This window comes from Ochlerotatus camptorhynchus, unplaced genomic scaffold (genome assembly GCF_037179485.1).
Source record: "Ochlerotatus camptorhynchus isolate MF236.1 unplaced genomic scaffold, CSIRO-AGI_Acam_v1.1 ptg000061l, whole genome shotgun sequence".
Lineage (NCBI taxonomy): Eukaryota > Metazoa > Arthropoda > Insecta > Diptera > Culicidae > Ochlerotatus > Ochlerotatus camptorhynchus.
In genome coordinates, this window is record NW_027040551.1 from 24683 (window position 1) to 313040 (window position 288358).

At 38.7% G+C, this 288358-nt stretch overlaps 1 protein-coding gene and 1 long non-coding RNA gene across 6 annotated transcripts; both read right to left on the reverse strand.

The window, feature by feature from the left end:
- Positions 1 to 1871: 1871 nt before the first annotated feature.
- Tk (Tachykinin) lies at positions 1872 to 241449 on the reverse strand. Of its 4 annotated transcripts, XM_065239658.1 has the most exons (10): positions 241182 to 241449; positions 118476 to 118526; positions 118273 to 118360; positions 118010 to 118206; positions 117838 to 117937; positions 91932 to 92067; positions 91350 to 91646; positions 61597 to 61697; positions 32487 to 32625; positions 1872 to 2702 (listed from the first exon to the last, which is right to left on the reverse strand). In XM_065239658.1, the coding sequence occupies exons 3-10, from the start codon at positions 118339 to 118341 to the stop codon at positions 2683 to 2685; spliced, it is 1059 nt and encodes a 352-aa protein (XP_065095730.1). In that variant the 5' UTR covers positions 118342 to 118360; positions 118476 to 118526; positions 241182 to 241449; the 3' UTR covers positions 1872 to 2682. The 4 variants fall into 4 exon arrangements, with proteins under 4 accessions (XP_065095730.1, XP_065095729.1, XP_065095732.1 ...); XM_065239657.1 differs by lacking the exon at positions 118476 to 118526; XM_065239659.1 differs by lacking the exons at positions 1872 to 2702; positions 118476 to 118526 and adding an exon at positions 61447 to 61535 and having other exon boundaries at positions 32498 to 32625.
- On the reverse strand, positions 73493 to 80090 carry LOC135717526 (uncharacterized). Of its 2 annotated transcripts, XR_010520325.1 has the most exons (5): positions 79907 to 80090; positions 79327 to 79520; positions 79064 to 79263; positions 75345 to 75554; positions 73493 to 74231 (listed from the first exon to the last, which is right to left on the reverse strand). It is a non-coding gene; the product is annotated as an uncharacterized LOC135717526 (long non-coding RNA). The 2 variants fall into 2 exon arrangements; XR_010520324.1 differs by having other exon boundaries at positions 79064 to 79520.
- Positions 241450 to 288358: the final 46909 nt, after the last annotated feature.

Here is a 288358-nt window from a genome sequence, read left to right on the forward strand (position 1 = left end):
GGAACCAGAGCCCGAGGTTCTGGATCAACAATCTCTATGTAAAGATCCCTTCAGACCGATCGCGTTTGTCATAGTTGTCTTTGGTTTTTTGTTCATGATTCCGTTATAAAAAATATGGGACTTTGAACAGTTATCTGAAGTCTATGACTTGGAAAATTGGTAACTACACTGCAATGCTCATTTCTGTTTGCAAACTTTGTAAACATATCAAACAGAAATGAATAAATAGTGTATTACTGAATTATAAGTGGGGATGGGTGGCATTCACTAGCCCGAGAATACCCTCCACATGCAAGCCTCTTCACCAACCATACATCAGTACACATTTATCGAGTCAGTAATGTCCCATTATGCAAAATTATATGGGGAAATCACGAAAATTTCATTGTTAAGATGCTTAACAACCCCCCTTTTTTATTGTAAATTTTCCATTTACCATGAAATTTACTGTTTTGTACAACATAAATCAAGGTAAATTTATTGTAGACGTAACAATATAAATCATTGTTAAGACAATAATTTTCGTCTTATTGTTACATTGTTTTTTATTGTATTTTTGTTGTTATTTTTTTTCGGGTTGTCTTCCGGATTTTCGATCAAAATAACAGCATTTCGATATTTTGCTGAAGAAACTGCTCGTCTTTATGTTAGCCTTTATAAATGGTATCCAATGTCAGCCTCTGTCCATAAGGTTTTAATCCACGGATCGCAAGCAATCCATATTGCATTGCTTCCAATTGGTATGTTAAGCGAGGAGGCTCAGGAAGCCAGAAATAAAGACTTCAGAAAATTTCGGGAACGATACAGTCGCAAAACATGTCGAAAGGACACTATGGAGGACGTTGGAGGATGGACATTTTAAACCAGCAGTTTTAAGTCTCCTAGTAATCTATTAATGCATCTATTGCATTCATCAATAACATCTTATCTTGTTTTACACACAAAGCAAAAGTTCAACAAATTTTAAAGAATTTACCATATGCAACATTCAAATGATGTTATATGAAAATGCCTGCAGTTGCCTGTTGAACAGTGGTCGTTACTTTACCCAACAAGGTCTACACTAATCACTGTAAAAAAAATTGGCTGCTACTTTTTGCTATATTTAGAGTAATTGACATTTTTATACATCACTTTTTTGAGACATTTATGTTAATAACTTTATAATAAGGCATGATATATAAAGTAATGGGTATTTATTGGATGAGTCAAACCTTTTTGTTAATTATCAGGGTATAAAACTTATACATTTGACGTATATAGGTGAAAAAAAGGAAAAATGCAATTTTAGAGGTTAGTTTTCCTAATTGCCCAATATCTCGCTTAATGTGAGTAATAGAGTTTCGATGTTTTCGACAACATTTCTCAACACATCAAATTACACAACTTTGCTGTAAAAACCATTCGGCTAGGATGCTCCGTTCAAAAGATAGACTCGAGCGCCACCTATGTGGCGTAAAAATGAACTAATATGAAACATTCAAAAGATGGCGCTTTTAGTATTGAGCAACTTTGTAGAACATTGTATTGCTGTAGAAAGTAAATCAACGGCGCTAGAGGTTTTGGCCACACGAATGGCTTCGCTGCCCCACAGTGCACCGGTCCAACAGGCTCGACGTAGCTGCCCTTCCTGAGCACACGATGAATGCGACCGACGGAGAACTGTAGTCGAGCGAGGTTGGAACGAGACTTCTCCTTTCCCTCTTTTGTTGAGCTCAGGCAATTCCTTCGCCGCGTGATTCTATGCCAAAGGCAGCCAGCAGCTAGTCTAGGGCATCAATACCAACAGGATCGACTGACGGTAGATGAGGCTTTCTTTTTATTTCAATAAAGTTATCAATTAAGAATTCGCATCATTATGTTCAACTTTACATTGCTTCTTAAGTTTATTTTTATTTTATAGTGTATAGTGCATTACACATAGTTTGTGTTACTATTAGTGTTCTACAATCTCAGATGATATGTTCCCAATCAATAAAATTCAATATTATTTTTCTGTTGTCTAAATGTCATAATAATCATTTTCTAAATGTTACAATCACATATACAGATGGTGATAATTTAGCTAATACCTACTATACTCGATCGATTGAGTTTAAATGAGACATTGAAAGATTTGAATTTCACAATTTTCCCTGAAAAAACGTTTAATTAGCTAGTATAGTGCTGACACGACACCAATTTGTTCGAATAAATTGAGAAATTAATCATTAAGTCTGTATTCTGCCATTCCGTTGCTATAACACTGAAAGTTTCTAAAACGAACGCACTGGAACGAAGGTGACGTTCAAAAGGATACGTTTTTCCAGCCATCAAGTAGTTTCGTGATTTTTGTCATACTAAAAATGGTGAAACAACATAGTAGTTGTTAGTACAGACTTAATAGTTAACTATTTTATCCATGACATAAACATAAGCATTAATAAGCAAACAGTGTTTATCATTTAATAAAAGTTATGTAACCAATCTATCTTCTGAATATGCAAGTTTATAATTCTATTTAGAATTTTCATAGCAGCTGAATAGACATATAAATCATAATATTGGAGGCCAATAAAAAATCATAACAAAATACATAATTTCAATTGAAATGCTATAGTACACTAAGTTTGGCATTCATTGAGATGATTTGTAGTTTACTGGAGATACTTGCTTTGCCTTGTGAAGGATGTTTAAAATGTTTCATTCATCATATATTGTATCTGAAACGGTAGAAGTAAAATTGGTTAATTTTAATGTTTTTTTTTAAGAATCGAAGAAAAATTTAGGTATCACGAAATTTTTTGCGAAAATAATCCATAGGATAATCTCGTTTTATTTTTGGATGGTAATGCTAAACGCTCACTGGTGTGGCGGAATTTTGGCATCATCTAACATGTCAAAACATCATGTCAAAGTCGTGTATCGCGCAGCTGACGTCGAAATGATGTTTCGGCATACTATACACAAAGTTTTTTTTCGCCGAATCACAGCAAAACAATTGTCGAGATGGGCACCGCTGAGTGCTCGGTAACCATCTCGGAAACCAAACAGTAAATTTGCCGAGGATCTCGGTAATCATAAAATTTACGATAGTCAATTTTTGCCTTAAACCTCAGTAAAAATATTAACTGATTGCTCGGCAAAAGCATCCCTACGGTAAAAAAAATTCTGAATCTTGGCATTTTTTTAAAAGTTCTGTCTACTTGCGTTAATGAAAAACAAAAAATAGTTGCAAAATAAGAAACACTGCAATGGGAGCATCATTCTGAATATTTATTAAAATCCATAAAAATAAGCTCTGAGTTTAAAAATGTCAACATGGTTCATTCATTTTTATGATCATTTTGGATCTACAGAGCTTCCTTCCGGATATGGGTTTTAGTTGGATCCGACGGAATGATAAACTTCAACTCGATGATCTGAAATTATGAAAAAAAAAAAAATAAAACAGAGAATGAGTAAATAAAAAATAAAATACAATACTGGCGATACAATTGTTGTTATTGTGTACTTACGAAAAAGATCGTAGATCCTTACGTTCTTCTTTTGCACTTGAACCAGAAATTGATTCATTCTTGGTGGTTGTTACGTTAGAGGTCTTCTTCTTTTTCTTCTTCTTTCCTTTATTTAACGTCGGTCTCTGTTCCGCAATCTAGTGCCAATCACCGACGGACATCGATTGCCATCCATTGATGGCAATCGAATGTGCAGGAAGGCAGCTTCCACACCTGCGTAGGATATCGCACCCATTAAAAACACACATATGGGCCGGGACCAACGGCTTTACTTCCCTTCCTAAGGAAGACGTGACCAGAGATTTTTATGCCTCAGAAAAATCCCACCGACCTCGGCTGGGATTGAACCCAGACGCATTGGGGTGAGAAAGCAGTCACGCTTACCACTACACCACCGGCGCCGGCTATCACACTGAACATAAGCAAAGAGAGAAATGTTCAACACCTTGAAATGTATTAACTTTGGTTTCTTATACGCAATAATAAACACGTTTCGTAAAATCAATCGAGTTTCCGTATTTTTCTACGCGGTTGAAGGTTCCCTGCGATCGTTTCTCTGCTTTGGCCATACTTTAACCGACAGGTTATTGGCCCAGTATCGGAATTTGCGGAATCGGTTCGGTATCGGTAGTGAAAAGACGGATTTTGTTTGTTGTCTTCGGCTGGTGCAAAAACGGTGAGGTGTGGAGTTGTTACCCGCCGGAAAGTTGCTGGATGTGACCGGAATGGCAGATGAATTCTCAATCATCAAGCTCGGGAACAGGAACTATGGAACATGGAAGTTCCAAATGGACATTTTTTTGACCAGGGAGGAATTTTGGCACACGGTGGACGAAGTTAAACCGGAACCGGGGACGGAAGCTTGGCGGAAGGTGGATAAAAAGGCAAGAGCCACAATTGGTCTATGCATCGAGCAGAGCCAGTATCCGCTCATCAAAAATTGCACATCAGCGAGAGCGGTATGGGATGCATTAAAGGCGTACCATGAAAAATCGACAATAACGTCCCAGTTGTCGTTGCTGATCCGACTTTGTGATTCGAAGCTCGGGGAATCCGGAGACGTCAAAAAGCACCTTCTGAAAATAGATACGCTTCGATAAGTTGGAAAATGCTGGCCTGGACTTGCAGGAAAAGCTGAAAATCGCCATGGTTTTAAGAAGCCGTACCATTTTTTGGCATCGGCTTTAGAGGCTCGACCAGACGATGATATCACCATAGAGCTGGTTCGTTCGAAGCTCATAGATGAATACCATAAGCGAATGGAGTGGAGTGGAAAGTCATCGTCGAAGGAACAGGTGCTCAAGACGCAGAAGGCGAACACGGAAAAAGTCTGCTATTTCTGCAGGAAACCCGGACACTTCGATGAATGTGGATGGAGGCAAGTCTTCTGGAAGCAAACTGGCAGCCTAGAAGCAGCAAACGAAGGCAAAGCAAGCGACGGATAAGGATAAAGTTGCTACAGTGTTTCTGGTGCAAGAAAAAAGTGAATCCACTAGTTTGGCAAAAAGAAAAAGTGCGTGGACAGTCGACAGCGGTGTGTCGTGCCATATCACCTGCGACAAGCGGATTTTTGATGAGTTGGTTGCGTCGTCGAACGTGCAGGTGTCGATGACCAACGGAAACAGTGCACGGTCAGGCGGTTTTGGCAGCGGGTGCGTTAGAGGCGTCACGGGAGCAGGAAGTCCGATCAAGACAGAGCTCCGAAAGGTTCTCTATGTACCTGGCTTGGACATTGGGCTGTTGTCCGTCAGCGAAATAGTGGTCTAAGGCCATAGCACAGACAAACAGACAAAACACTCACAAGTTGTTCATCGAACAAGCATTTAACGGACAATTTAAATGTATCGTAGTTGGTAGTACCGCCACCTGTGGGCGCGCATAGTCAATTCCCTTGCGTTTGACGTTTACACACTACCGCCATCTGTTCAGTGTAGTGCCCACCACAGTGTACTCAACAGATGGCGGTAATGTTTTAGCGACGATGTTTTACAGTGAGAAATATTCAATGTGTTATGTCTGTTTGTCTGTGGCTATAGTGTTTTGTTCAAGCGTGACAGTGTCGAAGTTATTGACCAGTCGAACAAGATCATTGCTCTAGGTGGACGAAGCGGTGATTTATACGAGTTAAGGCAGTCCGAGTGTGCAGCCGTGGCAAAACAAAAGAACCACACTACTAGCTGCCAGCATACGTGGCATCGACACCTCGGACATCGGCATCCCTCGGTGTTTGACAGGATCAAGAACGAGTAGCTTGTACTAGAATGAAGATGGTCGACTGCGGGGTAAGAGTCGTGTGTGAGCCTTGCCTGGAAGGAAAAATGACGCGCTTACCATTCCCGCAGCAGTCGGTATGGAAAAGCACACAGCCACTGGATTTGATTTATACGGACTTGTATGGTCCTATGAGCAACACGACAGTCGGAGGGTGGAAGTACTTTATGACCTTTATCGACGATTACAGTCGATATCTCGTCTTGTATTTGCTTAAAAATAAGTTCGGACGAAAGCCGCGGATCATTCGTTCCGATCGCGGTAGTGAATTCGTGAAAAATGAGCTGAAGCAGTTCTACAGCGACGAAGGTATAGAAATGCAGCTGACAGCAGGCTACCCCCCGGAACAAAATGGTATTGCCGAGCGGTGTAACCGTTGTTTGCAAGAGATGGCAATGTGCCTGCTTGTCGATGCTGGCATACAGAAGCAGTACTGGGGAGAGGCAATCGTTACTGCTGCATACATCCAGAATCGTGTACCAAGCCGTACCATGGATAAAACTCCTTTCGAGTAATGCAGTGGCCACAAATCAAACATCAGCCATCTGAAAGTGTTTGGTTGTCAGGCCTTTGTTCATGTCCCGCCGTAAAGCATAGCAAGATTTTTTTTTTTCCTTTGGTTTGTTTTTTCCGTCGATCTTGTTTTCCGTGCTGAGCACCAATGCTACCGACGTGCAGGAAGGCAGCTCCCACACCTGGACCCTACCTATCGACCCATCAACTCATGAACCGGGGACCAACGGCTTTACTTCCCATCCGAAGGAAGGCGTGATCAGAGATGTTATGCCTCAGAACATCCCGGCGGCGCCGACTGGGATTGTACCCAGGCCTGCTGGGGTGAGAGGTAATCACGCATACCACTACACCACCGACGCCGTTAAGCATAGCAAGCTTGAGAGTAAGACGAAGAAGCTTACCTTCGTTGGCGGATCCAAGGCCTACCGATTTCTAGACAAGTAGACGAACAAGATTACCGTCAGTCGGGACGCAAAGGGGTGAGGAGCGAGTTCCGGAACAAGCGGAGCAGTTGCTGTTTGATTTGAAGACAGAGCCACCGGATGTAAAGCTGGATGACAACAGCAAGTGGAGGTCGAGCCAAGGCTAACCGGAAGCGGCGCTGATTGGAGTCTCCAGGAAGAACCATCATTTCACGGTTTGAGCGACACTGATACAACCAATCAGGAGTACTTTGATCTGCATGAAGACACAAGCGTTGAAGAACCACGACGCGGTCGACTTCTGGTGCGCTGCCGAAGCGTATGGAGGATTACGTTGTTGGCGTGGCGTGACTTAGTGAGAGTGAACCAAAAGACTAAAGGGTGTCCACGATGAAATTGCCACACACAAAATTGATTCGCAAAATTCGAGTTTTCATCCGATTGCCATCAAATTTTCAGGGATTGAGAAATAACTATTAAACTTCATTTTACCATTTTACTCGTATTTTATTTACAGTCCATACGCAAATGCCCGCACCTTGGCCTTAACCCCGGCCATAAGATTCTGCACAACCTGTGAATCAACCGTTTTTTGCATGTAAACCCATATTTTCTTCAGTTCCTCGACTGTCTTCACTACCTTAGGTCGTTTAAGAAGGTGCTGCTTCATAATCGCCCAGTACTTCTCGATGGGGCGGAGCTCCGGAGTGTTGGGAGGGTTGAACATTTTCGGCACGAAATTGACCTTATTGTCCGCATACCACTTCAGCACGTCCTTGGAGTAGTGGCATGAGGCCAAATCCGGCCAGAAGATTGTTGGGACGTTGTGGGCCTTCAGGAGAGGAAGCAGCCGCTTCTGGAGGCACTCTTTTATGTACACCTGTCCGTTCATCGTGTCCTGGGTCACGAAAGGTGCACTCCGCTTCCCGCGCGTGCAGATGGCTTGCCAAACCAGGAATTTCTTCGCAAATTTGGACATCTTCTGAGTGCGGACATGCTCCGGAACGCTGAACTTATCCTTGGCCGTGAAAAACAGGTTGCCGGGGATCTGTTTGAAGTCGGCCTTCACATATGTTTCGTCGTCCATGATGCAGCATTCAACTTTCGTCAGCATGTTGAGGTACAACTTCCTGGCACGGGTTTTGGCTGACTTGTTCTGCTTCTCGTCGCGATTAGGGGCCTTTTGTACCTTGAACGTTCGAAGCCCAGCCTTAGTTTTGGCCTTCTGGACAAAACTTCGGCTTAGGTGCAGCTTCTTAGCCACATCCCTAACGGAGGCGTTCGGATTTCGGTTGAAGGCCCCAACTACGCGGTTGTGATTTTTGGTGTTGTACGGAATACTTTTTCCTTCACTTCTGGGCTTCCGATCGGTGGTCAACCGTTCCTCGAACCGCTTAATCACTCGCGACACCGTGGAATTCGCGATTCCCAACGTTTTAGCGATGGAACGATGCGAGAGATCCTTGTTCTCGTGATGAATGCGCAAGATTTTATCACGCACGAGCTGTTCTTTCGACTCCATTTCCGCGAGTTTTGATCATAGGACTTTAAAACTTGCAGGATGTAAATAATGCACTATGAACTAAATCCACCCAAATTTTCATTAAATTCTACCCAACGGTTAAAAAGTTAGAGCAATTTTATAGTGTGGCAATTTCATCGTGGACACCCTTTACAAGGAAGTGATCAGCAGTGTCAACAGAACGGAGTGGGTCGGAGCCATGGACGAGGAATACCAGTCACTTTTATCCAAAGGTACATGGTCCCTCGTGCCGTTGCCTACGGGGAGACAAGCGATAGGCTCAAGGAGAAGAAGGACTCGCGTGGGTAGACGGTGCGATTCAAAGTATTGGTATTGGTAATGGCGAATTTTATAGTTTATTTCGCCGTGCTGTGATAAATATTCGATTAATTAAGGGTGAAATTGTGCTTGTGCCGCAGTAGAATTGATCCTACGAGTGCCCCTTAGTGATAATTTATTGGATAAGTAGGAGAACGGTTGCTGCTGCAGCTGTTTCTCGTTCAGTTGTGTTTTTTTTCCTTCGCCCGTTAAGCTAATTTAGTAAGCTGCGGCTTTGTAAATTTCTGCTTTCGTTCGTTTTTACTTGTGTCTCTGTAGTGTTCATGTAAAGTTTATGTGTATAGGTGATATATATGGCTGAGTGTTCAATATGTAATTTGGGGATTTTGGTAAGTGATTTGCCGGTTATCTGTGTCGGTAAGTGTGCTCGTGTATTTCATTGCAAGTGTACTACACTTACGCGGACTCAGGCAAAGCTTATCACAGATAATGCAAATGTTCTATTCAAGTGTAGTAATTGACTGTCAGATCAGAGTTGTGACGAGCAGAATGTATCGGTTTCGGATACAAAAATGATGGGGGAAGCAATTAAGCAATTGTCTTCTGTTGCTGACTCTATCACTGGTATACGAAACAACGTTGCTGCTCAAATAGACAACGCGTTGAGAATTGGCATGGAAAAAATGCAACTAAATTTGAAAGTTTCTTTAAGTTGCTTTGAAAAATTAATTAGTGAGAAATGGAACACGATGACTAGTTCATGTTTAGAAATTAGTACGGAAAAGAAATTAGCTGCAACGAATGTTGCATTTAGGACGGTTCATTCTGAATCGGACCGAAATCCCAGACGCAAAAAACGTAAATTTCAAAATAGTAACAACGACTGATGATGTTTTTCAAGAAAATGCGAGTTTTGCGGATGTTGTAAAAAGATCTAGTCGTGCTAGTACAAGTACAAATAAAAATATTAGTAATAGTAACAAACCGAATAATCGTAAGACTCGTACGGTCATTGCGATTAAACCGAAAGAATCCAAACAAGCTTGCGAAGATACTCGTAAGTTTTTGAAAACACGATTAGATCCAAAAACACAAAATCAGTAATTTTAGGAATGGTAAAGATGGCTCTATTATTGTTGAATGTGCAACAGGAGCTAATCTAAATGATGTAAAAACTGGTATTGAAAGCAATCTGGGTGAAAAATATAGTGCTGTTGTCCTACTTTGGTGCCAAGATTGAAAATAGTGGGCATGAGCGATCAGTATTCCTCCGATGTCTTCATTGACTACTTAAAAAGTCATAATGAAGACATCGCTATTAATGATGTAAAAGTAGTGAACGTGTTTGAAAATCCACGCTTCACTTATAACAAGTTTAGTGTTGTAATTGAAGCCGATGTCGATACGTATAAATGTTTGTTATATGCGAAAAAAGTAAATGTAGGATATGATCGGTGCTCGATAGTTCCCGCGATTAATGTGTTGAGATGCTTCAAATGTGGAGATTTTGGGCACAAGAGCATGGATTGCAAAAATTGTGAGAGATGCTCTAGGTGCAGCCAACCACACAAAATGTCGAAGTGTACGCCAACTGTATTTTTTTTTCCCTTTGTTTGTTTTTCCGTCGATCTTGTTTTCCATGCTGAGCACCAATGCTACCGACGTGCCAGGAAGGCAGCTCCCACACCTGGACCCTACCTATCGACCCATCAACTCATGAACCGGGGACCAACGGCTTTACTTCCCATCCGAAGGAAGGCGTGATCAGAGATGTTATGCCTTAGAACATCCCGGTGGCACCGACTGGGATTGAACCCAGGCCTGCTGGGGTGAGAGGTAATCACGCTTACCACTACACCACCGGCGCCGTTACGTCAACGGTGTTGAAATGTATTAATTGTTTGAAAATGAATAAAAAACGTAAAATGAACTAGGACGTCAACCATGCCGCATTTTGCTCAGATTGTTTGCTCTATAAAAGACTTTTTGATCAGAAGAAAAGCAGCTTGCGTTTCAATAAATAGCAGCCAAGTTTCAGGAATCTGAATCAATTCGATTTTTTGTATTTTAATATTGCGGGGTTGTCAACAAACTACGTAGCATTACGTCAGATTGTTGAGGAAAAACGTCCTCTTCTAGTTTTATTATCTGAAACTGACATTGTAGAAACTGAAGCTTTTGATCAGTATAATATTACGGGATATAGGGGAAATGCAGGTAATGTCGGCCTAAGTGTCCCTAATTTGGGCCCATACATAAATTCACCAATCGACTACATTTTCAATAGCAACCACAAATATCCATTAGTAACGTCCCAATAATGCGTTCATCTAGGTAAAATTGATAAATAGCAGATTTTTAGCAATAGGCCCAATCTTAGATCCATAGGCCAACATTAGAGACATTTCCCCTATTGTTGCTGCTTGTTTATCACATTCTAGACACACTGGCGGTGTTGCTATTTATGTCAAAGAATCTGTTCAATTCAACCTTCGTACCAACGAAGTTATTGATGGCAACTGGTTCTTGGGCATTCCAGTTGTACGGGGCATGAAGATGGGTAATTATGGTGTTTTGTATCATTCTCCCAGTTCTAGTGACCAGCGTTTTGTTGAAGTTTTAGAGAACTGGCTCGAGATATTCCTTGATTCTAGTAAATTAAATATTTTAGCTGGTGATTCTAATATTAGTTGGCGTGATAACCATAATTCGAATCATTTGAAGCGTTTAGCCTAGTATACAGATCGAAGCGAAACGAAATTTGAAGCACGCGAAAAATAATGAAATTTCGCTAGCGAAAAAGGTTGGGAAAAAATGTGTGTGGAACATTTTCCAGTTTCCTTTTTTCGCAGTTTACAGTTCATGTGAAACGAAATCGATCAGTTTACACCTCCGGTGAAGTGAAATTCTGACAGATACGCTCTCCCGAAACGTCAACTTTTCGCGAGCGCTGCATGCGCGAAAAAAAAATATAAACGTAAGCGAAAAAGATGCGATCCACAACATTAGATTTCGCTGGATTGTATCTGTTTACAGTTCAAAGCAAAGTGAAAAATTTTCCAATTGCGTTTTTCACGCAGGTGAAAAATTTAGTATTTTGTATGAGATTTTCGCTTCGCTTCGATCTCTATACAGGCCTTTAGGACGGAATTGAAACTCGTAGGACGAATTTAGAATCAAGAAGCAGTATTAGATTTGGATCAATATCTCAACAATTTGTTACTCTTTATCAAATCAAAAGATATGAATGGAAAGGTGAATAAATTTAGAAGTCATCTTTGAAAGAAATATTCCATTTTTTGTTCAAAACCCGGTCAAAAAAGAGAGGTAAAGTGCGGGTTGTGCTTAGTAGGACGGAAATTAGATCAAAAGCCCTAGCTGTCAAATTTTATTTTGGGAATAATCCTCCAAAATTACTTTTCCGTTTTCTTTTCAACTGCGTACCAGGCTTTAAACGGAAACGAGACAAATGGTACAACAAGTTTTGTAGATCAGATAATGACAATCATTGGACTAGATACACAATCGCGCGTAATAAGTATTCACAATCGATAAAGAAAACTCGTTGTGAATATGTACAAAGGAAGATTGATCAGCATCAAAACAACAGCAAAGAGTTATTGAAAATTTTGAAATCTTTATTAAAACCTAGTAATTGCAAACCGCGATTCATATCTTTTAATGGCACATTAGAATAGTCAGAACAAGTAATTGCAGCTAAGTTTAATGATTATTTTGTAGACAGTGTTTCATTGATTAATCAATCCATTGAATTGGTCGATGAACCTGACAAAATAAAACAGCCAGTTAATAATAGTTGTAGATTTGAAGTTTTTCACCAATTACATTAGATGAACTTAGAGTTATTTGTTTTTTTTTTTTTTTGATCATGATGCATGATGTTTTTTTTTGAAAATAATGCGTTTGATTTTGAGATGCAATAGATTCACTTCCTCAACTTTTATGTTAAACACCTTTCAATGGTTGTCGATGAAACAAAGAATTGTATATTTATGGTGTTCATTTTTGAAGCAGTTAACGGTTTACTTACTACTTAAGGGACCTGTGTACCACCAGCGGTGCATAGGGCCAACGTGAAAGACTTCCCTCCTGGGCGGCTGCTCGCTTTTGCCTTGACCTGGGCCCAGTGCAAAAGCCTCAAATTCCAATATCAATCTGAGTAAGAAATTAACCAGTAATAGACCCCCATACGGTAGGAGAAAATACACAACTTAACAGCAGCAGTGACAATGTCGCACATTTCCGGGGTCAGTTGTTTATAAACAGTTGCTACTGCGTCGTCAGCGATGCACGCTGGCTTAACTCGGTGCTTCGCGATAGGTCAAAGTAAACATTAAACAGTAAACATCTTACATAGCCGTTCCTACCGCGGGGAGCATCAATTCTTGTAAAAAAGCAGACACCGATTTTCCAAGAGAAAAACTATCTGTTTCGATTTATATGTACATACTGGAGAAAAAATATTGTGTAGAGTTTAAGTAACAAATTCATGTATAAAAGGTTTCGAAGAATAAAGAATCGGGGCAGTTGTTCTGATGAGTTATTATTCGAGGACGAGCACAGTTCCAACCTCAGGATACAGTAGAAATGGAATTGCACTGTCATTCATTTAACGAAAAAAGAAAGACCACGCGAGTGGTTGCTCTACGTTGGGCGCTTCAAAGCGGGAGTGAAACATGGATGCGCAACGGAGTTGGGCGCTTCATCTGGTGACAGCGGTCAGATTCCTATCGACTTGCTTAATTTCCTTACTGAGGCTCCGCCGCCATGAGCCCCTGGGTCTGCCTCTGCTGCAATGTCCTGCCGGATTCCAATCCAGCGCTTGCTTGCAGATTTCGTTTCCGCCCCGTCGAAGTGTGTGGCCGACCCACCTCCACTTTTGCTCTCGAATTTCTGTTGCTATCGGCTTCTGATGACATCGACGATGGAGCTCGGCATTCGAGATCCAGTTGTGAGGCCACCAGGGACGAATTATATACCGCAGGCATCGGTTGATGAAGACCTGCAGCTTTTGAGTGTTCTCCGCTGATACACACCACGTCTCGCTGGCGTATAACAACACAGATTTCACGTTCGAGTTGAAAATTCGGATTTTGGTGCGTTGACTTATCTGGTTGGATCTCCATACGTTTCGTAAACTCTCAATGGCAGCCCTAGCCTTCTTGATTCGTGCACCTATGTCGCTCTTGGTCCCGCCATCCGACGCTATTTGGCTGCCAAGATATTGGAAACTTTCGACCTTCTCCACTGCTTGTCCCGTTACCGTAAAGTTGGAAGGGTTGCCCGTGTTGATATCCAACGATTTGGTCTTGTTGACGTTGATGGTGAGACCCGCCGCAGAGGAGCGTTCGGCTAGGTCATTGAGCTTACTCTGCATATCAGAGCGCCGTTGTGCTAGTAGAGCAACATCATCAGCCAAATCGAAGTCATTGAGATGTTCCATGGTGATAGGCTGCCAAAGGAACCCACGGTTCGGTACACGGTCAATTGCACCTACCATGATCTCGTCGATTACGATGAGAAACAGTAGTGGTGATAGTATACATCCTTGTCTCACACCAGTGACTACCCGGATAGGGTCGGACAAGGCTCCGTTATGCAGAGCTCTGCACGTGAAAGCCTCATACTGCGCTTCGATGAGGTTGACGATTTTATCCGGGGCTCCCTTGCGTCTCAGGGTGCCCCACAGATTCTCGTGATTGAGACGGTCGAAAGCTTTTTCGTAGTCAATGAATACCAAATAAAGGGACTCTTGGAATTCATTGACCTGCTCCAGGATGATGCAGAGCGTGACAATATGGTCCACACAAGATCTTCCGGCACGGAATCCTGCCTGCTGCCGTCGGAGAGTCGCGTCGATCTTCTCCTGTATCCGATTCAGGATAACTTTGCACAGAACTTTGAGAACAATACACAGTAACATGATGCCTCGCCAATTGTCGCACACAGTCAGATCCCCCTTCTTTGGGGCCTTCACTAAGATGCCCTGCATCCAGTCGACCGGAAAAGTCGCGGTGTCCCAGATATTACAGAATAGTTGATGCAACATTTGTGCGGATAGCATGGGGTCAGCTTTGAGCATCTCTGCTGATATGCGATCGACCCCTGGAGCCTTGTTGGATTTCATGCTTCGGATAGCTGCTTCAATCTCCTGCAGTGATGGGGCCTCGGAATTGACGCGAGTGATGCGCCGCACCCTAGGCGGATCATGCCGAGATGTTGATGGCTGGTTGGCCGTCGAAACTTGAAGAAGTTGTTTGAAGTGCTCAAACCAGCGTTTCACGATCACCATGTCGTTATTTCCACAAAATTCTGCAAAAAGCTCTGTCGTTATTTCCACAAAATTCTGCAAACAGCTCACCGTTCTCGCTCATTTCGCCGAGACCATGGTGTCCCATGACACGCTCATAGTCCGTGTTGTCGGAGCCGATCTTCGCATTGAAGTCGCCAGTGTAGATCTTGATGTCACCCTTTGGAACCTTATCCACGACGGCATTCATTGACTAAATTCTCCTTGTCCTGTAGCTCGGCAGCATCGGTTGACGCACATTGGATTATGGTAAGGTTACGAACCCGTGTTCTAAATCTGGCAACGATTATCCTCTCATTAACAGGCTCCCGCTTGATGAGCGCAGCACTTGCCTGAACGCTAAGTAGAAGACCAACTCCACGATGGCGGGGAGCGTTTTCACCTCGAATACCAGAGTATAGTAGTACCTGTCCCGACGGCAGTTTGTGTTCTCCAAAGTTTGGCCAACGAACTTCACTCGGTCCCAGGATTTCTAGCTTCATGCGTCGCGCCTCGTTGGCGAGTTGTGCCAGTTTACCCTGCTGGGCTAACGTCAATACATTCCATGATCCAATTCGTGTCCGTTGTTTTGCACTAAAAGTCGTTGCCGTTAAATCAGTTCGATGTCCTTCTCTGTTGGTTTCTGTAACAATTGTAAAGGTTTCAGAGACAGTAGGTGGTTGGCCTAAGGTCTCCTATCCGCCGTGATGGGGCTGCCATCTTAGGTGTAGCTTCCGGGGAAGAGCATTTCTTATTCAGCCGCTGGATGCCAGTCAGACGCTGTTTGAGCCGCATCTCCATGGTGAACAGACGCTCGGGTTGGCGGTTAACGGTTTGCTGCCTCGATATTTGTGTGATTGAATTGAAAGACTTTCATAGATATAATACTAGAAACGCGGTTGAAATAAACACAACACATTTCTTGACTTGGCCTCACAAAATTCATTATATTATAAAGGAATAAATGTTTTCAATTCGATGCTAAGACATATCAAACGTTCAGCAACACTTACAGAATTTTAAAGACTCTGCATTTCACACGTTAAAACTGTCTTTTGAACAGTTATCCAGTGATTTTTTTTTATGAATTGACAAATTATGTGTCTCGACAAAGTTATCTCTAACGGATTATTTTATATAGATAGCTGTCATAACGATTTTTTTTTTAATAATTATTGTAGCACTGCAAAAACTATTTCTGTTCGCCACGATGGTGATGATGGATTTTTAATATTTGATTTAATAGTAGATTAATTAAAAAAAAAGTAGTCTACAAAGGTTAGAGCCTCGCGCGCGTATTACGGATATAGAGTACTGAATTTAATTTATATCTGTAATTGAAACCAATTCGATTTTGTTTGCTAACCTGGTTAAAATGTCATATTTAATTATCTTGAAGATAAATCGTCCACCACAAACCTAAAAAAAAAGGTGGGACAATCTCATCAAAGCAAGGCTAGTTACCAAAGGTTTCGCCGAGCGTTCCGGCGTTGACTTGGAGAGGTGTTCGCGCCGGTGGCTATGCAAGCGACACTGAGGGTTCTTCTGACTGTCGTAGGTCACCGGTATCATGTGCGACACGTAGATGTGAAGAATGCCTACTTGAACGGAAGCCTCGACGAGGAAATATACATGAGTCAGCTGTACCAGGTAAGGAGAAGCTCGTTTGTAAACTGCAGCGCAGTCTCTATGGGCTGAAACAGGCCGCGAGGGTCTGGAACAACACAGTGAAGGAGATTTTGCAGGACCTCGGCTTTCATCAATCGGAGTCGGATGCTTGCTTGTACTCGATGCAACTACAGAGCGGAGAGTGGATATACGTGCTCATGCGCGTTGACGATATGGCCAAGGAAGAACGGGATATAGCACGGCTGGAGAATTCTTTGCGGAAAACAAATCGATATCATATCTCTTGGTGAGGTCGGTTATTTCCTCGGTATCCGGGCGAGGAAAGATGAATGTGGAGTGTTCTGCCTCAGCCAACGAGCGTTCATTCGCGAGATTGCTGTTCGTTTTGGGCTGGATAAAGCGAAGCAGTCGAAGTACCGTTTAGATGTTGGCTAGTGGAAGCAGGACAGCGAGGCATTACCTGACAATGACTAATACCATAGTTTGGTAGGTGCCCTCTTGTATGTGTCAATAAATACAAGACCTGACATCTCGGTGGCGGTGTTTATTTTAAGCCGGAAGAGTAGCGGTCCCACTCAGATGGATTGGGTTGTACTGAAGAGGGTGGTAGGTACTTAATCGGAACGGAGGACTACGAACTGAGACTGAATGGTGGACAAGCTAAAGAATTGACACTCAGCGGATTCAGCGACGTGGATTGGGCGGGAGATTCACGAGATAGGAAGTCTACCAGCGGGTTCCTGTTTCAAGTCGGTCATGCAACGGTTAGTTGGGCGAGCCGCAAACAGAATTGCGTGGCGACATCTACGATGCAAGCCGAGTACATCGCACTCTCGGAAGCGGCATCGGAAGCGATTTGGTTACGCAGGTTGCAGATTACATTACTAAATAGTACTCCTGAAAAATTCAGCGTTGGGTATCGAGTTATGATTTAATGATTTTAACCTACACATGTTTGAACTTGCAAATTATTTAAATTATTAAGCTTAATCTGGAGATGTATTTAATGAGTTTGTTCTTCAGTGCACCTACATTGATATGTTCCTTCATTGCAATATTAATCATTTTGTACGACCATTTTCCACAGAGATGGCGCTGTTCCGCTGGTAGGAAGTGATAAAAATCCCCATATAGAAATTGAGAGAAGTGGGAATAATTCAATTACGGTGCATATTCTGGTCAAAAAAAGTGAACGATAACCTAAAGAAATTAGTCAGGGGCTTTGTTGTTCAGTTTTTTCCCGGAAATTAATGCTAAACAAGCTACAATTAAATAAAAATGATTTTTCCCATACAATTTTACCTGCTTTACTACCAGTACCCAGAGAGCCAAAAAAATTCAAATTTGAGAGAGAAATTCTCTCTCACGAGCTCAATCTCTCAACATGCCATGTATTTTGTTGACACTCGATTTGTGATTTCCCTTTCACAGATTACAAAATAGAGTACCTGACACTACAAAACATGTCTGGTACCTCTATATATGCATTTGCTTTAACATTTGAAGTCCATCCTTTTTTACATATTCTGCGCAAAAGATACTTTATGCCCCGCCCCAAACATAAAATTCTGCGGGAAATTCTGTGAGGGGTAAGCTATTTTGTGTGCAGAATGTGTAAAAAAGGAGGGACTTCGAATAATAATCTAAATGCTACTATTTTCCATTTCGTCAAGCCAGTGTAGACTACATACAATGATTATTACAATGTTTACTTACATACTATGCATTAATTCTATTCTGTTTTAGCTTAGTTTGTATTTGTTGCTTGAACATAGTGATGTCAATAGTTCCGCAATGCAAATTATATAGGCGCATCATTCGATTGATTGGGCTATTTTTTGCATAGTTTGTTCTGTACGATGTTTCTGAAAATAAATTCCGTGTTCTAAGATATCGACAAGGTGTGTAAAAATTTAATTGTGCGAGAATTTCTGCCGAATCTATGCGCATTGAAATAATGTCGTTGATGAAGAAAAGCATTGCAAATTGGCGGCGCTCCTTAAGTGTTTGTATATTGATGAGCATGCAGCGCGCTTCATAAGATGGTAATGGAAATGCAGTCCAATTCAATTTACGTAAAGCATATAAAAGGAATTGTTTTTGGACAGATTCTATGCGTTCTTCGTGTATGGAAATGTATGGATTCCATACTAGGTGGCAGTATTCCAGAATTGGCCTTACATATGTGGTATATAAAAGCTTAATAGTGTATGGGTCTTCGAAATTATGACTGAACCTTTTGATGAAGCCTAGCATTCTGTTTGCTTTACTAATGATAGTATTATAATGTTCTATAAAAGTTAGTTTGGAGTCTAGGATTACACCTAGATCTCTTACAATTTTGCTTTTTTCTACTATTTGGTTGCCTAATGATATTTCAATATGCAGTGTTTCAATTTTTCTGCTAAATGCTATTGCAGTACATTTTTTTACGTTCAGTTTAAGTAGACTTTTACTACACCAGGTGTGGAATATATTGATTTCATTCTGGAATTCTTCTGCATCGCTAGAATTACTTATTTCCATAAAGAGCTTCATGTCGTCTGCATATACAAGCAATTTTATTTTTTTAAGTATGTAGGAAATGTCGTTTATGTACAAAATAAAAAGAAGTGGGCCTAAATGAGAACCCTGGGGTACCCCAGAGGTGACTGAAATTGGTTCTGAAAGTTTATTTTGAAAGCGAACTATTTGTTTACGATGTGTTAGGTATGATTGAAGCCAATTCAAAAGTCCAGGCTCCATTCCTATTTTCTGCAATTTGAGGATTAATAATGGTATGTCGATGCGGTCAAATGCTTTACTGAAGTCGGTGTATAGCGCTTCAACGTGCTTGCCACTGTCCAACGCTTTAATAATGAAAGATACATATTCTAGAAGATTAGAGGTAGTTGAACGACCTTTAAAAAAGCCGTGCTGTTTACTTGTAATTAGATTTTTCACCTGCTGAAAAATATTGCCATTTACGATTGATTCAAAAAGTTTTGGAATGCAAGAAATAATAGCAATTCCACGATAATTGCGAATGTCTGATTTTGCACCTGATTTGAAAATAGGTACCAAATAAGATGATTTCCAAATTTCAGGGAATTTTCCATTTTTCAGAGACATGTTGAAAAGACGCTCTAGAGGAAATGCGAGTTCTTCAGAAAGGTTTTTCAAAAATATGGGTGCGATGCCGTCAGGTCCAGACCCTTTCGACGCGTTTAAGTTTTTTAGTGCATTGAGGACTTCATGTTGAGAAAGTTGGTTGACAGAGATGTTTTTAGAAATTTCAGGAATGAATGCAAAGAAATCGCGGTCACGATCTTCTTCGGAAAATGTGGTGTAGAAAGAAATTTGCAAAGAGACTGCAAATTTCAGAAGAATTCTCACCTACATTTGCATCCAAATTCATTCGCGAAGGGAAATTGCTGCTTTTTAATTTCGTGTTTACATAATTAAAAAAGTTCTTAGGACATGATTTGACTTCATTTTCGACTTTGCGGTTATAGTCCTCATAAGCAGAGTTGATGGCTGTATTTAATTGGTTGCATAAGTTGTGATAGTTTCGCAAATTGGTTTCAGTTTTTTCTTTTTTGTATAGTTTATGAGCGTTCTGTTTTTTATTCTTCAAATTTTTCAGTTGTGGATTGAACCATGCGGGTAGTTTATTGTTTTGTGTTCGTCTTCTTTTTTTTGATGGTACAGTTTCTAAGATTAGGTTTTGTAGAATTAAGTGAAATTTTTCTACTTCAGTATCGACATTTCCTTCAATACTTATTAAATTTTGCCAATTTATTGTACATAGTCTACGTTTGGCTTCTTCGTAATTTGCTTTACGGTATTCCGGCACTTCCTCGTATTCCCAGTCGCTGGAGGAAGAAAAATTTTGTACGAAGATTGAGTATTCAATTGCTGTGTGAAACACTTCATTTTTCCATAAAGGTGCTAATGATGTATCCACACAGAAGTCTTCAGTACAATTTGTAAATAAAAGGTCTAAATATGAGTTTTGTTGATTTTTTACATGGTTTATTTGATTAAGACCAAAATAAGATATTTTGTCGCATAATAATTGTAATGCTTCGTCTTCACCTACGACCGGGAGTAAAAATGATTCATTTTCAATGTCTGTAATAAAGTCTGCGTTTCGTTGATTGAAGTCGCCATAAATATGCAGTTTTACTTCTGGTTCCATATTTGCAATTATAGTTTCAATAATTTGAAAAAATAGTTCAAAAGACTGCTTGTGGGCATGTTTAGGTGGAAAATACACCGAAGAAAAAATGTGTATTTCACCGGCAATAAGTGCTTTGACCCAGACATGTTCGAATTCCTTGTGCTTATTCGTTATGATTTCTTCAGAAGTAAAGTCAGCATTGATGGCAATGAGCACTCCACCACCAGACTTTTTATTACAGAGTTGAAAATTCCTGTCGTGCCGGAATACATTAAAATTGTTTCCAAAAATTTCTTCGCTTCTGACGCTTTCGTCCCAGCTTGTTTCAGTTCCAAGAATTATTTGAAAAGAAGAAGATAGAATGTTCTGGTGGATTTCTTTCATTTTAGCTGGGCTTTTCATGCGATTGAAATTTTGGCAATACACCAAAATTTCAGTCGCATTCTGTTGAGGAAGTGAAGAGATTTTTGGAGGGTCAGTATTACTTACATTAGTAGGGTCTACCTCATGTAGAGTGTCGTCATTCGATAATAATAATTCCCTTGCATGGGAATAGTCGTCGTTACTTCCTTTAGTAGAGTGCGTCAGTGCCGTTGAAAATTTGGAGGACTGTAAAATTTGCGAGCGGCCTCCCTAGTTTGCTGCAGTCGTTGTGTGCGTTCACTAAGTAGGAACGCGCGGTGTGAATTCAGGTCTGCCAAAGCGTCGGTGCGTGGAATTCCGAGTTCTTCGTGAACGTCCAGGAAAATTTCGCGTAAAAGGGCTGTTTCCGTTGGTAGTCCTTCTGCTGCCAGCATTAAAGTTGCACTAGTTTTAGTGATTCCGCGAAAACATACTGAAGGTGGCTGGTCGTGCAAGTATGAAAGATAAGTCCGCACAATGTCCATAATTTTGGGGTCCCGCAGCCGTGCCTTCAAAAAGCGTCGGTCGCCAATTGCAGACTGTTCCGTGAGTCTGACTATAGGCGGACGCATTGGGTCCAGGATTGGAGGGTGTTCATGTCCGGTGGGCCTTTCGGCGCGATAAGGGTGAATAGTTTCCCCTTTTTCGAAGTTAATGAATTTTAGTCCATTGTCTGTTCTTGGTGGACGAGAAAATTGTATACGTGCAGCAGCCAAAAGCTCTTTGTCCAGAGGTAATGCCGTATGTGCATGTGTGGAGTTAATAAGTGTCGACGTTCTTATTCCATTGCTATGATTGTTGTTCTTGTTGTTGTTGTTGTTGTTGTTGTTGTTGTTGTTGTTGTTGTTGTTGTTGTTGTTGTTGTTGTTGTTGTTGTTGTTGTTGTTGTTGTTGTTGTTGTTGTTGTTGTTGTTGTTGTTGTTGTTGTTGTTGTTGTTGTTGTTGTTGTTGTTGTTGTTGTTGTTGTTGTTGTTGTTGTTGTTGTTGTTGTTGTTGTTGTTGTTGTTGTTGTTGTTGTTGTTGTTGTTGTTGTTGTTGTTGTTGTTGTTGTTGTTGTTGTTGTTGTTGTTGTTGTTGTTGTTGTTGTTGTTGTTGTTGTTGTTGTTGTTGTTGTTGTTGTTGTTGTTGTTGTTGTTGTTGTTGTTGTTGTTGTTGTTGTTGTTGTTGTTGTTGTTGTTGTTGTTGTTGTTGTTGTTGTTGTTGTTGTTGTTGTTGTTGTTGTTGTTGTTGTTGTTGTTGTTGTTGTTGTTGTTGTTGTTGTTGTTGTTGTTGTTGTTGTTGTTGTTGTTGTTGTTGTTGTTGTTGTTGTTGTTGTTGTTGTTGTTGTTGTTGTTGTTGTTGTTGTTGTTGTTGTTGTTGTTGTTGTTGTTGTTGTTGTTGTTGTTGTTGTTGTTGTTGTTGTTGTTGTTGTTGTTGTTGTTGTTGTTGTTGTTGTTGTTGTTGTTGTTGTTGTTGTTGTTGTTGTTGTTGTTGTTGTTGTTGTTGTTGTTGTTGTTGTTGTTGTTGTTGTTGTTGTTGTTGTTGTTGTTGTTGTTGTTGTTGTTGTTGTTGTTGTTGTTGTTGTTGTTGTTGTTGTTGTTGTTGTTGTTGTTGTTGTTGTTGTTGTTGTTGTTGTTGTTGTTGTTGTTGTTGTTGTTGTTGTTGTTGTTGTTGTTGTTGTTGTTGTTGTTGTTGTTGTTGTTGTTGTTGTTGTTGTTGTTGTTGTTGTTGTTGTTGTTGTTGTTGTTGTTGTTGTTGTTGTTGTTGTTGTTGTTGTTGTTGTTGTTGTTGTTGTTGTTGTTGTTGTTGTTGTTGTTGTTGTTGTTGTTGTTGTTGTTGTTGTTGTTGTTGTTGTTGTTGTTGTTGTTGTTGTTGTTGTTGTTGTTGTTGTTGTTGTTGTTGTTGTTGTTGTTGTTGTTGTTGTTGTTGTTGTTGTTGTTGTTGTTGTTGTTGTTGTTGTTGTTGTTGTTGTTGTTGTTGTTGTTGTTGTTGTTGTTGTTGTTGTTGTTGTTGTTGTTGTTGTTGTTGTTGTTGTTGTTGTTGTTGTTGTTGTTGTTGTTGTTGTTGTTGTTGTTGTTGTTGTTGTTGTTGTTGTTGTTGTTGTTGTTGTTGTTGTTGTTGTTGTTGTTGTTGTTGTTGTTGTTGTTGTTGTTGTTGTTGTTGTTGTTGTTGTTGTTGTTGTTGTTGTTGTTGTTGTTGTTGTTGTTGTTGTTGTTGTTGTTGTTGTTGTTGTTGTTGTTGTTGTTGTTGTTGTTGTTGTTGTTGTTGTTGTTGTTGTTGTTGTTGTTGTTGTTGTTGTTGTTGTTGTTGTTGTTGTTGTTGTTGTTGTTGTTGTTGTTGTTGTTGTTGTTGTTGTTGTTGTTGTTGTTGTTGTTGTTGTTGTTGTTGTTGTTGTTGTTGTTGTTGTTGTTGTTGTTGTTGTTGTTGTTGTTGTTGTTGTTGTTGTTGTTGTTGTTGTTGTTGTTGTTGTTGTTGTTGTTGTTGTTGTTGTTGTTGTTGTTGTTGTTGTTGTTGTTGTTGTTGTTGTTGTTGTTGTTATTGTTGTAGTTGTTGTTGTTATTGTTGTAGTTGTCTGTTTTGTTCTTGTTGTTGTACTGATATGAATTTTCCTGGTGATGTTCCTTTCGTTGCTTTCGCCTACGTCTGGCTTTTTCCTTTTCTTTTTCCTGAAGGCGACGGGAACGCTGTTTGGTGTCAAATGCAGTCCAGTCGCGTTTCCATATTTTTTTTATTTCCTAGCATTCGCCAGATGGGGGCTGGTTCGGCACCGACGTTCTGCAGTTCAATTTCTATGTTGTTACATGCAATTGGATTGCCAGTATGTGCTGCTTCAGAAAAAGTTTTTGCCATTTCTTCCATATGTGCTTTTACATCGGAAGCTAGAATAGCATTTGAGTCCGCTAAGTCGTTCTTAATTTCCATAATTAATTGTGGAATTAGGTCAATTGAGTGCACTGTTGCTGTTGTTGTTGATGTGATGGCTTCTACTGCTGCTGTTGCTGCCGAGTTGACCGCCTTTTCTACAGCGATACAGGCGTCTGCTGGAGGTGTGTCCAAAAGTGCTGACAGTTTACTTTTTATTTCAGTGGAATTAGTCTTGCTGCTGCTGGCGAGGTTTGAAATGGCTTGTTTTACGTCGACAAGCATTTTCTCAATGTGGTCGAGCGTTTCGTCATGAGTCGCGCTTAGGCTTTCGAAATTCATGAGGAGTTTGTGGTTTGCTGCCAATGTATGTCCGATGTTTTCCGTGATATTTTGGAAAGACTTGGACAGTTCCTTCATGTTAAGTTCAGCGGTGAACTTTTCCTGACAGTCTTGGCAAAGAGGCAGCATGAAGGTCCGCAAAATTTCTTCATGATTCCGCTGTGCGCCTACGCAAGCTGCGTGGAAAGTCCGATTGCAGGCACCATGGCAGCGCCATAGGAAACGATTGTCATTTTGCACGCAATTCACGATACCGCACTTCATTGCACTCGCGTCGGGTGATAAAAAAAAGTAAAAATTTGCTAACGCGGGGCTCGCGCACGGGTCAGTGATTAAAAGGTATGAAAAATAAAATAAAGTTTGAATGGTAAAATATATACAAGAACGCTGTGAACGCGCGTCCGAACTCAAAGGTGGTTCGTGGTGAAGTGATATATAGAGGTACCAGACATGTTTTGCACTGCAGTGTCCTCTGTGAACAATTATAGGAAAACAGATTGTGTCTAGTTTCCGATAGATGTCACCAAAAACAACAGCTGTGACATCTGATGGAACATGAATGCAGAAGCTTGACAAAATGATCAATTGATACTCATATGTTGATAGTTGCAAATAATATAATGCAAGCTAAAAATTTTGGTATATTCCTTGCACTATATACAATATGGACTAAAATATTCGTAATACCTTTCAAGAAACTAGAATAAATGATAAACGGTTCTAAAGGGGACCTACCCACCCATAGGCGTAGTCAGAGGGGGCAGAGGGGTCAACTGCCCCCCTCTAAACTCAGCAACACAAAGGCTTTCGGTGAAATGGCGTTCGGTGAAATGGCATTCGGCCAAATTTTCCATAGTAAATTTTATTTCACCCCTCCCTAGTTACCTGGCTACGCCCTTGTACCACCCTCTTTTCAGAACATGGAACGTGATTTCACAACAGATGTTTGAAATTTCCGCGTGCACATCGCTGAGCGCTGCTGCAGATGACCTTAAAAAGTATTTTGCGCTTGACGTTTTGGTGATAGCAAAGAGCGATAGGCTTTATTTAATTATCTAAGTGGGATTTTTTTTTCACGAACAACTTGTGTTGAAGTTGTGATTCATAGTACGTTCAGACTACAGAGTTATAACATGTTATAGCGCTATCTTGATGGTGGTTTCTGTGCTGCAATTATTTGACAACCGTTATAACATGTTATAACTCTCCAGTCTGTACAGCGTTAAAATGAAGTCATTCAATCCTTTGAATTGTTCAAAGTGTGAGCGGAGAAGATTCACGGAAATCGTCATGTCAAATATTATCAAAGATAGTCAGGTAAGGAGTAATTAAAACATTTTATTTTTCAATATCGGCATACTCTAAATATCAAAGTTCAGAATAAACAATTGATGAACAAATCCTTTTGATTACATTTCAAGATAATGCATTTTTACATAGTTGTAAATTTTATCATGAGTAAGTAGCTCACTCGTAGCACACATTGCTTTATAACTTGTACTAAATATTTCCAAACGAGATTTGACTAGGTACCCCTCGATACCCAACGCTCAAATTTTCAGAAGTACTATTTTATAAGGTGATCTTCCAAATACAATCAGTTTTCGACTACATCAGGGCCATCATTTTTCGACTACATCATCACCCTATTTTCGAGCCATTGAATATGACGTCACAAAGACGCATGATGGGCTACATATTACATTGACTATTTCGACTCGAGATTTGACTAGATACCCCTAGAAACCCAGCACTGAACTTTTCAGGAGTACTATTTTATAATCATGTTATCTTCGAAATTCAATCGGTTTTAATCCCTGCCAGGGGCCGCCTACCATCTTTTTGGGCCGTTCAATATGGCGTCACAAAACTGTCCGATGGGCTGTATAAAATATTGACATTTTCGATTCGATATTTGGCTAGGTACCCCTCGCTACCCAACGCTGAAATTTTCAGAAGTACTATTTTATAAGGTAGTCTTTAAAATACAACCAGTTTTAGAACCCGCCAGGGCCCGCCCACCCTCTTTTCGAGCCGTTGAATATGACGTCACAAAAACGCTTGATGGACTGTATATCACATCAATGAAAAGCATTGGTGTATTCAGCAGAGTTGTGTATTTTAATGATGTCAACAATTTATTAGAATATGATAAATTGATCAAATTTGAAAAACGCACTAAATTACTCAAAAAACCAAAATTAAGGTAGTCTTAAAAGAAAATCTATTATAGCTCGACAGAGTTATGATGTAGAAATTTGGTGTCTTTAGCAAATGTTCATAAAATCAACTGTTCTACAACTTTGTGTAACCATTATCTCGTAACTGGAATCAGTTAGAACTTGGATGTGTAATAGCTTAAAGATTATTCAGGTGTGTATTTCAAAAGATGCGAGATATAATTTTGAGCAACTTCTCCTAAGACACCCAGTCTCTAAAACGTCGAAAAAGGGTAAACAACATTTTTGACCGTCTTTATTCATATTCGTGCCACTGTGCGTCGATAGCATTGGTGCTCAGCATGGAAAACAAGATCATACATCAATAGATAATGCCTTTAAAATATTACATATTCGAATACAGTTTTGTTTTCTTACATTTATTTATTTATTTATTTCGTCAACTTTGGAAAAGAGATTAAAAGTATAGTTTTGTCTTTTATAAAAATTAAGCAGTGTCAGCTTTCCTTTTTTATGAGTTATAATGCCTTATGGAGGCACACCGTAACCGTAAGCAGTACGATGTCCGGGAGTCCACAGAAAGTAATAGTTGCTGAGACAACAACTGCAGTCAATATGATTACTAATCATGTCAAATATGAACATCCTCTGGAGAAAGACTCGGCGATTTGTTAGTGTTTGCAGTCAAATAAGCGCACATCTATGCTCGTACGGAGGTAAGCTATCTGGATTTGTCCATGGCAGACGTCGTAATGCAAACTTTATAAACTGTTTCTGGATTCTCTCGATGCGCAGTACATGAACAGCATGATATGGAGCCCAAATTTGTACTCCATATTCAAGAACACTGCGGAACATAGAGCAGTACAACGCTTTCAGGGCGTACATGTCGTAGAATTGTGCAGTATTGCGGCGCAAAAATCCTAGCATGGAGTTGGTCTTTGCAACTTTCATGAATATGTGCTCATTTAACCGTAGTTTGCTGTCCAAGATGAGCCCGAGATCTTTAATGGCATTAACCCTTTCCATCGGCGATTGATTCATAGAGTAATCAAAAATGATCGGAGAGTGAGAGGGGGTAACCCTAAAAACAAATACCATAAACGAACTGTATCCCGGATGGGTAAACTATCCCACAAATGGTTTGGATTATACCCTGAACACGTCGTTAAGCTCTCTTTTATGGTTATTTTTATTAGGGAAGGGTAATCACTTTGCATTTGACAGCATTGTCTTGCATTCCATTCATCTAACACCAAGATGACAATCGCTCTATATCAGCTTTTAGTGCGCAACAATCCACGATTGATTTGATCACACGGTACAGCTTAAGATCATCCACATATAGCAACTTACAGGAACTTAGCATATCAAACACGTCGTTAATAAACAGAACGAAAATTAGAGGTCCTAGGTGACTCCCTTGTGGAACCCCGATAGTATATGGAATACCTCGGATCTGGAATCACGTACCTTAACGAAAACCTTCCTGGATGATAAGTATGATTTCATCCAACAAACGATCCACGTTGGAAGACCCAGGCGGTTTAGCTTCATAATGGCTAAGTCGTGAGGGACTTTGTCAAAAGCCTTAGAGAAGTCAATGTAAACGGAGTCCACTTGCTGACGCTTCTCGAAGCTACCTATAAGAATGTTCGTGTAAGTCATCAAGTTAGAGACTGTCCAGCGCTTTTTCATGAATCCATGCTGAAACTCTGAGATTATGGGTTGAACAGCTGGATACAACTTCTCATGTAGAAGACTTTCGAGAAATTTGGCCAAGCAGTTCAGGATCGAGATAGGTCGGTAATTTCCCCCTTGTGCATGTTACCGGACTTGAAGATTGGTGTAATTGAGGCGAGCTTCCAGGCATCCGGATAAACTCCATCCTTAAGCGATCGATTGAAAATAGACATAACGGGAGTGGCCAACGATGCTGCACAGTTTTGACGAAAGACGGTGGAATACGGTCCGGCCCTGGACCTTTCGATGGACCGACTGAGCAAAGGGCTTTGAAAATAGCGTCTTGACTGAAGGTGAGCTGCTACAGGTGAATGTCGTATCTTGGTAGCTGATCAATGTATTGCTGCGGTGGAGGAGTTTGATCGAAAAAAGTCAGCGAAAAGGTCAGCAGAAGCGGTGTCAGTGGTGGAGCTTCTACTACCGTAGGTGACGTCCACGGGAATACCAGCTGATCTTTTCCGAGAGTTGATAAAATACCAGAACGACAAACCTTGAAACCCCTCTGGAGGTTGTCGACGTACTCACGAAAGCGAGCTTCCTGCAAACTATTATACTCTGCTTCTACTAGCTGCACCGTATACTTGTTTGCTGCGGTCCGGGAACGAAAGTAACGCTTTACGCAGACGGTTACGCAGATTACGCAATTGCGGATTCCACCAACGTTGTTGGAATTGCAAACAAGATTTTCGTGTCTTCACCGGAACAGTATCTTGGATTACTTTATAGATGTTGTCGTAGAATACGGAGACGGCGGCATCAATGGTGGGTTGGTCAAGTATTTGTACCCCATCCAAGGCGGCAATCCTCGTGTTAACAACATCGAAATCACATTGTGCAAAATTATACTAACTGCGGGCTGCTGGGTACGGGAGCGGATGATCTCTCGAACGGGAGTCAACTTTTAGAACCAAAGACTTGTGGTGACAATCAACTTTCATAATTGCAGAGGGTGGTTCAAACAGCTCGATGCAATCGGAGTCACTGGCGAGAACCAGGTCAAGAAGCTTACCATTCGTGTTCACCAGATCGTTGATTTGCTTCAATCCAGCAGACAGTATGGACTCCACTACAGCGAGTTCCTGTTCTGATGAAGCATTGATAGGCAGAAATCATCTGACGTCCTCATCGAAGTCCCAAGCTAGATTTGGCAGATTGTAATCGCCCACAACTATGGCGCTTAAGCCACTTGTTATCGAGACAGGAAGCGCATTCAGTGGTCAAAATCTCACAGGTAGCTGGCGTGCGTTACATTTGGCGCCCAACGTGGGGCAAATGCAACGCACGCCAACTACTTGTGAGATTTTGACCACTTAATGCGCTTTCTGCCTCGATAACGAGTGACTTAAGCACCACATCCGAAGAGGACCACTCGCCTAGGTTTAGTTTGCCCGGCAAGAAACCCAACCTCAGGGTGGGTTTATGTATAAAAGAGACCGAAATTTAGGTTATGGCAATCCAGTAGACTGAAATCCCAGGAGGGATTGAGATCCTCACAGATAGAGGCCGCTTCAAACGGTCTTAAGCGAAAGTTATCGCTTACCGTCGTTCTACCGAAACACAACAACCCCACTCACATTTATCATCACTGGAGGAACTTCCCTTTCAACCGATCCTGATCCGTGAGTGCGGAGACTATTTTCCCAGGCAGTCCAACCTGGAGTAAATTCAGCTACAAAATAAAAATTACAATAAAAAACGCAAAAATAGAACGACGGCAAATGTGAACAATCTAGAAAACCAAAATTAACATTACGGGGAAAGCTTTAATTTCACGGAACAACATTTATTTCAGTGCCAAAAAACGGTAATCATTCTCTAATTCATTAGTGTTTCTAACCTAGGTTTATTCATAGTACTTGTTCCTTTCCCATTTATTGCTTTGCTTGATAGCTCTCCCTAATTGTGTGTGCGGTTGCCTAAACTAGTTCTAGCGATTGCTAGCCTATCCTGGTCTTGTTTTCGAGCTCATGTGTTTGTGTGTGAGGAGATTTGCATGCATTTGTTTATTCACGGTGTCGTCGCTGCTTTACCTGCGTTGGCAAAGCAGCATCCCTTTGTCGAAGTGAGGTCGGCAAAGTAGCACCCTATTCAGCATTGGTGGTGTTGCGCATTGCACCCCGGACTGGTGTGGTGCAGAAATTACCATTCGATCTTCGAGTTGGTACTGAAGTAACGCCGATTGCCGGTGGCGCAAATATCGACGAGGGGGTCGTTGTCGATGAATACAGCACGTGGGTGCACGTGGTGGATATTGGCAGATTTGGCTAACGCTCTGTCGGAGAACAGGGTCACGGTGTCTCCCTTCCGGATTCTTCCCCAAACCGGGAACCTTGACACTGAAGCGTGGGGTCTAGAGAGTGCAATCAAATCTCATGGGTGCGGTGTGCCGAGCAAAGCCATGTATGTGGTGCAAACTTCAACACAAAAATCGATCCTGCACAAAAAACCGTCGAACGGCTGTTCGACAGATTACAATAAATCTCCACGCAAAAGACATTTTTTCACCTCACTTTTCTACACACTTTGCACACACAAAAAGTTGACCGCACGTAACTTTGACCTATCGTTTGTACTCTACAGTCTAACGGAAAGGAACGAGAAATGTAACATTAAATTCAGTCTTTAAGACTGCTCACATTTTTTTACTACACATACCACGAAAACCACACCGCGATACTAAGTACACTTAAGTACTAATTACTCGCACTCCTGCTTCTTCCACGGTTCAAGTCCAGTAGCAGTTCCAGATACCCTCAGATAGGCGTGATTTCAACGGTCATCGTGGCCGGAAGTACGTCAAATTACCGAAGTAATTCGACGACCTTTCAAACGACAATTTTCATCATCTTTCTCTCAAGAACATTCAATGCTACATCAATTTCAGTATACTATCTTGCTTCAATCTATTTTCGGTTATTCTTTTATAAGAGAGAACGGTTCGGATTAGAACCACGGACTTTAACGACAGATAGCGCATTCGGGTCACATGAAATGAATTAGCTGAGCGTATTGGGAACTCATTGGTATTTGTATGACAAGTGTAGTTTTACATGAGTGGACATTTCTTGGTGTGGAACAAATATATGAATTTAATTGTAAAATCACAATTTCATGTAATTTGATTAAATAAGTAAATTGTATAAATGTGAATTCTATACAAATAAATAACTAACTAAAAAAATAACTAAATAAATGAAAAGCGTACTTGTTACAACTGTTGCATTAATGGTCCTTCGCTCATTTTCAACTTCTATTCAATTTTTATACTGCCGTACTCTAACGGAGTACAGCTTCATGTTAGCATTTCCAACCAACTCTGTAAAAATATTGTTTAAGTTTATGCAGAGACATTGTAAAGTCAATGGTTTCGCAGTAATGATTGTAAGAGGTCATCATACGGTTTAATAGCCCATATTTTGCATAATTTGTGCAATGATGTCTTATGGCAAATAAATTTCGATTTCGGAGTTGCCGAGTAGGTGCATGAAAATTTAATTTTGATAAAAGTTCTGTGGAGTCAATGCGCTGCGAAACGATATCGTTTACAAATGAAACCATTGCATATTCACGACGCTCTTGTAATGTTTGTATGTTTATAAGCATTCACCGTGCTTCATATGATGGAAGAGGAAATGATGTCCAACCTAATTTACGAAGAGCGTATAATAGAAATTGTTTTTGTACGGATTCTAATCTTTCTTCGCGCGTGATTGAAAAAAGGAGACCATACAATATCTAGGAAAATATCAAGAATTTTTTTCACTTTTAAGGTTAAGATATTCCCGTTGACTCATTGTTCCTGCTGTCTCATTGTTGACTACTGCCCCCTATATACATTTTTCATGAATTAAATTGTCTGTGTTATACACATATTGAAACGCCAATGCAGATGTGATACAGAATACAGGAAATATACGGATTTTCAAAATTTAATACAGATTAAATATAGATTTTCGAAATATTGTACAGATCAAATCGTTTTTATACAATGCTTTTTTAAAGACAAGTTTCACTACTTTATTTACTTTACAAAATTTAAAATACACAGACTTTACTACTTTCGAAATTAGCTACGAAAACATCCCTCAAATGGCAATTCAGAAAATACCGACTTTTATTTATGAGTTATACAGATTTTTAAAAATATTACCTGGCAGCTCTGATGTAAAAACTTAAATTACCTTTTACTATTTATGTTTGTATTACTTCTGCGTGAAGTTAACGGTTTACATAGTTGAAGATGCTAATTTAAAATAACAGACTTAAGTTGTTATTTTTATACGATAGATGAGGAGATGAAAGAATAGAGTTGATAGTTCCGTTAGAGTACGGCATTGTGAAATTAGCATCTTCAACCATATTAAAATTACCTGTCATTTTTTTTCCACGCACTCCCAGAAATCCGTTGGGCACACGCTTTGGTGGCGTCCGATTGATTTCCATTCGCAATTCATTGAGGGGCCAGTTCAGTGTGTCTTGTTGACTGTAGAGCGGATATCTTTCAGGTACCTATAGAAAATTTTGTATTTTTGAATTTGTTCTATTATGCAAAGGATGTATCTCTAAGATTATCCAAGCCAATTTTTCAATCCAAGCTAAACATCCCATAAATCATTAGAATCAGCTTTTATAATAAAGGTTTTACCTGTAGAGACTGTAGAAGACTTATAATTTATGTTTCGATGTAGATGAGTATTTTTACGAGTTACAAGAACAAATATTTTGTCTCAAAAATACGGATTTTAGACGGCTCAAAAGTCATTTCACAGAGTAGCAACTTTCAAACTGAAGGTTCAAATTAGCTATTGAATGCTAGAATCACATGCTAGATCTACAAGGTATAAGTTTTTTAACGTTGAATTGAATAAATAGTTTCTGATGCATTGCATTCAGCTGAAATAATGGCCAGAAACCTCTCTACTTGGGAATTGGATATTCATTATTATTGTTATTGTACATCATTTTTGCTCAACACAATAAAAACAACCATAAACAAACAACAATATCCATCACTTAAAAACGCACTGCACTCAATTTTTCAAGTTTCCTTTCGCATATATAAACAATTAACAACTTCGTTGACGTCAACATTGATTCCGGCATCACTGCCAGCCAGATTTATGCGATCCCCCTACACGCTAAAGTGAAAGTACTCATTAATGAGTAAAAAAAGACCCATTTTGAAGAAAAGTGGCTTAACTCATTAATGATTAAACAATTTTACCCATTAATGAGTATCTGTTACCCATTAATGATTAACAATTACTCATTAATGGGTAACAGATACTCATTAATGGGTAAAAATTTTACTCATTTAATGAGTTAAGCCACTTTTCTTCAAAATGGGTCTTTTTCAACCATTAATGGGTACTTTCAAGTTAGCGTGTATCCTTTTTATTCCACGATTGCTACTGTCAAATCGACCAATCAGAAACTGGATCTGATTTGACAGCAAATTTGCTCGTCCTAGAAATACATAGACACTAAATGCCGGTAGCGCCGAGTGGCAATTTTCTACAGAAAATTTATCAACACTAGCGCCAAAATTGGAGAATTTATAGAGAAAATCAGGAGACGCTAGCACCACATAACGGCGATGTTCCCATTTATATTTACACAAGACGGAAGTTTGACGTCTGTTCCCTTTGATACTACCTACACCGAGAGATAATCTGAGCTCACGTTTGTGCTTCTATGTTAAATTTGATTATTTTCATTGAGATCGATCTTGTCGGCTATATTCAGGAGCCCCCCTAGGGTGATTTAGTGTTGATCTAGAGCGCTAAAAATGTTTATGAATATCAAAATAAAGCTAGGCATCGGCCCAGAAAAAGATACCATCATTGTTTTCAACTTACCGATAAACCTCAATATTTTTCCAACCATATGTTTAGAACACAATTAATTACCTCTCAAACATTTAATAGCAAAATCTTTTCTAAAATATGTAGGGGGATTGAGCTATCAAGGACGTTGTTTACCCCCTGACGATAATAGGTTAAGGTATTGCCGAAGCCAACATTTCCCTTATTTAGTTTTCAAATAGCATGTTCGTTTTTTTTTCGAATTAAAATTAGAGTAAAAATGCAAATATTCAATTCCGGGATAAAGTTGATCATGCAGCTTTTTTTTGCAATATTCGGAAGTTATCATTTTTACTTGATTTGTGTTCGTTGGAGAACCGGTGATAAAATTTCAATAAGTTGCGGCTTCGATGTCATAGATTTGAGCCAAACTTGCCCAAAACGCTTATTTTGGCATTCTGAACAAACGTCTTTTTTTATTTTGCTCTAAAGTGCCTAGATCTTTCTGGGCTATGTACAACCCTGTATTTTCGAGATTCAAAAAAATTTCAACTTTCAGAAGAGATTACTTCACAACCAAATAAGCTATTCGTGATCTTAGAACGTCAATTTGAAGGTTTTTAATGTAGATTTTTATAAATGTACAAACATTTTGTTTTTGTTATAGTGACTACAGTAAACAGGAAAATTACTGGCAGGTATTAAAATTGTCAAAAAAGGGCTTTTTTATTTCTTTATATTTTGGGCTCAAATTTCCACCACACTTTGGAAAACTCTTGTACTTGATGTATTTCCAAGGGCAAATGATTTGGACAAATAGTTTTTGAGATATGACAAGATGAGTGAGAGGTAGTGTTTTCTATGCCAAAATCAATGTATGAGTTAACTGTTTACGTTACTGTCATGTGTCGTCAGCAAACCCATAGTTCAAAATAAGTTTGTAAACCATTGTGTACCATGTTCTTACTGACATCTTTATCCACCTACCGTTATTTCTGTCTTTTGGCAAATCTATCTATTTTCTTTACTAGTGCTATTGTGCTCTAAATTAGTCATCTACAATTAATCTGTTCGATTGGTTAGAGGACAACCGAGAAATAGCGATGGGAATATGGTACGACCCCCCACGCTATTCGGACGATGGTACTCATTTTACATAGGGTAGACACTACTTCGTCGTATTTGCCCATTTCCGTTCTATCGATCAAAAAAGATCAATAAAATCAATGATTTCACCGTGCACAAATCGATAATAGGTTTGTTTCGATGCGTTAGTTCATTAGCTACAACATAAATCCTATTAAAGCGCATTGTATGAATATTTACGCACATTGTTCTCAAAAGAAAAGAGGCGCTCCTAGCGAATCCCCTTTTTCTACGTTTATCCGTAGGACGAAGAAAATCTAATGGCGTTTCAATGCGTTAGTGCGAATTAGATTTTGAACAATATCTCAACAATTAGGGACTCTTTTTCATATCCAACGTATTGAAAGGTGAATAAATTTAGAAGTCATCTTTAACAGAGATATTCCATTTTCTGTTCAAACCCGTCAAAAAAAGAGAGGTAAAGCGCAGGTTGTACTTATTAGGACGGAAATTAGATTAAAACCCCTACTTGCAATTCGGTTTTACATAAATATGTGTTTGCCAGTCAGGTCAGATGAAATAATTTTTGAAGTGCTTCCAACGCACTATGGGCAAAAATGGGTCCAAAATTACCCAAAATTCAATATAATTCAGGTCATGAAAAACAACTTTTCCGAAGGAAAATCGTCCGGGGAATCAATTGCACGTGGTCCCATAGACCGGAGAGCCTTGTATGTATGTGTTTGGACCATTTTACCCCATTTCCCCCTACTTTTGGGAGGAAATGTTTTTTCACAGCTCTATTTTTCGTAAAACATAAGCACTTTATGCATGGTTTTAGAATACTATGTCTTTAAACAACAGTTCATGAGATATTAGGGGAATACGGGGTACACCTTATAGGGGAGTAAGGGGATAAAGTGAACCCTCGCTAAATTTATTTTAATTCATATGCGATTGATTGAATGACCCCAAAGGTTGCCTGCAATAATAAGATTTTTTTTGCGAAATTTTAACGTTAATTAACGGGGTTAAATAAGTTTTAATTTACTGCTATCTGTTTTAAAGGAGTTTTCACTTTTTTTCTCTGTATACAGCAAAACGATAAAGTGGTTCTCAGAATTTTGTAAAAATTGGTAGTTTTGTTCCTTATCGCAATATATTAGACCCGTATTTTTTATTTAACACCTTCATGTGACTAAGAGTTACCAATTTAATTCTTTCAAACAAATATGAAGGCTGCTCAACTGGAGTTGCTCTTCTAGACATAGAAAAAGCATTCGACAGTGTTTGGCATGAAGGTTTGATTGCTAAATTGAAAAAGTTTAATTTTCTTCTCTGTATTATGAAATTAGTTCAAAATTATTTAACTGACAGAACTCTTTTTTTTTTATTGGGTATCAAGCTCGAGCTGCATGACAGCTTAGTTTTCAAGACTTGACCCATTTGAATAAATTTTGCTTCTATCTTTGACAATACAGCAGAAGGACTAGCCTATGTTGGCCGCTTGAATACTGGATTCCGTGTGTATTGTTTCAAGATATCAACAAACTACGTAGCATTACGTCAGATTGTTGAGGAAAAACGTCCTCTTTTAGTTTTCTTATCTGAAACTCATATTGTAGAAACTGAAGCTTTTGATCAGTATAGTATTCCGGGATATATTGTTGCTGCTTGTTTATCACATTCTAGACACACTGGCGGTGTTGCTATTTATGTCAAAGAATCAGTTCAATTCAACCTTCGTACCAACGAAGTTATTGATGGCAACTGGTTCTTGGGCATTACAGTTGTACGTGGCATGAAGATGGGTAATTATGGTGTTTTGTATCATTCTCCCAGTTCTAGTGACCAGCGTTTTGTTGAAGTTTTAGAGAACTGGTTTGAGACATTCCTTGATTCTAGTAAATTAAATATATTGGCTGGTGATTTTAATATTAATTGGCGTGATAACCATAATTCGAATCATTTGAAGCGTTTAGCTGAGTTTTTTAATTTAAAGCAAACGGTAAATGAGTATACGCGTATTTCCAGGCACAGTAGAACTTTAATTGACCACGTTTATTCCAATTTTGATTCCATTTGTTCAGTTACGGATACTGATTTGAAAATAACCGATCATGAGACTTTAGTGATTAATGTCTTAGACCATGTTAACGATAACGATAATTTTGTAAAATTGAAGTGCTGGAGGAAATATTCGAAGCAAGCTGTTTCGAATCTTGTTGAGAGAAGCCTGGATTTTACATTCGCGGCCGGTAACTTAGATGAATCTACAGCTGTTCTTAATAACGCTTTGAAAACGTGTACCAATCAACTAGTTGAGCAAAAGTTTGTTTCTTTGAAAAACTCGAACAGCTGGTACAATTTGGATCTTTTGCGTCTTAAACGGAAAAGGGACAAATTGTACAAAAAGTTTTGTAGATCTAATAATGACAATCATTGGACTAGGTACACAATCGCGCGTAATAAGTATTCACAATCGATAAAGAAAACTCGTTGTGAATATGTTCAAAGGAAGATTGATCAGCATCAAAACAACAGCAAAGAGTTATGGAAAATTTTGAAATCTTTATTAAAACCTAGTAATTGCAAACCGTGGTCCATAACTTTTAATGGCACATTAGAACAGTCAGAACAAGTAATTGCAGCTAAGTTTAATGATTATTTCGTAGATAGCGTTTCATTGATTAATCAATCTATTGAATTGGTCGATGAACCTGACGAAATAAAACAGCCAGTTAATAGTAGTTGTAGATTTGAAGTTTTTCACCCAATCACATTAGATGAACTTAGAGTTATTTGTTTATCATTAGGAAAATCGGCTGGAGTAGATAATGTTAATGCTAGAGTTATTCAAGATTGCTTTCATGTCATTGACCACATCTTGCTGGACCTTATTAATGAATCATTACAAACTGGACATGTGCCACAAATTTGGAAGGAATCCTTAGTGGTCCCTATTCAAAAAGTTGCTGGAACGATTAAAGCCGAAGAGTTTCGTCCCATTTCGACACATTAGAGAAAATTTTAGAACTTGTTGTTAAAGGTCAGCTGTTGGAGTATTTAAATAGTAATAGTTTGTTGATACCAGAACAATCGGGATATCGGGAAGGTCATTCTTGTGAAACCGCGTTGAATTTGGTATTAGCGAAGTGGAAAAATAACTTGGAGTGTAAAGATACGATTGTTGCTGGTTTTTTGGATCTTAAACGCGCTTTTGAAACAATTTCTAGGCCCTTATTGTTAAGATCAATCAAGCGCTTTGGAATTACGAGTACTGCATATAAATGGTTTGAAAGCTATTTGTCTGACAGAACTCAACGGACTGTTTTTAATGATTCTGTTTCCAGTCCCGTGGGGAATAACCTTGGAGTGCCCCAGGGAAGTGTATTAGGGCCCCTGTTATTTATTATGTACATTAATGACTTGCGACGTGTTTTACGATTTTGCGACATTAATCTTTTTGCAGATGATACTGTGTTATTCATTGCAGCTAAGGATTTAGATGATGCCGTTTTACACTTGAATGAAGATTTGCGTTCTCTAAGTAGATGGTTGAAGTATAAGCATACTTTACTTACCAATCAGGCTAAGGCCTTGTTGTCCTCTGCTGTCCGAAGAAGTCGTCTCCACTCTACTCGATCCATGGCCACAGTTCGCCAGCCTCGTAGTCTGCGAAGGGTCCGCAGGTCACCTTCTACTTGGTCGATCCACCTTGCCCGCTGCGCGCCTCTTCTTCTTGTTCCTGTTGGGTCGCTTTCTAGAACCATTTTCACTGGGTCGTCGTGCGGCATTCTTACGACGTGCCCAGCCCACCGTAGTCGCCCAATTTTTGCAATGTGGACGATGGATGGTTCTCCCAGCAGCTGGTGCAATTCGTGGTTCATTCGCCTCCTCCACGTTCCGTCATCCATCTGCACTCCACCGTAGATGGTACGCAACACCTTCCGTTCGAAAACACCAAGGGCGCGTTGGTCCTCCACGAGCATAGTCCAGGTCTCGTGGCCGTAAAGGACCACCGGTCTAATCAGCGTCTTGTAGACAGTCAACTTCGTGCGGCGGCGAATTTTATTCGACCGGAGCGTCCTCCGGAGTCCAAAGTAGGCACGATTCCCTGCCATAATGCGTCTTTGAATTTCTCTGCTGGTATCATTTTCGGCGGTCACCAGTGAGCCCAAATACACGAACTCATCGACCACCTCGATTTCGTCACCGTCAATCTGAACTCGGGGTGGGAGGCTAACATTGTCTTCCCTAGAACCTCTTGCTTTCATATATTTTGTCTTTGATGCGTTGATGGCAAGTCCAATCCGTCTAGCTTCAGCCTTCAGTCTGATGTACGTTTCCGCCATCATCTCAAAGTTCCGTGCCATAATGTCAATGTCATCGGCGAAACCAAGGAGCTGGATGGACTTCCTGAATATCGTGCCACTCGTGTCTATCCCAGCTCTTCTGATCACACCTTCTAACGCGATGTTGAACAGCAGACACGAAAGTCCATCACCCTGCCGTAACCCCCTTCGAGATTCAAAGGGACTCGAGAGTGTCCCCGATACTCGAACAACGCACGTCACTCGATCCATCGTCGCCTTGACCAATCGCGTCAGTTTATCCGGAAATCCGTACTCGTGCATAATCTGCCATAGCTGATCTCGATCGATTGTATCGTATGCGGATTTGAAATCGATGAACAAATGATGTGTGGGCACGTTGTATTCGCGGCATTTCTGCAGAACCTGCCGAATCGCGAAAATTTGGTCCGTGGTAGCGCGGGCACCCATGAATCCCGCCTGGTATTGCCCCAAGAACTCTCTTGCATATGGTGACAGACGGCGGCATAGAATTTGGGAGAGTACCTTGTAGGCGGCGCTCAGCAGTGTGATCGCGCGGTAGTTGCAGCAATCCAACTTGTCGCCCTTTTTGTAGATTGGACATACGACACCTTCCATCCACTCCTCCGGTAATATCTCCTCCTCCCAAATCTTGGCAATTACCCAGTGCAGCGCTCTAGCCAGTGCTTCACCACCGTATTTCAATAGCTCACTTGGTAGTTGATCTACACCAGTTGCTTTGTTGTTCTTCAGCCGACCGATCTCCTCCTCAACTTCTTGAAGATCAGGGACCGGTAGCCTGTCGTCTTCTGCGCGTGCTCCAAGGTCTGTTGCCGTGCCATCTTCGTTTTCTGCTGCTTCACCGTTGAGGTGCTCGTCATAGTACTGCTTCCACCTCTCAATCACCTCACACTCGTTCGTGAGAAGGTTACCGTCCAAGTCCTTGCACATATCGGCTTGCGGCACGTAGCCTTTGCGCGAACTATTTAGCTTCTCGTAGAACTTCCGTGTGTCGTTTACGCGGTACAGATTTTCCATCGCCTCGCGATTTCGATCTTCCTGCTGACGCTTCTTCCTTCGGAAAACCGAGTTTTGTCTGTTCCGCGCTTGTCTGTATCGCTCCACATTCAATCTCGTGCGGTTTTGCAGCATTCTCGCCCGTGCTGCATTCTTCTCCTCTACTAACAGTTTGCATTCGCCGTCAAACCAGTCATTTCTTCGGTCCGGGATTGCAGTACCTAGTGCCGCTACAGCAGTACTACCTATGGCTGAACGGATGTCCCTCCAGCCATCTTCAAGAGAAGCTGCGCCAAGCTGCTCTTCCGTGGGTAGTGCAACTTCCAGCTGCTGCGCGTAGTCCTGGGCAACTCCGGTGTCCCGTAGTTGCTCAATGTTGGGTCGTGGCGTTCGACTTCGACGTGTGTTATGCACCGTCGAGAGTTTTGAGCGCATGCATACTGCAACTAGGTAGTGGTCCGAATCTATGTTCGCACTGCGGTACGTGCGGACGTTGATAATGTCGGAGAAGAATTTCCCGTCGATTAGAACGTGATCGATTTGGTTTTCTGTGTGTTGGTCAGGTGATCTCCAGGTGGCTTTGTGGATATCCTTGCGGGGGAAAAAAGTACTTCGAACTACCATACCCCGGGAGGCTGCAAAGTTCACGCATCGTTGGCCATTGTCGTTCGATACGGCATGCAGGCTGTTTGGCCCGATTGCCGGTCTATACATTGCCTCCCGTCCTACCTGAGCGTTCATATCGCCGATGACGATTTTGACGTCCCGTTGCGAACAGCCGTCGTACACCTGCTCCAGCTGCGCATAGAACGCTTCTTTCTCGTCGTCGGGTCTCCCTTCGTGTGGGCAGTGCACGTTGATGATGCTGTAGTTGAAGAAACGGCCCTTAATCCTCAACTTGCACATCCTCGCGTTGATCGGCTGCCAACCAATCACGCGTTGGCGCATCTTACCCAGCACTACAAAGCCGGTTCCCAGCTCGTTGGTGGTGCCACAGCTCTGGTAGAAAGTAGCCGCTCAATGCCCGCTTTTCCATACCTTTTGTCCCGTCCAGCAAAGTTCCTGCAGTGCTACGACTTCGAAGTTGCGTGGTTGAAGTTCGTCATAGATTAACCTATCGCAACCCGGGAAGCCGAGCGATTTGCAGTTCCATGTTCCGAGTTTCCAATCGTAGTCCTTATTTCGTCGCGTAGGTCTGTGCCGATTGTTCCGATCCGTATTTCTTTCTTCGGTATTTGCAACTTTGTTTTTTTTTCCAGGGCGGCTTGTTGGGCCTGCCCCAACCCCCTGTCTCGCCGGGGGACCATCGTGCACAGCTCTGTTTAGAGTCCCACGCTGGCACTAGGACGGTGATCAGCCGCTCCTAACATGGAGAACAGACGCCGTTTTGAGCCGCACCTCCATGGTGAGCAGACGCTCAGGTTTGGTGAAGCATTTCCTCTATCACCGTACTATGGTTACCGCGCCAGTGTTCGCGTCGCACCTCTTCACTTTGCTATTGCCGGACTGGCAACATTGCCCAGGCTACGCCAACCAGCTGTGTCCATGTTTCAGCTGGTAGTCTTTTGTTATCATAGCAGTTAACATTGAATACAAGTAAAACTAAATTTATGGTAATTTCGCGGAATCGAGTAAATGAGAACGTCTCTGTTGTAATTGATGATGAGACTATTGATCGCGTTCGGGAGATTAAATATCTTGGCGTGATTATTGATGACACACTTAAGTTCAACTCTCACATTGACAATGTCATCAAGAAAATTGCCAAGAAGTATGGAATTCTATGTCGACTGAAAAACGATTTAACTATTGCCAGTAAAATACAGCTATACAAATCAATCATCTCTCCTCATCTTGACTTTTGCCCTTCCATTTTATTTCTGGCCAATGCAACACAAATATCGAGATTACAGCGCTTGCAGAATAAAATAATGCGTTTGATTTTGAGATGTAATAGATTCACTTCCTCAACTTTGATGTTAGACGCCTTACAATGGTTGTCGGTGAAACAAAGAATTGTATATTTGACTATGGTGTTCATTTTTAAAGTAGTTAACGGTTTGCTGCCTCGATATTTGTGTGATCGAATTGAAAGAGGAAGTGACTTTCATAGATATAATACTAGAAACGCGGTTGAAATAAGAACACCACATTTCTTGACTTGTGCTTCACAAAATTCATTATTATAAAGGAATAAATGTTTTCAATTCGATGCCTAGACATATCAAACGTTTAGCAACACTTACAGAATTTAAAAGACACTGCATTTCACACGTTAAAACTGTCTTTTGAACAGTTATCCAGTGATTTTTTTATGAATTGACAAATTATGTATCTTGACGAAGTTATCTCTAACGGATTATTTTATATGGATAGCTGTCATAACGACTTTTTAATAATTATTGTAGCACTGCAAAAACTATTTCTGTTCGCCACGAGGGTGATGATGGATTTTTAATATTTGATTTTATAGTAGATTAATTAAAAAAAAAAGTAGTCTACAAAGGTTTGAGCCTCGCGCGCGTATTACGGATATAGAGGACTGAATTTAACATTTGATAAAAAAAAATGCAATTTTGAAGCTTATTTGAAAGATACCTTGAGTTAGTAGTAAGTTTTCTGGCAAATGTTAGGGGTTCGTGAGCATTCCTGACATTGCTGAAAATTATGATAGCATCAGATTGCGGGGTTACTAGTGTAATAGGATGCTTTGTTGATTGTTCATTAACTCTTGATTGCTTGTAATACTTATGAATATTTTAGGTGGACAAAAAGGCGAACTAAGAGGTGGACGCCTGAGCTTTTCCACATTTATATCGCTGTGAAGCAACTGTAAACTTTAGAGGGAATCTATATCTGTAACTGAAACCAGTTCGATTTTGTTTGCCAACCTGGTTAAAATGTCATATTCAATTATCTTAAAGATAAATCGTCCAGCTCAAACCTTTGTAGGGGTAAGAGGTGGGACCATCATCATCATCATCCCTAGATATTCTACTTATTTACTACTGAGCTGTGTATCAATCAAATTAGTTTATTTAAAGAACGTATCAATCATTTCAAGATTTTGCAACCGCACCGAACAACTTCTATACTTCATAAGCTCAAAAGCGTTTGACAAGCTCTACCGAATTGCGTATCACTTCTGCGTAAGCTCCGTAAGCGCGTTGAATCCGACAGTCGGCAAAGGTTTAATCTGTACCAACACCGCTTAAGGAACGACTTCGAGTCAGTAAAATCGTTTAGAGCAAAACATCTAAATTACGTAAGATACGAAAATCGCGCAAATTGTGAACGCCACGCGAGACAACCGTAGAGAAAAAAAACAGTTTATTATCACTTAAAGAGTGCCACCAAAATAAAGGTGATAGCCAATGTTGGCAAGTTGATTAATTTTGGTTTCCTCCCTAAATATTCTTATGCGTGGAGGGGCTGACAAAATCGGGTCATTACTGTAAGGTCTGGGCCAACAATCAGCTTGCTGGTTTTAGAAACAAACATTGCTCAAATACGAAAGTCACTGTCATCTGCTGTTTCACGTTAAAAGATAAACATTGCAATGAAATACGAACACCACTATACATTTGCACATTTCACTTTATTAATTAATTAACCAAATTAATTTGTGTTATGGCTTTGACCAACAAGCCGGTTTTTGTTACCAGCAATTTGATAGTAATTGAAAATAGCATGTTTATGCATGTTGTGTGAGTTTTCCATCCACTGATGCAAAAACAACAGTAATAACATTGAATAACGCCAAAATATATCATCTATGAACACTACCAGGAAAAAAGCACTTCAAAGGATTCAGAACAAAGTTCTGAAGATGATTTTGAAGTTGCCTCCCTGGTACAGTACTACCGAAGTACATAGAATTTCGAATGTTGAGACTTTAGCACAAATGTCCAACAAAATAATTAATAATTTCCGGCAAAAATCGTTGCAATCCTCAATTGCAACGATTAATTCCCTTTATACTTAGATAAGATTTAGTTTTAGTTTTTAGTTTTAAGATATCAATTGTTACACTGACATGCAGGTTTAAAAAACCTGTTTAAAATACTGAATTGCCAAGACAGGAACAATGTAAAAACACTTAGATATATATCATAACAATTAAGGCTGGTAAGTTACTGTATTTAAATAAAGAGTTAAAAAAAAATATCATCTATGAACTAGTGCTGGGACTCGGATTATCCGGATATTTTTATTTATAAATTTTATTAAATTTTGGCAATTTACATATCTGCTATTCCACATCAGGTCACATGGGCACCTCAAAATCAACTTTTTGAAAAATATTTAGAACAGTAAAAATAAAACTGTTATAGGGAGAATAAATTTGAAATTTCACTATCCGGATATCCGAATAGTAAGTATCCGCCTGATAACCATCTCAACGTTTATTCAATTTATTTAATTTAAATATTGGACACAAGAAAGCCTGATATTCTGTATACTGAATATCAATTCAACGCTTTTTCATTTGCCTGAAAGAAATTTTTATTGAAACAAAAAACTGAAGTATCCGGATAGTGGAAGTCTGAAGATGGAAGTAGAAGAGAGCTCTACTATAAACTTGAAAAATTATCGGTGATTGAACTGTTGAATTTTGCAAGGCAAATCTCATAGGCGAATCACTCATGCATGAGATTTGAATTTAAGAGTTTTTCCGAACACCGAATGGATCAATGCACACTTTCCAGGTTGGGAATTTAGCAAGAAAGTAGTCGTGAACTTTTATTTTAAAATTTAGGCGTTTGGTTTGTTCGGTGAAGTATTTGTGTTTTACAAGTCCTTTTTTAAGGTGGTAAGCTCCAACCGGTATTATCCTCGGAATAAATCCCGATTAATAATGTTCAGCTGCTTTGATGTCGACATCAGATTTAATCAATACGGCTCAGAGCAAACATTTATCAGATCATCCAAACAGGGATGGGATTAAAAGTTAATCCGACTTGGAGCTTACGGCTATTAGTGATTGTTAACATAAGGGTGATCCTCAAATTAATTTATATCCAAAATCTTTTCATTTTAGAGTGTTTTTTTCAGAATTGAAATTTGGTGTTGCTGAAAAAAATTGTTTTATAACTCTACATCTTTTGTTACAAAATTCTTATAGGATTTCGTCGAAATCGTTCTCAAGTAACTTTAAGAATTTGTTATTGAATATTTTTGTTAAAAAATGGTAAATGATGTCCCGATATTACCAGTTTTATTTATAAAATACTTCCTTTTCAAATATTAATTATTGCATGAATTGTATAAAATTTGTATTGTTATTTTGCTTAAGGGGTTACGCCTACCTGCAAACTTTCAAAAAATCGACTTTTTTATTGTCCTAATCGAAAGTATATAAAGTCAAGAATATTTCCTCAAAAGATCAAGTTGATCCGATGAAAATTGTGAAAGTTATGCGACGTACAAAAACAATCACTTATAGTGGACTAAACCCAACTTGAAACTTTAAACGCGATTATCTCGGAATCATATTTTCAAAACCGGTGCCAAAAATTTCTCGAATAAAATAAAAATTGTTTTGATTTCTGTTCAGTACTATTTTGTGCAGTCCACGATCGTTCGTATTTCGTCTATCATTTAATTTCGATTTTTTAAAGCCGATCAAAGACAAATTTTAAGGATCAAAAATCGGCACTTCAACTTTGCAAGGCCGCCATTTTGTCAAAAAAATTAAAAAAAAAAACCGAACGATCAAGGACTAGTTTAACATATGCTTAACAATTTGGCATGGTTTTTTTTTATTTCAGATGATTACATCACAAACCGCAGTTGGCACCGCAAAAAGCGTTTTTTAGAACATCGTCCACGGGGAGCAGCCGTGCGGGGTACCAGGACCTAGTTTTTACAGCATCGACTGATAAATGTACCATTTAATGTGTGTTCAATAAACGGCAGAAAACCGATTTTCAATATGTTGCGTCGTTTTCGAGAAAAAAAATCCAAACTTTTGCTTTTTTTCGGTCTTGCAGGTAGGCTTAACCCCTTAACGACGTGTTCAGGGTATTATCCAAACCATTTGAGGAATAATTCAATCATTTGGGTTATCGGTCGGGTATGTTTTTTTATTAGGGCTCATACACACACATTTTCAAATTAGCATTTGAAAGGGGCACAAGTAGAGGCATGATTTTTTATAAACTCACATAAACTTAATTTGCCCAGGTTTATTTTTTTTGTATATAAATTGGGTACACTTTCTATACCTCAATCTATATATATAAACTTGCTTAATAAAGAAAATAGTTAATAAGGTGTGATTTTTCAAAGATATAGATTTGATTTATTCGGAAAAAATGTGCAAATTAACAAGTTCTAAAAGTTAGTTACCTTCTCGAGAAATTAAAGATTCAGAGCTAAAAAACTTTTTTTTTATCAGGAACACCCTAAGTAAATTCTGAAAAATCACTCTAAAATGAGATTTCAGATATACCTAGTTATTGTAGCTCTCTGATTTATTTATTTATTACGATACACTGCAACACATTAATTTTAATATCGCATCGAAGTGAATGCACTTCAATCGTGTCGAAAATATTGTCGCGCTTCTCATTTGGTTACGGTCGAAACGCGCCGCTCATAAGCGCGATGCAACCCCGCCCATAAGGATTATACACAGGTGTGTAACTTTGATAGTATTTTATGGCAGCGGTTTGAGGAGCGAATCCTGGATAAAGAGCCGCCGTGTGTTAAATCAATGGGCGCAGTCGTACGGCCATAAACAGAAAACAGATGGTATAATCCCTTTTTGAGAAATTATCCTGCCACACACAATATGGTGTAATATAACTTACCAAAAAGGACAAAATTATCATTAATACAGTGCATGAACTGACATTACGCTGCTTTCACTGCATTTGTTTATTATTGTGGCCATAAACATTACATGAGATTTTCGACATGATTACATGAGTGCATCCTCTTGGATGTTATTTTTTGCTGTGTAAGAGGTAAAAAAAAAAGTTTTTTCTACGTAAATTTCTTGCAATTATTGTGCTTTGCTTTGGTTAATAGACTTACACAGGAAGAAAAAGCCCCCAAAAGTAACTCATTTTTACATATATCGGTACTATAGCCAAAAGTGGGTAGAGCCCCATGTGCTTTACCTATAGGTGAGGCAGTGCCTCTTACGAATGTTTTAGTAAGCGGGGCAAACTTTATGGGTGGTAGTGTGGTCCCGTGCACCCGAAGCTTCAGGAACCGGAGACAATAAAGTTGCGACGTCACAATCACGATTTTTGTTCGGAGAGTTGGTTCTTGTGTCGTCACCAGTTTTCATCTCCGAAAATGTTTCGTAGTATTGCTCTCAAACACAAACAAACACTATCATGTGCCACTGCTGTATGTATATTTCATTGGGTAGAGCCAGATAAGTTGAATAGAGATGTTCACGTCTGGTTGTATTGGAGCGCTGTGTGAAACTGTGGTAGTGAAAATCCGAGGAAAATACATAACAAACCGTCAAATTCATTTTGACCGATCGAATTACATACATTTTGAGGTTAGCCCGAGGAAAATAATAAACAACTTTACAAGGCTATAGGATGAGTTAAAAAATACACATTTTTTATGTTTATATGCAGCTGCCAAAAACGGTGTAAATTAGGAGACCTTAAAATGAGTAAAAATACCCGTTTTAAGAATGTAGTACCAACCGGTCCACACTCGTGTTTATTTCAGTTACCATGGGGACATAATTTGTGATTAGCCCCGGTCCCTTGCAGATTGTATCATTCTTTATTCTTCTATTCCTTTATTTAACGTCGGTCTCTGTTCCGCAATCTAGTGCCAATCACCGACGGACATCGATTGCCATCCATTGACGGCAATCGAATGTGCAGAAAGGCAGCTTCCACACCTGCGTAGGATATCGCACCCATTCAAACACACATATGGGCCGGGACCAACGGCTTTACTTCCCTTCTGAAGAAAGACGTGACCAGAGATTTTTATGCCTCAGAAAAATCCCACCGACCTCGGCTGGGATTGAACCCAGACCCATTGGGGTGAGAAAGCAGTCACGCTACCAATACATTACCGGCGCCGGCTATCATTCTTTATGTACGGCCTTAAATTTGAAATGACGTTTCACATGCATCTAGTGATGGCCGATTTTCATTCGAATAATCGATTAATCGATTAACGAACCGAAAAGTAAAATATTTGTAATCGGTTATATAATGCTGATATAAGCATTAACTTCTCCAGAGGATCATCACCCATCGTTTCAAACATATGCTGCACTCTCATTGGTGGAAAAATGACAAAACAGCGAACAAAAAATAATCGATTAGATGTTAATCGAATAATTTAAAAAATGGGACATCTCTGATTTTGGTGTTATTGTTTTGATAAAAAAAGAGCGCAAAATTTCATCTCTAATGAGGGGACAGCAAAACCACAAAATTTCCTTGCATACGGGGGGTATTCATTGGATGAAAGGGACCGTGAAAGAGGACACTAAAATAGAAAGTTTTTCTTCCGACTGTTTCATCTTAGTATTCTTCTTTGGTAGTACCAGTCAAAAAAGTGTATTTTTATACTCATTACTGGCTCCACTGGCGCCGGTGGTGTAGTGGTAAGCGTGACTGCTTTATAACACCCCAATGGGTCTGGGTTCAATCCCAGTCGAGGTCAGTGGGATTTTTCTGAGGCATAAAAATCTCTTGTCACGTCTTCCTTCGGAAAGGAAGTAAAGCCGTTGGTCCCGGCCTATGTGTGTTGAATGGGTGCGATGTCCTACGCAGGTGTGGAAGCTGCCTTCCTGCACATTCGATTGCCGTCAATGGATGGCAATCGATGTCCGTCGGTGATTGGCATTAGATTGCGGAACAGAGACCGACGTTAAATAAAGGAAAAAAAAATACTCATTAATGGGTAAAACAAACTTCAAACCTTGCTGCATCCTGCTTCGTTGATGCACACTATTTGCCTAAGTGAAAAAACAGCAATTTTAGCAGAAAAATGGAGGAACTACGGTCCAAACTGTACAGAACAACAATGGACAAGCTAGAGGTAAGTGATATATATTATTTTCATAGCTAAGCCCTGGAAACCATCATTATTGAAATTTTCATTGTCCGCTGTCTGGCTGCGATTTTTTAATAAAATAGTATTGAATCCGAGCAATATTTATTTTATCATTGACACAAATAAGAAAACTCCGAAATTAATAAAAACCATGCGTCCCCATCATATTTATATTCTACAAATGATTACTTTTACACATTTTGCAGTAAGAACCGTACTTGAAAAATGTATAAAAATACTCTTCTATTGACGTTCGATGGGTTTACACATAAATTGATTGATTGATTTCTATATTAAAGATACTTTCAGCTTTTGGCTGGTTCGTCTCTGAAACACATAAATATGTAAACGCAGTTTACACATTTTATGAGTAGACCTCTTTTTTCACGAAATGTATGAAATGTTACACATTAATGTGTTTACGCTGGTTACCGTGTATAGACGAAGAACGAAACGAACCGTCAAATGCTGATCCAAACGAGCAAAGTAAATAAACATTACTGTTCGCTCAATTCACCAGAAAGGAGAATTGTTCTCAATGATGAAAAAGGTGTTTATTCATTTGCACGAAATATTTGAAATCTGTTATAGATTTACTTATATCAGTCGTCAATCACGGCCTTCATGATCGTCTTTAGGACACACCTAAGAACATATCAAAAACTAATCGGTCAAGTGCCAAGCTTCAATCTGACTGTGTCCTAGCAAGAAAAAAGGTCGACTTGTTTCGCGCTCCGTTAATTTGGAAGTTTTCTCGAAGTCACGCATACCTGCACACGGATCATCGTCATCGAGTGTCACCATCTACCTCCACATTTAAACCGCTCATCCATCATCGTGTCATGTTCAAGCTGAGTGCCAAGCACACACCAACGAAGACCGCCCGCAAACGCTCCGCTGATGCTGTGTAAACGCTCGGTGGTAGTAGTATAGGATTATCAGATAAGTTTTTGTTCTTGTTTCTTTCTTTCGCCCATCAGTTAAATTTTTGTTTGTGTTTCTGTGTTTGTAGTTTTTTTTCGTGTGTTGTGTCCAAGTAATTTTGATTATCGTTTCAGTGGTAGAGCGTTTTTTGCTCCCACTAGTACGTCAAAATGGACATTTTGTCGGAAGACGAAATGGACGTTTTGTCGGAAGATGACACCACTTTGCCACGCGATAGCAAGAAGGGTCGAAAAAGTCTGTCATCCCAGAAATCAGATGATGCCATCCCTGGTTTGTCATTTCAGTCTGGCAATCGACAGGGACAGAAAAGCCCCCGAGCGCGAGCCTACCCAGTAGAGTCGACTGGAAATCTCGAAGGTTAGGTACAATAAATTCGTGTTGTCGTCTCTAACCTGAAACAAGCTAACGAGATTGTTGCCTCCCAGCTCTTTACACTCGAGTATAGAGTGTAAATCCCAGCTCGTAATGTGGAGATCGAAGGTGTGGTTACCGAAGTGAGCCTGACCTCCGAGATCTTGGCGTAGCAAGCGGTTGGCCGTTTCAAGAACCCCTTGCTTCCCACGGTTGAGATACTGGAAGTCCAGAAGTTGTGCTCAGTATCTTGTAGCGAGGGTAAAAAGAGCTTTACCCCCACAGACTCGTTTCGGATGATCTTTTCTGGCTTAGCCCTTCCTCACTACATCGAATTAGAAAAACTTCGGCTACCTGTGCGCTTGTTTGTTCCTCGGGTCATGAACTGCCAAAACTGCAAACAGTTGGGACATACGGCCTCTCACTGTGGCAGCAAGGCACGCTGTTCCAACTGCGGAGAGAAGCACGAGGATGGCGCCTGCACAGTCACTGCACCAAAATGCGTGTACTGTAAGGGAACGCCTCATGGTATCTCGTCGTGCCCGGCGTACAAACAACGCGAGAGAAACTAGAACGCTCTCTTAATAAGCGTTCCAGGCAGTCTTTTGCAGCAATGCTAAAGACAGTCACACCATCGACCGACGACAAAAATCCCTTTGCTCTCTTGTTAGATGACGAGTCTGACTCTCACTTGGCTGAGGAGGGAACTTCTTTCAATTCTTCACGAAAACGAAGACGCATCCTTTCGCAGAAAGTTGCAGATAAGGAACCCTAAATCAGCTTGCCCAAATCAAGGAGTGGTGGAAAAAAGGAAGTTTTAACTCCTCCTGGTTTCCGCAGAACTGACTATAACCAGAATTTTCCATCTCTCCCGGGGACATCAAAAACCCCTGATGGCCCATTTTTAAGGGCAGCCCTACTTTTGCTCAATAAAACAGATGAAATTATCCTTAATAAGTAAAAAAATCTCCTTAAAATAGATCGGGTTGCTCCTTAAATGATTGATCAAAATATGTTAAAAATCTTAAAATGTTCAGTAAATATTTAAAGTACGTATATTAAAATGTTCAGTAAATATTTAAAAAACGCTTAATAAGTACCATGAAATCAGCTGAAATGTACAGTAAAAATGCACAAATGCACACAATGATTTACTGAACATTTCAGCTGATTTTATGGTACATATTTACCTTTTTACAGCAGCTTTTCCGATGATATATGGTACAATTCCACTTCAAAATGGTGCAAAGCGGTGCATACTAAGGAGCATTTTCAAATGCTTAATGTACAGTTTTCTCTATTTTAGGGAGCGTACTTTAAATATTTACTGAGCCTTTTAAGATTTTTAACGTATTTTGATCAATCATTTAAGGAGAAATCCGATCTATTTTAAGGAGATTTTTTTTACTTATTAAGGAACATCGTCATTGTTTAATGATTCATTTACCTTTTTACCATTTTTAAGAACAGAAGCCCCTTCTTCATCTGGGTTGTTCTCATTTGATAACATTGTGGACGGTATCCTTAAATACCTCAATACTTCTGATCCTCTGAAAAGCATTGTTCTAGCAATGCTTCCTACTGTGAAGACCCTCTTGAAGCAATTGAAATTCAAGTGGCCCCTCATTGCAGCAATCATTTCCTTCGATGGATAATTTTCCAAAGGAGGTCGGGGATTTGATCACTGTTCTACAGTGGAATTGTCGAAGTCTTATTCCTAAATTAGACTCTTTTAAGTTTTTAGTTCACAATAATGATTGTGATGCATTTGCTCTTTTTGAAACTTGGCTCTCTTTGTGAAACTTGGCTCTCTTCGCGTGGAGGAGGGGTACTTTTGGTGATCAAAAAGTGCCATTCATTCTATAGAGTGAATCTTCCACAATTTCCAGGTATTGAAGTTGTCGCATGTCAGACTATCATTATAGGTAAGAGCCTTTGTATTGCTTCTGTTTATATTTCTCCTAGAGCTGTTGTTAATCGAAAACAACTTTCAAATATCTGTTCGGTACTTCCTGCTCCACGATTGATTGTGGGAGATTTCTATTCCCACGGTACAGGATGGGGGGAACTGTATGATGACAACCGGGCTCAGGGCCCAGGGCTCATGTTTAATCCGTCTACATGTCTACATGTCTACTTGGGCTATTCAGCTAGGTATCGAATTCTCCACGGAGAAAACTGAGTTGGTCGTTTTTTCTTGGAAGCATAACCCATCACAACCGAAGCTTCAACTTTTGGGTAAGCCGATCACTCATTCCATGTCTTTCAAACATCTTGGGATCTGGTTCGATTCCAAATGCACCTGGAGATCCCACATTGGGTATCTGAGACGAAAATGCCAACAAAGGATCAATTTTCTCTGAACAATTACCGGAACGTGGTGGGGAGCCCATCCGTAAGATCTTCTAACGTTGTACCAGACAACGATTTTACGGTTTTAGAGTACGGTAGTTCATGATAACTTTGAGAAGCTTCTTGAGCTAAACCCTCAAACTCTTTTTATGTCATTGTATTACGTGTACATAACACAGGATGTCAGCCCTTCACAGCATAATCCTCATCGTGTATGCTTTTCCGACTTCGGCAATTCAGTTAGTTTTGATTTTTCTATGACGCAAGAGATTCGCGGAATCCCAGATCATAAGCGTTCCATGATTGTTCCGTCAATGTATGCTGCAAAGTTTGATTCCGCAAGATCGTTCTTCACAGATGGATCACTAATAGAGACGTCAGTTGGTTTTAGTACTTATAATGAATTTCATAGCGCCTCTCGAATGCTTCAAGCTCCTTGTTCCGTATATGTTGCTGAGCTGGCAGCAATACATTATACGCTAGAAATTATCGCCTCACTCGCACCCGGTCACTGCTTTATTTTTACGGATAGTCTCAATTCTGTCGAGGCTATTCGCTCCATGAGGCCGCTAAAACACTCCTCGTATTTTCTCATGAAAATACGAAAGCTTTTAAGTGCTTTATCTTTAAGATCATTTGTCATCACCTTTCCATGGGTCCCATCTCATTGCTCGATTCCGGGCAATGAGAAGACGGACTCGCTTGCAAAGGTGGGTGCTATGGAAGGCGATATTTACGATCGACAAATCGCCTACGACGAATTTTTCTTCATTTATCGTCAACAACCACACGCCAGCTGGCAGAACAAATGGAGTGAAGGGAGTTTGGGACGATGGCTATTGGCGTTGACGGCACCGTCGAAAAATTTGCTCTTCCAGCAAATATAGACAGTTTCCTATGGGAATTTTCGGTGGAGTGAAAGGATAGTACAAAGTCCGCCATGTTTCACGCACAGTCTGACGTTTGCTTATGGATTTTCTCATAGGAGTAAAGAGCTACAGAGTCACCGTCAACGCCAATATTCGATCATCGTTAAGGTGTCGAAGTATCCTTGATTTAAAGGGTTGGAGGTGGGTCGAAACCAACCTGCTCTATTCAAGGTGTAGAATTGTAAGCCTGAATGTATTGGTGCACTTCGTTTTTCACTCGGCTTTCATTCCGCTTCGCACGATTCGTTTCTTTCGTTCACTTAATTACCCTTGTAGTGACGTCATAACGTTTGTTTCGATCGGTGCTTGCATAGAAAATTTAATATGGATTATAGAATTTATGTATGTTACCAAAATTTATGAATGGTCTGCCACTAAATGTTGAGATAATTTATTGATTATTGAATTATCACACTGTATACCATGAAAAAGCAGCCTGTTTGTGAGCTGATATTTCCCTGCGACTTTCCAAAGGAATATAATACCAGGTTGGGTTGAGACTTCATTCGTGTGATGTCTCGCCTCATGTACAATCACTATTCGCTAAGCGCTCACCAGGACGCAGATTACATTATTTGGTCATGTGCTAAGCACCGTGGAGTCAGATCCGAGTTGTACGATTCCCTTCGGGCTCGAGGTAGACAACCTATTTAATGTCCCAGTTCGGGATATTTTGGCTAGACGCGATCTGGAGTTTATGCAACTTATATATGTTTTCTTTAAGAATATTATCCATAGATTGTAAGTTTGATTAACCTTGTGTTTAGTTTGTACTTTGAGTGTGTGTTTGTTTTTTTATATATTTGTTTCTGTAATAATTGTATAATTACAGAGTTAATATAACGTCGATAGAATTAAGTAAAAGTTTTAGAAATAGTGAAATTTTTGAATCATAAATTTTATTCCAAACCTCTTTTTCCCTCTCCCGATCCAAACAATTGTTAACCTCGAGAATACCGCGAGTAATCGGTAAAATCCTTTAATTTTAGATTTAAGGCGCTTATAATGTATAAAGAAAATGACAACTTGGCTTTTTAAAGTATATTCGATTAAGCCTGTACAAATAAAGTAACTAACAAAAAAAAAAAGATTTATTTATTGTTGATTCAATTAAATACAACATTTATTGATGATAAAAAACAATTTCGAATCAGAACGTTTTATTTTGTTTTATGGTAATAAAAATTATTGCGCTGCAAGCAAAACAGTAAAATATAACAAAAGTTGTACCAACCGTTGGGAACAAACGATTTTAAATTGGCTCACTACTTGACTAGCCTATTGGTCCTAAGCAAATCGATTAACGAACCCCATTCTAGTCAAAATTCTAGTACTACACAATGTTTGTTATGATTCGCTATGAAAGTTTGACAGATAAAATGAGGGGTTCGTCAATTTTCCTATTTTTTGAGGGGTGCATCGATTAGCTTGGACCGAAGAGAGTACCAGAGCTGAGCCAAAAAGTTGAGCACGTTTCTTTGGGACCTTTCTCTATGGTTATACCATAGAGGTAACTCTAAGACCACTGGGTCCCGAAGAAAATCATTATTATTTTTGGCTCACTCAGTACCAGAACAACGGTCCCAAGCAGTCCCAAGCTATTTCACTCACCCCTGCATGTTCTGCATGAATCCACACACCCCTGATGTTATCTGTCAAACTTTCATAGCGAATCAAAACAAACATAGTGTAGTAATAGAATGTCAACTAGAATAGGGTACGTTAATCGTTTGCTTGGGACCAATAGGCTACTAAAGTGGTGAGCCAATTTAAAATTGTTAGTTTCGTATTGATTGTTGGTTATACTGTCATGGAGCGACTGTCATTTCTCGTCTTCGTTTTGTTTTTATTTCTTTATTTAAGAGGTTTTCAGCCTAAAGGCTGGTTCACCTCTGTCACTCGTCATCGTTTTTTTTTTACAAAATGTTGCCACCCACTGTGGAATCTCCGATTGCCGCCGGAAGAAATCGCCCAGCCCAGGAGACAGACTGACGCACGACTTACTCTCACGGTGGTTTGGGAACAAAGAGGAAGAGACACGATGCTACAGTCTCTTGTGCCGTTGGCTCGGTGGAGGGTATGTGGTTGTGTGAGTGTGTTTCCTCAACTATTCGTTCAGCAAGGGGTGGAATCTAGGGGGAACAATGTAGTACACATCAAGGTGTATCCCACATCCCACTCCTTCTCTAAAAAAAAAATGGTATCTTCTAATATAAAATCCGGAGAATGTTTAGAACAGTCTATTTTAATAAAAAAAAAAACTTCAATTGTTAGAGGCTATTGTTAATGATTAGGTGAGCGAAAAGTAATGTTATTTTTTTTAACTGATGTGGTTTTTCCACCGTGTTTTGTCTGAACTTTTATCATGATTCATTCTTGCGCTAATTATCGCATTATAGCTACTACAGTACTTTATTCAATTCATGAAAATAATATTACATGGCTCCACTGAGCACATGAATGATTTTTATGACTCATATTACATATTTCGTAGCACACAATATCACATTACCCTCAAAACATCAGCCTTATTAAGAACAACAAAGTTCTGAATTTTACTGGTGATGTAAACATCCAAGCATGCAAACATTTATGCATGCAAACTTCCTTTTAACGTAAACCAGCATCTTACTGAGAGTAATGTTTTTTTTTACAAAGATGGACGGTTACACACAATATATGGATTATCTCATGACATGTATCATAAATGTATGCAATCTATAATGTAAACTTGTAGAATTTTTAATTAGACTGGATAACTTGAATTTCCAGCATCTGGCCGTTCTATTAACATTATTTTTCATGGATATAGTTTTTGTAAACAGCAATAAGAATATGATAATATCCGCAACATCAAATAATCAAGTTGATCCTTAGTTGTTTTAGCTTTTAGCTCCATTTAGGATTAAAACGTTCAAATCATATACATTAATGTGTACCTCAAGAGCTCTTCTATCTACGGGAGATTACATTGTACATTTTAAGTGACTACACAACAATTTCCTTAGCTTAATCTTTCCTTCGTAATCTTCTTTTAAGTGTCTCATTATCAGCTTTCGGGTAAAAAAAAATTCAAAATTTTAAATCTCAGGCACGCAATCATTCACCTATGAGTTGTTTTTTTAGCACAACAATATTTCTATCGATCCCATAGACATTCAGCTCGATTTTTAAATCAAGATTTATTAATTATTTTTTTTATTTTTGGCACTAAATCTATTAATGGACAGTTCGCTATCATACAAAGTCCTACCAAGGAGTGCTTGGATGGTGATTTTTTTGGTGTTGTGAATGTTAGTGCGGGATAATAAATGAGAATCTCAAGGAATGCTCAATACATGAGATTTCAGAATGATTTTCATTACAATTCGTTTAACTGTCCATAGTTTACAGTTTGGAGTTTGTCGTTGATGGCCTTCATTACACTCTAGTTAATTTTTGTTTTGTTTTCCGTCGATCTTGTTTTCCGTACTGAGTACCAATGCTACCGACGCCAGGAGGCAGCTCCCACACCTGGACCCTACCTATAGACTCATCAACGCATGAACCGGGGACCAACGACTTTACTTCCCTTCCCGAAGGAAGGCGTGATCAGAGATTGTATGCCTCAGAAAATCCCTACGGTGGCAGAGAGACAATCACGCTTATCAATACACCACCGACGCAGTTAGTTAAATATTTGGTTACGTATGATCTTAAATGTTCAGCTTAAGGTAACGCCGCATGTATAGCAACTCATAAGTTAAATGACACAGTGACAAGCGTAATACGCCCGATTTGACCATCATTCATCGTCGGCTCGGGTAGGAACCGGCTCGCTCAGTTTAACCCGACAGAATCACCCGATTAGCCACTTTGCAACCACCAGTCGCCATCATTGACTATTTCTACTGATCCTCGACCAATGCCGGTTCTTGCGGTCAGTTAAACGGACATATCTATCGCCTTTTGAAATTGTATTACTACCACTCGATACAGTCCAGCTATTGCATCTGTAGCCACCCGGTGTTCTCCTCCGTTGGTCTGTTCAACGTTCATACGAGATCCGTAGATGAATAGAGTAGTCTGTTTCTCCACCCGTCTAGATCGTGGTGAACACCATCCGTCGGCCACGACGTTTGTCTATGGTGTCTACCGTGAATGATGCAACAGAAGTTAAGATTATCATGATAAATTATAGTTTTTTTTATATCATTTATCATCCAATCTTCCTACGGATCTCACACCGCAGCGACAGATTTTTTCTCAGTGGTCATCCCAGTGCACTATCAAATCTTCCTGCAGGTGACTTACACCGTTACCACAGATTCCTTTGCCAAGTGGCCGTCCCAGCTCACTATCAAATCTTCCTGCGAGTTATTTTTTTCACTCCGCAGTGACAGATTTCTTTTCCAAGTGGCCGTCCCAGCGCACTATCAAATCTTCCTGTGGGTGTCTCACACCGCAGCGACAGATTCCTTTTCCAAGTGACCGTCGTAGGATTTTTTAAAATTCTTTTATGCTAGTCACTGATTTTTGTGCACTATAATGGTAAGCTTTTTTGTCTATATATAGTTCTATTTTTGTCAAGCGTGGCAAAACAAAACAAAATCAGGAAATATTTTGTTTTCGAAGCAGAACAAAAAATGGTCTAGATCAATATTTTATTCGATACTGTTTTGCCTTACCTTAAACAGTGACCTTAAGGAGTAAATCTATAGTAAATTGAATTCAGTTTAATTGCATTTTAACTGTATTTAAACAGATTCATTGCATGCGTTCATACTTGTCTTGTGACGTGCGTCCCACAGCACCATCAATGATCAATCATTGGTAACGTCGTGAGATCAGGATCTGTCCTCTTCTTTTCAAACATGCATTCGTCCCGAAGCACTTTTAGATAGTGAGAGAGTAATTGTTGCTTCGACACGAAAACCAGAAGAAAACAAAATGACAGCCTTGTTGTTTTTTTTAAATGGCCCGTTATTGCTACTCAAAAGAATTTACGCGTTACTGAATTTCCAATATCGTGTTCGTCCCAAAACACCTATCTATGATAAATATCAATGCGAAAGAATCTTCAAGATCCGTCAAACCTCTAGGTAAACTTTAACAAACGCTATCACCAAATGCTGGTTTTTCTTAAAATCATTTTTTTCTTCTTTGTGTTCGTCCCGAGACGTTCGGAAGGAAAATAAAATGGCCGTCCCGGAACAGTTTTCTGACTTGTCGCTTCAAAAATACTTCCAGCGTGCGTCCCGCTACGCCGATGATTTACTAATTCCGCGTTCGTCTCGAAACGCTTCCATTTTTGGTGGGGAAGGTACTCGTCCCGAATACCTCCATTGAATTACTTTTCGCATGGAGCAGGCGGCGATGAAAAAGGGAAAAAATGGCTTACCTCACTGGATTGCAGAGATGAAAATATAAAAACAAAAACTTCCAGTTGCACTATCCGACACTTTTTTTTTAAGCACTCACAAATTGTCAGCTTTCTGTCTGTTTTCCTGTGATGGGCGATTCCCGGGTGGTTAAAACTGTAGGTTCTATCGAACTTTAAGGCCAAATAATAATAATTATGGCAGGATCGCCACTGTGGAATCTCCGATTGCCGCCGGAAGAAATCGCCCAGCCCAGGAGACAGACTGACGCACGACTTACTCTCACGGTGGTTTGGGAACAAAGAGGAAGAGACACGATGCTACAGTCTCTTGTGCCGTTGGCTCGGTGGAGGGTATGTGGTTGTGTGAGTGTGTTTCCTCAACTATTCGTTCTGCAAGGGATGGAATCTAGGGGGAACAATGTAGTACACATCAAGGTGTATCCCACACCCACTTCATTTTTATTCAGTTCCGGTCGAACGTTCACATTATTTCAACAGCATTGCGGCACTGTATGAAAGTCATTTGAAGCCGTTTGAAACCACTCAAAGAAACATGGTTGCCTGTGACATTGCCAAAAGATTCATCAAAAACCGTGCTGCTGTTTTAACAGAAATTTTCTTTGCGCGTCTCCATCAACGTCTCTGGATAGAGCGGGTCAAAGTAGTTTCCATTTACTTGAGTGCAATTCACATGGAATTTTCCACCAGCTTTCTACCCAAAAGTATGTTATTTGCGTTGCGTTGCGTTTGTAACGGAGTAATTCGTAGGTTGCATACTGGCAACTGCCATGTATCTACTTTAACTTTCTTATTCTAATGGCTTAAAGAAAATTATTTGGGAATAAGTAGCTCTCCAATCAGAATTCAGAATATGAAAAACATAACAATTACCATTGCCAGCCACGCCCATCCCAAGTAACAATTTTGGTTTTATTAGGGTTCTGAAGACTATGATTTAGACTTGTAGCATGCTTTAAAACCTCGACAAAACTTGAAATGTTACTTGGGATCTTCTCCGTTACGGGGAAAGGAAGGATATTGTTGATGTAACATCTACTTAACAGAAGGCCAGCGACTCACCGACGCCCCCATAGATGTGACGAAGTTGGATAGTTGCGTAGGAGATCGATCAGGATTCGTTTAAGCAGGCGATGCAACAATAGCAATTGTTTTGTTTTGGAGGAGCTTGGAAATAAACCCACGATCTTCTACTCAGTAAGCAAAAGCGGTAGCGGTCAGCGGCTAGCCAAGCTTCTCAATTTTAATTCCAATACTGTTAAAAATAAAATGTAAACAAACAAAAAGGAAGGATCTCACCCGAATGATCAAATTTACTCCTATATATGGCTGAATTATCTATGATTGAATAACTATTATTTATGATAATTACAGGAAAACATAAAATAAAATATTCACAAACAAAACGTGACTATAACCAAGTAACATTTGCAAGTTTTATGGAAGTTTTAAAGCATTCTACAAGTCCTAATCATGGTCTCAACAAGATATTCCCACAAAAGTATTTCACGCAGCTATTTTTAAGGATACACTTTTTTTCTTTTTATTAGGCCTATGGACATGCGTAAGCTTCGAAACTTCTAACCAAACTAGGTAATGTAACAGATCACAAAAAAAAAAAACCAAAAACTTAAAACGTTTCAAAATCAACTAAAAGCTAATAAATTTAAAGAAAAACAAAAAATTATTTTACGCGAAAACGAGCATTGAATCTTCTGCATCGTATGTTTATTTACTTCAACAAAAATAATATGCAAAAATAAAATAACATTATGTAAAAGTTTTAGAAGATCCTAGCAACAGTGAGATTTCTCGGTCGACAGCATTAGTGACTTTTGAACAATTAAAAGAATCAAACCCAAAAACAAATGCACCGACCAATCGTGGTCCTACGTCAAGTTTCCGTTCGTGACCCTAGGCACAGACTCTACTACCTTTTAGAAAATTGTAGATTTAAAAAAATGTACCCAAACATGAAGTTTTTTTTATTTATATTTGAAAGTACGTCAGGTAGGAATTCATTTTTTACAAATTTATTTAAAACTTAAAACGAGAAGAAGAAAAAACATGCAACATGTTACCTTTTTCCCCTAACACCAACGAAACTACCAAAATATTTGTATTTCTTTCCGCGACTGCCGTAGAATCCCGATGCACGCGAGAGAAATCGCTTCAAATACAAATCATTTAGATCTGAAAATAGTTAGCTAAAAATCAGTTTTCACACTTACCAATGGTTCTTCCTTCCCACGCATTCCTAGATAACTAGTAAATGGACCCCGTTTGCGTCTTTCGTTATATCCATCTATGCTGTCCCTTTTACCGCGTAGCCCTGCGAAATAGGTATATACAAATAATGAGAAAATGATATAAAAGTGAGTCTTACCAATCATACTGGTGAATGTTACCAAGTGAGCATTAAAACGCAGTCGTAATCTTCCCCCATATTAGAGAAATAAAGGGTCACAATAATATTTACGTCAGAGCCTAACTAGCTCTCTAATGTCATGGTCTAGTTGAGAAAATTACATTTGCAAGTAAAATTTGTTGTGTTTATTTGGTAAAGCTGATTGTAAAAAAATAAAACTTTGCTTTGCCACAAGTCTTTGAAACCAGTTTACAATTAATTGAGACACTTTTCCAAAACCTTCGTCGGATGGGTCGTGAAGAGTTCTTCTGATGTTTCCTGGTGATGTTTTACGATGGGCTTTATCCTGTGCGCTCAACTTCTTTTATTCTTCCAACCATTTTTACTTCATCAGTGCCGCTCAGCCATGTGCTCTTCAATTTTATTCACTCATAGTGCACGGACAGAAAATTGTTTGCATTGAACCAAAAAAAATCTTTAGTTGTATTTAACAAACAATTCCTGTTGAAGTTTTATTGCATTTTATTGTTTCGATAATAGGTACTTATTCACAAAAATTCAAAATAATATTCTTTTTGTTTTGATCTCGGTTTTTAATAAGCCACTTTGCAATTGCAACTATTGGAAATATAACAATATTCTTTTATTAATCCAACAATAATTAGTTTTAATTAAGCATTAATTTGTTGTGTCCATTCCCATTCCATTGTCCATTGCGTAACGCATGAATGCAAAAATAACTACCAACCATTATCTCGTTTTCACCCGGAAAAAATGTAAACAATAACAAAACTGTGCGGAGAAGAACCAGCCTACGGCTAAAAATCTCATAAATAACAAAAAAAAAAAAAAACAAAACAAAACTGTTCTCGTTTGAATTTAGCTATATTTTTTCCACGTTCCACGTCAATAATGTGAATTTCGGGAAATAAGTGCAAGATGTTAGAAAATATTGAGACATGAGGTCAGTAATTATGCTGCAATTGCTAAATATAAACAGTTTTTCAGTTTCTAAAATTTATGGGAAATTAAAGAAATTTGTTTGAGAAGAAAAAATACAGCGATGTAGTTTTACCAACCGGTGGAAACTAAAGGTCTGCTTAGACTATCTGATGTCTTGGTCTGATTTTGACCGCCGCTAGAATGAAAAATCTGCTCTAATTTACTTTTGACACACTTTGTCGAGCCCCTTGTTTGTTGGTGTACACACTGCTTGCACATGTCAAAATAACTGTCAATTTAGATTTCAAAACAAAACTGTATCAGGAATCAAAAGTAAATACTTCCATTATGAATTACCGAAAAATTGCTCTAACTTCGGCAAACGTATATACTTTAATTATTTTAAATATAATGAGAAGGAGAAGGTGAACTTTGTGGAGTAGGAAATGGTTGCTCAGGAGGAACAGGGGTCTGGCTCATCTTGTCCTTTAAGAGCTGCGATATAAACATGAAAATGGATTTCAAAACTTCGCCAGGATTTCGATACCAACTTTCGACAAGCTAGTGGGAAAAGTTGTTTATAGATCTACTGATTCCTTGAGTTCTGAAAATTTCTATAAAGAGCTCAATTCTGCATATTTCTTTGAAGACCTTCGGACGTACCTGAATTTTGTTTCTGTTCTCCGGTAAAATATGTTTAAAGATCAACAAACTTTCCTGAAGATCTGCAAATTTCTCGGCAGTTCTTCGGAAGATGTGTGTGTTCTTTAGAAGTTCTGCAAATTTGACTAAACATTTACAATAATCCTGAATCCCTGAAGATTTAAGATCCGTAAAGATCAACAATTATCTCTGATGTTCACAAAATTTCTAATAATCTGCGAACTTCTCGAAAGCTCTGAAATTTTCTCTGTAGATTTACACAATTCAATGAATATCTGCAAATATCTCTGAACATCCACACAATTTTCTAAAGAATTAAAATATTTTCTAGAAATTTTTGAGCTTTCCGGAAGTTTTAGGAAGTTTTCTGAAGTTTTACTAATTATTCTGAAGTTTTACAAATATCTCTAAAGATCAACGAACTTACATGAAGTTCTGTAAATTTCACTACAAGAACCAAAATAAAATTCTGAAAATTTATTTAAACATCAGCAGATTTTTCAGTAGATTTACGATCTACCATCTGAACTTTTCAGAAGTTTCTTAAATTTCTTTAAAATTCTGTCAAGTTTTATGCAATATTGTATTTCTGCTCTGAAGATCTACGAACTGCTCTGAAGTTCAATAAATTTCTCAGTAGATCTCCGTTCTTCTCTAAAGTTCTAAAATTTCTTTGTGGATTCTTCGACTTCCATAAAATTCTGCAGATTTATCAAAAAATTCGGTTACCTGACTAGAGATACTGTGTAGTGTGAATTTATTGATTTAAAGATTTGCTTTGACTTTGAGGGTTTTTATTTAACAAATTGGTGTGTTGGTGGGATTGAGTTCGATTTCTGTAGTCTATTTTTCTGTTTGTGGGTGTGGGTAAAATTAACTGTGTTCTTCGGTACGTACCACTGCTTATTCTGATGATATGGCGACGTCCTGCGAGCGCTAGCTGCTGCTGCTGCTGCTGCTGCTACTGTTGCTGATGACGAGCTGGCAAGCTGATTCCCAAAACAGTGGGTAATTACCGTTTAACCGCACGATGGTTTGGCGGGGTTTGTCGATGGTGTGTAGCTGTGTAAGTCTTTCAGGTGTCCTCCCTCGTTGACGGAGATTGACACGGCCCAGGACGATACCAGACTGACCGTGTCAAGAGGGGGAATGCTCCTTTACGTTTAGGGGTTTCGCCCCCGAGCTTGAAAAGCCTCCTTACGGGCGGCTGACCCAGAGGTTGGAATTGGTCCTATGTGGTTAGACGTAGCAAACCGAGGTCTACTACGCTGAATCGTGTGCACCTGGTCGAGCGTATGACTAGACAAAATGGCGACTTTCAGTCGAATGAACAGAATACAAAAGGTCCTGACGAATCCGCCGTCTTTTCCCTTTTTCGCCGGATACCACTCACATAGCAATGTGAAGGACACTTTATAATATGTCTCTTGTGCACACGAACGCCTGTAACTTTATGAGCAATGACGCTCCTCCTTATTCTCTTCAACCCCGTTGTAGCTTCTTTTTTGCTGCCTGTGAGGTTGGGGGGGGGGGGGGTTGTTATCACCACCTTTGTAGATTTTGACCCACTTCGCCTGCTTGTCTACTCTTCTATCATTTAGTTGTTGTACCCACTGGCTTACATGTGATTCATCCCACTTATTTTGTACAAAATTCAAATTCTACTAACCTATAACATTTTTAATATACGCTAGGTACATTTTTACTAACATTTACTAACCTATAACATTTTTAATAGACAATAGCTACATTTTTATTAACATTTACAAGCCCTACTACTAACCCTAAAAATACTAACAATTTGTAACAGTCGGTTATACTATCCCGCACCTCGGCAAAATTAATGATTAACTAAAAGTTGACATTTATTTTACCTAGAAACTAGCTAACACTCAGTACAAACAATTAGATAGTAAAATTCAGTACAAACAATTAGACAGTAAAATTTTCAAATAATCAACAATAACAATTTCGTTAAATTCCAATACTTGTTGTAGACCATTACATTAAGACATTAAATTAATCAGCAACTAAAAGCTAAATTTCAAATAAAATTTTCCATAATATGCCAGGAGTGATTTTGTTTTGTGTACATGTGAGTCTGTTATCACTTATCAGGATCTACTACTTCTTTTTTTTAAGACGTTTAACGACTTTATTCGTGTTTTCGGATTTTGGGTTCTCGGGTCTACTATAGCAGAAGACTATTCAGTTTACCTGTGTCTTTGATCCCGCGCGTACCGTATTCCTGATGTAATGTGGATACAGTGAAGCTGTAAAATGCTACGTTTTCTGGGGTTATTGCTATTAATGTAATTGGTGATAATCTTGATTAAAAGATGAGATAATTTGCTTCCGTTCCTTCCTATGTTAGGCTGACGAAACAGTTTCTTTCTAGGTTTATTCACCAGTTGGCCACCTGGTTTGAGGGAATAACCCTAGCAACAATTATATTTCGTGGTATAATGTCATCTAATTATGTATTTAGGTAAGTCGCAATCTATTCTCGTACGTGAATATTTCTCTATCTCGACCATTGCCATCTCTGTTACTGAGAGGCACTAGTCTTCTTCCATGCCTTGGCTTTTGTTTGTGCACTAACAAAAGCCTATCGTTTCCTTTTCAATCCGGACTGAAATTATCGGTAACAATATTTATATATTTTTCTCTTTCTCTTTTTCAGCATCCCATCTTCATCAGCGATGGTCCCACCAGACTGCTGAGATGACGTTGATGATAAGGTGCCATAAAATTCATCCTCCCTGGTGAAGACGTACATGAACACTCACGAGTACTATTTACATTGAGAGACGACTTCACGAATCAGAATCACAACAAAATCGACGATTACCTATTTTGGAAAACAATACTAACGATGATGTTGACGACGCTCTCACATGACGAAACCATATATCTCATATCAATAACAGGCAAAACTGGACATCACACGAAAACGGAACTAATGTAGCCTTTGGACACTATCATATGACCAATGGACTTAATTTTCACACGTGTCTTAATGCTACACGTGTTAGTACGGTAAGTTATTTCTGATTTAGTCGCAATTTAAGACGAGGCAGAAATTACAACTCTTTTTTTTAGGAATCAGCCAGAAGAATGACGTAGAGTCACGTTGTCCGGACGGATATCACTGGCTGAAAAAACTATCATGCATGGAGTGAACAATGGCCCATATTTCGCATTGTAGTGCTCAACAGCGGACGATTGACGGAAATTCCGTTTGTAAACCTTCTGGCCGACCTCATAGGCTGGTGCAAACTTCTTGAACCGTAAGTTGTACACTTTCCTTTGCTTGTCGTCACTTTTCTGGAGATTTTTCTTAACGACTTCCAATAAATTTGTAACAGATGGGGTACTCCCTGCCCAGCACTAATGAGACCCCCCTCTACACTACCTCAGGGTCGGCATGCGCGCTCTAATATCACGGCCAAGGAAACACTCGAATATCTAACACACACAACGCTTGTTTAGCTATAGGCACCTTTATTGTTCCCACTTTCGTCCCACTTTCTTATTCGCTATCTCCTACCTCGTTTCGCCTGACGTTTCTTCCAATTCTTCAGCGCGGGCCCGCTGTTGGTCCTTCTACAGCCACTCCTTCACCTTCCTCAGCTTCCTTCTGGGCACTTTTCACAGGCCAGTCGGTTCCTTTTAGCTTCTTGGTTCGAAGCCGGTCGCGTACTTCGGTACTTTCCGCGACGGCTCTTCGATCTCTCTCTCTCTCTCTCTCCTCACTATACTCGTGGCGTGGCGATGGGCCGTTGGTTAGTATTCCTGGATACCTTCGTATCGGAAGATGCTCCGTGTCTAACCGCGCCGTATGCCGAATGACGGACACTACGGGGTCTGACCACGCCGTGGATGAATTGCCAGCGGTAAACTACGGGGTCCTGGATGGTTCTGCACCTCACTCTCCTTCTTCACTTTTTTTTTTCACGTCCTCACGGTTTTTTACTGGTTTTTGAACTTGCTTGAACTAGCTTTCCGAAGTATCGCTGTTGAGTATCGCCAATCAAATAATTCTCAACGATGGCGGCTGACCTATCCTCTCTCCTCCTCGCTGAGCCATCGTCCTTCCGCCCTATTTCGCCTCATCATGGCCCCATTATGCCACCTCCTAATGGCCTCCAAATCCAGTAAACAGTGCCATCTGGTGGTAGGTAGAGGATCTTCCAGTCGTTTAGTGGTGTGGCTGTGTACTGTCCAGTGGGTGATTTTGTGGGCGATGGGTGGTGTTGGTAGCTTGTATTCAAACCTTTCCTTGGCATATTGTTATACATAAAATACGAAACACTAATCGCGACAATCTCACTAATCTCAGACAAACAGACACACCACTGGTTACAAATTTCCTCCAACTTCCTTCCTATACTGGTCCCTCGCTTCGATGGAAAGTTCACCTTCATCCCTCTTCAGACGATGCTCCTCTCCCTTTACAACCTTCGGTATGCGAGTATGGAGAATAACCTGTGGAGGAATGTAACGTCGTGTTGATCATTTCCTCTACCTCGGGTATCCTAGTGTCCCACACCCGCTGGTCCAGTTGCATGTAGGTACGTAGGCATGCGTTGATGGTCCGGTTTGTTCGTTCGACTGGATTTGCTAGGCTGTGATGCCTTGTATTTGGCCAATGACGAATCCCTCTCTTCTTAACTAAGGCCTGGAAGTCCTTTCCAGTGAACGTAGTCGCGTTGTCGCTGTCGGACCTCGACTATCGTATGCTGACGATCTAAAAATCTACCTTCGGACTCGTTCCATTGCCGACTGTCACTTTCTTCAACGCCAGCTTCATGCTTTTGCTGACTGGTGCACCTTGAACCGAATGGAAGTTAACCCGGCGAAATGCTCAGTAATCTCCTTTTCTCGGATAAAAGAACCAATCATCTTCAACTACAACCTATTGGGTTCAGCAATTGAACGAGTGAGCCACGTGAAGGATTTGGGAGTCATTTTGGATTCGCAACTCACATATAAGCAGCATATTTCGTATGTCGTTGATAAAGCTTCCAGAACACTAGGCTTTATCTTTAGAATAACCAAAAACTTTACTGATATTTATTGCCTGAAGTCATTGTACTCCTCACTGGTCCGATCAGTCCTTGAATATTGCTCAGCAGTTTGGAATCCAAGCTACAACAATGGTGTTGAATGAGTCGAATCAGTCCAGCACCGATTCTTACGCTTCGCCCTTCGGCGATTGCCTTGGAGAGATCCTTTCCGTTTGCCTAGCTGTGAAAGCCGATGTCAGCTGATTGGTTTGGAAACTCTTTCGACCCGAAGAGACGCTGCAAGGGCTTTACTTGTTGCCGATACATTGCAAGGGAGAATCGATTGTCCTACTATCCTCGAAAAAATCGATTTGAATGTACGACCACGTGCACTAAGAAACAGTCTTATGCTGAGACTTCCCTTTCGTCGCACGAACTACGGAATGAATGGAGCAATAAACGGACTGCAGCGAGTTTTCAACAGAGTTGCCTCAGTGTTCGATTTTCACGTACCACGTCAGACGCTTCGCCGTAGTTTCACCTCGATATTTTCGGGCACAGGTAACCGTGAATAGCAGTGTAATGTTTAAGTTTTAAGTACAGACAACCATGTTGTTTTTTTGTATTACTTAACATCATTGGGGCTTATTGAAGGCTGTTGATGGAATCAATTAAATAAATAAATAAATAAGTAATGATAATCACCTCTGAAGTTCCATATCGCCTGAACCACTGATCCTCCACAATTCTACAGACTGCCTTAGCCTCTATCTTCCGTATCGGAATGAGCATTGTCCACTTAGAAAAGATTTCCATCAGGACTAATAAGTGGATGTTCCCATTTTTACTCCGTGGAAGATTTGGGATAAAATCCAAGGGTAGGATCTGGAATGGACGATCTGTCAGCTTTTGTTTTCCCTTCTGGTGATTCGATGTGACTGTTGAGGGTTTGCACTACTTACAAACTTCGCAAGCCTGCACAAATCGTTTGGTCTCTACTGCCATCCTAGGCCAGTAGTACCCAGTTTTAATTTTCTTCAACGTTTTTTCGTACCGCGGATCGAGAGAATCGTTATGTTCTTCTTTTAATACCGATTTCCTCAATCCTTCCCGAGTAGCACACTTTCATCACAATAAGTTACAGCAACTTGTTTATGACTGAAATAAGTCGTATGTATGTTTCTACAATTGATTTGTGACAAGCGTGCTACTAGGGTTCCGGTAGACATAATTTCTATTCGTAGCGGTAGTCCAACACGTCTGCGGCTGCTGCTACAAACTTAAAGAGCTTGTTGTCTACGATTTTGAAGTCAATGAACGACTCTGGATCTTCTTCGACCAATCGTTTTCTGTCGTGCCTTCCATTGCTTCTGCTCGATACAGGGCATCGGCACCTACATTTTCTGATCCCTTGCGATGCTGTTCCTTCATGTCATACTGTTGGAGCAGAATACTCCAACGACTGAGCTTGCTTGACGGCTTCCATTTGGAGTTCATGATGAACGACAGAGCTGACGAATCGGCTATGAGGGTGAACCTCGTTCCCTCAACGTACGGACGAAACTTTTCAATCGATTCTAGAGCTGTGAGCCCTTCTTTCTCAGCAGCTTTCCAGGATCTCGGTGGAGTCGTGAGCTTCCTGGAATAGTATGCTATCACGTGCTCCTTGCCTTCATGTTCCTAGGTCAGGATACCAGCAATAGCCATATCACTGGCATCTGTTTGGATCTTGAACGGTTGATCGAAATTGGGGTTGGCTATAAGGTGCACTGATGAGTTTCTCCTTCAGTAAGTTGAACGCTGCTTCTGCTCCATCGTTCCAAGCTACCACTTTCGCTTTCCTTTTTAGAAGATCCGTAAGTGGCGTGGTAACGTCACTGAAACCTTCGATAAAGCGACGATAGTAATTAACCATCCCCAAGAAACGACGATGGTCGTTCAAAGTTCACAATTGCTTCCACTTTCTTCAGTTCCAGTTCCCCGAATTCTAACACTTGGTCCATCAATCTAGACAAAGTCGTGGGACTATTAACCAAACCGAAGGGTAAACGGGTGAACTGGAACAAACCACGTCCAAATACCCGAATGGCAGTGTATTTTCGGGAGTCGCGGTTTAATGATACCTGCCAAAATTCCTTTGAATGGTCTATCGTAGACAGGTATTTTGAAGACCCCAATCTTCTTAAGATTATGTCTTGATGAGGTAGCGGGTACGCATCTCTCCTGGTTCGTTCATTCAGCTTCCGTTCGTCCAAACATATTCTGACCTTGATCTTTTCTTCTCCGTACTCTCCAACAGTTTTCTTTACGATTGGGACAATCAGCATTGCTCATTCGCTGTTTGATCTTTCCACCACACCAGATTCAATCCACTTTTCGAGTTCACGTAGTTTTGAACCTCGGGCGACCAGGGATACTGATTCAGTCGTACTGGTTTTGCATCCATGAACTCGTCAATGAATTCTATTGTGTGGGAGATCAGAGAAGTGACACCTAAATTGTCTCCTTCGTTGAACACCTTAAACTTGCTCTTAACCTCTTCCAATCGCTCCTGCTGCTCTGTGGTTAGACTACTGCCTTCCTGCGGCTCTTCAAAATTCGCATCCATCGCGTCTGCTACTTCTCCTAACTGTCGTTGAATCGTGGGTTCTATATTGAAAATCTGCCAGAAGTTCATTCCTAAAATTAGTCGACACTTCATCGAAGGTACGACCAACGTGGTGACGATCTTCGTTTGCCCGTTGAACGTAATCGGAAGGTTAACGTACCCCAAAACTTCCAATTGGAAACCTCCTGCTGTCGAAAGCTTGGTCTTTGTTGGCAACAGTTTCAATCTTAATTTGCATTCCACTGTCTAGCAATCCAACCAGTTCAACCCCTATATCGTCTACAGTAGCAAACGGCCTGTTTTCAGTCTTCACGCCTCACTTCAGCTCGCTGACTTCTGACCCAAACGGAACAAATACAGTTGAAGGTTTTTTAATTGACATTCGACGACCTTCTACGCCGAAGTCCGTCCGGTTTTTGCGCAAAATGGACACTTCTCTCTGGTGAAGTCGTGGAATCCACAAACCGTGCAAAATACAGCTTTTTCCATCAAACATGCACTAAAATGATAGTATTTTCCACGACAATTGAAACATACGATTTTATCGAGAACTCTGTAATTTGCAACTCTGCTCTCTAAATCTCCTCTGCTGGATCCTTGCCTAGCCTCATTTCTCGCGATCTCCTGCTTCTTTGGAACGTACTGCCTGGGCATTGCCGTATCCTGTTTCCTATCCGGTCTACCACTTTTACCTGTAGGTGGGGTAGGTTTCCACCCTCTCTCAACCGGTTTCGTATCTCTCCTGGGGAATTCTCAACTAACTTCATGGACCTGTGAAGTCTTTGCAGCCACCTCAGTGTCCTTATTGCGATACATCCAAACATTAGTTGAGTCGAGTTTCCTTCCCCACTGTTTCAGGGCTTTTAACGATCTGATTCCTTTTACTACCAGCACGTTCTTGTAGTCGGACCTTAAGTTTCTAAAGATGATTTCGAACATTCTCTGTTCGCTCGGAGGGACAGCCATAAACCAAAAGATTTCCATCACCGCGTTTAAGTAGTCCTGGAAATTCTCAGACCGTTTCTGCCTACGTTGAACCGCTTGCTGCTCGTAGTGAAAATCCATATCGGGTGGTTGGAATTCCAACTTAAGCTCAGCGACCAACTGCCGCCAATTCCGAAAATCTCGATTTTTCCTTCCTTCCATATACCACGTTCGAGATTCGCCACTGAAAAGGTGAATCACCTCGTTGAACAGGTCACGCTTCTCTACGTTGACTGCTTCCGCCATGAACTCTACTTCCGCTATGAACTTATTCAACTTTTTACCTTCATCCTTTCCGTCGTACTTCATCTTCCACTCGGCTACTGGACGTGGTCTCCTTTTCATACCTTTTGGCCTGTCACTTTCCTCCTCTGAGTTACTTTCTTCGCTACTCGTCTCACTTTCGCTTTCACTAACGTTTTAGTTCTTACTTTTGCTTTTGTCTTTCTGTTTTTCAGTTTTACGAGGATTTTTCTTCTTCTCTTTCTTGGTTTCTTTTGTTTTGTCCTAACATCATTTCATCTTCACTACCTTTTCCGCTACTTATAGTACTTAGCTTTGACTCCAAGTAACTGTCCACGTGCTCTAACAGCTTTTTAAACATGTGAGTGTTCACGTTTCAGTGTCGAGTAATTTTTAGAATATCGTGTAGAGTACTCGTTATTATGTTGAAAAATCATGGCAAGTAATGTTCGTGTATGTGTACAGTTTTTCTCCGTCAGTAAATCTCCCTGGTAGGCCAGAGTAGAGTAGCCTACAGTATTACGCAGCCATCCACCCACCGTAGTCTACAAAACCCACCACCAGATGGAGTAAAAGCAGCATTTAGGCGGCCATGAGAGGTGACGACAAAAAAGGCCATTACAAACGGCATAACGGACACGATGACTGGCGATGAAAAACGAATGGCCTGGGTCACTGACCAATAGTCAAAGGACAGTGACCCAAAGAACGTATTTCTAGGCTACATACACCGATCAGGTCTATCATCAAATAACCATCAAGGTAAACGGCCGATAGTCTCTGGTGAAATATAAGAAACATTACTGTGACAGAATATAGTGGAAGATAGTAAGAGGAAAGTGGAAAAGGGTGAGAGGAAAAAACGGACAGCAGGACCCCGCTGTAAATTTTAAACAGAACCGCTGAGATACACCTGGTAGACGTACCGGTAGGCTACGCCAGTCCCCAGCCAAGTAAGAACAATTCCGGCACGAACCGCCGAAGCCGAGTCCGTCAACACACTCGGTGGCCCAGCCAGCATAAAAAGTGGAATAGCGCGCGAAGGAGATTTCCAACGCCGCCGAAGGAGAGAAGGAAGAAGGTGGAACGTGGAGCCGAGTGAAGCAGTCGTCGAGGAAACGTGGTGGTGGATCTGCAAGGGGCCCCGAAGAAGAAGGGAAAGACAACAGAAACAGGTCAGATAGGAATTAAGAAAGTGGGAGAGTTACATACGTAGGGAGGAATAGATGTGTTAGTATAATCCAACAATAAAAAGTGGTTATTTTGAATATTGAAGTGCTGTAGGAGTTTTTGCTGTATCCAGTGCGATCATTCCTTGCCACGTGGAACCTAGTTCGGTAAGCGTGCCGACCCTGAGGCCATTGTAGTCAGGGATTCTCAGGATCGCTCCCAACTGAGGTAGTAAGCACTTACACTTTGGCGCCCAACTTAAAATTGCCTTATCGGCAGCTGTTTTAAACATCCAGCTTGGGAGATCGCACATGAGATAGCTGGTTTCTACAGAAGTCTCTGGGAAAAAATCCAGGCCTTCACAAGACAATTACCACAGTTGGAATTATAACTTGACCTGACACAGTTTATAAAATATTTTATTTGCAGCGGAGGGGTTCTGATTGTTCATAAAACCGTAACAAATAACGATTGTTTGAAAAGCGAGTCAATTGATTTTGTTAGAACGGAGCGAAGTGTTTTATCGTTTGAGTGTGTTTCGGAGGAAGTTGTTAAAACACCAGAGAAAAAGATTGATTTATTTTCAAGCCTTAAACTAGAATTTTCAATTATTAAAATTTTAAAGTTAAGTTTTAGCATACACGATTGCTTGAAGCGTAAATAGGTAGTTCTTTTTAAATTTTAATTTTTATAATTTTGCTAAAATTGTACGCAAACGTTGAACGATGGAGCAAGCTCACTTGCAGGCGCAATATTACGCGTTGAATGCTGCACATCTGGCCGACGATGAATTAGACCATGAATTAGAAATCCGTGAAGTAAAAATGAATGGCGAATCTCGTAGTAAACAGGAAAGAGCATTGCGTAGTCTGTTGAAGGCTGAAAGAGAGAAAACAAATGTTAATTACAAAGCAAATTGGATTGCATTACTAGATGAATTGAAATGGTGTGATGAAAAGCTTTTGGAAGTGACAACAGAGTTAGAAGGTAGAAAAACCCGAAAGGCACCAGATCAAAAATTTAAATCCAAACTTCTCCACATTTTCTTTAGGATGCAACGACTTACGGCTCATAGCAAAGAAGAAGAAGATTTGAACTGTATCGCAATCATAGCAGGAGAGTGTGTACGGTTGCTGAACATGTATTTTTCAATAACATCGCCATTTCCAGAAGTAAGGGAAGTAGAAATTAGTATAATGCATGAAAGCTTACGACAGACACACATAGAAACAAATGAGGTAAACGTTAACGATAGGAGAGTAGTGGTCAATCCAACAGTCGTAGAAGATGAGTATGAGAGTGAGCATAGAAGAGAAAGGTCTACAGGAGAGATCACTGAGCATATTTCTGATGATGATGAAGGTGCAGTAAGAGATGCGGTTATAGAAAATGAGAACATCAGAGATAGGGCAGTAAACGATCTCTCAGATGAGAATGAACGTTTGAAAGTAGTGGTGAATCAGTTGTTGAGACGTATTCAGGCGCTTGAGACTTCGAATACAGCCAGGCAGTGTGAAATAGAAAGAGAGCAAATGAAACATAAAAGCAGCACACCGATAGATGAGAGATCAGTCCAAAATGAGAATGAAGCACGTCAGAATAAAAATAAGCAGAATTTTTATGAATGGATTAAGCAGAGATATAGTTCAATGGAAAGCATAAGTGAAGATAACAGGAAGGTTCAGTCGTCGAACCAGGACAAAACAAATAAGAAACAAGTGGTAGAGGTAGATAAGCCGAAAAGTAACCGATTGCCGGTGTACAAATGGTCGGTTAGATACGATGGATTGGATAATGGCAGGAGGTTAAACGAATTTCTCAAGGAAGTAGAATTCAATGCAAGGTCGGAAGGGTTCACTGAAGCAGAATTATTCGTGTCTGCGCATCATCTCTTTACGCGAAAAGCGAGAGCATGGTTTATGGAAGTCAATGGAAATAGCGAGCTAGAAACGTGGGAGAATTTAACCAGGGAACTAAAAAGTGAGTTCTTACCTGAGGACATTGACTACCAGTACGAACGTCTGGCTGGTTCACGGAGACAGGGTCCGAGGGAGAAATTCCAAGATTACTATCTGGATATGGTGAAAATTTTCCGGAGTATGTCCAAACAGTGGGATGATATCAGAAAATTTGACGTCTTGTTTCGGAACACCAGGTCAGATTGCAGAACTGCGATGTTAGCTGCCAACGTGACTTCCATACCTAAAATGAGGGAATTCGGTAAAAGGTTTGATTCTATCAATTGGCAAGTGTATGTTAGGAAAGAGAACAGATTTAGTAGACCGAATCCCCAAATTGAAGAAATCCAGCAGCAACGACAGAATAATAGTCGCTACGGAACAAACAACAGATTTCAAACAGAACAAAAAGGAGGGTATCAAGGACGAAATTTTAATCCAAATTACAAACCAGGTGACAAGCAAGTTCCACCTGGGGAAAATGGAATTCAGGGTGGAAATAATCATCGAAAATTTCCCCAAAAACAGATGAGCCAGGATGGCAAACAAAACCAGAATTACAAACAGTTTAACCCAAAACCTGGTCCTAGTGGTACAAGTGCACTTCAAAGGATCGTGAAAGCTTACATTCCCATTAAGCGAGGAGTTTGCTTTAACTGTCACGAGGAGGGACACAGGTCAATGGATTGTCGACAGGAAAAGCATGAATTTTGTGAGGATTGTGGGTTTCCTGGGTTTCTCACAAACAATTGCCCATTCTGCCAGTCAAAAAACGTGAAAAAGACTGCTCAGTGAGGCAGAGCAGTCAAATCGACGCCGAAAGTCCTCAGCAGGAATATTCAGAAAATCCAGCAACCGTTCTTCAACAGTTAGGTTACTCGAAGGTGGAGGATCGTTTCAAAAAGCAGGACGAGATTGCAACATTGCTCGTCAAGCTTAGTGGAGATGCCAGGCCGTTTACGAGAATTGAACTAATGGGGATTGAATTGATTGGGCTTCTGGATAGTGGAGCTGCACGGACGGTTTTAGGGATCGGAGCGGGGAAAGTGATCAAACAGTTAAATTTAAAATTAGAACCAACTTTGATAAATTTAAAAACAGCTGGCGGGGAAGATTTGGAAGTTCTTGGATGTGTAGATATTCCGATCACGTTCAATGGAACTACAAAAATTTTGCCCGTATTAGTCGCCCCGAAACTAAAACGAAGGTGTGTACTAGGGTATGATTTCTGGCTTAAATTTGGAATCAAGCCAGCCATACTGAATAATCCAGTAGAGGAATTGGATGATGGAGCTAGTGACAACTTGGAGAAGGAAGAAGAACTAACAGATAACCAAAAAGAACGTTTGGAAAGAGTAAAGAGGAAATTTATAGCTGCACAACCAGGAAAATTCGGGATGACAGATTTAATCATCCATTCTATCGAGATAAAGGAGGAGTTCAAAAAATCGGATCCGGTGAGGAAAAATCCGTATCCGTGGAGTCCTGAAATTCAACGAAAAATTCACACAGCGGTAGACAACATGATTCGCGATGGGATCGTTGAGCAGTCTAATTCAGACTGGGCTCTCCCAGTAGTACCAGTTGCGAAGCGGGATAGTCAGGAGGTAAGGCTGTGCTTGGATGCCAGAAAATTGAACGAGAGGACTAAGAGGGACGCTTACCCATTGCCACACCAAAATAGGATCTTGAGTCATTTAGGACCAGTGAAATATCTGACGACCATCGATTTGTCCCAAGCTTTTCTTCAAATCCCGTTGAGCCCAGACTCCAGGAAGTACACCGCTTTTTCGATCCCAGGTAGAGGACTGTTTCAATTCACACGGCTTCCGTTTGGGTTGGTAAACAGTCCAGCTACACTTAGCAAGTTGATGGATCGTGTACTGAGTCATGGAGCGTTAGAACCAGCAATATTTGTCTATCTAGACGATATTGTTATTGCTAGCCAGACATTTGAAGAACATCTTCAAAAGCTTGATGATCTAGCGAAGCGTTTGAGGGAAGCAAATTTATGCATCAATTTGAGCAAGTCGAAATTTTGCTGCCAAGAATTGCCGTATCTTGGGTACATTTTGTCCCAGGATGGATTACGGCCTAATCCAGATCGCGTACAAGCGATCCTTGGATATCAGGTTCCGAAATCGGTTAGACAACTTCGTCGATTCCTCGGTATGATTAATTATTACCGTAGGTTCATCGCAAAATATAGTGACATTACGGCACCTCTCACTGATTTATTGAAAAATAAGCCAAAGAGGGTGCAATGGAACTCAGCAGCCGACAATGCTTTTCAGGTCATCAAGGAGAAACTCATCTCTGCTCCTGTGATGGCCAACCCAAATTTCATGCTCCCTTTCACAGTCCAAACGGACGCAAGTGACAACGCTATCGCAGGTATTTTGACGCAGGTACATGATGGAGAAGAAAAGGTTATAGCTTACCACTCGGAAAAGCTCAAAGGTGCTGAGCTAAACTACCATGCGGCTGAGAAAGAAGGTCTCGCTGCACTCCGTTGCATTGAGAAATTTAGAGGCTATATAGAGGGGACGAAGTTCACTTTAATAACTGATTCCTCTGCCCTGACTTTCATAATGCGAGCGAAATGGCGATCTTCATCTCGGCTTAGTCGCTGGAGTATTGAACTACAGCAGTACGACATGGATGTGCGTCATCGCAAGGGAAAAGAGAATGTAGTTGCCGATGCACTCTCTCGATCGATGGAGTCTCTCGAGGAAGAGCCCGAAGACGGGTGGTACAAAAAGCTATTTGCAGGTGTGAAAGCAGACCCGGAAAAGTACTTGGACTTTAAAGTCATAGACGGAGTACTCTACAAATTCGTAGCAACCAGGTCCGATCTGATGGACTACCATTTCGAATGGAAACGATGTGTTCCAACTTCAATGCGGAACCAGGTCATTAAGCAGGAACACGACAATAATCTCCACATTGGGTATTTAAAATGTGTTGAGAAAGTCAAACGCCGGTATTATTGGCCACGCATGACCACGGATATAAAAAAATACATTGTGAATTGCGTACCATGCAAAGAAAACAAACATTCGACCATATCAACAGCACCAGAAATGGGAAAACAGAGGATTACAAACCGACCATTCCAAATAATTTGTATGGATTTCATCCAATCCCTTCCGAGAAGCAAGCAGGGCAACGCTCACTTATTAGTGGTCATGGACCTGTTTTCTAAGTATTGCCTGCTTGCTCCTGTAAAGAAGATCTCTGCAGTATCTCTCAACAAAATTTTGGAAGAGCAGTGGTTCAGACGACTCTCTGTCCCACAAATCGTCATCACAGACAACGCGACAACATTCTTGTCGAAAGACTTTCAAAATTTACTCGAAAAGTACGAGATACAGCATTGGGCAAATGCTCGGCATAGAAGCCAAGCAAACCCAACAGAACGTGTCAATAGGACAATCAATTCCATGATTCGTTCATATGTGAAGCAAGACCAAAAGCTATGGGACACGAAAATAACGGAGACTGAGTACGTTCTCAATAATACGGTTCATTCAACGACTAAATTCAGTCCACATTGTGTGATCTTCGGTCATGAGATAATTGACAAAGGGTCAGAGCATAAAAAAGAGCAGAGCGAGGAACATACTGAGGAGCAGAGAGTAGAAAAGCTGAGAGGGGTAACAAAGAAGATCGGAGAGTTGGTTAAAGAACACCTCCAAAAGGCTCACGAGGACACCAAGAGACGATACGATCTGCGACATAAGCGTTACTCACCGACGTTTAATGTGGGTCAACAGATCTATAAGCGTAGCTTTCGTCTGTCGTCTGCTGGGAACCAGTTTAACGCAAAGCTGCTACCACAATATGTTCCGTGTATCATCATGAGGAAGGTCGGCACCAGTTCATATGAGGTGTCGGACATGAAAGGGAAGGCGTTAGGCATATTTTCCGCTGCCGATTTAAAAGCATAAACGCTAAAAATAAAAATAAATAATATGTAAGAGCTCAAATCATCACATCATTTCAAAATGCAATACTTAAGTAGGATATTAGTTTGGATTAGAAGAGTTATTTTCGCAGAAAAAAGTCCTTATGAAGATACTTATCGTTCCAAATCTAGTCATTCCGATGTATGCATTTTCCCGGGAAAACCAATGCGCAGGTGTGACATTCAGGTTTGTAAAAATTTGTAAATATTCGGCCGAATAATCATTAAGTTCTGCATGTTTACCTAAAAAAATTAAAAATTAGCGTTTTATATTTGTAGTTTTAATGATTTTGTTTTAAGGTGTTTCATTGAATAAGTTTTGTTGTCTGTGTAGGAGTAATCATGCTTAAATTGCATCGTTTGTTTTCATTCGGTTTTCTTGTCGTGTATGCAAAGTTGGTAATAAGTTATAACATCCAATACAGTCAAGCTGAGAGATATATTACGGAGGTGTATGTGTGTAGATATATCGTGCGAGTATTTTTGTTAGACTCAAGTTCAAAGTCATGATCATCATCAACAATAGCCCGAAATGATCGCATCTACGTTACAAACATTATTCACTTTTGCGATACTCAATATAGGAAACAATAGCATTGTTCCGTAGCCTGCAATACGACCATACTCACCACTCTATAGCATTTACTTGGAACATAAGAAGAGAAGGATGAGCTACTAACAAGGAATTCACAAAAGGGAAATTTACGTAAATCAAATAAATAATTATTGATCAAAAGGCCTAAAGAAACCGCGAATTTAAACACGATATTTAGATTAAACGTTGTGTACACACTCTTCAGAATTCCTTATTACCACCTCATCACTACTTAACACATGTGATCTCTAGCTCGTCAGCATCACTATTGACAGCACTTTTATATTTTTCCGATCTCGACCGAATATACGCACACTGATAAAACACTGATAACGCTATCTCAGAGAACTTAATGCAGCGCAACTCCGACAAATTGCGTGAAATGTTTCATGCACCATTCGCATGACTCAATTGGTGTACATAAATGCTCCATAGTAAAAAAGAAATAAATAAATAATAATAATTAATTTGGTTTGTAATGAAAATAGATAGTAAATTTAGTAATGCATGCAGTAGATATTAATAAAGTTATAAATTTTAACATTAAATGTCTTTTTAAACAATCGGTGAAACCTTTGCTAATTTTTTTTCGAGGTTACCAGGTCTAAAAACCTGAGTATTTGATCGCTGGAGACCGGAGTCAAATGACACTGATGGTTAGTATGGACATTATGTCATTAAACTGTGAGGAGTTGATTCAGTTCAACGATGAAAACTTATGACCCCGATACTCGATGAAAATAATAGCAACCTTCACATACTCTTTACTGTTTTATGGCCTGTCTCAATCTTATACGTTACAAGTGAAATGTTTCGTGAACTACAGTCAGTGATAGTGATTTTGTCCTGGTGAGAATTTTCTTATGTTGTGCAGGTTCAGAGGTACGTGTAACCGGGGAAGTATTGTGTGATTTTAAACAAAAATATTTACTTTGTAAATATTTTTACCCGAGCTGGGGGAGAGTGTGAGTGTTCACGTTTCAGTGTCGAGTAATTTTTAGAATATCGTGTAGAGTACTCGTTATTATGTTGAAAAATCATGGCAAGTAATGTTCGTGTATGTGTACAGTTTTTCTCCGTCAGTAAATCTCCCTGGTAGGCCAGAGTAGAGTAGCCTACAGTATTACGCAGCCATCCACCCACCGTAGTCTACAAAACCCACCACCAGATGGAGTAAAAGCAGCATTTAGGCGGCCATGAGAGGTGACGACAAAAAAGGCCATTACAAACGGCATAACGGACACGATGACTGGCGATGAAAAACGAATGGCCTGGGTCACTGACCAATAGTCAAAGGACAGTGACCCAAAGAACGTATTTCTAGGCTACATACACCGATCAGGTCTATCATCAAATAACCATCAAGGTAAACGGCCGATAGTCTCTGGTGAAATATAAGAAACATTACTGTGACAGAATATAGTGGAAGATAGTAAGAGGAAAGTGGAAAAGGGTGAGAGGAAAAAACGGACAGCAGGACCCCGCTGTAAATTTTAAACAGAACCGCTGAGATACACCTGGTAGACGTACCGGTAGGCTACGCCAGTCCCCAGCCAAGTAAGAACAATTCCGGCACGAACCGCCGAAGCCGAGTCCGTCAACACACTCGGTGGCCCAGCCAGCATAAAAAGTGGAATAGCGCGCGAAGGAGATTTCCAACGCCGCCGAAGGAGAGAAGGAAGAAGGTGGAACGTGGAGCCGAGTGAAGCAGTCGTCGAGGAAACGTGGTGGTGGATCTGCAAGGGGCCCCGAAGAAGAAGGGAAAGACAACAGAAACAGGTCAGATAGGAATTAAGAAAGTGGGAGAGTTACATACGTAGGGAGGAATAGATGTGTTAGTATAATCCAACAATAAAAAGTGGTTATTTTGAATATTGAAGTGCTGTAGGAGTTTTTGCTGTATCCAGTGCGATCATTTCTTGCCACGTGGAACCTAGTTCGGTAAGCGTGCCGACCCTGAGGCCATTGTAGTCAGGGATTCTCAGGATCGCTCCCAACTGAGGTAGTAAGCACTTACAAACATGTCTTCTCCTGTCTTACTCTTCTTTTTCGGTTTGAGTGTACTAGTCTTCCTACTTATTTCTTCTGAACTTTCTCTTCTATTGTCCTCCTTATCCGTATTTTCACCATCGGATTGATTTCCTCCTTCCGACTTTGATTTATTTGGTTCTGTGCTATTTTTCTCCTCTTCTCCTTCTTCTTGTTATTCTTCTTGTACACTCAAACTAGTCAAATCATTTCTAACTCTTTCTACTGTGATTTTCCTAACTTCTGGGTCAGATGACAGGAACGTGAAATGCTCCTGGTACATTTTCAATGCTATTTCTTCCAGACCATCGATATCTCCTTTCTCTTTCAACCTGATTATCCTGAAATACAGGTGAACTAGCCTAGTCTTCAACTCAGGCAGTTCAGACTTTTTCGTCCTTCTATTTTCTAACTGATCGCGAATCTTGGCCAACTTTTTATCCAACAGGTGAAAATCTCTTTCCCCCTGCTCTGGCGACTCTAACGGAAAAACCTCAAATTCTTTTCTTCTCGCTGTTCTTTTAGCTTGGCTCTGAGCCTACGCATCTTCACATCACGAGAATCACCAACCCGTCGGATGGCAAGTTCGTACTCAACCTCGTCTACGAGCAAATGGCCTGCATTCAATTTTGGTTGGTGCAAAATCGTGTAAAGATCATACACAACTTAAGACGCCTGTTAAAAATCGTTAGATTTTTTAAATACTAATCGATCCTCGGATTACTTTCGCGTGTTGTGGTTGGGTGTCAAGTGTAACTATTCGTTTTCCCGGAAAATTCAGTAGCAAGAAACTCCTTGAGCTGGGTCTCAGGATCGGCTAGATACTTGGTAATCACGAGGAACTTCGCGGACAAAATGTGCAGCGTACGGTCACCTGGCTAAAGATTTACTTTGACTTTGAGGGTTTTTATTTAACAAATTGGTGTGTTGGTGGGATTGGGTTGGATTTCTGTAGTCTATTCTTCTGTTTGTGGGTGTGGGTAAAATTAACTGTGTTCTTCGGTACGTACGACGGCTTATTCTGACGATATGCTGCTAATAATATACCCCACCTCACTCATATCAATAGTTTTAAACTGAAATAACTTCGGAGTTTCTTATCTTATCGATTTGGTATGTTTAGGATTAATTATTCAAAAACATTTGCTCAAACTCATAAGCGTTGTTAGATTGTGGTGAGGGGGGGGGGGGGGGGGGGGTAGGGCTTACTATATGCAGTTTTTAATATGAAAATTGTTGTAGTGTAAATATATATGTAGGTAGGGCTTACTATATGCAGTTTTTAAAATGAAAATTGTTGTAGTGTAAATATTTAATATCCACTTGTCTGTATTGGAAAGTACACCACATGCCGTCTACATCAGTGCGTCCCTCGCACAACGACAACGTAGAGAGCAAACAAATTATGTTCTTTTTAAAAACGTATGATGCAACCAGAAGTTTATTTTCCGTCATTCTTCTAATAATTAATAAAGAAATAAAAACGTTGCTCGATAAATCTCGCCTTTAATAGTTGTTCAATATCCGATATTTCCCAACAGGTTATGGGCCCAGCGCCGCATGTGCGCGTAGTTTGCAAATTGTGAAAAATTCCTTTCGGAAATCGCATGTAAAGTATGTTTTTTTTTTCTCCGATAAAAACATTTTCACTTGTGAAGAATTTTTTTTTCTCGCTACTCATTCTGGATAGTACCATAGCAACATGGCAACGAACGCGAGCTTGGCCGTAGATAAATTGAATGATTTCAACTACGAGCGCTGGAAATTTCGTATGGAGCTGGTGCTTTTGAAAGAGGGAGTGAGAAACGTTGTCGATGAGGAGAAGCCGGAAGTCCCTAACTCGTCCTGGATTTATAGAGATGGCAAGGCTCGGGCTCTGATCGGTCTCTCAATTGATGATGGCCAAACATGCCACGTCATGCATGCTGCCACAGCTCGCGAAATGTGGTTGTCACTGAAGAACTACCATGCCCGGTCATCGCTTGCCACGAAAATACATGTTTTGCGGAAGCTCTTCCGAATGTACTTACCGGAAGATGGAAATATGGCCGATCATTTGGCGCAAATCACGGAACTGGCCAACCGGCTGTCAAACATGGGAGATCCGCTGAAATATTACTGGTTAGTTGCCATCATCCTGTCAAGTCTGAACGAGTCCTATGACAGTCTGATCACGGCTTTGGAAAGTCGTCCCGAAGCTGATCTGCAGTTGGAATTCGTGAAGGGGAAGTTGCTCGATGAGTGGAGGAAGCGTCTAAAAGTCCGGTGGAAGTGCTAGCGGCAGTAATGAAAAAGTGGTGAAAACGGAAGTGAACCAAAAGAAGCAAGAGAAGAAGAAAGAAAAAGTTTGCCATTATTGTGGTAAAGATGGACATTTTCGACGGGACTGCCGGAAGCTGGAGTACGACAGGAAGAACAAAGAAAAAGAAAGTGCCAACAATCAGAAGGTGAACATAGTGGTCGAAAATGAAGAAGCTGACGAGGTGTGTCTGGTTGCTGGACTGCTCGGTGGTGATTCGGGTGATGTTGTGTGGTGTCTAGACTCGGGAGCCACATCGCATATGACCAGTGATGCATCGCTTCTGGAAAACGTTACGAAGGTGAGTTCGACCATTGGCCTTGCTGATAGTAACAAGATCGCTGCGGCAGGGGTTGGTTCCAGCAGATTCCGTTCGCTGGATGGCAATGGTAAGAAGGTACCTGTGACTATCAAGCAAGTTTACCATGTTCCTGCGTTGGCTGGGAATCTACTGTCGGTAAGTAGATTGACCGATGAAGGATGTTCCGTATTGTTCAACAAAACCAGTTGTGAGATCCAGAAGAATGGGAAAGTTCTGCTTCGTGCTGAAAGAAGAGGCAATCTGTATCAGCTGAAAATCTATGTTCAGAAGGCATTAAAAACGATGGCAGGCCACAACTAGAATTGTATTCATGTGTGGCATCGTCGTCTTGGCCATCGCGATAAGCAAGTGATTGAGAAGATCGTTCGAGAGGGTCTCGGAAATGGCCTAAATTTGCAGGAGTGTGATGTTAAAGCTGATTGCGGAGTGTGCTATGAAAGAAAAATGTGTCGTGCACCGTTTCCAAACAAGTCCGTGTCCTCTTCTAGCGCTGTAGGAGATCTTGTCCATACTGACTTGTGCGGACCGTTGAAGGTTGCGACACCTCGAGGAAATCGTTTCCTGATGACTATGGTGGACGATTACAGCCGGTATTGCGTTCTATATCTGCTGAAGCACAAGTCGGAGGCGGCTGCAAAGATAGTCGAGTACTCAAAAATGATGCAGAATCAGTTTGGTAGGTTGCCGAAAGTAATACGCTCGGATGGAGGAGGAGAGTACTCCTGTACTGAGTTGAAGACATTTTTGACTGTAAATGGAATCCGATTGGAGCAAACAGCACCCTACAGCCCTCAACAGAATGGCACGGCTGAACGAAAGAATTGCACTTTGCAAGAGATGATGCGATGTCTTTTGATGGAAGCTCGACTTGTTAAACAATATTGGAGGGAGGCAGTGTCAACTGCTAATTTTCTGCAAAACTTACTACCGACTGCTGCGATCGAAGCTACACCGTTTGAACTTTGGTGGGGGAAGAAACCAAACTATTCTTTCCTCCGAGTGTTTGGGAGTGAAGCGTACGTTCACGTACCGGATGAGAGAAGACGAAAGCTTGATCCGAAGGCAAGAAAGATGGTGTTTGTAGGATATGCTGATGGCAGGAAGGCGTATCGTTTTTTGGACTCCACTACGAACCGTGTCACTATTAGTAGGGACGCAAAGTTCCTTGAACTAACTAATGGTACGCGCGAGCAGCTTGAAACAGAAGAAGTCGTTGATGAACCGATGTTCGAAGATCCTGAAGAAGTTTCGGAGCAAGAGGATGGAACCGATGACAGCAATTCGTTTCACAGTTCAGTCGAGAATGAACTTGCATTCGAGGAGTTTGAAGGAGACAAAAATCTTCGTCGATCATCTCGCGTCAACAAGGGAATTCCCCCACGTCGGCTACTTGAGGAGATTTTCTATATCCAGGCTACAGATGATGAACCACAAAGTTTGCAAAAGGCATTGGCTGGTCCCGATGAATCGGAATGGCGAGCTGCGATGAAGGAGGAGTTAGAATCTCATGATAAAAATGGTACGTGGGAGCTAACAGAACTTCCAATCGGCCGCAAGGCGGTCGGCTGTAGATGGATCTACAAGATCAAAAGAGGTGCTGAAAACGAAATCGTTAAGCATAAAGCTCGTTTAGTAGCTCAGGGCTACACGCAAAAGTACGGGGAGGATTTTGAAGAAACATTTGCCCCCGTTATCAAACAAACCACACTTCGAGCTTTGTTGGCAGTGGCGTCTCAACAAAATCTGATTCTTCGTCACCTGGATGTTAAGACCGCGTACCTTTACGGCAACTTAACTGAAGCGTTGTACATGAAACAACCACGTGGCTTCATTGAGAAGGGTAAAGAACGACTTGTGTGCAGAATTCGTCGTAGCATCTATGGACTCAAGCAATCAGCCAGGTGCTGGAACCAGCGTTTACATAGCGTGTTGCAGAATTTGGGATTTACGCAAAGTGAAACGGATCAGTGCCTCTACACCAAAGTCGTTAATGGATTGAGAACCTACTTGCTGGTATATGTCGACGACATACTTGTCGCTTGCCTGGAATCATTGGAGATTGGCCGAGTGACCAAAGCTTTGAGTGAAAAGTTTGATATTACCGATTTAGGAGAGCCAAGCTTCTTCTTAGGCCTTGAGATCCAACGACTGAACGGGAAATATAGTATTTGCCTGGAGAGTTACATTGACAAAATCTCTGCTAGATTCGGACTACAAACTGCCAAGACTGCTAAGTGCCCAATGGATACCGGGTATGTTTCGTCGATGGATACTAGCTCACCATTCCTCGACAACACGGCCTATCGGAGTCTCGTAGGTGCCCTACTTTACGTCGCTGTGTGTGCTCGCCTAGACATAGCCGTAAGTGCGTCTATACTTGGTCGTAAGGTGTGTGCTCCTACTGAAAATGATTGGGTGGCGGTGAAGAGGGTGCTTCGTTACCTCAAATCAACGAAAGGTGCTAAGCTGGTGTACAAGAGCGATACTGAAGGACTACTAGGATTCTCGGATGCAGATTGGGCTGGTGACATCAGTACTCGTCGGTCGACAACGGGTTATGTCTTCCTCTATGCTGGAGGGGCGATTTCTTGGGGCAGCAGACTACAACACTGTGTCACACTCAGCTCAATGGAATCTGAGTACGTGGCGCTTGGAGAGGCCAGTCAAGAGGTTGTCTGGTTGAGAAGACTGCTTAGTGACATGGGTGAAACTTTGGATGGACCGACATGTATTATGGAAGATAATCAAGGATGCATCCAGTGTGTGCAATCAGAACGAATCAGCCGTCGCTCAAAGCATATTCGAGAGTTGTGCGACAGGGGATCTGTGCGACTTGAATATTGTCCCACTGAAGGGATGGTGGCTGACATGCTAACTAAAACTTAAGAAATTATCAGGATTGCTGGGACTGTCACAGACAAAGGACAGCGGCGGCACATGGTGAGGAGGAGTTTTGGAAAGCACACCACATGCGGTCTACATCAGTGCGTCCCTCGCACAACGACAACGTAGAGAGCAAACAAACTATGTTCTTTTGAAAAACGTATGATGCAACCAGAAGTTTATTTTCCGTCATTCTTCTAAAAGCGTGTAATTGAACCACATTGAAATAAAAACGTTGCTCGATAAATCTCGCCTTTAATAGTTGTTCAATATCCGATATTTCCCAACAGTCTGTTCATCTCTAGAAAATTTTAAATTTCTCTTCAAATTTGAAATTTGAAATATTAAACTGCCATTCGGGCCACCAAAACAAGAGAAAACGAAAACAGTCTTCACCAGTTTCGTCTCGGACACAGGTACAGTCGGATTTCGCTTGTTTTGGCTAACTTTAAGTGGGCTAAGTTTCAGTTGGGCTCCCAAGCCAAACGTCACTTGCTTCAAGGGATAGAACAGCATCAAAAAGAGTACCTTGAGAAATCTATCTATAATATATCTTTGCGAATAACAGTCATTTGAATTTTAACCGAGTTTTTCAGTAATCCAAAAATCCAGTAAAAAATACTGACTCTTGTAAAAAAAATCTAAGTGTGTATACAGAAGCAGCGGAGCTGCGCACTCTTCCATCGAAACAGCACTGCAGCTGAGCTGCGAGTGCTATGAAATAAAAGGGACATCGACTTATTACCACTACCGACTTCTCTCCCTTCCGCTCTAAGAATTCGCCGATTCGGTGTCTCTCGCTGTGTGTTCTGCTGAAACTGAGCAATAATCGATACCGCGAAACATCTCCGCAGTTATGTTTTCTTTCGGCGCAGGAGATGTGCGATAGTCGAAAGTTAAGAATGTAGCTTAGCATTTTCAATACCATTCTACCAAATTTTCATGTGCGTAGTCCACTGCAAAAGCCGAATGTACGAACGAATAGGGTGACCATAGCGCATTTTAAGAAAACGTCACAAGTTTTTAAGGCTGTTTCAAATCAATAATTACGAAGAAACCATAAAGCCTACAAGTTTACTACCAAAGGCACAAATCTAGAAAACTGCATGGAGAATGTTTTGTAGAACAACTAAATAAACAGAAATGAAAATTTTCAACTTAAAAACACTAAAATGCATAAAATTTCACCAGTTTTTTTGGTACTTTCAACATACTTTTCAATTTTAATGTATGATAACTAACTAACTTTTTGATATAAAATTGAGTCATAATAGACGTGAAATTCAGCTCAGCTTTTTGTCGAATAACGAATGTTTTAGTCTCGGAGCACCTAATTTTACATGACATGTTTGTTTACGTCTCATCCTTTATGTCAAAGATGGATTCCGTCACGTGAAAAATAAAGTGTTTCTAGATGTGTACCAAGTCGATACAGAGATTCGCTTAAAAATTATAGGGTGTCCCAGAATGTCTAAGCACGACTTTGGAACTCCCCTGCTTGTTTCAGATGACGTTTAAACAGCATATTATCACGTTGAATCATTGCTTACATTTCGACCAACAGTTTCGTGTATCGCAAGTGTCGGTTTTTTACATTTCCGTAACAATGCGAAGCATTTATCCAGAAAAGCTCAACACAGCGTGTACAAATGGTATACTATTCCCGGAAGTATGGTGATGAAGCAACTTTCCAGGATAAGCAAAAATCTCGACGTAAACCGAACCCTGTTGACCGAAATCTGGACCGGAAAATCGTGCATGCTTTCACTCACAAGAAAAGTGCTTCAGTTCGAGACGTGGCCCAAAAAGTGGGATCCTCGAAGAGTAACGGAGTAACGAAGAGGCCCGCTGAATGGGTCTAAAGACGTATAAATAGTAAATGAAACTAAAGCGGAGTGAAAAACAAGCCGCATCCGTCAAACCGAGGGCTCGGAAGTTATACGATCAGTACTACACCGTTTGTGATGGCCGAAGTGTTGACGACGCGGATAAGTCGATTTTTACCGAAAAATTAGGTAAATAGGCTTTTGCAAGCCAATTGTGCATGTGGTATGCTTTCCATACCGTTTGTGACAACGGAAGCAATGGCAACCGATTTTTACGTGTGTTACGTGATCCGCAAACACGACACCTCAGTACTGTTTTGGTGGATTACCTGGACACGTGGACACGGTAGCCTGGTATAAAGCCAACAAGATGCAATTCCTACCCAAGGAGATAAATCCGTCAAACTGCCCCCAGGTCAGGTCAATCGAAACTTTTTGGGTCCATGTACGAAGCATATTTGCGGAAACATGTAAAGGCATCGGCTTCCAAGACTGGGAAAAAGTACCCAAAATTGTTGGCAAGGCATATGTGCTGAAACTAAATACGGCTGATCGGATCTCGGATTTTCTACGTTTAACTGTAAGAGAATACTATAGAGAAAATGAATACGAAATAAAAATCGAATTTGCTGTAAACAGAGTTACGTTATCGTTTTTTTTTTATCGTGCTTAGACATTCTGGGACACCATATATCAGACGATTTGGCTTTTCTTTGCAAAACGGCAAGTGCGGAGCAAAATGTTTCAGCTTTGTGCGTGACTTTTACGTTGTCTTCACTAGAGTTTATATGGTGTATCACAACCTCCTGCTCCACATTGCGCTTTCGGGCTGATATCGATCTGGATTTGCGGCAGAATTTTAAAGATTATATGGAAAAATGCATGGGATACGGATCAAACCTATTCATTTGCTTGTCAAAAATTAAAAAAATGCTCAATTTTTACAAAACTATGTCAAGAATCGCAAATCGATTTGATTTCTGTGCATAAAGTTATTTTTTATTTAATTAGGCCTAGTGGTCCGTGCATGCCTACAAGCGTATTGAGGTGGTTCAAAACATCGATTTGCTCTACCCCACAATCGATTTTAAATCAGTTTCTAATTTGAGGTCATTTGGTTGTGATCTCATACTGCACTGGCCTTTTGAGGTTTTTATGGGAATTACTATGGGAAAAGTGTACTATTCGTACGCATCGCCCTAGCCTTTTTTCTTAATGATTTACAGGTAAGCTTGCTATCTGTACGTAAGTGCAATAACAATTACTTTAGGAATCCAGAACGTAGAATAGTGTGATTCAGGGATAACATTTAGCAAGAAAAACTGATTAACTTTATTAATAGTAGCGTTAGGTAGGCCAAATAGAACCAGTTTTAGTCAAATTTTCATAAAATTTACTGCAGTATTAATAAATTTTACCCATATTTGGGTTTATTTTTTTACCAATATTTCAGTTCATATTGTGTATCCATATTTGGGTACTTGGCATTTACCCATAGGTTTATTCGATTTACGAGCAATCTGAGTAAACTTGATCTAGGGGAAATGGATGTAATGTCAGCCTAAATGCCCCTAATTTGGGCCCATACATAAATTCAGCAATCAACTAAATTATCAATAGCGACCAAAAATATTCATGAGTACCGTCCCAATGACGCGTTCATCCATATAAAATTTATAAATAGCTGATTTTTAATGATGAGCCCAATCTTAGATCCATAGGCCAACATTAGAGCCATCTCCTCTATATCTGGGTTTTTTTTGTTCTTAGCGTTTGCATGCCAGAACTATGATTATTAATTTTGCCTTTTATTAAAATTTACGAAATCAATTTATAAAAAATCTTATGGGAAAATCTAATTTATATTTAATTAATCCGAAAAATTCCCGAAATTACTGAAAAAAAAATCGGTAAATCCCATTAAACAAGTTCACAGATTAACCGTAAATGTTCGGTAAAATAAAAATGAAATCTGAAAAATGTTTCAAAGATAATTACAGATCTTTCGGTAATTCAAAAAATCCACCAAATAAATTACCTGACGTTCAGCTGTTGAGTTTTAGGTTAATTTTTCAGATTTCTATATAAACTTCTAAGTGTGTTCTGACTGGTTACTTACCAAGAAATCCAGATGGAGCACGCTTAACACCAGAATATCCATTTATAACATCAGTTCCTTTTTTCCCGCGCATTCCAAGGAAGCCTGATGGTGCCCGTTTTTCGGCATTTTGATGTGCAATTTCCATGGAAAACGCAGGGTTGTTTTTCATTTCTCGATCAATTTGATAGATTTCATTCAACTCATCAAGCATTTTCCTCTCTTTCTGTAGAAGTTCATAAGGACTGGAGTCATTTGTCAGATCAAATTCGCTTGGGTTATCATCGACGTCGTATTCCGATTTTTTACCTCGCATTCCTAGGGTAAATAATTTTGCATAAAATGTATACTGTTGCAGTTGTTAATGGATCACTTTGGAAACTGGCAAGTAGTAGCAAAAATGACATTTACTATTACTTGAACTTTGAAATAAAATTATATAATTATAAGTCCTTATAATTCATATGCATCAAGAAAGTGATGTTATTAGAATATCACGCGTATTGCGGCTGAAAATCTCCTAAATAGAGATAATAATAATAATAATAATAGAATATCACGCAAAAACTGCTTTACTAAGTGGTCCATTATGATTTCGCTTACCTGTAAACCCTGAAGGCACACGCTTCACACCATTAAAGTAGTATTTTTTACCTCTCAAACCAAGAAAACCGGAAGGAGCTCGCTTTGGATACAATCTCAATGGGTAGAACGAGAAAAACTTTTTCCCACGAATATCCTGTACATGTGGTATTGAGAGAATAAAAGTATGTGTAATATGTATCTACAATTTAGCAGCATTGTATAGCCAACTCTTCTTCAACTGATGCAAATTAGTGTTAGTTTTAGTTAGTGCAGAATGTAGGTTTAATGCCCCTAACGTCGGCCTAAGTATCCCAATATTAGGCCCATGCATAAATTTCGAAGCAAAGCATTTTTTTTTTACATATTTTCAATAGCAAATAACAAAATCCATTTGTTTTGTCCAGATAACACATTGTTCCAAGAAAAATTGAAGAATATGATAATTTTATCCATGGGTCCAATCTTTAGATCCATAGGCCAACATTAGTGCAATTAGTGCAGACGCCATCGAATTCTGTTAATTTCCAGCAGATCGCATTTGTTGCGTTTTGCTGAGTAGTCAAAAATCCCTAACCGTCGTCAGTCATCTACCCTAAAATAAGTGTCGAGGTATCGGATGAATGTGATTCGGTCGGAGCGATTATTTTGTTTTGAGAAAAATGGGTGTAAACATTCATATCACGCGTTCTCATTGACTTCGTTCGGTAGCTTTTGATTTTTTTTATTCGTGACTTGTCCGGGTGAGATTTGAACTCTTGACTTTGGCGTGAGAGGTATGGATGTTAACCACTACGCCGGGGTCGCCTCCATAGCTTTTGAACTAAAGTATCGTACCAAATGCATAATTGACTGGTTAACACTGAAACAATGATTTATTTGATGTTTTCTGCTCGATTGGCCCAAAATGCGAGATTAGGCCAAAGTAGTGGAACCTCCAGTTTAGGCTAAGTGAAATTTGAGTAATAAAAGCAATTCTCGATAAACCATCAACAAGTATAGTCGATTTTTTTTAAATGAGACTAACAAGACTAACAAATGACTAGAGTAAACGCCTATAATCGCATATCAGTCCCATATGGATTTTCATCAATGTTAAGGTAATAACGCCAGTCACTATCAATTAGCATCTACTTATTATATATTACGTGACTTTGATCATGAAAAATGTGAAAATAACTACTTGATGTCCCACCAAGCAAAGTAATCGTATATCAGTCCCATCCTCAAATAACTTGACAAAATTATCGATTAATTTAATTTGATTTTTTAATATTTACATGGAAATTGCACTTCTTAACTTAAACAGCCATTTTCTCAATGCCTACTTTTTCCATAATACTCCACAGTGCCATTTTCCTTACTTACACGCTAACACGTCACGTTTTTTAGATACCGCCCTGTTAATGATTTTTGACGTAGAACTACGTCTTTGTCAACTATACTGGGGTGCTAATCAAAAAATATGTGTGGTGAAGGAGTGTTAGGTTTTAAACGCTTGTAACTTTGTCATTTATAGATGAAATTAAAATCCAAATACGCCAATCGATAGGATATTACATTACGAACCTGTTGAAATAAATATTTTTCCAATTTTTCTGTAACTAAGCTATTGAAAATGTACAAATGATAATTTTATCACTGATTTCATGAAATAAGCCTTTTTCCCAAACCCAGTCATCATAAAAGAATACCACTTGGTTGCACATCATTCTGCTTGAACCTGAAAAGATATAAATCAGCGCTGCTCTCATGCTTCTGCTCATTACCGCTTCGGACGGCGTGGCACTAGGTCATGCATCAAGCAGGACTAGGTCAGCGGCTAAAGGTGGATCACGGCGTGTCCACCACAATGAGGAATGAGACTTGAAAAAACGTGCATGTGAAACCCCCTCCCGCTTAAAATCCCTCTCCCCCTTAACAATAACCCGAAAAAGACATGGACTTTGACGATCATTTTTTTTCGGGAAATAAAATTTAAGCAAACCCTAATAATGTATGAACAATTAATTTTTTACATGAAGAGCCAAAATTTTCAAAAAAAATATTGCTTAATAGGAGACATACACTCGATGAATTACCAACAACTGACTGTAAAACATATCTGGTACCTCTATATATGCAATTATATTAACATCCAAAGTCCATCCTTTTTTAAAATATTCTGCACAAAAGAAACTTTTTGCTCCGCCCCATTCATAAAAAAATGGCGGGAAATCCTATCAGGTTCTGAACCTGAAAAGATATAAAACAGCGCTGCTGTTATGCGTTTGCTCATTTTCGCTTCGGACGGTGTGGCACTTGGTCCTGCAGTAAGCAGCACCAAATCAGCGGCTATAGGTGGATCACGGCGTGACCACAATGAGGAAAAGTAATGATGTAAACCCCCTCCCCCTTTCACAACAACCTTTCCCCCTCCCCCCTTCACAACAATCTCTCCCCCCACTCAAAAACCTCTCCTACCCCCCCCCCCAACTCATCAACAACCTTTCCTACCCCCCCCCCCTCATCAACAAACTTTCCTAACCCCCCCCCCCCACTCAGCAACAACCTCTCCTAACCACCACCATTTATTTTTGGCCTATCGAGCAGAAAACATTAAATATTTTTATGATTATCTCGTTAACAAACTAATCATACCCACTTAGTTTTTTTTTTGCCGAAATTGGCACTGCCGACTAACTTGGTAAAAAACTAAGCGTATAACGTATACACTTAGTTTTTTACCAAGTTAGTCGGCAGTGCCAATTTCGGCAAAAAAAAACTAAGTGGGTATGATTAGTACGATAAAGGGTGATACGGTCAAAATTTGGTCAATATCAACTTGACGTATTTCTTTCAATTTTGCATTTAAAAAACCTGAACACCCCTCATTTTGAAGGTGTGTGTGTGTAGAATGTTGCTCCTATTTTGATTTTGGAATTCACACTTCAGTTGTCAAAATGCCGTCCAAGCAAGAAGAGCAGCGTATCAAAATTTTGCTCGCGCATCGCGAAAATCCGAGCTACTCGCACGCAAAGTTGGCAAAATTGCAAAAAGTTGCCAAATCAACCGTTACAAATGTAATTAAAGTGTTTGGGGAACGTTTGTCGACAGCCAGGAAGTCTGGATCGGGGGGAAATCGAAAACCGGAAGCCGCTGAGACGACAAAGAGAGTTGCCGGTAGTTTCAAGCGAAACCCTAACCTCTCTCTCCGAGATGCCGCAAATAAGCTGGGTGTATCGTCTACAACCGTGCATCGAGCCAAAAAACGAGCCGGACTATCGACTTACAAGAAGGTAGTGACTCCAAATCGCGATGATAAACAAAATACGACGGCCAAAGCGCGATCCCGGAGGCTGTACACGACGATGCTGACGAAGTTTGACTGCGTGGTAATGGACGACGAAACCTACGTCAAAGCCAAACAACTTCCGGGACAGGAGTTTTATACGGCAAAAGGAAGGGGAAAGGTAGCAGATGTTTTCAAGCACATGAAACTGTCAAAGTTCGCAAAGAAATATCTGGTTTGGCAAGCCATCTGTACCTGTGGCTTGAAAAGCAGCATTTTCATAGCTTCCGGGACTGTCAACCAAGAAATTAACGTGAAAGAGTGTTTGAATAAACGTCTGCTGCCTTTCCTGAAGAAACACGGTTGTTCCGTACTGTTTTGGCCGGATTTGGCATCTTGCCATTACGGTAAAAAGGCCATGGAGTGGTACGCCGCCAACAACGTGCAGGTGGTTCCCAAGGACAAGAACCCTCCCAACACGCCAGAGCTCCGCCCAATTGAGAAATACTGGGCTATTGTCAAGCGGAACCTAAAGAAGACCAAAAAAACTGCTAAGGGCGAGCAGCAGTTCAAGGCAAACTGGCTTTCTGCGGCGAAGAAGGTGGACAAGGTGGCTGTACAAAATCTGATGGCAGGGGTCAAGCGTAAGGCCCGGCAATTCGGATTTGGAAAAGCGGAAGCCTAACTGAATATTTTTCCTGAATTTTATACTAATTGAACTTGAAAAAGAAATTTAATTTGATTTTTTAAATAAACGATTTCACCGATTTACACGCGTTTTCCCTTGACCAAATTTTGACCGTATCACCCTTTACTTTAGTTCAAAACCTACAAAACATGGTGTATTATGTTCTTATAGACAAATATTTACACCAATTTTTTTCAAAAAAAATTATAAAATAAAAAAATAAGCTCTCCAAGTGTTTTCCAAGTGTTTATTTTTCCATTCCATTTTTGCCTTCATTAAAATAACGTAGTAAATTCAAAGGCGCTGCAATGCGTTTTAACGCAATTGAAACTCGTAAGCCGAATTTAGAACCAATATAAACAATTTATGACTGCGCGTATCCTACAGGCGTACCTAGCCCCGAAATGTGGGTGGATCACTTTTTCGTTGTACGTTACGGGATGTAAGTTCTACCACCGATTCATAGTCGTGACTACTTCAAACTAGGGCAGCGTTTCTCAATCTATGGGTCGCGACCCTCCGGTGGGTAGCGGGCTGCCCTCAGGTATGGGTAGCGGGCTGCCCGCAGGTGGGTAGCAGAATTTCAGACAACTTGGCCTCACACACTTAGATTTTTTGCCGAGATGGGCATCACCATTAGCTCGGCATTTTATTTTGCCGGATTTCAGTGGAAAACTTGCAGAGATTCAGATAAAAAACGGGAATTTTGCGGAGATGAAATTTTTCACAGAGATCCAGTAAAATAAAATGCCGAGCTGCTCGGTGGTGCCCATCTCGGCAAAAAATCTAAGTGTGTATGATTTTGCAATTTAGTGCAAAATTTATGTGAATTTAAAATAATATTGAAATAATTTCAAATGAACTTTAATAGCAACCTATTGGATTTTATTGTTTTGCTAGTTTAAAGAAAGCAAGACATGGGGGTGACCCCGGCGTAGTGGTTAACATCCTTACCTCTCACGCCAAAGTCACGAGTTCAAATCCCACCCCCGGACAAGTCACGAATGACCCAAGAGTGTTAAAGTGACTATAATTAATAAAAAGCAGGGCATTTTAAATTAAATAAAATTTGTGAAATTCGTTCTTAAGAAATTTATGTTAGACCAAACCAAAAGAAGCATTAACATGTTTACTACTTAAGAACTAATTTAACCCGCTTATAACGGTATCTTATATTCTTAAATCGTTTCCAAATTATTTGAAATTTTCAATGCCATATATGAATGGTTTTTTTTTTTCTAGGGGAACGACACATCTAAATTTCAATCCTAAGAAGCTTGAAAATCTTACGCTAGAGAATAAATCTTTAAATTTTTTTTCCGATCACATATCTAAATGCATCTTAATACATCGTGGTCCATCTTTTTGCAAGAAATCTACTAAATTCATTTATCTTCTTTCCATCTAATCATCGTGAGTGCATCTTAAACAAAAATCTTCACTGCATTTTTAATTGAGTCTGGGTGTTTTTTAGGTTGTTTCCGTATTTTAGCGTTTTCAGGCCATCGCGAAAAAGCTAGTCTGAAAATTCTAGGTCATTTTACATGGATGGCATTCATGTTTTTAGTTTCAAGATTACGCAAACGAAAAAAGTTTCTTAATCAAAGAACACATTTTAGTCCTTGTTACTTTTTTGCCTTGTTAATAGTAATAAGTCCTCGGGTTGCTTGGACCGAGGATGATCTTCAATTAGTAAGTTAGTCGCAATCTATGTTATTCCTAATCTTCTATTCGCTGTTCCCTAGTTTGACTAGGGTTCTGATGCATGGTCATTATCGGTTTCATTACTTAATTTTGTTGCTAAGGAATTCAATTTTGACTGACAAAGGGGCGCACTTTTCCAGGGTGCTCTCATTCTTCGCAGGGTATAAATAGCAGAACCTTTCAATTAGAATCGATTCCTAGAAAATAAAGGCAGGGACCCACCCAGATCAGTCAAAACTGAACCTACCCAAAAATGGGTAAACTGTGTTGGGAGTGACAAGTTGACAAATGAACCACATTGACATGAATCCGTTCGACGTTGTTCATTTGTCAACTTGTCACTCCCAACACAGTTTACCCATTTTTGTATAGGTTCAGTTTTGACCGATCTGGGTGGATTCTACCCAAATTTGGGTAGATTTGAAATAGCGTGTAAATTACTGGTCGTAGTGGTTTATGTCCCGAACAGAAGACAAAAATCGAGGTCATAATGCGAACAGACGGATTTCCTAACTTAGCCTGGTTGCAGGATGGCATCGTTACTTTCTCAAGCTATGGCCTGGCACCAAATATATCATATATTAACAATAGATATGATCCATTAATGTCTTTTCCAAATGTTGCAATGGCGACCAGTAAAATGTTGCTTCACGCACCATCTAGCGTTGAAAAAGGTCAGCAACAATCATTCAATTACAATCGAGGGGTGCGAATATAGCACTTATTACAAAAGTAAGAGTCAAATTATTTTCATTAATTACATTGTGTATATTACTTAGAGATGAACCAGCCTAAGGCTGAAAGTCTCGTTAATAAAGGAAAAAAAAGTGTATATTACTTTAAAATTGGTCTGACATCAAATTAAATAAAATGCTGAAATACATTAATTTGAAATATTAAACAAATTATCATTTGATTTACCCCTCGTGACGATAAACAAATATATTGGTAGCCTTTTTGGCCACAGGGGTGCTTTCATCGCTAAAAATTCGGTTCGCCAGCTAAGCGAAAGAGTGGATCATATTGTTAATATAATATATTTGCTGGCACGAAACCTAAGCAATAGGTAGAAGCATCTTGTGCATCAAGGACAAAGAAGTAATGCATATAGTCTTAGATCCAACCAACAACTGATTGCCATGCGGACAGACGGAATTCCCAACTTAGCCTGGTGGCAGGATGGCATCGTTACTTTCTCTAACTATGACCTGGCACGAATCCTAAGCAATAGGTAGAAGCATCTTGTGCATCAAGGACAAAGAAGTAATGCATATAGTCTTGGATCCAACCAACAACTGATTGATATGCAGGGTCATAATGCGGACAGACCGATTTCCCAACTTTGGCGGCATCGGATGGCATCGTTACTTTCTCTAGCTATGACCTGTCACTAACCATAGATAATAGGAAGAAGTATCTGGCGCATCAAGGCCAAGAAGTAATGCATATAGTCTTAGATCCAACTAACAACTGATTGACATGCGGATAGACGGATTTCCCAACTTAGCCTGGTGGCAGGATGGCATCGTTACTTTCACTAGCTATGAGCTGTCACTAACCATAGATAATAGGAAGAAGCATTTGGTGCATCAAGGACAAAGAAGTAATGCATATAGTCATGGATCCAACCAACAATTGATTGTCATGCGGATAGACGGATTTCCCAACTTAGTCTGGTGGCAGGATGGCATCGTTACTTTCACTAGCTATGACCTGTCACTAACCTTAGATAATAGGAAGAAGCATTTGGTGCATCAAGGACAAAGAAGTAATGCATATAGTCATGGATCCAACCAACGATTGATTGTCATGCGGATAGACGGATTTCCCAACTTAGCCTGGTGGCAGGATGGCATCGTTACTTTCACTAGCTATGACCTGTCACTAACCTTAGATAATAGGAAGAAGTATCTGGCGCATCAAGGACAAAGAAGTAATGCATATAGTCTTAGATCCAACTAACAACTGATTGACATGCGGATAGACGGATTTCCCAACTTAGCCTGGTGGCAGGATGGCATCGTTACTTTCACTAGCTATGAGCTGTCACTAGCCATAGATAATAGGAAGAAGCATTTGGTGCATCAAGGACAAAGAAGTAATGCATATAGTCATGGATCCAACCAACGATTGATTGTCATGCGGATAGACGGATTTCCCAACTTAGCCTGGTGGCAGGATGGCATCGTTACTTTCACTAGCTATGACCTGTCACTAACCTTAGATAATAGGAAGAAGCATTTGGTGCATCAAGGACAAAGAAGTAATGCATATAGTCTTAGATCCAACCAACAACTGATTGCAATGCAGGGTCATAATGCGGACAGACGGATTTCCCAACTTAGCCTGGTGGCAGGATGACATCGTTACTTTCTCTAGCTATGACCTGAGACGCATCCAAAGCAATAGGTAGAAGCATTTTGTGCATCAAGGACAAAGAAGTAATGCATATAGTCATGGATCCAACCAACGATTGATTGTCATGCGGATAGACGGATTTCCCAACTTAGCCTGGTGGCAGGATGGCATCGTTACTTTTTCTAGCTATGACCTGTCACTAACCTTAGATAATAGGAAGAAGCATTTGGTGCATCAAGGATAAAGGAGTAATGCATAAAGGAGTAATGCATATAGTCTTAGATCCAACCAACAACTGATTGACATGCGCGGTTATAATGCGGACAGACGGATTTCCCAACTTAGCCTGGTGGCAGGATGGCATCGTTACTTTCTCTAGCTATGACCTGTCACTAACCTTAGATAATAGGAAGAAGCATCTGGCGCATCAAGGACAAAAAAGTAATGCATTTAGTCTTAGATCCAACCAACAACTGATTGCCATGTGGGGTCATAATGCGGACAGACGGATTTCCCAACTTAGCCTGGTGGCAGGATGACATCGTTACTTTTCCTAGCTATGACCTGTCAGTAAGCTTAGATAATAGGTAGAAGCATCTGGCGCATCAAGGACAAAAAAGTAATGCATTTAGTCTTAGATCCAACCAACAACTGATTGCTATGTGGGGTCATAATGCGAACAGACGGATTTCCCAACTTAGCCTGGTGGCAGGATGGCATCGTTACTTTCTCTAGCTATGACCTGTCACTAACCTTAGATAATAGGAAGAAGCATCTGGCGCATCAAGGACAAAAAAGTAATGCATTTAGTCTTAGATCCAACCAACAACTGATTGACATGCGCGGTTATAATGCGGACAGACGGATTTCCCAACTTAGCCTGGTGGCAGGATGGCATCGTTACTTTCTCTAGCTATGACCTGTCACTAACCTTAGATAATAGGAAGAAGCATCTGGCGCATCAAGGACAAAAAAGTAATGCATTTAGTCTTAGATCCAACCAACAACTGATTGCCATGTGGGGTCATAATGCGGACAGACGGATTTCCCAACTTAGCCTGGTGGCAGGATGACATCGTTACTTTTCCTAGCTATGACCTGTCAGTAAGCTTAGATAATAGGTAGAAGCAATTGGCGCATCAAGGACAAAAATGTAATGCATATAGTCATGGATCCAACCAACGATTGATTGTCATGCGGAAAGACGGATTTTCCAATTTAGCCTGGTGGCAGGATGGCATCGTTACTTTCAAATGAAGTATCTCGTTGTCTCCGGTTGGCAGTCTAGAAGTCCTGTAGCTGAATTGCGGAACACAATTTCTTCGAAGAGAAGAAAATTATCACGTTGAATCTCAATGAACTAATTCTCTTCGAAGAAACTGCGCGCTGGAATTCAGCTGCTGGTAGGACTTGTTTCTGGATTTCTAGGCTGCAAACCGTAGACAACAAGATATTGGCATAGAGGTAACTCTAAGACTAGAAGGTCCCGAAGAAACGTGCTCAACTTTTTGGCTCAGCTCTGGAACTCTCTTCGGTCCCAAGCTAATCGATGCACGCCTCGAAACATAGGAAAATACGTTAATCGATTTGCTTGGGACCAATAGGCTAGTCAAGTAGTGAGCCAATTTAAAATCGTTATTTTCCACCGGTTGGTATTGATGAATAGTTTTCAATGTCCTCTACGCGAGGGGATATGACTTGCTCCGGTCTTTTTAGACAAACCGGCATTTGTTCGTATCACGATATAACAAAATTAAGCAGTTGAAACAGTTCGCCTCAGCTGCTTGCCCACACTTTGCATCAGCTGTCGAAACTGAAACCATGGTGGGTATACAAATGGTGATACAGCTTTGTTACTATATAGGCGAGGAGGTCGCGGGGGGGGGGGGGGGGTGAAGTGCGGTTTTAGAGCAAATTGTAAACAAACTCGGTCGCTGTCCCATACAAAAATCCAACATGGCTGAATCATGAATTTGACACATTAGAACACCTATATGTAGTCACCTTGACTGAAACGTTTGGGTTTTGCAGTGTTGTACGGAAAACCTAAGGCCGTTCGCAATGCTGTTGTATTTTATAAGGACTGTTTCAATTTGAAACTAGAACAGAAACGTACCTCTCGCAATGCTGAGTTGCAGTTTCATAATTCGAGCACTATTTTGCACCAGATTTGCAACTGCTCGACTATTCTGTTTTATTTCTGAGCGAGTTTGAAACACGAATGGAACTCTGTTTCAAATTTCTTTGTATGTGTTTAAAGATGTTTCGAAGAGCTGCACAAACAAAAAACGGAGAACTTCATAGAGGATAGTAAAGTTTATGAAACTTGATGATAACATACATCTTTTAGAACTGTGCGTTGCGCTGAACGGGTTGCAGTTTTATTTTTGACAGTTTCAAATTATAGAATTGACGAGTAGTTTAAAACAATCTTGAAACTCAGCATTGCGAACGGCCATTTGCTAAACAATTAAGGAAAATCACTAAATTCCATATAGTTAATGATGATTTCCCGATACCTACAGATGGAATCTTAGGAAGGGACTTTTTAACAAAGTATAAATGCAACATAAATTACGAGCCATGGTTACTTACATTTTCAATAAACCAAAACGAAATCTCAATCCCCATAGAGGACAATTTCAAAAACACTATATTTTTACCTGCTCGACATGAAGTAGTTCGTTACATACCAACATTAGGGTTGAAAGAAGATATGGTTGTACATTCACAGGAAGTTCAACCTGGAGTTTTCTGTGGAAACACAATCATATCGGCAAAACAACCAATATTCAAATTTATTAACACTTCTAACAGTTCAGTGTTTATAACTTATTCAGAATTTAAGCCTAAGTTGGAATCACTTAAAAACTTTCAAGTGATTTCACCTAAAGGTTACTCGTCAGATAAAAATGAAAGGTGTAAAAAGATTTTAAAGAAAATAGATACTAATCATATTACCCCACATGCAAGGAAAGAACTAGAAAAATTAATAATGAATTTTGAAGATGTTTTCAATATGGAAGACGAAAAATTAAGCACCAATAATTTTTATATGCAGAACATCAGTTTAACTGACAATGTTCCAGTGTATATACCCAACTATAAAACAATTCACGCCCAAGGTGAAGAAATTGAAAAGCAAGTTCAAAAGATGTTAAAAGAGGAAATTATTGAACCCTCAGTTTCATCTTACAATTCCCCGATATTACTTGTACCGAAGAAATCGGACAATTTAGAGAAAAAATGGCGTTTAGTCGTTGATTTTCGACAGCTAAACAAGAAAATTATGCCTGATAAATTTCCACTACCTAGGATTGAGAGTATATTAGATCAACTAGGTAGGGCAAAATATTTCAGCACGTTGGATTTAATGTCTGGATTTCATCAAATCCCTTTGGACGAAAATTCTAGAAAATTTACAGCATTTTCAACAAGTTCTGGCCACTATCATTTCAAGAGATTACCATTTGGACTGAATATTAGCCCAAATAGTTTCCAGAGAATGATGGCGATAGCAATGGCAGGTTTAACACCTGAAAGAGCATTTATTTACATAGACGACATAGTTGCAATTCGATGTTCACTGAAGCATCATTTATCAAATTTAGCATCAGTGTTCGAACGCTTGAGAAAATATAACTTGAAATTAAACATTTCGAAATGCAAATTTCTTAGAACCGAAGTAACTTATCTCGGTCATAAGATTACAGACAAAGGTATATTACCAGACGAGTCAAAATTTGAAGCTATTAGGAACTACTCAGTTCCTAAAAAAGCAGACGATGTGCGTAGATTCGTTGCTTTCTGCAACTACTATCGCAAGTTAGTCGAAAATTTCGCTAACGTAGCATTTCCATTAAATCAACTTCTAAAGAAAAATGCAACCTTTCAATGGACAGACAAATGCCAATTTTCATTTGATCTTTTAAGACAACAACTAATGTCACCAAGACTACTTCAATACCCAGAATTTACCCGAAAATTCGTACTAACGACATATGCTTCTGATGTTGGATGCGGAGCAGTCTTGTCGCAAGTTACGGAGGCAGGTGATCAACCTGTGGCTTTTGCGAGTAAAACCTTTACTCCAGCAGAGCGAAACAAACCGGTAATACTAAAAGAACTAACAGCCATACATTGGGCCATAAATTACTTTGAGGCTTATCTGTATGGTAGACGCTTTACAGTACGAACAGATCACAGACCACTTGTCTATCTTTTCTATATCAAAAACCCAACTTCAAAACTAACTAGAATGCGTATCGATCTTGAAGGATTCGACTACGACGTTGTATATATTAAAGGTAAGGAAAATGTAGCAGCTGACGCTTTATCGCGTATTGTTACTACATCAGAAAAATTAAAGCAATCAAATATATTATTAGTAAATACCAGGGCAATGACCCGTAGAAACGCGCAAATAAGAAATAAAAAAGAAGAAAATATTCATGAAAAAAGAGAGATTGATCAACTCTCAGTATATGAAACTGAAAGTCCTACGGAAACGAGAAAAATGATAAAACTGTCTACAGCCGTAGTGAACAATACTTTGAAATTTATGATACTAAAGAAAAACACACTTGTCGCAATCGTGCATCAAGATGTAAGAAATGGAAGTCAAGCCTTAGAGTTTGCTCTTCCAGAAATCGAAAAATATGCAAAAATAAATAATACAAAGAAAATAGCGCTTTCTGCAGCAGATTTTATTTTCCAATTGGTACCAATGAACTATTTTAAAATGATTGCAAATAAAGTATTAAACTATTTGCAAATAATTATTTATAATGAACCAACATTCATTAATAACACGAAAGACAAGCAAACCATTTTACATAACCATCATAATACACCAACAGGAGGACATGTAGGACAACACCGCTTGTATCTACGTCTCCGATAAATATACAAATGGCGTGATATGAAAGGATCTATTGCTCAATTCGTTAAGGCCTGCGAGTTGTGCTGAAGAAACAAGATTATCAAACACGCTAGACAACCAATGACAGTCACGACAACACCTTCAAGAGCATTTGAAGTTATTTCCATAGATACGGTAGGACCACTACCTAGAACCATTAATAACAATCGTTACTGTATTACTATTCAGTGCGATTTAACAAAATACATAGTCATTATCCCAATACAGAATAAAGAAGGTAATACAATTGCGAAAGCTTTAGTAGAACGCTTTATCTTAATATACGGTAATTTTCTAGAAATGCGATCTGATCAAGGAACCGAATACAAAAATGAGATTCTTGAACAAATTTGCAATCTACTTCAAATCAAGCAAACATTTTCAACTCCTTATCACCCCGAATCAATTGGATCATTGGAGAGAAATCACAGGTGTCTTGACGAATACCTGCGATCATTCACCAACGAACACCAATCAGATTGGGATGATTGGATAAAATACTATGAATTTTCTTACAACACAACCCCACACATCGATCATAATTATACACCGTTTGAATTAATTTTTGGAAGAAAAGCCAATCTTCCACAAGAATGCATCAAAAACCACAAAGAACCAATATATAATTTTGAAATCTACAAGAATGAATTACAATACAAACTAAAATTATCTCACGAAAACGCAAAACAAAAACTATTAGAACATAAATCTCAAAGAAAAAAGCAATACGATGAAGTTACAAATCCTTTTATAATATCTATTAACGACACAGTGTACATAAAAAATTTAAAAAAAAAACGCAAACTAGACTCATTCTATATTGCACCCTATACTGTTGAAATGAAATCAAATAGATTAATACAGGAAAAACTAGCACTGTACACAAAAATAGACTTGTCAAAACATAAACAAAAGTGATTAATTTTAAGTAGAGTTCCACCGAGCCTAACCTCACACAAAAAAAAAGTAAAATTAAAAAAATAGTAAACAAGATGAGGTAGGTGAATGTTCCCAGCTATATGCTGTGGAGTGCAAAATTCGGTTAGAAATAGTTATAAATAATTAAGCATTTATAATTCCAAACCAAAATTTATATCTTCATAACTAAAAACACATATTGTAAAACAAAATCAAAAAAATCTGTAACAGACAATCCTTTGAAAGAGACAACTGGAGACGGACAATTTTTTTTTCTAGGAATAATTTCATTTCATTACATTATTCTCCCTAAGGGGGATGGTGTAGTATACCATTCTCACATAGCTAACAAAACCCCAATCAATATGAACCATGCTAATAAATTATCCACTCCAGGCACCGAGCCATCGCTCGGGCAAGAATGCAATTATGCAACTTTACACGACCCATATGTTTGTCACTCGTCACTAGAACTGCAGCGCTCCCTCGTCCTCTTCCACCCTTCCCGGGTGAGCCAAGGTTGTTCGCGCAGCAAGAAAGGTTTCGAATGACAACGCCGGGCGCTCAACCAAAATAAACCATTATTTCCGATATTGCTAGGATGCGCATTTTTGGTGTCACTCCAGTCGTCTCACTCTTTTTCTCAAATGACTCTTTTCAACATTCATGAATCAATGTAACTAAAACTGTATAAAAGGAAAATGCATTTCAATAAACAAAAAAGATTCTTAGTCTGAAGCTCGACCCGACTTCACAGTTGGCTTATCGAATAACTTCACAAAATAAGAAGCTAGTATTCTCTTTGCGACCCTACTACTGGTTCTTCCAGCTAGGCTCGCTAAAGTTGAGAAAGTCCCGTATGTGATTCGGTATGTGCGCGCGTTAATCCTTTAACTGGATAAAAAAGCCTAGAGTTCGCGCGCGCCAAATAGTAGGATATCCAAAGATATCAAACATTGTACAGACATACAAAGTATACCACAGACAGACATACAAATTAGTACCGTTGTACTCCTTTAATCTAGTAACTCAAAAAGTACAAAAACTCCATGAATGTATTCTTCAGGACATCGTTCACTTTTTTTGGCCAGATATGTATCGAAAGCGAATCACCGACAAACCGACATGAATGACCATACAAAGTACCATCAAATTTCTGATCAAAGCACAAAACTGACAAATACAAAATGTATGAGTTGGTTCGTGTCTTATCTATTCCGGGCAAATTATTTTTATCTAGATAACAAATTTCTACGGTTTTGACAACTGGGATCGCTGCACATTTGAATCCGCCGTTATGGATTCTCGATCAAGAGTTGAGCTTAAGTTTCATGTCGGTTTTTCGATGAGCGAATTATTCCTAGTTGTCTCAATTTCTACATGGAGATTTTTATTACTTACTATCAGTGGAACAGGGCCATCTCCATAGAAAATGGATAATCGATATGATTAATTATAATGGTGTTCAACATTTGTTATGCCTTTCCGTATGCTTACGCTTAAATGTAGCAGCAGAAAGCATTGAAGTCAAACAACAAAAACGTCTGGTTGAAGCTGGCTGACATAAAATGGATGAGATCATGTTGACCATACAATGCATTGTGAGATTCAAGTAGTAAAATCACGTTGGCGAAGGGTTCTTTCTGGCACATAAATATTCAGCTGTGCTAGGATCTCTGATGAATCGGTCTCTCCCAATAGGATCTTACCCACAAAGACAGCTTCTTTTCTCCAAAATGTCTATACCCAGTAGTCTAAAGCAGTCTTCGTATGGTGGGAAATTGAGTGAATCTTGCCACGGAATATTTCGAAGCGCGTATCTCACGAATTTCCTTAGATTGCTTTGATCCTAGCAATCCAAGTGACTGATACGGGCACCAAACCAGCATTTGTATTTCAGGATCGACCGTACCAGAGCGCAGTATAGATCGTAGGCAAAGAGGGTCATGGAATTCGTTAGCTATTTTGAATATAATTCCAAGCTGTCGATTAGCTCTACAGATAATATCGTTGTAGAGAAATCGAAAGGCGAGCGTTGAGTCAAGGGTAACTCCTAAATCCAGTACTTGATGAACACATTCAAGAGGCTCGTCAGAGATATTTTGCATTTGTGAATACTTAATGTAAGCATATTTTGGGTACAGCGAAACGGTCGATTAACTGTTATGGTACGGCCCGAGCAATGTCAAATAACAACCTGATAACAATCTTGAAAACAAGTCTTGTTATTCCAGATATCATTTTGTTTTCAGTTATTATCGCATAACAAATCTAGTTATCAGCATTGACTAATTTTGTTATCAATTGTTATCATGAAAGAATATTAATTTATGCAAGATTCGATCAAAGTTTCAAATATTATCCCCATGACAAGAAAAAAAAAACACTGCCAATCATATTACAGTTATCAGCGTAAGCCTTTAATACCAAATCGATAAAATCATTTGAATTTTGTTGAAAAAAATTGCATGGATCACAGGATTTGTTATCAAGATATTTCCAATGATAACTAGATCATTTTTTTTTTTTTGATTTCCAAGGAGTATTATTTTGATAACATTTGTGTTATGTTGGCTGTTTATTCAACCACAATGATAGCCGTCATCATTGTCATTCATTTGGATCGACTCATGAAGCCACACCTACCGAAAGGAAACGTGCAGAAGATTTTCACCTTTTTCTTGTTCGACGGAAATGTTCCAGACAGATAAAATCTTCCTTAACCGCAGGATGACCTAGATAGACTGAGGCTAGGCTTAAGCTGCTTAAAAAAAAATTGTTTTCCTTTTGACAATTTTGAATACTTTTCCTTTACATCACTTTTTTGTGTACGTTACTTTAATACGTCTTGAAAATTACATCTTCATATAGGAGAAATGTATGTAATGTCGGCCTAATTTGGGCCCATACATAAATTCAGCAATCGACTAAATTTTCAATAGCAACAATTGATAAATAGCAGATTTTTAGCGATGGGCCCAATCTTAGATCCAAAGGCCAACATTAGAGCCATTTCCCCTATTACATCGGTTTTGTGCACTACATCAAAAGCGCTGGCGTACATAGTACAATGTACAATGTTCCAAGATTTGGACGCCACTAAAGGTTCAGGACCTATTTTTATGAAAAACTTAGTAACTGAACTCACAACCCCTTTATTCTGGCTGTTTAATGTGTCACTTGAATCCGGTGTATTCCCGAAGGAATGGAAAAAAAATCTTACTTAAATTATACGAAATTATCGTGGGATTGCTATCATTTCGTGTATTCCAAAACTCTTTGAATCAATTATAAATAAAAACGTTTTTGGTCAAATAAAACAAAGAATAACTAGTGCACAACACGGCTTTTTTAAAGGCCGTTCAACTACCACAAACCTTTTGGAATTTGTGGATTTCGTATTAAATGCAATGGACAGAGGTAACCAAGTAGAAGCTCTATATACGGACTTCAGCAAAGCGTTTGACACAATTGATATCCCAATGCTGATTTTTAAATTAGAAAAAAATGGGAATTAAGATGAAGCTCCTCACCTGGATTAAGTCGTATTTAGTTGATCGCCAGCAAATTGTAAGATTCAACGAGAAAACATCTAAGCCAATTCATGTCACGTCAGGGGTTCCCCAGGGCTCGCATCTAGGTTCCCTTCTTTTTAGTTTGTACATTAATGACGTCTGTCTTATTGTAAAAAATATCAGAGTACTTATATACGCTGATGACATGAAGCGATAACGATATGAATGTGTTTCAGAATGAAATACATGTTTTTTACAGGTGGTGTAGTAAAAGTTTATTGAAACTAAATATTAAAACATGTAATCTTATAACGTACAGTAGAAAACTAAACAAACAAAATCTTCGTATTACATTACTACCCATAATCGCATATCAGTCCCATCTTTGCTTGATTTCCTATCCATATGGGACTGATATGTGATTATGGGCAGATTAGGTAATGAAAATGTTCAAAAATGTGAAAATGTAAGAGATTTAGGTGTTTTTCTAAATTCTAAATTGACATTTGTTGACCATTATAGCACAATAATACATATAGCAACAATATGCTTAATTTTATAAAACATTTCGGTCTCCACTTTAAAGATCCTTATACAATAAAATCACTTTACGTTGCTTATGTGAGGTCAATATTAGAATATTGTAGCGTTGTTTGGTCACCTTGTATGAAAAAGCATGAAGAACGAATAGAGTCAATCCAAAAGCACTATTATATATATTATTATATGCACTGTGTAGGTTCGGTTGGACAGCTAGTTCCTCTCCCGTCATATGAAGCACGTGGCTTGTTGATCAGCATTCAAACATTGAAAGAACGTCGGGATTACGTAAATATTTCTTTATTAAACAATATCATTTCGCAACGCATTGACTCAGGTGATCTATTGTCAAGATTAAATTTGTATGCACCTTCCCGACAATTACGCAATCGACACTTGTTCGCAGTAGATCGCCATCGGACCAATTACGCTAAATTTAGACCGGTAAATCAGATGATGACTGTTGTGCGAAATGATTGACCTAAATATGCCCTCAACTGAATTAAAAATATATATCAGAACCCTGCGAAGTCATAGAACATAAGTCCCAATGTTAATATGTAGTCTACGATTTGATTGATTGACGAACAAATAAATATTAAACAACGGATGAATTGGCCTGGTTGCAGCAGTATCGATGTAATATTCAATGGAGTACCCGTTTTATTTTGGCATGGTTCGACTTTGGCAACAAAACCACAAAACCGTTTGTTTTTGGCACGGGGTTTGAATTGAATTGGAAGTATAATGTTGAATTTATTTTGGAAGTATTTTGTTTTTGCTTCTGGAGATATATATATATATATATATATATATATATATATATATATATATATATATATATATATATACATATGTTTTTGCTTCTGGAGATATATATATATATATTTTTTTCAAACTTTATTTAGGAGAGTTTTAGCTGTAGTTTAATAATTTGTAATAAAAGATTAATTATTTATAACGTCTATGTCTATGTTACATAAAAAGTTTACCTTCCCAAAAAAGATCACCAAAATGGTGGATGTGGGCAATGCTGTATAATGCAGTAGCCATGATTTATATGCTCTATTTCACGAGCCAGAAACACTTATGCACAGTGGTCCAGAAGGGTGAATTCCAGGAAAAAAAAATTAAACTGCATGAAGATGAAGTTTAATCAATTTGGAGTCTTAATAGAAGTTTTTAGCTAATAGAAGACGCAACTGATTTATGATACTGAAATTTTCTTAGCTGAAGACGAAAATTTGCGAGCATATTATTTTCATTGAGAAATGAAGTATTCTTAATAAAAGCCCCATTAAAATATTTTTTTTTGGCTTAAGCTTTTGTGTTTAATTTTTTTCCAAGGCATATTGTGTTGAAAAAAGATTTATATTTTACAAAAACACACAACTTTTTAGAAGACAGCAATACGCTATCTAGTAATCCACAAAATACAAATGGGTATATTTCTTCAATACATAATGTTTTATGTAAAACAAATCTCAAAATGAGACATCTATGAACAAAAACTAATACCGTGATGAGATATCACATATTTTGATGAACATTTCTGTGCAGCGGTAATTGTTAATTACTGTGTGGGAGTTAATCAAATATTGAGATTTAAGTGTAATTATGGCGCAACAAAGGGTTACCCAACAAACAATCGCCTATCGAAGAAACAACTTGTACTATTTTAATAATAAATTCTGTTCAGGTTTTGTTCACACAAATCTGGAGAATTTATTCAACCCCAACATCGAAATACTTGGTGTTGTATAAGGTATGCCGAAAAGCTGTTATTAGACTTAAGGGCGGAAATACAAGTAAAATTTTTTTTCATTGATTTTTTATATTTTACTTTAAAAAAATTTAAAAATGCTACGAGCGCGAGGAAGGAGTGATCTATGGCCCCGGTATCGCCGATTAATCGTAAGCTCCAGAAATCATGTTTTTACACAACCCAAAACTTTAAACGCGTTTTTCTCGAAACGGTGTTTTCCAAATTGGCGGGAAAGATAACTCAAAAAGTTCTCATCCAAATGACTTGAAACCTAGCGAAAAAAACAGTAAAAAATCAACTTTTTTTTCAAATATTTTTTTTCTAAATTTTTAAATCGTTTTTTTTTGTTTCACATAGAACAAAAATCTTTACTGAATAAGATCCAATTGATAAAAGTAAGTTTTGTCCATTTTTCTGGTCTCTAGAACGCCCGCCAATTACCAATCCCCACCGTAGACCTCCTTTCTATGTGACCCCAAGGAGCCACAGAGGTCACAAACCAATGAAAAAAAAAAATTTAAATGTAGAGGAAGATTTAAGCAATTTAATGCAAAAAACCCCAAACGTTTGCGTTGTTTCATTAGCTCACAAAAAAATTCCGAAAATCGTCGAGTTTTTGACGTGTTAGTTGTATTTCCCCCCTTAAATGAGTTCTAACAACGCTTATTCGATATATTTTTTTTTTTTACATTTTATCCGACTACTCTAGAAGTTTTTTTTTAAACTTGTTCAAGAAGTTTCATCCAACTACTCCCAGATTGCTAACTTTCCCTGGTTTCTTCTGACTTCTGTCAGAAGTTGTATCCTGTTGAAGTTTCTTCCACCTACTTGCGGTTTTTTTTATTACTTTTCCTGAATTTTTGCTTGCTTTTTTCCGCAGAAGCTAGTTCCAGTTTAATTAGGATGTTTCGTACGACTCTACCTTGCCCTAGCAGTTTCTTTTGACTTCCACCGAGAGATTCTCATTGCCGTAGCTAATGAGGCTGCCAAGGGGGCTAGCCCCCCCCCCCCCCCCCCCCCAGAATTATTATTTGAATTTTGGTGTTTTTTTTACTCACGGGTATTTTGTAAAGATTGTCAAGTTCGATGTTACTATTTAACAGCGATTAATAAAAATGGATCACAAACAAAGATTTTATTAAACTCCTATATGTTGAATACTTTTCTTTTGTTCTGGAATAGAAGATACAATTTCGAGAAAATATATTAAATCGATATGTAATCGATGGCATAATACGACGTCTCAGACTCTAAAAATTAGCCATGAGTCCAAGAATTTTTCTTTAACTTCTGGGAACTTCGTATAACTTTAAGAAACTTTCTATATGTAATAGAAATTGATGAAACTTAGTTGGAATTGTGGGAACAACATAGATCTTCAGAAAAAATCGTAGATACAAGGAACTTGGAAAAGTGTAGATGTGGAAAATTTATTTATGTTTAAGGAGCTTTGTAGAAGTTAAGGGAACATTATTTCATTTCATGGACACTTATTATTGATCGGGAACCTCTATTTAATTTCAGGGAGCTTCGCGGGAGAAACGTATAAGTGCAGCAAACTTTGTAGAAGTTTTGCGAATTTCGTAGCATTTTGAAGAGCTAGTGAAGGAATTTTGAAAAAGTTCAGGGAGTTTTGTAGAAGATCGAAAAATAGTTCAATAAACTTCTAAGAACTTCAGGCCTCCTCGCTTCAGTTTAGAGAACTTCGTTGCAGTTTGTCAGGGATCTTACTTAAAAAAATCTCCATGAACTTCTTGGAGGTTTAGGGAATTTTATTAAATTTCAAGGAACTTGCTATATGTTCAAAAATATTTGTAGTTATCTTAGGTGTCTTTCCAGAAGTGCAAAGATGTTCAGATACCTTCGTAGAATTAAGAGATATGGGAAAAATATGGAATTTGGAGTAAATGCAGGGAACTTCTTAGAAGCTGAGGAAATTTTGTAAAACTTAAGGGAGTTTTGTAGATGTTCAGGAAACGTTGTATAAGTTTAAGAATATTCTTTCAGACATACTTCCTTGACAGCAGGAAATATTCGTATGATCTCGATATAAATACATGAAGATGTTAGTAAAGCTATCTGGATATTTTTTTTTCAAGACTCAAGTTCTGAGCATCTCTAACTTTTAAAAATTAAAACATTTTTTCAAGACTGTTGGATGTTCAAGAAGTATTCAGAAGTTTTCCAGCTAATTTGTAAATTCTCTATAAAAAAGACCTGTGCCTTGCTGATTTAGATAAATTGTCAAGAACAAGGGGTGTGACACAACTAAATCTCGAAATAAAACGGACGGAAAATCTCACACTAACGAATCAATCTACGAAAATCTTTTTTCATCTCTTGCATCTAAATCCATCTACTCGCATCGCTCTCCACCTTTTTGCAGGAAATCTTCAAAATCACAATCAATTGTGTTTTTATCTATTAAGCGCGAGTGCATCTCACAACAGCAAAGCAAAACATTTCCTGCATCTTAAGCCTAGTATACAGATCGAAGCGAAACAAAAATTGAAGCACGCGAAAAATCACGAAATTTCGCTAGCGAAAAAGGTTGTGAAAAAATGTTTGTGGAACATTTTCCAGTTACCTTTTTTCGCAGTTTACAGTTCATGTGAAACGAAATCAATCAGTTTAGAAAATCTGACAGATACGCTCTTTCTCGAAACGTCAACTTTTCGCTTAGCTGCTGCTCTTTTCGCTAGTGCTGCATGCGCGAAAAAAATAAACGAAAGCGAAAAAAATACGATCCACAAAATTAGATTTCGCTGGATCGTATATGTTTACAGTTCAAAGTGAAGTGAAAAATTTGCCAATTGCGTTTTTCACGCAGGTAAAAAATAGTATTTTGTATGAGGTTTTCACTTCGCTTCGATCTCTATACAGGCCTTTAGATAGAGTCACCCCCCTCAGTCAAGATCTTGAATTATGCATAGAAGGCCAGGAATTCAAAGCATGTCTAAATTTATTTTGAACAAAATTTCGTCGATTTTTGTTCCAGGCATATTTATTTCGTGGAGTTATTATGAAACTTCTGTTGATGTCAAACATAATATAATTATTTAAATTCTCATTCAATTTGTTTTTAATATGCCTGTACTACATTTTTTAAGAAATAACTGTCTAGGAAGGATCTTGCAATATTATCTTAGTCTTAGAATTATAACAATTGATCTAATTTACATTTGAATTCGAAAAAAAAATATAATTACGATCTGTATCAGAGATATCTATTTATTTAGTTTCAAAATCTTGAAAACAAATGGGTTTGGGATCTCAAAACTATATTTATTTTATCATTCAGAATGCTTAAAATTGTGCATGGACATTAGACTGATACAAAATTTTAAATTTTCGCTCCACAGTGTTCAAACGGTTTCAAATCGGGTCCTGATTAGCCTCCGAAAGTTTAAACTCATTTGATAAGAAACTGACTTGGCACAAACCATTTGAAGTTTATATGGAAATTGCTATGGGATAACAAAACTTTTTGTTTATTGTCTTCTAGCCTTTTTACATATTGTACTGTTAATAAATTATATTGCTATTCTTATGGGATTTTTCATCAGCTACAACTTTGCAGAAAATTGTTTTTCAGCCAAAGGTCAAATTAAATAGTTATTAATTGTTTAAGAGATTGATAATCTTATGGCAAGATTAAGCAACTGTATTGTGGGCAACACTGTATTCTGCAGTGTGACATAGTAGTCATGATTTTTGTCCTCTATACTACGCGCCATAAACACCAATGTTGCCTGCTGAACAATTGATTGAGCATAATCATAAGACATCAGTGACTTGAATCATTAATAATTTTTGTTCCTAACATTTGATCGAAAAGTGGTCTTTAACAAAGTTGTAGCTGAAAAAATTTTCAACAAGTTCAGCTATCATTTTCTAAAGTAGAGTGAACTGGTGAATTTTGAGATAGATATGAACCGAAATTATGGTTTCTCCATAGTAATTGCCATATAAACTTCAAATGGTTTGTGCCAAGTCAGTTTCTCACTAAATGAATTCACATTTTGGGAGGCTAATCAGGGCCCAATTTGGAACCGTTTGAGCACTGTGGAGCGAAAATTTCAAATTTTGCATCAGTCTAATGTACATATATCTTGAACATTTTCTTAAGTCCTTAATGTATGAAATTTATTCTGAGTACACTTTACCAGTTTTCAAAAACAAAATTTTTAGAAAATTGTAAATTTCAAACCCCTAGAATTTTATTTTGGTTCCTATGTCGGAGATTTTACTGATGATGAAACATATGAAATATTCAAAATAAAATAAAAAAGCTGGTTACAAAATTCATGGACTTACCTAACTCTGAGAATCTTCTTAAGTTTGGGATGCTTAAATTTATAACGCTATGTGATTTCATTACAAAAAGCATGAACAAACGATCATTGCTTGATCTAAATCAGTAAGCTTTTAAGGCTCCCCCAATCGAGGTCCGTATCGTTGTTATGAAATAAATATAATCAAAATTATTGTTTCACCATTAAAATAATAGCAAGCCTCAGTGGCGTCCATCTGAGACTGTCTCAGTGAGGTTACGACTTTTTACCTGTGCACCAACTTTCTAAACCAGATTTAATGCCATAATTATACTCGAATCGGTTGAAAAAGACACTTACTATTATAGTTTTCTCGATATCTATCCATTGCAAGCAATACTTTGATAATTGTTTCTGTTTTGAGAATTTGTGCACGGGTAGATTGAGGCTAAGAAAACGCCACTGGTAAGCCTCAATGTCATATTATTGGTCACAGAAAAATATACCAAAAAACAAAATGTCTTGACGCAATTTGATTGCATAGCATCTTCGCGAGATTTTATTTAACCGTAACTAAGCAAAAAAAAAATAACAGCCACATCCCCTAGGCCCCCTCCAGATAAATTTTCTAGCTACGCCAATGGAGATTCCTGCCACTTCCCATGGACAATTACTACAGCTTTCCCAGAAGTGCTTCTTCCGACATCATCTTGGAGTTTTTATTTTCAGACTTGCTTACGACTCTTAGGATTTCTCCGGGAAGCTCATTTCTACTTACCCCAGAAGTCCTGCTAATATGCCCCGAAAGTGTCTGCTGACTACCGCTATAAGTTTCTCTGTAAATTTCTTTCGATTCGTCCCGAATGCTCATGCAGACGTCCCCCGGAAATTTCTTCCGACTTTTTTCTGTATGTTTATCACCCGACAAATTCTGTTAGCTTCCAAGCTACAACTGGTAACTTTCCCGGGAATGGTTTTCTAGTCGGTGATATACATATGTATTTTTAGTTAAAATGTATATTTAGCATTCCTTTTTAGCTGATTCCAAGAAAATCTAGCCAGCTTCCCTAAAATAAGGATCAAATCTAGATAGAGCTGGAATTAGGGCGTAGCATCCTTTGTAAACAATGACTTCTCTCGTTGATTTCTCGGAATTCAAGGCTCGGCTACACAAAGCATCATATCCATCGGGTAGGAGAAGTCCTCCTCTACTCGATGGTGATGTCGATTTGCCATGGAGTGCCATGGCTTCCGATAAATCATCAGAAGTCATTGTTTACAAAAGCTGTTACGCCCTAATTCCAGCTCTATCTAGAAATATTTGTTATCACGTAATTTGTCACAACCAACCCCCCCACCCCCACCCCTCATTGCAATCCTGGCTGCACCACTTGCAAAGTCAGTTTCTAACTAACTGAATTCAAATTTCTAGAGGATGATTCAGGACCCGAATATGTGGAATGGTTTTGAGCACGTGGAGCGAAAATTTCAAATTTTGCATGTTATTATAAAATAAATGTTTTTGTAAGACCCACATCGATTATACACTGGATTGATTTTGTCATCAGTGTCCCGATTTCTGGAGTGTGCTCCATGCTTCGCATTACCATCTTTGAAGTTAAAAATTCGGGAACAACCTATAGACTCCCCAAGTAACCAACAAGCCCGCTAATTCGCCTTTTTGTAATATAAGACAAAAATATGCTGCTAATATAAACCTTAGCATGCCCTATGTTAGCCGTGTATCAGCCTTATATTGCAAAAAGACGAATTAGCGGGCTTTTTGGTTACTTGGGTCAGCAAGCAAACGTAACTTTTCTTAAGATCTAAATAAAACTTATTGCCGGACAGCTCGACGGTGCAAAAATTAGCGAGATTCAAACAAAATTAAATGCATAGTTTGAAGAGTTGACTATTTTTTATCACATATAAAATTAGAAAAATTAATACATCGAACATGAAAAACAACTAACCAAAAAATGATCATGGACATCATCATTATACCAGGAAATTTCCTGCTTCTCTTCTGGTATAGGATTGGAAAACGTTTTGATTCTGTTATGTGTTGAATCTCTGTGTCGGAATGGGCGGAGAGTTCATTATTGAGAAACTAATTTAATTCAGCATATTATATACTATAATTACCGAAAATAATGGATTCCGTCATCGATCCAATGCGAAACTGGTGCATCATCATCGTGTACATCGTTGACTACGTTTGATGTACCATCTGAGTCCAGTGACGGTAACACAGTTGTTATTGCATTATCGGGTTGATTAAAATCCGAATAATAATTAGCTACGTTTTCGCTGTACCTAATTCCTCGTTTTTCACGGATATTCTATTAAATAGAAATACAACACATTTAAAATATTTCCTCAATTTACGTAAAGTTATGTTTAGTTACCGGTTCTGTATAAATAAAATGGGCGTCCAAAATCACTAGAATGAGTGTTCCTATGTTGTTGGCATTCATTTTTTTTTTTGATAGGTAGCTGCAATATTAAGCATTATTAAATTTTTCAGTTGTAATACATTTGAAAGAAGTGTTACATTTATTGAAAAAAAAAAAGAAAAAAACTTATTCTATCACACTTAATCACAGCCCACCTGATCGGATTTTTTTACTGAGTTTTTGAGCTACTTAAAAAGTCAGGAACACTAATAAATTGGAAAAAAAGAAGAAAAAACATGAATTGACTCAAAATGTTTATAGACTGTGTTTTCTGTTTGGAGTTGTTCATAAGCCACGTATGCAATTTAAGGTGGTTCACGGTCCATACACATTTCAAAATAATTGCAAGGACGATTGCCTCGGGGAAGGGTGGTCTAGGCCATCTCGAAAAACGGTCTACGAAGTTTATGAACAGCTCCTTACAACTGTTTGATGATAAAAAGTATTATATGTTAATATTGTTCGTTTCATAGTGTGTAACGGTTACAGCAACAATCAATACGGAACTAACGATTTTAAATTGGCTCACTACTTGACTAGCCTATTGGTCCCAAGCAAACGATTAACGAACCCCATTCTAGTTGAAATTCTAGTACTACGCAATGTTTGTTTTGATTCGCTATGAAAGTTTGACAGATAGAATGAGAGGTTATTGGTTTTTCCAGGTTTTTGTTTCGAGGGGTGAATCGATTAGCTTGGGACCAAAGAGAGTACCAGAGCTGAGCCAAAAAATTGAGCACGGTTTTTCGGGACCTTCTAGTCTTAGAGTTACCTCTATGGTTACAGTACAGTTAGCGACTTTTTTAGTTGTTTAAAATTTACCGACTTCAGTAAAATAATATGTGTGTGTAGCACTCCAGTGCCAATCAGAATAGGAATTTATCAGGACAATTCGTTCATAATAGCAACAGGAAAACGAATTACTCAGCTCAACCAATGTAGGTCAGTTATTCAAACGCTTATAATAAACAGCACTTAAATTTTTTCGCCGAGATTCCAACAGTCGAGTAGTTCTGCAATTTATTTAGCTGAGATTCAGTGTTCATAACTGACTTCGGTGAAATATTTTACTGAAGTTTCGGTAAACAAAGCGTTCCATTACTGAGTTCGGTAACGGTCTCGGTAAACGTCAAATCCACCATATTTTGATTTTCGATCGACTTTGAAAACGTTCGTGTTTGTGAAAAATAAAAAGGTGAAATCATGGAGGCTGTTATGCAATACCAAGATGAGCGAATCGTAGATATTTTCCGTAAGTAGTTAATTTTCGGTATCTAAATAAAAACCGATGACAGATGGCCGATAATGTTGCTTATAGACTTCTCTACCACCGTCAGTATTGATGAGCAGTTTCACTAATACAAGCGTTGTACTGGTTGAAAATAAAAAACAAACCGCTGTCAAGTCGAACGCTTTGACAGCCGATTTCGTGGTGAAATCTTGCGGCAAGAAGTCAATTTTTTTCTGTCGGTCCAAGTTCCATTCCCGTTGGCGACGATCCGAAAGCAGCATTTGGAATCTTCATCCAATGCTTCCCTGTTTTCAGTGTAGCGCCGAATCCTTCCGTCAAAAACTTGTTTTTGTTCATTGGTGGTGCAATTTGCAACACTAACACATTGATCGCGACTGAAACCAAATTTTTGCATGGGTTGCAGTGACCGCAACCTTGAAAGAATATTAAAGCAAATTACAGTTGCATCGGTTACCTTTTTAAAAAATTACAGATCTCTCGGTAATTTTCGATTTGCATATTGGCCTCAATACTACAGTTCTCCGGTAAAGTCGACTACAAATCAAGCAATGCACATCGGTAAACGTTACCGATCGTTCGGTAAATTTGACAGCTAATTTTGCTGATCCAGTTTACAGATTTTTCGGTGATGTTCTCGATTGCCGAAAACATTACCGACCGTTCAGCTGTTGAGAATTCGATTAATGAATTACCGAAGTCGGTGATTTTTTCTAAGTGTGTATACCATGCTACATCTTAATAAATAACACTTTTTTGAAAATTAAAAATGGTCCAAAAATACACAGCTTTTTGGTGCGCTTGAGATGGAAAGACGGAAAGTCTAAAAAATTGAAAGTTTTTTTTTATTGATTGACGAATAAATAAATAAATAAATAAGTTCAAAGTATTACAAAAACAATTGAACTACCTATATGTGTGATTATTGTAGGTCATAAAGAGGATCCAAGTATGCATTGGCGATGTCTGAATATGTCCCAGATCCAAAACTTACCATGGGACTTTTAAAGTCACATGAGCATTCAAGAACAAATCATTGAAGGGTGATACGGTCAAAATTTGGTCAATATCAACTTGACGTATTTCTTTCAATTTTGCATTTAAAAAACCTGAATGCCCCTCATTTTGAAGGTGTGTGTGTGTAGAATGTTGCTCCTATTTTGATTTTGGAATTCACTCTTCAGTTGTCAAAATGCCGTCCAAGCAAGAAGAGCAGCGTATCAAAATTTTGCTCGCGCATCGCGAAAATCCGAGCTACTCGCACGCAAAGTTGGCAAAATCGCTAAAAGTTGCCAAATCAACCGTTACAAATGTAATTGTTTGGGGAACGTTTGTCGACAGCCAGGAAGTCTGGATCGGGGGGAAATCGAAAACCGGAAGCCGCTGAGACGACAAAGAGAGTTGCCGGTAGTTTCAAGCGAAACCCTAACCTCTCTCTCCGAGATGCCGCAAATAAGCTGGGTGTATCGTCTACAACCGTGCATCGAGCCAAAAAACGAGCCGGACTATCGACTTACAAGAAGGTAGTGACTCCAAATCGCGATGATAAACAAAATACGACGGCCAAAGCGCGATCCCGGAGGCTGTACACGACGATGCTGACGAAGTTTGACTGCGTGGTAATGGACGACGAAACCTACGTCAAAGCCGACTACAAGCAGCTTCCGGGACAGGAGTTTTATACGGCAAAAGGAAGGGGAAAGGTAGCAGATGTTTTCAAGCACATGAAACTGTCAAATTTCGCAAAGATATATCTTTTGGCAAGCCATCTGTACCTGTGGCTTGAAAAGCAGCATTTTCATAGCTTCCGGGACTGTCAACCAAGAAATTTACGTGAAAGAGTGTTTGAATAAACGTCTGCTGCCTTTCCTGAAGAAACACGGTTGTTCCGTACTGTTTTGGCCGGATTTGGCATCTTGCCATTACGGTAAAAAGGCCATGGAGTGGTACGCCGCCAACAACGTGCAGGTGGTTCCCAAGGACAAGAACCCTCCCAACACGCCAGAGCTCCACCAAATTGAGAAATACTGGGCTATTGTCAAGCGGAACCTAAAGAAGACCAAAAAAACTGCTAAGGGCGAGCAGCAGTTCAAGGCAAACTGGCTTTCTGCGGCGAAGAAGGTGGACAAGGTGGCTGTACAAAATCTGATGGCAGGGGTCAAACGTAAGGCCCGGCAATTCGGATTCGGAAAAGCGGAAGCCTAACTGAATATTTTTCCTGAATTTTATACTAATTGAACTTGAAAAAGAAATTTAATTTGATTTTTTAAATAAACGATTTCACCGATTTACACGCGTTTTCCCTTGACCAAATTTTGACCGTATCACCCTTTAGTCTATTTTGCACGCAAGGCATCTACAATATGAATAACGAATTAGTTTATTAACCTGGATAGACCTGTGAACGGATCACCTGGAGTACACTCACTGAAAAAAATTCGACACAACAGTCAAAGTATGCCCATGCAAGCAAAGAGCACTATCGGGAAGGAGAAAATTTCCCCTATCCGATTGTGTCTTTGGTTTGCCTGGGCATACTTCTGATACTTCGGTTTGCATCAAAAGGGCCAAAAAAGTTTTGTTTACAAAAGTTGATAGGCCCTTTTCAAATGTTATGCGAGCATTATCCATGAACACTAAAGGGCCACCCACATTAGATCCGTTTGCGTTGCGTTGACGTAAATTTGACAGTAAGACAATAGATTTAGCTGTCACTTTGCCGCAACGCGTCCGATCCGGATCTAATGTGCGTGGGCCTTAAGTGTTCATTTTAAATAAACAGGACCCCACTGTTATGTCAAATTATTTTCAGTGTGTACACCGCTCTTTTGAGTCTGCTTGTTTTCTGTCAAACGTCAGTCTGATCGTTTATTTTTAATACTAACCTCAGGTTCGCACTGACAAAAAGTTCGGTTGTTGGAACTGGTTGGAATTAGCTATAAGTAAATTCGAACATAATTGGTTTCTTATGAATTATCGGCATTGTCCGTCTTACCCCGGTAGTAAATTATTTAGGAAAACGCCTGCGTAAAAACAAAATTTATCTTTTTATTTCAACAATCGTAAACAATGTTGTAAGCATTTACTGTTTAGGTGCTGTACAACCTTAGGAATTGCACAACAACATTTACATCACCGCAAGACCGATTACTTTTTTTTTATGATAATATTTTTACAAGTTTTACATTTGACAGCTCCCGTACCAAGATGTGCATTCTGAAATGCATCAAATATCGTAAGCTACAATAATTGGTTGATTGATTTCTTTATTATAGAGACTTTCAGCTGTTGAAACTACAATAAGAAAAAAGGCCCTAAAATTAATTTTATTTCACCCAAATAGATATTAAAGTGTGAGAAGCTAAAGTAACTAAAGACCTTTGTACTCATTTTTAAGTATCCGCATCAAAGGGCTTGGATAGGTGAACATTAATTGATGGTTGGAAGGAATGACTGACGTTTAAAAAAGATTAAAAATGTAAACAGATCGCACTTGAACCATAGAGGTAACTCTAAGACTAGTAGGTCCCGAAGAAACGTGCTCAACTTTTTGGCTCAGCTCTGGTACTATCTTCGGTCCCAAGCTAATCGATTCACCCCTCGAAACATAGGAAAAACGAATAGCCCCTCATTTCATCTGTCAAACTTTCATAGCGAATCAAAACAAACATTGCGTAGTACTAGAATTTTGGCTCAGCTCTGGTACTATCTTCGGTCCCAAGCTAATCGATTCACCCCTCGAAACATAGGAAAAACGAATAGCCCCTCATTTCATCTGTCAAACTTTCATAGCGAATCAAAACAAACATTGCGTAGTACTAGAATTTCGACTAGAATGGGATACGTTAATCGTTTGCTTGGGACCAATAGGCTAGTCAAGTAGTGAGCCAATTTAAAATCGTTAGTTTCGTATTGATTGTTGCTTGAACCATGAACGTTGCGATGATTAGGCCTATGCCTTACAACTCACAGTGTACTCTACACGGTGTTTCGCAAAAACCCATTAAAGGGTATAAAAATACCCGTTTCCGCTAAAACTGCCCCTCCTCATTGAATTGGTAAACTATGGTTTACTCATTAATTGGTAAGTGGGAGGTCTGTCAATAAATGGGTGTTTTTTTACCCATTTTCTAAAATTGTATTTATCGTAAAATGGGTGAAAAATACAATTTCTTTTTCAAATGAAGGATGCACGCGCTCGATTATTTGTCCTCGTTGATTTAAAAAAAAATTTCTTTACATGATATATTATACTACCATATTGGATAAAATTGTATTGACTTATCCGTAACCGATACCCATTAATGGATTTTCGCGCTGTCTCTAAAAAACCAGAAGAACCAGATCTAGTTTTGTTATTTCAAATTTCTCAGCCAAAGTGTCTTCAAATAACTTTTAGATCTTTAGAAGGTGCCAATTTATGCTGCACAGAGCTTATCGATATATTTCGCCGATCATTGACGTTTTTCTACTAAAAATCTTACCTTTTTAAATGTCAAAATCTCTGGTCGTTTAAAAAAAAAAATCAAATTTCTCCTGAAAGTCACCAACTAGAGACTTTTAAAGCTCTTTAAGACAACTGATTTATATCTCTTCCATAAGAAATATACACCCAATGATAGCAAAAAATATGAATAAATTCAAATTGATTTTATATGAGTTTAAAAAATAACACACCACTAATTTTTTAATATTATTTAGAATAACATACGCCCTTTCAAATGCCGTAAAACAACTTTTTTTTGCCCCAAACAGAGATATTAACATTTGAAAGGGCATATTTTTTGTAGAAAAAAGTCAATAACACTTGATCGGAGAAAGATATCGACAAGCTTTGTGCAGTAAAAATTTGCGCCTTCTAAAGATCTAAAAGTTATTAAAAGACACTTTTGCTGAGAAATTTGATATAAGAAAACTAGAGCAAACTGTTTTTTAGAGACACCACGAGACACCCTAACTCAATTCAAGAAAATAGCTCTAAATGGATTTCATGTTTATAAGAGGATACAAACATTTTATATATTTGTTACATTTGACTTGAATGCCCTCAATGTAATCTCAAAAGTCAAGTACTCAGTTTTGGTCAAGTACCAACCCAAGATATTTCACTTGGGTTGACCAGGAAATTGGAACTCCGTTCATAGTGACTATGTGACTATTACTAGGTTTCAAAAAGGAAGCTCTAGGCTTATGTGGAAATATTGCAAGTTGAGTTTTGGAAGCGTTGAGAGAAATCTTCCATTTTTGTAAATAAGAAGAGAAAATATCTAAAATTTTCTGCAGTCTGCTGCAAATAACACGAAGACTTCTTCCTTAAGCGGAAATGCCTGTGTCATCAGCGAACAAAGATTTGTGGCAACCCTGAGGCAAATCAAGGAGGTCCGAAGTGAAAATGTTATACAATATAGGCCCAACAATGCTACCCTCCTGAACTCCTGCGCTAAGAGGTAGCCGTTTAGATTTGGAATTTTGATAATTTACCTGCAGAGTTCTGTCAGCAAAATAATTTTGAACTAATTTCATAATATAGAGTGGAAAATTAAACTTCTTCAATTAAGCAATCAAACCTTCATGCCAAACACTGTCAAATGCTTTTTCTATGTCTAGTTGAGGAACTCCAGTTGAGTAGCCTACAGATTTGTTTGAACGAATTAAATTGGTAACTCTTAAGAGTTGATGAGTAGTTGAATGCCCATGGCGAAATCCAAACTGTTCATCTGCAAAAATCGAGCAAAAATTGAGTTCGTATTGATGTGAAGCATCATTCTATTTAAAATTATCTTTTAAAAAGTTTACTCATTGAAGAAAGCAAACTTATTGGACGGTAGCTAGAAGATTCAGCAGGATTTTATCCGGCTTCAAAATTGGAACTAATTTTGAATTTTTCCACTTATCAGGAAAGAATGCCAAATGGAAACATCTGTTAAATAATTTTATCAAGAAAGAGAAAGTACTCTCTGGGAGTTTTTTGATGAGGATATATAAAATTCCATCATCACCTGGTGATTTCCTGGTTATAGATCTGACTTCATCCAAATCAGTCCCCCAGGAATCATCAAAAATACTTTCTCGAGAGAAAATATTCCGATAATCCCGAGTAACCTGATTCTCGATAGGACTAGTAAGACTCAAACTGAAGTTATGGGAACTCTCAAATTGTTAGCAAGTTTCTGAGCTTTTCCGAATTTGTGATCAAAATTTTACCACCTTATTTAAGCGCTGTAATAGGCTTTTAAGGTTTTTACAAAAAAAAAAATTCGAAAAGGGTTTGGAACTCGGGTCCTCTTGAACAATAGCTCCGTTTATCACCGAATCAACAATTTTCGAAACATCCCGACAAACCGGAATCATTCCTGACCTGTACCATGCAAACTGACAGCTTTCCGTATAACGAGCGTCCTTAATTAGCCTCGCATCCTGCACCACGATCAGCGTTTACAAGTTTTTACTTAGTACGGCAACTGCAACCACTTTCCCTTTCAAACAATCACAACTGTGCACTTCGACGAATCTTTGAAGGTTATGTCTCTCACGCACTTCACCTTCACCGATTCCAGCCGATTTCGTAACAGTTCCATCGGCCAAAATTACATCAATCTTTATAAATCTGTCTTTGTTTCTAAAGAACGCTTCATCGTTCGTCATGTGACTCGAACAACCACTGTCTATATACCAAATCGGGCTTTTGTTGTTGACAGCCTGTTGCAGCAATCTGCAATCACGACGGAAGTGGCCAGGCTTCCGATAATGGTAGCACACTTTTTACTTTCGTTCTTTGTTCTACAACAACATCGCTTTTTCATCAAATTAACGGGAACGTTCTCCAAGATCGATGGTCTGATCCGCTTCCGAACGACTTTCCATTGCCGTCACCAATCCGCCGTATGATTCTGGAAGGCTGCAATAAATCATCGTCACTTTCAGAGAAGTTTCCATTTTCTAACCAGCGTACGCCAACCGATCAAACAATTCCTCCAGCTCAACGAGATGTTCCTCCACATTCCCTCCTTCCACCATATTCAAGCTGCAGATCTTCCCAAGCAGTGACACACGAGAAGTCATCGACGCTTTGGTATGGAATTCATGAGTAGTTCCACACAGATTCGCAAATCGTTTCGGATCGATGTTTATAGAATTAAGCCTGGTACGCAGCTGAAAAGTAATGACGTTTTTACGTGCTACGGGATAGGACACGGAATGCAAAAGAAATTACTTTTCCTCAGCATTTCTTGACCCAGTACGCAGTTTAAAAGAAATCGGTAAAGGAAAGATCGATTACATTAGTATCGTGATCGACATGAAGGTGGCGCATTCCGAATGCAATTTCACTTTCCTTGCGGAATAATGGTCTGATCAATTATTCCGTTAGGTAATGTTGGCGTTTATTGCAAAACTGATGTTTTGGATGCATTTAAACAACATAAACACTAATAAGCGTTGATTTTACAATTTGACGACATCTCCCTATAATCTCAAAATTTAGCTGCCTATAGCTGTCAAATTTTCTTTTGGGAAAAATCCTCAAAAATTACTTTTCCGTTTTCTTTTCAGCTGCGTACCAGGCTTTAAGCCTGGTACGCAGCTGAAAAGTAATGACGTTTTTACGTGCTACGGGATAGGACACGGAATGCTAAAGAAATTTCTTTTCCTTAGCATTTCTTGACCCAGTACGCAGTTCAAAAGAAATCGGTAAAGGAAAGATCGATTACATTAGTATCGTGATCGATATGAAGGTGGCGCATTCTGAATGCAATTTCATTTTCCTTGCGGAATAATGGTCTGACCAATTATTCCGTTAGGTAATTTTAACGTTTGTTGTAAAAATGATGTTTTGGATGCATTTTAACAACATAAAAATTGATAATTGTTGATTTTAAAATTAGACGACACCTACCTATGAACTCAAAATTTAGCAAAAGACGCCTCCCTATAGCTGTCAAATTTACTTTTGGGAATATTCCTCAAAAATTACTTTTCCGTTTTCTTTTCAGCTGCGTACCAGGCTTTACTTGTTATTTTACACAGTTGTTTATTACTGTCCAAAATGTCATTTTACATATTGGTTCCCTAGTTTTGTACACGACTAACACTTGAAAAGGGCTTATGCAAAAATTATACGCATCAATAGAAAAAAATATATCTCGCGAACGATTTGTTTGATCGAGATGGTGTTATCGGCGAAGTTGCGGACAAAAATTGTGCCTTTCAAGAAAAAATATACACTGTAAAAAATATTTAGTAAAATCAAAATTATAGAAAAAAAATTAAATTACTCAAATTGCATATTTTTTTTAATATTTATATTGTAGTTTAGATAAAGTGCTACTTATTGACAATGTGCTTTTGCTGGGCAACTCATACACAAAAAAGTTATGAATTATTGAGAAAAGTACTATTTTCCAAAATACTACCTACAGTTATGGAATATCTTTGAAATGGTGTTATTATTAAAACACATTAAATTTACAAAAAAAAAGCTCATCATGCCCAAAGTTGTTATTTTCGAGATACTCGTAGGTTAAAATTCACTTATTGCATAATTTGAGCAATTTTCACCCTTTTGAGATGTTGTTCGTGAGTGTTTAATATTTTTAACAAAAAGCCCAATCCATTTCCTTAAACTTTGCAGGTCACAGTTTTTCAATCAGACGCACAAGTATCTATACAACAATCGTTGAAAATCAAGCTACTGAATGTCTGGTACCTAATTGCATACTTAGGTACACAGCAAAAAAATAATTTTAGTATCACATCAAAGTGGATGCACTTCAATCGTGTCATAAATATGGTGTAAAAGGACAAAATTATCATTAATACAGTACATGCACAAACATTACGATGCTTTTACTGCATTTGTTTATTTTTGTGGCCATAAAAATTACATGATATTTTCGACAAGATTGAAGTGCATCCTCTTGGATGTAATATTAAAATTTATTTTTTGCTGTGTACCATCTAATTCTTCATTGATACCTAGCCACTCGGTAAGAATATTTATTTCGGTAGCAAAAACTGTTATTTAAAGAGCTGCACAAGCATATCTTCAATCAGTCACTAACAGTAAGCAGTATTAGTCGTTATCTGTGGAAAATATAAGTAGTTTAAAGGACAGCGATTCAGTATTGTTATACAAAGTTTCGTTTCTGGTAAGGTAAGCTTGTTATTCAATATAAATTTTATCCGAACATAAGTTTTTTTTTTTTTTTTACCTTTATTATAGAGATTTTTAGCCATAGGCTAGTTCATCTCTTAACCGAACATAAGTTATATGTATATCCAAAATAAGTATATTTATATTTTTACATTTTTTCAGCGTTCACCAGTACAAATATATGGATAACCGATTTGTTATGACCCAATGTATGCGACCGATAAAAAATGATGATATGAGGTGCCTAAAAATTCTTTCAGAAAGTATCAAACAAAACTTGAACACGATTGGATATTCCGGTGATACAATGAATTCCAATTTACACATCTGCGGATCTTGTTTTCGAGAAGTTGAAAGACGGGCTCTAGAAGAGGTGAAAAACAAATCATCGCTAAAAACTCGGAAACTGTTGTTGGAAGGGTTTTGCCTGAAGTACCCAGCCTGTCAACGATACCATCAACAATATCAGTGGCCACAGCTGCAACAACTGATGATGAATTTTCGCGATCTGTTAACATCGAAATATTCAACCGAGGAATTGCTGGGATTCAAGTTTCACCGATTGATGCAAAGAACACAGCAAAAAAATAATTTTGATATCACGTCAAAGTGGATGCACTACAATCATGTCGAAAATATGGTGTAATATTACTTGCTAAAAAGGACAAAATTATCATTGATACAATGCATGAACTGACATTACGCTGCTTTTACTGCATTTGTTTATTTATGTGGTCATAAAAATTACATGAAATTTTCGACATGATTGTAGTGCATCCACTTTGATGTGATATCAAAATTATTTTTTTGCTGTGAAGTCAAACAACGTTTACTATCCTGAACATAAAATTAAAGAAATCAACCAAGGAGTGAGGAAGCATATTTTCCAACTAGGACCACAGGAGGACCAAACAAGTGCAACACAGGATTTTGAAGAAAATTTGGCAGACAAGATACCACAAGGAGTGAAAAACTACAGATTTTAACTGTGTTGCCCAAGTCATGGACAATACAAAAAATATTGGATGAATTTAACACCACAAGGTACTTCGCAACAGCAGTTAAAAAATTATTTGAAACTGATGGAGCACATTCAGCAGTTCACAGAAGATCAGGCCATGGCTTAAATGATGCAACGAAGGAACTTGTAGTTAAATTTTTTGAGGACGATGAAACAAGTCGGGTGATGCCTGGCCAGAGAGACTACGTGTCAGTGAAAAACGATGGAAAACGGAATGCAATACAGAAAAGGTTATTGATGACGACACTTAAAGAAGCATATAAAAGATTTAAGGAAATTAATAGTGAGGTAAGAATAGGAATTTCTTCATTCGCGAAACTTCGTCCTAAATACTGCAAACTTTTAACCAGTTCAGAATCGCACAATGTTTGCGTTTGTACAAATAATAAAATATAACACATAGTTTAAAAAAGTACAATATTTTGTATGACTTAAAGTCCTTGACTGATAGTTTAATTTGTGAAATAAAAACAGCATATTGTTATCTGTTATCTGTTGTGAGGATTATCCAGACATTTCGTCAATTGAGGATTTTGGATGCATCCTTTGCCAATTTGGCGTTTTTGACTAACGTCAGCTGACTATCTTCAAGTAACAGAACAATCGTGAACGCCGAGGTCGGTGGGATTTTTCTGAGGCATAAAAATCTCTGGTCACGTCTTCCTTCGGAAGGGAAGTGAAGCCGTTGGTCCCGGCCCATGTGTGTTGAATGGGTGCGATATCCTACGCAGGTGTGGAAGCTACCTTCCTGCACATTCGATTGCCGTCAAAGGATGGCAATCGATGTCCGTCGGTGATTGGCACTAGATTGCGGAACAGAGACCGACGTTAAATAAAGGAAAGAAGAAGAGAAGAAGAAAATCAGCCTTCGTCTAGGTGGAAGTAACAGGTTCCGGCTTCACATCGTGCACCGCGAACCACAACTCGTCCCTATTCAGCAGCATCTCCATCCGCATTTGCCAGTTGGAGTAATTCTGGCTGCTAAAACGCGGAAATATCACTTTCTCAGCCATTTTACTTATTATTCGGAGAAACAACACACGAACTGTTTATCAACACAAGCGATACACACTTCTGCCTGCGTACACTTTTATACGAACAAAACTGTTTCTTATTTACTCAGTCCGGTGATTGCAGCTATTCAATCCAGAAACTATCGCTACAAGTCTAGTGAACTAAATAACCTTAAGGCCTTGGAAAAAGTTAGCCTTATGTTCCATGTCCGAGTGAAGTGGGAACACTTCAGGAAGACTGGAGGAAATTTCCTAAACCTCACCCAGTACCGTAAGTGCCAGGGATTGGGTCACGGAACTAAAAATTGCTACATGCCAGCTAAATGCATCTCACGTAAAGGACGACTGTCCTGTGAAGGAAGATCCTAAGAAATTTAAATGTTCAAATTGTGGTGAAAATCCTTCCCTTGGCTAGTTTTTGCACCTTGCTGTTGATGGGCGGGCTTAATTTCATGCTAGTGGAGTGTTGGAGACGGTAGGTTTATGGTCGGCGTTGCTGGCTCATGCCGCGATAGAATGGCGTCATGAGCAGGCAATGGGGATTACTAAGCTTCCCCTCTCTGATAAACCACTGCATGAGAGAACCAAAGATCTAGTCTAGCAGTGATAGTATCACACTTGTTACTCCTTTAATTGAGAGCCGCGTCGTAGTACGCTTACGTATAGGCACTGACGTTGGGTGTGATACTAGCGGGTTTTGCCGCAAATCACTCTTATTTTATTTATTTTTACGCAGATAGATTTATTTGGGTTTGCACGGGAATTATATTATTAAAATATTTCGGAAAGTGCCCAACGGTGCTCCTTCTATTTGCGTGACAAGCTTTCATTGTTGTTTTCATTGAAGTATTACTCAGGAAACAATGTTAAACATAATTTTTGTACATGGTATTGTAACTAATCTTATATGTGCTTCATTTTGATTTGGGATAAGTGTTTGAACTATGGCTCGGGATTTCCACTGTGGCGTGCTTCTATTGTGACATACCCATACGTATTTTTGTAGTGCGACATAGTGGAAGCGTGTGAGCATAGTTGGAGCATATACCCTATATAATTTAAAAATCAGCCAGGAAACTAATGATGAAATGAAATGAAGCATTTTAGTCACATGAAGGAGTTACCTGGGTCGAACTACGATATAATAAATAGGTATAGGTCAAAATTAAAAGTATTTCAAACACGTTTAGTTTTAGATTATAAGCAAATATATCATATTAACAATATGATCTATTCATGCCTTTTCCACATATTGAAATAGCGACCCGCAAAATATTACTTCACGCACCATCTAGCGTTGAAAAAGGTCAGCAACAAATCATTCAATTACAATCGAGGGGTGCGAATATAGCACTTATTACAAACGTAAGAGTCACATTTTGTATATTACTTTAAAATTTGTCTGACATGTCACTGTTGTCATCAAATAAAATAATATGCTGAAATACATTCATTTGAAATATTAAACAATTTTTCATTTGGTTTACCCCTCGTGACGATAAAAAAATACATTGGTAGCCTTTTTGGCCACAGAGGTGCTTTCATCGCTAAAAATTTGGTTCGCCAGCTAAGCGAAACAGTGGATCATATTGTTAATATAATATATTTGTTATAAGCACAAAAGCAGGTACTTAATAAAGCATGGGTTATGATTGATTAGGTAAATTAGAGCTTTTAATGATTTATTAAATTAGACTAATGAGATATCATAATCATTGAAAAAAAAAAAAAAAACTTTCATAAGAAACTTCAGAAAGTCTAATGACATTAAGTAGAATAACAAAAGAATTAGGATGCGGGGGGGTCCTCTTAGGGAGGCAACTAACCTTTAAAGTTGTAGAATAAATCTTCTTATTTAGTATTGAACTTTAATAAGAAAACGCAAGCAGACCAATAGTATTAAGCAGATTAACAAGGAGAGGAATAGTTTAGGAAATAAGTAAAAGTAGATGTATGTGACAATTAATAGCTTTTAAACTTTTGGAGGTATTGTATTCCCCTGAGTTTGTTGTACTCGATTACTATATTATTCTCTCAATACGCGAAATCTCTTATATATGCGGTTAAAGCATTTGAGTTAACTTATTTCTTAGTGTTCAAGTACTTACATTTGTAAACAGCAGTCAATGTTAATCTATGAACTAAACCCTACGTAAAATCGATCTTTCCTTATGTGGTATTGATGCACGTTTAAGTTTTCGCGGCTGTGGGAGTCAACGCGCCTACGTCTACGGAGCTCACGTAGAAGTGATTCGCAATGCGGTAGTGCTCACCAAAAGTTTTTTTGAGCTTCTGTAGAATAGAATTTGTTCGGTACGGTCGCGAAATCTTGAAATGATTGGTACGTGCGGTAAAATAACTAAATTGAAACAAAGCTCAACAGTAAAATAAGTAGAATATTTAGGGAGGAAACCAAAATTAATCAACTTGCCAACATAGGCTATCACATTTATTTTTGTGGCACTCTTTAAGTGATAATAAGCTGTTTTTTTTTCTCTACGGTTGTTTTGCGTGGCGTTCACCATTTGCGCGATTTTCGTATCTTACGTAATTTAGATGTTTAGCTCTAAACGGTTTTACTGACTCAAGGTCGTTCCTTAAGCGGTGTTGGTACAGGTTAAACCTTTGCCGACTGTCGGATTCAACGCGCCTACGTCTAAGGAGCTTACGCAGAAGTGATACGCAATTCGGTAGAGCTTGTCAAACGCTTATTAGCTTATATAGTATAGAATTTGTTCGGTGCGGTCGCGAAATCTTGAAATGATTGATACGTTCTTTAAATTAACTAATTTGATACAAAGCTCAGTAGTAAATAAGTAGAATATCTAGGGAGGAAACCAAAATTAATCAACTTGCCAACATAGGCTATAACATTTATTTTGGTGGCATTCTTTAAATGATAATAAGCCTTTTTTCTCGCTTCGGTTGTCTCGCAAGGCTTTCGGAATTCGCGCGGTTTTCGTAACCTACATAATTCAGATATTTCGTTCAAAACGGATTTACTTATTCAATCGGTTTACTACGCGAATGTATCTACGCGCACACGTCACAGCATTTTTTCCATAACTATCTTGAAACAGTACATACGGAATCCAGTGTTCAAGCGGCCAACATAGGCTAGTCCTTCTGCTGTATTGTCAAAGATAGAAGCAAAATTTATTCAAATGGGTCAAGTCTTGAAAACTAAGCTGTCACGCAGCTCGAGCTTGATACCCAATGAAAAAAAGGGGGTGAAAACCACAAATCCAATTTTTGGGAACGTAAGACTCGCAAGGCGATCATACAATCTCGTTTTAAGGTAGAGAACGTTCCACACAGCAAAAAAAATGTAATATCGATCAATGTAATTCAAGCTGATGTATGAAATAATGATGTAATAGCAAAAAGCAGATCCAATATTACATCAATGGATGTAATTTTGTTCGCAAAATCGATGTACATCGTACAACGTTATATTACACAACCGATGGATTGACCTGGTTGCAGCAGTTTGGATGTAATATTCAACAACTTTTTTTCCGTGTGTATTTGTTTTTGCATTGTAAAATGAAGTGAGAAATACTCGCTGCACATCTCGTTTGCCATTCCAAATGCGTAGGCAAGCTAAAGAATTTTCTCAAGGGTGACCTTCAGAAACTTACCCGTCATAGGTCTAAATTCTTCATTATTGGTGATTTGAATGCAAAACACCGCTCATGGAATAATGCTCAGAGCAATTCCAATATTTATATTCTGTTTGATGATTGTTCTGCAGGTTATCACACTATTCAATATCCAAACAGCCTAACATGCTTTTCTTCAGAAAGAAATCCCTCAACTATTGATTTGGTCTTAACTGATTCATGTCAACTTTGTAGCCAATTGGTTACCCATGCTGACTTCACATCAATACGAATTCAATTTTTGCAGTTGAACAGTTTGGATTTCGCCATGGGCATTCAACTACTCATCAACTCAAGCACTCCGCTTTGAAGATATAAGTCGAAGTTATTTCGAAGTGGTTTGAAAATTGTTAAAAGGTGTTAATTTAAAAAGTAATAAACTCGAACGACCAAATTTGTCGAGCGAAATAGTGTTTGTAACGAACGTGAATATCCGTGAATTATTTAACTATGAAATTCAGGACAATTGTGCCCAAGCAACGTGGGCGGTTAGTGCGGTTTCGTTCAGGAGGTTCGCTCAAGAGGCTAGTAACGGACTCAAGCAGTGCCTGAATTTTCAGTTGGCTTTCGGTTTTGTTCTTTCGCCCAGTGTGCAGCGAAGACACCGACATCGGGGACGCATTTACCCCGATAGTTACACCGGTGCGCGAAACACGTGAGTATACCCACAACAGCTAGAGCCCGAAGCCGCCAACTCGCTGGTGACAACCAACGCAACCGAAAGGTATTATCGATTGAGAATTTGGCATCTCGTATCGTGGGATCCTATCGACTGACTTCGAGGGATGCCCAACGCGGGACCTGCGAAGAAGAAGTTTAAGGTCAGATCTGAACAGTTTTGTTGCTCACACTAGACTCTGGTACTAGACAAAATTAAACTCTAGAGTAAATAAACTTTTGTAAATAAAACTCATGCTCATGCAAGTGTATCCATGGCAGATGTATTCTAATATTTTATGCGTGCAACAATTTACATCGTGATGAACTTTGACTCTAATGTAACGTTTGGTTCTGTTGTCATTGGATGTATTATGATGTTTGAGGTGTGCAACAAATTACATCGCAATGAAGTAAGATTCTCATGTAACGTTTAGTTATGATATCAACGTATGTATCCTGATGTCAAATTTAACATCGTCAAGATAACGATAACGATAAAGATGTTTGATTCTAATGTAACGTTTGAGGCTGATGTATTTTTATGTACTTGGACTTCACATTGAAGTCTGAATACATTAAGAGTACGGAAACACACATTAAAATTTAATGTTTTGAAGATGTCTGCTGATGTTTCCTATATTAAAATTTCTATTCGGGGGGAGCTTCAGCATTATGTACGCATTTTTATGATGTTATCTAACAACAATGGTGTGTAGTGTTTACACGATTACGTTTCTAATTCTAATGTGTTGTAAATATAATTGAACGCATTTGAAAAAAAAGATTCTAATGTTTTGTATATATAAAAACATTAGTAAACATTTACACTTGAAAACATTCAAACAATGTTTACTGTAAACGTTTTGTACATCTGAAAACATCAGAGAAAAACCAACACGAAGTACAATTGAAAACATCCGAACACCGTTTAGTTCTAACATCCGAAAACATCCTAAAAACGGTTGGTTCTAACATCGGTAAAAATCTACATTAGAAAATATCAGAAAACATTTAAATATAAAAACATCTGAACAACGTTTAGTTCTAACGTTTTTTACATCCGAAAACATCCGAAAACGTTTGGTTCTAACATCGGAAAACATCTACATTAGAAAAAATTAGAAAATATTTACATATAAAAACATCCTAACAACGTTTAGTTCTAACGTTTTTTACACCCGACAACATCCAAAAACGTTTGATTCTAACATCAGGAAACATCTACATTAGAAAACACCAGAAAACGATTACATATAAAAACATCCTAACAACGTTTAATTCTAACGTTTTTTACACCCGAAAACATCCAAAAACGTTTGGTTCTAACATCAGGAAACATCTACATTAGAAAACACCAGAAAACCATTACATATAAAAAACATCCGAACAACGTTTAGTTCTAACGTTATGTACATCCGAAAACATCCCTAAAACGTTTGGTTCTAATGTCGAAAGATTGAAATTCTTGACGTCAGAATGACATTACAATAGTAACATTTTGTTCAAAAATTTCTGATGTATACACCATGTTACCTTGCTTAAATACAACTAAATCATAATGTTTTCTAATGTATGACATCAGGAATACATTTAATTTCGATGCTGATGTAGACATCAAAATCAAACGTTGGGCTAATGTAAATTTTTATTCGGGATGTTTGAAAATCCACGCTTCACTTACAACAAGTTTAGTGTTGTTGTTGTGATTGAAGTCGATGTCGATACGTATAAATGTTTGTTATGTGCAAAAAAAAGTAAATGTAAGGTTTGATCGGTGCTCGATAGTTCCCGCGATTAATGTGTTGAGTTGCTTCAAATGTGGAGAATTTAGGCACAAGAGCATGGATTGAAAAAAATTGTGAGAGATTCTCTAGGTGCAGGCCAACAATACAAAACGTTGGAGTGAACGTCAACTGTATTGAAATGTATTAATTGTTTGAAAATAAATAAAGAACGTAAAATGAACTGGGACGTCAACCATGCCGCATGTAGCTCTGAATGTTTGCTATATAAAATACTTTTTGATCAGAAGAAAAGCAGCTTGCGTTTCAATAAATAGCAGCCAAGTTCCAGGAATGTGAATCAATTCGATTTTTTGTGTTTGAATATTGCGGGGTTGTCAGATTGTTGAGGAAAAACGTCCTCTTTTAGTTTTATTATCTGAAACTCACATTGTAGAAACTGAAGCTTTTGATCAGTATAGTATTCCGGGATATATTGTTGCTGCTTGTTTATTACATTCTAGACACACTGGCGGTGTTGCTATTTATGTCAAAGAATCAGTTCAATTCAACCTTTGTGCCAACGAAGTTATTGATGGCAACTGGTTCTTGGGCATTACAATTGTACGTGGCATGAAGTTGGGTAATTATGGTGTTTTGTATCATTCTCGCAGTTCTAGTGACCAGCGTTTTGTTGAAGTTTTAGAGAACTGGCTTGAGGTATTCCTTGATTCTAGTAAATTAAATATATTAGCTGATGATTTTAATATTAATTGGTGTGACAACCATAATTCAAATCATTGGATGCGTTTAGCTGATTTTCTCAATTTAAAACAAACGGTAGATGAATCTACGCGTATTTCCAGTAGAACTTTAATTGACCACGTTTATTCCAATTTTGATTCCATTTGTTCAGTTACGGATACTGATTTGAAAATAATCGAACATGAAATTTTAGTGACTAATGTCTTAGACCATTTTAACGATAACGATAATTTTGTAAAATTGAAGTGTTGAAGGAAATATTCGAAGCAAGCTGTTTCGAATCTTGTAGCGAGGAACGTGGATTTTCCATTCGCGGCCGGTAACTTAGATGAATCTACAGCTGTTCTTAATAACGCTTTGAAAACGTGTACCAATCAACTAGTTGAGCAAAAGTTTGTTTCTTTGAAAAACTCGAACAGCTGGTACAATTTGGATCTTTTGCGTCTTAAGATGTAGGTACAAAAAAGGTACGATGTAGGTACGACCACAAGCCTGTCTGTAGGTATACATTATATGCTATTTAAGTGAAGATGTAGATACGACCCTATTCAATGTAGTGTAGAAACAGTGACAGTGAGAAAGTAAATTACTGTAACGTTTAATAGCAATTATTCTCATGGATGCCTTAAGTGTTTTAAATGCAGTGCTGGTATTTCGAATCCCAAGTGCAACCGAAACAAACTACGTTAATTAACACCAGCAGGTTCAGCACATACATCAAAAAAACCGCGCTCGGATCTGTGCGATCCACAAGTGGGTATGAACCATCAACAAGTGATGAACAACCATCAACAAGTGGTCACCAACCTGATGATATACCAGGTAAGAATACTTAGATCGATAATTTAAATTAACACCTTTTGTAGGCTAAAAAAAAATACTTGTTTAAACATTGCACACTTATTAATTCATGTTTTACTTTTCTTGTCTTACAGAAGTACCGTAAATTCCATCATTAGCATCAATTGTATCAGCGGACCAGTTACAGGGACCATATAATGTGGAAATATTCAATAGCATCGTTCACACATTGAATGTTTCACCAATTTCATTAAGGAACATGAGGACCATGGATTACCGTGTAACAAAATCAGCAAACATCACACAAATGAAAAATTTTAATATGGTTATAGATTTCTTTGATAGTAATGATATAAGTAGGCCAATGCCTGGAATTAACGATTACGTGTCTGAACTCCGAAATGGCCTAAAAGAACGAGTTCAGAAGCGACTTCTTATGATGTCTCTCAAAGAGGCATATACAATATTTGAAGAAACGTATGCGAGTATTAAAATTGGCTTCACCTTATTTACAACGTTGAGACCTAAACATTGTAAGCTACTTGATAGTAAAGGTACTCATAATGTATGTGTGTGCACAATCGACGAAAATGTAAAATTAATGCTAAATAGTTTAGGAATTATATCCCAGGAAGAAATAATGGATAAACTGCTTTGTAATTTTTCGATTAGGACGACAGAGTGTTATTTTCGAGCTTGCAAGAAATGTGCCACCAATGAAGAAGTTGCAGCTTGCTGCACTATTAGAAGAAAGTGGTAAAGAAGATGTAATTTTTCAACAGTGGCTAACTACGGATCGTTGTAACTTGGAGAACATTATGAAACCTGAAGATGAATTTGCCACGTACTTCGTAGATAAAATTGATAAGTTAATCACTCATGACTTTATTTGTAAGGAACAGTCTTTATTTCTAGGGAACAAAAGAGATTCTCTAAAAGAAGATGAATTAATTGTAATGTACGATTTCACTGAGAACTATTCATTTATTATTCAGAACTCTGCTCAGGGTTAACATTGGAATAACGTTCAGGCAACTGTTCACCCTTTTGTGGTTTATTATATGAAGGACAGTAAAATAGACAAAGTTAGTTTTAAAATAATATCAGAGATATTGGCCATTAATACAATAGCAGTTCAATTGTTCATTTCAAAACTGATAGAATTCTTGAAACTATCAATAGATTTCTCCAATATTACATTTATGTCAGATAGAGCAGCTGCTCATTATAAGAACAGAAAAAGTTTTTGTTAAATAACTTTTTTTTTCTTTGAAAATGCCAATCTTGAGATATATGAACGAGTTATAGATAAATCGTCTGCCTATATGTAGAAAAATTCCAATTTTTAAAAAATAGTATTTTTGAGAAATCTTAATTTAAATTTTAAACATTTTTTTCTTCAGTGTAGCAATAACATTTTTTAATATTTTGATATTTTATTATGCAAGCTCATTTATTTATCTACAAATCATTGTTGGCAACATTTTGGTAGGACTTGACATTATTGAGTTATAATTTTTTTTTTGAAGAAAGTATTAATTAAAAAATGTTCCGCCCTTTTTAAATGTTGGTCTAGCGTTTAAAAAATATAAGTATGCAAAGTTGCTTAAGTAGACGAAATCTACACACCCACAAAGTTTCATTGAAATCTGAGAGAGTTCTGCCAATTCCTTTGTCGAGTTAGCGTGAAATTCGTCTATTTAGTTTAAATTTTATTCATATAGACAATAATATTCAGTTGATTTCTTCAATAAACAAATAAAATAAAACAATAAAAAGCATTGTTGTCAAAAGTAAAACCGAAAGGCTCTCTAAAGATAATTAATCTTTCGGCGTAGGTATCGACAACCGTATAAAACATTTTATGTTTTTTTTTATTATTTTTTTCATCATAACCGCAGGCAGGCAACTTCAGGAAGTAACAAAATCTTCTGACATAAAAAAAAAACATGATACAGTTTTTTTTTAACTGTACCACTCTACCAACGCACGTATAGTAAACAGCAAGAGTAAACTTGCAAAAGGAAACATTTTTTTTACGCTTTTAGGGCCAGGTCAATAACGAAATATAGGTGCATACATCATTTGATTGATACGTGATTTTCAAGAGAAAACTGATAACCACTGGGAGCAGAATAAAATTGATATATTTTTATTTTTACAAGCAGTATGACTGTGATACATCAACTACGTCTGTTCTTTTGCTTTTGCTGTTCGTTGCTGCAGCTTTCTGCTTGTAAGTTGCTGTAAGAAAATCATATGCTGCATCATAAACGGGGACATAATCTTACAAAAATGCAAGAACGGGAACAAACCTAATGTGGTGTGGAACAAAAATGTTCGAGGCCAAATAACAAAAAATAATAATTTCAGACACAATGGACATCATTCACATTTGTGCGTTAATTTGTCCATTTTGAATATTGCAAAAATTTCCACATGATGTATTCGATATTTTTCAATTAACCATAACACGTAAATGTTACTTCTAATCCAAATTACGTCTGAGACAAATTTTCAGGAAAAATAAAGTAATTCTAGGAAAAATACACGACATAATTTTTTAGAAAAGAAGAATTTTCAAATTGAACACTATTAATCATTTTTAAAAACTGACATTTTGTGTGTCGTCGAATGATTCATTATTTTTTTCCTTGATTTAAACTACTGCGTCCATTAATTCGAACTTTTATAGTATAGGATAGGAACTAGTTCGGCATAAGTGCCTATTTCTGTCATATCGACTAGGATTAGGGATACTGCACCAGATGAAACCGTTTTCGGTTCAGTAACTCTCCTAACCATTGACCTTCTGTCACTCAAGAATCAAGCAGTTATTAATTGGTAGTACCATGCTGTGTTTTTAGATTCTTCTGTTTTAAGTCTTCACATCCGCTGCACCATGGCACACGTTTTATGCAGTGAACCTAACTTCGCGTTGAAGTCCTTTCCAGCAGATGACAAAGTAAAACTCCGTTGGAAGACTCGTTGTCTGACAGTGAAAGTAGATGAGTATCGTTTGTGAAGTACGTCATATTGCCGTTTCGTATTCTCGTAGGCTCTCTTCAAGTTCTCCCTCACGAGCTCGAAGTTCTTTTTATTAACTTTTAATATCTGACCAAGAAAACACTCGAATACCTTACATACAACAACAAACTACGTTTTCACTACAGGTACCTTTTATTCTCCCAAATTCTTCCCACTTCCTTACTGGCTATCTCCTACCTCAATTTCGCCTACTCTTCTGTTCTCGCTGATTCACTACGGGGTCTGACCGCGCCGTAAGTGTTTTCTAGTGGGGTATACTACGGGGTCCTATGTAGGGTAGATTTATGGCGAGCAGTAAAAATGATGCTTGGGGTTCGTTACCCAGTATTTCTTTCGTTTCTGCTCCCTTCCACTATTTTCTTCTTTCTTACACACTTTAAGCTTGTTATTACTTTTTATTTATGTATTTATTTATCCCAATCATGTTTGTAGACCGTTTTTGTTACATTGAATATCTTAAACACTCACGCAAACCAATGGTATAAGTTGACCATGCAATGATTTTTTACCGTGTTCTGTCTACGCTTTCGACTTTACCACAAAGCTTTTTATTTATAACATTGTAGAACGACGCACACACTTGCATCGTTCAAAAAATTCATGTAAATTTCTGCGAGATATAGCGCACCTAAAATTAACGCTAGATTTGGCCTAAAGTTACGCGATATTTCGTATAAATTTAAGCGCAATATCGCATAAATTAGCAATATTGTATGCAAGTTTGTAAACGATTTTGCTGTTTATACCAAGTGTAGCTAAAAATTAAACGAAGGGAGATTTTACGCGATAGTTAAAATTCCGAATTTTTTTCTGTGTGCTTCGATTCTTCTTATTCGATTTTAGCATATTATACCACATACAGACTATGGCTTATATCATGTAATATAGGCTGTCTTGCAATGAGCACTCATATATCTAGTTTTCACTGGAAATCCCATTTATTTCCGAATTTTAACTTGCAAATTGTTGAGGAACAGCGCGGTGAAAGGATGTTGCTCGTGGACAATGCAGACATGTTGTTTACATCTCACGGCAGTCTAAAAAATTATCTTTTTTATTTTTTAAAGCTGTATTAAAGAGATTTTTAGCCTTAGGCTAGTTCATCTCTAATAAAAAATTATCGAGAAAATCTACCCAAGAGAAAATCAACTAAGTCCACGTAAACAGTACCACTGAACTGTCATCAGATTGAGGTTAACCTCGACGGTGCAAAACCTAATTCATGTTTCGAAGTATGGGGAGAGCAGTGGAAAACACACAGATCTGATAATCGCAATTTTCGTGGTTCGAGTCCAGTTGGCAACCTTTTTTTTCGTCTAATTAATTTCTCTCACTTTTACACTCCACAATATTCAGTCTCCAATTTCCTTGCATTGGAAGCATCTATCAAAGAAACAGTCATCGGAGTCAGATCGGTGCATGTGAGCGAATTGATAGATGAATCTGGAGTAAAGAGCTGATTCAAGTTGATCTGATCCACGAAGTGTGTAATCCATTCCAGTCCAAAGAGTGATTCGAATTCTCCCGAAACAACGTATAGATTCAGCCTTCGTGTTGCTTTCCTCAAGCATACGTTTACGGGAATACGTCCGAGACAGTGAATTCGATGGCCAGTGTAACTTGAGAATTGTCTGTCTGTCTTAAGCAGAGAAAATCTCGGCTTGATTGCTCGCAACTTTGATACTCCGATTATTCTAGTGTCCAGTTCCATCTGTATGTGGCGTCCATCGATTTTGACATCGATCATCACCTTCTTTCCGGCGGAGTTGGAGGAAACACCAGAAGAACTTTGAAATTTCGATCTCCTCGATTTGCACACTTTTGCTATGTGCCCTTTTTGTCGCAATTGTGTCATTGACAACACGAACACTGACTCCTCAAATGACGTTCCCCACAACCAATACACGATTCTGGCTCGGTGCTATGGTGATCATTGGTGCTTTTACTTTCGTCTGTTGCATTCCGGGGTTAATTTAAATACTGCCTCTTCTTGGTTTTCAAGTTTTCGTATCCGAGCTTGTTGGTTTCTTCTGGGCTCGCGGTCACTGTGCCAGTGTTGACTTCTCGTGCTGTATTGCGGGTAGCATCCAATGTATGCGCGATTTCGTACGCATCCTTGAACGACGCTGCATTCTTCGCTATGGTCTCGTTACACATATCCCGTGTCTCCAGACCATGCAAAAGTTGTACTATCAACATCCGGTCCAGAAACTCACCGTATTCACAATGGACAGCACCTTGTCTCAGATGAAGGACGAACTGTGCAACGGATTCACCCCTTTGTTGTACGATGTGCCTGAACCTAATGCCCTCGACGTATTTGTTTCTGGTACGATCAAAGTGTTTGGAGAGTGTAGTACGCAGATTCTCGTAGGTAACCTCTGCTGGATTCCGAGGGCTTACCAGAAAGTTTAAGGCATTGTTCAGCTCCGCACCCATGTGAACCCTGGTATAGTTTGCGTAATGAGGCTCAGGTATTTGGCTCAGTTGCTATGCCCACTCGAACCGATTGAAGTAGCCTGTTACGGGTGACCCTTCGGATGCACGGTAGTCAGACATACAAAACGTAGGTGCCTTCGTGGTCGTAGCAGCAGAGTTTCCGATTGGATTTGAGCGTGCGGCGTTGACTTGTTCGATGGCATTCCAAATCGAAGCTTTGAGAGCCTGTGCAAGCATTGCAGACAGTGTCTCCATGAATTCGGCGTTTGCTGCCATTCTTCAATTTCAACCTCTTCGCGTTACGCACGAATTGAGGTTAGAATTCTGACCGTACATGAGTTATCGACCGATCCCACTTCTGACACCAAATTTTTCGCGTATGTGAGTTGAACGGAGAATAAAACACGCGAGTTTACTTTCGACGACCGTACAATAGTTAATTCACGAAACCTCAATAGTTTATTCACGTACAATAGTTTATTCAGGAAACCTCTTTAAAAGACGGACTTGGAGATACGTGTCTTGTTACTTTTTAACTTCTTGTTCGCAATAATAAAGAAAAAAGAAACTGTAATCGGCAAGAATGTCAAGACACAGAAAGTAATGTGAATCGAGTAAATATTGCACACTTAGATTTTTTCGCCGAGATGGGCACCACCGAGCAGCTCGGCATTTTATTTTGCTGGATCTCAGTGAAAAACTTGCCGAGATTCAGCTAACAAACGGGAATTTTGCCGAGATCTCAGCTAACAAACATATTTTTTGCTGAATTTCCAGCAAAATAAAATGCCGAGCTGCTCGGTGGTGCCCATCTCGGCAAAAAAATCTAAGTGTGTGGATGACAGACAAAATATTGATTAAAGCGGTTTTATATAGGAGCCCTATTAGTTCGAAAAATAGAAAAACTTAAAAAAAAATGCGCTCGTGGTTCTCTTTTTCTCCTTACTGATCGTTTTGAAGCAGTGGTGTAAGTGTGGGGTATGTACTGTGCCGTGAAGGCGGGTTATTCCGCGTGAGTGATAATTCCGCGTACTTGACAATCAGTTTGATTTTATGTAAATTCGTTCAAAAGCTATAATGGTTTGATATTTGAACAGATTTTCAGATATTTTTCTTCTAAATTTTTAAGTCGGTTTTTTTTGGGTTTTGGGTTTACATAGAATAAAAATCTTTTCTGAATAAGGTCCAATTGATAAAAGTAAATTTTGTCCATTTTCAGGTCTCTAGAACGCCCGCCAATTACCAATCCCCACCGGAGGCGACCTCCTTCCGATGTGACCCCAAGGAGCCACAGAGGTCACACACCAATGAAAAAAATCTCAAATGTAGAGGAAGATTTAAGCAATTTAATCCAAAAAACCCCAAACGTTTGCGTTGTTCCATTTACTCACAAAAAAAAATCCAAAAATTGTCGAGTTTTTGACGTGTTACTTGTATTTCCCCCCTTAAGGAAAAGAATTCAACAAACGTTTTCAAAATATCTGATTAAGCTCGAGATACGATTGACAATGCATATGTGATTGCACATTAGTGTCTTCGCAAAGTATGATGCCTAAACGGTACACATTTGTTTTATCAATTCGATTGAATAATATAAATACGGATGTCATGTTCGCGGAATTATCATCCGCGCTGAACAACCCGATTTCATGGTAGATTAATCTCATTCAAATAAGTATAAGGTGGCAATACGCTAAAATATGAGAACATCTAAAGCTATCCATGTAAAATTCAAGTGACGTTTAATTTTACACGCATGTAAATTTCAAGTCGTGTAAATTTAAAAACCAATTTAATTTAACATGAATATGCATGCTTTTTAATGTGCATGGAAATTCGTGTAAAATTACAAAATACTTTGGGATGTTTTCTTCATCACTTACAAATTATATAACAAGCTATTCTAATTCTTTTTAAAAAGGATGTTTTATGTGTTACTTGCACACTTAGAAATAACTACTTTTACACGAGACGGAATCCATATTGGACGTAAATCATAGAACGTAAACAAACATTTCATTTAAAATCAAGTGTTCTCAAACGGAAACATCAGCCTATCGACGAAGGCAACGTTTGATTGAATTGATTTTCACGTTTCTTTCAACTGATTCTTATGTCAAAAGCCCGCTAACATGTGTCGGTCTCAGGGAATTGAAATGTACATGACTTTTTAAAAGTTTGTGGTAAGTGGTCAATCCATGAAACTGATCGTAGGGCATAAAACATAAAGCCCAAAAGACGATGAAAATATTTATATATCAAGCTGAACATTGCATTAGGTCCTAAGTAACATTGATCGATTCTCTTCGTCGACTTTCTCTTTCGTTAATAGCTTGAGCACAGAACCGTTTCTTGATGTTTTTGTCATATTAGATGCTAGATAAAATCTTCTTTTATCGATCTGTGGGCTGAAAATACCTGGGAATGGCTGTACATGGTCGTGGGGATACAAAGAGAAAGTCGACGAAGAGAATCTGTCAATGTTACTTAGGACCTAATGCAATGTTCAGCTTGATATGAGAAATGCTCGATTTGTAGTATCAGTGTAGGATTAGACTGGCCCTCAACAATTAAAGTTATAATTTTCCACGAGCCAACCTCTAGATTTGTGCCATTAGGTGAGAAAACCATTATCCGAAAGTTTCAGCTCATTTGATTCTAAGATGAGCTGGCGCTTTAAGTTTGAATATTGTATGGGGAAGTTGGATAAAATACATGAAAAAATTATACTCCTATTTTTTTCAGATTATTCAAAACTTGTAGTTCAATTAATGAGTAACAACTTTGCTGAAGATTGCATCATGAATCCAGTTAGTTTTATTGAAATATTCACTTTTGAATGTATACGAGCATTTCGTAAATGAAAATTTCAACCAAATCTCCTATATGAACATTAAACCAAAAGCGCCAGCCCGTGTAACATCAAAAAGAGCTGAAACATTCAGAGAGTGGTTATCGCACCAAAAGATACGAGCCTGAATGTTGGTCTGTTGAAAATATGAACTCTTATTTTTAGTGGTAATCTAGCATTAGCTGCCTGTATTTTGTTGCAATATACGAGCAGAAACACACATAATTAATTAATATCACCATAATACTAACATGAATCGTGATGCTGTCATCAGCAAGGTACACAGAAAAAAAAAATAATTTTGATATCACGTCAAAGTGGATGCACTACAATCATGTCGAAAATATGGTGTAATATTACTTGCTAAAAAGGAAAAAATTATCATTAATACAATGCTTGAACTGACATTACGCTGCTTTTACTGCATTTGTTTATTTATGTGGTCATAAAAATTACATGAAATTTTCGACATGATTGTAGTGCATCCACTTTGATGTGATATCAAAATTATTTTTTTGCTGTGTAGGTCTTTATAGTTTAAGCTACACAACAATAAAAATTAATATTGATCAACGTAATTCAAGCTGATGTATGAAATAATGATATAATAGCAAAAAGCAGATACAATATTGCATCAATGGGTGTAATTTTGTTCGGAAAATCTGAATACATCGTACAACGTAATATTACACAAACAGCGGAATTACCTCTGTGCAACTGTTTGGATGTAATATTCAACAACTTTTTTTTCTGTTTACACTGAAAAAAAAAATGTTTGTAACCTTAAAAAAACATTTCCCAGAGTTGCCGTCATACAAAAGTTTGTTTTGAAACACCCTAAGCTATCATTTGGATGGTGAGCCTCCAGGTTTCATGACAAAAACTATTTTGGGACACCGTACTGCACAGCAAAAAAATAATTTTGATATCACGTCAAAGTGGATGCACTACAATCATGTCGAAAATATGGTGTAATATTACTTGCTAAAAAGGACAAAATTATCATTAATACAATGCATGAACTGACATTACGCTGCTTTTACTGCATTTGTTTATTTATGTGGTCATAAAAATTACATGAAATTTTCGACATGATTGTAGTGCATCCACTTTGATGTGATATCAAAATTATTTTTTTGCTGTGTGTGTAAAGTTAATTTTAAATAGTCTTTGACTCTTAAGGAAACAAATATTGTACGCTCTAGTACCTTTTCCAATCTTTTTTGTTATCTAGATCGTGGCTTAATCAATGTTTAATTTTTTTTTCCGTCGATCTTGTTTTCCGTGCTGAGCACCAATGCTACCGACGTGCCAGGAAGGCAGCTCCCACACCTGGACCCTACCTATCGACTCATCAACTCATGAACCGGGGACCAACGGCTTTACTTCCCATCCGAAGGAAGGCGTGATCAGAGATGTTATGCCTCAGAACATCCCGGCGGCGCCGACTGGGATTGAACCCAGGCCTGCTGGGGTGAGAGGTAATCACGCTTACCACTACACCACCGGCGCCGTTAATGTTCAATTTTTGTCCATCTCGTTATGTTTCTTTTTATTCTCTCTGTTCGGGACCTAACACCACTGCGACCAGTAATTTAATCTATTGTAGTATATCCCGCGTCCTTAGTTTAATGCATGTCGTATTACTCCATCACTATTGATAAATGATGAAGTATTCGATTTTTTATAGTTGTCATTCTTGCATTTATCGCAAGGATCCGACCCTAATTGGAAGGTCCCGCTATGTATACCCTTCGTAGTGTTGAAACACCTCCCAAAGGCGCGCCCCTTTGTCAGTCAAATTGGATTCCTTAACAACAAAATTAAGGAATGACGCCGATAATGACCATGCATCAGAATCCTAGTCTTAACCGCTGGAGAATAACTAGTCTTAATCACTATTCGAATAGAAGATTAGGAATCACATTGATGGAGACTAACTAACTCATTTTTTCCTTGTTTCAAGATCATGCTCGGTGGATAAAGCCGAGTCTTGTCACTATCAACAATTAATAAAAGGTAACAAGGACTTAGATGTGTTCCTTTGATTACTGAAAAATCCTGTTCCCCTAGTTTGAAGTAGTTAGGACTAGGAATCGGTGGTAGATCTTACATCCCGTAACGTACCACGAAAAGGTGATCTACCCACGTTACGGGGCTCGTTCTGTTTTTGAAACGTCGGACGTATCTGGATCTCTCGGATGCTCTTCGCTACTGGTAACGATTTCATGGCCAAAATGGATCCGACATGGTGTGAAACTTGTTGAAGAGTGTAGTGTATTATTAATAGTATACGCGATTCTCGAAATCTGCGTATGCCACAGGCACTGATCGCTTCTGACATTAGTACGTATGCAGGCATTGATGTTGTGATTCACTCGTTCGACCGGGTTTGCCTGTGAGTAATGCTGCGAATTTGCCATCACTCCATATTTAGTCAGGAAATCCTTAAAACCGTGACTAAAAAAACTAGTAACATTATCAGTGATGATTATCTCGGGAACTGAGTAGCGCCTAAACCACAGTTCTCGATAACTTTTTCAAAGGGACGTATCGGCTTTTGTAAACAATGCATTCGATCGTCGCTGGTAGCTCGCACATGCTTACTAACACCACTAGCAGGTAGGGGAAAATTTCCCCTATCTGATGACAGTGTTAGCATGCGTGGGCGAGCTACCAGTTACGCCAAATAGACGATCAAATGCATTGTTTACAAAAGCTGATACGTCCCTTTGAAAAAGTTATCGAGAGTTCCTGTTGAAATTTTCTTGGCCAGAATAAGAACTGCCCATTTCAAAAATTGGTCAAGAAAGACAAACAAATGCATCATATCGCCGGATCGTGGTAAGGACTGTACATAATAAAGCGAGGTATAAAGTCCTCCGCTAAAATATGAAAGGGTTTGTTTGCTAGCCGAGGATTACCCATAATCTAATGTTGTGAAACTGTGCTGCGTTTGCATTATTTGCACAATTGGTACACTACACAGAAAAAATAAATTTTAATATTACATCCAAGAGGATGCACTTCAATCATGTCGAAAATCTCATGTAATTTTTATGGCCGCAAAAATAAACAAATGCAGTAAAAGCAGCGTAATGTCGGTTCATGCACTGTATTAATGATAATTTTGTCCTTTTTGGCAAGTAATATTACACCATATTTTCGAAACGATTGATGCACATCCACTTTATTTATTTATTTATTATGTGATATTAAAATTATTTTTTTTGCTGTGTATCTATCAACATATTTTTTGGCAAAGCCTGCCATTTGAGGCCAAAAGTATTTTGTCGAGTAGCTTTTGGTAGCCAATATGTAAAGATTCATCGTAAATAATTCACTCTATGTCGTTCTCTGGGACACAGTCTCTTCAAAAATATATAGTTAAAAGGAATGAATCTTTTGGTTTGGCGAAACAAGAAAACAGTTAATTAGTCAATAAAAATTAGAATGCTTATTATTTATTCTGGAAATAAAGTACAGTCGATTCGGTAAAAATTATACTGAACGCTATGGTAAACATTATCGATCTTTCAGTAAAATTTACAGTCCAGGTCAGTAAATTTTGACAGCCCACAACCGAAGAAAATTTACAGAACGGATTGTAAATAAAAATTTACCGAATGGATTACCGAATGTTCAGCTGTTCCATATTCGGTAAAAAATTACAGTATACTGTAAAAAAATCTTAGTGTGTGGGAATTTCCAAAAATGGACGACGTGTAGAGGCCAGATATAGATTCCAGACGCACACTAGCGCCACGTAGTGTGAGAGTTCTGAAATAATATGACCATCATCCGAAAGGACTTGATCACCTGCACAACTTTGCTGAAAACAGCAACTTTCTATATGGCCAGGCTCTCGAGATACAGTTTATATAGGAATTGCACATGCACACTAGCGCTGCGTAGTGAGAGAGTTCTGAACTAATATGGCCACCATCCAAAAGGACTTAATCACCTGCACAACTTTGCTGAAAACAGCAACTTTCTATATGGCCAGGCTCTCGAGATACAGTTTATATAGGAATTGCACATGCACACTAGCGCTGCGTAGTGTGAGAGTTCTGAACTAATATGGCCACCATCCAAAAGGACTTGATCACCTGCACAACTTTGCTGAAAACAGCAAATTTCTATATGGCCAGGCTCTCGAGATACAGTTTATAAAGGAATTGCACATGCACACTAGCGCTGCGTAGTGAGAGAGTTCTGAACTAATATGGCCACCATCTAAAAGGACTTGGTCACCTGAACAACTTTGCTAAAGACAGTAAGTTTCTATATGGTCAGGATCACGAAATATTCTATGTTGGAAATATGATCCATATATTATAGCGCCCGTCATAAGTAACATCAAAGTGAAGCGCCTCTAGCGGCGTAGTTCCCAATTTAACCTGAATCCAATGGCACAGGCTTGTTGGTCTAACCCAGTACAGCAACTTTGTCCAAGACAGTATAGCTTTATGTATTGAAACAAATGAGATAATCCACTACAGCCCCCATTAGTGAAAATCCCATAAGCTGTGGGTATCCTTATTCGCGGATAGCCCGGCAATAAGGATCCGGCAATAAGAGATACCGGCAATAAGGATTCCTGACTGTACCAAACCTTATTCTCTGACGCAGCATATGCTTGTTTTGCCGGTGAGAGCTTTTGAGAAAAGTATGCAATTATTTCTTTCCTTCTTCGTGCTGCTGACAGAATCGCCGCGATCGCACTATAGAGATTTTCACGTCCGGTTGCATTGATGCGATATGTGAGAGCGTGTTAAGCAGGGGTTTGACATATAGCTGCATACACGTACTCAACATCAAAAAAACAAAACATATCAGGGTACCGCTGACAACGTTGCAAATGTTCGGTACGTAGCAAACTTAAGCGATATGACAGCCATATCCATCCCCTGGTGTTAAACTCATTTTTAACAGATATTTCATTCATTTTTTAGTTTAGTTAGAGGATATCCCAAGCAACAATTTTTGTTTTATTTAAGTTTCATAGCAGTTGATATAACCAAATTATAAAACCTTCACTGACGACCACATTGCTTTAACAATGTCCTGAGAACCGCAATACAGCCATGTCATGGCCAATTGGCCCAGTTTTAATGCAGTCATTAAAACTTGATATGCGAACTACTTTAGGAGCATAGGATTTATGTCAGTTTTATCACACTCTAGACGTGATTGTTAAAAATGAAAACATAAAACCTCCTCCAGGTCAGAAAGTTTTAACAGCCTTCTAATGACTACCATAAAACTATATTACAACCGCATAAATCGCTCCTGAAGAAGTTGATAAAACATGATACGCAAAACATTTTGACAACTTTGAAGGTTTTAAGTTGGGGTTTTTGGATGATAGTTAATATTGAGAAATATTTTATTGTGGTTTTATTCTTTCGATGTTTGATGTGAAATCATGATCCTTGTCAGTTGGTAATAATGGCTGATATTATTGTACATTGAAAATAAGACGACTTTATTATAATTTTAAACCAATCTGTATATGCTTCACAGCATGCCGTGCAATATTTATGGTTATTGTTATACCAAATAGGAGCATAAATTTAGTGCGCCATATGAATACTAAAATATAGGGATATTTTTAATTTGTCTGCATTAGCACCATGCATTAAAGAGTCATTCAAAGATTATCTATTTAGTACAAAACTGTTACTACTGTTGAGCAATAACCAGTCACATATTATTTAATTATACATAGATGTATGAAAGTGTTTTATTGCCTATCAATTAAAGCGTAATTATTCATACTGTGTGAAATTTGTTCATACGGCGACATTTTTTTTTTCGTTATAACTTGCTACTCCTTCAAAATACCTCAATATAACATATTCTCCTAGATTGGAATTCTATAGCATAACATAAACCTAATGGTTGTATCTTAGCATTTCGTAGTCCAAATTGAGAGCGTTAAGTTATATTTAAGCTATATAACTAGCTTGCTGGTTTTATTCGGTACAGCGAATCAAAACAAAACAAAAACCATGACCACCTGTCAAAAAGTCAACATTCCAAGCGATCCTCCTATTTTCGCTTGTAATCAAGATGTAAGAAATGCTTATTGGATCCACTAAAAGGTTTTTCAATACAAGGTTTAAAGCCATGATGTCAATACTGGCCATCTCCAAACGGATTTAGTGAAACTGTCGGCGTTGCTTTAAGAAGGGTTCGTGGATCTTTCGGAATTGTATCGGAAAGCCGCTTGTTCAATATTTTTAAGAGCTCCTTCACCGCACTGTGCCTTATGTAGGGATCGTATAACTGTAGTTCCTCCAGGAGTTTCATATTGTCGATCGTCTCATCTTCATCGTTTTCAGAAGCACTGAAGGGGTTTTCATTTCATATATCTGAATAGATTTGTTTTTATAATGACAAAAAATTTCAGAGTATTTTTTGTTGTAGCAGTAAATTTCTTATCTGTGAATCTTAGGCCTCTGATAAAGATGATAGTTGTAATGAAGCTTTAATGAAGGTCTAAGACTGCTTCAAGTTTTATATCGGTCATAAAAAGTGTACCATAAAACATAATTGTATGTTTTGTTTTGGTTTTATTCTTCAGTTATAAGTAGTGATGCAGAACCACCTTACAGCTACCGTTAAAACTATGAAGTCTGAGTTTTAATTTAGTAGTCATAAAACAGTTTTATAGACGACTTGACGGCCTGATTTTATGACAAGCACACAAAACCGTAATACAACCACAGGCTGGAAGGGATGCTATGATAAAACAATGATAAAATAAGAATAAATCTTCCAAGCATTTAGATACTTGGGATAATAAACAACTTTAAACCTGGGGGTAGGTGAACCAAATTCACATAGGAAAAATCAATGAGCGTAAACAGGTGAGGTCCAGTAAATTTGTCGTCTCTTTCGTTCTCCGGCTGATACAATAGATGACGAAGTATGACGTCAAACTCCTTAAAACGTTTGAACAGCGGGAGAACGAAAGAGATGACAAACTCAATGAGCCTTATACATTTACATATCATTGATGGATTTTCAGTAGGCCGATTTGACTGCACATCCTACCCCTGTTTTGGCGATGCTCCCGCTAGTGTGTGTGCGTTAAACGTCACTATATATCGCTAGCATCCGACTGAATCTGGAAGGGTAACTCAAAATTAAGGTTTGTCAATATTGGTGCGTAACGGCGCCGGTGGTGTAGTGGTAAGCGTGATTACCTCTCACCCCAGCAGGCCTGGGTTCAATGCCAGTCGGCGCCGCCGGGATGTTCTGAGGCATAACATCTCTGATCACGCCTTCCTTCGGATGGGAAGTAAAGCCGTTGGTCCCCGGTTCATGAATTGATGGGTTGATAGGTAGGGTCCAGGTGTGGGAGCTGCCTTCCTGGCACGTCAGTAGCATTGATGCTCAGCACGGAAAACAAGATCGACGGAAAAAACAAACCAAAGGAAAAAAATATTGGTGCGTGTGTGTCTTTGTTTTAACGGGACTTACGTAAACGGTCATTCGTCCCTGAAATCAATATTGGTGCGCCGATCAAACTCTCTTTCAAATGCAAGAAAGCTTGCTCAACCACTGAACTCCATGTAAATAACTAGTTTGAAGCGGTCTAGTGCGCTGTATTTGTCAAATGATGCGCTATAGTTCGCACTAGATGCGACGTCATCTTTAACGTACACAACAAGAGTAAAATCGATTGTCGCGAGTTGGTCATTTCGGTTTTCAAGTCTAGCGACAATATAAATAGCGGGACCTTTCAATTAGAATCGATTTCTTGCGATGAAGGCAAGAATGACAACTGTGTCAAAACTGAATACTTCATCATTTCTCAATAGTGATGGAGTAATACGACATGTACTAAACTAAGGACACGGGATATACTACAATAGATCAAAAATAACTGGTCGCAGTGTTGTTATGTCCCGAACAAAGGAAAAAACCTAGCACCCCATCCGGACTGTAGACTAGTCCAAAGAGTAGTCGCGTAAATTGGAACAACCCTCTCCCAAACACTGGGAAGGCTGTATATTTCAGAAAGTCTGGATGCAGAGGCTTTTTCGATAAAAAAAAAACTATTATATTTTGGTGAGAGAGAGGATATGCATCGTGTTTAGTTCTTACATTTAAATTTCTTGCATCTAAACATAACCGCACTTCCCCCGTGGGTTTGACTACAGGAACGGTACTCTAAGACCATTCGCTCTTCCTACGCTCAATAACTTGCAACTTCAACAACTACATATCGGTTGATGTTAGATATGGGTTTATCCTAATTGGTGGTGAAGATTTAAATTAATCAGGGGTAGATTGAAAGGTTTTACGGCTCTTTCAGTCTTTTAAGTGCAGCAAAATCATTATATAGCTTCAACTCTCCGACGTTTCGGTGATATATTTCACCATTTTTTATAACCTCAACGTCGGAGAGTTGAAGCAATATAACGTTTTTGCTGCACTTAAAAGACTGAAAGAGCCGTAAAACCCTTCAATGTATCCCTGCAACACACCTGTCGCAAGCTCTCAAATTTTTAAATTAATCTTTTAACTCAATCATATGAGTTTTTAACGGTTTCATACTACTGTGTAGTGTGTTTTAATGTAAAGTGTATTTTACAAATTTTGTTCTTATTGGCTGCTCTGGAGTATATTTTTATTTAACATTTAATATATATTTAACCAAGTATAGAATGAGCGTATTGCATTCATATTTTTTAATTAACTCAAACTTCTAACATTGGAAAAATACGGTAATGACAAACTTAAAACGTGCGCATGTGGAATATAGAAGTATTTTCCGGAGAACGTATTAATAATGGGTGACGGGATAATAGGACTTGATTACAAAACAGAAAATTTTCAAACGATAAACGTAGAAGAGCCCTTATGTGTATACACTCTTACAGGCATATTGCAGGATATGCTTTTAACCACGTGTTGCGCGCTTCATCGCCGCCAATGGAAATCTCATTCATCAATAATTCAATTTTAGCGCTTCTGGATTTTACAGTGTTCATTCCGATAGACTCGAAGCAAGGGTACTGGTGGAAAATCATTCGATTCGACAGTAAACGTCAAATCGCTTCGTCCGCAGTTTCCTGAATCTTTCCACTGATCGTTTTAACGCTGACTCTGTAGCTATTTATGCTCATAATCGAATTGAATGAATAATTTAATCACGTTGTACGATTTGTGTGTGTTTTCTGATTGCTGCGTGGGAATACACATTGTAGAGCATTATCCTGTAATATATTGTTTGTCTTTCATTTTGGACGTTTCCCATTTCGTGTTGAACAGTTTGCTAGAAGAACTGGAATGTATACACCAGATTCTATAGACTGGCCCACAGTCATATGGGGGAAACTTTTTATCATTTTTTTCAACGAGCAAATCCCTAGATTGGTGACATTAGGTGAGAAACCATTCTCTGAAAATTTTAGCTTATACGGTCTGGAGAAATAAATATAATAATAATTTTCCTACACTCTTTCGTGCACAGAACTGGTTCAGCAAACTCGATTAAGCTCGATTATTAATTAATTATGTGCATTCTGATCGTACATTGCAGCAAAATACAGGCAGCTTATGCAACGTATCAACTAGATTACCACAATGCAGGTTAAGAAAACCTGTTTGAAATACTGAATTGCCAAGACAGGAACAATGTAAAAACACTTAGATATTTATCATAATTAAGGCTAGTAAGTAACTGTAGTAACTGGAGCACCTAGGTTAAAATGAAATGTAATTTATTTTGATTTTGGAACATATAAAGAGTTAAAAAAAAATATTGATTAACACTAACAACAAAAGTTCACATTTTCCACAGGCCAACATCCAGGTTCGTGTCTTTTGGTGCGATAACAACTCTTTGAATGTTTCACCTCTTTTTAACGCTACACGGGCTGGAGCTTCATATATTTAGGTTGAAATTTTCATATGCAAAATGCTCGTATACATTCAAAAGCGAATATTTCAATAAAACTAATTGGATCTATGATGCAATATTCAGCAAAGTTGTTACTCATTAATTGAACTACAAGTTTTGAAAATCTGAATCAAATAGAGAATAAGGAAACTTTGTTATGATCGATAGAGTGTAGGAGTGTCATTTTTTCATGTATTTTATCGTAATTCCCCATACAAAATTCAAACTAAAAGCGCCAGCTCGTGTTACATCCGAACGAGCTAAAATTTTCAGAGAGTGGTTTTCTCACCTAATGGCATAAATGTAGGGGTTGGCTCGTGGAAAATTAAAACTTTTATTTTTGTGGGCCAGTCTTACCATACACCATACAGAATATTTCTTGATGAACATTTCAAATGGTTCTATCTGCTTTGATCGATTCTCTTTATCGACTTTCTCTTTTGATAACCACTGCTATGCGAATAGATTTCACGCTAATTTTACCACATTGTTTGATAAAGGAGGTTCTTATCTAGTGTCCAAAACGTCAAATACAACAGAGATAGGTTTTGCAGCTGAGTTATTAACGAAAGAGAAAGCCGATAAAGAGACTCGATTAATGCAAATAGGACATTTTGACATGTTTATCTAGATTTGTAATAATTGCTTCCGTTGCTTATGACCATACATATAGGTTTCTAGACTCAACATTATAAAAAAAATTACTCTTATCAACTGTACTACTCTTCATTGTTCCAGTAAGCATAAATCCCACTTTTTCACTGGTATATCCCGTGTCCTTAGTATTGTTAAGTACTGTTTCCTGGACTCATGACCGTGATGCCTTTCACGGAGAAGGCACGTCGCGTTTGATGGTTAAAATGTAATTGATTATGTCTATTTCATATTTTTCATACAAAGTCTTAGTTGGAGACACTTGATGCACCGAGTATATAAACTGCTATTTACTCGGACACTGATGGCGATCATACGATACCTTTGTGTCTTTATAAATGCTGAGTGGGTTTGAACAAACATTGAACTGAAGGTTCGATGCCGGGTGTGATTTAGCTACGCAGCATATTCCCACAAGTGTGGCTGCTAAAAATGCATGATGGAAAAATAGCAATGACTTGTGGTATACACATGTCACACCATTCCCCTACGGGCCGAAAGAAAAAATGTAACTGATTCGGGTTTGCGTCAAATGCCTCTCACAGTTTAATTATTATATAGGGGAATTGGCTCTAATGTTGGCCTATGGATCTAATGTTGGCCTATGGATCTAAGATTGGGCCCATCGCTAAAAATCTGCTATTAATCAATTTTATCTAGATGAACGCGTAATTGGGACGGTACTAATGGATATTTTTAGTAGCTATTGAAAATTTAGTCGATTGTGGAATTTATGTATGGACCCAAATTAGAGACATTTAGGCCGACATTAAATCCATTTCCCCTATGTATCTATATTTTGTGTTTTGTTGTTTTTTTTTTATATAAAGCACCCCTTCCTCCTATTAAAAAAGAATGGTGTTTTCTGTAATTGAATATGGCCTATATAAATTCATCCTATTATTTACAAGAATTAAATTTTGTAAGTCGAGTTTTGTGGACCTGAAGTTTTGTAGACCTGAAGACCTGGTTATTTTTATTTGATATTATTGCATTGCTATTTGTTAATACTGTAATCGTAGGTAGTCGTAGTCGTATTACATAGTCACTTAATGGTATCAACTTAGGTATAAATTTAAATGACATACTTTTCATCTCGTCAGTAGTAAGGGAAATGGCTCTAATGTTGGCCTGTGGATCTAAGATTGGGCCCATCGCTAAAAATCTGCTATTTATCAATTGTATCAAGATGATACCACTGCGTCCTAGCAAGAAGTACGGTCGACTTGTTTCGCGCTCCGTTGTTTTGGAAGTTTTCTCGGTATTCGCTTGATATAAATTATCAGTTTTTTCTCACTACGTGACTCCTGGCATAGTTCCCGGTAAATTGATCGAAAAGTGAGTTTTTTTTAAGTAGAAAGTATCATTTTCGGAACGATTAATCCGTGCTATTGGTAATTCGCAAACCAATTTGGGCATCATCGTTGCGTGGTCACGCATACGCGCTCACGCATACCCGCTTACGTATCATCATCATCGAGTGTGAGCACCCGTTTCTACATCTACATCGTTCATCAATCATCGTGCGCCTGTGTGCGCTGAGTACCGAGCCTCGATCAAGTGCACCACAACGAAGGTCATCCACGCAGCGTGTCTCTTCCAGCCATCTGCGTAAACGCCTACACATATAACGCTCGGTGGTAGTATAGGATTATCAGATAAGTTTTTGTTTTTTTTGTTTCTTTTCCTCCCCCACACTGAAACAAATCGACATGTACCGTTTATTGGATCCATCTTATAACATAGCAATGTCAGCCGATTTATTCATTCTATGTGATGATTGATAGATTCCATTGGATTATCACTTAAAATCTATGACTGCGATATGGAATGATTTCTATCGTAATTTCACATACTTAGTACTTGATAATAATTTGCTTCGAACGTGGTTAGCGATAGGTAAGATGTATATGAATATTGACTGATATATTTCATGGTGAAAAACTGGTGATATGTAATGGGTGGGAACAGACATCTAGAAACAAATGGAAAATCATATAAGTTTGCACTATGAGAAAATTCAGTAAAATATACCTGTTTTCATGATGAATATTGTTCACTAAAAGATATATCTTATAAGATAATCATGTATATTTTATTGGAGTTGATTTTAACGATTTTTGACGTTTGTTGATATGTTGCGTGTGAACAGACATGTAGAAACTATTGGACTGTCATTTAACTTTGCAGTATATGTATATCTCATTGGAATAGCTTCCTTTGATTTCTGAGGTTTAAAGATTGTAAACAGATCTATCCCAATCATTAAATATATGATTTGCCTTTTAAGAAATCCAACAGCAAACATTTGTTTGAGCATGGTTTTCTGGGATGAATATCGCTCCCAATAAAATACATCTTACATGATTGTTCTTTATAAATTATTGAAACAATTTTCAACGATGTTATCGTACTCTCATTAAAATTATTAGTCGAACTAAATATTGCTAACAACAATGATACTGTATTGAATAATCTTTGTTTGTTATTGCCTCATAAGATAAGGGGTTCCGGAAAAGAATGTATTGAGATTGAAAAAAATGATTCTACTGCAATATTTATTTTGCTAATATTCAAATTGTAAGTCTTCTACACGGCTAATTCAGATTCCAGCACTAGTACTCAAACTTCATGCACCAGTTCCATGAACTCATATAATGTAGTCGTTGTTTTGTTGCACATAGGAGCATTAAGAAAGATTTGAATACACGATACCACTGAAATGGAGCATAAATTTGTCAGTGTTATTTTTCTTCACTCTAGCAAAACGAGCATAGCGTTGCACTACATTCCATGTCGAGAGAGCTGTTCTTACTTCATGCTAATTCAACGAGCTCAATATTGAAGTCAGCCGTGGCCCAATGGAATCGAACGCAGACACCGAAAGCATCACACCTCAACAGTTCTGGATCGAATCCCAAATCAGCTACATTAAAAAAGACACAACTGTGAAAGCTCCCCCCACTGCCTGATGTTTATTTTTCGATCTATTTTTAGAAATTGATTAAATATATGTGTCAAAAGAAGAAATAAATTTCATATGATTTTCACATAAACTTTACTTCGATTGATTTATGACACATATATTATATTGTGGTGAAAAGTAAAGCTTATGCTTATGGGTTTCAAATCCATTTCAGTTAATTATTATAATTTGACCGATTTTCATTTATCATATGACGATCATATAAAAGTTGCCAAATTATCAGCATTGTAAGTGTATCAGATATTCATATAGAATTTACCTGACACATTTTCAATCATATCATTTTCAATGGATTATCTTATAGCGCAAATTTATTAGACTTCCACATAACAGGAATATGTCAAATTGGTTCAGTGCATTAGTTAAATTTTCATTTTATATTTCTGTGTTTGTAGTGTTTTCTGTGTATTGTGTCTGTGCGTTCAGTGGGAGAGCATTTTGCGCTCCCACTAGTTGAACAAAATGGATGTTTTGTCAGAAGACGACATGGATGACCATTCATCTAAGAAAAATGATGATGTCATCCATGGTTCGTCGTCTCAGTCTGTCAATGGGCAGGCTGAGAAAAACTCCAGATTGCGGGCCTACCCGAATGACTCGACTGGCCCATGGGTTGTCTATTTTCAGCCCAAAAACAAACCCTTGAATGTTGTTCAGATATCTGATGATCTGACAAAGCGATTCTCTGCCGTGACCGAAATAACGAAGGTTAGGCACAACAAACTTCGTGTGACCGTCGCTAACCTGAAACAGGCTAATGAAATTGCTGTTTCCCAGTTTTTCACACTGGAATATAGGGTGTACATTCCAGCCCCTGATGTGGAGATCGAAGGCGTGGTCACTGAGGCGAGCCTGAACCCCGAGATACTGGAGAAGCAAGCGGTTGGCCGATTCAAGAACCCCTTGCTTCCTCCGGTAAAGATACTGGCCGTTCATAGAATGAAGTCAGTATCGCTCAGCGAGGGTAAAAAGAGTTTTACCCCCACAGACTCGTTTCGGGTGACCTTTTCTGGATCTGCCCTTCCTCAATACATCGAGCTGGGAAAACTTCGTCTTCCTGTGCGGTTGTTTGTACCTCGGGTCATGAACTGCCAGAATTGTAAGCGGTTGGGACATACGGCCTCCCACTGCGGCAACAAGGCACGCTGCTCCACATGCGGGGAGAAGCATGAGGATGGCGCCTGCGCAGCTACTGCACCAAAATGCGTGTACTGCAATGGAACTCCTCCTCATGCTCTCTCGTCGTGCCCGGCGTACAAACAGCTCGGGGACAAAATGAAACGCTCCCTTAAGGAACGTTCCAGGCGGTCTTTTGCAGAAATGCTTAAGACAGCCAAGCCATCGACCAACGAAACAAATCCCTTCGCTCTTTTGTCAGACGACGAGTCTGGCTCTGGCTTGGCTGAGGAGGGAGTTTCTTTCAGTTTTCCGGAAGGTTCTGCCCGGAAACGAAAGCGCATCCGTTCGCGGATTGTTGCAAATAAAGAACCCCAAATCAGCTTGCCTAAATCAAGGAGTGGTGGAAAAAAGGAGACTTCTACTCCTCCTGGATTCCGCAGAACTGACTATACCCAGGATTTTCAACCACTTCCGGGGACATCCAAAACCCCTGATGCCCCAATTTTAAGAACAGAAACCCCTTCTTCATCTGGGCTGTTCTCATTTGATGACATTGTGGACGGTATTCTCAAATACCTCAACATTTCTGATCCTCTGAAAAGCATTGTCCTCACATTGCTTCCGACTGTGAAATCCTTCTTGAAGCAATTGACTTCAAAATGGCCCCTTCTTGCAGCTATCATCTCCTTCGATGGATAATTTTCCAAACGAGGTCGGGGATTTGATCACTGTTCTACAGTGGAATTGTCGAAGTCTTATTCCGAAATTAGATTCGTTCAAGTCCATAACAATAATTGCGATGCATTTGCCCTCTGTGAAACATGGCTCTCTTCAGAAATTGATCTCCCTTTTTTTGATTTTAACATTATTCGATTGGATCGTGAGGATTCACGTGGAGGAGGGGTACTTTTGGGGATCAAAAAGTGCCATTCCTTCTATAGAGTGAATCTTCCAGAATTCCCCGGTATTGAAGTTGTCGCATGTCAGGCTACCATTAAAGGTAAGAGCCTTTGTATTGCTTCTGTATATATTGCTCCTAGAGTGTCTGTTAATCGCAAACAACTTTTCGACATATGTGCGGTACTTCCCGCTCCATGGTTGATCATGGGAGATTTTAACTCCCACGGTACAGGCTGGGGGGAGCTGTACGATGATAACCGTTCTACTTTGATTTATGATCTCTGCGACAACTTCAACATGACAATACTTAACAATGGAGAAGTAACACGTTTGGCTGGTCCATCCTCGAATGGTAGCAGATTAGACCTCACCTTTTGCTCTAATTCACTATCGTTGGATTGCACTTGGCATGTAATCCAGGATCCGCACGGTAGTGATCATCTGCCGATCAAAATTTCGATTGCCAGTGGGTTCAACTCGTCAGAATCCGTTAACGTCGCGTATGATCTAATCCGTAACATTGATTGGACTAAGTTCCAATCCGCGATAGACGATACAGTATCGTCAGTGGAAGAGCTTCCGCCGTTGGAGGAATATAATTTCCTCTCTAATCTCATCGTCGACAGCGCACTTCAAGCTCAAACACGACCGGTGCCGCGATCGTCTATTCGTAAGAAAACACCATCGCTCTGGTGGGATCAACAATGCACGGAGGTTTACCGTAAAAAGTCCGACGCGTTTAAACTTTTTCGGAAACGCGGAACACGCGAGCATTTCGACGCATACACATCTCTTGAACGCGAACTCAAGAGCCTCATCAAGGCCAAAAAACGGGGTTACTGGCGGCAGTTTGTAGACGGATTGTCGCGCGAAACGTCTATGAATACGCTTTGGAGTACGGCGCGAAGAATGCGTAACCGGTCTACTAACAACGAAAGCGAGGAATGCTCGGATCAATGGATTCTTAAATTCGCGCGAAAAGTGTGTCCGGATTCCGTGCCGTCGCAGTTGATTCCTCGCGAAACCGCGAATTCGGTAGACGAAATCAGTCACCCTTTTTCAATGGTCGAACTTTCACTCGCTCTCCTTTCGTGTGGCAATTCTGCCCCGGGATCTGATAGAATCAAGTTCAACTTGCTGAAAAACCTCCCAGACGTCGCTAAGAGGCGCATGTTGAACTTGTACAATCAGTTCTTGGAGCTCAATATTGTTCCCGACGATTGGAGACGAGTGAGGGTGATAGCCATTAAAAAGCCTGATAAACCCGCGTCGGATCACAATTCGTATCGGCCCATCGCGATGCTGTCGTGTATTCGGAAATTGATAGAGAAAATGATCCTTTTTCGCCTCGACAAATGGGTTGAGACGAACCACCTTCTTTCAGATACTCAATTTGGTTTCCGTAGGGGTAAGGGAACGAACGACTGTCTCGCGTTGCTTTCCTCGGAAGTTCAGTTAGCTTTTGCTAAGAAAGAGCAAATGGCTTCTGTGTTCTTGGATATCAAGGGGGCTTTTGATTCAGTATCCGTTGAAGTTCTTTCAGAGAAACTCCACGCTTGTGGATTGTCTCCATTAATGAATAATTTTTTGTACAATTTGCTGTCAGAAAAACATATGAGCTTTTCTCATGGAAACTCTACAGCTTTTCGATTTAGCTACATGGGTCTCCCCCAAGGCTCATGTTTAAGCCCCCTTTTGTACAATTTCTACGTTAGAGAAATTGATGTCTGTCTTAGTGACAATTGCACGTTGAGACAACTTGCAGATGACGGCGTAGTCTCTATCACAGGGCCAAAAGAGGTTGACCTGCAAGGACCCTTACAGGATACCTTGGACAATTTGTCTACTTGGGCTATTCAGCTAGGTATCGAATTCTCCACGGAGAAAACTGAGTTGGTCGTTTTTTCTAGGAAGCATAGCCCAGCACAACCGAAGCTTCAACTTTTGGGTAAACCGATCACTCATTGCATGTCTTTCAAATATCTTGGGGTCTGGTTCGATTCCAAATGCACCTGGAGATCCCACATTGAGTATCTGAGACGAAAATGCCAACTAAGGATCAATTTCCTTCGATCAATTACCGGAACGTGGTGGGGAGCCCACCCACAAGATCTTCTGACGTTGTACCGGACAACGATTTTATCGGTTTTAGAGTACGGTAGTTTTTGCTTCCAGTCGGCAGCTAAAACGCACATCATCAAGCTGGAACGGATCCAGTATCGTTGTCTTCGTATCGCGTTAGGATGCATGCACTCGACTCATACTATGAGTCTCGAAGTGCTGGCGGGCATGTTGCCACTATCCGTCCGTTTTTCAGAGTTATCTCTGAGGCTCCTCACCCGTTGCGAAGTAATGAACCCACTGGTGATCGAAAATTTTGAGAAGCTTCTGGAGCTAAATCCTCAAACATGTTTTATGACTTTGTACTACCTATATTTAACACAGGATGTCAGCCCTTCAAGAAATATTCCCAATCGTGTAGTCTTCTCCGATTTCGGCAATTCAGTTAATTTTGATTTATCTATGACGCAGGAAATCCGTGGAATTCCAGAGCATCATCGTACTATGATTGCTCCGTCATTATACGCTGCAAAGTTTGGCCATATTGATTCTGCAAGAACGTTTTTCACAGATGGATCTCTAATAGAGGAGTCCGCTGGTTTTGGTGTATTTAATGAATTTCATAGCGCCCCTCGAAAACTTGAAGCTCCTTGTTCTGTGTATGTGGCTGAACTGGCAGCAATTCACTACACTTTGGAAACTATTGCTTCACTTCTTCCAGCCCACTACTTTATTTTTACGAATAGTCTCAGTTCTGTCGAGGCTATCCGTTCCATTAGGCCGGTAAAGCACTTCTCGTATTTTCTCTTGAAAATACGAGAACTGCTTAGTGCTTTATCCGTGCGCTCTTTCATCATCACCTTCGCGTGGGCATTGCTCAATTTTGGGCAATGAGAAGGCGGATTCACTTGCGAGGGTGGGCGCTATGGAAGGCGACATTTATGATCGACAGATCGCCTATAGTGAATTTTTTTCTATTTATCGTCAGCAGTCGCTCGTTAGCTGGCAACATCAATGGAGTGAAGGGAGCTTGGGACGATGGCTACATTCAATTATCCCTAAGGTGTCGAAGTTTGCATGGTTCAAAGGGTTGGACTTGAGTCGAGACTTCATACGCGTGATGTCTCGTCTCATGTCCAATCACTATTGTCTAAACGCTCACTTGTTCCGTGTGGGGTTGGGAGACAGCAATCTCTGTGAATGTGGACAAGGTTACCAGGACGCTGATCACATCCTTTGGTCTTGTGCGGAGTATCGTGGAGTCAGATCACATTTTTATGATTCCCTTCGGGCTCGAGGTAGACAACCTAATGTTCCAGTTCGGGATATTTTGGCTAGACGCGATCTGGAGTTTATGAAACTCATATATGTTTACTTTAAGGATATTAACCTTAGATTGTAAGTTTGATTAACCTTGTGTTTAGTTTGTATTTTGTACGTGTGGGTTTTTTTGTCAATGTTTGTTTTCAAGATGAATAGAAATAATTTCATGCTTTAGGATTAATTAAATAGTTGTATCGTAAACCACATTTCAAACCTCCTTCTTCCCTTTTCCCATCCAAAAAATTGTAAATCTCCACTAACCTCGAGACAACCGGGAGTACTCGGTCCAGTTCCTTTAACTTTAAATTTAAGACAGTAATAATGTATAACGCAAAGGATAAATCGGCTCTGTAAAGTTTATTCAATTGAGCCTGTACAAATAAAGTAATTATAAAAAAAAAAAAAAAAAAAATAAAATTGTATCAAGATAAATGCGTCATTGGGACGGTACTAATGGATATTTTTGGTTGCTATTGAACATTTAGGCGATTGCTGAATTTATGTATGGGCCCAAATTAGGGACATTTATGCCGACATTACATACATTTCCCCTATTTATAATTTTCATATATTTGTTTTGAGTGTCTACTACACCATTTGCACAAAATACCCCGGGTTGTATTTCTTCTGCAATGGTAACACTCTTCTATTTTATGTACTATATTGATTTGCCTTATAATTTCACATCTGGGTGGAATTATATAATTTCCTCCCAGTTGGTTTGTAATTAGTATTGTAATTGAATTATTATCTAATTTATTGATAATAAAAATGAATCATAGTCAATTGTACATCTGCATTTACACAAAAAGTTTCTTCCCAAAATTCCATCCGTGGGTAAACCAAAACTACCCAAGTAACCAACAAGCCCGCTAATCGCCCTTTTTGCAATATAATGCTGATATACGACTGATATAAAGTTTCAAAGCCCTATAACAACTTTATATTGCAAAAAGGGCGATTAGAGAGCTATTAACGGGCTTGGTGGTTATTTAGGTATCTTCCACTACATGACAAATTTGAGGGAGAGTTGAATCTTCAATCCGAATATTTGTAAAGTATCACCTAAAGTGGATATTGTTCCACTTCCAATACCAGTAACGTTGCATTTATTGTTCGGAAAGTAAATTTGAGATTGCTTTATTCTATGTGCTTTGATGATTGATATGTCGGATCCACAGTCTACCATCAAGGAGCAATGTGTACCCGACGCCTCAATTAATGCGCACACGAAATTAGAGGCAGATACGTTTATGACGTATGCTGCCCGAATGGTTGGTCCACCCTTTAGGACATTTGTCTGTTGGCCTAAAGGGTGCATATTAGTTTGATTTTGTACCGGTTTGGGTTTAACCCTTCTGGGACCATTTGCTGTTGGTAGTATACAGGCATGGTAAATCATTTACATTCATTTCGTGCAATCATTTACATTCATTTGCCTCTATCTTTTTTCATCAACAGAATTCCGTAAAATGATGCATGAAGCTTTTGTATGTTTTGATATTAGCTACAACATTGACAATGAATCAAATCTGTATCTCTTATACACGATGAACAAGAGCAAACAGAACCCACCATTGTTTTTCAGTGAATGTAAATTACATTCACTGAAAAATAATAACAAGTTCTGCCCGCTCTAGTTCGTCACGCATAAGAGGTACAGATTTCAGTTATTGACAAAAGTTTTAGGTAATATTAAATTCTTTAAAATTTACAAACATTATTTTACGGAGTTCTGTTGATGAAAAAAGTTAGAGGCAAATGAACGTAAATGAATGCACGAAATGAATGTAAATGATTTGCCATTCCTGTACGTGACCATTTCTACCACGGTTTCCTCCACGTCATCTTTGATTATAATTGTTCGTGGGACAATATGAGTTTGATTGTCCTTGCCATCGATTATTGTTGCGATATTGGTTATTGGAGAAAAAACGGCCTCTGCCACGGTTTTCTCCTCTGTTGTTTGACTGATTCTAATTTCTACCATTGTATTTGGCTGGTTTTGTGACAAATATTTGTGCTGTTTGGCTGGTACTTGGTTCGTTTTCCAGCACTTTTTGAATAGCTGAGGACATTGTTGGAAATTGTCCAGCTTTTAATAATTTGACTCTGATGCTTTATACCATTTGTTAAAGCTTTTACTCCAGCAGAGACAGCCATTTTTTAAGCTGTTACAGCTGGGATGTTCTTGCTGATATACGCATTTTCCAACTACATCGTTAACTTATCTATTGACTCAGTAAACTTAGACAATTCTCCATTTTGTTTTATAAAATTCAGCTTAGCCATTAACACTTCCGGTGTATCGGTTGCTTTGCATCTCTGTTCAAGAGCATTGATTATCTCTTGAACAGTTTGCGAGTTTTGCTAATTGCTGTTCTGGCTTTACCTGAAAGCCTTGATAATATTACTTGTATACCCATTTACTTGTTTGTATCATTAATGAAAGTATTGACTGCGCATAGTGCATCTACTACACTGATCAATTTTTCACTTTCACCGTCGTACTGATTTTAGCTAATTCAAGTTGAGTTAGTATATAGTAAAAATAGGACGGGTTTTAGAATTGGCTCTGACGTAGCACTGCTGCGCAATGCAGGTGCTAGGCGCAACTGTGATTTCAATTGAAATCAGGCATGGACACAAAATGCACCACACATGCAACATGGAACCACCGAACAACACAGATTACCTTATCTGGTCAGAGACAACACGAAATTTAGTGAGTAGCTTGAATCGTCCAAATTGAATGGGGAATGGGGGAGTCGTGACTGTGAAGAAAATAGGCGGTCAACTTTTTGAAATTTTAAGAAATTCGTAACTTAACTGGTATGCGGAGGTCTCTCAGCCGTTGTAGGAGTCCTAGTTCTCCTCAGATGCTAAAGCAAGATTGTCTCGTATCGGTAGAATGCATACTTTTGAAATTGCTCTGCGACAGCTACCGTCCTTGGTTTGCACCGTCACGACTTGAACGTTCCCATCTGCTCCTGCGTGAACTTCGGTTATACGCGCTAGTGGCCACTTGAGTGGTGGAAGGTTTTCATCCTTTAGAACAACCATCGTCCCAACAGCGATGTTGTCTCTTCGTTTTGTCCACTTCGTTCGATTGTGTAGGTCTAATAGGTATTGTGTAGACCATTTCTTCCATATGCCTTGCATGAGGTGTTGTATCCGCTGCCATGTTGATAACTGATTCTCTGGAATTCCATCCAGGTCAGCTTCCGGAAGTGAAATTAGAGGTCGTTGAATTAGAAATTGTCTTGGTGTCAATGCCTCAAAGTCTTCTGCATCATTGCTGAGTGATGTCAACGGTCTAGACTTCAGTACTGCTTCGATCTATACGAGAATCGTTTGCATTTCGTCGTACACGAGAGTTCGAACGTCGATGCTTTGGTTGAATAAGGTTTTGAAGGACTTGACTGCTGATTCCCACAGTCCTCCAAAGCTAGGGGATCGTGCAGGGATGAACTTGCATTCTATGCCTTCTTCAGCTGCAAGATTTACAACAGAATTCTGAAAGTCCCTTGACTTAATCAGATTGTGAAACTCAGCGATTTCTCGTCTTGCACCAACGAAGTTTTTTGCATTATCGCACATTACAACTTGTGGCTTTCCTCTGCGAGCGATAAATCGTTTGAAAGTAGCTAGGAACCCTTGTGTAGACAAGTCTGCTGCTAGCTCTAAGTGAACCGCTTTTGTTACCAGCCATACGTAGATTGCGACGAAACATTTAATCGGTTGTGCACGACGTTGAGGGTACCTGATTGTGAATGGTCCACAGTAATCAACTCCAACCCGCTGGAAGGGAAGGCAGGGAGTGACTCATTCAGAAGGAAAGTCTGCCATTAGCTGTTCGTGAACTTGTGGATGTGATCGGAAACATGCAACACATTCATGCAGTGCTGTGCGAACTAGATTTCGGACATTCGTAGGCCAGAATCGTTCTCGCATGGCAGAAATCAGCAATTGTTGTCCTACATGGAGATGCCTTCTGTGATAGTGAACCACAACAAGCTTGGCGAAAGGATGACGATAATCAATGATGAATGGATGTTTCCGATTTTCCGATATGATGGCGTGTTTCAGCCGACCGCCAACGCAGAGTATGTCCTCGATCAGCTGAGGATTCAGTGACCTGATCCTCGAAGAGTCTCGTACTGCTCGTCCACTGTTCAGGTCACTGATTTCTTGCGAGAAGCTTTCATTTTGAGAAATACGAACTAAAATTTTGAGAGCTTTGTCAAGCTCTAAGGAAGTTACAAAACCAACGCGCGGTCTATTTCGATTCTCCGACCGTGTGTTTGAGCGGAAACGATCTATGTACACAATGACTCGTACGAGGTCCATCAGCGAAGATCTCCAACTGAATATCTCGCTGGGAATAGCGGTTGGAAGTGCTGCCGTTACGCTTTTTTCCTCCAATACTTCCATTTGAATTTCTGCTTTTTGAAATCGTTGATCGCTAGGCCAGTGTTGTTCTTCCAGTCGCAGCCAGCATGGACCGTTTAACCATAGTGTCTCATATTGCAACTGTGCTGGGGTCATCCCTCGTGAGATAATGTCTGCTGGATTCTCCAGTCCCGCTACATGACTCCAAACTCCCCCTCTCGAGATGTGCTGGATTTCGAATACTCTGTTGGCAACAAATTGCTTCCATCTAGCTGGAAATGATGATAGCCAGCACTTCACAATCATTGAATCTGTCCAGAAGAATGACTGCGCTTCCAAGTGGAGAGCAGTTTTCACCTTTTCATACAAATGTGCGAGCAGAAGCGCCGAAGAAAGCAACAACAGAGGAGTGGTTTCACGCTTTTCAGCCTTCTTCGGATTATTCAGAGGAGCTACTCTAGATGTGGCTGTCAGTACATGAACAGACATTTCGCCAGTTTCCAACACGGTGCGCAAATAGATGCAAGTTCCGTAGGCCTTGTTTGATGCATCGCAGAATCCATGAAGTTCCACAACTGCGACATTCTTGCTGTATCCAACCCAACGATGAATCGTCAATGTGTCCAGACCTGCTAAATTCCACTTGTACTCCAGCCATTGCTCCTGAAGATTCTCGTCCAGCGATTCATCCTATCCACATTGCTTCCTCTACAGGTCTTGGATGAAGATCTTTGACCTGAACTACAACTGGTCCTACTATGCCAAGTGGATCGAATATGCGGGAAACATCTAAAAGCACAGTCCGTTTGGTGATTATTGAAGTGGGGTTCCACGATGGTGTGCAGAATTTGAAGTGATCCGAGCTAGGCTCCCACATTAATCCTAATGTTTTACAGCTGGAATTAGCTGATTCAAGCTCCAGAATAGAACGACTGTCCTTCAAGTCTTCTGGTACGTTTATCAGCAATTCACTCGAATTGGAGTTCCACTTTCGAAGGGTGAAGCCGGCTGAATGTAACAGTGCTATAATTTCTTGAATCAATACCTTGCCTTCCGCGATGTCATCTACACCTAACAGCATGTCGTCCACATAGAAATCATGCCTGAGTACTTTTGCAGCTAACCGATATGCTGATAACTCCGTCGAGAGGAATGTTCTAGTTCTCTAGTTCCCAGAACTTGGTAAGCTGATCCTGCATTTCAGCTGTAGAGCAGACATGAGTTAGCGTTACTAATCTGCCTTCTGAATAGTCTGGTACTCGTCCGGAAACTATCCATCCAAACACCGTATTTTGTTTATTCTTACATAAATTCAATTTAATTAGCACCCTCTCGTCTGATGTAGTCACCATCACCGATCAAACCACGGCGTTGGGTTCATCCTGTCAGTCCACCAACAGAGGTCACTGAGAAGTTCATCCCGTCCACCAACATTCACGTTGAAGCAACAACGTCTTAGCAGCAATTGGTCTGAAGATCCACCCGTTGCAATCTATGTCCAGAGGAAATCTCAGCTGAACCATCGAGGTAACAAGATCGGCTACTATCCTGAAGCGAGAGTCAGCACCGCACTACCGAAACCATCAAGAAGTCGTCTAGTGAACACCTTACCAAATCTGCGAAGTAAACATTTAAATCGTCAAGCACACGTCGTCGCCCGGAGATCATCATCGAGCGAACAACTCTGGCAGGCAGCATATTCGTTGTAGAAAATCTTCAGGCAGTCCAACATGGCCTGCCAGGTAAGTTGTTCCGGTTTTATACTGCATTCTATCATGATACTCCATATTCGTATTCACTTACTTCGAGGGAAACATCACCAACTTAACCAACGATAAGACACACCAGTAGATGACAACAGCGATCGGCTACGAGCAGCGGATTACAATCCTTTCAGTGATCAGCTGTTTCGTATATGGGTCAAGGTCATACCACATCAACAGCAACAGCAGTACAACAGTAGGCAAGGAAAGTGAATTTGGTAGAACGATCCCACTTACAGCAGCAGAACAATAGTGTTGATTTTGTACAAATTTTTAATGTCTATTATATAAGGAAGAATTAGCATAGCCAAACAAAATTAAAGATTAGGTAGCTAGAGCTAGAGTATTGCAATTGAAATCAGAATGTTTCCACAAGGCGACCGGCATATGTTCGTGCGAGACAAGTAGAGAAGATCGATGCATGTGCATCCCTAGTAATGAAAAATTTACTCTCTACTTCTCTCACCGAGCCTAAGTGCTAGTATACTCACACTACCAGTGTCTGATCTCCCTCGATCACCGGTCAGCTGTGTAGTACATAGAGCAGTAGTTTTTTAGAGTAAAATAAACCGTCGCGAAGTTATCACTTCGTTTTCGTCCCCTTGAATAAACTTGTTATCAGTTAAGTGTTCGCGTTAAATAAAGTGTATTTTGTTTTGTAAAACGAATTTAAGTGTTGTGTCCGAAAAGTAGGTTTAAAGCGCGAACATTTGGTAAAATTTTGTAAAAGGGACCCAAATTATTTAATTTATCGAAATGATATTCTTGATGGAGCCTGCTCCGAGTAACAAATCTAGAGCTGATTGGCTATATTCAAAATGTATAAAGGTTTTATTACAGATGAAACCATTACCTAAAGCTTTATGATGGTCATATACAATGCAAGTCATGGAACATTCTTATAACTATCTACAAAACCCCTATAAAGCATATAAAAAAACCAACTGATGCTTATGCTATTTTCACTTATGAAAGGTTTTATGATTGCCTTGAAGTATAAAAAAAAAACAATATTAATTGCCCTTATAAGACCCAAAAATAAATCTTTATATTGCTTAATAAGTAAGCACAATAAAACTAGCAGGCCATGAAACAGTTATTTTAAAACAATTATAAGCATTCAGTTGCAACTTGTCAGAAGTGTAAATGGGCGGTTTATTTTTACAACATAGAAAGAATCAAAACTTTCCGGTACTTCCAAGCGGAGCGCAAAGAAAATCAACAAAATTGTTAGCATGAGCCCGTTTATTTGTTACAGTCAGCCACAAACCTTCGTGAATAACTCCAACCATAATGTGCGTATGTCATAAAAGAAGTTGTAAAGAGTGTGCCTCCTCACCATTTTGAACCATCTTCACTTCGAATGGACACATTGCTACACCAAAAATGACTCATGAAGAAGAAATATATAATTATCTGGAGTCGGAGGATGATACCTATGCCAACTTATCTCTTATCAGATTTACAGTCGTGGATGGTCACAACAATTCAACAATCATCATTGAAGATTTTCTTTCCATTTTTAATACTCGCTTATCGGAAATTCTATCACACGATCCTAGACCAATGATTAAAACTACCCTAGCAGTGGACCTTATAGAACTTGTGAATGGACAATACTGGCACCAAAGTGGCAAAACATTCCTCCTCCAACCCCTCTAGTATTACTAGCCCAAAAATGTTAATACATCGCTTTGAAAATAAATACATGTTTCAGAGGAATCAGGTTTATCGCCGAAAATGTAATTTCTTTCCGTAAATCCTCTGTCGCCATATTGTCATTAGCTTTGGAATAAAATCCACGAAGTTTCAATAAAAAATATCTGAATTAGAGATCCGAAATGATTTCCAGTGTGCATTGGTATGAATTTATTCATTGAAATCTATTTTCTGTAAAATAAAGATGATTCCATCAAATTCATTTGATTTCTGAAACAATCTTTTTTGTTAACTTGAAATATTTTGGAGGCGCATTTATTTAACGCTCATATTATCCCAATATACACGATGAAATTTCAAGCGCATATGTTTTGGAACTTCTAAAAAGTCATATATTTTCTTTAAGATTTTCACTAATGTCACCATGAAACAAAATTCATTGCATGGTGATCTTGTCACCAACACTCAAACCTATGTCTACAGCTAAAGATTTCCATATGGAAAAAAAAAGTTTCAGCAGAACAGAACAACAACAAGCTGATTTATGGCGGTTGCTTTGAAGGAATAAAATTTAATTTGAATTTATAACCGATTTTTACCAAAGCGTAATAAAACTGCTTGAATACAATATTAGCCCTACTCTTAAAGAGGCTATGAGATCCTTTTGTATCATTTCTTACAAAAGGTTTTAAGACAGCTTTATTGTGATTCTCAAACATGCTTTATAAACCATATCAAGAGTGGTCCACTAAGCTGGAAGACGATCTTATAGCGGTTATCAAAAGGTTGTGCTGGAGCTATTAATTTTATTGACGGTTTTATAAAATAGAACTAAAAAACCACTAATAGAGTGCAATAAAACAAGAAATGCTACTTGGGTGTGGTTCTTCATTTGAAGCCAAAGTTTTTGAAGCTTTGAGAGTTTCTGTTGAAACAAAATTTGGACAACTTACGTTTATAGCTGCCTATTTGCCAGCAAAAAAATTTCTCAAAGGTGACCTTCAGAAACTTACCCGTCATAGGTCTAAATTCTTTATTATTGGTGATTTGAATGCAAAACACCGCTCATGGAATAATGCTCAAAGCAATTCCAATGGTAATATTCTGTTTGATTATTGTTCTGCAGGTTATTACACTATTCAATATCCAAACAGCCCAACATGCTTTTCTTCTGCAAGAAATCCCGCAACTATTGATTTGGTCTCAACTGATTAATGTCAACCTTGTAGCCAATTGGTACCCAAGCTGACTTCGGTTCCGATCACCTTCCAGTAACTTTTAAAATATCCCAAAAAATTTCTAATCCCAACAGCTCTACTTTCAATTACCAATATAGAGCATTTATGTAATATAGCTTTGAACCAAACATACTTTTGCAAACCAAAGAAGAAATTAACTATGCTCTTGAATCTCTAATTACTTCTATAATTGAAGCAAGAGCTGCCTCAGTACCAAAAATGTCCATAGGAGACAAAATCAAAGAACACGCGATCCTGCCATGAAAGCTACGGGATTTTCAAAAACAAATTAAAAAGCGATTCTCTGTCCTGAGGAACAAAACTTTTGAAAATTATGTTTCTAAATTAGACCCGAGTTCCAAACCCTTTTGGAAACTCACAAAAATTTTGAAAAAACCTATTCCAGCGCTTAAAGAAGGTGGTAAAATTTTGATCACAAATTTGGAAAAATCTCAGAAGCTTGCTAAGCAATTCGAGACCTCCCATAATTTCAGATTGGGTCTTAATATTCCTATTGAGAAGCAGGTTGCTAGGGATTATCTGAATATTTTCTCTCGAGAAATTATTTCTGATGATTTGGACGAAGAAAGATCTATAACTAAAAAGTTTCATAATATGAAAGCTCCAGGTGATGATGGAATTTTCTAAATGCTTATCAAAAAACTCCCAGAGTGTACCTTGTCTGTCTTGGTAGGGTTATTTAACAGATGTTTCTATTTGGCATACTTTCCTGATAAATGGAAAAATGCTAAAATTGTTCCAATTTTGAAGCCGGATAAAAATCCAGCTGAAGCTTCTCGCTACCAGGGTGCCTTCCATTCATTTTGACTAAATAATGTTTTATGAAATTATGGAATAATAAGATATTACGATGATATTTTGTATGTGTAAGTAATAAGAAAAGATTGTAAAGTTTGTGTTTCAAACATGAAACCTGCAAATTTAGCTTTGAAAGAGTCACAATGAGCGTTTTTCTGATCGCCTCTTCGCGAAGAGTGAAGTGAGATAAATTACAAAATCGCTTATTGCGACTATTATGTAGCAAAATTGGCAGGTATTATGTGTCAAACACAAACTTAACAATCTTTTGTTGCTGTTTACATAATCAAAATATTTTCATAATATCTTATTATTCCATAATTTCTTAAAACATTTTTTTAGTCAAAATGAATGGAAGGCACCCTGCTCGCTACCGTCCAATAAGTTTGCTTTCTTCAATAAGTAAACTTTTTGAGAAGATAATTTTAAATAGAATGATGCTTCACATCAATACGAACTCAATGTTTGCAGATGAGCAGTTTGGATTTCACCATGGGTATTCTACTACTCATCAACTCTTAAGAGTTACCAATTCTAGACACAGAAAAAGCATTCGACAGTGTTTGGCATGAAGGTCTGATTGCTAAATTGAAAAAGTTTAATTCTACTCTGTGTTATGAAATTAGTTCAAAATTATTTAACTGACAGAACTCTGTAGGTAAATTATCAAAATTCAAAATCTAAACGACTACCAGTTAGAGCACGAGTTCCTCAGGGTAGCATTCTTGGGCCTATATTGTATAATATTTTCACTTCGGACCTCCTTGATTTGCCTCAGGGTTGCCACAAATCTTTGTTCCCTCATGACACAGGCATTCCGCTAAAGGAAGAAGTCTTCGTGTTATTTGCAACAGACTGCAGAAAAGTTTAGATATTGTCTCGTCTTATTTACAAAAACGGAAGATTTCTCCCAACGCTTCCAAAACTCAACTTATAATATTTCCACATAAGCCTAGAGCTTCCTTTTTCAAACCTAGTAAATAGTCACATAGTTACTATGAACGGAGTTCCAATTTCCTGGTCATACCAAGTGAAATATCTTGGGTTAGTACTTGACCAAAAATTAACTTTTAAGGATCACATTGTAACACATGTAACAAATATATAAAATGTTTGTATCTTCTTATGAACAGGAAATCCAAACTTTGCCTCACGAATAAACTTCTAATATTTAAACAAGTTCATAGACCGGCCATGGTGCTGTGCCAATATGGTCTAGTTGTTGCACTACCAGGAAAAAAGCACTGCAAAGGATTCAGAACAAAGTTTTGAAGATGATTTTAAAGTTGTCTCCCTGGTACAGTACTACCGAGGTACATAGAATTTCGAATGTTGAGACTTTATAACAGATGTCTAACAAAATAATTAATAAATTCAGGCAAAAATCCTTGCAACCCTCAATTGCAATAATTAATTCCCTTTATACTTATATAAGATGTAGTTTTAGTTTTTAGATTTAAGATATCAATTGTTATACTGATATTCAGGTTTCAAAAAAACTGTTTAAAATAAGACAGGAACAATGTAAAAACACCTTCAAGACCAACAATTGAAATGGCCTTCACTCCATTTTGTAAACAAACCTTGTAAGGCCATTTTCCCGTGAACCGGAACCTTCATTTGCAAACCTAAACCACAATCGGGTAGAGGAGAATTTCGCCTACCTGTTCATTATGTTGGTTTGCCTTTGCGGACTTCGGTTCGCGAGAAAATGGCCTTACAAGGTTTGTTTACAAAAGGCCATTTCAACTGTTGGTCTTGATATATAGTTACAATACGACCGACACACAACTAGCCATCACGAAACAACCCGTCAGCAACTTTGACTTAGCAACCGACGGCTACCATCGGTAACGGTCAGCAGAAAGTTTGGACCCAGCAACCACCAGCCAGCATGGACAGCCCAGTCAGCAGGAAACCTGACCTTTAACCCGATCGTACGACGTTCCACTTAAACAGGTCGGTAGTATATAGTAAATAGCATAGAAAGCAATGAGTAGGTTTTTAATAGGGATAATTCCAATTGATCGAGCAGTCTTTAGTTTGAAGTGTTAGAGTAGAGTTCGATTTGTTAAACTTAATTAGTGAAATAAATCTTTTTTTTATGTTCCCCTAAGGAACAAACCCGTAATTGGCGCAGCCGAGTCTTGAGAAAAGGAAGATTAGGACAGTGGTTTTTCACGAAAGTAATTACAACAAATTTTAGCTAACATATAGCAAATTTCTGAGCGGAAGAGCCAGCAAGACAAGCGCTTCAATGAGCAGCGAACAACTTAGAAAACCTTTTTAGAATACCTGACCTTATAAAGTCGTTGTCCACATACGACGGTAATAGGAGACAACTGTCAGCTTGGCTAGCGACAGCAAAAAATACATTAGAGAAAGAACTCGTTCAAAATATAAAAATTTTAGCAAAACAAAGTCCCAGGTATCAGAACAATTGGGACGCTATATGCTACTTTATTGATGAAGCCGCATTAGCGGCATTTATTGCAGGGCTACGCGACCTGTATTTTAGCCATGTTCAAGCGGCTAGACCGAAGGACATTGAGGACGCATATGCGCAATGCAAATTCAAGTCACAACAGATTACTGCTAATAGGATGGAAAAACCTGACAGCAAACCTGATAATAAGTTTTTTTTGCTAAGGCCAACAAACAAAATTTCCAGAACAACGGCAACAAAACCTCGGAAAATACTAACAATTCCAATGATAACATAAGGAAGAGAACAAAAAACCTTCTCATTGAAATAATGGAGATGGACACATCCATTCGCAGCAGGTTAACATTGAACACTAAAAAATATGTTAACAATAACGAAGTAAATAATGTTTCGAGCTCGATGGAGTCTGATGATGAAAATGAAGTAAATTTTTGCCAAGCCTGAATAGCCACCAAAAACCAAAAACCACCCTGGAAAAATAAATTTTCTACCATATCTTATATCAAATACCGGAATAAAACTTCTTTTGGATACAGGTGCGATTAAGAACCTCATTCGACCTGGAATTCTTAAAAATACAAAAAATACTAAGCCGGTCACCATCAAAAATATAACCGGTACACATACTATAAACCGCAAAGTAAAATTCAATTCCTTAGGGCATAATATCCCTGCTCAAAAATATTGAGAAATTTACTTTGTCAGATTTCGAAAAATCCAAATTATTTGATGTTATTCTGAAACATCAAGAAACATTATTGAGAACAGACGAAAAGCTCACAGCAATTACGGCTGTTAAACACATAATTGACACAAAGGATAATCCAATCTATACAAAAACCTACAGATACCCTCAACATTTTAAAAAAGACGTCGAAGAGCAAGTACAAGAAATGCTAGAATGTGGAATCATCCGAAATTCTCTCTGTCCTTATTCATCTCCTGTTTGGGTCGTCCCTAAGAAAGTGGATGCCTCAGGAAAAAGAAAAGTCAGGGTAGTTATCGATTTTCGTAAACTTATCGAGAAAACGATTGACGATAAATACCCTATCCCACAAATTGAAGAGATTCTAGATAATCTCGGGAAGTCCGTCTATTTCACAACACTAGATTTGAAATCGGGCTTCCACCAAATCGAAATGAATGATAAAGACATTAAAAAGACAGCTTTTTCGATAGGACAAGAGCATTTCGAATTCACCAGAATGCCATTTGGTCTTAAAAACGCGCCCGCCACATTTCAGCGAGCAATGAACAGCATATTAGCCGAATTCATCGAAATAATCTGCTTTGTTTACCTAGATGATATTATGATCATTGGGTATAGTTTGGAAAATTACCTAGAAAACATCTAAAAAATATTTAAACGACTTTCAGACTTTAATCTTGAAATTCAGTTGGACAAAAACTGAAACGGAATTTTTGGGGCATGTAATTAACAAATCCAGACAAAATAAAGAAAATTTTAGAATAGGAATTACCCACTTCCCAGAAACAAATTAAAACTGTTTTAAGGCTTAACTGGTTATTATAGAAGATTTATACAGGACTATTCAAAAATCACTAAACCTTGATCCAATGATCAAGAATACAATGAATCTTTATCTAAATAAAAAAATAATCGCCTCAGATCAGGTAATAGCATACCCTGATTTTGAACTACCGTTCATTCTTACCACCGGTGCGAGCAACTATGCTCTAGGCGCGGAATTATCCCAAAAACAGGATGGATTAGAGAGACCAATAGCATTCGCCAGTCGAACGCTCAACTGCACTGAAACCAATTATTGCACAACCGAAAAGGAAGCATTAGCGATAATGTGGGTTATTAACAAATTCAGACCATACCTTGTTGGCAATAAATTCACCTTAATAACTGACCATAAACCACTAATGTATATAAAAAATTCTAAGAAAAATTTAAAATTAATTAACTGGAGCTTGGAAATAGAAAAATAACGACTATAATGTAGTTTACAGATCAGGGAAAACAAGTGTAGTCGCCGATGCATTGAGCCGCAAAATAGATACAAATGCAAATGAGGCAGACAGCAAATCAACAGATACAAATCAGTCCGCATCGTGCTCTCTTGCCGTGCGGATCTATTTGCTTTTTGCTGAAGGAAGTGTTACTACTACCTAAAGCTACAACAAATTTAAACAGCACTTTTCAGTGCTCAACCTGTAAAATTTCTACCTTGTTCAACTTTATTCCTCTTCGATCCTTGTTTGGACCCTACCCGAGGTAATCCTTCTTGGATATCGATTTGGAAAATTCCTCTCCGATCCTTCAGATTCTTATAGTAATCTGCTTGGAAGTCGATTTGGATAATCGCATAATCGCACTTTTCAGTGCTCAACCTGTAAAAATTTTCTACCTTGTTCAACTCCTCTTATTCCTCTTCGATCCTTGTTTGGACCCTACCCGAGGTAATCCTTCTTGGATATCGATTTGGAAAATTCCTCTTCGATCCTTCAGATTCTTATAGTAATCTGCTTGGAAGTCGATTTGGATAAAAATTTACTGCCGCCATGGCGCCTAAACGCAAAAGAAAGGGGCAAACTCTTGACCCCCCTTCTGAAGAAATTAATTTGAGTAATCAATTTGATTTGCTCACGGATGATGAGAATGATCCATCATCCAAGAAAAATTCTAGTAAACTTTCCCGGCTTAATGCCAAGAAAGAAAAGATTCCCCCTATTGTGATAACCACTTCCGATTTCCATGCTCTTCGCATGGAACTTTTGAATTTCGTGAAAGTTGAGTTTTCACTACAAATTGGACGTCGGGGTGAATGCCGTGTATTGGCTGAAACCTTGGACGGATTTAAATGTCTTCTCAAGTATCTTACTGAGAAGAAGCACAAATTTTTTACTTACGACACCAAAACTGAACGTGTATTCAAGGTTGTCATGAAAGGACTGCCCAGTGGTGAATCCCTGGATCAGATCAAAGATGAACTGGCAAAATTACTTGGAGTTGTGCCACTCCAAGTAATCAAAATGAAAATGAAATCCCGTCCTGGCGATTCGCGCAACGGGATTTCTAATGATTTTTATTTAGTTCACTTCAAGTCTAGTGAACTAAACAACCTTAAGGCCTTAGAAAAAGCTAGCCTTATGCTCCATGTCCGAGTGAAGTGGGAACACTTCAGGAAGACTGGAGGAAATTTCCAAAACCTCACCCAGTGCCGTAAATGCCAGGGATGGGGTCACGGAACTAAAAATTGCTACATGCCAGCTAAATGCATGAATTGTGGTGATTCCTCTCACGCAAAGGACGACTGTCCTGTGAAGGAAGATCCTAAGAAATTTAAATGTACAAATTGTGGTGAAAACCACAAATCCAATTTTTGGGAATGTAAGACTCGCAAAGCGATCCTACAATCTCGTTCTAACCGACAGGTAAGAAACGCTCCACGTTTCCGACCAGGTACAAATTCCTCTGCTGTTAACAACGGTCAGCGAGGAACAAATTCTACATTCGTACCCGTAGGTACAAATATCACCCCTGCTTCAAATGTTTCATCTGTACCTACTCCCCTCGCTGCTAACAATGTTCAGCGAGTTAATGGAGCTACCTATGCTGCTATTGCAGCGAGTAGAAATCAAAATACTAGCCAAAGTAATTCTAACGGAAATTTTGACAATTTTGATTTAGGAAGCATTACTGCCCCTAAAATGGAATTTTTACAGAAATCATTAATTGACATGATTTCTGATATGCTTAAATCTAACTCCATGTTTGATGCTATTCAAACTGGAGTAAAATTTGCAAATAATATTGTCATGACTTTAAAATTCAGTAATGGATTTTAAAGCATTAAATATTGTAAATTGGAATGCTCGATCTCTTAAAGATAATGAAGACGAGCTATTTAATTTTTTAAGAGTTCATAACGTGCATATTGCCGTTATAACTGAAACGTTCCTTAAACCTGACCATAAGGTTAAGAAGGACGCAAATTACTTGATTTATAGAAATGATCGTCTTGATGGACCCTGTGGTGGCGTTGCCATCATTATTCATAGACGAATCAAACATAAAATTCTTTCTTCATTTGAAACCAAAGTTTTTGAAACTTTGGGAGTTTCTGTTGAAACAAAATGTGGACAACTTACGTTTATAGCTGCCTATTTGCCATTCCAATGCGTAGGCCAGAAAAAGAATTTTCTCAAGGGTGACCTCCAGAAACTTACCCGTCATAGGTCTAAATTCTTTATTATTGGTGATTTTAATGCAAAACACCGCTCATGGAATAATGCTCAAAGCAATTCTAATGGTAATATTCTGTTTGATGATTGTTCTGCAGGTTATTACACTATTCAATATCCAAACAGCCCAACATGCTTTTCTTCTGCAAGAAATCCCTCCACTATTGATTTGGTCTTAACTGATTCATGTCAACTTTGTAGCCAATTGGTTACCCATGCTGACTTCGGTTCTGATCACCTTCCAGTAACTTTTGAAATATCCCAAGAAATAATTTGTAATCCCAACAGCTCTACTTTCAATTACCATAGAGCTGATTGGGAGCAATATCGAACATTTATGGAATATAACTTCGATCCAAACATTCCTTTGCAAACCAAAGATGAAATTAATTATGCTCTTGAATCTCTGACTACTTCTATAGTTGCAGCAAGAGCTGCCTCAGTACCAAAATGCGAGGTTAAATTCGATTCAATTATAATAGACGACGATCTTCAGCTCTTGATCCGTCTTAAAAATGTTCGTAGGAGACAATATCAAAGAACACGCGATCCTGCCATGAAGGTTATCTGGCGGGATTTGCAAAAACAAATTAAAAAGCGATTCTCTGCCCTGAGGAACAAAACTTTTGAAAATAATATTTCTAAATTAGACCCGAGTTCCAAACCCTTTTGGAAACTCACAAAAATTTTGAAAAAACCTCAAAAGCCTATTCCAGCGCTTAAAGAAGGTGGTAAAATTTTGATCACAAATTTGGAAAAAGCTCAGAAACTTGCTAAGCAATTCGAGAGTTCCCATAATTTCAGTTTGGGTCTTACTAGTCCTATTGAGAATCAGGTTGCTCGGGATTTTCTGAATATTTTCTCTCGGGAAAATATTTTTGATGATTCCTGGGGGACTGATTTGGACGAAGTAAGGTCTATAACTAAACAATTTCAAAATATGAAAGCTCCAGGTGATGATGGAATTTTCTATATCCTCATCAAAAAACTCCCAGAGAGTACCTTGTATTTCCTGGTAAAATTATTTAACAGATGTTTCCATTTGGCATACTTTCCTGATAAATGGAAAAATGCAAAAGTTGTTCCAATTTTGAAGCCGGATAAAAATCCAGCTGAAGCTTCTAGCTACCGCCCAATAAGTTTGCTTTCTTCAATAAGTAAACTTTTTGAAAAGATAATTTTGAATAGAATGATGCTTCACATCAATACGAACTCAATTTTTGCAGATGAGCAGTTTGGATTTCGCCATGGGCATTCAACTACTCATCAACTCTTAAGAGTTACCAATTTAATTCGTTCAAACAAATCGGAAGGCCACTCAACTGGAGTTGCTCTTCTAGACATAGAAAAAGCATTCGACAGTGTTTGGCATGAAGGTTTGATTGCTAAATTGAAAAAGTTTAATTTTCCACTTTATATTATGAAATTAGTTCAAAATTATTTAACTGACAGAACTCTGCAGGTAAATTATCAAAATTCCAAATCTAATCGACTACCTGTTAGAGCAGGAGTTCCTCAGGGTAGCATTCTTGGGCCTATATTGTATAACATTTTCACTTCGGACCTCCCTGATTTGCCTCAGGGTTGCCACAAATCTTTGTTCGCTGATGACACAGGCATTTCCGCTAAAGGAAAAAGTCTTCGTGTTATTTGCAGCAGACTGCAGAAAAGTTTAGATATTTTCTCTTCTTATTTACAAAAATGGAAGATTTCTCCCAACGCTTCCAAAACTCAACTTATAATATTTCCACACAAGCCTAGAGCTTCGTTTTTGAAACCTAGTAGTAGTCACATAGTCACTATGAACGGAGTTCCAATTTCCTGGTCAAACCAAGCGAAATATCTTGGATTAATACTTGACCAAAAATTAACTTTTAAAGATCACATTGAGGGCATTCAAGCCAAATGTAACAAATATATTAAATGTTTGTATCCTCTTATAAACAGGAAATCCAAACTTTGCCTGACGAATAAACTTCTAATATTTAAACAAGTTTTTAGACCGGCCATGCTTTACGCTGTTCCAATATGGTCTAGTTGTTGCACTACCAGGAAAAAAGCACTTCAAAGGATTCAGAACAAAGTTCTGAAAATGATTTTGAAGTTGCCTCCCTGGTACAGTACTACCGAAGTACATAGAATTTCGAATGTTGAGACTTTAGCACAAATGTCCAACAAAATAATTAATAATTTCCGGCAAAAATCGTTGCAATCCTCAATTGCAACGATTAATTCCCTTTATACTTAAATAAGATTTAGTTTTAGTTTTTAGTTTTAAGATATCAATTGTTATACTGACATGCAGGTTTAAAAAAACCTGTTTAAAATACTTAATTGCCAAGACATGAACAATGTAAAAACACTTAGATATATATCATAACAATTAAGGCTGGTACGTTACTGCAGTAACTGGAGCACCTAGGTTAAAAATGAAATGTAATTTATTTTGAATTTGGAACAAATAAAGAGTTAAAAAAAAAAAAAAAAAAAAAAAAAAAAAAAACAGATACAATTCACTCTGCAAATATATCCGAAGATTTCTTCACTCACTTTACAGAAAAACCCATAAACAATTACCGAAATCAAATCATTTTTAGACATACAACATTCAACAGTGTTTTAACATAAAACCCATTTCCAAACTTCAGGAGAATTATTATATGCTCAACATCATACGATTCGGAAAAATAGCTTCTAGTCTTAAGTGGACCCTACACGATTGCTTTTATTGACAATAATCGTAATTCAATAACATTCTATATTGAAGTCAATATATCAGTATTGACAATATTTCTGTATTCACATCATCAATATTATAGTCAATAATTCTCCTTCGCGTCAATATATTGATACGTATGGGGTTAGCTTTAAAGAATATAGTTCAGGAAATCAAACTGCAATCCACGCACCCGAAAACCTCCTTCAATTTATACAAGAAGTGCATAGGGAGCACTTTTCTCAATCAAAATCACATTTTGTAATAACCCAAAATATTGTCGAAGATGTTACATCCATAGAGAGGCAAGATTTAATAGTTCGTACAGAACACGGGTGCAGAGCCACGAGGGCCAACGTCCCGCGAGAGGGTGGATAGACGCAGGACTACAAACAGCTGAGTGGACATACGAGACGAATAATGCCCTGGATGCGAAGGGCAATTATCGGTAAAAACAACAAATTCATTCCAACGGCGCCGGTGGTGTAGTGGTAAGCGTGATTACCTCTCACCCCAGCAGGCCTGGGTTCAATACCAGTCGGCGCCGCCGGGATGTTCTGAGGCATAACATCTCTGATCACGCCTTCCTTCGGATGGGAAGTAAAGCCGTTGGTCCCCGGTTTATGAGTTGATGGGTGGATAGGTAGGGTCCAGGTGTGGGAGCTGCCTTCCTGGCACGTCGGTAGCATTGGTGCTCAGCACGGAAAACAAGATCGACAAAAAAAACAAACCAAAGGAAAAACAAAAAAAAAAATTCATTTTTATGCTAGGTTGCACTTCGGATCCAACCTGGTCTACACAAGGTGTGGAATTGTAGGCCTAAATGTATTGGTGTACTTCGTTTTTCATTCGGCTTTCATTCCGCTTCACACGATTCGTTTCTTTCGTTCACTCAATCACCCTTGTAGTGACGTCATAACGTTTGTTTCGATCGGCGCTTGCATAGGAAATTTAATATGGATTTTCGAATTTATGTATGCTACCAAATTTATGAATGGTCTGCCACAAAATGCTAAGATAATTTATTGATTATGGAATTATCACACTGTATACCATGAAAAAGCAGCTTGTTTGTGAGTTGTTGCCTGTTTTCAAGTAAGGAGTTCTCTAAAAAAATCAAATCACCAGCTGATATTTCCCGACGACTTTACAAAAGAATACAAGCAAGCAAAATCATCATGCAAAAATAGATAGGATTTGTTTTTCTTTCGAGTGTTATAACGTCGTCACCATCGTCTCCCACAAAGGTTACATTTTTCCCTCTACCAACACATACGTCAGGGCTAGATCTCCACACCATGTATATACCAGGTTGCTTCGGAGCTAGGTGGCGACGGTATGACGGGTTAGAGTCGCTACGATGTTCCTCACGCTCAGTGCAAGTGAGATGAAGTGGCCCATTTGTTGAATCTCTTACATCGGTTGTCAGATAGAGGTTTTAAACGATACGGTTCATTCGCCTCTTTGAAATTATTGGTCCTTATTTTAAATCTTATCAAACAATTTACATTTTTTCAAAAAAATTATTTTTACTTCTTCTTCTTTTTGTTGTTTCCTAAAGCCAATTGATGGCTGCTATTGATTCCTATTTCTTCCCGCACATGGTCGTATTTTATACAGTTGATAGTTCCGAATTACAAATTTCACAATTTTGGGATACATTTTTATTAAATAAGTGTGCCTTGGTAAGTTTGGTATGACCAATCCTGCATCTGGTTAATACTCGCTGCTCAAGACGATTCTTTCTGTCTATCCATTTCTCGATCGACGTTTTGCTCTTTTTAAGAAATGTTGGGCGATGAGATTCCCATATAGATTGGAAGTGATATTGGAGAAGATGTTTAACCCAATGAAAAAAAGTCGGAGGCAGGGATCATATCTTGCACTTGTGGAGAGGTTCTTCACCGATCAGCTGCACGGTCGGCGTCTTAATTTCCAGGAATATTGGCATGCCCACACAGCAAAAAATAAATTTTAATATTACATCCAAGAGGATGCACTTCAATCATGTCGAAAATATCATGTAATATAGCCACACAAATAAACAAATGCAGTAAAAGCAACGTAATGTCAACACATGCACTGCATTAATGATAATTTTGCCCTTTTTGGCAAGTAATATTACACCATATTTTCGACACGATTGAAGTGCATCCACTTTGATGTGATATTAAAATTAATTTTTTGCTGTGCAGGAATCCAACAGAATGTTACGTTTTTGGTGGATGCTTCGTGTTCAATTTCTTGAATAAATGGATGCTTCGATTTTCCTTGCTCCAATGCAGCGATGCAACTTGCGTAGTCAATAAAGATAACTGTGGGGCTTTTGTGGCGCAGTGGGTAGCAATAGCTAGTGCAGCAGCCTCTGCTGAAAAAACACTACACTATTGTGGTAAGCTACCTTCTACAGTAAGATTGTAGCCTATTACTCCTAGACCGACCTGGTTGTCGCACTTCGACCCGTCGGTGTAATACTTGGAATGCTCGCTGTATTTGGTGGTTAACAGGTTACGGAATATAACTCTAGCGTTTCCGGGATTCTGGCCTTTCTTGAAGATTTTCTTAATCGACCAGTCAACTTTGGTAGGTTTGTTGTGCCACGGTCGATTTCCAATGCGGTGTAGTTTAGCGATGTTAGGAAGTCCTATGCCAGTTGCATTATGGAGAGCTTCATTTGCTGCTTCCCGAAGGTGTAGGTGATTAGCCGATGATTTCTCCTCGATATGGCAGTACCTACGGATGAATGTTTCCGTTATTAGCAGATTGAGAGGAAGTTCCCCTGCTTCTACAACTAAGCTAATTATTGGTAATGATTGAATTGCTCCACTGGTAATTCTTCTCAATTGATTGAAGGTGGTCTGGAAGGGATTACATAATTCCAGGCCAAATAATTCAATGCCGTATTGTAGCATGTAGCTTCCTCGATCCTCCTTAACTTTATTCTGTTCGCCTTTGGTGCTATAGCTTTGATGTATTAGATTCGATTCTTCAGTACCTCGATAGTTTTTGTGGCGTGAACAGAGAACTGACCTCTGCGGTTAATCCATATACCTAACAGCCGAGCGGTGTTAACTTCAGGGATACTTTCATCTTCGATTTTGATATATAGACGTGCATTACGGCATCTGTGTCTAGTGTTCTGACAGATGTGAAGAATGCACGATTTAGGGGCCGATAATGAAAATTTAACACTTTTAGCCCATGCTTCCACGGCGTTTTTTAGTGCTCTGTGAACTCTTGGGAGGTGTTTTGATGTTGCTATCAGTATTATATAATCTGCATAGACAAGTGCACGAACATTCCGAGGGATAACATTGAAAACTGGGTTAATCGCAAGTAGATACAGAGTCACAGCGAGGACTGAGCCTTGGGGGACCCCATTATCCACAGTTCGTTCGGTTGAGGTGATTCCGCCGTAGTTGACACGAAAACTCCGGGCTCGAAGAAAGTCAGCTATACAATTTCGCATTCGATGTCCAATATTTAAGTTGTCAACTTGGTTCAGAATGTTGGAATAAATAGCCAATTCAGTATGAGCTCCTGATCGTTCAGCTTCCGTTTAAATTTCTTTGAGATTGGCAAAATAAGAGGAAGTACCACGACCAGCTCTAAAGGCATGTTGATTAGGATGTAATACATCGTTTTCCTCTAGGAACGTCATAAGCCTACGATTAACCATACGTTCATAAATGTTGCCAATACAGCTAAGCAACGTTATGGGGCGGTATCCTTCGGTGCGCTGATGGTCCACTCCAGGTTTGGGGATGGGTACTACGATTCCTTCTTTCCAACTGCTTGGGAATCTTCCTTCCGCCCAAATTACATTGTAGCTTCGGAACATCGCTATCTTACCAGCAATTGGAAGATGCTTGATCATACACAGCAAAAAAATGTAATATCGATCAACGTAATTCAAGCTGATGTATACTGGCGCCGGTGGTGTAGTGGTAAGCGTGATTACCTCTCACCCCAGCAGGCCTGGGTTCAATCCCAGTCGGCGCCACCGGGATATTCTGAGGCATAACATCTCTGATCACGCCGCCGAAGTAAAGCCGTTGGTCCCCGGTTCATGAGTTGATGGGTCGATAGGTAGGGTCCAGGTGTGGGAGCTGCCTCCCTGGCGTCGGTAGCATTGGTGTTCAGCACGGAAAACAAGATCGACGGAAAAACAAATCAAGGAAAAAAAAAAGCTGTTGTTTGAAATAATGATGTAATAGCAAAATCAGATACAATATTACATCAATGGATGTAATTTTGTTCGCAAAATCGGTATACATCGTACAACGTAATATTGCACCACCAGCGGAATTATCTCAGTGCAGCTGTTTGGATGTAATATTCAACAACTTTTTTTTCTGTGTAGGGTAGCCAACATTATCGTTACCAGTGGCATGTCCTTTGGCGATATCGATAGCTCGAAGGAGCTCTTGTATGGTAGAATCTTGATTAAGAGATGATTCTTCTTGTGTTCCTTTGGGTATTGTAGTGCTTCCTGACGTGATTGTGGAGCTGTTAGACGATTCTCTGTTGTTTATAGATGCCGTATGGAAATAGTCAGCAAAATGCTCGACAATTTGCGTAGGTTCCTGGATATGTTTTCCGTCGATTGTTAGACCACGTAGTCCGGTTTTTCTTTTCCCATTCAGTCGATGGGAATTGCTCCAAAGAATATCCGCAGGAGTGCTAGGATTAAATGACTCGCAGAATTTATTCCAGGATTCCTCTTTTGCTCGTGAAATAGCCTTACTTGTTGCGGTGCGTGCTTCTTGAAAAACTTTCCGGGCGGTTTCCTTCTGTGGGTCACCAGTGGGCAGACGTTTTAGTTTCCTAAGCGCTTTTCGACGAGATTTCTCCATTCTTTTGACTTCTTCCGTCCACCAAATTTCAGACTTTTCCTTGCAATTTCCTGATGTTTTCGGGATTGAAGTTTTGGCGGCGCTCACGATAATATCTCCGATGTGTTCAATGGGAACTGCTTCTCCTGAAGGTATGGCTTCTAAAGTCTTGCGTTCGAACATAGGCCAATCCGCGTCCTTATACAACCATCGTTTGCGGTATGGAGCTGCGTAGAATCTGCCTGATAACGAACATGGATAGAAAAGTGATCACTTCCATAGGTGTCTTTCTCGATAGACCAGTATAATTTACAGGCAATACATTGAGAGACAACAGTGAGGTCTATAGCAGAGGAACTTCCGTGAGCAGAGCTGATGAAAGTTAGATCTCCATTGTTCAGGACGACGAGTTGATGATTAACCATCCATTCCAGTAGTAGCCATCCTCGCCGGGATGAATTGGAACTTCCCCAAGCCTCATGAGCTGCATTAAAATCTCCTCCGATAATGAAAGGAGGCGCACATTCTGCAACGAGGTTGTTGAGCGCGTCGATTATGCTTCGGTCTTCGGTGTGTGGTGGTATGTATATAGAAGCTACGGGGACACTGTACGGCTCACTCAATCGAGCAGCACATAAAGGGATGTCTGAGTTAACTTGGTAAAACTGGTGAGGAACTTCTTTGATGATCCCCATACCAGCAGCACCTGCTTTTTGACAGTAGTGGCGGTCGGCGAGCATCCAATCGTATCGGTCTTTTAGAATTTTACTGGAGCATTTCGTCATCATTTCTTGGAGTCCTATAGCTATTGGTTGTTCGTGAAGCGTTAGACGGGACAGTTCAGAATGATTACACCAGACGCCTCGGATGTTCTATTGTAGATATAATGATCTTTTTTTGTGTAGATCCTATTTGTACTTTCATTGGTAGTTGTCCTGTCACTTGGGGAAGCTTCATGATTGCTGGGCTGGGATGATTTTGGCTGATGGGAAACGAAGATAGGATGGTACTTGCCCAGGATGATGTAGCATCCATATCGACTGCCACCAGAGGCTCTTCGGATAGATCCGGAACATCCCTGGTCAGGGTCGACATGGAAGGCCTAGCACTTGGCGATTCAGGAGTTATGATACTACCGAATGTGGTAGAACATAAGTGTTTGGTAAACCGTCGGCGGGGCTGAGGGTTTGACGATCCATAGCTTGGCGAAAAAAGTCCCGAGTCTTCTGTGAGTGGGGTGCTTCACCTTCTCCACTATTGCTGAGATCTAGCATGACGCTCGTAGATTGCATTGAATGGAGATTCTTTAGGGGATTATGGCCGATTATGTACGGCGATGTTTTGTCACTTGGAGGAGTTTCATATTCGTTGGTCGGTCATCTCTTGGGGTTCTGAAAAATGTGGTCCACAAGTAGGATGGTTTTGGCTAGAGTGCGGCGAAAATAGAAAGGTACTTGCCCGGGAAGATGTAAGGTATACGGTTCCTTCACCGTGTTGAGGGTGGGATGGGTGATAATTTCAACTTCAGTTCCATCGGTAAGCTTCGTCATTTTCGTCAGTTTGTCGAATATAGTTTTGGAGTTGGTACGAAGAAGGTAGCGCGATCCACGTGCTTCACGAGTGGCCTTCACAGTCCTGGCTTCTTTTTTACCTACAGCCAGTTTGATTGATATTCCGACAATAAATGGATTTTGAAGGGCATCTTCTTGTCTGCGACTATCATTATTGGCGTCTGTTCCTCCATAGTCATTCTTTCGATGTAGCAATAACACCATAGTACTCATTTCGTCCGGTTTTCGCATCCATTCAGGAGTTGTATTATCGCCTGGCGGCACCATCTAATCACTATTGGTTTTCACTTTTAGACGACTATAGTGAACAATTCCACGTTAATTTAACTTTGCTGGAGATCACCTCGACAACAGCTTCAACGTGAGCACTGAACGTGGTTTTTTTGGTTTATGTTTGAACACTAGAAATCCGATTCAATGTAGAGCGACTCGCGCGTGTTGTATAACAACAGTATCCCGATTACTCGACAATGGCAATGACTTAACAGATCCTATCCAGGAGTTGACTGCACTACAAAGAGCAACTCTGATGAATGATGATCCAGTCACGTGCTGCGTGTACTTCAACAAGCTGGTTGACACGATTGAATTTCAGCACCGTGGAAGTCCTCACGCGCACATCTTGCTATGGCTGAACAAGGATCCCAAGGAGGTACTCAAGTTTTTGGTTCAGCTCTGGTACTCTCTTCGGTCCCAAGCTAATCGATTCACCTCTCGAAACATAGGAAAATCCACTAACCCCTCATTTTATCTGTCAAACTTTCATAGCCAATCAAAACAAACATAGTGTAGTAGTAGAATTTCGACTAATAGGCTAGTCAAGTAGTGAGCCAATAGGCTAGTCAAGTAGTGAGCCAATTTAAAATCCTTAGTTTCGTATTGATTGTTGGTATCATGGTATTCATGCCAGTGCTACTATCGGCCCTTTTCAGGGCCACCAAGATTTCCCAAAAGATTTAAATTTCTGAACATGTCCCAACTAAAATTCAAAAGCTTCTTTTCAGGGCAATCATATTCATACTAAAGAGTATAAACAGAGAGAACCCCGCTCACATTCCTATTCCTACACAAAACACAAGTCCTGCTGCAGTTAACAAATAACATTTATTATATAGAGACCACGTAGTCCGACGTCACTATTGCGTACAACCCCAGAGAGCTGTCCCTAGTATTTTTTTTCAAAAGTTCTTCCATCAATTTATCATTTAATGAAAAATATCACCTTAGAGCTAAAAAAAAATAACACCTTCGACTAAAAAAATCCGTAGAAATCCGTAGATTTGAATAAATCTACGGAATTGCATAGAAAAAAATCTGGCATCTCTGACTTCGAGTGAACTCAATGTTAGGGTAATGTAATGATCTGAGAATACAATACAGTCAGTCTAAGCTTGAACTCACGAACGTTCGGTCTATGCATATAATATCCGAAAGTGGTCTCCGGTCGATTGTACAATTTGACAATTTCCTGTCGGTTCGAAGCCGTGACAAACGAAAAAACTACTTTTGATTCTCCAAAAAATAATGACGTCCTCTTTAACCTTTAAGAGGTTTCCATAAAGAATGCTTAATATCATAATGAAAATGAAATGTTAGCAAATATGCGTCTTGAGCAAAGTTTATTGAAGTGATGAGTTCTACAATTTTGTAGATTATTTTAATATCGCAAATCGTCCGTCAACAAAGTTAGTATTATCAAGTGGGGTGCCAATGAGATTTATGGACGACTTCATTATCAGATGCACATACTTTAATTTATTATTATTATTGTTTATTAACGACACTTTACATAATTTCAGCTAAAAACTTTGATTAAAGTACATCATAGATTGTTTTCCGGGTAACATTGAAGCATGCATTAGCATATTATGTAGTAGCCTTCGTGCATCATAGGATTTGATTTGAAAGCTTCTAAAGTTTAGTTAATCAGTAAACAATATACTCAGAACTAAGCCAGAACCCTGCAAATTGTGGCGCACCTCTCGAACTTCATCAACCTTGACTTCGAGCTCCGACCCTGGTTCTCGAACTGTCAACCGCTGCGACGGTGACGTGGCATTGACTTGTGATCATTATTTCCTCCTATATATACTACACATTATGCTAAGAATTGAACGTAACCTAATTCGAATATGTATTTATTCTGTCCAAGGAATTTTATAACATCCTGCGAAATAAACGGTGTTACTGAATCGGAAATTTGTCTGTTTGTCTGGTTGCTTGCGCAACAACTCATTATATCAAAAGATAGCTCATACAACGAATGTCCAATGGTGTTCAAACCCCTGTTTCTTCTGTTAGAATGTAAAAATGTAGAGACTTATTGTCTAGTCTAGTCTAGTCTAGTCTACACATACACAGCCAGTACTTGAAAGAATCCTGGAAAATGATAGAAATACATCTATCATTTTTCTTGTGATTATTAATGCCTGCTGCACATCAAGGATGTGAAACAAACAATAAAGCGGCCAGGCCTACTGTGTAGCGTTTAGTTAATTTTTGTGGAAGTGAATGTCTACCATGTCTACTTAATAAGTATATTTATTTATTTATTATTATTATAGTCCATCTGACTTGATAGTCTCAATGAAACACTTAAATCTAAATGTAGTCACTCATTAAAAATTAAAAATTGGCCAACAGCAAACGATGACGAAACATCGAGGCATTGATGTCAAAGTCAAATAGGTCAGAGGCTTAGTTGAATTGATGAATCATGGCGACAAAGGAACTGTTTGCAGCATAGTTGGTTGCATGTACTACTTCATGTAGCAAGGTTCTCGGACGGAGTGTTCGGGCAGGAGCATACAGATTAATTTTGGCCAGTAACTCAGGAACATCATATTCTGCGAGTAAAACTTTAGCAACGAAGACGACCTGCGATATGTTTCGTCGCTTAGCAAGAGTATCCAAACCCAGTAAACGACAGCGGTCAGCATACGGTGGTAAATTCAGCGGGTCACTCCATGGAAGATAGCGCAGTGCGTATCTGACGAATTTGCGTTGAACAGCTTCGAATCGTCCACTCCATACAGCTTGGTAGGGATTCCAGACAACACACGCGAATTCCAGTAGTGAGCGTACCAATGAACAGTAAAGGGCTTTAAAACACAGAGGATCACGAAATTCCTTAGATATCTTGAACATGAATCCAAGCTGTCGATTAGCTTTGTCGATCGTGGTTGAGAAGTGGCGAGTGTATGTGAGCTTTTCATCCAACATGACACCGAGGTCTTTAACGTGATCGACGCGTTGAACTGCAGTTCCAGCAACGTTATAATCAAACAAAATGGCAGTCCTAGTTCGACGGAAACTAATTACGCAGCACTTTGAGACGCACAGGACCATAAAATTACGTTCACACCAATCATTAAAGATTTCAAGAAGGTTTTGTAGTTCTAAACAGTCGGCATAGCCTCGAACGACTAGATAAATCTTCAAGTCATCGGCAAAAAACAATTTACCTCCTCGTAGTAGAATAAACGTTACATCGTTCACAAATAAAGAGAAGAGCATTGGTCCCAAAGTGCTACCCTGTGGAACTCCTGATCTGTTCGAGAAACAGTACGATGAGTAGTTTCCAATGCATACAGTAGCTTCACGTTGCACGAGGTACGATCTAAGCCAGCTGCAGAAGGAAACAGAACATCCAATTTTTTCAAACTTTGCTAGCAGAACGTCGTGCACAACTCTATCAAACGCAGCTTTAAGATCAGTGTAGATGGCATCCACTTGAAGTTTCTTGCATACATTTTCCATACAGAACGACGTAAAGCTGACGAGATTAGTTTCCACGGAGCGGCCAGGAAAGAAACCATGTTGACATGTACTTATGTAATGCTTGCAGGAAGCAAACAATCTCTCATTTATCAGCGACTCAAACACCTTAGATTCAACCCCAAGCGAGGTAATCCCACGGTAGTTTTCCACATTGCGTTTGTCTCCTTTCTTGAAAACAGGGAACATAGTAGACCGTTTCCATAGTGCGGGAAATTTCTGTTGACGAAGTGACAGGTTGAAGAGCAAGGACAACGGAGCAGCTAAGATATCGGAGCATTTTTTTAGGACTGCAGATGGAATAACACTCGGACCTGGTGAAAATGATGATTTGGTTTTACTCATCACAGAAAGAACCATTTGTACATCTACGGCAAAAACATCCATGTTTACGACGTCGGTTGGCACATCACGGACGGCTCGCTCAATTTCTGCTTGCGATGGGGAGTCATTCGAGAAGACGCTTAAGAAGTGCCTAGCAAATAGGCTGCATTTGTCCTCAGTTGTCAATGCTACGTCATTGCCGAGAAACATTTTTGACGGCAGTCCAGTTTCCTTCCTCTTAGTATTCACAAACGACCAGAATCCCTTGGGGTGGCATTGCAGATTATGTTGAGTACGAATTACATACCTCTTGTAAAGAAGCTTGTTGTAGTGGCGATAATCATTGCTGGCAATTGAAAAATTTCGCTTGGTAAGGGTACATCGTCGATGAGTGAGAGCACGGAGAGCTCTAGATCGCACTCGTTTCAGGTTGCGGAGAGTAGCGTTAGACCAAGGCGGTTTTCTTGGAGGTTGGCACTTCGGTACTGAAGCACAAACACAGTCGCGCAAAAGACTATTATAGCGAGCGGCTGCTGTATCGATATCAAGGTCATTCAACACGTTCCAGTTGATCCGGGACAAGGAACGTCTCAGCAAACGAAAATCGGTCTTCCGGAAATTGAGCCGAGTGGCAGTCATGGTTTCATCAAAACGAATTTGAGATCCGTTCGCGATAGATATATCCAAAGCAGGGTGGAAATTGTCAAGAGGAACGATGACATCAGGCGCTTCAACGACGACACAGTCCAGAAGTGCACTTTCGCTAACAAAAACCAAGTCAAGAAAACGAGACTGGAAATTGGGAACAAGGTTTATCTGGCTCAGTCCATGAAAAGCCGTGCCGTCAACAAGCAAGCGACTGGCAGGAGTAGTTGAAGATGCAATCGGATCTGGAAACGCATAACCCTGGCCTGAGGGTGACCAGCTAAGCCCAGGCTGATTAAAATCACCAAGCAGAAGAAGCACATCCGTTATATCAGCCATGGACGATGCAAATTCTGTAGCATCCAGATGAAGCTTCATTGTGGTGCAGTCATGTCGACGTTCAGGGGGAATATACACCGCTCCAATGAGGATGTCCCGCGAAGTGAGGTTGACCTTAACCCAAACCGCTTCAATTGTAGTAAATAGTTCGTTGGAGATTACGCAGGAGGCGAATTCGTTGGAAACAGCGATGAGCACACCACCACAGCGAGTACGAATGCTGTTTGATGAATTACGGTCTAATCTGTAGACAGTAAAAGAGTCACCAAACAGTTGCACTGAATTGATCCTCCCATCGAGCCAAGTTTCCATGAATACATAAACGTCATATTCCCCGTCAAGCGCAGCCAGATAAACATTGTCCAATTTAGTAATGAGCCCCCTGGTGTTCTGATAGTAGATACGTAAACCGCTAGAGGGTTCGGTGCGAGCCGTGTCAATGATAACTTGTCCAGTATCCGCATGAGAGAACGGTGAACTATCAGGCAGCGAAAGATCACCTGACGTAGAAAGGCTCGAAGTGGTGGCCATAAGCGAAGATGAACTGAAACGAAGTGGCGGATCAACAGTTGAATTCACATGGACGAGTTCATACTTGCCGTAAACGAGTGGTTGGAAGACCCCTTCACCAGGCCCACACACAGGGCCGGGACGGCTGCAGGTCGCTGGCGGGAATGGCTCGACTGTGGCGGGGGGCTCGGGGGCTTCCATGATGCCAACGGCAGTGCGTCCCAGTAAACAAACAGAAGTTGATTCATCATAATGGTGTAAGTCGTCAATCTTCGGCAGGACTAGATCAGAGGATCTGAATGCTTCTTCCGGTGAATTTTCTGTGGAGCGTCTCGGCTTCTGGTATGGTGGGGCTGGTATACTGTTAATGTTATCTTCAGACCACAATTGTCGAGGAGCAGACGTATACAATGGCACTCTGGAAACCAAGAATGTTTCAGGCAGAGCAGTTGTTGCTTGCTGATTATACTTGCCTACAGTTGGAGTTTGGAAGACCCCCTCTCCTAACTCAAACGCAGGGCTGGGACGACTGTTGAACGCTGGCAGCATAGGCTCGACTGCGATGATAGGATCAGGGGCTTCCACAAGGCTAGTTGCAAGTGTGCGTCCGAGTGTCGAGTTGAATAAAGCAGGTTGTGCTTTTATCGGAAATGATCGGCTGTAGACAGTATAGACAGTGGTTAACATTTAATCCACAGGTAATCAAAGAGCGGGGACATACCGTACCAACCGCTCCGTATGCAGGATTTGAAAATAGGCTATATAAACAGGCTTCCGGAAATCTCACGCGTACACAAATGCGACAGCGAGCTGTGAGACGGAGCGTCGCATGACTCTCAAATCCATGGTGTGCTACATTAATTGTACAAAAGAGAAACCAGAACTAGGTATGCGCGCGACAAGCTACACGCTCTCAACAAATTCAAGCGTTTCATTTTTTTTGTCTCATCGCATTGCTCTCTCAATGCGTCGCATGTATTCAATCACATGCGACTGTTTCATTGAAACATCTCAATGCGCTCTCTCAGGGCGCCATCGCCGTGCGCTGTTTCGCATGCCTTGACTCTCGCGGTCCCATCATATGTGATGTTGTCGGGTGACGAGAGAAGGGACTGCAAGGGTTTGTTCACAGAAGACTTGTGTGCCCTTTTCGTATGTGTCTTTTGAAATGGGGTGAAGTTTTTAGATGGTTCCAGAAATATCTTCTAGTATAGATTCAAGCAGACTCAACACATGGTTCCAGAGATATACTGGAATCACCGTAAGATCACCACTCATGATCCTAGGAAGACGCAATGGCTTGTCGAAAGGATGCTAAAGGAAGGTAAAGGAAGACTACGTGAGCGGTGGATGGCAACCTTACGGTAGTTGGGATACCGTTAGCATGTTAGCACCCCAAACAATACCGGAATATCTGTAGAACTATGTGTCCTTCAACAAGTCCTTATGCGGAAATCTTCTAAAATACATTTTTTGGAAGCCTCTGAAGCTTTCAGTCCATTTGGTGGAAAAATATTAGACTCAGAATCCCTCAGAGTACTTTTAGTCAGACCAGTAAAAATATAAATATAAATATTAAACGATTTTGAATGTAAAACAGCACTACATTATACTATACAAGATCATATAGTCGGCGTTAAGTCAGAAGGGACTAAGTAGGAAAATAAAAACAAGAAATGAGTTCATGATATCATAAGATCAAGAATTCCCTCAGCTACATTTCACTTTTTCAGCCAGATTTGAAAAATTAGAGTAGAAAGAGAAAACGGTCAAATGATTTTTCCCATTACATAAGACACAAACAGCCAACTTTAAATTCGTTTTTCTCGAAATCAAAAAAAAATCACAGTTCGGTCTGACTTGACCGATCATATCAACACGCTAGTAATGATAGAACTCTGAAGATTAATATTTATATTTTGTCTGGCTTGAGTGAACACTATTTTAAGGGATTATTTTCAACGCAGTAGTGTACTTTGCTGCAAAAACGTTGGTGGTGACTTCTCATAACATACACACAAGTCTACACTTAAAAAATTAACATGTTGTAAATGTGTTCTGTTATGATCAATTGAGCTGAAATTTGACACAAAACTTGCTTTTCCATTGACCTTTGTCCGATCAGCTATGCACAAATTTTATTTTTATTGTCACCTTCCAGCAGGTGCTTCAAAACATTTGGTATTTCTTACACGTGAAATTCAATATATTTGTATTTTTGCGTCAAAATTGATCATAACAAAACACATTTACAACATGTTAAACTTGGCTAGTTTGTATGAAAACGACCTTTGTCCGATCAACTTTGCACCACAGTGTACGTAGGTACGAAATGCTGGATTAAGGTTATAATGTGGTTAAACTTAATGTAATAAATTTAGGAAAAAGTTGTGTCATATCTGTATTACGGATTGTTGCTAAGCTTCTTGCTTCAGGAATTGTATTGACTACCTGTGAATAAACAAAACTTACTACGGCAGCAACTGAATTCTTCAGATGTGTTAGGGTAAACGCTCCTATAGTTGTGGTACGTTAGAAACGTTAGGTTCCTATAGTTGTGTATTGAGTCTCCATACATAACTATAGGAACCTAAAGGCCGGCGCACAATGCATACGTTTTCGGGTTTTTTGACAGATAATGCATGGGCTTACTGTCAAAAAACCTGAAAACGTATCTATTGTGTGCCGGCCTTAACGCTTCTAACGTACCGCTACTATAGGAGCGTTTACCCTAGTGCTCACAGGATAGTTCATATCAGCCACCATGATGCTGAATTGAAACAATCAATTTGCGACAACAGATTTCCAAAAAGTCCTAGTGTTAGTACTGTGAACCCTCGGTGTACATTTCGCTTACCAAAGCCACATCTCTTCCTTCGTTCGTTATGAATGGGCTATTTTTCAAGTTAATCCTTTAATCAACGAAAATTGCCGCTAGGAAAACTTTGTTGATCATAATCATCCGACACCTCTTCTCCATAATAGTTTAGTAGCTAGGTTGCTTTCCATCGTTTTCAAAACAAAACAACACTTTTTTCACATCAAGAACACGAGTTGAGTTTGTTATTTCGATGTCGCATTGAGACGTCGCTTAGCGACGTCTCATTGAAAAAGCGCATGAGCTTCGGCTCATGCGACGTCGCATGATACTCGTTCTCATGAAACGCATACATCCGGAAATGTGCTGTGCTTACAAAACAGTGCGACACACTGACATTATGAGAATGTGAGATGCGACAAAACTGAAGAGAGAGAAACAGAGTGCTACAAATCTCTTGCGCATGAGACTGCTATGACTATGAGACTATTCGTATTGCGTCTCGCATACGGTAGCGCGCGCACTGGAAGCCTGTATAAAGGCCCAAACGCAATGTGGACGGAAGCGGAACGGAAACGGAAAGTTTGACAGTTGTCACAAATGACATCAAGAAGCCTAACCGATGTCGATTTGGTTCTAACTTGTTTTCAATCCGACAAGTAGGCTTACTCAGATCGGGCTTTTCCGCTGCCGCTGCCGTTCCGTTTCCGCTGTCATTGCGCTTGGGCCTTAAATCGTTGGGAGTGACAGAGCTAAGAAAGTTAATGTACACTCCTTGGTTGTCCGATCTCCTGGGATGGAACACAGGTATTTACCCCTTGTGTTCGAGCGTACAGTCCTCCCTCCGTACAAGCGTGGACGGCACCGCCCACCCACTGCCATCCCTCAATCGATCCAGCCGACCTCAGTCGAAGGACAACAGAGAGCGGTGTGCGGACGCAACCTATACGGAGGGAATGCTGTATTCGCCTAGGTTATAGCGCCCTTGCTCGCTATTCGTTATTCGCTGTCTACGATGAGAAGAAACAATGCATGAAATTTATAGTGAGTAATTCTATAGAATATATATATATATATATATATATATACAGCAATTCCATAGAAAAAAAAGTTATAGTGGGTCTCAGATTTTAATGAAAATTGGTATAGTTCTTCCTTATCAAAAAATATTAGACTCGTATTTTTTATTGCGCCATTAGGGTGACCATTTCCGTGTTAGGGTGGTCCAAAAAATCATTTTTTTTTCAAAAATGTCTTTTTTCAAAAATTTATAACTTCTGAACCTCTTGACCGATTTTTACGATTGACCCTTCAAATGAAAGATGTTTTAATGTAGTTTTAAGAAAAATTATTGAACACTCAGAGATATTTGATTTTGTAGGAAAAAAATATGTTACAAATGCTTTTTCTTGATTTTCACTGCGAGGGTCTTCAACAACTTCTTATTTTAGTATTTTTAATTGAAAGATCATTTAATTTTACATGTCTTATCAAAAAATAAGCGAAGTCGGAGAAGCAGTTTTGGAGATACAATTTTTTTAAATAAAAAATTATTGTTCCGCAATATATGCACCACACGTGCATGGAAACGATGAAGATGCAAGGTAGTTCACAATGCGTCTCCATCGAGTCACAGCAGCTGTGACTAATGAAATCTATGAGTAACTTACAAGCTGGGTGCAACATTCAGTTCAGCCTGGAGGCTGTCCATAAACCACGTAGACCAATTTTTAAACATTGCCCCTACCTCCCCCCTCGTATACTTTACTAAAATTTTAAAATATTTTTACCGAGCGTATACTGTGGCTGGACTCCTCTCCCCCATTGAAGTCTTCGTGGCTTTAAAACTGGCCCCAGTTTGACAATATTAATTTTGGTATCAAAATTCTTAAATGCTACAAATAATGACGAGGTCGAAGAAAAATAAGTAAAACATGAAGCATTTATTTTCTTTAATTACAATTTCACACATTTTTCTTCCGTTGAAAATGAATACCGTTTGACAATAATATACTTTTCGTTTTGAGGCTTAAAACTATGGAATGACTGTGTCCCCGAAATTTGGTTCACATGTATATAACGGTTTTTCAATTTTCTTTCCATTTTATTGTAATCGGATTCCGAAAAAAACTGATAGTGTATTTTTGAATCTGGCTTAGAAATAGCCCATGAGTAAAGTTCTTGGGCCGTTGTTATATGGTGGCCTTGCAAACTCGCTTTCGCAGCGTTTCGTTTTAATACTCCTCCCAAAGCATCACAAGGGCCCTTTCCATGACAAGTTGCGAAAAAATGCCACACGGCAGCAATGCCAATTTTTTTTGCATGTTGCATCAGTACCTAAGAGTCCAGAGTGTTAGTGACATTTGGAAATGTTTGGTGGTGTTTGTATTTATTCGCAATATTCATCTATTTACCTGAAACAGCTGTTTGAAGTGACGTCATTGCTTACGAACAGGTGATATACCTATGAGTTACAGCTTAGACTCGTAGGTATATCACTCACTCGTAGGTACGATATAATGCTTCACATAAAACAACGAATGTTATGAAAGAAATGATCAGTTAGAAATCAAAGTTTCCTACTAGAACAGTTGAATTGAAGAATATCTAAAAATGAAACGTAAGTGTTCAATGTGTGATGTTTGGATGTTGAGTTCATGTGCCAGAAAAAATCACCAATAAATTGTACGATTATGCAGTGGAAAAAAAGATTAAAATACATGAGAGTAGCTCCTTCATTTGTCAACGATGCTACCACAAACTATATGAACCCAATGATGCCGTGACCGAAGAAGCCGTTGCAGGACCATCCAGAATCGCTGCTGCAGGTACGTTATTTGAAAATTCATGTGATTCTTCTTTAAATTTCAATTCTTTTCTTCTAACTACTAACTTAAACTCTTCTTTTTTGCAATCATTTTTCAGAGTCCATCGAAGCAACCAGCATTGAATCAATTTCCGTTGCGGGACCGTCCAGAATGGTTCCTTTTCCCTGCCAAGGTAAATAATAAAAAATAAATCATTTGTATGTTTTTTTTTTCTAATAATCAATCATTTTTTATATTTATTTTCAGAATCAGTGGAAACAACCAGTTCTGAATCGATCGTTACCACCTACAACGCACCTTTGTCGGACGAAAATGAATTCCTTATACAACTTAAGGATAAATATAAAGAAACAAGAGACAGCAATGAGCGATACAGGATTTTAACCACACTTCCCAAAAGTTGGTCTACATATAGAATTATGAAGGAGTTCAATGTTTCCCAACATATGGCCAACCAAGCAAAAGCACTGCAGCAAGAGAAAGGAATAATGTCGGTGCCTGTAAAGAGGTTAAGCAGAGCTTCATTAGGAGAACCAACGATAATGCTTGTTCGTGATTTTTACAATAGTGACGATATAAGTCGTGTTTGTCCGGGGAAAAGAGATTATTTAATATCTAAAAATGATGAAGGCGAAATCTACGTACAAAGAAGATTATTTTTGTGTAACTTGCAGGAGGCGTACTCCATCTTTAAAAATACATATCCTGATATTAAAATAGGATTTTCCATGTTCGCCAGTAACCGTCCGAAACACTGCATTTTGACAGGGACAAGTGGCACGCATACCGTATGTGTTTGTATATATCATCAGAACGTTAAACTTATTTTTAAAACACTACAAAGCAGACAATCACTCCCAGATGGTGTTGATTCCTATCACGATTTGTTAAAAAAAATAATTTGTCAAAATCCAAGTGAACAATGCTGGCTGCAGTGTTGCAAAAATTGTTCAGGAACGCAAATTTTGGCCACAGAACTAATGACTATTCTTAGTAACGGACATGTTCAATCAATACAATTCAAACAATGGCGTCAAGTAGAGATATGTATTATGGAATTAGTTGAAATGGACACACAGGAATTTATTGATACTTTTTTAGAAAAATTATTCAATTTATTGCCGCATAACTTTATAGCTGAGCAACATGCAAATTACATGAAACACGTCAAAAGCAATTTGAAAGCTACAGAATGCATCATAATCTGTGATTTTTCGGAGAATTGTTCTTTCGTTGTGCAGGATACAGTTCAAGGCTTTCATTGGGCGAACGCCCAATGTACTATTCACCCTTGTGCTATTTATTTTAAAGACGAAGGATCTAACGATTTGAAATTTACTAGTTTTATTGCAATTGATGATTTCACTAAACATAATCATGTCGCAGTTCGTTTATTTCTTACGCATTGTCTAGCGTTCATAAAATGTAAATTGCCAAGCTTACAACAAATTTACTTTTTCTCAGATGGATCAGGAAGCCAATATAAAAATAAGATGACCGCTTTTAATTTATGCAACATGCAAAAAGATTTTGGCATTGCTGCCGAGTGGAATTTTTTCGCAACTTGTCATGGAAAGGGCCCTTGTGATGCTTTGGGAGGAGTATTAAAACGAAACGCTGCAAAAGCGACATATAACAACGGCCCAAGAACTTTACTCATGGGCTATTTCTAAGCCAGATTCAGAAATACACTATCAGTTTTTTTCGGAATCCGATTACAATAAAATGGAAAGAAAATTGAAAAACCGTTATATACATGTGAACCAAATTTCGGGGACACAGTCATTCCATAGTTTTAAGCCTCAAAACGAAAAGTATATTATTGTCAAACGGTATTCATTTTCAACGGAAGAAAAATGTGTGAAATTGTAATTAAAGAAAATAAATGCTTCATGTTTTACTTATTTTTCTTCGACCTCGTCATTATTTGTAGCATTTAAGAATTTTGATACCAAAATTAATATTGTCAAACTGGGGCCTGTTTTAAAGCCACGAAGACTTCAATGGGGGAGGGGAGTCCAGCCACAGTATTTTATTTATTTATTTACGTCAACCAACGTAGACTAGTACAACTAATACAGTTTTGTTTTCTTAAATATATATTTATATAAAAAAAAAGTAGTGTCAGCTTTCTTGTCTTTCCTTTTATGAGTTGTGATTTCTTATGGAATAAAAATATTGCTTTAGTTTATGCCGAGACATTGTAAAGTCAATGGTTTCGCAGTGTTTATTGTAAGAGGCCATCATGCGGTTTAATGGCCCATATTTTGCATAATTTGTGCGATGATGTTTTACGGCAAATAAATTTCGATTTCGGAGTTGCCGAGTGGGTGCATGGAAATTTAATTTTGATAAAAGTTCTGTTGAGTCAATTCGCTGCGAAACGATATCATTTACAAATGAAACCATTGCATATTCACGACGCTCTTTTAATGATGGAAGAGGAAATGAAGTCCAACTAATTACGAAGAGCGTATACTAGAAATTGTTTTTGTACTGATTCTAATCTTTCTTCGTGCGTGATTGAAAATGGAGACCATACAATGCTGCAATATTCCAGTATTGACCTCACATAGGCAATATATAGTGTTTTAATTGTGTAAGGGTCCTGAAAGTTATAGCAAAAGCGCTTGATAAAGCCTAGCATGTTATTTGCCTGTGAATAATTGTATTGTAATGGTCTATGAAAGTTAGCTTAGAGTCTAAGATAATTCCTAAATCCCTAACTCTTTCACATTTGTCTACAGTTTGATTTCCTAATGCAATTGAAATGTTTGAAGTTGTTCTTTTTTCTACTAAATGTATTAAGTTACATTTTTTACATTCAATTCTAGTAGACTTTTTTTGCACCATATGTAGAATATGTGTATTTCATTCCGGAATATATTGATGTCTTCTTCATTTCTTATTTCCAAAAAGAGCTTCATTCGTCGGCATAAATAAGCAATTTAAGTTTTTTGAGAATGTAAGATATGTGTTTACGTATAGAATAAAAAGAGAGGTCCCAAATGAAGCCTTGGGGGACGCCTGAAGTGACTTGAATTGGGCTCGATTTCTTTCCGTTGAATTTAATTATTTGTTGGCGGTTAGTTAAATATGATTCAATCCATTTCAGGAGTATACGCTCGATAAAAATATTTTAAAATTTTAGTAAAGATATACGAGGGGGGAGGTAGGATCTGCAATGTTTAAAAATTGGTCTACGTGGTTTATGGACAGCCTCCAGGCTGAACTGAATGTTACACCCAGCTTGTAAGTTACTCATAGATTTCATTAGTCACAGCTGCTGTGACTCGATGGAGACGCATTGTGAACTACCTTGTCTTAAATTGATATATATATATATATATATATTAGCCGTCACGATTGAATGCGCATGTTTAAACAACGTTGATCTAGGTACCTATCATATAAATTTCCATATAATCTAGTTATGATTATTGTCAATAATACTTAATTTCGATAAAGATGATGCTGCCTACTTTACCTGTTATGTGATACTTATCATAACAGAGTCCAACCTTGAATCGCAGCCCAGGTCCACTAACGAAACACTCGTTCCGAGAAGGGGTTTATGGTCTTCTTCTTCTTCTTCTTCAGGTTCGCTCACCACCCGGAATGAAGGCTCGGTGCGGTTAGTAACAGTGTTACATGCAAACGAAAAAACGAAAAAGAGATAACAACCAGGATTAGTTTTTTAAAGTAATAGTTTCATCTGAATACCCAACTAACCATATCTCAATGACATTGTACCACTCTGAACCCACACGTAAAGCTAATTTGTGATTATATGGTTACTTTGGTATTCACATGAAATGTTGTGAAAGTACCAGAAGTTCAACAACGCCCAACTATGGACAGCTCAATGTCAATACCATTTACTCTTTGAATCAGCTTACACCAACATGATAATCTACTAAGAAACATCTAAGAATGTATAGAGATAAAGTTCAAAAATACAGTTTTAACTGATGGTACTTTATAAACGTCAAACTGTCCAATATTGGACCCTGCCAACACACGGCGCCTGCACGGCAATGTGGGCCGTCAGAATGGTTCATCGGTTGCGAAGTTGAAGTGCTTCTTAAACTGAAGCGATACATTTCTCAATGTTTCAACGTTATCCTAACGTAAACTTAATATTATCACCCATATGCCTGTCGACGGCCGAAACCTATCCACACACAAAATCAAATAAAAATGTTTCTGTATGGCAAACACATCCAGACATAAACGAGAATATGGGTGTATATCTTCACTGTAACAACTACGGGTAATCATCGAAAATACTTGCATTTTACTCAGGCACTTTTGAGCAAACTGCAATCACTCTCTCATACTCGAAATGTGCCACGACCAAATTGGCACAACGATGCCCTATACGCTCTCTGACCAAAGCGCAGGGTAAAAATGTAGAGACTTATTGTACCAGCTTTTTCTCATTGTTGATACCATCCCTACGTACACCTAAAATACCCGTACCATGCGCGCTATATGGTTAACATTCTTGCTATACCACATGCACAGAAAAAAAATGATGATGAATATAATTATGACACAAGAGTAAATATTTATTATACAAATGATCTTTTTCGTCGTTATCGTGTTTATATTTGACATGATTAAGGAAACACCGCTTCAACTATCTGACGTGATAAACAGCTATGATGGTAAAGCAAATAAACGGTGTTTTCCTTAATCGTGATTTCAATCAATACAACCAATTCATGGGAAATAAAGCTAACCATGAAAAAGCGTAGGGTGTAGAAGCAAGACTAATGCACGACAGCACCGGCGTAGTGGTTAATATCCTTACCTTTCACCAGTGATGGCATAATCCTCACTCAAATGATTTTGTTTCGCTCTCAAGGGCTCCCAATATCACGCATGATATTGGAACAAATATCAAGCATGATATTGTTTTTACAAGCTCCTTTGATATTGCGAGACTATTCAGAACATGTAAAATTGCAGCCCACGAGTTGACTTACCACAAAAATGATTCCTTTGCACATCGTTTTCTTAGAAAGAGAAAGCATAGTTTGCTATCTTTCTTTACGCTTCACAGATGGCAGACACGAAGTTACTGCTGCCAGCAGTGATGGAAGTTTCGTTTCGTGTTCGGATGTACAGCAAAAATCTTGAAGCTCAAACTCAACACAGTTTGGTGAGACTTGTAGCCGGGGAGTTTTGTTAGCATGATATCATAGCAACCGTATCACAGCTTGTAATATCATCGGCTGTTGTTTGCGTGTTGAGTTTTTGGTTTACGATACTCAAATGAGATTATGCACATGGTGAGATTAGATCTTTTGATATTTTCACAACACTGCCTCTCACGCCAAAGTCTCGATGAGTTCAAACCTCATCCCGGGATAGTCACGAAAGACATTACATTAACATTTTTTTTTTATTTATTTAAGACATTTTACATCCGCAGATGCATTCATGTCTGTTTCAGTTTAGTGTAATGGATTGTGTGGGTGTGAGTGTAAGTGTTTATGGTTAATTGCACTTAGCTTTGTTTCGTCTCCTTCTGGTTCTTCGTTGATCATTACATTTCATCTCTTTCACTTCTGCTTCTCAATTAATTTCACTTTTACTTCTTCTATCTTTTCTTCATCTTCTTTCTTTCATCATCTTGTTCGTAGCCTTCGTCCGTTTCTTGTTATTCGCCATGATGATATTTTGTTTGACGGGTCTCCTTCATCTTGCTGAATCGGTTGCGGCATCTTCCCATATCTGATCATGTGCTGTTTGTTGGTATTCTTCTTCATTCACTTTTAATCTATCTTCTCTTTTTTCTCACCATACTTCAAATTATTTACTTCCTTCATCATCTTCTTCTTCAATTCCTTTGTTTTGATTTCCTCTTCCCGTCTTCAAGATTTCTCCAATTTTCCATCGGTGTCGTCTCTTCATTTTACTATTTTCCGCTTATCTTCTTGATCTTCTTCCGTCTTTTTCCATCATATGTATAATAAATTTTTTTTTTGTATTTATTTAAAACATTTTACATCCATAGATGCATTCATGTCTGTTTCAGTTAGTGTAATGATGTGTGGGTGTGAGTGTTAGTGTTTATGGTTAATTGCACTTAGCTTTGTTTCGTCTCCTTCTGGTTCATCGTTGATCATAACATTGCATCTCTTTTACTTCTTCTTCTCAATGAATTTCACTTTTAGTTCTTCTACCTTTTCTTCATCTTCTTTCTGCATCATCTTCGTTTTTGTCCGTAGCCTTCGTTCCGTTTCTTGTTATTTTGTTGAGGGTCTCTTTCATCTTGCTGAATTGGCTGCGTCATCTTCTTATATCTTCTTCACTTCTGATCATTTGTTGCTTGAATGGTATTCTTCTTCATTCACTTTTGATCTATCTTCTTCTTTCTTCTCACCATACTTCAAATTATTTTATTTATTCTTCATCATCTTTTTCCATCCTTCTTTAATTCCATTGCTTTGATTTCCTCTTCCACGTCTTCACGATTTCTCCAGATTTCATGGTGTCGTCATTCTTCATTTTGCTATTCTCCGCTTTATCTTCTTGATCTTCTTCGTATATTTCCACTAATCTTGCGTTCCGCTTTACTTATCATAATTTTTCTTTTGATCTTCTTCTTCTTTTTCTTCCATTCGCTATCCGCTTTGTATTCTTGATGACCTTCACTTTCTTTACTTGATCTTCATCCAGTTACATGTTTTGCCTTCATCTATTCTTCCTTCCTTCCTTGCTCAGTTAACTGTTTCACCTTCTTGCCTCTACACCGGGTTTCGGCTCCTCCATCTTCCTCACATTCTTCCTTCCTTCCTTGCTTCATTAACTGCTTCACCTTCTTGCCGCTACACTGGGCTTCGGCTGCTCCATCTTCTTCACATGTTTCCTTCCTTACTTGCTCCGTTATCTGCTTAACCTTCATTGCCACTACACCGGTTTCGGCTGTTCCTTCTTCTTTTCTCTGCATCCTTCAAATTTTTCGGTACAGTCCAGTTTGCCGTAGAAAGTTCAGCAAATTGGTGGTTTGCTCCTCAGAGTTTCCTAGCGCATCTCGCAAGCTTGTTGTGTCAATGTCGTTCTCTTGTCGTTGTCTCTCGTAGTTTTTACACTGCAGAATCACGTGTCGCACATCTAAAGCCGTTCACAACAACTGGGCGGGACTTCTTTTCTCAATAAGAACGTATGGGTTAGTCGCGTGTGACCAATTCTTAGTCGTGTTAGTACACGCTGGTCGAAAGTGCTTCCCCGTTCCGTCCACTTGTGCGTGTCGTCTTTGACTTCTCTCAGTTGGTCGTTCCAACGTTGCGAATGTTTTGCATCACCATTCTCAGCGCATCATCGCCTAGGATTGGTACATCAATGGGAGGTTGTGTTCTTGCCATGTTTGCCAATCGATCAGCTTCGTTGTTTCCGTGGATGCCAGCGTGTCCAGGTATCCAGCAGAAACGGACGGATTTGTTCGTGATATTTGCTTATAATATAATAATAATAATAATAATAATAATAATAATAATAATAATAATAATAATAATAATAATAAATAATAATAATAATAATAATAATAATAATAATAATAATAATAATAATAATAATAATAATAATAATAATAATAATAATAATAATAATAATAATAATAATAATAATAATAATAATAATAATAATAATAATAATAAAATAATAATAAATAATAATAATAATAATAATAATAATAATAATAATAATAATAATAATAATAATAATAATAATAATAATAATAATAATAATAATAATAATAATAATAATAATAATAATAATAATAATAATAATAATAATAATAATAATAATAATAATAATAATAATAATAATAATAATAATAATAATAATAATAATAATAATAATAATAATAATAAAAATAATAAAAATAAAAATAAAAACAATAAAATGTAGGTTGCACTGTAGTTTATGGCAATGCATAGTCAAGTCTACCAACCACGGTAAGTAATAATGATATGTGTAATAGCCTCTTCCGTAATTAATATGCATGAAATTTTGATGACAGCATAATACCACCAATTAGCTATGACATATCCCACGTATGCTTACGTACATGTATCTTTGAATGTTGTTATTACACTTACTTAAAAAGTAATAAAATTACGGAGATACGGTTAAGATTCTCCGCACATAGAGTGAATAATGTCTGTAGAAGTAAAGAGGTCCTATAGCAAAATAATAAACAGATATTCTTAAACAGTCCGGCTTCTGTCGCGATGTACATTACACATCTTTCTTCGATTGAGGAAAAACCGCTAGCTTTTGGATATGATCTTCCTACTATTTGTCACCATAGCATATGAGAAACTAGCCACATTTGTGGCTGGAAAAATAAAACTTATTTTCTTTCTTTCCTTAAGATACAATCATACCACTACAGATGGAATTGGCTATGAAAAATTGCTTCTTTTTAATTAAGTTCTTTCTATCTGTACAACAAAAGTTTTCTTAGACTCTCGCTTGGATAAGAACTGTTGCATCTTGCAAGAAGGATATCTCTCGCCTTACATTTCAAATGTAGAAGGATTGTTTATTCAAACATAAATCGTTTTTTACAACATTTACGTTTCAAAATAGACATTGGTATTCAATCAATATCCGAATAGTGCTATTCGTTGCAGCTCTAGTTTCTTTAATATCTAGTTGTAGAGAGTTCACTATATATCAATGATGAATGTGGTGTTGACCATACATTTTTAACTAAGATATAATTTGAATTGTTTTTACGGATTGATTACAAAAACTTAAAACGTTGATTATCTCCCCCATCCCCCCTCTTTAATTTTTTTTATCAAGAAAACTGAAGAAATGTTCTAAAACTTGGTGAAAAAGTAGGCTGGTAAGAAAATAATTTATTTTTTATTTTTTGATAATTTTAAAAGTTGCGGACTTCATCGGTGCCAGGTGCTCAGCACCGCTGAGCAGTCCATCTTTTGTCTGCGAGTTGTATACTAATCGATAGGTGCTGGGGATCAGCAGGTGTCGACTGCCATGTCAAAATACCTGTTTAGGTAAATTTTGACATGGTAGTGGATACCTGCTGATTTTTGGTGCCTGTTGATTGGTGTATGACTCGTGGATGGGAGATGGATTCTTCAGTGGTGTTGAGTGCTTGGCGCTGGTGAGGTCTGCGGGTGGTGGACGAAGTGCGCGTGTCTGTCGGAGGATAGGCGGTTGTAGCGGAGTTTGAGGGAAATAGACCAACCCACTCAAAGCTCTTCATAAAAATATTTATTTGCATAATATAACCTGGAAATTTCAGGGTTACATCTTCCTTATTGGGAGCTGAGGAGACAGAGAGCTGCATCATATTGTATGTAAAATAATTATTTCATTGCGGAATACCAGTTTTTTGTATCCATATAAATGTATTTTCATTATTACGTATTTTAATGTTCTGATATATTTCATTTCTCCATTACATATGTTTACTATATATATAAATAAATACTGGGTTGGGAGGGAGCATCAGGGTATCATTTGACCTGGAACTGGACGATTGGAGTGGTATGACAACCGGAGTCTAGGAGGGAATAAACACTATCATTTTCTTTATCCTACCGATTCGATTGTGATGGTGTGAATTCTACTCCAACAGTTTCATGGAGATTGACGCGCCCTTCTTAACAAACCATCCTGTAGGAAGCTTAATAAGTATTGCAAATTGCGTTATTCGATTTGTTGGATCGTATCGTTGGAAGGAGATTCTTAAATTCCCGTGGATTTCGCGTAAGTGCCTCTGCTTACGGGTCCACCCCACCGTTTTTGGCCCTTCATACAGCGATATTGTGAATTCAGATCGGTAGCTCAAATTGATCTTGCTATTAAGTGGAGCTGCATACAAGACAAGATCTTCGAAGGGATGGTGGCTACCTTACATACATACATACATTTTAAAAGTTTATGGAATCCCATTATTGTTAGTAATAATTTGTTTGAGTTTTGCGTTACATTTTCAATAAATTTGCATTTATAACGTTTTTCCTAAGTCCACTCGTTCTCAAGTTAATGCGAATTAATAATAATAGTAATAATATTTTCTAGCATTTTATGCCATTTTCAACTGTTAGTCGCGATGTCCAGCAGCGAGATATGCTGTTACCGTTTGTAACATTTGTTGATGTATTTCTGTATGTTTATCGTATTCTGCATGTCCATTTGAATTTGAAGAATAATTTCCAATTTGATACCCCTAGTTTTAGTACACTATACAGTACCACAGTTTACTACCAACTGCTGGAATAGGTGATGAGCCAACAATTTGAGTTGAGTGGAACATAGGAGAATGGGTACGAGAAGTACAGAGAAAGGTAACGGCGAGTAGCACGGAAGGTTCTTCCACCACTTGCCAAGTAAATTCAAACGAGAGCAGTTGAATAAGCTAAAACCCGTTAAAAGTATATTGAAGAAGAGTAAGAGTGTCGTAGTAGCAGGAGTGGATAGAGAGAGAGAGTCAGGTATGGAACAGGGATTAAAAAGGTCATATGTCACAATCGGGCCTAAGACCGTTTTTTTTGTGCCCTTACGGGTCCTTAGTTGTGAGGGTAGCTTTTGCTGGAGAACTGGCCTCTCGACGATACCGAGGTTGGACTCGGGAAGATTCCCAACAAACATTGGAAGCGGAATAAAAGCTTATTCAGGCAAAAATATGCTTCTTCAGCTAAAAAATAGCTTATTCAGCTCTTAATCAGCACAAATTGTTTGTTGGGTTAGGATTTGAGTTCCACCCCAAATGGTACCGAGCAGGTCTCGACACACCCGGAAAATCCAAGTCCGCCATCACCAGGCCTGGAACCACAGACTCTCAGCGGAGCCAACATTTGTTCGCCAGAGTCCACCATTGTGCTAACCGACCGGCGTCGCCAGACGCTTTCACCGAGTCTTCATCAGCCTCACTGTTTCCCGCCATCAAGCTAGCCACCGTCATCGAGACCACCACCACCACCATCACCCCCACCAGTAAATTCCAGCAGTCACCGGCCGACCAGGTATCTGTAGAAAACCTACACTGTACACACACACAGCATGTAATTTGTAGGGAAATAAACCTCTCTTTTTCCATTCAATCACACTATATCCGAGTCCTGATTAGCCCGGTAAATCACTCCAGCCGACCTTGAGGTTAAGAATGGACCTCCAGATCGAGCTAGCCATCAAAAGAGGTCGTTGAATGACCCACCCTCATTGGTAGGCCGTTGCTTAGCCAAGCCCGCTGAGGTGTTTGTCCTGGTAGCCCCCTAGGTACCCCACCTTAACAGTAACAATGTTTGTCCATGATTGTATATTACAAAACAAACAATTCATTCACAGATATGGTAGCTGTCGTTAGTCGTTTCTATTTAGACGCAGCGTAAGAGAAACAAGTTTAAAAGTAAATACTCTCCAATATACCTAAATAATCAAACAAACGCCCTAACGTGCCTTCTCAAGTAACCAAAAGTTCTGATAAAAGGCTATTTGTGGCTTAAGCAGCTTGGTTGAAGGTGGTCTATAGAATTCTAAGTAGCCTCATTTTTAAGTCGTTATAAGAACTTGAAAGTTCCGGTACCATAATTGAAGAGCATTCTAAGCAGCTTCTGGCGGAACTTGAACGGAACTTTTAGAAAATAAATTAAAATAGGTTTTTGTCCTCTACACCAATTCTATATTTAGTTCCGAGTTTAGTTCGCACTTTTATGAAAGTTAATTTCTAAAGTCAGGTCTTTATTAATGTTAATTATAAAGGCAGGTATTAATGTGTATTGATGTATCAGCATTAGTAGCAGAATTGGAGCTGTTTGAAGAATTAAACCTTATCCTTCTGCGTGAGAGCCCCAGCACGAACCGCTACGTCATCTGAGATATATTAAAGTCAACTGTTGGAGTTTTCACTGCCAGCTGACTGACTTGAATACGAAACACAACACCTTGTTGAATTTTAAATTGGTGTTTGTCCGCTTGGTATTCCAACACACTTGCGGCGCAGTGGTTAGCAATCGTAGACCGCATGCCGAATACACGGGTTTGAATCCAGAAAATTACTCTTTATTTTTTTTATGTTTGGATAGAATGTTGATGCACTGCATAAATATAAGAATTATGATTTATTCGGGCCACTGATCATTTTATATTTACGTACATTAATTTTTTTACTAATAAATACTTGTGCGGATTGCTTCATGTGGCTTGAAAGTTCGGTCGGAACTTTATTTGAATTTTATGGAACTTGAAAGTTCTGTCAGAACTTTATTCGAACTTTGTGGAACTTGAAAGTTCTGTCGGAACTTTATTTGAACTTTATGGAACTTGAAAGTTCTTGCGGAACTTTATCTGAACTTTATGAAACTTGAAAGTTTTGTCGGAACTTTATTTGAACTTTATGGAACTCGAAAAATCTGTCGGAACTTTATTCGAACTTTATGGAACATGAAAGTTCTGTTGGAACTTTATTTGAACTTTATGGAATTTGAAGGTTCAGTCGGAAATTTATTTGAACTTTATGGAACTTGGAAGTGATTTTAATCGTTAAATGCGGAACTTTTGGTTACTTGGGTTTTTTTCAGTCCTCTATTAGTTGTATACCTGGGTAGAAATGTGTATATCATAACAGAGGCAAAAAATATAAACAGATAAACTAATATTACATTAAACCAGTATTCGAGATAAATTTTCTAGGTACTTCTCTCACGTTTACCATATTGTGTATAATGAGCTCATCCTATAGAGATAGTACAATCTCACCAACACTAAAGTCCAACGTCTATATATGATTAAAAAGAATAAGAAGAAGACCGCGTCAGGTATCCCGCGATATCACAACTATTTAAAAAGGCACCACGTGGAAGCTTCTTACACTCACACTTATAAAAGTTTGCTATAATCAATTGTACCTAATAAAGATAGGTATAATGCCAACATTGTAATTATTCTGTTACATATATGATATTCACCAGTTCCAGTCAGTTTCAAATGAAAAAGCAAGTTATTTTTTGACCATCGATAACAATTTCAAGTGTTGACCTCTACCTAAATCAAAGAAGTGTTGTTCAGAAACAAGAATCTTGTCAGATGGAGTTATAGAAAAATTAAAATGTTTTGGTTGTAAAATACCTCTGGATAATCTTTGAAAATTTGTAGTAGATGCCGTTTTCATGTTTATCGTTTGCCATCAAACAAAACGCCTTTGAATGACGGAATGCAGCAAGATGTGGAACAACCTTCTACCAGTGGTGTACGATCAAAAGCACCCGTAGATATCGAGAATGAATCCGTTGAGAATATCATCCCATCGGCCACGTCTCTGGCTTCATCGAATTCAGCAGATTCTGTTGTCAATAGAATCAGTTTGTCCCATAATATTCTCGATAATATTAAGACATTCAACCAAGGCATCATGGGTATCCATGTATCACCGATTACTACAAAGTGGCTGAGAAGTGTGTATTATCCTCAACAGAAAACCAAAGATATCATGGATGGGGTTAAGCGACACATATTCGACCTTTCGGAAGATGATGACCAAAGAATCCTCAACGCCAAGGCTAAGGATTACGATGAAGTGATGAGTCAACTGACGGAAAAATACGCGGATCCGGAATGCACTCGAGAAGAAAAGGTACAAGTATTATCCGTATTACCCAAATCTTGGTCTGTACAAAGAATCATGGATGAACAACAGATATACTGTAGCACAGGTAAGATTTATACAATTTTTAAACAACATTAAGGAAAAAATTAAAAGTATATCTCATTTTCTTTTTTTCCAGGTGAAAGATTTAGTCGCCGAAGATGGAATATTATGTTCACCTCGTTCCAAAGCAGGACATGGACTGAGAGCAGAGCTAGTAGATACTGTTGTGAAATTCTACGAAGATGACGATATAAGCAGAGCTATGCCGGGCCAAAGAGATTGTGTCTGTAGTGACGGGTGGTATACGCCAGGTAATACAAAAACATCTACTAACAATGTCGCTCAAAGAATCATAGGGTAAATGTCGGCTTCGGCACCCATTGACTGTTTTCGGCAACCAAAATTTAAACGTTAATTTCACTATGTTTTCCCATCAACACACTTCCCTGAATGCATCCAAACGATTCTTTAGTCTTTCAGTTTCAATCTGATTGTATGTGTACGTCTGAGCAGTCCTGTTATGCCAGATTTGTATTCAAATGAAGCATACGTACTCTAAAATGGGGTTGATTTCAAGTTGCCGATAATAGAACAGCTGGTTTACACGCAGTTCTAATGGGAAGGTTGCCGAAGAAAACGAGGCTGCCGACAATAGTCACACTCACCTGAGAAGTTTGGAGCGTTGTAAAAACCCTTTCAAACAGTTTTGAAGAATTCTGTCGATTAGAATGGATAGAGAAGCAAGCAGCAGATGAATGTAAACTAACAGACACGTCATATATGTGCGTGACGCTGGGAAAATGCTAATAGAAGTGCGGACACTGCTTAGATTGACGAGAATACGTAAATTCCCCTACTTGCATTTTGCGGAAACCATTAAAGATGTTAACATTAGCTTTAGCTCATTTGCAGCCTTACGTCCAAACAATGTTTGTGTATGTACGATTCACGAAAACGTAAATCTAATGTTGAACAGCCTGAAAAAAGTTCGAATAAATGTGATCGCACTATTTCTACGGAACAACTTCTTTGCGATTTTCAATCTAGAACAGACTTTTGCCATCTTCGAACGTGCATGAATTGATACGTCATTATCCGAAACAAATTTATTATAAAAGCTGGAAGATAAACAAATATTAGAAGAATCATTTGAACAGCGGACTACGACTGATAGGTGTAGTATCAACCGGTGGAAACTAACGATTTTAAATTGGCTCACTATATGACTAGCATATTGGTCCCAAGCAAATCGATTAACGTACCCCATTCTAGTCGAAATTCTAGTACTACAATATGTTTGTTTTAATTCTGTATCTTGACGAAGTTATCTCTAACGATAGCTTTCATAACGACTTTTTAATAATTATTGTAGCACTGCAGAAACTATTTCTGTTCGCCACGATGGTGATGATGAATTTTTAATATTTCATTTAATAGTAGTACATTTAAAAGTAGTCTACAAAGGTTTGAGCCTCGCGCGCGTACTATGGATATAGAGGACAGAATTTAAAATGTGTTAATAAAAAATGCAATTTTGAAGCTTAAGTGGAAGATTCCTTGAGTTATTTGTAAGATTTCTGGCAAATATTGGGGGTTCGTGAGCATTCCTGCCATTGCTGAAAATTATGATAGCATCAGATTGCGGGGTTGCTAGTGTAATAGTATGCTTTGTTGATTGGTCATTAACTCTTGATCGCTTGTACATAATACTTATGAACATTTTAGGTGGACAAAAAGGCGGACTAAGAGGTGGACTGAGCTTTTTCACATTTATATCGCAGTGAAGCAACTGTAAACTCTAGAGGAAATATATATCTGTAACTGTAACCAGTTCGATTTTGTTTGCTAACCTGGTTAAAATGTCATATTTAATTATCTTAAAGATAAATCGTCCAGCTCAAACCTTTGTAGGGGTAAGAGGTTAGACCATCATCATATTCCAAAATAAATTACATTTAATTTTAACCTCGGTGCTCCAGTTACTTTTTTTGTTTATTTGTCGTCAATCAGTGTAGACCGTTTTACAATTATTGTCGTAAGTGCTATTTTTAAAATTTTGTCTTTGTTTGTGTCTTGAGAACAAGTTAAAACATTACTTCTAGCTTACGTTATGCGAGGAATTAAAATATTGCTTTAATTTGGTTTTTGTCATTGTAAAGTCAATGTTATTGCAGTGTTTATTATATGTATCCATCATTTGGTTCAAGGTTCCAAATTTGACATAATTCGTACAATGAAGATTTGTAGCACATATATTTCTATTTCGTAAATGCCTAGATATATAAATTTAAGGATGACAATAGTTCTATTGAACCAATGCGATGTGATACGATATCGTTTACGAAAGAAATCATAGCAAATTCACGACGCTCTTTTAATGTTTGGGTATTTATGAGCATACACTGAGCTGTGTAATATGGCAGAGGAAATACTTGAAGAGTGCATACTGCTTTTGAATGGACTCTATTCTCTCTTTGTGTGTGATTGGAAAAGGAAACCAAACTATGCTGCAATATTCTAATATCGACCTTACATAAGCAATGTACAATGTTTTTTATCGTATACGGATCGTGAAAGTTATAGCAGAAACGTTTTATGAAACCAAGCATGTTAGCTCTGTTAATAATTGTGTATAATGATCGGTGAAATCAAGTAAGAAAGTAAGTCCAAAATAACACCTAGATCCCTGACTCTATCACACTTTTCTACGATCTGGTTTCCTAAAGTGATTGTTATATCGGGTAGAAGTCGTTTTCTACTAATGGTAATTGAATTACATTTTTTATATTTAATTGTAGCAGGCTTTTTTGACACCAAGTATGGAATATCTGTATTTCCTCTTTGAATGTGATGATGTCTTCCAAAAAAAAGTTTAATGTCGTCAGCATAGATTAAAACTTTCAATTTCTTAATAATGAAGGATATGTCATTCACGAAGAGAATAAATAAAAGTGGTCCTAAATGGGAGTGAAAAGGAAAGACATCAACGGGATTTGATGTCTTTCCTTTGTATTTTACTATTTGATGGCGGTCAGTTAAATATGATTCCAGCCACTTGAGGATTGCGTAATGAATTCCCATTTTTTTAAGTTTAAAAATTAGCATGGGTATGTCAATTCAATCAAATGCTTTGCTGAAATCTGTATACAACACTTCTACATGGTTTCCGTTATCCATTGCACTCAAGAAATAATTAATTAATTCGAGCAAATTCGTAGTTGTTGCACGGCCTTTAAAGAAGCCATGTTGCATAGTAGTTATTTTGTTTTTAATTTGAAGTAAGAGTTTTTCATTTACAATCGCCTCGAAAAGTTTCGGAATGCAAGAGATAATAGTTATACCACGATAATTACGTATGTCAGATTTTTTGCCCGATTTAGAGATAGGCACTAAAAACGAGAAGAGGGTAGGTGGATAGTTCCGTTAGAGTACGACAGTATGAAAATTGAATAGAAGTTGAAAATGAGCGAAGGGCCATTAATGCGACAGTTTTTAAAGTTAGACGCACATCTTTTGCCTAACCCGTACGATGTACACGGAGACTTGAAGTATGTCTTCAAGTCTACAGGCAAAAAAATGTGCGTCCTCCTTTAATTTACTGAAGTAACTTACTTGTTATGATATATATCTTAGTGTTTTAACATTGTTCCTGTCTTGGAAATTCAGTATTTTAAATAGGTTTTTTTTAAACCTGCATGTCAGTATAACAATTAACATAATAAAACTAAAAACTAACACAAAATCTTATCTAAACATAAAGGGAATTAATCATTGCAGTTGAGGATTGCAAAGATTTTTGCCTGAAATTATAAATTGTTTTGTTGGACATTTGTTCTATAGTCTCAACATTCGAAATTCTATGTACCTCGGTAGTACTGTACCAAGTAGGCAACTTCAAAATTATCTTCAGAATTTTGTTCTGATTCCTTTGAAGTGTTTTTTTTTTCCTGGTAGTGCAACAACTAGACCATATTGGCACAGCATAAAGGATGGCTGGTCTAAAAACTTGTTTAACTATTAGAAGTTTATTCGTCAGGCAAAGTTTGGATTTCCTGTTTATAAGAGGATACAAACATTTGGATTGAATGCCCTCAATGTGATATTTAAAAGTTAATTTTTGGTCAAGTACTAATCCAAGATATTTAAAAAAAAATGCCTGTGTCATCGGCGAATAAAGATGTGTGGCAACCCTGAGGCAAATCAGGGAGGTCTGAAGTGAAAATGTTATACAATATACGCCCAAGTATGCTACCCTGAGGAACTCCTGCTCTAACAGGTAGTCGTTCAGATTTGGAATTTTGATAATTTACCTGCAGAGCTAATTTCATAATATAGAGTGGAAAATTAAACTTTTTTAATCTAGCAATCAAACCTGTCTAGAAGAGCAACTCCAGTTGAGCAGCCTTCAGATTTGTTTGAACGAATTAAATTGGTAACTCTTAATAGTTGATGAGTAGTTGAATGCGCCTGGCGAAATCCACACTGCTCATCTGAAAAATTGAGTTCGTATTGATGTGAAGCATCATTCTATTTAAAATTATCTTTTCAAAAAGTTTACTCATTGAAGAAAGCAAACTTATTGGACGGTAGCTAGGTTGAATGATTGTTTGCGTTCGGTTTAACTATTTGCTTCATAAGACTTACGATACATTTTATAACACAACCGATTGTCACATAATTCAACTACACACTTAGAAAAATTCATGTAAATTTAGGTGTTCTGAAACTGACAAATACGAGCGTCAATTTTGACATAAAATTTAGTCATAATAGACGCAAAATTCAGCTCAATCAAACGTACTTTCAAACTTTTCAGTATCGGAGCACTTAATTTAACATGACATGTTTGTTTACGTCTCATCCTGCATGTCAAAGATGGATTCCGTCACGTATAAAATCTCACTTCAGCAGGCCTAGGTTCAATCCCAGTTAGCGCCGCCGGGATGTTCTGAGACATAACATCTCTGATCACGCCTTCCTTACAAAGGGAAGTAAAGCCGTTGGTCCGGTCCATGAGTTGATGAGTCGATAGGTAGGGTCCAGGTGTGGTAGCTGCCTCCCTGGCGTCGATAGCATTGATGTTCAGCACTTATGAATCGCCTAACACGAGCTGTCTTCGGGTGCGGACGTATTTGCATTTTGGTCCGTAAGCAATTTGTATATATACAGCCATTCCATAGCAAAACGGTATAGTGGTTCTCAGAATTTCATAACAATTGGCAGTTTTGTTCTTTATCGAAAAATATTAGACCCATTTTTTTATTTTCTCATTAGGGTGAACATTTTCCTGTTAGGGTGGTCCAAAAAACTATTTTTTTTCCTATTTTTTCCAAAATGGCACTTTTTAAAAATCATAACTTTTGAACCATTGAACCGATTTGAATGATCAAAATATCAAATGAACTTAGAAGTGAAATAATCATTAAGGGAACAAACGCTCTGTTAATCCAAAGATATTCTGTACAGCCAGTGTTTTATAAACGATGAATTTTAAGTGTTCTTGTTGTTGTTTGTGGGTTTCAAATGCTTTAAAGAGGAATCTTACCCAAGCTCTTCAAGTTCATGCGGCTAAGAAAAAAGTAAAATTAGATGGCAGTTCCTTCATATGCAGAAAATGGCTACCTCAAACTGTATAAACCCGCACCCGAAGATCCCACCGCTGGACCATCCGGAGTTCCTGCTGTCAACAGCCAAGGTGATTATTGTATTTAAAAAATGTATTTACATTGGTAGCCATGAGTCGAACGAGCATGATGTCACATTATAACATTCTGAAAACTTTGTACCGTCAGGCTCGAATGTAGTGTAGTGTTTACAGTAATGTCAAATATGTTTTTAACTTCATTTTCAGAGTCACTAGAAGCACCCAGTTTACAATCGATCAGAAGTACTGGCAGTGTGCCTACTACAAACGATGATGAAATCATTCAGCAACTCAAGGAAATGTTTCTAGAAACTCATGATAATAATGAGCCTTCGCACGACTTTACCTAGAAGCTGGTCAGCATATTAAATAACGAAGGAATTCGGTGTTTCTCAAAATATAGCGGATCGGACTAAAACACTACAGGAGGACAAGGGTATTATGAAATACATAGCGCTCATTCGTTGGCCTGCGTGTGAGATGCAATACAATATGAGTATGTATTAGTGATCGTTCACCTTTCAGCACGAACCAGATGGTCGGCTTATGAGATGCGTGCAAGTTGGTGAGAGTGTAGAACCGATCCGCTGTCGAGCTGATCGTTGCATTGTATGATCTGAGAGATTCCATGATACTTATAAGAGAGAGAGAGAGAGAGAGAGAGAGAGAGAGAGAGAGAGAGAGAGAGAGAGAGAGAGAGAGAGAGGGAGAGAGAGTATCGAGACACGGCTTCCTTCAGGTCATGCCACAATTTATCCGAAACGAGCAGGGAAACGGGTCAGTTTTTGGACGTACGTAGACGAGAACGGACGTACTTTGCGTTCTCTTTCAGCTTTTAGATCCGAAAGATTCGGTTGCTTGCTGAAATGGACGGCGGATACGACAACAAGGAAGATTAGTATTGTGTAATTTGTAAGAAGTTTATGCCATTTTCAAGGATCAATATCCCGCATCTAAAATAGGGTTTCCAATCTTTGCAAGTAACCGCCCTAAGCATTGCATTCTGGCAGGAACGAGTGGCACACATACTGTTTGTGTGTGTGTAACGGGAAATAGGAGGGTGGCAAAAGGAAGGAACAAAACAGCCTCCGCTTAAGCGCCAGACAAGTCGAAACCTGCCGCGAAAGAGCGTGCTAACTCTCAAAATCCCGTACCCGGCCGAGACCTCAGGGCGAGTCCTTGTCTTTGACCTCCAACCCAAAACCGAACTTCGGAACACCGCGGTACTGAGCCACAACTTATAAAAACAAAATCGGAACAACTTCAGGGTGGATTGGTGTCCTTTGTAGGTTTGCCAATCCAGAGCCTATACTACTGCGACCCGAACCGAATGTATTTGTAAAACTACCTCTTTGAAGACCACGCTTTCAGCTTTCTAAAAAAGAGTCTAAATCTGGTTATGCTACTTCCATTTTATTCTGTCGAGACATTAACAAAAAAATCCAACTTCCTTTCCTAGCTCTTCTGTCTATTCATTGCTATAGCTTATCGACTAGGGTTAGTAAATTTTAACAATTTTCCATTTGCTCGGAATTACTTGCCAGTTCTCTTCGCGCGCGCGCATCCCCACGTAGTCCCACGATGCATGACAAGTGCACTTGCTGGGTAGTTCAGCCAGTCGCCACTCATTCACCCTCCGGCGGTAGCGTACATACGTGACGGTTCGTGTCCTCGACGACCGTGTGACGTAACGGTATTATGGTGGTGAGCTTGCTGTCGAGAACACCGGGGACGATGGTGGTGAGTTTACGGTGTCCGGGGAAAAAGCTTCCAAACGTGTGCTGTCACGTCAACTAATCCCGTTCCACGTGTCAGTCACGAATTTCACCACGCCGTGTGCCTTATCGGCCCAAAAGAACTGACGTACAGTGAAAGTTTCCACGGGGTGTCACTGTGCACGGTTCCGTTAGACTGGTCCTGGGGGGGTACACCTTCGTTTGAAGGGAAACCTTCAAACGATTTTTATAAAAGCATGAAAACCTAAACTCGAATCATACACTATTCTCTTTACCTGTCACTACAAATTCGTAGGTTTAACGTGCTGGTGGTCCCGTGCGTTTAGGGTTTCGTGCAAGTGGTTCCACGTTCAATCGGGCAACCACGCTGCATCTTATGGGACACTCAGTCTCCTTGACCGCGGCTTCTACGACCACTTTTTTTCCGTAATTATTTAGCTTGCACTAAAGTTCGTTACATCTTTTTTTTGCCGAACTTACTTTCTTTAAAATTTACTCGGGTTATAAATCTCCGCACAATTTTAATTTTCGGTCTACTTTCCCATGAGCACTATCTAACTTGTCTCTATTGTGGTCAAACTCTAAGAGGCAGCCTTACAAAAGATTGGGATTTATTATCCCCCTTATGTACGAACGTTTCCCGAAGTCATGGTGTTAGTGAACGTGGCCTACATCCGTTCTGTCATAGTTCAAAAATCGCCAACTTAGACCCATCTGGTGTTTCATTGTGAATAGGGATCAGAGATAGAGAACGCTTTTTTGATAAGTCGCGAAGGCTAGTTTTGATAACTGTTCAAATTCAAAAACTTTTTTTTAATAGAATTGGACGGGTGTCAACGGATTGAGAACCCCTTTTTTATATACATATATATTTTAGATAGAAGTCTGTAACCGTTACATGTGCTTACCACAAAAATGTTAAATTAATTTTTAAAACTCTTCAAGATAGAAAGTCACTTCCAGCTGATGAACAGAACAGTGTTGGTTAAAAATGTGTGAACATTGCTCAGGTATACAAAATTTGACTTCAGAAAAGGTTACTATCCTGACCGAATGAAATGTGGAATCATTAAAATTTAAACAATGGCGTCAAGCTCACCGTTGTATCATGGATTTAGTGGAGTTGGAAACTCAAGAGTTTATAAACATGTTTTTGGAAAAGTTATCCGATTTATCACCACATAATTTCATAGTTGAACAACAAGGTAAATACTTGAAATATGTCAAAAGTAACTTCGAAGTATCGGAATGTATTATAATAAGCGGCAAGAAAATTTCACCTAATAAAATTGGAACGAATTCAATATCGTTGTCTGCGTATTGCTCTTGGCTGTATGCACTCAACGCATAACATGAGTCTCGAGGTTCTGGCAGGAGTAACACCCCTTCAGAACCGTTTCTGGGAGCTCTCTCTCTAATACTAATCAAATGCGGAGTGACAAACACACTTATAATTGCAAATTTTGAAGAAATTTTTGAGCTGAACACACAATCTCGATTCATAAGAATCTACCACCACTACATATCCTCGGATATGTGTCTTCCTTGTTATACTCCAGACCGTGCTCACGTCACCAATCGCAGTTCCTCAATTGAATATGTGAATATGATCTTTCCATGAAACAAGTGATTCATGGGAATCCAGATCAACTTCGAACTATTATTATCCCACGTATTTTTACTAAAAAGTACAAACACGTCAATTGCGTGAAAAGATATTTTACAGACGGGTCACGTCTCAATGGATCCACTGGCTTCAGTGTCTTCAATGAAAACTCTAGCGCCTTCCGCAAACTTCAGGAACCTTGTTCCGTTTATGTTGCTGAGCTGGCAGCAATCAACTTCGCATTGGGGATGATTTCCAACATGCCCGCAGACCTTTACTTCATCTTCTCGGATAGTCTCAGTTCGATTGAGGCTATTCGGTCGATGAAACCAAGTAGGCACTCATCTTATTTCCTTTCAAAGGTAAGGGATCAGATGAGTGTGCTGGTCGAAAGATCATATATGATTACCTTTGTATGGGTCCCTTCACATTGCTCAATCCCAGGCAATGAGAAGGCGGACTCTCTCGCAATGGTGGGTGCGCAGGAAGGCGAATTTTATGACAGGCAAATTTCACACGATGAATTTTACCATTTAGTGCGTCAGAGTACCCTTTCGAGTTGGCAAACCGATTGGGACAATGGAAATCTTGGACGGTGGTTACATTCAATTATTCCTAATGTTTCTACGAGAGCGTGGTTTAAAGGCTTGGGCTTAAGTCGTGACTTCATTCGCGTGATGAGTAGACTTATGTCCATCCACTACTCGCTAGATGCGCATCTCAATAGAATAAACCTCGTGGACAGCAACATATGTCGGTGTGGAAACGGTTACGACGACATCGATCACGCAGTTTGGCAATGTACGGATAATGACGCCGCCAGAGAGCGATTTTTGAATACCCTCGAGGCTCAAGGAAGACAACCCTATATCCCTATCAGAGACGTGTTGGGTACCCGCGATCTCTGCTATATGCAGCCGATTTATGTGTTTCTGCAAATGTCTAGTGTAAGAATTTAATTCGTTTGTATTTTGTATCTCTTTATTAGTTTTTGTTTGTCTTGTCCCCCGTCTCGATGAGTCTCATCCCACTGGTCACTATAGTCGGTCGAACTCCAGACGAATCTACAACCACACTACCGTTCATACTGGCGACATCGCTCTGATGAGACAACGAAACCCTATTCCAAGCTCCTCCCTCTTTTCCTATCCTTCGACAATGTACCCCTCTAACCTCGAGTAAGCCGCGAGTATTCGGCCCAACTCCTACTATACATAGAATTAAGTGAATTTTGTTACAAACAAAGAACAATGAATTATCGACTCCGTAAAGCTAACGCAATTGAGCCTTAAACGAACTAGATAAAAAAAAATGTATAATAATATGTGATTTTATTTATTGTGAATATTTTATTGTGAATATGTGATCAATGAAACTTTTCATTTGTTGTACAAGACGCTGCAAAAGGATTTCATTGGGCAAACGCACAGTGCACTATACATCCATTTGCTATTTATTATAGAGATGATCATACCAAAGATTTAATGTTTACTAGTTTCAGTGCAATCGCGGAGTTTTCCAAGCACAACCATGTTTCAGTTCGATTATTCGTAGTTAATTGTATAAATTTCATAATTTTTCACCAAATTCACTTTTTCTCAGATGGATCAGGCAGTCAGTTCAAAAATAAGACGACAGCTTTTAATTTGTGCCACATGAAAAAGGATTTTGGTATAGATGCGGAGTGGATCTTTTTCGCCACATGTCACGGTAAAGGTCCATGTGATGCTTTGGGAGGAGTAATGAAACGAAATGCTGCTAAAGCAAGTTTGCAGGGGCATCTCATTACAACTGCTAAGAGCTTAATACATGGGCAATTTCTAAAATCGATTCAAAAATGCACTATGGCTTTTTTTCAGACGCAGATCATAAAGCGATGGAAAGAAAACTTAAAACCCGTTATAATCGTGTCAAACAAATTTCTGGAACACAGTCATTTCATGGTTTTAGGCCAGAAAATGAAAATTATTTTATTGTTAAACGATACTCGTTCTCAGAAGAAGAACATTCTGTTAAACTTTGAAAGTATCTTTAAGCATGTTTTATGTCTACAAATAAGGCCGGAACAAATCACAAGTTGGGGGGGAATAAAAAATAAACCAATAAAGAAATAAAAGATTTTAAATTCGTTTTACATTACATCTGAACCATATATTTAAAACGCTAACATTTTTTCTTAGCCTTCGCATTAGCCTTATACTTCTTTGAAGCCGTGATTTTTGACACTAATGCTACAAATGTTGACTTTATTATATGTAACACTCGGGTTATCAACAAGACATTTCGCGCATAAGTTTTTGTATCCTTTCAAGCAAGAACATTGGCAATAATGTAGATGAATAGGAGCAATTGATTTTTGGGTATGGATAAATTCCGGATAAACCATCAAGCGGAATACCACAAACGTAACAGTTCTTATAAAAAACGTTCTGTTTTCGATAGTTCCTCCCTATCCAAATATAACTCAGTCTTCTTAACAATTGTGCTTACTTCAAAAAATCTAAATAGGCGTATGGATTCAGGAAGGTCTATTCAACAAAATCAAAGTGTAATATTCAAAGGAATGAGCCAAAATCCATCTTGGCTGAACATAAAAACCAAATTTTAACAAAAATACCTAGTTTTGTCAATTTAAAGCTGGCTTTGTGTGTGCCTAAAAATCATCACATATGATTTCAGCAAGGCCAATTCTATAAAATCTAAACATAAATTTCAAAGGATAGTATCACAATCTAACTTATCAGAAAGGGAAAACCAAATTTCGAAAAAAAAAGTTGGAGGGTGGTGTACAAGACACGACCGCATTATTGACGTAGGACTACGAAATTTTTGTTCGATTTTCTAGTTTGTTGTTTCGGATATTATTTTGTAATAAAGTGAATTTCATAACTCAACTCTTTTGTAGAAAGTTGTGGTGGCCCTGAACTGTGATGGTTTCTTTATGCCAAGCTTTGCTATAATCACTGGATCTAGTGGTTATTCGCGTTTATACATATCACTTGCGCAGGAAATCAGTTTGGCACAGCATTTATGACCAGCATACCTTCCAGTGGTATAAAACAGGCAAGATTTGCCGAAATCTGCCAATAAATTTATTTGTTTTGCATTTGCTTATAGCAAAATAGTGAACTTTTCGGGAACATTAACGCCAAAGAACTCACCAACACACTTTTTGTTACATTCCTCATGCATGTGATTTGGTGTACATCACACTTCTTCCGATATACATCCTTATAGAAAAGACGATGACAGTTGAATATCGGGAATTGCAATTCAAATTATTCTTAAAAATATATTTTTATATTTGTTTACGGGGCAAAAAGCACATAAAATTTATAAAAAACACAATAGTAGTAATAATTTATTAATTTATTTCGATATATGTGATCAAATGAATTTAGCTATCAGTACTGCATTTGCAGAATAGAATGCAAAAACAGAACATGAAATAAAGTCCTGTCCAAAGAACTTTTTTAATTACGTAAAACCAAATTAAAATCTGACAATTTTCCTTCAATAATGCATCTCGACGAAAATGTCGGTGATAGCTCGGAAAAAAACTGCAATCTATATGCAAAATTTTTTCAAGAAATCTTTTCTGAAGAAGATCGCGACCCCGATTATTTTGCATTTTTTCCAGAATTTTCAAGTGACATTGACCTCAATCAACTTCAAGTACAGGATATTTTGCAGGCTTTAAAAAATTTAGATGCCTCAAAAGGTCCTGGACCTGACAGAATTCCTCCAGTATTTATTAAATGTCTAGCAATGGAACTCACTGCTCCATTGTTTTGGCTTTTTAATATGTCCCTGTAATCTGGAACCTTCCCAAAAATTTGGAAAAGCTCATTCCTAGTGCCATAATTGTATAGCCATTATCTCTTGCATTCCTAAACTTTTCGAGGCAATTGTCAACGAAAAATTATTTCTCCAAATCAAAAATAGAATTACTGACATGCAACACGGCTTTTTCAAGTGTCGCTCGACCTCGACAAATTTACTTGTATATATAGACTATTAATTGAATGCAATAGATAATGGAAACTAAGCTCTGTATACAGATTTTAGCAAGGCGTTTGACTGCATAGAAATACCAATGCTACTTTTTAAATTGCAAAAATTGGAATTGAGTCAGGGCTCCTAAAATGGCTAGACTCATATTTAACCAACAGCCAACAAATAATTAAAATCAACGGAAAAAAATCGAGTCCAATTCAAGTCACTTCAGGCGTCCCCAAGGCTCTCATTTGGGACCTCTTCTTTTTATTGTATACGTAAACGACATTTCTTTCATTCTCAAAAAACTTAAATTGCCGACGACGAAGCTCTTTTTGGAAATAAGAAATGAAGAAGAAATCAATATGTTCCGGAATGGAATACACATATTCTACATATGGTGCAAAAAAGTCTCCTAGAATTGAATGTAAAGAAAATGCAACTTAATATCATTTAGCAGGAAAAGAACAACTTCAAATATTTGAATTGCACTAGGAAATCAAAATGTAGAAAAATGTGAAAGAGCAAGGGATTTAGGAATTATCTTAGACTCTAAGCTAACTTTCATAGACCATTACAACACAATTATTCACAGGGCAAATAACATGCTAGGCTTTATCAAGCGCTTTTGCTTCCACTTTCAGGACCCATACACAATTAAAACACTATATATTGCCTATGTGAGGTCAATACTGGAATATTGCAGCATTGTATGGTCTCCATTTTCAATCACGCACGAAGAAAGATTAGAATCAGTACAAAAACAATTTCTATTATGCGCTCTTCGTAAATTAGGTTAGACATCATTTCCTCTTCCATCATATGAAGCACGCTGCATGTTTATAAACATACAAACATTAAAAGAGCGTCGTGAATATGCAATGGTTTCATTTGTAAACGATATCGTTTCGCAGCGTATTGACTCCACAGAACTTTTATCAAAATTATAATTTAAATGCACCTACTCGGCAACTCTGAAATCGAAATTTATTTGCCATAAAACATCATCGCACAAATTATGCTAAATATGGGTCATTAAACCGCATGATGGCCTCTTACAATCAATACTGCGAAACCATTTACTTTACAATGTCTCAACATAAACTAAAACAATATTTTTACTCCATAAGGCATTATAAAGTTATAATGCCTTATGGAGTAAAAATATTGTTTTAGTTTATGTCGAGACATTGTAAAGTAAAATATTGTTTTAGTTTATGTCGAGACATTGTAGAGTTCTCATAAAAAAATAGGAAAGCCGACCCTGCTTAATTTTTAATAAATACAAAATAATATTATTAACCTCTTTTCCAAAGTTGACGAAATAAATAAATAAATAAATTTAAGAAAAAAAAAACTGTTTTCGAATATGTAGGGTAACCAACTTGAATTGGACCCCTACATATTTTGGACCCTTTTCATATATTTTCCTCGCTTACTGTCTAGTTTCTTCAAATTCATCTGGGTTGATGTTGTAATTACATTCTTTCAATTACTTGCTATGTCTCAAGATCATTAGTTCACCTCAAATTGCTTACAATTGCTCAATTTATGCAGTTTTAGAAAATGTTATCGAAAAAGTTTCATGTTTCGACGTTTGTCTAGAGAAATCGGCGTTAGTGTACTTGTTTTAAATTTGGTCTAAAATATACAATTCAATGATTTTTTTTTTATCAAATCAGTTTATCTGACTTTGGAAGATGTATTTCACGTGTTTATAAAGATTTCACCTTAAGATTTTACTTAAAAAATATTAAATAAAAAGTGTCCAAAAAAGATCGTAAATTAATGTTACCAACTTATTTTGGACACTTATCAAATGAGAATCATCAAAAGAGCGACAAAAAAAAATCCGGTTGGTCGATCGTGCTATTATATCAGATTTCTGATTAAATTGGTAAGTAAATCAATCAAAATTATATGAATTCATTGTTTTTAAATATATTTCTTGTTTATCAGGCGATTCAAAATGGGAAAAACGGCAAAACACGTAGAATGGTCCACTCTGAGTTTTCCTAGTTTTCCTATCTCCCAAAGGCATTTAACTAAGGGGCTGTTCATAAACTACGTAGACGCTTTAGGGGGGTGGGAGCGCTTGGCAGATGTCTACGGTCCATACAATTTTTAAATTTTGTGTTTGAGACTGTCTTCTACGGAAGGGGGGGGGGGTTGAAATCTCTCAAAAACCGTCTACGTAGTTTATGAACAGCCCATACAAAAATAATATGGACTGCAAGCATAGAGTCAGGTCTCCGTATTAAGATTTACTTCTGAATGATTTTTTTATGGTATGATCAGTTGTTTCCTTATGTTATATTATATTTCCTCCGTTACTCGCGCCAACTTTTGTAACACGAGTACTCACGCGTTGTACTTTGTACAACAGTGTGAGTTTTCCATTTCCATATTACAGCCGAGCTACCAATCGGTCTGAAATCAACTAGTATTCCTCAAAAAACTTGCTTTTAACTAAACAAGCTAAAAATTTATTACAGTTAACCCCCAAAGTTACTGTCTTCGAAAAAGTTGTTCAGGAGTTCAAAGCCTATAGTTCAGAATTTTTTCACTATATGGTGCTAGTATATACGTGAAATTCTCATATAAAATATCTCGAAATCCTGATCATATAAAAAGTTACTGTCTTCGGCAAAGTTGTTCAGGAAGTCAAGGCCTTTTTGCTGGTGGACTTAAGTTCAGAGTTTTCTTACTTTGCAACGCTAGTATACATGAGCAATTCTCGCATATAAAATATCTCTAGATCCTGACCAGACAGAAAGTTACTGTCTTCGGCAAAGTTGTTCAGGATGTTAGGATCTTTTCGTTGGTGTACAGTAATTCAGAATTTTCCTTTTACGTGGCACTAGTATGCGGGTCATTCAGAGATATTTTATATGCAAGGATTTCACGTGTCTTTCAACGTCACCTAGTGAGAAAATTATGTACTTTCCACCAACGATAGGGTTTGATCTCCTGGACAACTTTGCCGATTACAGTACATTTTTAGCAGGTCTTGAGATATATCATATGCGAGAATTGCACGTACATACTAGTACCATGAAGTGAAATATTCTGAACTACCGTCCACTAGCCAAAAGGCCTTGATCCCCTGAACAACTTTGCACAAGACAGTAAGATTCTATCTTGTCATGCTCTCTAGATATTTTATATGAGAGAATTTAACGTGTATACTAGAACTACATAGTAAGAAAATTCTGAACTATTCTACACCAAGCAATAGGCTTTGACCTCCTGAACAACTTTTTCAAAGACAGTAACTTTCTATTTGGTCAGGATCTCGAGATATATCATATGCGAGAAGTTTATATGTATACAAACGCCACGTGGTGAGAAAATTCTGAACTACTGTCTACCAGTCGAAAAGTCTTGACCCTCTGAACAAGTTTGCCCAATACAGTAACTTTCTAGCTGGTCAAGAACTCGAGCTATTGTATATGCGAGAATTACACGTATATACTAGCGCCTCGTAGTGTGAAATTTCTGAACTACTCCACCAACGAAAATAGCTTGACTTCCTGAACAACTTTGCTGAAGGCATTTACTTTCTATCTAGTCAGGATCTAGAGATATTTTATACACGAGAATTTCACATGTATACTAGCACCACGAAGTGAGATAATTCTGAACTATTGTCCACTAAGAAATAGGCTTTGACCTCCTGAACAACTGTGCCGAAGACAGTAACTTTCTATCTGGTCAGGATCTCGAGATATTCCATGTTGTATCCAATTAAGACAATCCCACGTAGTATCGACACCGTTTACGCGGTTTCCATTTACATTTTCTCTATTATCCGCATTTTGGGGGTTGATTGTAATCAAAGTTTAGCTTTTTTAGTTCAAAACTAGTTTTTTGAGGAATACAAGTTGGTTTCAGATCGATTGGCAGCAACAAAATGGCAATGGAAAACTCATATGTGTTGTACAAAGTACAACAGCGCGAGAAACGGGGGGGGGGTTATCTTTTATGCATACCGTAAAACGGGGTGTAATTGATCAGTGGGGCAAAATTGATCGCTGAAATTTCTCGTGATATTTTTTCATGTGTAACATGTTTTTCGTTACTAAGCGTACGAATGTATCTTTGTATACATTGTAAAAATATTATGCATACCCGCATAAACAATAACCATAAGAAGCGCCTAACCACCAATTCAGGATATCATCCCAACTTTATGTGGGATGGTCGTACCATCTATGATATAGTTAGAGTATGGTACCCGTTTATTAGGGTAAGTACAATATTGGGTATACTCAGCGATCAAATTCACCCCGCTGATCAATTTCACCCCGTTTTACGGCACCTTCTTTGTAATTTTCCCACCTAGACGGACCTAACAAATGCGAGATAGGAAGAAGTGACCGTCGTAATTAATTTTAGGCTCATAGGTTGAAAGAACTTCAGCATGTCCAAAATATATTCGTTCCCATTCAGTGTGTCCAAAATATATTATGGACACTGTCCAAAATCAAGTGGAAGGGTCCAAAATATGTGAATATCATGATGTGAAAAGAATTATTTTTTCGAATATATATCAATAAATAAAACATCTAGTGACATTTTACATCCAAGATGAGTAGCTTTCGAACACAACCGCATGTAAATTGCATAATAATAATAAACAAATAATATTATTTTGACATAAACGTGATCTCACTTCCTCTAGGGGTCCAAAATCAGTTGGTTACCCTACTAGTCTACGTTGGTTGTCGAAATAAATAAATAAATAACCCAAGTAACAAGCGCTTATTTTGGCGTTCCACGACAATTGTTAATTTGAATCTGTGAATATTCTGCGTGCTGTCATTAAAAAGCACAGAATTCTTTTTTTATATCACATCAAAGTAGATGCATTTCAATCGTTTCGAAAATATGGTGTAATATTACTTGCCAAAAAGGACAAAGTTATCATTAATAAAGTGCAAAAACTGTCATTACGCTGCTTTTACTGCATTTGTTTATTTTTGTGACCATAAAAATTACATAAGATTTTCGACATGATTGAAGTGCATCCTCTTGTATGTAATATTAAAATATTTTTTTTGCTGTGAGTGCGCTTTTCACCGCTTGCTGTATAATGATTATTTGGGTGTCATGAAAGAGTGTAACAAACGCCTATCAGGTTTTAAACAATAAAAAAAAATACTCTCCATGAAATTTCGAAGCAGCTGTTAGGAAGTGTCTACAAACGTGATATAAGAGCTTTCACCAAATCAATAAAGCTTGAGTTTAAATATGTATCTATAAAGATTGTATAAAAGATGATTATATTCCTACACCGTATACATATAATGCTGTAGTTGAACAGATTCTCCAATCCACGCAGCAAAAAAAAGGAATTTTACATGACATTTTAAAATAACATCGCTGTAAACTGTGTTTTTATTTAATTTTACATTAAAAATCATGCATATTAAAAGAGCATGATAAAACTCATAAACTTACACGTTTATTCGATTAATTTTCTCTTGCAGTTTATTATTCTCCATGCGATGTAAAAACTTATCAAATAACATCGAATTTTCAACGCCAAAACCTATAAATTTACATGCTCGTCTTAATTCAAATCAACAAATATTGAGAAAGCTAATATGGTGAACAGACCAATTATTCGATCAGTTCTTTAGTGGAGAATGTCGGAAAAAGTGTACTGTAAGTTTTGTGCGCTCAGTTTTGGTTATGTGGAACGATCGTGCATAAGCACGTCCACAAATAGAAGATGGATGACAGATATTGATTAAAGCGGTTTTATACAGATAGCACTTTTAGTTCGTTCAGTAAATCAAAAATGTGGATATGGTAAAATAGAAAAACATTCAAAAATGCGCTCGTGGTTCCTTTCTTCTCCTGACTGATCGTTTTGATGCAGTGGTGGAAGTGTCGGGTATGTATTGTGCCGTGAAAGCGGGTGATTCCGCGTGGGTAAGAATTCCGCGCACTAGACAATCAGTTTCATTTTATGCAAATTTGTTCAAAAAGCTATAATTGATTAATATTTGAACAGAAAATACATTGATTATGATGATCATTACATTGCACGTGAACCTTGCAAGCACCATACTTTACTTGTTTTAAGGAAAGGAGTTCAACAAACGTTTTTCAAAATAACTGATAGGTACACACTTAGAAATACCTAATTTTACACGTGACGGAATCCATCTTTGACATAAAAAATGAGACGTAAACAAACATGTCATGTAAAATTAAGGGCTTCGAGACTGAAAAGTTTGAAAGTTCGTTTGATTGAGCTGAATTTCGCGTCTATTATGACTCAATTTTGTGTCAAAATTGACGCTCGTATATGTCAGTCTCAGAGCACCTAAATTTACATGATTTTTTCTAAGTGTGTAGAGCTCGAGATACGATTGAAAATACATATGTGATTGCGCATTAGGATCTTTGCAAAGTATGGTGCCTAAACCATACACATTTGTTTTATCAATTCGATTGAATAATATAAAAACGGATGTCATGTTCGCGGAATCATCACCCGTGCGGAATAACCCACACACTTAGAAAAAATCATGTAAATTTAAGTGCTCTGAGACTGACTTATACGAGCGTCAATTTTGACATAAAATTGAGTCATAATAGTCGCAAAATTCAGCTCAATCAAACGTATTTTCGAACTTTTCAGTCTCGGAGCACTTCATTTTACATGACATGTTTGTTTACGTCTCATCTTTTATGTCAATGGTGGATTCCGTCACGTGTAAAATTAGTTATTTCTAAGTGTGCAATTTCATGCTAAATTAATCTAAGGCCATCCATGTAAAATTCAAGTGACGTTTAATTTTACATGCATGTAAATTTCAAGTCGTGTAAATTTAAAAACCAATGTAATTTTACATGAATATGCATGCTTTTTTATGTGCATGGAAATTCGTGTAAAATTACAAAACAATTTTAACTGTGCAGTGTAAAAAGGGTTTTACAGAAGTTGTGATAAACAAATTGTACTGTTATTATTCAGTATGCTACTGAAAAAAATCACAATGAAAGCGTTTCTTCAACAAGAAATTGTTTTTTTGGTAAATGTTTTCATGAAAACGTTAGAAAAAACTTATAAAAAAGCTTTGTGTCGGAGTTGAATAGATTCCCCAAACCAATGTAAACCAGGATTTTACAGAAGTTGTGGTAAGCAAATTATGCAATTATTATTCAGCATGCAGCTGAACAAAATCAAAGCGAAAGGTTTCTCCAACTAGAAATTGTAACGTGGGGATGTAAGATCTACCACCTATTCCTAGTCCTGACTACTTCAAATTAGGGGAACAAGGTTTTTCAGTAAACATAGGAACACATCTTAGTCCTCATTACTTTTTATGCCTTGTTGATAGTGACAAGACTCGGCTTTGTCCACCGAGGATGATCTTAAAACAATGAAAAATATTAGTTATTTAGTCTTCATCTATGTGATTCCCTATCTTCTATTCGTTGCTCCCTACTTTGAAGCAGTAAGACTACACACTTAGAAAAAATCATGTAAATTTAGGTGCTCTGAGACTGACATATACGAGCGTCAATTTTGACACAAAATTGAGTCATAATAGACGCGAAATTCAGCTCAATCAAACGAACTTTCAAACTTTTCAGTCTCGAAGCCCTTAATTTTACATGACATGTTTGTTTACGTCTCATTTTTTATGTCAAAGATGGATTCCGTCACGTGTAAAATTAGGTATTTCTAAGTGTGTAGGGTTCTGATGCATGGTCATTATCGGTGTCATTGCTTAATTTTGTTGCTAAGGAATCCAATTTTGACTGACAAAGGGGCGGGCCTTTGAAGGGTGCTCTCACTCTTCTAAGAGTATACATAGCGGGACCGTTCACCTAGAATCGATTCCTTGTGATGAAGGCAAGAATGACAACTGTATCAAAACCGAATACTTCATTATTTCTCAATAGTGATGGAGAAATACGACATGCACTAAACTAAGGACACGGGATATACTACAATAGATCAAATTACTGGTCGCATTGGTGTTAGGTCCCGAACAGAGGAAAAAGGAAAGCTTTTATCATGCTGGTAATATTGGAAAAAGGTTGTATGGGACGGTATCATTCAATAATAGTTCATAATAATCCTTTTTAGACAAACATTAGGATACTCACACATTTCGACGGAAAAAACAACATTTATGCACTCTACTCTCGAATTAATCCAGATAGTTTTCGCAGTGATACCATAGTAGCAAATCATCTTTATTTTGAGCAATTTATGAAATTTACTTTTGTTTACATCGTTTGTGCGATGTAGCATTGAGCTTGTTGTGAAAGTATTAATATTTCGTTTGAAAATCCACTTGCAATAGTCAGCCTGATCGGAATGACGTCTTCCTACACGATTCGAGGATTGCATTGGAAGGATGTTTTTCAGGTTTGGTAAAAATTATGTTTAATACTCATTTTTATGCATTTCCTACACTCAAAAACGGCCACACGTTTGATCGAAGTGTTTAAGAAGTTTCATTTTCAAATGCACAATCAAATTTATTTTAAGTGTATTTCACCTCGGTTCAGTGTGTTATACACGTTGATTTCTAATGTTTCAAACTTTGAAATGTTGAAAATCTTTCAGTATCAATTCAAGTGCCCTTTAAATCACACTACTGTTGAAAAGAGATGAATATGAAGTATTTTACAGTTCAATGCTATGTGAATTGCTTTTTCTGCAAGGTATACATCGAAAACATGAGTAGTGACTTTATCCTTATAAATCAACCTTATATATGAGAACAACCGTGGCCCAGTGAGATCAAATGACGGCAGCAGCTCGGACAACAGCTCACCCCAACAGTCCAGGATCGAATAAAAAATCAGACCCGTTTAAAAAAGGCATCTGGCAGCTTTGTTTCTAGAATTGTCAATTCATTTTTTTTTTAGACTCGGTAAAGTAAAAGTCGATAAAGTAGAATATAAAAATTCAAAGCTATTGATATCACCATGTGAGGCCCATAGAATCCAAATATATCCAATTCGAACCAATAGTGTTGAGGTGAGGCATGGTTCAAAGCACACAGGACATAGATGTGTATCACAATAAGTGCAAAATGATGATGACAAGTGGAATTTTTTGAGTGTATGCAGTCTGTCATTATTATCATCATCAATCTTCAAATTCATTCAAACGCACTTTTCGTCGAGTTACGTATGTTTCGATTAGGGAACACTTAATTTTTTATGGCATATTTGTTTACGTTCCATAATTTTCATCAAAGATGGATTACGCCTTGTGTAAAAATAGTTATTTCTAAATGTGTGTCTCTACCAATGGTTTGGATTTATAATTTTATAACACAAAGAACATGTGATCTAGGCATTTTTCTTTGATATAGCCAAAATAGGAAACAATGGTCAAAACTGGTACAATTAACCTACTAGCTATAATAAAATAATACACCGGGATATGTATATGCATAAAATTTCTGAAACTTTGGCTGCTGACTGATCAAATATTCAAGGTTCGTTAGTATAGTTTGTGGCTGGGTTAGTTGAGTCTGTATAAGGGCAATTTTAGTAAGTCGCTTCTTATGCTATGGTCACACTACTGAAAAATATGATCTAGCCTTACGCTGGGTTTAGATGAGGCAAGTGAGTTTAATTCAATTCTCCCCGATCTGGTAGTCAGCATACAATTAAGTTGACATCAAATAGAGCAAGTCCAACATCGTCTAGCTTTCAGGATGTTCATTTCGCAGTTCAAGCGAGTTAACACTGAATTGATTCATCTAAATCCGGCTTTATACCAATTGTATGCAGATACTGAAAAGTAGCAGTATTTCACACTTTTATGGAGAGACATAAAAATCTTGCTGAATTGTTTTTTTATGACCAAACTCGTTCACTTTTCTCCAGACAGAGAATAGAAATTTCGAGCGCATTTCCAACACTACTCTTTTTTTTAAATTTCGGTGAAAAATCCAACATTGTTTTCAAGAAATTAACGAATTTTTTATGATCTTTTTTAACGTAGGACTACGTCTTTAATTTCTATACTGGGGGTCACATTAAAAAAAAATCAAAATTCAGACACGTAACGAAAAATCCCAAACACGGACGCAACAATAGAGCGCAAATCAAACAAATGACACATGGCGTATGCTCACATGAGCGAGCTCAATGTTGGGTTGTTCTCACCATTTCACCAATGAAAGGAAGGGAGGAGAAAAGCAGCAATAATAAAAACGCTTGTCAAATCAGTTTTTTCGTCATTTGCTATCGAGCAACGGACGGATAAGCGTCGGACATGACGTATGAGTGGAACAGCACGCATCGCACCAATACAAAGACGACGCAGTGTTGCCACATTATTTCCATTTTCAATCTGTATTTTCACCGTATTTTTTTTATCTGTTTCTGGCTGACAAAAATCTGTAAAATAATCTGAATAAATTCTATAGTATGATCTTATTGCAGATCGAAGAAAATATACTTTCATTTCATATGAAGTTCAGAAATAGTTTGTTCTTAGCTTATAATCTTGAAGAATGACTTACGTTTGCTTTCTAAAGAATTAATCTATTCAAATTCCTTAAATCCTGAATCTAGATCTATTTTGAGTCATTTTTATCTTTTCTAAAAGTACAAAAATTCAAAAATCAAGTTCCAGTAATGAGAGACAAACCGGAAAAAATAATGAAAAAACAATCACATTTTCATAAAATTTGAATTTTTCATGCCCGAGATTACGAAAATCTTTGTCAGGTCATTTGTTTTTGTTTTTATTCAAGAATTAAATTTTTATGTAGTATTCGTATATATACTTAAGTGTAATCAGTATTTTTGGTGAAAAACTTTGGGATGGTTTCATGTGTATTTCTCTATTTGCAATCGTGTTCATATGTTTTATCAACTTTATTGTATTTTGTCACAACACATAACTTTTATTTGGATGTTGCATAGAACATTCTTTATCTCTGATATTACGCTAGTCAAATGTCAAAATATCCAGTTGACTCTTCGACTCACAAACTGTAATCAATCAGCTTTTGGGTTGTTAAAACGGCTTGTTTACCGATTCGCAAATTAAAAAATAGTGCCTGTCACAATGTGATATGGTTAATTAAACAATAAGAATGAAAAACTAATGTCCCTTCTAACCAATCTAAGTCCCTTCTAAGCAATCAAAAATCAGAACATCTAAGCATCAGAAGTCCGTTCAAAATTAACGAAGATAATAAAATAAAAAGTGAAAAATTGGTATTTAGTTAGGGGAAATGCTCCTATAGTTGCGGTACGTTAGAAGCGTTAGGTTCCTATAGATGTGTATGGAGACTCAATACACAACTATAGGAACCTAACGCTTCTAACGTACCGCAACTATAGGAGCGTTTACCCTAGTTGCTTGTACCTACTCAAAAGAAAGAAAGGATTGTTTATGGATATTAAATAATACAATCCAGAGTTAAACAAATATTCCACTTATTTGAAAAATCTGAATATCTGTATATTAAAAACAAATCTGTTATCTGTAAATACAGATATCTGTATCAAATTTTTTAGAAAAATCTGTATCAATACATATAAATCGGAATATGTGTCAAGGCTTCCCGCAATAGGCACCATGACTAGACCGCCGTCATCCGGTCAGCATTGACTTGCACTGGTGTGGCCACCATTTGAAAAACAACCGGCCCTTTTCAGGGCCACCAATTCAAAAACGGAAAGAGTTAAGAAGTAAACGATCAACATATTTGTTCCGTCCACCACGTCAAGCCTCCGTTCGTGCCCCTAGGTACAGACTCATCTACTTTTTTTTTTATAAAAACTTGATTCATTAAAAAATATTCAAGAATTTTATATATTCCCTCGCAAAGTAGTCGACAACCCAAAAAACCTTAACACATTAACGTCGACAGAACTAGTTTCGGAACAAATGCGTTCATAATTTTCTAAATTTTTAAAAAGTTACGATATTTCCAAGGAAAAGTTACGTTATATTGTCACACACACATACACATGTACATACACAACACTAACCATACCTTAGCTACAAAGAAAAACGATTGGATTTTAATGTAACTACAAAAATGTCTTGCTCAAAGAATCCGTGCGACGATGCTGTAACAATATCCTCAGGTTAAACTTTCATTAAACATTCAGCTCTTCAAGTTCACCGATTAACCGTCGTACCATCCACTTGTATTCACTGACACTCTGTCTACTCTGGATAAGAACCGAATATCACACTTTTTGAGCAGAACATGCTGCCTCTAGCAAACAATCCAACCGAATGAAAGCAACCACCATTGGAGCTAGAGCTTTTACATTTGAATGCCGGCAAACCAACAGCTGCTGTCGGCTGTATGCATTCTCGGAATGAAAATCAAGCGCCATGCGCAGGTTACACCAACATTTCCCCATGATATGCTCTTCTCTGCTACATTTTCCTGACTCCGGTGAGAATCTGTTGCTCTAGCCCAACATAGAAAAAACGTTCTCGTAGCATGCAACAAAACAACGAGGACAAGGAATAAATGAATGGAAATTTTAGTACATATCTGTTGCTCCTTGCCCTCGCTAGATTGCTGTAGAATTTAACTAACCAAAGACGTAGGGTTAACTATATACCTAATCACTAGACCCATCACCATCATAACCTGGTGTTGTGTGTGGAGAGTAGTCGGTTCGTGACAAAGTGGTATCGTAGTTGAAGAATTTGCCTACTGGCGCAAATGGCTTTCTCCGCATGTTCCCTAATCGATAACACGTTTTTTACATACCGACGCACATCTTGGATTAGTAAATTAACTTGTCCTGTTCGATAGTTTTTGTTCAATCATATTGGTTAAATGCCTTTCATCTTAATTAATGGATAATTTGGAAATGGAAACCATAATTCAGATTACATTGCAACCCTCCTCTCAAAGTAAATCAAAAAATGAGTAATAGATATTCATAGTCTTTGATGTCTTACGGCACAGGAAAACTAATCGGTAAGATTTCATTATCGGTTTCACGATTACTGTTCTTGTTTATATTTTCAGCCATGCGTATTTTGCCCTGTGTGTTATAAGGCAGCGTACATAAACTACGTAACGCTTATAAGGAGGAGGGGATCACCTAAATCATTACGAATTTTAGCTTAGGGAATGGGGGAGTATGGCTTTGCGTTACGTAACAAACAGAGAAAAAGAAAATAACGATTAATGTAAAGTTTGAAAATATGGTAGGGAACTACTTCGGCCGAATCGCTCATTTTGGGCTTGAAAGCATCACAAATATGCATGATTTCGGTGTCAATGAGTCAATCATACGTTAGACCAAAAGCTACCATACAAAGTCAATAAGAACGCGTGATATGAATGTTTACACCCATTTTTCTCAAAAACAACAGAAGCTCTCCGACCGAATGAACTTTTCCATTCTGTTTCTAGCATCGTCGGTAGGAGAAAGTTAATCAATTGGTATTTCAATGCGTTAGGACGAAATAAGGATTTGTAGGCCGAGTTTGGAATCAAGAAGTAGTGATAAACTTTTAACAATATTTCAACAATTTGAGACTCTATATCAAATCTTACATTAGAAACATAGAAACATAGAAACATTACATTTTGTGTAAAAATTCACTTGAAAAAGAGAAGTAAAGTGTGGTTAGTTGAATAAGAAAATTAGAATTAAGCACTATAGGTCAAAATATTTCATCACTAAATCTTGCTTCGTAAATAGACATGTTTTAATTTTCTATCATAAGTTTTTTGCTTATGGTTAACTTTTAAAATGCAGGTACGCTTATATATTTTTTTTATTTTGAATATGTTCAATTAGCTTGATATAAAGAAGTTATAACCAAATCAAAAAATTTAACGTTACGTTTTGTTACAAAGAGGGAGTAAGGAGCCGGAAATGCAAGTGTTTAGCGCTACGTAATTAATGGACGCCGCCTACCAGTGACATTAGCATTTTTGGCAAAAATGAGATTTACATGGGAATCGATTATCAAGAACCGTAAAACGCGGTATCTTTGATAATGTGGGTAACTTTTAAAGTAGAATATTATTATTCAATTCAATCTCTGCACTATTTCCGAATTGGATACATTGGATCTATTTTGTAGCTTAGGGTATTACCTTTGATATCGTATAGAGTTAAATCTATCTAAAAAAAACAATTTCATTGATTTTCGTCTATCGGCACTAAAAAAATCACTCATTACATGAATTTCCAATATAGCCATGCCAAATTCAATGATGTTTCTGATGATATACTTTTTCAAAGTTTCATATTTATTTGTTGAACTAAATTGTTTGAGATTCACGGATGTTTTGCAACATTCATCGAGCATAATCAAAGTAACTCCAAAACAAAGAAAACTGGTGTTCGGTAACAAGACAAAAAAATGGTGTTAATGCAATAATTTCCGTAAAACATATTACCACAGATATTCACGGCCCATACGAATTTAAAAAAAATTATGGAAGTCTATGCAGGGGGAGGGGGGCAAGAATCCCAAAAACTGTCTACGAAGTTACTGAACAGCTGCCTAGAGGTGGATAACAGCGTAATTACCTTGACAACCAACGACAAGTTCAACGCGGAAATTATTTATACAAACTAGCCCTTCCCCCCTATAATGACAACCTGAGAAAAACTTCGCTCATGACTGCATTTTGATGATATTTTTTTCTGATTTATCAACAACTAACTGTAAAACATGGTGGAGCTTAGAAAGTATTTTTTGTGCAGAATATGTAAAAAAGGATGGAATTTGGATGTTAATCTAATTGCATGTATAGAGGTACCAGATATGTTTTACAGTCAGTTGGATGCGAAGGCAGACGGTTCTCCAAAACGACCCAAGACCGCTGAAGAGCGAGTTTGGTGTTATCAATTCAACATCAAAGTAGTCAGAGGTAATGCGTCACCATCTACTGGTTGGGACGCAGGAGAAGGTGAAGGCAACTCGAGGTAGGAAATTGAGGTAGATGTATAACAACCTTTGGAGTTATGAATTTTGGTTGGACCTATCCAAAAATGAATCATGTTGGACCTATTTTAACCGGCGCTTATTTAGTCCAAGAGAGTCTTAAAAACTTCTTCTAAAAGCTCATAACTGTAGTAGTGGAGAGTGGAATAAGAAAAAATAATCTATTTTCTTAAATTGTAGTATCAAAATGTATATATCGTCAATTTTAATAAACATTTATATTTTGATCGAAAACAAAAATGAAATCGCTCATTGCTGTGTACGATCGCCCATTGCTCCGTAATTCGAACGGCTGCCGAGCGCCGGCTGATACGAAGAAAAAAAGAAGAAGAAGTTTATCTAAACAAACCTTCTTATGCCCTTTTCTCGCCACCCATATGACACCAACGCAAACCTTTAACATCACCGAGTAGGGGACACTTTCTTCTTCCCGATGATATTGCTGGTTTGCATGGGCGACCCTCGGTTGGTGAGAAAAGGGGCTACAAAGGTTTGTTTACAAAAAACTTGTATGCCCTTTTCACATGTTGTTCTGGATATGTGCCTATATAAGCTCATGCAGAGCAGATAAACGAAGAGAACTACGGCACACTTGGAAGCGGCAACACCAAGAACCAGCAGCAGCTAGCAAATACAGCAGCAGCGGGCTTCCTTCACGAGCCCATCCAGCAACAACGACAGCGAATCACATCCGGGTCGAGGCTACTCAACAGTAGCGCTCATCCAGCAACAACAACATCCGGGCCGAGGCTACTCAACAGTAGCGTCCATCCAGCAACCACAGCTTCAGTGGCATCCACAGTGAGGGCTTTTGAAGATTTTCCCTCACTGCGGCTTCGAAGATCTATTCATCAGTCACAGGGGTGATACCTTAAGCGGGACTAGTCAACAGTAGCGCCCATCAATCAAGCCAGTATCAAACCTTCCATATGGAGGGAGAAATATTGGACGGTCGTGACAATGGCGCAAGAGATAGTGGACCTTTGGCTCCCACACAGTAAGTTTCATTTAGTTTATGTTGGGCTCCGATGGAAAAGGCGGAGTCCCAATTAAAAAAGGAAACAAACGTAATCTGGTGGAGATAGACGGCTTGCTCCGATGGAAATAGACGGAGTGCTAGTAAAAATATATGTATATATAAGAGCGAAAGAAGAGCGAAAGCATTTTGACGTTTCGTTACGCCTTCAAAGAAGAAAATTATGAGGGAGTTAAAGGAGGCGCTCGACAAGAACAATGCTCTTCGTGAGCAAGTGGCAAGTTTGACAGCTGGCTATGACAATGACTTCCGTCAAATGGGTCATATTCACGCAGAAAAAAATATTTTAAGCGTAATAATATTTGACGTAAATGCAATAAGAATTTCATGTTGTTTTGGCTGCAAAAAGAAATCATTATTGTTTCAACAATCCAGTATTGTTGTCCCTTAAAACCCATGGATTGTTAAATCAAAAAGAAAATCTTTTCGAATTTACAAGAGCTTTCATGGTTTTGACGTAAGTTGTCAAATTTGGCAGCTGGGTCAACAAGAAAATATGTTTGTTTTTAAAAGAGATTTCTTGTTGATTCAATCAAATTTATTTTATGAAGGCTGACAATTCACGCAGTAGAAATAACAATATGTTTATTGATTCAAAAATAATGTCGATTTTTTTTTTGTGTTTTGTTTTCTTTTTGCAACAAACAGAATTGCAATTGAATTTTTGAGGCATAAAATCACTGATCACGCCTTCCTTCGGGAAGGGAAGTAAAGCCGTTGGTCACCGGTTCATGAGTTGATGGGTCGATATGTAGGGTCCAGGTGTGGGAGGTGCATTCCTGGCGTCGGGAGCATTGGTACTCAGTACGGAAAACAAGATCGACGGAAAAAAATCAAGGAAAAAAAAACTTAAAAATTGATTATATTTAACAACTGCAGCTTCAACTGCAGCTTACTTGCTTACCTCAAGTCTCAAGATTTTCGGAAATCTCGTACTTATTTCCCGAAATTCACAATTAAAAACAATACTTAATCAAATGAGAAATTTGTTGTTATTATTTACATTTTTGTCCGGGTGAAAACGAGGGAATAGTTGGTTGTTATTTTTGTATTCATGGCCCGGGGAATAGACACAGCAAATAAATGCTAAATTAAAATTAACTATTGTTGGCTTAATAATAGAATATTGTTATTTTTACAATAGTTGCAATTGAAAAGTGGCTTATTAAAACAAAAAGAATCTTATGTTGAATTTATTTGAATAAGTTTTATAGAAACAATAAAATGCAATATAATTTCAACCGGAATTGTTTGTTTAAATACAACTAAAGTTTTGTTTGGTTCAATGCAAACAATTTTCTGTCCGTGTTGCACGCGTTTGTCCATCAAATTCTACAGGAGACCAGAGAAGACCGTTGAAGCGTCATGCAGAGCAAGAGGAGGCAGTTGCGAAAAGTTGCAGCCATCGAGTGTGGAAAAACCGAAGCTGAGTTGGACACGAAGGTACGTGAAAATGATGAAAATATTGAGTAAATTTTTTATCCTTTTTTGAATGAGTAGCAATTTGAACCTATTTTTTTGTGAATTGCAATAAACTTAATTTGTTAATAGAACATCTGAAAAGTATCAATAAAAATTAAATGCTTATTGCTAATAATTGCTACCATTTTCTATAAAATGATGGAACAACAAAAAATCGCAGAATCTAATAAACGAGCAGTGAATCATCTACAATCTTCTTCGTGTAGCTATAAAGCACCCAATGAAAACGATGCAATGATTGAAGCAAAAGTAGCTGGAGTTGAGATTGCATATTAATAGACTCTGTTGCTCATGTCAACACATCATATATCAAAAGCATCATTCAATAAGATTTTAGCTGACAAGAACGCTTCATCTCAAATCATTAGCTTACATGGACAGCGTATCCACAAGAAATCATCATTCCTTTGCCGTGGGTGCACAATATTATATGGACGGAAAAATTGTTTCTCGACATTTGGGTAAGCAATCAATCAAACTAAATCGTATGATTATTTCAATGTTTACATTTTATTTTCATAGTTATGAAAGAGATGGTAATTAGACAGACAGCGGAAAACCTTCAAGAAACGATTCAGAGAGAAGCAATGGAAAAGTTCGGAATAAACTCGAATCAGGTGCTGACTATTGCACACGATAACGGGCAAAACATGGTTGCTTCAGTCCGACATTTAAAAACTATGCTGATGTCATACCAAGAAAACACTACTGGAGACAACATTCTAGGTAATGAGATGAAAGCAGTCGAAACCGTCATCAGTTATCTTGGTTCCAATCGTCTCCACGATCTCGAGGCCGTAGACGAAGCACTCGATGAAGATGATGGTTCAGAGGACGAATGTGAAGATCCTACAGAAGCCGTAGCAGAAAACGACGAGGAAGAGGAGGATGACACTGTAGAGCCATTGTCATTAGTAGCACGCTGTGCAGTTCATACGTACCACCTGGCTGTTTGGGATATACTGAAGAAATATTCCAAACGAATCAACGCCGTCAAGAAATAAGTTAAAAAAACTCACCGACAAAGTATCGCACAACGTTTTTAAATCACAAAGCCTGTCTACTGTTATAATGATAATTAGAAATTGTAAGTTACAAGAAGAGGTTATAAAGTATGTGTGTGACACATAAAACCTGTCTATATTACTTTCAGAGCGTCACAATAAGCGATTTTACGATACTCTGAGTGAACGCTCACGAATCATAAAATCGCTAATTGTGACGCTCTGAAAGTGAAATTGACGGGTTTTCTTAGTCAAACACATACCTTACAACGTATTTTTCTAACATACAAGTACTAATTATCATTTTAACATCTAATGATTTTATAATTCCGAAAAACCTTTTTTTATAGCAAGTGAGCGGAAGTAACCCTGCTTTGCGCAATCAAAAAGCATTTATTCTGGTGCTGGAAAACAATTTTGCTGAAATGAGGAAGACCGTTTTACATTAGCATTTATTCTGGTGCTGGAAAACAATTTTGCTGAAATGAGGAAGACCGTTTTACAATCGTTCCTAGCCACGTGCGTTCTGGGCTTTTTTTGCGTACGTTTCGTTCTCGCTGTAATAATTTCGCGCGATAGCTGTTGGTTCCGTTCATTTCAATATGAATTGTGAAATTTGTTCATTTGACTCTTCCGTTGATTCGCTGATGTGTAATTGCACTGGCTGCATACGCACATTTCATGCAGCCTGCGTAGGAGTGGCCATGCAGAGGAATTCACTACGCAGGAAGGACAATAAAAAAGTAGGGGATTTTAATTCTTATCTTCTACCATGCTGCGACTCGTGTCAAGAGCATCTGCAAGCAAAGTTAGAATTCAATCAATTACCGGATCAACAAAAACTTCTAACGGAGCAACTGCATGCCAACACAGAAGTGACACATCGTTTCGCGATGCAGCAAGAAAATCCTCGAATTGTTCACGAAGCTGTCGAAGGCCTCCACTGCTGGTAGGCATAAAAAATGAACTGTCTGCAATTAACAGAAACAGCACCTTAGCTGGCAGTGTCATTGCCCTCAAAAATCACACTACATCGCTTTTCGATACAGCTATGATGGCAACAAAAGACAGTGTGTCTACGTCATTGAGAACTGTGACGTCAGATATATTCACCGAGCTCCGAAATATCAGTAATGAAATAAATCAACTGAACCAGCTGTCGCTCGACATTGCGGCAAGTTGTACCATGAGCTCTAACTCTGTGCTGGAACTCGATATTCTTGACGAGCTGAAGTCACTGTCAGCAAATACAGCCTCACCACGGAGCGCTGCACCTTTGCAATCGCCATCTGACTCGTGCCCCAGCTTGTAGGTGGAATTAAATAACAACAACGATGACTTAGGGTGGCGTCTACTTGGTACCAGGAAGGTATGGAAGGCAGACTGGACCGAGTACGATGACCGAAAATCACGCCGTTTGATACAGCAAAAATAGCTGGAAAGGCTTGAAAGGCGATGGAAACAAAACTTGCTCAACAACAATAACAACAACAACAACAACAACAACAACAACAACAACAACAACAACAACAACAACAACAACAACAACAACAACAACAACAACAACAACAACAACAACAACAACAACAACAACAACAACAACAACAACAACAACAACAACAACAACAACAACAACAACAACAACAACAACAACAACAACAACAACAACAACAACAACAACAACAACAACAACAACAACAACAACAACAACAACAACAACAACAACAACAACAACAACAACAACAACAACAACAACAACAACAACAACAACAACAACAACAACAACAACAACAACAACAACAACAACAACAACAACAACAACAACAACAACAACAACAACAACAACAACAACAACAACAACAACAACAACAACAACAACAACAACAACAACAACAACAACAACAACAACAACAACAACAACAACAACAACAACAACAACAACAACAACAACAACAACAACAACAACAACAACAACAACAACAACAACAACAACAACAACAACAACAACAACAACAACAACAACAACAACAACAACAACAACAACAACAACAACAACAACAACAACAACAACAACAACAACAACAACAACAACAACAACAACAACAACAACAACAACAACAACAACAACAACAACAACAACAACAACAACAACAACAACAACAACAACAACAACAACAACAACAACAACAACAACAACAACAACAACAACAACAACAACAACAACAACAACAACAACAACAACAACAACAACAACAACAACAACAACAACAACAACAACAACAACAACAACAACAACAACAACAACAACAACAACAACAACAACAACAACAACAACAACAACAACAACAACAACAACAACAACAACAACAACAACAACAACAACAACAACAACAACAACAACAACAACAACAACAACAACAACAACAACAACAACAACAACAACAACAACAACAACAACAACAACAACAACAACAACAACAACAACAACAACAACAACAACAACAACAACAACAACAACAACAACAACAACAACAACAACAACAACAACAACAACAACAACAACAACAACAACAACAACAACAACAACAACAACAACAACAACAACAACAACAACAACAACAACAACAACAACAACAACAACAACAACAACAACAACAACAACAACAACAACAACAACAACAACAACAACAACAACAACAACAACAACAACAACAACAACAACAACAACAACAACAACAACAACAACAACAACAACAACAACAACAACAACAACAACAACAACAACAACAACAACAACAACAACAACAACAACAACAACAACCATTTTGACAACAACAACCATTTTGACAACAACAACGTGTTTTGTACGAAATTGACGCACCCCTTGGAGGAAGACAATGATCCGGCAGACCCCGACATTATCCAGGACTTGACGACTTCTCTACATCAAGGAGAGGCACTCGTTTTTTCTACAAAACTGACACAGGAAGAAAATAACGAAGATCACGACACTTTGCAGAACGAAACAAATCCGGAACATGGATCAGGGGTAAATAATTGTTGTAATAGTTTTATGAATGACAGGTTACCATCAACTTCTTCACCTAATCTTCAGACCACTACAGAAATTTTGGTATATTGCCAAAATGCTAACCGCATGAGAAGCGCCGGTAAAATGAATGAAATTAACAAAAATATTAAGTTCTACTTACTCTGTCATAATGGCTAATGAAACAAGTTGGGATGATAGTGTGAGATATGAAGAAGTTTTTGGTAACAATTATAACGTTTATAGAGACGACCGCAATTTTCAATGATCTGGAAAAAAAATCGGGAGGTGGAGTATTAATAACGATTTCGACCCAATTGAATTCAGAAATTATTATGGCTACTAAATTTGAAGAATTTGAACATGTAAGGGTGAAAGCGCAAGTAGCAGACGAAACACATGTCTTTGCTTCGGTATACTTTCCTCCAAACAATGCTCATAAGGACACGTATGATAAGTTTTTTGGAAAAGCAGAAGAAATTTTGCCTAGTTTACCCCCTGAAGTAAAAGTTCATATACATGGGGACTTTAACCAACGCAATGTTGACTTTATTTCTGATATGAACAATGAAAGCATCTTACTTCCAGTCGTTGGGGAAAATGAAACACTCCATTTCATTTTTGACAAAATTGCAAATTTAGGACTCAATCAAATTAACCATGTGAAAAATCATCAAAATTGTTATTTCGACCTTTTATTAACAAATACTTATGAAGATTTCTGTGTGACTGAATCGTTAATGGAGAAATGAAATGTTTCACACAGCAATAGAATATTATCTATTCGTTCACATAAATGAAAGAACCAACGACTGCGAATTTGATGAAATCTTTGATTACAATTCAGCAAATTATGATAACATTAGAAATAGATTGAACATTGTCGATTGCCAAGCAATATTAAGAACTGCAGGAAATGTTGAATGTGCAGTTGACGTATTCTACAATGTGTTGCTTGAAATAATACTTGAAGAAGTGCCAACTAAAAGAAGAGTCATGCAAAACATCCAGTTTGGTACAACAGGGAACTGAAAAATTTAAAAAATCGAAAGCAAAAAGCGCACAAATTTTATAAAAAATATAATAATGAAGAAACTTTGGCATACTATTTAGACATTTGCGATCAGTTAAATTTGGCCGTGAATATGGCATTTGAGGAGTATAATTTAAAAACTGAACTTGAAATAAAATCTTGTCCTAGAAACTTCTTCAATTATGTGAAAACCAAATTAAAATCTGATAATTTTCCCTCAAAGATGCATTTGGACGATAGGATAGGTGAGAACTCGGATGCCATTTGTTTGCAAATTTCTTCCAAGAAATATATACTACGTTTTCAAAAGAGGACCGTGACCGTGAATATTTTGAATCATATCCAGAATATTGACATCAGCGTAAGTCAAATCAAGGTTCATGATATCTTAAAGGGTTTAAACAATTTAGATGCATCTAAAGGTCCTGGCCCTGACGGTGTTCCGCCAGTTTTTATGAAAACTTTAGCAATTGAACTTACTGCTCCATTATTTTGGATTTTCAATATGTCACTGGAATCCGGAAACTTCCCTAAAATATGGAAAAACTCGTTTTTAGTGCCTATCTTTAAATCGGGTAAAAAATCCGACATACGTAATTATCGTGGTATAGCTATTATCTCTTGCATTCCAAAACTTTTCGAGGCGATTGTAAATGAAAAACTCTTTCTTCAAATTAAAAAGAGAATAACTGCAACATGACTTCTTTAAAGGCCGTTCAACAACTACGAATTTGCTTGAATTAATTAATTATTCCTTGAATGCAATGGATAACGGAAACCATGTAGAAGTGTTGTATACAGATTTCAGCAAAGCGTTTGATCGAATTGACATACCCATGCTTCTTTTTAAACTTCAAAAAATGGGAATTCATTACGCACTCCTCAAGTGGCTTGAATCATATTTAACTGACCGTCATCAAATAGTAAAATACAAAGGAAAGATATCAAATCCCGTTGATGTCACTTCAGGAGTTCCTCAAGGCTCCCATTTAGGACCACTTTTATTTATTCTCTTCGTCAATGACATATCTTTCATTATTAAGAAATTGAAAGTTTTAATATATGCTGACGACATTAAACTTTTTTTGGAAATAAAAGATGCCAAAGACATCATCACATTCAAAGAGGAAATTCAACTTGGTGTCAAAAAAGCCTGCTACAATTAAATATAAAAAATGTAACTCCATTACCATTAGTAGAAAACAAAAGCTACCCGATATAACAGTCACTTTAGGAAACCAGACCTTAGAAAAGTGTGATAGAGTCAGGGATCTAGGTGTTATTTTGGACTCAAAACTTACTTTCACCGATCATTATAACACAATTATTAACACAATAAATATAAAAAAAAATGTAACTCCATTACCATTAGTAGAAAACAAAAGCTACCCGATATATCAGTCACTTTAGGAAACCAGACCGTAGAAAAGTGTGATAGAGTCAGGGATCTAGGTGTTATTTTGGACTCAAAACTTACTTTCACCGATCATTATAACACAATTATTAACAGAGCTAACAACATGCTTGGTTTCATAAAACGTTTCTGCTATAACTTTCACGATCCGTATACGATAAAAACATTGTACATTGCTTATGTAAGATCGATATTAGAATATTGCAGCATAGTTTGGTCACCTTTTTCAATCACACACGAAGAAAGAATAGAGTCCGTTCAAAAGCAGTTTCTGTTGTATGCACTCAGCAATTTAGGTTGGACTGTATTTCCTCTGCCATCTTACACAGCTCATAAATATCCAAACATTAAAAAAGCGTCGTGAATTTGCTATGATTTCTTTCGTAAACGATATCGTATCACATCGAATTGATTCAATAGAACTTTTGTCATCCTTAAATTTATATACACCATCTAGGCATTTACGAAATAGAAATATATTTGCTACAAATCGTCATCGTACGAATTATGCCAAATTTGGACCCTTGAACCAAATCATGGATACATATAATAAGCACTGCGATAACATTGACTTTACAATGACAAAAACCAAATTAAAGCAATATTTTAATTCGTCGCATAACGTCAACTAGAACTAATGTTTTAACTTGTTCTTAAGACATATTATAAAAAAATATAAACAAAGACAAAATTGTAAAAATAGCACTTAAGACAACAATTGTAGAACGGTCTACACTGATTGACGACAAATAAAAAAAAAAAAAAACTTTACTTTTATCGAAGTCAACGTATCAAGAAGACTGTCAACTCTTCCATTTTCTCTTACGACCGCTATGAGACTGACACAATCACGTCATCTGCCGCGTAAAGGTACATGCTTCGAACAAATTGGATAGCAAAGATTACAACCTCATAAAAAAAGGTTTGTGTATTTGCTCATTTTGCTATGCAGTACTTCCACCTTCGCTCGAGTGCAGCGCTACTGTATCTGTCGCATGGATTCTGGCAGAGTTGCCAGTCTTCTTGATTTTATGTCTTCGCTTTTATGATGAGTTTTGCTTAACATTTTTAGGTTTTTCCAAACATTGGAGGTGTTTGACGAACTGTGTGTAGCTCTTCATCCGCTCTTTTTCTTGACGGTAAATCTGTAGTACGAACATATCACACTGTCCGAGTTCTACTCACAATGGCTGATTTGCCAAGCACAATTGGCAAGAATGCATGAGAATCAACTTTCAAAAAAGCTTTTGGTAGCAATGGAGCGCAGTTTGGAACAATTGACAAATACCATGCATTTCAAAGCATGTTTGTATATCGATCCGAGGTTCAAATACATTGGTTCGAATCGAATCTCATCAGCCGACAAACATGCTATCCAGGTAACAATTTATTAGCTTTATTGTTTCATTTTACATCAGGATCTATGTTATATTTATAATCTTCATTTAGCGGTACTTGCTGGAACTGCACGCCCGTATTGATGAAGTTGAGGGAAAAGTTGCGGATAATCCAGAGGTTGCCACTACTGATGAGAGTAATTTCCCCGTGTGCTACTAACAGTAGCACAAACTTGTTTATAACTGGAATAAGTCGTATAGGAGATTCCACAACCGATTTGCGACAAGTGTGCTACTAGGATCATTGAAGATTACCTTGAGAGCTATTTTTCGAAAGATTCTCACATTGAAGATAAGTCAGTACAAGTAAGAGAAAATAAAATATTGATACTCATCAAAGAAATGGAGCTACAACAGAAAGTAAGCATCAACGCTCCGTCTGAAGAACCATCCACATCTAAAGAACCAGCATCTAAATTCGACATTTTGAGGTATTGGGAAGGCGAACGTTCCCGTAATTCAGAAATGCATCGATTGGCTGTTGTCCACTCAGGCATCGGTTGAGCGTGCATTTAGCGGCTTAAAATTTGTTCTCACCGACCATCGTCAACGTTTGAGTGATGACAGGATCCAGGATATTATGATGCTGAAACTCAATCCAAACCTTTTGCCCGTGATTGCTGAAACACTCGCCTCTGATTCTGCAAGTATGTACACGTCTGTAGGGTGGTACAGCCTCATAAAGTTAGTGATACCTTAAAAACGTGACGTGATATAGTAAAAGTATATTCTAGACTTAAGCCAGGAGACCATAAGAAGTCAAATACGGTCAAATGTTTCTGTGTTAGAAAGTCGAATTGTAAAACATCGTCCATGTCCCTATCTGTAGACTACACTGTGGAGGGCACATTGATATGCAAGCAGCTTCGGTAGCCACAACTTGAATGCTTTTTCAGATTAAAAGTTTCATGCTTGAATCGAAAGTACCTGATGACGGCCAACTCCGACGGCAAACGGTTTCTGGGCAAATGCTTCCTCGCAATACCGGTGATGAGATCCGACTTGCGCTTGGTTTTTGGTAACATGATTTTCTTTTTTGGTTCTGCTTGCTACGGCAATCAAATGGAAACTAATAAATTGTGTGATCCCTCTCCGCTCATATATCCTCCTATTGAATTCTAGAACCTTCAAAACAAATGTTATCAAGTGATTTTCAACAAAGTAGGTGATTTGTATTTATCGATTTCAATGATAGGTTGATTTGCTGTTGGACATACTGCATGTATTGAAATTCTGAACTTTTCTTTCCACAGTAAATCACGAACAACTTTTTAACGGTTAAAAATGAGGTTAAAGTGTTTTGCACAAAGTGTTTGCTTATAAAATTTCCCATATTTTTGCTGCATTTGGTTGAAAATAACGCTATGTTTGATACCCACTTTTGATGATTGAATGCAGTGATGTACAACAAAAAACATCATTTTAGAGAATTTGAAAAATTGTAACTAGCAAATTGGTCTCAGAACATGCCGTTGACATTTTTTCTCTTATAGTTTTGACCCTTGGTAATCTGCGATAAATATAAAAGGGTGAGATTTCACTGAAATTTAAAGAACTAAAAATATTTATTGGATAACAGCTATGAAAAATGGACTTTTTTCAAAAATCTCGTCGGGGCGACCTCTAAACAACATTTCCCAGAGTTGTCGCCATACAAAAGTTTGTTTGTAACACCCTTAGCTATCATTTGGAGGGCGAGCCCCCAGATTTCCGGACATAGTGCAATTTTGGGACACCCTATTGTTGATGAGATCAAAGCCTATTTCTTGGTGCACAATAGTTCCAAAAAATTTCTCAATACGCGGTGCTATTATACACGTGAAATTCTCATATAAAATATCTCGAGATTCTGACCAGATTGAAAGTTACTGTCTAGGGCAAAATTTTTCAGGAAGTCAAGATATTTTCGTTGGTGGAGTAGTTCAGAAAAATCTCACTACGTGGCGCTAGTATATACGTGCAATTTTCGCATATACAATAGCTCGAGATCCTGACCGGATAGAAAGCTACTGTCTTCGGCAAACTTGTTCAGGGGGACAAGTATTTTTGGCTGGTGGACAGTAGTTCAGAATTTTTTCATTACGCGGCGCTAGTATACACGTGAAATTCTCATATAAAATATCTCGAGATAGTTGTTCAGGAGGTCAAAGCCTATTGCTTGGTGTACTTCTTCTTCTTCTTCTTGTTCGCATTTCAAGCTTATTGCTTAGCGCATATTAGCTTATTGCGTGCTCTCAACTTAGTGTTCTAAATGCACTTCCACAGTTATTAATTGAGAGCTTTCGATGCCGATACCAATGCATGAATTTGTATATTGTGTGGCAAGCACAATGATACTCTCTATGCCCAGGGAAGTCGAGAAAATTTCCAACCCGAAAGATTCCCTCGACCGGACTGGGAATCGAACCCGCAGCCTCCGGCTTGGTAATACCGTGCCTTTATTAACTAGGCTATGAGGCCCCTGAGATACGTGTTACCACTAATTTACCAGAGGTATACAAGTGGATATACGCTAAGCAATAAGCTTGAAATGCGAACAAGAAGATGAACGTATCTCAGATGGAAAACATTATCTTAAAAGATCAATATCGGTGAAACTTCCACCAAATAAATTTTTAGAGTCTCCCTTTCATTTAAGGCTAATTTCAAAATGTCTTATCGAGGGGTCTAAAACAAAATCCTTGTATTTACGTGTGCACGGACAACGAGACTCGATGTGCGGTATAAGAGGTGAGGAGAAAGGAAACTAGTGGACTCTTTCGTTCTCGCGTCTTCTTACGCAGCAACAGACGTGACGTCACGTCTGCTGTTGCATAAGAACACCGTCAGAATGAAAGAGTCCACTACTTTCCTTTCTCCTCACCTCTTATACCGCACATCGAACGAGACTAACTCATAGAGTGAGGCACTTTTGCTCAGTTGAATGGAGAAATTAATAAAACCGTACACTCCCGATCATAAGTTTAAGGACACGCACTTCCAATTTTCGTTCGTTTTAGAACATTTTAAAGATTTTGAATAAAAAACGAAGAGGCATATTGCTTAATATCATTTTTAAATTTTGTATACCAAAGCTTCACCCAAAGTTACACTATTTTTATAAACTTACTCTGAAAAATCTCAGAATTGACTTGGAAAAAAAATTGAAATTAAAGTAGACGTAAATAAGAGAGGTTTGAACAAAACACATTTGCATGTTCACCATCCGGAAGAACTTTGCCGCATGTACAACTTTGACGATGAAAGTTAGTTCCTGACCTTAAGCTATAGTATATACAAATATTTTACATACACACTAGCGCCGCATACCGAAAATATTCTGAAATATTTACTGTTCACCAGCAAAAAAGCTTTGATCTCCTAAACAACTTTGCCGAAGACAGTAATTTTCTAGCTGTTCGGGATCTCGAGCTGTAGAATATATGAGGATTGCACGTGTATACTAGCGCAGCGCAGTTAGAAAATTCTGAACTACTGTTCACCAGCCAAAATACCTTGACCTCCTGAACAAGTTTGCCGAAGACAGTAATTTTCTATTTGGTCAGGATTTCGAGATATTTTATGCGTGAAAATTTCACGTGTATACTAGCACCGCGTAGTGAGAAAATTCTGAAACATTGTGCACCAAAAATAGGCTTTAACCTCCTGAAAAACTTTGTTCAAAAGAGTTACTTTTGTTACAAGTTAAAAAAAGAGTTATTAAAAGAGAATTTCATATTTCATTAGCGCTACGTAGTGAGAAAATTTTGAACAACTGTCCACGAGCAAAAATTTTGTGATATCCTGAACAACTTTGCCGACAACAGTATGTTTCTATCTGGTCAAGAACTTGAGATATTTTATATGCGTGAATTTCACATGTATACTAGCACCATGAAGTGAAAAAATTCTGAACTACTGTCCACCAGCCACCAGTAACTTTCTATCTGATCAGGATCTCAAGATATAGCATTTTTGAGAAGTGTACATGTATACTAACGCCACGTGGTGAGAAAATTCTTAACTACTGTTTACCAGCAAAAAAGTCTTGGCCCCCTAAACAACTTTGCCGAAGACAGCAACTTTCTAGCTAACCAAGATCTCGAGCTGAATATGCGAGAAAGGCACGTATATACTAGCGCCGCATAGTGAGAAAATTCTGAACTATTATCACCCAACAAAAAATCTTGACTTCCTGAAAAAACTATGCGAAAACATTTACTTTCTATCTGGTCAGGATCTAGAGATATTTTATATGCAAGAGTTTCGCATGTAAAGTAGCGCCGCAAAGTGGGAAAACTCGTAACTACTGTCCACTTGCGAAAAACCTTGACCTCCTGAACAACTATGCCGAAGACAGTACCTTTCTATCTGCTTGGGAACTTGAGATATTTTATATGAGAATTTCACGTGTATACTAGCGTCGCGTAGTGAGCAAATTCCGAACTATTGAGCACCAAGCAATAGGCTTTGACCTCCTGAAAAACTTTGTGAAAGACAGTAACTTTCTATCTGGTCAGGATCACGAGACATATCACATGTATACTAGCGCTACGTAGTGAGAAAATTCTGAACTACTGTCCACCAGCGACAAGGCTATGAGCTTCTGAACAACTTTGTCCGAGACAGTAACTTTCTATCTGGTCAGGATCTCGATATCTTCTATGTTGTAATCAATGAAGTCAAATCCCACGTAGTATGGCCACAGTTTACGCGATTTCTATTTACATTTTCCATATTATCCGCATTTTTTTAGGTGTTTACTGTAATCAAAGTTTAGCTTGTTTAGATCAAAACAAGATTTTTGAGGAATACTCGTTGGTTTCAGATCAATTGGTAACTCAGCAACAAAATGGCAATGGCAAACTCATGTGTGTTGTACAAAGTACAACAGCGCGAGTAACGGAGGGTTAAGAATTTAAATCCATCATCTCTGGATCAAATCATTCTTTGCTCGACTGTCGAGCTGTTCAGTTCGTATTTTCGCTCGAGTTCTCGATTCTATTTTGTTTCGTTTTGTACTGTCACATTGCGCCGTGGAAGTGTCGCCACCTTCTCGCGGTCTGGCAAGTTTAATTGAACTTGCAAACACGAAACAAATGGTGCGTAAGCGTGCCAATGAGCCAGCAGCGGGCCCTTCAAAGAAGGTGCTAATCAAGCCCAGCGCGTCGCAGGATGACGCCGGAAAACGTGTACTGCAAGCCAACCAGTATGCAGTACTCCCGAAAGAAAATGGCGAAGGTGCCGCCGTTCCCATTGCAAGACGAGAGCGGATTCCCCCGCTTTTCACGCCGGTGAAGGATGTTGCCAAGCTGGGTGCCGAACTGGCAAAACACAAGCTGCTGTCTCGCTTCAAGCTTTGCAGCATCGGAACCAAAATCATGTGCTCCAGCCTGGAGGAGTACAAACAAATAGGAAGTTTCCTGAAGAACAACAACGTGGACTTCTTCACGCATGATCTGCCATCGAGCAAGCCACTGAAGGTGGTTTTGCGTGGATTACCATCGTTCGAGGCTGCTGCGGTGAAGTCCGAGCTGGAGTGGCTTGGGCTCCAACCTGAGGCCGTGTTCCAGATGAACCGGCGTCCCAACCAAAACACCAGCTTCCGTGATCAGTTGTTCCTGGTGCATTTCACAAAGGGATCCACCAGTCTTGCGGCTCTGACATCCAAAATCTGGGACCTGTTTCAGGTCATCATCAGTTGGGAGCATTACAAACCCCAACATCGTGATGTAACGCAGTGTATGAACTGCTTCTCATATGGCCATGGCACCAAAAACTGCCACATGAAGACAAACTGCGGCAAGTCGATGACATCGAGCCAACGTGTGTCAACTGCAGTGGAAACCACCAAGCCTCCAATCGCGGATGTCCCAAGCGAGTGGAGTTCATTAATATCTGTCGGAAGGCCACAATCAACAACCAGCTCGGTCGCCTTCGTAATCATCGTTCACCTCCTGTACTAACGGAAGTCCAGTACCCAGTTCTCCAGCCCCGTCGACATGTTCGGACCCTAGCCCCGCTTCCGCTCAGCAACCAACAAGCCAATCCTGCGAGTATCCAAATGGTTCCCAACAGTCGGACAGTTCAGCATCGTCTCGCTGTTACTGCGGCCCAGCCAATTCCAGGTTCATCCACCGCCCCTGGTTTATCATACGCTGGTGCTATCTCAGGTGAATCTGTCGACGATTCTCCGTTCACCTCGGAGGAACTTGTGACGCTCGTGGCCGAGGTCATCATCATCATGCGTACCTGCAATACTCGATCTGAACAGCTTCATGCTGCCTTGTCACTCGTCACCAAGTATGGACCGTGAAGCTATAAAAATTGCAAATTGGAACGCTAGCTCACTGACGAACAAGCATACACACTAATCGAGTCAGTACGGTTTTACCATAGAGGTAACTCTAAGACAAGTAGGTCCCGAAGAAACGAGCTCAACTTTTTGGCTCACCTCTGGTACTATCTTCGGTCCCAAGCTAGTCGAATCACCCCTCGAATCATAGGAAAATCCAATAACCCCTCATTTTATCTGTCAAACTTTCATAGCGGATCAAAACAAACATTGTGTAGTACTAGAATTTTGACTAGAATGGGATACGTTAATCGATTTGCTTGGGACCAATAGGCTAGTCAAGCAGTGAACCAATTTAAAATCGTTAGTTTCGTATTGATTGTTGGTTTTACTGAGTTTTTGAATTGCGGAACTGTTCGGTAAAAGTTTAAAAATCTGTAGAAATTTTTTTAATTAGAAAAATTGTTCTGAACTTGTATATACTTAGTTATGTTAACCCCATTTAATGATAGAAAATAAAATTGGTCGATTTCATTGATTCCTTACGGATAACGGTCATTTGAATTTTTACCAACTTTTTCAGCAATTCAAAAACCCAGTAAAAAAATACTGACTCCTGTAAAAAAATCTTAGTGTGTAGAGCTACTCAATTTCCTCAACACCAAGGAGGTCGACATTGCTATCATCACCGAGACGCATTTGAAGCCCGAACTGAACATATTCTTTCTTGATCGCACCTGCTCTGGAGGTGGAGGAGTGGCCATCGCTGCAAGACGGAACATCAGTTGCCGGCTGCTACCAAACTTCCAGCTTAAAATAATTGAAGCCATCGGAGTGGAGGTGAGCACATCACTTGGCCCAATCACCATCATCGCGGCCTACTGCCCCAAGCAAACCAACATCAGGGACGGCTCGTCAGTAGCCCTCCGGAAAGAGATCATCAAACTCACCCGGAGGAGCAAGAACTTTATCATCGCTGGCGATCTGAACACAAAACACCAAGCTTGGGGCAACGGTCGGAGCAATAGAAACGGCATCATCCTCAAGGAAGACCTGCAAGAGAGCCACTATACCATCTTGGCCCCGGACTCTCCCACCCGGTTGAGTCGGTCTGGGGTCCATGCGACCATCGACATCTTCGTAAGCAACATGGGACACAACATCTCGCAACCTGTGGCATTGCAGGAGCTGAGCTCGGACCACTACCCGGTGGTGGCCGAAGTTGGATCCTCGGCAAACCGATTCGAAGCTTCCAGGCGCAACTACCATCGAGTCAACTGGGCGCAATATCAACACTGCGTCGACACAACCATCGACTACGATGTCCAACCGGGGACGTCCGAAGATGTTAACCGATGTCTACAAACCATCGAGGAGGCGATTTCCCGGGCCAGGGAACAACAGGTGCCAGTATCCAGACATGTGAGTAACACTCTGAACCTTGACAGCCCTACCAAAGATCTCATTAGACTCCGTAACTCCATTCGTAGGCAGTACCAGCGTACTGGCCTGCCTAACTTGAAGACCAATTGTAATCGATTAGCAAAGATCATTCAGGCCAGTATGGTGGATCTCAGAAATAACGATTTTGCTAGTAAAATCCGCTCTCTCCCAGATTGTGCTAAGCCCTTCTTAAAAACAAACCTAGGCCCATTCCACCACTGACCTCACTGGATCGTCCCGGCGACCCAGTGGTTCATCTGATAACTCCTGAAGAGAAGACTGCCGCGATAGGTCAACACTTCGTCAGCTCCCATAATCTCGGACAAAACATCGTCAGCCTTCATGAATCTGAGGTTGCTGAAAATGCAACCAATGTTCTTCAGATTCCTAACATTTTTCCAGAGGAATCCGAGATTACGGCTGACGAACTGTTGGCCTATATAAAATCATCTAAAAACATGAAGGCCCCAGGTTTCGACAACATTCTGAATCTGGAACTCAAACCAACCGGTCGGCACTCGTGTTTATTTCAGTTACCATGGGGACGTAATTTTTGATTAGCCCCGGTCCCTTTCAAATTGTATCATTATTTATGTACGACCTTAAGTTTGAAATGACGTTTCACATTCATCTAGTGATGGCCGATTTTCATTCGGATAATCGATTAATCGATTACCGAACCGAAAATTAAGATATTTGTATTCGGTTATATCATGCTGACATAAGCCAACCAGAGGATCATCACCCATCGTTTCAAACATATGCTGCACTCTCATTTGTGGATAAATGACTGCACAGCGAACAAAAAATAATCGATTAGATGTTAATCGAATAATTTAAAAATGGGGCATCTCTGATTTTGGTGTGATTGTTTTGATAAAAAATAGCGCAAAATTTCATCTCTACCGAGGAGAAGCAAAACCACAAAATTACCTTGCATACGGGGGATATTCATTGGATGAAAGGGACCGTGAAAGAGGACACTAAAATAGAAAGTTTTTCTTCCGACTGTTTCATCTTAGTATTCATCTTTGCTCAAACACTTGAGTTCCAGATTCTACAACCATCTGGCACTGATTTTTAATCAGTGCCTCAGACTTGGCTACTTCTCCTCGTGTTGGAAGTCGGCTAAAGTCATAACCATACGGAAACCTGGGAAGGATCCGTCCTCTCCTTCAAGTTATCGACCAATCAGCCTTCTCTCAGGGTTATCAAAACTGTTCCAAAGAGCAGTGTACCACCGGCTCCTAACATCTGCCGATGAAAGCAACTTGTTACTCGAGGAACAGTTTGGTTTTCGGAAAGGTCGTTCGACCGTCTACCAGCTAACTCGAGTAACAAACATTCTCAGACGGAACAAGTCTGTTACGAAAACATCTGCCATGGCGTTGTTGGACGTTGAAAAAGCGGCATGATGGCCTGGTGTTCAAATTGCAGCAGTACGGTCTTCCAATCTTCCTAGTGAAGATAACAAACAACTATCTATCAGACAGGACGTTCCTAGTCTCTCTGAATGGCATCACATCGGATGCTTTCAACATCGGTGCCGGGGTTCCACAAGGAAGCATCCTTGGCCCCATCCTATTCAACCTGTTCACCTCCGATATGCCGGCTCTCCCTGATGGTGGATCGTTGTCTCTGTTCACAGATGACACATCCATCGTCTACAAGAGTAGGGTCATCGGAGCTCTGACTGCAAAACTTCAGAGAGGCCTAGACTTCCTGTCTGAATACTTCAACAGCTGGAAGATCCGTATCAACGCAGCAAAGACCCAGGTCATTATCTTTCCACACTCTAAATCTCCCAGACTTGTTCCGTCGGAGAATAACAAGATCTGCCTGAACGGCACAGTGTTGGAATGGTCCAAAGAGGTCGTGTACCTCGGGCTAACAGTAGACAGCAAGCTTCTTTTCAGGGAGCACGTTGACAAAACGAAAACCAAGTGCAACATCTTGATAAGATCGTTGTATCCACTTATCAACAGGAAGTCAACCCTGTCCCTGAAAAATAGGCTTGCTGTCTACAAACAAATCATCCTTCCTGTAATCGAGTACGATATGCCAATCTGGGAGAGTTGCGCAAAATGCCATCACCTAAAACTCCAAAGGATCCAAAACAAGATCCTTAGGATGGTCCTAAACAATCCCCCGCGGACTAGAAATTCTGAGATCCACCTCCTGGCTGGAATTCAGACATTAGAAGAACGGAGAGTATTCATCATGGAAAGGTTCAGAGACACCTGTCTAAGATCAAATCATCAGATCATACGTGATCTAGCACGTTAGGTTAAGTTATACTCGTAGTTAGGTAGGTTATCACTTTTTCAATTCAAATAAAACAAATGCCCAAAGGGGTATTCTGTAAACTAGTTGAAAAACGCAAATATTAAATTAGAATATCAAATTAAACAAAGATGAAGAGCCAGATAGGCTAATCAATTAATATGATAAATCAATGTACTACCTATATCAACAGAAATAAACATAATTTTACTACTACTATCTCTGGATCAAAATCAGACCACTTTCATGCCGCGACCGACTTTGGTGTTTGCACCCCCAATGTTGCCTTAAAGTACATGGTATGTTAGATTTAAACATATTTAGATAGAGCTAGAATTTGGCGTAACAACTTTTGTAAACAATGACTTCTCTCGATGATTTTTAGGAATTCAAGCCACCCGGAAAAAAAATTACAGTGAAATTTTCAGTGGAAACAATGCTCTAACATTAATATTTATTGTCGACAATAAAAATGATTGTTACAATGTTGCACCCTTCCGAAAACGGCAAAACTGCTACCTAGCTGTACAATGAATGTACATAATAAAATGTTGTTACAATGATTTTCATTGTATTTTTCATTTATTTTATTGTTAACATGATTCGATCACGAACAATAATGAACAACAACTTGTTGTTACATTAAATATTGGTGTGTTTTCATTGTGGGTTACTCACGAACAATAAAAATAAATCTGATTGAAGCATGCAGACTATGAGAGGGTCAGCAACACTGCCAATGTAATCAAGATAGGCGCTGCTCGTATGGCTCTTGCTTTGACAGTTCGTTTGGCTCTATTCGTTGCCAAGTCAATTGAACGCCTACGATCAGATCGGTTTGAGTTGAACTCAACTCTCCTGCCTCATCTAAATCCCGCTTAATGCAGACCTTTTCCGTGCAGGCAATAATCATACAATAATAATAAAAAAATCCACCACTTGAAGATGTCAGGAAATAACTCTCAGGTGGAAGCATATTTCATGGGCGATTCTCTCCAGTTGAATGCATTAACTTATCAACGACGCTCAACCACCAAGGAGACGTGACCTAGAGAGATCGAGTGCAGGGGAGTTGGCCTCCATTTCTGACAAGTTCCGGATCGAATCTCAATCCATAACCAGTAAAAAAAGGACTCACCCGTATCAGACATACCACCCCGTTCCCTTCCCGGGGCGACGTTTTATTTTTTCGATTTATTTTTAAAGTCTATAAAGTAGATCTGTCAAGCCAACACATACACTCTAAAGTACACTGTTATTTTTTTTAATCAATAAATTCGCCAACCAACAGTAAAATAACAATAATATATAATGTTATTGAAAAAAAAATTATATGGGGAAATCATGAAAATTTCATTGTTAAGATACTTAACAACCCCCCTTTTTTATTGTAAATTTTCCATTTACCATGAAATTTACTGTTTTGTACAACATAAATCAAGGTAAATTTATTGTAGACGTAACAATATAAATCATTGTTAAGACAATCATTTTCGTCTTATTGTTACATTGTTTTTTATTGTATTTTTGATGTTATTTTTTTTCGGGACGCCCACGCAAACCAACATTACCGTCGGTTAGGGGAAGTCTTAATCTACCTGATGGTGATAGTGATTTACATGGGCGAGCCTTGACTTTCAAGACATCATCGAACCCAGTCCGCATCGTGCTCTCTTGCCGTGCGGATCTATTTGCTTTTTGCTTAAGGAAGTGTTACTACTACCTAGAGCTACAACAAATTTAAACAGCACTTTTCAGTGCTCAACCTGTAAAAATTTTCTACCTTGTTCAACTCCTCTTATTCCTCTTCGATCCTTGTTTGGACCCTACCCGAGGTAATCCTTCTTGGATATCGATTTGGAAAATTCCTCTTCGATCCTTTAGATTCTTATAGTAATCTGCTTGGAAGTCGATTTGGATAAAAATTTACTGCCGCCATGGCGCCTAAACGCAAAAGAAAGGGGCAAACTCTTGACCCCCCTTCTGATGAAATTAATTTGAGTAATCAATTTGATTTGCTCACGGATGATGAGAATGATCCATCATCCAAGAACAATTCTAGTAAACTTTCCCGGCTTAATGCCAAGAAGGAAAAGATTCCCTCTATTGTGATAACCACTACCGATTTCCATGCTCTTTGCATGGAACTTTTCAATTTCAAGAAAGTTAAGTTTTCACTACAAATTGGACGTCGGGGTGAATGCCGTGTATTGGCTGAAACCTTGGACGGATTTAAATGTCTTCTCAAGTATCTTACTGAGAAGAAGCACAAATTTTTTACTTACGACACCAAAACTGAACGTGTTTTCAAGGTTGTGGTGAATCCCTGGATCAGATCAAAGATGAACTGGCAAAATTACTTGGAGTTGTGCCACTCCAAGTAATCAAAATGAAAATGAAATCCCGTCCTGGCGATTCGCGCACCGGGATTTCTAATGATTTTTATTTAGTTCACTTCAAGTCTAGTGAACTAAACAACCTTAAGACCTTAGAAAAAGCTAGCCTTATGCTCCATGTCCGAGTGCAGTGGGAACACTTCAGGAAGACTGGAGGAAATTTCCAAAACCTCACTCAGTGCCGTAAGTGCCAGGGATGGGGTCACGGAACTAAAAATTGCTACATGCCAGCTAAAGGGTGTCCACGATGAAATTGCCACACACAAAATTGATTCGCAAAATTCGAGTTTTCATCCGATTGCCATCAAATTTTCAGGGATTGAGAAATAACTATTAAACTTCATTTTACCATTTTACTCGTATTTTATTTACAATCCATACGCAAATGCCCGCACCTTGGCCTTAACCCCGGCCATAAGATTCTGCACAACCTGTGAATCAACCGTTTTTTGCATGTAAACCCATACTTTCTTCAGTTCCTCGACTGTCTTCACTACCTTAGGTCGTTTAAGAAGGTGCTGCTTCATAATCGCCCAGTACTTCTCGATGGGGCGGAGCTCCGGAGTGTTGGGAGGGTTGAACATTTTCGGCACGAAATTGACCTTATTGTCCGCATACCACTTCAGCACGTCCTTGGAGTAGTGGCATGAGGCCAAATCCGGCCAGAAGATTGTTGGGACGTTGTGGGCCTTCAGGAGAGGAAGCAGCCGCTTCTGGAGGCACTCTTTTATGTACACCTGTCCGTTCATCGTGTCCTGGGTCACGAAAGGTGCACTCCGCTTCCCGCACGTGCAGATGGCTTGCCAAACCAGGAATTTCTTCGCAAATTTGGACATCTTCTGAGTGCTGACATGCTCCGGAACGCTGAACTTATCCTTGGCCGTGAAAAACAGGTTGCCGGGGATCTGTTTGAAGTCGGCCTTCACATATGTTTCGTCGTCCATGATGCAGCATTCAACTTTCGTCAGCATGTTGAGGTACAACTTCCTGGCACGGGTTTTGGCGGACTTGTTCTGCTTCTCATCGCGATTAGGGGCCTTTTGTACCTTGAACGTTCGAAGCCCAGCCTTAGTTTTGGCCTTCTGGACAAAACTTCGGCTTAGGTGCAGCTTCTTAGCCACATCCCTAACGGAGGCGTTCGGATTTCGGTTGAAGGCCTAAACTACGCAGTTGTGATTTTTGGTGTTGTACGGAATACTTTTTCCTTCACTTCTGGGCTTCCGATCGGTGGTCAACGATGCGAGAGATCCTTGTTCTCGTGATGAATGCGCAAGATTTTATCACGCACGAGCTGTTCTTTCGACTCCATTTCCGCGAGTTTTGATCACAGGACTTTAAAACTTGCAGGATGTAAATAATGCACTATGAACTAAATCCACCCAAATTGTCATTAAATTCTACCCAACGGTTAAAAAGTTAGAGCAATTTCATAGTGTGGCAATTTCATCGTGAACACCCTTTAAATGCATGAATTGTGGTGATTCCTCTCACGCAAAGGACGACTGTCCTGTGAAGGAAGATCCTAAGAAATTTAAATGTTCAAATTGTGAGACTCGCAAAGCGATCCTACAATCTCGTTCTAACCGTCAGGTAGGAAACGCTCCACGTTTCAGACCAGGTACAAAATCCTCTGCTGTTAACAACGGTCAGCGAGGAACAAATTCTACATTCGTACCCGTAGGTACAAATATCACCCCTGCTTCAAATGTTTCATCTGTACCTACTCCCCTCGCTGCTAACAATGTTCAGCGAGTTAATGGAGCTACCTATGCTGCTATTGCAGCGGGTAGAAATCAAAATACTAACCAACGTTCTAACGGAAATTTTGACAATTTTGACATTACTGCTCCTAAAATGGAATTTTTACAGAATTCATTAATTGACATGATTTCTGATATGCTTAAATCTAACTCCATGTTTGATGCTATTCAAACTGGAGTAAAATTTGCTAATAATATTGTCATGACTTTAAAATTCAGTAATGGATTTTAAAGCATTAAAAATTTTAAATTGGAATGCTCGATCTCTCAAAGATAATGAAGACGAGCTATTTAACTTTTTGAGAGTTCATAACGTGCATATTGCCGTTATAACTGAAACGTTCCTTAAACTTCACCATAAGGTTAAGAAGGACTCAAATTATTTAATTTATAGAAATGATCGTCTTGATGGACCCTGTGGTGGCGTTGCCATCATTGTTCATAGACGAATAAAACATAAAATTATTTCTTCATTTGAAACCAAAAATTTTGAAACTTTTGGAGTTTCTGTTGAAACAAAATTTGGACAACTTACGTTTATAGCTGCTTATTTGCCATTCCAATGCTTAGGCCAGCAAAAGAATTTTACCAAGGGTGACCTTCAGAAACTTACCCGTTATAGGTCTAAATTCTTCATTATTGGTGATTTTAATGCAAAACACCGCTCATGGAATAATGCTCAAAGCAATTCCAATGGTAATATTCTGTTTGATGATTGTTCTGCAGGTTATTACACTATTCAATATCCAAACAGCCCAACATGCTTTTCTTCTGCAAGAAATCCATCAACTATTGATTTGGTCTTAACTGACTCATGTCATCTTTGTAGCCAATTGGTTACCCATGCTGACTTCGGTTCTGATCACCTTCCAGTAACTTTTGAAATATCCCAAGAAATAATTTCTAATCCCAACAGCTCTACTTTCAATTACCATAGGGCTGATTGGGAGCAATATCGAACATTTATGGAATATAACTTCGATCCAAACATTCCTTTGCAAACCAAATATGAAATTAATTATGCTCTTGAATCTCTGACTACTTCTATAGTTGAAGCAAGAGCTGCCTCAGTACCAAAATGCGAGGTTAAATTCGATTCAATTATAATAGACGATGATCTTCAGCTCTTGATCCGTCTTAAAAATGTCCATAGGAGACAATTTCAAAGAACACGCGATCCTGCCATGAAAATTATCTGGCGGGATTTGCAAAAACAAATTAAAAAGCGATTCTCTGCCCTGAGGAACAAAACTTTTGAAAATAATGTTTCTAAATTAGACCCGAGTTCCAAACCCTTTTGGAAACTCACAAAAAATTTGAAAAAAACCTCAAAAGTCTATTCCAGCGCTTAAAGACGGTCGTAAAATTTTGATCACAAATTTGGAAAAATCTCAGAAACTTGCTAAGCAATTCGAGAGTTCCCATAATTTCAGTTTGGGTCTTGCTAGTCCTATTGAGAATCAGGTTGCTCGGGATTTTCGGAATATTTTCTCTCGGGAAAATATTTTTGATGATTCCTGGGGGACTGATTTGGACGAAGTAAGGTCTATAACTAAAAAATTTCAAAATATGAAAGCTCCAGGTGATGATGGAGTTTTCTATATCCTCATCAAAAAACTCCCAGAGAGTACCTTGTCTTTCTTGGTAAAATTATTTAACAGATGTTTCCATTTGGCATACTTTCCTGATAAATGGAAAAATGCAAAAGTTGTTCCAATTTTGAAGCCGGATAAAAATCCAGCTGAAGCTTCTAGCTACCGTCCAATAAGTTTGCTTTCTTCAATAAAGTAAACTTTTTGAAAAAATAATTTTGAATAGAATGATGCTTCACATCAATACGAACTCAATTTTTGCAGATGAGCAGTTTGGATTTCGCTATGGGCATTCAACTACTCATCAACTCTTAAGAGTTACCAATTTAATTCGTTCAAACAAATCTGAAGGCCACTCAACTGGAGTTGCTCTTCTAGACATAGAAAAAGCATTCGACAGTGTTTGGCATGAAGGTTTGATTGCTAAATTGAAAAAGTTTAATTTTCCACTTTACATTATGAAATTAGTTCAAAATTATTTAACTGACAGAACTCTGCAGGTAAATTATCAAAATTCCAAATCTAATCGACTACCTGTTAGAGCAGGAGTTCCTCAGGGTAGCATTCTTGGGCCTATATTGTATAACATTTTCACTTCGGACCTCCCTGATTTGCCTCAGGGTTGCCACAAATCTTTGTTCGCTGATGACACAGGCATTTCCGCTAAAGGAAGAAGTCTTCGTGTTATTTGCAGCAGACTGCAGAAAAGTTTAGATATTTTCTCTTCTTATTTACAAAAATGGAAGATTTCTCCCAACGCTTCCAAAACTCAACTTATAATATTTCCACATAAGCCCAGAGCTTCCTTTTTGAAACCTAGTAGTAGTCACATAGTCACTATGAACGGAGTTCCAATTTCCTGGTCAAACCAAGTGAAATATCTTGGATTAGTTCTTGACCAAAAATTAACTTTTAAAGATCACATTGAGGGCATTCAAGCCAAATGTAACAAATATATAAAATGTTTGTATCCTCTTATAAACAGGAAATCCAAACTTTGCCTGACGAATAAACTTCTAATATTTAAACAAGTTTTTAGACCGGCCATGCTTTACGCTGTGCCAATATGGTCTTGTTGTTGCACTACCAGGAAAAAAGCACTTCAAAAGATTCAGAACAAAATTCTGAAGATGATTTTGAAGTTGCCTCCCTGGTACAGTACTACCGAAGTACATAGAATTTCGAATGTTGAGACTTTAGCACAAATGTCCAACAAAATAATTAATAATTTCCGGCAAAAATCGTTAAAATCCTCAATTGCAACGATTTATTCCCTTTATACTTAGATAAGATTTAGTTTCAGATTTTTAGTTTTAAGCTGTCAATTGTTATACTGACATGCAGGTTTAAAAAACCTGTTTAAAATACTGAATTGCCAAGACAGGAACAATGTAAAAACACTTAGATATATATCATAACAATTAAGGCTGGTAAGTTACTGTAGTAACTGGAGCACCTAGGTTAAAAATGAAATGTAATTTATTTTGAATTTGAAACAAATAAAGAGTTAAAAAAAAAACATCATCGAAAGAAGTCATTGTTTACAAAAGCTGTCACGCCCTAATTCCAGCACTATCTGGATATGGGAACTGACATCCGATTGATGATTTTGACAAATGTCCAAAAAATACTCTTTTACAAATTTATGGTGGTTCGGAAAAGGACCGTTTTGTCGCGATGGTTGAGTAATGCTGAGCTATTAGAGTGTTACACACAGATGAGGCTGGTGAGTTGTATGTTGTTATGAATGAGGTTGGTGCGCTTGGCATACATGGCCCACAGCGACTCACGAAGAACTACTGATTCCGATCATTCTAGGCATGCTCATGTGGGCTGCAGCTCGCTGCTTGCAGGCAGTCTTTCGTTGTGTAATAGGGAACAATGTTCAACGCCACGCGTCGAAAGCATTGCTGCTGCTGCTGATGCCGACGACCGGACACCACCACACACGGTGATTTGAACTGAATTCGATCAGCGGTTTTCGGCACCCTTGATAACTAGCTGCTTGCGGGAAGCCTTTCTTTGTGTACTGGAGAACATCACCACTCATCACGCAGTGATTGAATAAAGACCGTTTGGTGAGACCGGATGGAATTCAACTTTGAAATCTGTGCTAGGGAAATCACTTTTCGCAGGCGATCGGTGATAATTTAAATTACAGCAACAGTTGCACAATTTTCAATAGTGACATTTTGAAAAATAATAAAGTCTTAAATTTACCAGATGCGTAGCAATGTTTGTGATCGATTGGTGATAAAATTATTGAAATTTGTCCAGGGGCAGCTGATTTATTAACGTTCAAAATCTTTCATATTTTTTTTTTCATGTTCGATTTTTGATTTTCACAAAGTGTGCCTTCACATAGAAATCACAGACGTTTGACAAGGTTTATAAATTCTGGAAAAAAAATAATTACACCACATTACAACATTTTCATTTTTTTTTTTATTTAGGTTTTACTATAAGGTTTTGTTCACTGCACACTTAGAAATACTTAATCTTACATGTGACGGAATCCATCTTTGACATAAAGGATGGGACATAAAAAAACATTCAAGTAAAATTTAGTGCTCCGAGACTGAAAAGTTCGAAAGTACGTTTGACTGAGTTGAATTTCACGTCTATTATGACTCAATTTTATTGACGGTCGTATATGTCAGTCTCAGAGCATCTAAATTTACATGATTTTTTCTAAGTGTGTGCACTGATTTTCTTAAAATTCTGTAACTTGTCTTCCTCACTCGGTGGTTCAAAAGAGAAAGACCAAATAGCTCTCCCTGGCCAACCAATTAACTTCCCTTTTATTCATTTCATCTTTTCAGTTTTCCAAGTTTTGTTTCCAGTTCTATATTGATTTTAAAAATTCATCATTAGATTTTCCCTGTCATTAATCATTGACATGGGTGAAAACACAGTCACTCTACTATCATCGTCATTTCAAAAGAAATTGATTAGAGCACTCGAATTTACCTATTGCCTAATCACTAGGTTCAACCAACTCTAGCGCTTCTATATGAAATGATCATTTGACCGTTTCAACTTTGGGTCAGGTAATCTATCGTATGTAAAAATGTACATCTACTTAAAACAATCAAGTTTAAAGTATTCAGTCGCTAAATAAAATATAAATTTGGCGACTATGTAAAAAAAACTTTCTTATTATTATGTTTCATAAAAATTTATTTTACTTTTTATGCCTTAAAATGCAATATCTCACGAATTACGCAAATTACTGCTTGTCGTTAAGATTGTGCCATAAAATTTGAAATTAAAATATACTCATTCTCTAGGAAAATTGCGTTTGAAGTTTTCAGACGTGGATTAAAAATATTTGAAAATTATGAAAACAGTACCTAATGCTATCTGTAGCTTCATTCATTATGGTGATATTAAGAAAAGAATACAGTATTTTTTCTTATCGAGGGGCGCTTACACAATTTGTATTATAACACAAAACATAAAATTTATATTTTTAAAATCTATAATTTATAATTTATTATTTATAGCACAAAAAATGTACTATTAAAATTTGATCTTAAATAGATTCTTATCTAAATTTGGTCCAAATAGAAAGAGGTCAATTTCACTTTTGAAATTTTTATTGGTAACTTGGCACGGTATGGTGATGGTATATTTTCTCTATGCTCATGATTGTATCCAATTAAGAAAAAATCGCGGATCTCTAGGTCTACTTTCAGGAACTGACCATTTTTCCGGTAATTATGGATATCCATAAGACCGTTCTCTGGCCACCCGATTGCAGAATCGATATGGTGAAGGCATATTTCCTCTATGTTCATGATTGTATGCAATTTAGAAAAAAATCGCTAATCTCTAAGTCCATTTTTTGGAATCGATCATTCTCCTGATGAATCCGAATTTCCGCAGAACCACCTCTCACGGGTTGTTCCATTCCGACTGGCCAACCACAAGTTCAATCGATTCCCTGGCTCAATCTTAAAATTTGGCAAAAACATGAATCGACATACATTTTGCTCGAGACTATTCCGGGGTTTATTTTTTGCTCCGGCTAGCCAACCACAGGTCCAATCGGGTTTCTACTAGTTCCAAATGAAATTAGGTAGCCATACCTTTCGAATGTTGGCTAAATCATAACGATTGAATATAGCATTGCCGAGAACCAGCCATGTCAACATGAATCGACAATTTGTTTGCAGCCTTGGGGTAAAACCACACACATTTTGTAACACAGGGATGAAACGACACTGTTTACACCTATTTGATCCAATTGCACTAAGTATCCATACCTATTGATTTGTGATTGTGTGAATTGTGATTCACGTTCGAGTTTGCGTTCGAATAAATTCGAGTGTACCATTACTTTTTTGAGTGACGCATGACATAAATGGACGAAAATGTTCATGACATCATCACATTGTCACATCACTATCTTTCTCCCAACAATGTTGGAGAATTTAAACATTTGGACGACACGTTTTTCCTCTTTCATTTGTTAAACACCCACTGACACACATAGGTAGCTTCTTGATAATGTACAACTCTGAAGGAAAACAATTCTCTGCAGTTCATTTGTGAAGCATAATATATTTTTCATTGCCATTGTCACAGAAAACGGGTTGCCTAACAAGAGTGGTAGCTCAGAAACAAAAGGTTGATGATATTCTCATTCTACATTAAGCACGCCTATAAATCATAATAGAGAAGCCCATTTAGCACAGCGTTTACAAGCGAAAATTTGCATAATTAATGGCAATAATCGACAACAATGAGCGTATCAACAGGTAGGCTGAAATCTCAAACGTCTTTAACATAAGTTTGAAAGCTTAATTCCTTTCGTATATGTTTAATCATTTCATGCGTCGCTTTTGTTTTGGGCTGGCGCTTTTGGTTTAATGTTCATATAGGAAATTTGGTTGAAGTTTGCATATACAAAATGCTCATATACATTCAAAGGCGAATCTCTCTATAAAACTAACTGGATTCATGATACAATCTTCAGCGAAGTTGATACTCATTAATTGTATTACAAGTTTTGAAAATCTGAGTCAAATCAAGAAGAAGCAAACTTTTTTCTTGTGTCATTTTTTCATGTATTTCATCCAAATTCCCCCTACAAAATTCAAACTAAAAGCGCCAGCTCATCCTACTACCAAATGTGCTAAAACTTCAAGAGAATGGTTTTATCACCTAAAGGCACAAATCTAGAGGTTGGAGAGTCCGTTTTGAGAAGCGTTGGAGATCGGTTGTGTGTTTTTGCTCCGCTGCGTGCTTTTATTTTTTTTTAGAGCTCGGAAGTGATGGAAAACAAGCGAGCATGATCCGATTTCCAGTTTGTTGTAAACTGTACAGATCGTGATCTGTACAAAATACGACCAACGATTAGTCCTCTTCCACCTTATAATACGTTATTGCGTAGGCAACTCACAGATAACAAATACATTGTTAGACTGAGTCAAGCTCAGAGAAGTGCCCAGATAACCAGATAGCGTATATCAATGCATATTTCAAATCTTAAATGAATAAACATTAAATCAGAATTGTATATCCTTCGAAACGAAGTACATTTGTTGTAATAAAAAAAAACAATCGAACGATCATAACTGATTTTAAAACGACTTTATATGTGGATCCGTTTTGAAGTATACTTGAAATCCGCACATGTACTCAGAAAATCTTAAACCAATCGTTTAATGAATGATATATAGTCATAGCACAGACAAACAGACGTAACTCTTTGAAAACCTTGTTCTTGAAAACATAGTATCTCAAAACATATAACCTCAGTAACGACATCTCTCTGGCTTCTCGCGGAAAACAAGCTTGCTCGCTAATTCGTAAACAATATTGCATAAAAGTTCTATAGAATGTATAGAAACGTCAAAGTGATCTGATGCCAGCGCTGCGGCGAGTAGTTCGCGGAACTGATAATATTCAAATCAACCGTTAAATGCATGAACGAAGATACACAATGAAGCGTTACGTCTGTTTGTCTGTGGTCATAGGACAATAAAGTGCTCAAGATCATATTATCATATATATCTTAATTAAGTTGACAAGTCATCATATATAATTCGAATTAAAGTTTCATCTACAATTAAGTGCACTATTAGCCGCAACAGTTCTTGCTGTTGATTTCATTTGTGTATATGAGAAGTAACCGTCATAACCGTTACAACTACGAGGCGTTAACATGTTTAATCTAATTACGAAAAACAAGTTAAAGAAAATAAGAAAACGTGGTACTTACAGTCGCTTGCTAAGAAAACATCGTGATCTTTATAAGGAAGCTTTCCTAAATACTAATTTCGTCAATACAAACGATCAGGCTAGTGTCGTGAATACCACTTTCCAGACTAGTGTACCAGAAGTTGTTCAAAATCTCACAGAAGACATTGATACGCAGGATGAAAATATGTTTACTCATGAACATGACCATGAAGGTAAACGTACAATATGCTTTTATAGTTGTAACTTCTTTTCTAATATGAAATTGTAGTCAAAAGAAATATCGTTTCAGATATTCAAAAGTGGTCAACTGATCATCAAATTTCACAGTTAGCGTTGAAATCACTCATAGATGTACTCAATACCAGTGTTGGAAAAGTTCGCGATATTTCACGAAGTTCACCAAGGGAAAAGTTCGCGAGTCATAGTGATTTTTCGCGAACTTTTCCATCACTGCTCAATACTAACCTAGGATTAGATCTTCCAAAAGATCCGCGTTCAATCATGAGGACACCAAGAAACTTGCAAATTCGTGCAATGGGCGAACATGGTCAATATTGGCACCAAGGGTTCGAGATGTGCTTGAAGAGGATATTATGTGATATAACAACTCCTATGTCTGTTTCGGTTAATGTGAACATCGACGGCTTACCCATATACAAAAGCACAACGAAGAATTTCTGGCCAATCTTATGCAATATCCACGAGTTTCCAAGCATTCAGCCAATCGTCGTAGGAATATTCTATGGCACTGGAAAACCGAAAGATAATAATGAATTCTTAAATCCCTTTATTGACGAACTCCTTCCGCTGTCGGAATCCGGAATCGCCATAAATGGACACAAAATAACGGTTAACATTCGTTGCTTCATATGCGACACCCCAGCCAGATCATTCATCAAAGGAGTAATAAACTTCAATGGGAAATATGGTTGTATAAAATGTACTACAAAAGGCCGATACAGCCACATTTCAAGGACCATGACATATCCACAATTAGATGCACCAAAAAGAACTGACGGAGAATTTCGTTCGATGGCATATCCAAACCATCAGCGAAATAGCCCACCATTGGTAAAATTACCAATTGATATGATTAGTGTTCCGAACGACGAGAAACCAGCACCCCGGTGCGACAGGGTTACCCGGTCTACACGCAGCAGGATGAACTATACCTAAGAACACCAATATATACGCATTGAATTGTCAACGAATTGAATAGTTCCTAAATACCTACACACGACAAGTAAATTCACCATTAAAAAGCTAGAATAAAGAACAAGCAAGACGCAGAACAAGTTTTTTCTTAAAATTTATAATTATTCTAGTTTAAAATTGTTGGACAGAGAACAAACACACTAATAAGGACTAGAAATGTAAGTGAACACATAAATACAAACATTTAACAAACCCTTATAATCCTAATTAAATATATTGCAGCTAAAAAACTGACTCATGCCCATTGCATAAAAACGAGTCGTGCTGTACCAGTCCGAAATCCAGTTTCTGTCCTAAGAAACTTTTTAGATTTCTAACGAGAATTAGATTTCTAATGGAAATGCCGCACTCCGGGAAGGCTCCCGGTGTCACATCAGAGGAAACGTCTCCAAGCGGGTGTCTGGAAGAAGGCAACCCTAACCTCAATTTAGTGGCTTCTCAGGAAAGTGAGAGTGATAATGTCGGTGGCTTCACCGTTCGTTTCGAACCAACAGGTTCCAGAAAAAGCCGATCATCAAAGGCAAGTTCGCGAGCTGTACGTGCCTCTCTCGATCTTCAGCGGCTCGAAGAGGAGAAGCGTCTGGAAAAAGCATTCATCGCCAAAAAGTACGAGATCCTGCAAGCCCAGCTTGATGATAAGCAAAGCAGCGGTAGCAGCGGTAGAACACGACGATCATCCCGTGGCAGTTCGCAGAGAACTCACGATTGGGTACAGAGCCAGTTAGTCCCGACCACGAGCAGCACCGCCGGACCAAAAACGATCCCCGCGGGTACTCAGTCCCGGACCAGTACCATTCCCAAGGAAGTTCTAATAGTTCCAGTGACTAGCAGTGTTACAGTCAGGAATGAGTCGAGTACGCTGGACATGCAGTCTTTGTCGATCATCGCAAATCCAACGGATCCAGTTGCGCCGGACGTACATAATACCGATATCTCATCGTTTGTTCCAACGCGTTATCGGCTAAAAGAACTGCTAGCGCAAAACAACACGACCGACTATGGTGAAGCAGCAGGTGGTTTCCCAACAATTTCGACGGATTATCGTGTGTTGCCGGCTACGGTGAATTGTTTGATCTCGCCGACACGCACCCCGGAAGCCTTGATGGAGCAGATAAGCAATCTTCAGAAGCATATGGACAGTCTTCAGAAGCAGTTGGCAGCTAAGACAACAAGCCCACACCAGAATGCGGATAGAAACCCGAATAGAGTTCAGCAACGCCAGAAGACAGTGTCATCGACGGTGGGTGGTGTCGTTGAATCCGCTACGACATCGACTAATAGGCCGCAGCTAGAACGCAACGATGCCTATGAATTTCCGACCAGCGAGGGTAATACCAGGGTCACCGCTCCGGTAAGTCAAACGTGCTCCATTCCTATTACTACGATTGGCCCAAATATTATGTGCTCGGTTGATTCGTCAGCATCCGGACGGGCAGTTGAACAAATAAATAAAACACCCCCTACGGTCACCGGACCATGTTTACTCCCCCTACTACCGCCGTTCGCTCCAGTGTTTATGAGCCCTCCCCAAGCTCACTCTACTCCCCCCTCCGTACATACAGTGTCATCCCATGTGTTTCCAATCATGTCGCAGATTATCCCTACGTCTGTCTCCACCTCAGCTGCCACCGATATTGCACCCCGGCAGCTATTTGGCGGACCCAACTCACAACAACTCGCCACCAGACACGTCGTGCCCAGAGAGCTGCCTGTTTTCTCCGGAGACCCTGTCGAGTGGCCGTTGTTCCTGAGCTGTCTTCAAAATTCGACCGACATGTGTGGTTATTCTGATGGCGAAAACCTCATGCGACTGCAGCGATGTCTTAAGGGAAACGCGTTGGAAGCGGTTCGAAGTCATCTGATGCATCCGTCGTCTGTACCGTTGATCATCGACACTTTGAAAACACTGTATGGCCGTCCAGAGCAAATCATCAACTCTTTGCTCACCAAGGTGCGGGCTACGCAAAACCCTAAGCCGGAAAATCTGGGGAGCCTGATCAGTTTCGGTTTGGCATGCAAAAACCTTTGTAGCCACCTGCAAGCTGCAGGTCTTAACGGTCATCTTTCGAATCCCTTACTGCTTCAGGAGTTGGTGAGCAAGCTTCCAGCCACACTCAAACTGAACTGGTCCCTCTCCAAACGTCAACATACCAACGTCAACCTCATCACATTTGGGAGCTACATGGACCAGATCGTGACGGCCGCTAGTGAGGTGAATTTCCAGAACGAAGCGGATGAGCATCGTAGCAAGCAGGAGAAACCGAAGACGAAGGAGAAGATGTACGTGAACACGCATGCTGCAGAGGAGAACAAAGTAGAGAATGTCCCTACTACCGAACGTAGGTGAAACAAGCCAAAGCCGTGTGCAGCCTGCCAGAAAGACGGCCACAAAATAAAGGATTGTCATGCGTTCCGCAAGATGACTCTCGGTGATCGCTGGAAATTCGTTCAGGAGCGATTCTTGTGTCGTCGCTGCCTGGGTTCTCATGGAAAATTTCCGTGTAAAGCCAGCAACTGTGGAGAGAGCGGCTGTGAGGAGCGCCATCACAAGCGTCTTCACCCCGGAAATCCACAATTACCCCGATCGACTGACCCTCCGAAGACTACAAGCACAGTAACCGTTCATCGTCAATTCAAGCAAACGACTTTGTTCCGGATTATTCCCGTATTGCTGCATGGGAATGGCAGAACCATCCAAACGTATGCCTTTCTCGATGATGGTTCATCTTGGACGTTGGTGGAATCGAAGGTCGCCGAAGAACTTGGAGTGACCGGCGAGGTGCACCCACTCTGCCTGCAGTGGACAAGTGGCATCGAACGCGTGGAGGACGAGTCACAGCTGATAAAGTTGCAGATATCGAGTGCAGCTAACGCTACGCGGCACGATTTGAAGGAAGTGCACACCGTCAAGAGTCTGAACCTTCCTGTTCAATCTTTGGACTTCAGTGAACTTTACAATGAGTTTCCGCATCTTCAAGGGCTACCAGTACAAAGCTACGCCGATGCTGTCCCTACAATTTTGATTGGTTTGGATAACTCGTTCGTGATGGCAACACGGAAAAGCAGAGAAGGAGTCAGAGGAAGCCCAATGGCTGCAAAAACCAGGCTAGGTTGGGTGGTCTACGGGAGCACATCCGCTGGAGATGAAAGATCAATTCATCAGCTCTTCCATATTTCCGTTCGTTCATCCGATCAAGAGCTCCATGATCTAGTGAAGAATTTTTTTGCGTTGGAAAGTGTGGGAGCTGTGTCTTCAACGATGGAGAGTGACGACGATCGACGTGCCAGGAAAATTCTCGACAGCACAACTGTAAGGACATCGTCAGGAAGGTTCCAAACAGGTTTGCTGTGGAAACACGATAACGTAGAGTTCCCGAACAGCAGACCCTTGGCGGAAAAGAGATTCCGTTGTCTTGAACGTCGTCTAGCATCGAAGCCCGAATTATATCAAAATGTGAAGACCCAGATCATCGAGTACCAAGCCAAAGGGTACATTCATAAGGTGGGCAAAGAGGAGTTAGCCAGTTTCGATCCCAAACGGACCTGGTTCCTGCCGTTGAACGTCGTTACGAATCCGAGAAAGCCAAACAAAGTACGATTAGTATGGGATGCGGCAGCTAAAGTCCAGGGACAATCGTTGAATTCTGCTCTTCTCGCTGGCCCGGATTTTCTCATACCACTCACAGCAGTTTTGAGTTCATTTCGCCAGTTCGAGGTGGCCGTCAGCGCAGATATCTGCGAGATGTTTCACCAGTTTCTTATCAGACCAGAAGACCGATCTGCTCAGTTGTTCTTGTGGCGGGACGATCCATCTAAGCCATTCGATGTGTTCGTGATGGACGTAGACACGTTCGGCTCCACATGTTCGCCTTCTGCAGCACAGTTTATTAAAAATCGGAATGCTGAGGAATTTTCCGAACAGTTTCCACGAGCGGTGGAAGCGATCACGAATCATCATTATGTGGATGATTTCCTGTGTAGCGTACACACAGAGCAGGAAGCTGTTGAGCTGGCAGAGCAGGTAAAGCTGGTACACTCCAAGGCAGGTTTCAACATTAGAAATTGGCTGTCAAACTCATGTGAGGTTCTAATACGGGTCGGGGAACAGCAAGCGGAGTCGCAGAAAAAACTTCTCGTCGACAGGTCGGCTGCCTACGAACGCATTCTTGGCATGATCTGGAAGCCAGAACCGGATGTCTTCGTCTTTCAAGGTGTGTTTAGGGATGAAATACAAGCTCTTTTACTGGATGACACGATTCCGACGAAAAGAGAAGTTTTGCGGGTCGTAATGAGCATCTTCGATCCCATTGGGCTAGTAGCTGTCTTCGTCGTCCATGGAAAGGTGCTCGTGCAACACATCTGGCGGTCAGGACTTAGCTGGGATGAGCGTATACCTGACGCACTGCTTGAACAATGGAAGAGATGGATCAAGTTGTTGAAGCAGTTGGATCACGTCGAAATTCCCCGCTGCTACTTTCCTGGCTACACTCCTGAAGATTACCGTTCCATGGAGCTGCATATTTTTGTTGACGCGTCTGAAGAAGCATTTGCGGCTGTTGCGTATTTTCGAATCGTCGAAGGATCCAGAGTTCATTGCTCCCTAGTGTCGGCGAAAACGAAGGTTGCGCCTTTGAAACTCCTGTCTATTCCGAGACTAGAACTGTCAGCAGCCGCTTTTGGTGCAAGGTTGTCGAAGTCCGTAATTGAGAACCATACAATTCCAATCAACCGAAAAGTGTTCTGGAGTGATTCTCGCACCTTTCTTTCCTGGTTGCAATCTGATCCTAGAAAGTATCGACAATTCGTTGCTTTCAGGCTGACGGAAATCCACGATTTAACGCAGGTCGACGAGTGGCGTTGGGTGCCAACCCGTTTGAACGTTGCCGACGAGGCTTCAAAGTGGGGCAAAGGTCCAAATATCGCCTCCGACAGTCGCTGGTTCCATGCGCCATCGTTCCTCTATCAACACCCGGATCTGTGGCCTCAGCAAACAACGAAGGAGGTAGAGACAGTGGAAGAACTTCCATCAGAATGTCGTCGAAAATCAGCTGCTGAAGTTTGAAAGGTTCTCGAAATGGGAGCGCCTGGTCCGGGCGGTAGCCTACGCACGCAGGTTCGTTGACATCCTTCGCTGCAGAATCAAGAAGCTAGCACCAGGTAAAACAAAGTTCCTGAATCGGGACGAAATACTCAAGGCGGAGTCAACCATTTTCAAGCTGATTCAGCTAGAGACCTTTGGAGATGAGCTCGTTATCCTCAAGAGAAATCGAGGACTTCCCGCTGGAGAACAAATGAAGATCGAGAAAACTAGCAAAATCTCCAAACTTTCTCCCTTCCTGGACGAACAAGATGTCATGCGGATGGATGGCAGAATTGCAAATGCTCAGCAGGTATCGTTTGACTTCAAGTTCCCCGTGATTCTGCCCAAAAGACACGGCGGAACTAAACTCCTCGTCGATTGGTACCAACACTGTACAAACACTGCAATGCTGAAACAGCGGTGAACGAGATGCGCCAAAGGTTTCACGTATCGGAGATGAGGGTTGCCTTCAAGCTAGCCAGAAAGCAATGCCAGTGATGCAACATCTACAAGGCGACTCCGGAGATTCCACGAATGGCTCCCCTGCCTCAAGCTAGGACGGTGTCGCACGTTCGGCCATTCACCTATGTCGGCGTGGACTACTTCGGGCCAATGCTGGTTAAGGAGGGACGCAGCGAGGTTAAGCGTTGGGTTGCACTATTCACCTGCTTGACCATACGTTCAGTGCATCTGGAGGTGGTGCACAACCTAACGGTGGAATCCTGCAAGATGGCGATTAGGCGGTTCATCGCACGGAGGGGGGCCCCACGGGAGATATTCAGTGATCGGGGAACAAACTTCGTGGGCGCTAGCCGCGACCTGAAGAGGGAACTTCAGCACATCAACAGCAACCTTGCGGGTACGTTCACCAACACAGATACACAGTGGCGTTTCAATCCACCCTCCACGCCACACATGGGGGGGGGTCATGGGAACGCATGGTTCGGTTGGTTAAAAGTGCGCTGGCATCTTTGACTACCGGAGACAAGCCGGACGATGAAACCCTTCGTACGTTCCTGACCGAGGCTGAATCTCTTGTCAACTCACGGTCTCTCACATACCTGCCAATCGATTCCGAGGAACAAGAAGCACTTACCCCGAACTGCTTCCTAATGCTGAGCACTAGCGGAGTTAATCAGCCAGCTAGGGAGCCGATCGACGAGAGGGCAGTGGCACGCTGTAACTGGGACTTGTGCAAACAACTACTGGACAGGTTCTGGGGTCGATGGATCAAGGAGTATCTTCCTACGATCACTAAGCGTACGAAGTGGTTCGTGGATGGAAGACCCGTTCAAGTTGGTGATCTGGTAGTTGTGGTGGAAGACCGGATCCGGAATGGTTGGCTGAGAGGACGAGTGCTACGTGTTTTTCCGGGACGTGACGGCCGGGTACGGAATGCAGAGGTATTGACAGCCAGTGCAGGAGTGCTGGTTCGTTCAGTGGCAAAGTTGGCAGTTCTGGAAGTGGGTGGTACCGCTGAAGTAAACATCGAGCAATACGGGTCGGGGAATGTTCCGAACGACGAGAAACCAGCACCCCGGTGCGACAGGGTTACCCGGTCTACACGCAGCAGGATGAACTATACCTAAGAACACCAATATACAGGGTGTTTGGTTCCGGGTTTTACATATTTTCAGGGTAGATAGGGCTCCTAAAGTTATGAAAAAATCCCCATGAAACATAGGGTCGGAAATGACTGCTAAGTGAGTTATTCAACATTTTATGTTTTTTTGTATTGCCAACTTTGGTTAGTTATATTTTTTTAATCTTAATGTGGTTTTCTGATTTCAACATACTAAATGAAAGATTAAAGTCTTAGCTATCAATGCTCTTTGAAAAAGAACTCGATTAAAGTTAATTATCATACATTAAAATTGAAAAGTATGTTGAAAGTACCTAAAAAATTGGTGAAATTTTATACATTTTAGTGTTTTTTAGTTGAAAATTTTCATTTCTGTTTCTTCTACAAAACATTTTTCATGCAGTTCCCTAGATTTGTGCCTTTGGTAGTAACCTTGTAGGCTTTATGGTTTCTTCGTAATTATTGATTTAAAACAGCCATAAAAACTTGTGACGTTTTCATAAAATGCGCTATAGTCACCCTATTCGTTCGTACGTTCGGCTGTTGCAGTGGACAACGCACATGAAAATTTGGTAGAATGTTATTGTAAATGTTTAGCTACATTCTTAACTTTTGATTACCGCACATCTTCTGCGCCGAAAGAAAACATAACTGCGGAGATGTTTCGCGGTATCGAATATTGCTCAGTCTCAGCAGAAAACACAACGAGAGACACCGAATCGGCGAATTCTGAGAGCGGAAGGGAGAGAAGTAGGTAGCGGTAATAAGTCGATGTCCCTTTTATTTCATAGCACTCGCAGCTCAGCTGCGGTGCTGTTTCGATGGAGGAGTGTGGAGCTCCGCTGCTTCTGTATACACACTTAGTTTTTCTTTGCAGGAGTCAGTATTTTTTACTGGATTTTTGGATTACTGAAAAACTCGGTTAAAATTCAAATGACTGTTATTCGTAAAGATTGGATAAAATCGAATTTTTTTATTTTTCATCATTACACGGGGTTAACAATAGTTAGTCTGTAAATGTTCGTAACACATTTTCTCAACTTTAAATTTTTCACAGATTTTTTAAATTTTACCGAAGAGTTCCGCAATTCAAAAACTCGGTAAAAATTACTTACTCGATAAGTGTGTACTGATGTATGGTTGGTGAAGAGGCTAGCATGTGGAGGGTATTCTCGCTAGTGAATACCACCCATCCCCACTTTTAATTTAGTAATACACTATTTATTCATTTCTGTTTGATATGTTTACAAAGTTTGCAAACAGAAATGAGAATTGCAGTGTAGTTACCAATTTTCCAAGTCATAGACTTCAGATAACTGTTCAAAGTCCCAGATGATCATCCCAGCATGTGTACATCGTACAACGTAATGTTAGGAGCGGAATGACTATTGTGCAGCAGTTTTAATGTAATATTCAACAACTTTTTTTTGTAATCGTCAGATGTGGTATGTGTCATTTTCAAGAGCTGACATCTACTAACTAGACGTGAAAAAGAACTGGCATCACTGATAAGTTCGAAATGTGGTGGCTTGCTCAATGCTTCAGTGGCGCCACCATGACAAATGCAACCACATTCCCAACTAAAACATTATAGGCGATGAATGTAATTGTGAACTCTGGGACTGATCACTGATCATCTGATCATCCCAGATGAACGGAATCATGAACAAAAAACCAAAGACCACTATGACAAACGTGATCGTGAACTTCGAGTTTTCTAGGGAGTTGATCTCGGGCACTATTGTGATTTGAGGCACTAAATTGTCATCACTGTTTTGCTATTGTATGTTTTCCGGTAGCAGATAATGGACTTCTGGAAAAAGCGAAGTGGAACCAGAGCCCGAGGTTCTGAATCGTATCACCTTAAAACAATTTCTATGTAAAGATCCCTTCAGACCGATCACGTTTGTCATAGTGGTCTTTGGTTTTTTGTTCATGATTCCGTTATAAAAAATCTGGGACTTTGAACAGTTATCTGAAGTCTATGACTTGGAAAATTGGTAACTACACTGCAATGCTCATTTCTGTTTGTCAAACTTTGTAAACATATCATACAGAAATGAATAAATAGTGTATTACTGAATTATAACTGGGGATGGGTGGCATTCACTAGCCCGAGAATACCCTCCACATGCTAGCCTCTTCACCAACCATACATCAGTACACACTTATCGAGTAAGTAATTTTTACCGAGTTTTTGAATTGCGAAACTCTTCGGTAAAATTTAAAAAATCTGTGAAAAATTCAAAGTTGAGAAAATGTGTTACGAACATTTACAGACTAACCACAGACAAACAGACATAACACATTGAATATTTCTCACTGTAAAACATCGTCGCTAAATCATTACCGCCATCTGTTGAGTACACTGTGGTGGGAAGTACGCTGAACATATGGCGGTAGTGTGTAAACGTCAAACTCAAGGGAAATGACTATGCGCGCCACAGGTGGCGGTACTACCAACTATGATACTTTTAAATTGACCGTTAAATGCTTGTTCGATAAACAACTTGCGACTGTGATGTCTGTTTGTCTGTGGACTAACTATTGTTAACCCCGTGTAATGATGAAAAATAAAAAAAATTTGATTTTATCCAATCTTTACGAATAACAGTCATTTGAATTTTAACCGAGTCAGTAATCCAAAAATCCAGTAAAAATACTAACTCTTGTAAAAAAATCTGAGTGTGTATACAGAAGCAGCGGAGCTCCACACTCCTCCATCGAAACAGCACCGCAGCTGAGCTGCGAGTGCTATGAAATAAAAGGGACATCGACTTATTACCGCTACCTACTTCTCTCCCTTCCGCTCACAGAATTCGCCGATTCGGTGTCTCTCGTTGTGTTTTCTGCTGAGACTGAGCAATATTCGATACCGCGAAACATCTCCGCAGTTATGTTTTCTTTCGGCGCAGAAGATGTGCGGTAATCAAAAGTTAAGAATGTAGCTAAACATTTACAATAACATTCTACCAAATGTTCATGTGCGTTGTCCACTGCAACATCCGAACGTACGAAAGAATAGGGTGACTATAGGGCATTTTATGAAAACGTCACAAGTTTTTATGGCTGTTTTAAATCAATAATTACGAAGAAACCATAAAGTCTACAAGGTTACTACCAAAGACACAAATCTAGGGAACTGCATGGAAAATGTATTGTAGAACAACTAAATAAACAGAAATGAAAATTTTCAACTAAAAAACTCTAAAATGTATGAAATTTCACCAGTTTTTTTGGTACTTTCAACATACTTTTCAATTTTAATGTATGATAATTAACTTTAATCGAGTTCTTTTTCACAGAGCATTGATAGCTAACACTGTATTCTTTCATTTGGTATGTTGAAATCAGAAAACCACATTAAGATTAAAAAAATATAGCTAACCAAAGTTGGCAATACAAAAAAACATAAAATGTTGAATAACTCACTTAGCAGTCATTTCCGACCCTATGTTTCATGGGGATTTTTTCATAACTTTAGGAGCCCTATCTACCCTGAAAATATGTATTTTTTTTTTTTTTTTTAATAATTCGTTTATTTTTCCAGGCTCTTTTGCTGTAGCTTTGCGGAGCCGATATTCATTGTTTAGATAACAAAATTACTTAAAACTAACGTTAGTAAAGCGGGGGCCGATTACTCGCGGCTATCTCGAGGTTAGGGGTAACAAATTGTAACAAATGGATGGCAGGGTAGGGATTGTGAACACAAGGTTTGGAGAGCAATGTGCTCTTGATCTCGAACTAGGCGACACTCTGATGAAAAAGACAAACATGGGGGTACACCGATGGGTAGCTAACAACTTGGGAGAACACAAGATGACACTAACTTCTAAATCCTCAAATCTATCCGTTTTAAAAACACATAAATTAAATTCAAATAGTCAAGGTCTCGGCTCGCCAAGACATCTCTAACGGGTATCGCGGGTTGTTTTTCTCGGGCCCTGAGGGATGTGGATAACTCAGATCTGGCAACACGGTGTAA

What these genes read in the sequence shown, in the direction of transcription:
- Tk (XM_065239657.1), bottom strand. Translation starts at nt 118,341, where the DNA reads ATGAATGCCAACAACATAGGAACACTCATTCTAGTGATTTTGGACGCC. An exon ending in TGCTCCATCTGGATTTCTTG is followed by an intron (nt 61,698 to 91,349) that starts GTAAGTAACCAG and finishes CCTATTTCGCAG; the next exon opens with GGCTACGCGGTAAAAGGGAC. An exon ending in GTGGGAAGGAAGAACCATTG is followed by an intron (nt 32,626 to 61,596) that starts GTAAGTGTGAAA and finishes AATTTTCTATAG; the next exon opens with GTACCTGAAAGATATCCGCT.